The following is a 286,917-nucleotide window of genomic DNA, read 5'->3' as shown; positions in this document are numbered from 1 at the left end:
GCCACTGGCTTCCATTGTTTTAGTCAAGGGGCTGGCCCAGTGGCTCAGTAGTTAAGTGTGCACATTCCGCTTCTCAGCGGCCCGGGGTTCACTGGTTCAGATCCCAGGTGCAGACATGGCACCGCTTGACAAAAGCCATGCTGTGGTAGGCATCCCACATATAAAATACAGGAAGATGGGCATGGATGTTAGCTCAGGGCCAGTCTTCCTCAGCAAAAAGAGGAGGATTGGCAGTAGTTAGCTCAGGGCTAATCTTCCTCAAAAAAAAAAAAAAAAAAGAAATGGAGCCATTGTTTTAGTCAAGAAATGAGCCATTCTCTTTTCTTACTTCTCTCCTTTTGGAACTTTTAACAGACGAACACAAGAACTTCTCAATCTACTCTTCACGTTTTCCTCTCTGCTGCATTCTGAATAATTTCAGCTGGTTTACTTTCAGCTTTCTATGTCTCTGTTCAGTTCTATTTAATCTGCCTTAGACCCACCTATAGAGTTTTTCATTTCAGTGATTACTTGCTCCTGGCATGCTTAACTTGTTCCTCTATCTATTGTATTTCCTATACAATGGTGGCTACATCTAGAAAATTGATTAGATTCAGATTACTTTTTATGTATTAATATTTTATATATTGCGCTGTGTACAGTAGTCCCTCCTTATCTGTCGTTCTGCTTTTCATGTTTTCAGCTATGCATGTTCAACCGCAGTCCAAAATATTAAATGAAAAATTCCCGAAATAAACATTTCATAAGTTTCAAATTGCATACTGCTCTCAGTGGCATGATAAAATCTCATGCCAACCCTCTCTGTCCCACCTGGGACATGAATCATCCCTTTGTCCAGAGTATCCACACTATGCTACCTCTCCATTAGTCACTTAGTTGCCATCTCTGTTTTCAGATTGGCTATAGAGGTATTGCAGTGTTTGTCTTCAAGTAACTTTATTTTACTTAATAATGACTCCAAGGCACCAGAGTAGCAATGCTGGCGATTGAGGTATGCCAAAGAGAAGCTGTGAAGTGCTTTCTTTAAGTGAAAAAGTGAAAGTTCTCAACTTAATAAGGAAAGAAAAAAATTGTTTCCTAAGGTTGCTAAGGTCTACAGTAACTTTTATTACAGTATATTGTTGTAATTGTTCTGTTTAATTATTAGCTATGGTTGGTAATCTCTTACTGTGCCTAATTTATAAATTAAACTTTATCATAGGTATGTATGTATAGGAAAAAACACAGTATATACAGAGTTTAGTGCTATCTGTGGCTTGAGGCATCCACTGGGGGTCTTGGAATATATAGCCCATGGATAAGGAGGGACTACCGTACTTCCTTTTCTTCTACATCAAAAGTTGTATAATGTCTAGTTGACTCACTTTGACTGATGCTAAGACTAACTGGGTTCAGGTGGTATTAGTCTGCTTTCTTTGTTAAAAAGTTCTCTAACAATCTTTCACCCAATGGTTTCATTAACCATTGTTAACATTATTCATTATTTCATTAGTGGGTGCAAAATAGTGATTTTCCAATTCTGTCATTTCTTATACATCAATTATTTGATCATTCTGAGATGTACTTTGTATCGTATAGCAGGATATATTGATTCTTTCCTTTTGTTTATCAAACTATTGACTCGGTGCCCTAGGAATCTTCAAAAGAAACCAATAAAGCTTTACTTTGAAGTATCATTTTATGAACTTATAGATGTTTATACATTTTATGTTTTTCAGTCCATTGCAGTTATTATTCTTTTCAGCCTTACATGATCTCATCCTAGTTCAGCAGGAGCTCCTTCAGTTTGGCTTTGGACCTGACTCCACTCATCTTTGAAAGCGCCCTTGATTTCTGACACAAGTAGACGTCTGAGTTTAACTCATACATTTCCCACTCCAGACCTGAAGTCAGCCATTTCTCAATGATCCTCGGGTCATTTTAGAGAGAAGTGATATATAGATACCACAATCTGGGTGCTTGGTATACTGATTGCTGCCAGGTTGTCATTACTTCTAGGCTTTCTAGGAAGGACTTTTTTTTGAGAAAAATAAATCATGAGTTCATACTGTATTTCCAATTCAAATGTAAGATTACAAGGCTTTTATACTTTGCTTTTTTGATTTTATTGTTATGGACTGAATTGTGTCCCCCCCAAATTCATATATATGTTGAAGCCCTAACCTTCAATGTAATGGTATTTGAAGATAGGACCTTTGGGAGGTAATTAGGGTTAAATGAGGTCATAAGGGTGGGGCTCTAATCCCGTGAGATTGGTGGCTTTATAAAAGGAGACAGCAGCATGTGCTCTCTCTCTCTCTCCCCCTGTGCACACATATACAAAAGAAAGGCCATGTGAGGACACAGCAAGAAGGTGCCCATCTGCAAGCCAGGAAGAGAGTTCTCACCAGAAACAGACCCTGACAGCACCTTGTTCTCAGATTTCCAGCCTCCAGAACTGTGAGAAAATAAATTTCTGTTGTTTAAGCCACACACACACACTTACCTCCTCTCAGTCCCCTTGCCTCACATAGCCAGTCAATTTCCCAGTCACTCTCCAGCCCACCTTCTCTCTTTCATTCCCAATGCTCCGATTTAGGTCTTCACCATCCCTAGCAAAGCCCCCAATCTCTCTGACCTCTATTCTGTCTTCCACACTCCCACCAGAATTGTAACTGAGCGAAAAGGGGCTGGTTCTGCTCGCTGCAATCTGGTGCCCATCAATTGCAAACAAGCTGGTGGCTGAGAAAGGAAAATTTATACGATTAGCTAGCATAATCGGAAGATGGTAGACTAGCATCCTGAAGAACCATCTTAAAATCATACAGAATCTGGAGGCAGTTCTATAGGGGAAATGGGCAGGGAAGGGGCGGGGGAGGTTAGGGATGTAGACTATCTGATGTGACAAACTTCAAGGCACCACAGTATCTCTTTCTTCTGTCATTCATGATGGGTACCAATGCAGAATTTTTCTTTCTGGAGGTTGTCATGTTCCTGGGGAACTCAGAGAACAAAGTTGTCTTATCATAGCTGGCAGATATACGTAAGCAAGAGTCATAGAACTAGCGGATCATGTATTTTTGTAAAAGCGAGAGGTGCTTAATCATCTAGGCTACGTGCAGACTAGACTGTATTCACAGAGACTAGTGAGTCAGGGTCATAGTTACCATATTGCTTCCTTTCCCTAGGATGGCTTCCCTCTTGTTAACCTAAGATCTAGCTGTTACAGAATGATCTTGAAAGCTAGCAAAACTACTCATATGTTTCAAGGGCTCCCCATCACTTAGAAGAAAAAGGTTCTTAACAAAAAATACGTCCTAGGTAGAGGCCTGTCCCTGTCCAGCTTCCATCCCTGCCACTCTTGCCCTCACCCTACATTCTGGCAGTACCAGACTGCTTCTCATCATACTATGTTCTGTCACACCCCTGCACATGCTCTCCTTTCTGCTTCAAATGCCCTCCCCACATCCCATGTCCCTCTCTTCTCAAGATATGGCCCGTAGCCAGGGGCTAGGTACTGATCGTCTCCTCTTGCTGCAAAGTTAAGCACTCCTTTCTCAAGGCTCCCTTTATCCGTGCTAGTTTTATAATTGTTTCTTTGGTCACCTGTCCCTAGTAGACTGTGGGCTTTTGGAGAGCATGGGGCCCCTTTGATTCATCTTTTTGCTCCCAGTGCCTAGCACAGAGTCTGAGAATAAGTGTTCCATAAACGTTTGCTGAGAAAGCAATGAGTGCTGGACACACTAGCATATGGATGCATTCTTATTGTTCCCAGCCTCCCCTCACCAGCTGCTAAGACAGACGTTTCAATGTCAAAGACAATTGACCACATGAATATTTTGGCCCTCAAATTGTCTGTGCCAGTAGCCTATTGTTTTCTGTTCCTCTTATCAATTTCCAAACAAGAGCCCAATCTTCCCTCTATGTGAGAAGGCATCATTAAACAGCCTGCTCTGGCCCATCTAAGTCCTTCATAATTGGCACACATACATATGTACCCACACCGGACTTCTCTCCATCTCACAGATACCGAGAAATAACACCTAAAATCCTACTGGACATAAAAATCTCATAAGTTTATCTTAAAAGCAGTTGTGGGAGTAGAAATGCTTAAATATTTCAGTCTCAGTATTTAGCAGCACACAAGGTTTCAACGTTTGATGAATTAATAAAGTTCCTTTGATTTGGATCGCCTTGTCCAACGCCTGGGAGCTCAACGGAAAGAGAGGAAACCAAATGGAATAGCGAAAGGAAAAGCCGAAACCCACCCCCCCACCCCCCGCCCCTGCCTCCGGGCGCGGAGAAAGCAGAAGTCAGGATCCCCGGTCACCAACGCTCCTGGGCCCCTTTCAAGGGGAAGTGGGCGGAGCCCTGGCTTTAACCCCGCCCGCGGCTGAGCGGACCCGCGGCCAATGAGAGGGGCGGTCTGGGACGGAGCGACCTGCGTGCGCCGTGACGCCATCGCGCTCCGGCCGGCGCTCCGGTCGCTGCGTGCCTGGAGAGCCCGGGGGTGAGCGCTGGCTGCGCGCTGCAGCTGCGGTGAGGGTGGCGTTGGGGGTCGGGGCGTCCGGGTGCGAGAGCTCTGGAGACGGGTCGGCGTCGCCTGGCCTCAGGGTTGGCCAGGGCCGAGGGATCGTTCATCCCAGCCGTCCCTAGGCCGACGGGATGGACTCGGTATTAACTGATCTGGAAGACAGTCCCAAGTCAAGGTCTCCTTCAGTGGGGAGGACCCCTGGCCGCTCCGCCTAGGCCGTGCGCGCCGCGAGTAGCTGGGCTGTGCGCCTTGGGGACGGGCAGCCTGGCGGGATGGAAAGAAAGAAAGGACATCAGTAAAGGCCAGCGTTTATTCGCGCTATTGAGCGCCTTAAGCGTTAAATCCTCAAAGCACTCCTGTGAGCAGGCCCTGATGTTATTGCCATTTTGCAGAGGGTGAAACTGAGGCTTCGAGAGATTAAAATTACAGCTTTGTAACCAGTACAAAGAGGGGAGTTAAGGAAGTAGTGAAACGTGTAAGCGTCTCTAAAGCTGTGATTCCAGAAGGTCAACAAAAGCTGTTTCTGAGCTTGGGCTGTTCTAGTGACAAAATGCATTTGGTAAGTCATAACCGCCAGACTATTAACTTTGAAATTTGTTTTTCAGGTGACCAAAGCCACATCATAATGTCAATAGCCCGTTCATCTGTCCATGCCAAATGGATCGTGGGGAAGGTGATTGGGACAGCAATGCAAAAAACTGCTAAAGTGAGAGTGACCAGGCTTGTTCTGGATCCCTATTTATTAAAGGTGAGAAACATCCCTCTTGTCAGATGGATTGATAGATCTCCAGCATGTTCTGGGTTGTGAACAGAAAAACACTTGCCTGTCAAAAATGCCTTGAGCATCTGCTTCTTTTTTTTCTTTTCTTTTTTGAGGAAGATTAGCCCTGAGCTAACTACTGTCAATCCTCCTCTTTTTGCTGAGGAAGACTGGCCCTGAGCTAACATCCGTGCCCATCTTCCTCTACTTGATACGTGGGACGCCTACCACAGCATGGCTTTTGCCAAGTGGCACCCGGGATCTGAATCGGGGAACCCAGGCTGCTGAGAAGCGGAACGTACGAACTTAACCGCTGCGCCACTGGGCTGGCCCCAAGCATCTGCTTCAAACCGGGCACTGTGCTGGTTCATGAGTATAGCAAAGTGAATTAACCATGGTTCTTACATTCTAGCGACACACAGAGTTCATTTCAATTCAGTCTAAGTGCTAGTTGTTCTATGTGTAAAGTACTGTGGGAGCAGAGAGCAAGATGTCTTGTTCTTCCTTCCCCTGTTGCTGAAGGAGAGCATCCTCGATTAAAAGACATCTGAGCTGAATCTCAACAAGGATGTTATCCAGAGGATCACATCGGGGGAAGTCATTCCCACCGTGATGAGTAGTTTGTGGAAGTTCCTTTAGCCATGAAAGGGCATGGCATTCTAAGTGAACAGCAAGCGGTTTGGCAAAGTAGAGCCCAGAGCTTAGCACTAAGTAGGCACTGTTGTTGAATGAATGCAAGAGCAATTGGAGCTGGACTGTGAAGGGTCTTTTATCTTGTATTTTGGATTTCATCCTATACGCAAAGGAAAGACAGACTTGGAGACTTAGGGATGGGGTGAGGACTGGAAGTAAGGAAGTGGGTAAGGTGGCTATTGCAGAAGTCTGGGATGGAAATGTTAAGGACCTGAACAGTCCTTGGAGCAGTGGGGATGGGGTGGGAAAAGCAGGTTTCAGAAAGGACAGAGTTCTTGATTTGCTTGATGTGCAAGTGAGGGAGGGGGAAATGCCAAGGATGTTTCTGCATTTAAGCTTGGGCACACAGGTAGGTAGAAATGCTGTTTGTTATCTAGGATCAAAAACATAGGAGCAAGCTGAAGAATGTCGGCATGATCATCGGCCTTAGGATCAGAAGACCTTAGTTTGATTACTGACTCTCTTGTTTACTAGCTGTACACTTTACCTCCCTGAGCTTGTTTTTCTCATCTGTCAAATGGGGATACCTGCTGTAGCAGGGTTGTCATGAGGAATAGGTGATTCTAATTATTATCTGTTGCTTGTTTGCAGTACTTTGAGCCAGGCGTGGAGCTAAGTGCTTTACGTACGTTATAACGTTTAATTCTTTTGATAACTTGAGAGGTGCGGATATTGGAGCCTCATTTTATGGTGGAAAAAAGACTGATCTTGGAGTGGTTGAGTAACTTGTTCCAAATCACACAGATAGTGGTGAGAGTAGCATGTTTATAAGCAGGCAAAAGCTCCACTGAGAAGGAGGACTTTAAATAGCGTAGAGAAGGATGCTAGTTCATAGAGCAAGGGTGCTGAAGGGAATAGGCTGGAGAGCTGGGGACAGGATCAGCTCTGGAACAGTCATGGCTGTTTTCCAGAAATTAAGCAGCTAACTTTTGTATTGGAAGACTCTTTAAGTATATTACCTTTTCCCCCCGAGTCCCAGCTTGTTTTCTGTGCATTACTTTTTCATATTCTGTACTGCGTTGCCAGATCACGTATGTGAACTACTGATTTCTTCCTCTTCCTCTCAACAGTATTTTAATAAGCGAAAAACCTATTTTGCTCACGATGCTCTTCAGCAGTGCACAGTTGGGGATATCGTGCTTCTCAAAGCTTTACCTGTCCCACGAACGAAGCATGTGAAACATGAACTGGCTGAGATCATTTTCAAAGTTGGACAAGTCATAGATCCAGTGACTGGAAAACCCTGTGCAGGAACCGCCTACCTGGAGAGTCCAGTCAGTTTGGAAACCACCCACCTCACCAAAAATCTGGAATAACTCGTTATCTCTTCAACACAGTGAAGGAGGGTCGGAAGAAGGAGCCAAAGGGAAAGATTTATAGCTTTGCTTTGTGGAAAAAGAAATTTTTCTAAGTTTTATCACGGACTGTCTAGTTTCTCTTCTGGTATTTATGAAATAGCTAAAAGTAAATGAATAAAGGGGCTGTTATAATTTTTCATGAAGGTTTATGGTCATGTTTCAAATTTCGTTTTCAGTGAACATACTTTCCTGTTACACCAAGTGTGCCTAGCAGTCCACTGCATTATTTTGTAAGCTGACTGTTTTAGAAGGTGTATTTTTTTTTCATTCAAAGGAATCTTGAGTTTATCTTAGAACCTCTATTTTGGGAGAAAATCTTTGATATCATAAACAGATAAGAACACATTAAGTGAATATTTATTTTTGCTGGTATATATTCAAAATTAATTTAAATTTTCTTCTTTCATCTAGCCAGTTCCAAATGGAAATAATCAACATGCTTAGGGTCAGACTTTATTAGATTATAGTCTGTATTAATAAGCATGTTGACACATAGAAAATAACACTTAAAAATTCTGTGTCACTTTTATCCTTTATCCTAGGCTAGATTAAATAGGAATGAGTTCTTAAAATATGATATATTGCTGAAATTGTAGAACTTCTCACACATGCATTTGAGTTGGGGAGTTTCAGACTTTTGTTGCTGTTCATTAATAAACTGTGATAACTTAGATTTTGACCTGATAAAATATTGAGCACTATATTTCAGTCTTCTGCTCCTAGAAAGAGACTTGGAACATATTCCAAACTCAGCTAATATGTGTATTGTACAAACACAGGGTTTCAACAAGGACTACAGACACTGCCCAACCTCTCAGGGATTACATCTATTGGGGAGGTATGTACAGGTGGCTTCATGGCAAACAGAAGCACATGGATGGGAGAGAAATTAGGGTAACTTCCCAGAAGAGATGAGCTGATGCTAGAACTGAATATTGAAGGAAGAGTCTCCAGGCTAGTAGATGAGGGGTGTAGAACGGGCATTTTAAGCAGAAGGTAAAGTCCTCAAAGTATGAGAGAAAGGAGCATAACGAAGGGACATTTTCAACAAGGGTGGAGGGGCCGGCCTGGTGCCTCAGTGGTTGGGTTTGTGCGTTCCACTTCCCCGGGAACCTGGGGTTCGCCAGTTCAGATCCCAGGTGCGGACATGGCACCGCTTCACAAAAGCCATGCTGTGGTAGGCGTCCCATGTATAAAGTAGAGGAAGATGGGCACGGATGTTAGTTCAGGGCCAGTCTTCCTCAGCAAAAAGAAGGATTGGCAGTAGTTAGCTCAGAGCTAATCTTCTCAAAAAAAATAAAAAATAAACAAGGGTGGAACTCAGAGAAATAGGAATTATTGTGTAAGTGGTGGTGGAATATGTAATGTTTTTAAAGGGAGTGATATAATTAGCTTCACATTTCAATAAAAGTTAACAGCCTCAGTGTAGAGAGTGGACTAGAAGATGAAAGATTTCACGTAGGGAGACAGTGACCTGTTCAAAAATTGGTCCAAAGACCCAAACTGAGTTGGGAAGGGAAGATGAAGAGTTTGGATAGATGATGTTCTAAAGTAGAAGCCTCAGGAGTTGGTACCAGGGAAGGTCAGCAAAAAGGAAGCATCTGAGAGTGTCTAGGTCTCTGGCAGGTGGGGCTATGTGCACGAGTTATCCTGGAAGGGACAGGACACCTGTCTCAGCCATCTCTAAAAGCTGAAGTATTTTCAATGTTTACATATACTCTAGTGTATCATTTTATCTTAAGATATTTTTCCTGAAAATCTTGGTGTAAAAATTATACCCCAGAAAGATGCCCTATATTTATTCCATGGCATTGAGTAACCGAAGCCACACATCTGTGAAATAAGACTACCTGTCCCCAGTAAAAAGCATTTGGTTAATGGAACTCCAGCAAATGATAGTGGAGAAAAAAATGCAGAATGAGTGGCCTAACACTAAGTAACACTAAAGCAAGGTCAGCAAAGAAATGTCTACCAAGTTAACGTTTCAGCAAAAATAGATTTGAAAGAGTTTGTCTCCTGAAATAGAGCAGAGAATTATGAGGAATGTGTGAGAAAGTCACAAAGGCACATTGACACCACTGGTTTGAAGAGGCCCTGCTTCCCACTGCAGGATTCCAACATATCCTTGCCACCCTGGGGAGAGCTCACTTCAGTCTTCCTTTTCGGTCTGTCCAGCTTCTACAGCCTCACTAAGCATAAGCCAGTTGAGAGCAGGAACTCCTTCAGCCACGCAGCCTCTGGCCTCCTGTCCCTCTGTCCCTTGGCCTTTCCATTGGCCTACAAGATAGAAATGCAGGGGCCAGCCCTGTGGCCAAGTGGTTAAGTTCGTGCTCTCTGCTTCGGCGGCCCAGGGTTTCCCCAGTTCGAATCTTGGACACAGACATGGCACTGCTGATCAGGCCACACTGAGGTGGCATCCCACATGCCACAACTAGAGGGACCCACAACTAAAATATACAACTATGTACTGGGGAGATTTGGGGGGGAAAAGCAGGGAAAAAAAAAAGATTGGCAACAGTTGTTAGCTCCGGTGCCAATCTTAAAAAACATAAAGAAGAAAAATGCATCTCTCTGGTCTGGGGCAAATCCTTGTTGCCACTTCAGCATCCAAAGCCCCGTTTCTGTCCTCGGTGGTTCCTCGCCATATTAACGGGTTCAAATAATGCTCCAATCAAAAAACTGCCTCGAGCCTCCCTGCTTCCTTCACCTACAAGATGACCAGCTTCGGAGAACCCCTCAGCGCACAAGCCCAGTTCCTGCCCCTACCCCTCCTACGCAGACACCTGCCTGGGTAGCAGAGACCTCCCAGTCCTGAGGGCATCTTCCTCTTAACCTTTGCAGACCCGCACTGGCCTTGAAATGTTCCCCTTAGTGGCTGGGGCCTCTGCTGCTCCGTGTCCAGCCCCCTTTCTGCCACCTTGTCTTGGTTGCAGTTTTCACGGTTACAGTTGTGGCTCTTTTATCTTACCGCAGGATACTTTTTCCCCAAACCGTGCCATCCTGACTCACGGCTTTCAGTTGTTTCCTCAGTCAGCGGGAGCAGTCGTCCCTCCTCACACTGGTCAGTTCGTCTTCCCTTGGGACTGCGCTGTCCTGCCAGCTCCTTGGAGGCCTATCCTCCATTTCACAGCCACTGCGGGGTGCATGCTCTCCCATCCGTGCTCCCTTCCCGTCTTGTGAACCCCTTCATTTGGACACTTGACACACCCGATCCAATCATCATTTCACATCCTGCCCTGCTAGACCGGGACGATTTAGGGGCAGGGATCGGGCAGCGCCAACCCTGCCGAAATGAACTGGAACAAAGGAGCCCCAAAACTACGAGAGAACTTGAGTATGTTTCCACCCAGAATGCTTTTATTAAAGCGTTATTTATTTGTTTTTGAAGAGGCAATATATTTACAAGGTATTGAGGGAGAAGCCCGCCTCCCAGCTTTGCCCTCAGGCCCTGGATGCCCCTAGCAAGTGTCCCTCCAGCCTGTGGAGCTTTCCGCCTACATTCAGGCCACGCCCATGTTCCTTTCGCGCGCCCTGTTGTGGCCGCAGCGCGCGTTTCGCTGTGGATTACTGTCTCCCAGTTGGCTCCTCTCCGGCTTCCCGCTCCTTTTTTGGGGCTACCGGGCTGCCCGCCGCCGCGCGCCCTGCTCCCCCTGGCGGCGGCGCCCCCTCGCTGCAGCGGCCGCACGCCCCGCCCCGCCCCAGCCTCGGCGGGCCTGGCGGGGGGAGGGGTCGCGGCGGCGGCGGCGGCGGCCCGGGCGGTGGGAGCCGAGGCGCCGGAGCAAGATGGCGGCGCGAGTGCTGTACGCCCACGGAGCGGCGGCGGCCGGCGGCCTCCTGCGGCGGGCCGCCCCCTGCAACCTCCTGCCCGGGCTCCGGTGAGCAGCGCCGCCTTTTCCGGGAGCGGCCGGGGAGGGGCTGCGCGGGGCAGAAGGCGCGGGGTCCCCGGCGCGGGTCTCCGCCTCAGCTCGGCCGCGCTCCCCCGGGCGGGGCTGCGGGGCGGCGGGGGCAGAGGTCGCGGTCCGCGGGGTTGGCCCGGCCAGGGCCTCGACGGGGTCGGAGCGCCCTCCTGGCCGGCCGGACTCAAGGTCACGGCCGGGACGGCGCTCGGCGCCGAGGCCCCGTCCGCCCGCCGCGCGGGCCCGGCCTGCGGGACCTTGACCTGTCGCCACCCGGAGCGGAGGCCGAGGGCGGGCCCGCAGGCCCTGGCCCGCTTCCCGCCGGGCGTCCTGAGCAAGCTGCCCGCCCCCGCAAGCCTCGGGGTCTGCACCTGTAAATGGCAGTAGTGATACCGCTTATCTCCTAGGTGGTTGTGAGGAAGGAATAACGCACCGTCCCCGGTGGGCCGTCATTGAAGGGAGGGAGGGAGTAGTGAGGCGGTCTCAGCACGACGGAGTCTTTGACTTACATTTTAAAATAGGTAGCCGATCAAACAGTGTTCACAGTTACCAGCACTGAGTAGGCGTTGGGTTCATGTTTAAACTTTTTTCCTAACCTCCTTGGATTACATGTTTGGTTTCCTGAATCCATCACTTTGACATATCCACGTCCAGTTTTCCACATTCAAAAGCCAAAGCCCGTGCTAACTTACCTGTAGATTTGCTTTATCGTTTTCTTTACATCGGGTAATTTAAATGTTAACCGTTTTGTTTGTTTTTAATTAAATAGTGAGCCTCTAGAAAATACAGTTGGCGCTTAAAAATGAAAGAGCAAAGGAACTGCCTGTTTGTTAAACTCTTACTATGGGCCAGGGAGCTTTATATCATATGGCTTATTTAATTTAATCCTAGTAGCAATCTTTAGAAGGAATAGGATCTGCATTTTAGAGATGAGTTGGAACCTCACACTGTCAGACAAGGCGTTTGAACCCAAGTTTGTCGGGCTTCAGGCCCAGCGCCCTTCCTAGGACTGATGCTCAGCTTGTATTTCCAAATTTGATGTTTATGTTTCCATGTTGATTAAAAGTTTTATTTTTATTCCGTTATTGAGCAAATACTGAGTGTCGTATTTTCTCACACAAGTGATATGAGCACATGAAATTCATAGTTTCTTCTTCCCAAAAAAGACAGCTGAGGCTGAAGGTGTTCATCCAACATGTTCACCTAAAGTGCCCAAGATCACAAAGCTAGTACCTGGAGTTGCCACTCATTCTATCAAATATTGAATGTATACATTGTCTTTGAAGCCCTGTGGAACTGAGCATAATAGCCGTGGTCACTATCCCAAGGAAGCCATGGCAGGAGTAAAGACCCCTATAGACTTAACGACTGAGATAGGTGCTGTGAGAGAACATCAGGAAACCTACCACATGAGATCATGGAAGGCCACTCCAAGAAGGTGACATTAAGCTGAGACCTGAAGAGCCAGTGTGCATGAAAGCCCTGACTGGGAAGGAGCCATGAGTACTGGGAAACCCCAGAACAGTCTAGGAGGCTGTAGCACAGGAATAAAGGGAAGACTGACCGGAGAAGAGGTGGCAAAGAGTGGGGCCAGATAATTCTAGGCCTTACAGGCCATTTTAGAGAGCTTGGATTTTATTCTGAGAGCCATGGAAGACATTTAAAGGTATAAACTCTAGTGTAACGTGAACTGATCTACATTTTTAAAAGATCGGTCTGACTTTGGAAAGGGGACAAAATCAGGGGTAATGGCCAACTGGGCAGATGCTGGTGCCATTTACTGAGTCATTTTTTCCGTAGGTATGTGAGTGCCTGCCACGTGCCAGTTGCTGTTGAGAAACAGTGAATAAGGCACTCAAGATCCTTGCCATCTGGGAGCTTGCTAGGAACTCAGAGAAGGAGGAACAAGTGCTGGGTGGAAGGGGTGATCCAGAGCAGTTTTGAATCTGGTAAAGTTTGAGATGGCTGTGAGGTATTCAGATGGAAAGGCCATGTGGGCGGTTGACCTATATGGCTCCTCAAACAAGGTGTCTGGGCTACGGGTAACGTTTGGGAGTTGTCAGCATATAGGAATGCTAAATGTTGATAGATACATGAGTTTCATTGTATGTTTCATGCTTGATTGAAATTTTTCATAATAAAACGTTTTTTAAAGCCATCGGAATGGATGAGATTGCTTGAGGAGAGCGTGTGGATAGAGAAGGGGCTGAGAAACGGCACCTGGGATATGTGAACATTTACAGGTTGGATACAGGAAGGAGAGGGGGCAAGGGAGCCTGGAAAAGAGCAGCCAGTGAGGTGATTGTTATGTGACAGTGCCTAGAGGGAAATATTTCAAGGAGAGAGTGGTCACCTATGCCAGATGCTGCTAAAAGGTTAAGTAAGATGACAGAAGAAAACTGAATTTGCCAACAGGGATGTTGTGGGTGACCTTGCAAGAACGTTTTTAGAGGGGAGAAAGAAGTCTTCCTGGGAGACTTACTTCCCAGCATAGAGTTCCAGCTGCTTACTGGACATTGCACTAGTGTCCCACAGGTGCTTGAGATGCTTTTGTACCCAGAATTTAACTCATCTTCCTCCTACAAAGCCTGCTTGCTCTTTCTGGGTTCTCTCCCCCCAGTAATGGAATGTCTTGTGTTTAGTGGCCCAGGCTAGAAACGACAAGGTCTTCCCCAAGCCATCACCTTCTGTTCCCTCCCATCTAGTCAGTTGCCAAATCTGTCAGTTCTGCTTCTGGCCTGTCTTGGCTCCATCTTCTCTATCGCCACTCCCCTAGCTCAACTCTTGGCAACACTCGTCTGGATCCCTAGGAAGAGTAGTATGGACTTGAACCCATTGGTGAAGTGGACAACTAAAGAATTCTGAGCAGAACTTTTTCCTATTAGAAAGATCTCTATGACATGAAACTTGACTGGATCCTAATCCCTCTTCCCTTCCACCCTGCCCCACCCCGCCAAGAAAACTATAAAAGACATTTGGGGAACAATTAAGGACATTTTAATATGGAGTGGAGGTTAGATATTACAGAACAATTATTTTCCTTAGATGTGAAAATAGTATCATGGTTTTGTCTGTTCTTAGGAGATGCATGCTGAAGTATTTAGGGATGAAGTGTCATACTGTCTGTACTCTGCTTTCAAGTGGTTTGGTAAAAATAGAAAAGCAAATATATATAAAAAGAAAGATTTAAAATGATAAAATGTTCATCATTTTTTCCTCTGGATGCAGGGCATAGAGGTCTTCGTTGTACTATTCTTTCATCTTCTCTGTGAGGTTTTTCAAAATGAAAAGTTGGAGAGCAGCTTTCTATAGCAGCAGTGTGGAAGACACACTGACTGGGGTTGAGTGGTGGGGAGGGGGTCGGGGAGCTGTTGCTTTGATGCAGGACTCTTTGGATTGGGCCCTTCACCCCCCTCTCTCCCCCTCGCCTCCATAGTATTCACACACTCCTGGCTTTGGCAGGTATAGTTTCTTTCTTAGAATGTCCTTCCTGTGGGTGTCTTCCTGACAAACTGCTCCTCGTCTTTCAAGTCTTCAGCTCAACAGCTTCTTCAGAGAGTTGGTCCATGTCCATGTCTCCCTCAGGCCCACTTAGACTCTGCATCCTCTGCCCCCCCCCCCCCCAACCTCCTGCGTCACCACCGTATGTCTCCATCCAAGAGCTCATCTCACATTGGGCTGTAATCTTGTTTGTCTATCTGCTGCTACCAGTAAACTGAGCTCTGTGAAGTCAGGGCCAGGCTTATTCATCTTTGAACTCTCAGCCTGGCCCACTGCTTGGCACATGCAGTGCGCAGTCAATAGATATTTGATGATCATGTAAAACAAAGCTCATTACACTACTGCTGCCTCATCCTGTGGTCTCAGTGTTAAAGGTATTTCCCTTCTGTGATTTGCTCCAGCCACACCATCAGCTTCCACTTCCAGCTTTCTAATAGGACCCTTGTCTTCTCCTTTTCGCCTCAGGAATCTCTTTGGAATGTATTCCTTCCCCTTCGTCCCCATTACCATTGTCTTAACCCAGGAGCATCCTTTGGTCCATCCAGGGAGTATTAAATGCTCCCTGCCTTTATTGCTGCAGTCCATCCACCGCATCATTGCCAGGCTGCTTTTTACACGTAGATCTTTTTTGAAAACTTGCTAGCATTGCACTGCGTACAGGATAAAGTCTAGCTGACAGGTGTGGTACACAAGAGCCTGACCACCCTGCCCCTTTTGCCCTCCCATTCTCTCTGTTGCCATCCTCACACACCCTGTTCTCCTGCCTCACTGAACTCTTTGCTGCTCCAGAAATATGTGATAACAGTTTCGTGACTCCGTTGCCTGGATGTGTTGTTCCCTTTGACTAGAATTATCGCCTGCCTTGTTCACTTGTCTTTCTTGTCCTCCAAGACAGGACTGGAGCGTCTCCGCAGGAGTCCCTCTCACTCCTCGCAGGCCAAGCCAATGGTTCAATCCCTTGAGCTCTCACAGTGTGGTGTGTGTAAGTCTACACTATCTGTGACCACTCTGGCTGCTTACTGATAGGTTTTTCCCATGAGACTCAACAGGCTAGGCATCTGGTTCATCTTTGTATCCATAGAGCCTGGTACATAATGCTTATTCTACGTAAAGTCTAGTGTTTTGTAGAATGCGCTCTCCCTCCCCAACCCTCTGTAAAGTGCCACACAAGAACGTATCTGATATTATAACTGATAGTGGTGCTATCAGTCAGATGACTTATAGTGGTGTTTATCACAGTGAAGAACCCCAGCCCGGATCTTATCAGCCTGACGCTGTTGCACAGCTGCTCTGCCCTCTTCCGAGATTCAGCTTGGACAGCTAGGTGGACTGGGCATGTTAGGCAGCTTTCGTCGCCTGACGCTTGGAAAGATTTCAGAGTTTGACAGTCAGTTGTGGGTAATCTCGGACTGTGTTTCATTTGTCAAGACAATTGCTACCCAAGTTCACAAGCAAACACCACTCAGGTTCTGGTATGTGTTCCATGATGCTGACTATTTCTTAGGCTCATCTTTGGTTTACAAAGCATTTCCATGTCCTTTACCTCATTTTACTCATCCTAAAGTAAATCTCTTTGGTATTATTAAAATATGGAATGAATACTCAATTGGAGAGATTTGTGTTTGGGAGGTATCCTTATTAGTGAAAATATTTTGAACTGTATAGTTAGATCTGGGTTCATATTTTTATTTTGCCACTTCTTAGCTCAGGGCATTTAACATCTCTGAACCAATCTCTAAAATGCAATAATCCCTTCCTTGCTACGTTGTTCTGAGGATTAAGTGAGACGACGTAGACAAACTGCCTAGTTGAGTGTCTAGAAGTAAGTATGTACCTATTAACCTGTAATCCCCTTAAATTCTAAAGAGAAGGAGAAAAATTACTTTGGGATTTCCCCCTCCAGACTTAGTCTACCAATAATTCTTTATTATGCTCTCTTATTTTGTAAAGTATTAAATGCCATAGAAATTAAATATCTATATCTATCTGTCTATATATATATATATATATATATATATATACATACACATGATATATGCTTGTCTATGCATTTCTGGAAGGATACATTAAAAACTATTAGTAGTGCTTGCTTTGGTGAGTATTTCTTACTTTAAATGAAATTCTCTAGTGCTGATATTTTTAGAAATTTTCATTGTACCTCTTTCTCAATTGTTGATAATTGTTATTCCAAGCTTAAGAATTTATTTATTTAACAATCCCCCAAAATCTTTTACACAATTTCTGCGTAGTGAACTTAAAATCTAAAATAAATAAAACCCAGGAATTATACAAAGTCTCATTAACAAATCTTAAAACTTTCTATTTTGTATGTCACTAATTTTATATGCTTTCCATTTTGCTTCTTGAAATTATTAAGCAAATATCACAAAATCTATGTGTAGAGCACCTTAAACAAATTGACACAGTGTTTTTATTTTTAATGAATTAAATTTTACCGTGATTCATTTGGAAAATTGCCTTCTTCAGAATTAGTTTATTTATATAATCAAAAAGTGAATTGAAAACAGAAACAAGTAGCATGTGATTTTGGTTTTTGCTAAAGGACTAATAGTTTTTGTATATAATTTCTTTTGGTTTTAAAAGTTAGTTTTATTGAAAAAGTAGTTTTAAAAACTGAATTGTTTAACCTCTCACTACCATCCTAAGTGCTTTCAATTTGTTTACTAGGAGTGTGGGGTTCAACACGTACTTAAAAATATACAAAAGTCAAAAACAGTGCAGGTATATGGGGAAAGCTGTGTCTCTTCTACTTAGCTCTCTATCCTTCCCTCAGGGATACCACCATTAACACTTTCTTAAATCTAAGGAATTTTACCTTGTAATAAAAGCAAAGTGGAGGAATTTCCAACATCTTTTTATAAATGCCATTTTTCCGGTTTTATATTTTTGTCCTATGCACTTACAAGAAAAATTGCTCATACTGGTATTGTTATTTTGCTTGTTTAGTATAAGATTGCTGCTTTTTAATCTTTGAAGAATTTGAAAAAATATTTTTATATTTCTTGATCATTATTTATAGAAAATATTTAATTGTTAATTTTATATTTGTGTATTTTATGTTTGTATATCTGTAAGCTTAAATTATTCGTAAGTCTTTTTATCTGGTTTCTAGCTATTTGTGATAATATCCTATGAATTGTTTTTAAATTAAAAGAACATCTTAAGGGGAGAAAATTGCTCTGTAATATTTGTTCATTATAGCAGCAAATCGACTCTTTAAGCAACAAAAGGAAAAGGCTACCAATATAACACATGAAACTTAGAGTTCTGTTATTTCTAAAGCCCCATAGTTGAATAAGAATAGGAAATTGTATTATTGTAATGTAGAATCTACATGTGCCTCTCATGAGGCAATGGAAGTTTGCTTCTCATGAGTTTTTCTTGCCTCTTGTTTAAATTCCAAGTCCCCTTCCTTATACCTGGGGTCTCGTTCTTTTCCTCTTACATTTGCTTTGTGGTATCTGTGTCCTTAAGCAGGCCTGCTAGGCACATTGGAAATGCAGTCGTATCCCAGGTTCCACGAGTCCGTGAGTTCAAATGCCTACAGTGGTTGCATCTGTGCCAAACATGTACAGACTTTTTTCCCTTGCCATTATTCCCTAAACAGTACAGTTTTTACATTGCATTTACAACTATTTACTTAGCATTAACATCATATTAGGTGTTATAAGTAATACAGAGATAATTTAAAGTATAGGGGAGAATGCGCATAGGTTATATGCAAATACTACACCACATTATATGAAGGACTTGGGTTTCTGCTGGGAATTCTGGAACCATCCCCAAGGGATGACTATGTGGAAAATCATCTAATGTTTCCATAGCGATCCCCCAGAAAAGGCTCACACTGGCCTGTCAGCCTCTCGACTTGTGTTGAAGCACTGAATAAGATCCTAAGCATTTATATTGGCCATTTGGAATCCCAGCACGTTACTGCTCCTGGCATGATCTAGCAAAGGGCAGGAAAGATCATTTATGTGTACATGAATTAAGATCAAAACTATAAAGAATATCCTGTAATAACCCTGGCCAGAGATGATGGTCATCAGTTATAAAAGGAATTGTACAAAAAGAATGGACACAGACTCAAAAAGCTACATTATGTATGATTCCACATGTAAGACATTCTGGAAAAGGCTAAACTGTAGGCACGTAAATGTATCAGTGGTTGCCAGCAATTGAGAGTGGGGAGAAGGGTTGACTACAAAAGAAGGAATTTTAGAGAGTAAAGGAACTGTTCCATATCTTATGCATTTGTCAAAACTTGCAGAACTGCATGCCAAAAAAGAATAAATTTTACTGTACGTATATTTGATTAAAATGAAGAAGATAAAGAGACACAGTTTGCCGTTTGATTGTGGTCATGTGAGATTAGGAAGAGGATGAGTCTCAACCAGGTTCTTATTTTTAAAATCCTGTTTTCAGGTTATATGTACTTATATACCTTACCTGTAAAGGGGTTTCTAAACATGCACCTTGAGATATTTTAGCTAATTTTTAAATATAAAAATAATGTATGTATATGGAAAAATTTCAAATAGTCCAGAAAGTTAAACAATGAAAAGGAGAAATCGCTACTCTCACCCCATGCCCAGTCACGCTCCCCAGATGTCATCACTATTAACAGTTCACTTTATTTGCGTGTATGGTACTGTTCTGTGCCTGCTTTTTCCACACAATTTGTCTCTGAGATAGCAACATTTCAGTGCATGTAACTCTACCTCTTTTTAATGATTGTAGCTTATTACGATTTTTGAATATTCCCTAATTTGTTTGACCAGTCCCCATTAATGGGTACCCACATTGCCTATACCAGGAAAAAACTGGAAACAAGGCGGTAGTGAACAATCTTGTGCATTCACCTTTCTGCACTTGTCTAAATATAGCTGCCTGTAGGACATAACTACAAGTGCAGTTATGTCCTGCACTTAACAGGGCCAAAAGGCCTACGCACTTTTAATTTTGATATAGATAATGCCACACTGCCCTCTAGGGAAGGTATGCAAATTTGTAATCCCACTAGCAAGTATATGGGAATTACACGTGCACTTTACAGTTCATGTTTAAAGTATATTTTGTTACTTCAGTCAAATTTATCCTCACTTTCTGACAGCATATATGGTAGAAGTTCAGTTACAAGATGAGAATTAACAAGTTACATTTTTGTTAATGAAGTTGTATTCTTAGGTTTTTGTGACTGTTAAAAATCTTGATCCTGAGGCTGCCCCGTGGCCAAGTGGTTAAGTTCGCACATTCTGCTTCGTCGGCGCAGGGTTTTACCAGTTCGAATCCTGGGTACGGACATGGCACCGCTCATCAAGCCATGCTGAGGCAGCGTCCCACATGCCACAACTAGAAGGACCCACAACTAAAGATACACAACTATGTACTGGGGGGCTTTGGGGAGAAAAAGGAAAAATAAAATCTTTAAAAAAAAAATCTTGATTCTAAGGTTAGTTTAGAGGTAAAATAATTTTTTTTAAGGAAAGAGTTGACTTCATTTTCCCTGTATATGTCTTTTCACATTTTTTTATTGTGGTAAAATATGTATAACGTAAAATTTGCCATTTTAACCATTTTTAAATGTACAGCCCAGTAGCATTAAGTACGTTGTTGTACAAACATCACCACCATCCATCTCCAGAGCTTTTCCATCTTGCCAAGCTGAAACCCTGAACACATTAAACAATAACTCCTCATTTCCCCACATCAGCTCCTGGCAATGACCAAACTACTTTTTTTCCTTGTGAATTTGATTACTCTGTTTCCATGTATATTTTTTCTATGTCAGAAATTGCTTTGGAGGAGGGAAAAGCACATAGCGGAAATTGCAAAGATAAAGATAAACGTGAGAACTCTTAGAAGAGCCACCAGTTACATCTTTTACACTTCGCTCCTGCTGTTTAGAGTGTGTGTTGTCATAATAGAAAGTGGACATTTTGTGGCATCCCAGGTTCTAGAAGAGTGCCTAGAACAGGTACTCAGGGCATGTCTGCGGAGTGGATTGATGAGTTCATCAAAACGGTGTACTGTGTGACACTGTTTAAAGACATTTTTGTACCTCTGATTAGACTCAAATTTTTATATTTGTTATTCCATAGGAGATTGACATCTTCTGACAACAGACCTCGAGAAGACAGCTGGTTAAAATCCTTATTTGTCCGGAAAGTTGATCCAAGAAAAGATGCTCACTCTAATCTCCTAGCCAAAAAGGAAACAAGCAGTCTATACAAATTACAGTGTGAGTGATAGGTTTGCTATCTTCATAGAGTTGACTTTTTTCCTTTTGTTCATAAGTTTATTGAATTTTCTTTTGTTTCAGTTCACAATGTTAAACCGGAATGCCTAGACGCATACAACAAAATTTGGTGTGTATACCAAACTATCCTTTACTTGGGGAAAAATAGTGCTTTTAATATTTGTTGGTCAGCTAACACTTGACAGCAGAATGACAACTTTCATTCCTCTTCTTAAAGCTGAATGTTCAGAGGCTCTTAAATTGAGCTCTGTATGGGATTACCAAGGACATTTTGATTTTAAGCACTCATATAGCTAAATTATCACATTGGCTATCAGACTTTAGGATGTTACTAGACTCTAAGGTTAGAAGGAACCTTACAAGGCTGTCTAGTCCATCTGCTCTTCTAGTGCTTGAGTCCTTTCTGGAGACCGTCCTGACTGTCCATGCTTAAATACATTCAGACATTCCATCTCTGGACAGGTTTGACCGTTAGGAATTAGAACGCACTTCCCTTTGTCCTCCTTTGTTTCCAGTTTACTCCTAAGTAAAACTGCCATATGAAAGTCCTATAGGTATTTGACTGTAGCTGCCATTTCTTCCCAAGCCTTCCATTTATCAGGATCCAAGTCCCTTCAGTACATTGTCATGTGAAATGAGATCCATATGCTCTTATAGAATTTGTAAACTTTAAGACTGAAGAGAGAAGGGCATCAGTTCTTAAGTTATCGGAAATAGTATTTTAATGATAATGGTGAGCAAATATAATTAAAAAGCAATTTTTACCTTTAATATCTGCTACTTTCATGAGAAAGCAAATGATTTTGTAACTGGAATCAGGATAATTTTCAGAAGCAAAAATCTTGTGTTTTATTTTTGGAGATGGTTCATGAAATGTAACATTAGCATAGGATTCCTTAGCTCAGCACAGTTTTCTTTATTAAAAAATGCTCTAAACAGAACAGATGCTTATTTCTAAATCTTTTCTCAGAAAATGAAATTTTTTTCTCTATCCTGATGTTTCCCTGGATTATCTTTCCTGTCCTGTTTGATCATTTCATCTGTCTCAGATTTCTGTCTATTCATATATCTATTTGGGTGTCTTGCTCTCCCTTCAAACTCAGCATGTGGAATCAACTCGCCCTTCCAACTTCCCTGTGTGTCACTCACCATAGTTTTATTTAACCGTTTCCTTAGTTCTTTGTGATTAGTTAGTCACCAAGGGCTGTGCATTCTTCATTTGACATGTATTTTGGTTCTCTTTGCTTGTCTCCTTCTCCATCTCTGTCTCCCAGCCTGTTGCGCTCCATTTCCAAAGCCTCCTTTCTGACTGCCTTCCTGGGCTCAGAGCTCTAGCTGTACCTCCACGCCCCCCACAATCTATTACAAAAAAGTTTGTCAAATTGATTCACTTGAGTTCTGTTTTCTCTTTCATCATGTTTTTCTTTTCTCTGAAACTTTCAGCAGCTCCCTGTTTCCAGTACATAAAGACTTAACTCCTGCTGGTTTTTAGGGGCCCCAATAATGAGGCCCAACCCATCCAGTTCTGGGTACAAGTACTGCCTACCTTACAACCTCCATTCAGGTAAGGCCAGGGCTTCCAAGAGCAAGTTTGGGGCCCCCCAAAAAGAGAATTGGCTACAAATCCATATATGATTTTGTATTGGTGAAACACCTAGGCCCCTTTCCGGACCCCGCCTGGGTCATCTATACTGGGTTCCTTCTTCCACATTGGTCCTATTCAGGATTGTTTACTTCCTGCTCATGTCATATGGCAAAAAGGAAACTCATGTCCATTTCCCTAACATAATCCATCTTTACCTGTCTCCAGTTGTCACCAATCCCATGTTATTTCTAAACATGTGTTTATGACCCAGTACAATGACACACCATGTATATATTTTTTTTTAAAAGATTGGCAGCTAAGCTAACAACTTGCCAATCTTTTTTTTTTCTTTCTGCTTTTTCTCCCCAAATCCCCCCAGTGTATAGTTGTATATTTTAGTTGTGGGTCCTTCTAGTTGTGGCATGTGGGACACCACCTCAGCGTGGCCTGATGAGTGGTGCCATGTCCACACCCAGGATCCAAACCAGAGAAACCCTGGGCTGCCATAGTGGAGTGCACTAACTTAACCACTCAGCCACGGGGCCGGCCCCCATGTATATTTTTTGAAGAGTGGCATTTACTGTTAAGATCTTAAGAGCAAATGCCACCCTTCAAAGAATACTTATAGTATGGTCATTGTACTGGGTCATAAATACGTGTGGGTTTTCATTTAGTTAGACATAAAGCCATGCTGAGCTTTTCTCTGTTAACTTTTCATATATACCGAGTCCTGGTACCCCAGCATCTGGTGGTGATCACTAGCTTAATATCACTCAATGTCAGCAAATAGTTTGAACAGGTTCTATTTCTGAGCTTTGGTATCCTTTTGCATCTATTGTTGAATCTGTATTGTACTTTTTCATCATAATTTTTCTATTAAAAAAGTGTGCAGGTTTTAGCTTTCCTCTTGGTATGATACAGTTATGCCTCTTCCCTTTGCCTTTCCCCGTACATTTGAATCTGTACCATGGGAAGGTTTCCATAGAACCAAGCTCTGACACCTCCGTTAAATTAATACACTGCCTTGTGTACACTGTCATGGCTTTGCCACTGCTCCTGTACAATCAATGGTAATGGACTAGGTGGTGTGTTCAATATGGGATTATGCTGTAGCTCTCAGATCCCCTCAGCTGGTTGAATTGAGTAGAACCTAATTTATGCTTCATGTTGTATCTTTAATTTGGATTCTGCCACATTGATGCCCTTCGGGACTGTTGGAGTTGGGGTTGCTTCTAGGCTGTGTTTTGTTCTAGCTCTTTCTTCTTCCTCTTTCCTTAAGTCCAACTTGTTCTCTGCCTACTTGTGCTGCTTCTGTTGTTTCCCCTATCTTAAACATTACTTTCTTCTCTTTCTTATTTCTTCCATGTTCTTTTTCTACTATTTCCGATTCTCTCATTCTTCCTATCTTTGGAACCAGCAGAACTTAGCTTTCATAAACATCACTATTCCTAAGTACTTCTTTTTTCTTCTAAAATGGCAAATAGTAGACCCATATTTCCTGGAATCTTGGGACCTTTGTCTCTTCTTTATCATTTTTATCACTAGAGTTTCTTACAGCTGTTCTAGATAGTTGGGGTATCAGAGACCTAAGCTTCTGATAAGTGGAATATTAGAGTACAGTAGAATTTAGCTAAAAGGTTAATTCTGCACATCATTTTATCATAAATATATTCTGAGATCATTTGTTAGAACACAAAGTAAATGGCTTTTTCCATGTGTTGTCCACCTGGTATAATTTTATTGGTTTAATTAGTGTTGCTCTTTCTTCTCTTTAAGTCAAGAGGTGTTGCCAAAGGTTCATGAAGATAAACATTACCCTTGTACTCTGGTGGGGACTTGGAACACGTGGTATGGCGAGCAGGATCAAGCTGGTAGGAAGCAGAAGTCTTTGGAATAAGGACTTCTTCCTTAAGCCTTTATTATAACAACTTAAATAAATAAATTTAATTCTCATTTTTATAATCAGAGCTTTCCAAGTCCCAGTCTAGTTTTATGGTTAGTTTGTCCAGTAATTCGCTGCAAAAACTACTTTTTATTGTTTTTAATGTTTGAATCTATTATGGAAACTTTATGGTGTAACCCGTAGGCCAACACCCAGCACATTGCAGTTTGTACTGTGTTAACATTATTTGTATCTAGAATATTTTCAAGGTAAGAGTATCATGAAACTCTAAGTAAATGTTATCTTTTAAAATATATTTCAGTCCACCTCTGGAGGTATGAAGGAGGCTATCCAGCCCTCACGGAGGTCATGAATAAACTCAGAGAAGATCAGGTAATGATTTTGAAAAGTGTTTACTTATTCAGGTTATTGATATAGTAGATGTTAGTACAGAATTAAATGACTCTTGGGGCTGCCCCTTGGCCGAGTGGTTAAGTTTGCGCGCTCCACTGCGGCGGCCCAGGGTTCAGATCCTGCGCGTGGACGTGGCACTGCTCGTCAGGCCCCGTTGAGGTGGCATCCCACATGCCACAACTAGAAGGACCTGCAACTAAGATATACAACTATGTACAGGGGGGATTTGGGGAGATAAAGCAGAAAAAAAAAATTGGCCACAATTGTTAGCTCAGGTGCCAATCTTTAAAAAAAAAAAAGAAAAGAATTAAATGACTTTTCTGTCATCAGTTTTTGTTAATAAACTGGTTTTTGTAGTAGGAATTTTATTATTTGGATTCTTGAAGTTGTATTAAAACATAAAGTAACCAGTTGTACTACTATTAAAATAATAGCTTTTATTGTAAAAGTCCGTTGTACTTTGAAACTGATAAGCTGGTGCTTTGAAACCGGTAAGTCAGCGTGGTTGACAGTCAGCCCTGGATTACCTAACACACATCTGCTTCAGAAACTGCCAACCACATATTCTTGACCTTGGGCTGACTTTGCTATCCTCCCCCTCCCTTCACTAATAAGTGCATGTTAGTGGAGAAAATTTTAATAGCCATACATTATTAGGAGAGAAAACCTTTTCTTTAGATTCCAAGTCCAAATATAAATGGCTTTTAGATTATCTGATGTCTTGTAGTGTCCATGTTGCCTCTATTAATATGCTGTCAAACACTGTTAGAAGCACCTAAAAACGTAGGAAATTAAATTTATTTATATTGTCATTTAGATAATTAGGATGATCATATAGTTGTCATCTAAACCTAGACATACAAGATGTAAACTGGGACTTTGTCAGGCCAACTGGGCCCTACTCATAATAATATTCTATCATGGGAGGAACAGAAATGTTACTTAAGTAGTGGGTTTATATATAAGTTTTGGATGATTTCATGAACACATTTTTTTCACTCAAAGGAATTTGTGGAATTCCGTAAGGCCAGAAGCAACATGCTTCTCTCTAGGAAGAATCAGCTGCTATTGGAGTTCAGTTTCTGGAATGAGCCTGTCCCACGGTCAGGACCTAATATTTATGAACTCAGATCTTACCAACTCCGAGTAAGTACTAAACATGAGTTAACTGTTCCCTCGTTCTTCTCTGAAGAAGCATGAGCACCCCTAATGCTGACAGTGAAAGTTGAGTGTGTGTGCACTCTGTGACATGTATTTGGCATTACATTTTGATTGGCTTGTTTTCTCCCCCATCCAGTCCTTCTCTTATTTCCTTTTTTTCCTTCTTTCTTTCTCATTCCTTCCCTTCTGCTAAGCTCTTTTGTTTTTTATAATCTTACACATAATGTTTATTATTGGACATTTTTCCTATAGTGTTTCTATTTTTAAGAAGAAGAACCTAAAATACAGGACTAGGTACAATATGTTAGCGTGTATTGTAATTGAACTAGAGCAACTTATAAATGTGACTGTTGAATAAATTATATAACACTGTAAAAGTAAGAGGGAATAATAGTTTATGAGACTTTCTAGATGTTTCCCTACTGACTACTAGAAAGCAAGCTCCAGATAACAACATTGTTAGAAGGAATACATATTAGTAGATCTCAACTGTCTAATACTCACCATTATGCTGGAAAAAAATAAAGTGACGTCCTTGTTAAGTTTACTTAAATTGAATTCTTTTTAAATTTCACAATACAGTCTGAATGGATACCAACAATTGTGACTTCAGTACATTTGGACGATGGGCCTAAGTATGGTTTTGATAACCATGATTGGATGATTTACTCTTACACTGTATATATGTTGTCTTCTCATATGATGCTGTGGGATATTACTCCCACTATGGGATAGGTATGAATACAGTGAATAGTATTATTTTGTTACTTTTTTTATTTGTTAATCTCACATTTTTAAAAGTTAATTTTTAAGTTAGTTTTGTCATTTGATATTTTTTATACTGCTATTCCCATATTTCTTGACAGAAGAACTAACAAACCAAAATCCAAATCTCTTTTCAGCCAGGAACTATGATTGAATGGGGCAATTATTGGTAAGTATATTACCATATGGTGAGTTTCTAAATCTTCTTAATAGATTATTTTAGGCCATAATATTAATTTTAAGAAGAAAATCTGGGGATAACGCCATGATATTTTGTTTGACATTTTTATTATCAAACTTTTTAAACATATGCAAAACTAGAGGGACTAATACCATGGATCCCCCCGCCATCCCCAGTGTTTAGTTTCAGTAATTATCACCACATGGCCAATCTTGCTTAGGTTCAACCCCCAAGCCAGATTATTTGGAAATAACTCTTAGACAATATACCATTTTATCCATAAATATTTTAGTATACATCTCTAAGAGATAAGGACTCTTCTTTTTTTTTTTTTTAACAAAATCCAATGTTACATGAGGTTATTTCATATTCTTGTGTATTATCTTTTCTGAAATACTGCTTTTGTCACATGAATGGAGCAGCTCAATGATACAGTTGGGTTTTTTTTTCTTCTTAGTCTAGGTAGCAAAATACACGTCTTTCCCCAAACTTTCTATAGATTTAGCACAATTGCAGTCAAAATCCCAGCAGGCTTTGGAGATGTACATGACCCCAAATAGCTAAAATAGCCTTGGAAAAGAAGTACAAAGTTAGAAGAATCACACTTCTCAATTTCAGAACTGACTACAAAGCTAGAATAATCGAGACATTATAGTACAGGCATCAGGACAAGCATACAGATCAATGGAATAGAATTAAAAGTCCATAAATAAATTGTCACGCGTATGAGCAGTTGGTTTCCGACAAATGTACTGAGGCAATTCAATGGGGACAGATAGTCTCTCCAACCAAATGTGCTAAGACAACTGGATATCCTTGCAAAAAGATAAATTTAGACACCTACCTCACATTGTATATAAAAAATAACCAAAATTGAACTGTAGACCTAAATGTAAGAGCTAGAATATAAAACTTTTAGAAGAAAACATAGGAGAAAATCTTCTTTTCATAAAAATTAAAAACTTTTGTAATTCAAAGGATATCATCTAAAAAATTAAAAGACAAGTCACAGACTGGGAGAAAGTTTTGCAAATCATCTCTCTGATAACGAGTGTATCCCAAATATATTTTTTAAAAATCCTACTACTAAATAATAAGAAGATAAATAACCCAACTAAAAATGGGCAAAGGACTTGAATAGATAATTCTCCAGAGATATACAGATGGCCCAAAAGCATTTGAAAAGATGCTCAGCATCACTAATCATAAGAGAAATGCAAATCCAAACCAAAGTATTATCTCACACTCTTTAGGATGGCCATTATCAAAAGAACAGGAAATAACAAGTGTTGGCAAAGATACAGAGAAATTGGAACCCTTGTGCACTATTGGTGGGAATGTAAAATGGTGCAGCCGATATGGAAAATAGTACAGCGGTTCCTCAAAACGTTACAATAGAATTGCCATATGATCCAGTAATCCCACTTCTGGGTATATAATTTAGAAGAACTCAAAGCAGCAGCTCAAAGAGATATTTGCACACCCATGATCATCACAGCATTATTCACAGTAGCCAAGAGGTGAAAGCAACCCAAATATCCATCTACAGATGAATGGATAACGAAAATGTGATATATACATATAAGGGAATATTATGCAGCCCTTTAAAAGAAGAAAATCCTGCCACATGCTACAATATGGATGAAACTTGAGAACATCATGCTAAGCAAAATAGCCAGTCACAAAAGAGCAAATATAGTTTGATTCCACTAATACAAAGTATCTAAAGTAGTCAAAATCACAAACGGAAAATGAAAAGGTGGTTGCCAGGGCCTGGGTGGAGTGGAGTTGGCATTTAGTGGGTATAGTGTTTCAACATTGCAAGATGAAAATGTTCTGGAGATCTGTTGCACAACAATGTGAATATTCTTGGCACTACTTTATTGTTTCATAAAACAAAAATATAAATACTATTTTAATAAAAATTCAGTAAAACTAAATTTAATGTTACATGTTATTTACCGTAATAATAAATAAAAATGATAAAATAAAATATATTTTTTTAAAGATTGGCCCTGAGCTAACATCTGTTGCCAATCTTCTTGGTTTTTTTCCTTCTCCCCAAAGCCCCCCAGTACATAGTTGCATATTCTAGTTGTAGGTCCTTCTAGTTCTGCTATGTGGGACGCCGCCTCAGCATGGCTTGGTGAGCAGTGCTAAATCCACACCCAGGATCTGAACCAGTGAAACCCTGGGCTGCTGAAGCGGGGCACACAAACTTAGCCACTTGGCCATGGGGCTGGCCCCAAAAATCATAAAATAAATTTTTAAAGATTTTTTAAATGGGCCAAGAATTTGAATAGACATTTCACCCAAAGAGAGATGTGAATGCCTGATAAGCACGTGAAAAGATGGTCAGTCTCCTTAGTCATTACGGAAATGCAAAGTAAAACCACATTTCATACCCATTAGGGTGGCTGTAACTAAGACAGATAATAACACATGTTGGTGAGGTTGTGGGTAAATTGGTACCCTCATACATTACTGATGAGAATGTAAAATGTTGCAGCCATTTTGGAAAACAGTCTGGCAGTTCCTCAAAATGTAAACATGAAGGTACCATATGACCCAGCAATTCGACTCCGATGTATATACCCAAGAAATGAAAGTGTGTACAGTAAAGTTTGTGCAGAAAGTATGTAAAGTAAGTTTGTATGTACATCCATACAAACTTATGTACGATGATCATAGCATTTGGGGGGAGGGGGAGAGGTTCAAACCATTTTATTGAGGGGCTTTGGGGGAGGGTCAAAAGGCTAGAAAGACAATGAGATTGGACATCCTTGGCCTGGCTGGGTTCCAGCTTCACGTTTTCCCTAATCATAGCATTTTTCATCATAGCCAAAAAGGTGGAGATAACCTAAATGCCCATCAGTGGCTGAATGAATAGACTTGGTATATCCATGTAATGGAATACTTTTCAGCAATGAAAAGGAATAAACTACTGATACATGCTACAAATGTGGATTAACCTCAAAAACATGCAATATAAAAGAGCCTAATACAAAGGAGCACATATACTGTGATTCCATTTGTATGAAATGTCCAGAAAAGACAAATCTATAGAGATGGAAAGATTAGTGTTTGCCTGGGACTAGAGGCACAAATGGATTGTGGTGATGGTAGCACAGGTCTGTAAATGAGTAAAAATGGAATTGTACACTTAAGTGAATTTTATGGTATGTAAGATATACCTCAATAAAGCTGCTAATGACATGACTAAAGAGAATTTATACCACAAATCCAAGAATTATTCAAAATGAAGAAATCGATTAGTATAGCACATACAATCAAGGCTGGAATAGGTGTCTTAACACACACGCTTTCTGAAGGTGCCTGACCCCTGCACGCCCGTGCACATCACCTCCATGCCTCTATTAGAGCACTTCTCACACACCCCAGGGGAGCCTTCGGTTTCCAGTTCTATGACTAACTACCAGGTCTGGCACATCCTGGGTGGTAGTAAATGTTAAATGGATGGTAGAAAATAGTGGTTACATAAAAAAAACAAGGTCAGTTGTAGTGGCCAAAATTGTAAACAACCTGTGTGCCTTAGGGGAATAGATTATAGTACTTTCATGCAGTGGAGTCTAATGCGGTTAAAGTAAAACGTCTGCACGTGGATAAATCTTGAAAACACCAAGTTGAGGAGAAAGAGCTGGTTAAAGAATATGTACAACGTGTTGTCTCTTACGTACATTTTTTTTTTTTTAAGATTGGCACCTGGGCTAACAACTGTTGCCAGTCTTTTTTTTTTTTTTTTCTGCTTTATCCCAAACCCCCCCTGTACATAGTTGTATATCTTAGTTGCAAGTCCTTCTAGTTGTAGGATGTGGGACGCCGCCTCAACGTGGCCTAACAAGCAGTGCCATGTCTGCGCCCAGGATCCAAACCCTGGGCCACCGCAGCGGAGTGCGTGAACTTAACCACTTGGCCACGGAGCTGGCCCTCTTACGTAAATTTTAAAAAGATGTAAGAAGAGAGTTCTATAAACAGGTTATGTATAACAAGAGTTATATAAAAAGATATAACTACTTTTCATGGATACATACATACAAAGTAGAAATATGAAGCATGGACAGGAAGACTTGAGAGCTAACTGTTTCCAAAGAGTGGTGACGGATGGGGGGATAGGAAAAGATTTGAGGCGACTCTGAAGTATTCATGCTTTAAACATTTAAGTGATTAGAATGTTTGGAATATTTCATAAGTAAAAGAAAATTTAAAAATCATAATGTGTGTTCAGAAGGCATTTGATAAGATTCTACACCAGTTTTATTAGACACTAATTCTTAATGAAAAACATTTTAAAAATTGGTAATAGAGTATATTTTATTTAAATCAGAGGTTGACAAACTTTTCTGTAAAGGACCAGATAGTAAATATTTTAAGCTCTGAACCATGCTGTGTCTGTTTATTTAACTCTGCTATTTTAGTGCAAAAGCAAACATGGGCAATTTGTAAACGAATGCGCGTGGCTATGTTCCCACAAAACTTTACTTATGGACAATGAAATTTGAATTTTATGGCTTTCATGTGTCATGAGATATTCCTTGTTTTGATTTTTTTTTCAAGCATTTAAAAATGTAAAAACCATTCTTAGTCCCTGAGCCATAAAAGCATGCAACAGAGGATGCGATTCAGTCTGAGGGCCAGAGTTTGCTGGCCCTGATTTAAATGACGAAACTTATTTTCCCCATTTTAACGGCTACATTAAACTCAATGGTAAAACACAGGAAGCATGCTCATTACCATTATAACAAAATACCAACTTTCACCATTATAATTTTCTATTCTTTTTGGAAATCCTATTGTAATAGAAAAAACCAAAAGATATAATAAGATAAAGTCTCAGTAATTAAGAGGGATACAAGAATAGATTATTGGCCCTTGGTCAGCTATTGACTCTTGGTTTCTTTATCTTTAAATGAGAACCTATGACTTTTTACTTACTTTCAATTTATATATGTTCTTTTTTCAGTTAGGAAATTTCTTGCTTTGGACTAGATAATTTCTAAGACCTATCTGCAAAATATAGTTTTGTGATCTTTATTTGTAATGAATCTTTTCCTTCTTGGTGATCATAGGCTAAATAATTCAAGTTAGAATTTCTTTTAATTAGAAAACTGAGAAATGCGTATTTGATTGTATACTATTATTATAGGTACCATCTTATTAAGGGATTTTTATAGTTGGGGGGGTGCTTATAGATGTAGTAATTTAGTTGCCCACAGAATAGGATCACTCAGCAGCTCTGTTTTTGCAGGTTACTAATTAAGACTTGCCCAGCATGGATCCACAAGGAAGTACTGAAGTGATTCTTTAGTTATTTTAAAAATTATTTATAAAGCCAGTTCAGCATTCAATTTATATTTTGGCACATAGGTAACTATTTAAGATGGTGATCTCCTCTTCAGTACATGCTTCTGATTATTACCAGGCTAAGGCAAGTATGTTTTCTTTGCCTACTCTAACTGAATGAGAAAAATTCAGAATGAAATGAATTATCCTAAATATTTATCACTATCAATGAAAGACAGTTTTTTCCCCTTCTGAGTAGAGTTAGAATGCACATTAAAGTGATTTATTTAATTTCAGTAATTTACCAATCAGATTTGTAATTTTTGTGAAGATATTGATCACTTAATTCTAAATCTAAGGTTAAAAAATTTACTGTCATTTTGGGGTAACCCAAGAGGGCAATAGCAAGAGATCCCTCCTTCACCCAAGAACCCAAAACCTTAGGTTAGCCGTGTGCAGCTGAGTGCATGGAGGATGAGAGCTGAGGTGTACGAAGTGATCTGAGGGAGACTAGCTCCCTCACTCCCGAAGCAGGGTGCCCTTGCTCTGATTCCATACCCACCTTTGTGATATTCTAATTCAGTTGCTATGAAGTTGGCCTCCAGGAAGAGAATGTATAGTCAAGCCCACTCAGATCTTTTGTCCCTTGAGAGTTCTGTCTCTCACTATAGATGTCAACTCGGCCCCTGTTGTAACACACTTTGACCAGAGCCTGGGCAGTGTTGATTCCAATTTACTGCATAATCTGGGTGTGGAGTCTCTTGAGAGACTCCAGCTGTGCTGCTCCTGGTAACTTCCTGTCGCTTCCTCCATTTTCAACTTTTATTCCAGGAAACTGTTTTTAGAAAAATATCTACATTTTAAAAATATTTTCAGGATTTCAGATGCATCACTAAATAGAAAAATAAAGTACCTGGTGCAAATATGAAAGAAGGTGTTTAGAGAGCTGATACCTTTTGCAGCAGGAAATCTTGAAAAGTTTGTGCCAATTTATAACCAATTTAACCACAATTTCATGTTACATGCATAGACATAATATATGTACACACTTTTGTCCACACATATACATAATAAATGTCATTTGGCACTTATTTTCCTAATGGTTTGCTCTGGTAAAAAAAAAAAAAAAAGGAGGCAGCTCCAGTGTTGATAGTGATGGTGGTGATGGTGTGTCGCCAGGAAGCTCTGCTTTCGTGGTTCTCCCAGATGCTGTCCAGGAGGTTGCAGAATGCCTCTTAGAGTTCACAAAGCTCACGTGTTTCTCAGAATTCACTGTCTGCAACTGCTTTGAAGGTGTGCTCCCTCCGTCTCTGTTTTAAGCCTCATTCTTGAGGGGTGGTCCCTGTCTTGGATAGAGGACCTGTGGCGTCTTGGATGGTCTAGTATCCAGGTTTCCCTCACTTTCCCTCAGCATGCTCTTGGAGGTGCAATTCTCTTTTTCCTTCTCCCCAAAGCCCCCGCCGTACATAGTTGTATATTCCAGTTGTAGGTCCCTCTGGTTGTGCTGTGTGGGACGCCGCCTCAGCATGACTTCATGAGCAATGCTAGGTCCACTCCCAGGATCCAAACCAGTGAAACCCTGGGCATCGAAGCAGAGCACACGAACTTAACCACTCGGCCACCGGCCAGCCCCAGAAGCAATTCTTTTTAAGTTGACTGGTCCTATCCTCTGCCAATTTTCTTTATGTCAAGAATCAGCAGGGCAACCATGTATCCTCACGTTTTTATTTTAATAGCCAACGTTACTTACTGTCTACTCACAAAAATGACTAGTATAGCTACAGAAAGGTATATTTACATCTTATATACCTTAAAATAACTTTTTATTGCATTTGATAATTAAAAAACAATTAGTCTTCATTCTGAACAGCTTGCTCTGAATATGGAGAAAATTTACTAACTCTTTTTAACATACCTAATTCAACATCTGAACATTGTTTTATTTCTTACAGGGCTCGTGCAATTCGCTTCAGACAGGACAGTAATGAGGCAGTTGGAGGATTCTTCTCTCAGATTGGGCAGCTATATATGGTGCATCATCTTTGGGGTATGTAGTTTTTTCCCTTCAGTTTTGTGTTACTGGGATTTCAGAGTTGATGACTAAATAAGTTGTCCTAGGCAGTAAAGCATGTCTCAATTCAGTAACCTCAAACACTGTAGCAAATCCAGTGGCAGGTAAGTGCTGGGCTAGCCCTAGATTCATGGGACATGAGTAAGCTGATCGTGCAGGTGGGGATAATGGTGAAAGGAATGAGAAGTGAAGCAAGCAACCATGGGAGAGGGAAGACGGTAAAGCTGCTGAGTGCCTTTCACAGAGTGGTCCCAACCTCCCTTTGTAGCCACTTCCCGTTGCTCCCTCAGAGACAGTCCTGCATTTTACCCAAAGGAGCAGCTCCCCGCATGCACACTAGGCCTCCCTTGGGTCTGGTTCCATCATCCCGGAGGCCATTCCCCTCTCGCCTTTTCCATCCCACCCACTTTGGTTCAGCACCATCTTTGGTGTCTTTCAGGGCCTAACTCACATGTTCCCCTTCCCCAAAGGGGAACGTCTCTCTGCTCCTGAGCCTCCCAGAGCCCAGTGTGTGGATTATCACAGTTGTGGCTATTTGCTTCTGTCTCCCTGCTGGAACAGGAACTGGGTCTCAGTAATAGCTTGGTACATTCTGGGCACATTTGTAAATGGTTATTAAAGTTAAAAAAATGAAAAGTATAACTCATTTCCAGACCATTATCAGTTAACTGAGGTATTGGTTTGACCTGTTTGGTCCTATCAAGTGTTGCACCCTGTCTGCTTGCTGTGTTAGCAAGGCAGGCTTACAAACATAAGGTGACAAGTCTAATGAGGGATAAAGCAAACACGAACGACATGCCACAAGACAGCATGTGATCAGTAACATGGGGAGTTACATTCAGGGTACTCCTAACACTTAAAGGGATATAAAGTTACATGTATTAGGGGAAATCACTAAAAGGTGGAATATGAGCTAGACTTCAGGATCTAGATGGGGTTGACAGGTAAAGGTGGGAAGGAAGGGCTGGAACAGTGATGGAGATCTGAGAAATCATAAAAAGTGCTCAGAAAAGTACAAATAGTGCACACTTGCTAAATGGAAGGTTATCTGCCAGGGACCTAAGTCTGAAGGGTAAGCTGAGGCATGAAAAGCTGTTTTACATTGTGCTTCTGGAAGCCTCCCTGCAGACCCTCAGGTCTGGGGAGGAGACCGCCGTCCTGCCCCTGCCAATCACTGCTTCAGCTAGGTGCTCGTCTCAGCTGCAGACGCTGGGCTCCTCTGGCATTTAAGAGATGGAAGACCTTACACCAAATGATAAATACCACACATAACCCTCAGCCGCCCAGAACGTCAAGGGCAGCCTTGTCCTAGGGAGCTTAGTTTTCTAGCTAGCTGAGATTTGACCTCATAAGTATCAGTGTTTTTAAATGTAGTAGATTTGGAAACAAATCTCTAAAAAATGTCTTCTGTGTCTTTGCCTTTTGAGATTATACTAAATGTAATTTAACCTTTATGGGTTTGAGGTAGGGGTGAAGTAGATTCTATTATTTTTCAAATAGTGTAGATGGTCTCTCCAGGGGATACAAACTGAAAAGTCAGACCTCTCCTTTTCTCGCCCCTTCCTTTCAGCCTGGAGAGGCCACTGAGGGCATCTCCTGCACGCCTTCCCAGACATCCTCTGTACATGAGTGAGCACAGGGACTTGGTAGGCCAGGATCACCACATGCTTTGGCTCATAGGTGGAGGTCAAGCCATGCATACGCTCTGTTCACATGAGAGCCTACAGCACATCTGGATAGGGACTGCCAGGTGTAGCAGCCTGGAATTGCAGCCAGGCAGGCACCAGGAGGTGTGAGTGGCAGAGCTCTGACAGAGGGTGTGTGGAGTACAGGGCAGAGCCCTTAACTCTGCCCCATGGAGAGGACGTGAGGCTTCACACAGCAACAGCAAGATGAGGAGGAGTCCTCTAAGATCCTCCTCCATGCGGAGACGCAGAAGCCAGGAACAACGTGGTGATTTGGCATCTGAGAGTAGCTACATTGCAGCATGTGTCTTTTCTTAGCCAGTGCCCTTCTCCACTTTGTTGTCCCCGGTCAGTGTCCCAGATGTCCACTGCCTACTTCCTACTTTATAGGAAAAATTATTAGGATATGCAGAGATGAATTCTCACTTGCCTGCCCCTAAAACTTACCCTCACTTTTCCCTATATTTTAGAGAAACAGAACCAACATCTATTGAGCACCTCCATTGTGTTGGTTATTTTACTCATCATTCTCTTTAATCCTTACAACCGCACACCACAAATGAGATACCTGTGACTCATAGATGGTAAATCAATTACCCAGAACCCACAGCTATTCAGTAACTTAGCCAGGCTTGGACCTCGGCACAGTTTGGCTTCAAAGGAGGTCTTTCCACAACACTGCACCCGTTCCTTTCCCCCTTGCGCTTGATGCCATCCCTCCCCTCCCCTCCAGGCCTTGCTCCATCCATTTGCTCCACCACCACCCCATCTGTGGGCTCCTTCCCTCAGCATGAATATGCTCAAGTGCTGCCCATCTTTAAAAGCCTCCCGAAACCCAAATGTCCACTGATGGATGAACAGATAAACAATGTGTGGTATGTACATATATAACAGAACATTATTCAGCCATAAAAAGGGATGAAATTCCAATACATACTACAACATGGGTGAACCTTGAAAACATTATACTGATTGAAATAAGCCACACACAAAAGGACAAATTGTGTGATTCCGCTTATATGAAGTACCTTGATTAGGCAAATTCAGAGAGACATAATACAGAAGAGAGGTTACCAGGGGCTGGGCAACGGGAGCAATGGGGAGTTATTGTTCAGTGGATAAGAGTTGTAATTTGGGATGATGAAAAAGCTTCAGAGTTGGATGGTAATGATGGTGGCACAGTGTCAATGTACGTAATGCCACTGAATTTAATACCTTTAAAAACGGTTAAAATAGTAGATTTTATGTATATTTTACAATAAAAAAATTTTTAATTATGAAAATTTAAAATTAAAAAAAGAATGCAGGCCTCTCCAACCTGTGTCCTACTAGGGGGCTCATACAGTGCACTAGTTAGGCACCTGACCTCTGTGAGAAGCTGCTGCTTGTCACATGAAGGTTAACTTTTTTCCTGTGCTGGTGAGAGGTAAAAGTTTTCTTTTTCCTTCTATTTTTCAGCATCTTCAAAATTTTATGTAATATATGTATACTCCATTCCTACTAGAGGGACATTTTGTCATTAGATGGTTAAATCACTAAGCCTACAAGGGTAGGTCTTCTCATAGGAAGAAGTAAGTCACTTAGAGAAAAGGCGTGTGTCCCAAAACAGAAACTGGAACTGAGGGAGGGAGTCCTGGGTGATCTTTTAGTCTTGACTGACCAATACCAACACCACTTCGAGATGCCTAGGAGGTATTTCCCTGGTAAGTAGTTGGAAGGATCTTGCCCACGTTGGGAATCAGAAACCAAGGCACCCAAATGAGATAGCTGTGAATTGTACCACATGACACCGAGGACTCTGATGCCTTCGACCCTGCTCGTCCTTCCACCTGGAGTGTCTTTCTGTCTGTTGCTCTCGGTCAGTGACTTTCTTTTCAACCTTCCAGGCAGCTGTCCCTGGTCTCCTCCCTGTTCTCCTTGTGGACTCTGTTCTGGAGGATACCACAGTTCTCAGCAGGGGTTGACCTTGCCTTTACCTGTCTTTTTGTTCTCCACCGCATTGAACACAGTCTCTCACCCAGATCGTTGTAGTACTTCATAAATGTTGAGCAAACTTGAATCTAATATTGCTCACCTATAGTCTGACAGTTCCTGGTTAGGAATTTAACATATTATTAAAGAGGTTCACTTGGTTTGTAAAGGTATGTCTTGGAACCACTAGACTGTAAAACTTAAGAGCAGATTGTTTTGCTTCCCCCACAAAGCCTAACGTAATTTTGCTCAGAATAACCAGCTCACAGTGATCCAAGCTTAGTACTAAATTCCTGAAGTAGTCTCTTTGAGAAAACTAGACAAGCAGGTGAATCAATACTTACTGGATATACTAGTGGAATGTAGGGCATTATGTTTGGTTTAAGTCTTGCTTCTTCTCTGGTTATTTTTAAGCTTACAAGGATCTTCAGATCAGGGAAGATATACGAAATGCAGCATGGCATAAACATGGCTGGGAAGAACTGGTGTATTATACAGGTAATGTTTTAACAGGCATAAAACATTTCATTCTTCCTGTCTTATGGTTTTATGTTCCTTCACCCTGAAGCTAATATGTGTATAAAAATACAGTATGTTGCTCTAGGATGGTGAATTTTAAGGTTGGGGGGATGGAGAATTAGTCAGATTTTTCTTTACCAGTTACAGATTTTTTTTCAATAAAGAATATTCATTCTTTCAACCGTATATGTTGCCTTGTACAGTTTTGACACTCTTGTATGTTGTAAATTTTACATCATTACCCTTTTTTGTACATTTATATATTGTCTGAAAATTTATTACACCAATAAATTTTTTTCTAAGCTTTCCCTTTCTCATCAAAATTGTCCATTCCCAAAAACATTACAATTTAATACAGCAATTAAGAAGTAATTTTGAAAACTTATTTGATATTTAAACTTTCCATATGTACATGTGTATGCATGTATACAGACATGTATACCTATACATGTGTGTATACATACATATATGCTGTGAAATCCTGGTTGCTTGACTTTAATAAGAAAACAAGAAATTGGGCTGAATACAACCCAGTGATGCCAGCACATGTAATAAGTACCAACCATGTTGCATGTCAAGTACATTTAAGCCCATATACCACCAAGAAAATCAAAGAGTAATTTGTTCTAGAAAATGAGTATTATCTTTTATTTCAAAAAAACCATATAATTGCACGTGACTTTACTGCTTATTCTTACACTTTCGTCAGTTCCCAGAGGAATGTTTTAACTCAGCAGTGACAGTTTTGCAAGTACAGTGTATCTTGTCCCTTTATACAGGATACAGTCAAAGGCAGTATTAGTTGATTTTATATAAATTTATTTTAGTTGAAGGAACCTTTGGAGAAAGCACCATTTTTCTCACAATATGGACTTCCCTAATTTCCTGCAAATGAAACATGTCTACAGACAGAATCTGTTTTAATTTTAATAACATCTTATAGGAAGTCAGCTTGTATATCTCTGAGCTCAGTCCTATGTTTTCCAATACTCTATTCTGATTTCAAGCAGCACATTCTCAGCAACCTGTTTGTTCCTTTGTACTTACCATGATCTGTTTGTTTAGAAAAGAACAAGCACAGTAATCTTGATCCTTGTTTTCAGTCCCACTTATTCAAGAAATGGAATCCAGAATCATGATCCCACTGAAGACCTCGCCCCTCCAATAAAGCTACAGAATTTAGATGTGCCTACACAAATTTATGTGACAAGTATTTGTCATAAATTAATTTTAATTGTATATCAAGTGAAAAAGAAACACTGAAGTGGAAACTGCTGTATATAGCTTGTGAGAGACCTCTTTTCTTTAAAATTTACATAATCACAGGAAAGGAAACTATTACAGTCTGGCTGATGATATAACAGTGCTCTGTAGTCCTCTCTGAAACATCCCTCTGTTTGCTGAATATACCTTATAGTACCGAACTGCCCCTCCCCACTCTCTGGGAAAGGAGGGCCCAAATTAAAACTGGAATCATTTCCAAATGAGAATCTAACCGTGAAGAGAAAGCTAGCCATTCTTTATAAAAAGCAAATCTGTTTTATAATTACAGATTTTTAGACAAACTTCTTGTATCAGGAAGAAATACAAATTTTGTGATGTTTCTCTAGCAGTTTTTCTGAGTCTCAGACTAGGAGCAAATTATGAATGTACCCAGTACCTGAAAATGTTTTAATTCACTCTCATTTTTGACCAGTTGGCATAGTAAACAATAGGTCATTACTAAGCTGGTAGTGGTTGCCAAGGTACATGTAATCAGTAATGAATGCACTCTTTACATAGTGTGTTGTAATGTCTCCACATGAAGGAAAAAATGGCTTGAACCTGTGTATCATATGTGATTTTGAAATTAGCAGCTTGAATAGCACTAATTTTTATTTGTAATATTTTTCTATAACAAAATGAGTAGAACTAGGAAAAGAGGTTTTATTTTGTAAACAATCATTTGTGACCTCAGATATTCTCTAGTTAATATTTTAATAAGCCCACAGCAGATTCTTCCAAGAGAGGGGTGGTGCATGTTGAGATTTAAATTGGCATAAAGCTGCATACTTTGTCTAGCTGTTTTATTTTTTTAATATAGTGTGCCAATTTTGTGACTATAATCATGTGAAAGTCCTGTTAAAATGAAAAATTGTCTGACCCCCAAATTAAAGAATTTATGTGTAAAATAAAGCATGAATAAATCTCATATGAAACGTCAAACTTTTACATGTGAATGGTTTTCTCCAAGAACATATATCAGTGAATAAAATCTTAATTTCACATATTACATGTTTGCAATCTTTTTTTATGAACTTGTGCTGAGAATGACCCTGTCACTCTTGAAAAATAGCTTGTCCCAGTTCAGTGGGCATATGTGAGTCTACAGAATAAAATATTAAAGAAGCTCATCAGCCTCTCCCTCTGGCCGGTTGGTAGGATGTTGATGGGGAGTGAGAGTTTGCGTCCCATGCGTGGTGTCTTGGTGTCTGGGCTGCTGGCAGAAGAACAGGCTCTTCGAAGCCCAGGCTCTGCTCCTTGAGGAGGTACTTAACGCTCTCTGGTGTTGGGTGCCTTCATCTATACAATGAGGAGCTTGAATCCAGTGACCTTTAAGGCCCCTTCAGCTCTGAATTTTTGTAACTAGCTCTTATTGGTGCCAGGGGAAACAGCAGAAGAGAGGGTTTAGCAAGCTCTAGCATAGAGAACCTGCATTTTATCACCAGCAATTCTACTGATGAGACGCTCAGAGCATGTTTGTAGGATGTGAATGAAAGAACTATTTATATGAAACTGCTTTCTAAACTACTGAAAGAAAAATGGTAGAATTGTTTTATTAGTAAAGGTAATTAGCTATTCAGAACTGAAAAAAAAATTGCTGGGAACAGAGGAAATTTTCACTTACAAATTCTGTGGACTTATAAATGAAATGAACCCTGCAGAAGTCGGGAATCTTCTATCATTCACTGGTGTGTTAGGGTTCTCCAGAGAAACAGAATCAATAAGATATCTAGATAGAGATACATATAAGAGATTTGTTATAAAAATTGGCCAACACGGTTATGGAAGCCAAGAACTCCCACAATCAGCCATACGCAAGCGGGAGAACCAAGGAAACCAATGGTATAATTCTATCCAAGTGCAAAGGCCTGAGAATCAGGGAAGCCAGTGGTGTAACTCCCAGTCCAAAGTCAAAGGCCCAAGAACCAGGAGCTCCAGTGTCTTTAGAGCAAGATAGATGTCCCAGCTCAAGCAGAAAGAACGAATTCACCCTTCCTTGGCCTTTTTGTTCCATTCGGGCTCCCAACAGATTGGATGATGCCTGCCTGCTTTGGGGAGGGTGGATCTCTTTACTCAGTCTATTGAATCAAATGCTAATCTTCCAGAAACACCTTCACAGACACACAGAGAAATGTTTTACCAGCTATCTGGGCATCCCTTAGGCCAGTCCAGTTGACACATAAAATTAACCATCACAACTGGGCTCAGGGGCCTCCCCAAATTGCCTCATCGACCCAACTCCCTGTTCACAGGCCACTCCATGTCTGGCGAGCAATAGAGTGTCCAGGTGCCAGATAGAATATGGAAGAATGATGTTTTCTTTTAGAAATAGCTTCTCTTTTTGTCTTGCTTTCTTAAAGGATCATTATGTTCAGAAAAGTATAGAGCAGTAAACTGACTTTCAAAAGTGGAGTTCTTTCAGAATACACCCTACTCTCAGAGAAGGAATTTGTGTCCTGATTAAGTCATTGCATTTCACAAGCCTGCCTAACTCACACTGGACTTGAGTCTTCATTCAATTCAGCAAATACTGCGCTTCTGCTCTGTGCCAAGCACCAGGCACTTGGAATAGCAACATGAACAAAGTATGATCCCCTGCCCTTGTGAAGCTTACAATCCAGTGAGAGGAGACTGGCAATTAAAATATGAAAAATTATAAGTGTCATGGTGTGGTAGAAGTTGATAAATGCTATAGGAGCAGAAGGTGGAACAGGGTAATAGAAATCAGGTACCTAAGGGTGGGCTGGGAGGGGCAGGACATAGTATCAAATATGCCTGGTCAGAGTCGGCCTCACTGAAAAGCTGAGCTTTATGCAAAAAATTGAAGGACGCGAGGAAGTTAGCCAGTCTTAGGGAGGAAATCCCTCCATTCTAAGGGATTGGCTACAGCACAGGCCCTAAGGCAGGGTCATGTCTGGTGTGCTCTAGAGCAGCGGAGCCCACTGGCTAGAACAGATGACAGGGAGAGCTTGATGGGAGGAGTCAGAGAGGTCACGGGGCTGGATGAAGAAGGGTGTTGGAGGCCATTGGAAGGACGTTGGCTTTTACTCTCAGGTGGGATCCACTGGAAAGTTTTGAGCAGAGGAAGAGCATGATCTGACTTGCATTTTAAATGATGGCTTAGACTAGTCGTAGCAGTGGGAAGTAGGGAGAATGGTCAGATTCTAAATGTATTTTGACAGCAAAGCCAACACAGTTTCCTGAATGATTAACTGAAGTGTACAGGAAAGAGAAAAATCAAAAGTGACTTAAGTTTTCAGCCTCAGCAACTGGAAGGATAAGGAAGGCTGTAGATGGAACAGATTTGGGGGAATAGAGATCAGGAATGCTGTTTTGCTCAAACTGAGTTAGAGATGTCTATGCAGATATCCAGGTGGAGATGTCAGGTAGGTAGTTGGGTATATAAGTCTGAACTTCAGGAGAGCTGTCTGGCCTGGAGATAACATATTTATGAATTATCTGCATATAGAATTTAAAGTCATATGAGGAGTGAGTGTAGATAAAGAGGACCAGGGTGAAGAGGAACCAGGAAGGGAGAGTGAGAAACCACTAGGGAAATAGGAAGAAGCTCCAGGAAGTGGGATGTCATGAAAGCCAAGTGAGGAATGTCCATTAAGGATGAGACCATGGGGCCGGCCCGGTGGTGCAGCGGTTAAGTTCGCACGTTCCGCTTCTCAGCAGCCCGGGGTTTGCTGGTTCGGATCCCGGGTACAGACATGGCACCGCTTGGCAGCCATGCTGTGGTAGGCGTCCCACATATAAAGCAGAGGAAAATGGGCATGGATGTTAGCTCAGAGCCAGGCTTCCTCAGCAAAAAGAGGTGGACTGGCTGTAGTTAGCTGAGGGCTAATCTTCCTCAAAAAAAACAAAAAAAAGGATGAGACCACCTGTGTCAAATGCTGCTGCGAGCTTGGGTTAGATGAGGTCTGAAAACTGATCCTTAATTTAGCAACATGGTGGTCACTTGGTGACTTTTGACAAGAACATTCTATTATTAAGCTAATTTACCAAATTATTACTTTATTGTAGGAATTCCTGCCCAATTTGTCAAATCCTCTTATTACACCCCCATAAAACAAACTGTATTATTTTTTCCCCACTATTAATTTTCATTGGCAATATTCAAAACCTCCAAACTCATTTTCCATTCATTGGGTATAAATCTGGTGAATATTACTTATACAAGCCAACTCATTTTTAATTATCATTCCTGTGATATCACGCCTTTTTTTTTTTTTTTTTTGAGGAAGATTAGCCCTGAGCTAACTGCTGCCGATCCTCCTCTTTTTGCTGAGGAGGACTGGCCCTGAGCTAACATCGTGCCTATCCTCCTCCACTTTATATGTGGGACGCCTACCGCAGCATGGCTTTTGCCGAGCAGTGCCATGTCTGCACCCAGGATCTGAACCAGTGAACCCCGGGCCACCGAAGCGAAACGTGTGCACTTAACCACAGCGCCACCGGGCCAGCCCCCTCCTATTTTTTAAAAGCCCTCTTGGACTCACACTTTGCTCTCCTCCAAACTAGCACTTGATAGAACGTGCTTCTTTTCCCTTATTCTCACACCTGCCTGTGAAAGATCCTTTTCTTCAGTTCTACATTATACTTCTTTATTTCTTATTTATACTTTCAGTTTCTGGCTGGGACATAGTAGATGTTCAATAATGTGCTTGATGAATCTATAGAGAGAAGGAGGAAGTAAAAGAAGGAGAAAGAGAGAAAAGGAAGGAAGGAAGAGAGAAAGTATGGCAAATGTCACTTCTAATTAGAAGATACATTTTGAAAGCAGGGCAGGTCTTTATTCATACTATTTTGGATGCAAATTCTAGAAATGATTTTGAAATTATTTTGATATGCCTGGATAAGCTCAGTAAAAACAATTCAAAAGGAGGACAGTAAACATAGAAATATGTTCAGAGTTGGAAAATGTGATCAGCAAAGTACTGAATAGTCCTCTATTAACTAACACTAAAATTGGTACTTTTTCCAGAGTTCAGTGACACTAAAAAAAATCACTAGAATTTTTTGCAAAACAGGCCTTCCATGTTAGGGACTAAAATTTCATCTACAGTCTTAATATATGTTGACACTGTGATCACATATAAGTATTAGCTTAGGGTGGGTTCTCCTAACCCCAATAAATTGTTAATTCTTTAGTAACAGAGAGCTGGGCCTGGGTCCCAGCGCTGAATGTAACCTCATAGTAGTCATTAACTTTTTTGTTTCCCATCTATTAAAGAGAGGACAGCGATACCTATACTGTGGACCTCAGGGTTGTGAGAATCACATGAGGAGACATGTGAAAACACCCTGGAAAATGTGTAAAGACGTAGTGTGACTTGTGGTCAGATCACTCCCCAAATTTTCTCAACATGATCATAAAGATTCTGAGGATCACAGAGGCAAAAGCCCTCATGCTTGTGCCATCACTTACTGAGGCCAACCACCTGAATCTCTGGAATCTCCTGTTACACTCCTGCCCCAGGTCTGGAATGCCGTCCCCTGCTCTTGGGAAGGGCAGCAAGTGGGCCTCCCCAGGTGTCCTGGAGAAACACTTGTCTTCAGCAGGAGAGAGAGAGAAGAACCATTAGAGCAGCAGTCAAACCAGAGGAGAAGGGGGTGGGAGTAGGGTATGAAGGCCGGACGGTTGTCCTGTTTGTTTTTTCAGGCATATAAAAGCTTTGAGGGAGAGGTTGGAGAGGTTGGAGAGGCAAAATGGCGGGGTGAGCTGACCCGGGACTCTCCCCTCCAAAGTACAATAAAGGACTGAAAAAAAAAACACCTGAATTTCAGCTAATGAACCTAATGCCAGGACTCAGAGACCTACAGTATCAAAAGACAGAAGACGGAGCCCCTACTGCCCGCCTCAGAGGAGCTGGATCGGGGTAAGAGAGAACATCGCTCCATCCCCTAGAAACTGGGATCGCCGCCTGGGTCCGGGAAGGAGCAGGGGAGGAGCCGCGCGACAAGGTGATCATCCAGGACTCCTGCCGCCGGTACAGTGGAAACCCGCTGACCGGGGAAAGCCTCCGTGCATGGGGACACCATAAACGCGGGGCGGGAGACCAGAGAACAGACGTGATCGAATCCAGATCGGTGTGCGAGAGAAACCGTGCCCGCGCCCGCCCCCGCCCCGGCAAAGCGCACTGGGCACTGACATCTTGCCTGAAGGCAGAGAGCTCAGAACACGCAGCTCTCGACCCCCATCTAGTGGCAACAGGCGGTAACTGCAACCGAATTCTACCACCATGCGAAAAAACCGCTCCTCTACCATCCAGCAATTTACAAAAGCCCCAGACCAGAAGGAAAACAATAAAAACATAGAATTAAGTCCTGAGGACTTGGAATTAGGTAAACTAAGTGATAATGAGTTCAGAGCAGCTATAATAAAAAAACTCAATGACGTAGAGAGAAAGATAGAGAAACAAGCCGAGTTCTGGAGTTACTTCACAAAAGAGAATGAAATCATAAAGAAGAATCAAACAGAATTACTAGAGATGAAAAACACAATGGACCAGATAAAACAGAATACGGATTCCCTGAATGCCTGTGTAGACACCATAGAAGAGCAAATTAACATAATTGAAGATAGACAGGCTGAATGGCTCCAGACAGAGGAAGAAAGAGAACTAAGGATTAAAAGGAATGAGGAAAGTATTAGAGAGATAGAAGATTCAATGAGGAGAAAGAATTTAAGGATCATAGGAATTCCCGAGAACGTAGAAAAGGAAAATGGAGCAGAAAGTGTGCTTAATGAAATTATAGAAGAGAACTTCCCAAATCTAGGGATTGAGGGAGAAATGTGTGTGGAGGAAGCTTTCAGATCTCCTAGATTTGTCAATGTAAAAAGACCTACTGCAAGGCATATAGTAGTAAAAATGGCAAAAAGGAAAGACAAAGAAAGAATACTCAGGGCTGCACGAAATAAGAGAATTACCTACAAGGGAGCCCCTATCAGACTTTCAGTGGATTTCTCTGCAGAAACCTTACAAGCTAGGAGAGAATGGAGTGACATATTCAAAGCTTTAAAAGATAAAAATCTTCAGCCAAGAATACTCTATCCAGTAAGCATATCCTTCAGATATGAGGGAGAAATTAAATCTTTTCCAGACAAACAAAAGTTAAAGGAATTTGTAACCAAAAGTCCTCCACTACAAGAAATCCTCAAGAAGGCTCTCATACCTGAAAAAAGAAAAAAGGGAGAAAGGGGTCACAATCCACAGAGTAGGGAGACGGATAAATAGAACCAGAACAGGATAGCAAATATTCAACTATAGCATTAGGATAAAGGTAAGGAAACTACCAAAGCAAAGACGATCTTATCACTCTAACTACAAACTCATAACACAAGTTGGAACAAGAAGTGAAAATAATAATTTAGGAGGGGAAGAGCAAAGGGACTAAATTAGTCTAGGCCAAGTAAGTAAGAGACCACCAGAGAATAGACTATATTATACACGAGATTCTAAATACAAACTTCAGGGTAGACACTAAACTAAACAACAGAACAGAGACACAAAACATAAATAAGCAAAAATCTAAGAAACCCAGCATAAGAAATTGCAGTATCAAATGGGTAGGATAAAGCACACAGGAAAAGAAAAGCAGGAAAGCCAGATAATGAGCAACAGATTGACGGCTTTAAGTCCACATGCATCAATAATCACTCTCAATGTGAACGGATTGAACTCTCCAATAAAAAGACACAGAGTGGCAAAATGGATTAAAGAACAAGAGCCAACAATTTGTTGCCTCCAGGAAACACACATCAGCCCCAAGGACAGACACAGGCTCAGGGTGAAGGGGTGGAGGACAATACTTCAAGCCAATAGCAAGGAAAAAAAAGCAGGTGTTGCAATTCTTATATCAGACAAAGTGGATTTCAAAATAAGACAGGTAAAGAGAGACACAGAGGGACAATATATAATGATCAAAGGGACACTGCATTAAGAAGAAATAACGCTTATAAATAGCTATGCACCCAACACAGGAGCACCAAGGTTCATAAAGCAACTATTAACAGATCTAAAGGAAGATGTTAAAAACAACACAATAATACTAGGGGACCTCAACACCCCACTCACATCAATGGACAGATCATCCAGACAGAAAATCAACAAAGAAATAGTGGAGCTAAACGAAAAACTAAAACAATTGGACTTAATAGACATATATAAATCACTTCACCCTAAAAAAGCAGAATACACATTCTTCTCAAGTGCACATGGAACATTCTCAAGGATAGACCATATGTTGGGAAACAAGGCAAGCCTCTACAAATTTAAAAAAAATGAAATAACAACAAGCATCTTCTCTGATCATAATGCTATAAGGCTAGAGATTAATTACAAGAAAAAAGCTGAGAAAGGCACAAAGATGTGGAGACTAAACAATACACTACTGAACAAGCAATGGATCATTGAAGAAATTAAAGAAGAAATCAAAAAATACCTGGAAACTAATGAAAATGATAACACGCCATACCAACTCATATGGGATACAGCAAAAGCTGTATTAAGAGGAAAATTCATCACAATACAGGCACATCTTAACAAACAAGAAAAATCCCAAATAAGCAATCTTAAACTACACCTAACTGAACTAGAGAAAGAAGAACAAATAAAGCCCAAAGTCAGCAGAAGGAGAGAAATAATAAAAATCAGAGCAGAAATAAATACTATTGAAACGAAAAGGCAGTAGAAAGGATCAATGAAACAAAGCTGGTTCTTTGAGAAGATAAATAAAATTGACAAAACCCTAGCCAGACTTACAAAGAAAAAAAGGGAGAAAGCTCAAATAAACAAAATCAGAAATGAAAGAGGAGAAATAACAACAGACGCTGCAGAAATACAACAGATTATAAGAGAATACTATGAAAAACTCTATGCTAACAGAATGGATAACCTAGAGGAAATGGATAAATTCTTGGACTCCTACAATCTCCCAAAGCTCACTCGAGAAGAAGCAGACAATTTGAACAGACCAATCACAAGGAAAGAGATTGAAACAGCAATCAAAAACATCCCAAAGAATAAAACCCCAGGACCAGATGGCTTCCCTGGGGAATTCTACCAAACTTTCAGAGAGGATTTAATACCTATCCTTTTCAAGCTATTCCAAAAAATTAGGGAAGAAGGAACACTTCCTAACACATTCTATGAGGCCAACATCACGCTGATACCAAAGCCAGACAAGGACACCATGAAAAAAGAGAACTACAGGCCAATATTGCTGATGAACATAGATGCAAAAATTCTAAACAAAATTTTGGCCACCAGAATTCAGCAATTCATCAAAAGGATCATACATCAGGATCAAGTGGGATTCATACCAGGGACACAAGGATGGTTCAACATCCGCAAATCAATCAACGTGATACATATCAACAAACTGAGCAATAAAAACCACATGATAATCTCAATAGATGCAGAGAAAGCATTTGACAAGATCCAACAGCCATTTATGATAAAAAAAAAAAAAACTCTGAACAAAATGGGCATAGAAGGGAACTACCTCAACATAATAAAGGCCATATATGACAGACCCACAGCCAACATCATACTCAATGGGCAAAAACTGAGCGCCATCCCCCTGAAAACAGGAACGAGACAAGGATGCCCTCTATCACCACTCTTATTTAACATAGTACTGGAGGTCCTGGCCAGAGCAATCAGGCAAGATAAAGGAATAAAAGGAATCCAAATAGGGAGGGAAGAAGTGAAACTTTTCGCTGTTTGCAGACAACATGATCTTATATATAGAAAACCCCAAAGAATCCATTGGAAAACTCTTAGAAGTAATCAACAACTACAGCAAAGTTGCAGGGTATAAAATCAATTTGCATAAATCAGTAGCATTTCTATATTCTAACAACGAACTAACAGAAAAAGAACTCAAGAACACAATACCATTCACAATAGCAACAAAAAGAATAAAATACCTTGGGGTAAATTTAACTAAGGAAGTGAAGGACCTATATAATGAAAATTACAAGGCCTTTCTGAGAGAATTGCATGACAACATAGGAGATGGAAAGACATTCCATGTACATGGATTGGAAGAATAAACATAGTTAAAATGTCCATTATACCTAAAGCAATCTACAGATTCAACGCCATCCCAATCAGAATCCCAATGACATTCTTTACAGAAATAGAACAAAGAATCCTAAAATTTATATGGGGCAACAAAAGACCCCGAATTGCTAAAGCAATCCTGAGAAAAAAGAACAAAACGGGAGGCATCACAAACCCTGACTTCAAAACTTACTACAAAGCTACAGTAATCAAAACAGCATGGTACTGGTACAAAAACAGGTGCACAGATCAATGGAACAGAATTGATAGCCCAGAAATAAAACCATACATCTATGGACAGCTCTTATCTTCGACAAAGGAGCAGAGTGCATACAATGGAGAAAAGAAAGTCTTTTCAACAAATGGTGCTGGGAAAACTGGAAACCCATATGTAAAAGAATGAAAATTGACCATTCTTCTTCACCATTCACCAAAATAAAGTCAAAAAGGATCAAAGACCTAAAGGTGAAACCTGAAACCATAAGGCTTCTAGAAGAAAACGTAGGCAGTACACTCTTTGACATCAGTATTAAAAGGACCTTTTCGGACACCATGTCTTCTCAGAGAAGGGAAACAATAGAAACAATAAACAAATGGGACTTCATCAGACTAAAGAGCTTCTTCAAGGCAAATGAAAACAGGATTGAAACAAAAAAACCCACTAACTGGGAAAAAATATTTGCAAGTCATATATCTGACAAAGGCTTAATATCCATAATATATAAAGAACTCTCACAACTCAACAACAAAAAATCAAACAGCCCAATCAAAAAATGGGCTGGAGACATGAACAGACATTTCTCCAAAGAAGATATACAGATGGGCAATAGGCACATGAAAAGGTGCTCATCATCGCTGATCATCAGGGAAATGCAAATCAAAACTACACTAATATATCACCTTACACCCATTAGAATGACAAAAATATCTAAATCTAATAGTAACAAATGTTGGAGAGGTTGTGGAGAGAATGGAACCCTCATATACTGCTGGTGGGAATGCAAACTGGTGCAGCCACTATGGAAAACAGTATGGAGATTCCTCAAAAAATTAAAAATAGAACTACCATACGATCCAGCCATTCCACTACTGGGTAGCTATCCAAAGAGCCTGAAGTCAGCAATTCCAAAAGTCCTATGCAGCCCAATGTTCATTGCAGCATTATTTACAATAGCCAAGACATGGAAGCAACCTAAGTGCCCATCAACAGATAAATGGATAAAGAAGATGTGGTATATATATACAATGGAATACTACTCAGCTGCAAAACAGAACAAAATCATCCCATTTGCAACAACATGGATGGACCTTGAGGGAATTATGTTAAGTGAAATAAGCCAGTTAGAGAAGGATAATCTCTGTATGACTCCACTCCTATGAAGAATTTAAAAATGTGGACAAAGAGAACAGATTAGTGGCTACTAGGGGAAAGGTGGGGTGGGGGGTGGGCACAAAGGGTGAAGTGGTGCACCTACAACACGAATGACAAACATTAATGTACAACTGAAATCACACAAGATTGTAACCTATCATTAACTCAATTAAAAAAAAAAAGCTTTGAGGGACTTCTAATGTTCCAACTCCAATTTGTTAATACCATGACAAATTTCAGTTCTTTACTTTATGACCCCAATTCTTAACTTTTTCTGTTTACATAAGAAGTGTTCATAATCAAAATGAAAAGCAGTGTCAGAAGGATAGGAGGCCGTATAAACACTGCCACCATTTTCTGAATCCTGTCCTAGTGTAACCATGTACATAACTCCTGAGAGAGCCATTCTGTAGCTGTTTCCAGTGAATCCAGAATTAGAAAACAGGTTAGCACAGTTCTTGCATCATTTCAGACTCACTCCTCCAACATAACAAAGAAAGGATTGTGCATGCTGCTTTTGTGCTGCTTGCTGAGAGCCTGTGGGCCAGAGGAGGGGTTGTGTACTTGGTATAAAGGTTCTATACAGACATCATGATTTTTCAGCAGATCAGATTCCTATGAACTAAATTCAGTGTGCGCCTCCTAGTCAGGCCATTGCCCTGTGGCCAAAAGCTCCTTAGTCTTCCATCTACCCACTGACGGCTTGCTCCAGTTCCTGCACACCGGCTCATGGTGAAGGCTGAGGCAGTTTGCAGCATGCTTCACAGCCCTGGCATGCCTAGTCCTGCCCAGAGCACAGCACCGCTAAATAGCTTCTGGAATTCCCCATAAGCATTCACAATTATGAAGCCATACCTCATTGTTTGTGGCCTCATTTAAATGTCGTCAAACCTATTTCATGTTTCTGCTATAGACACTCTGATTTTGAAGGAAATTTGATTGAGCTGAATTGATTAGACTAAATAATTATCTGATTATTTGGTTAAATTATAAATTTTCCAAATAATTTCAATATTAAATCCTTCCGGCCTTTTCTACTAAATTATCCAACAGTATCCACTCACTGCATGCCTCTTCCTAAACCTGTGTCTTTATCCTCCCCAATTTTTCCACCAGGGAAGGTATATAATCTCAGACTATCAAAGCATGTTCTGAAATTTCCCTTTCTTGGCCCTGCTCAGAATACACATGAACCTGGCTTTAAGGTCCTTCCAACTCATCTGTAAGAAATTGTTCATATATGCTATTAGGAGTTATTTCTTAATTCATTTAGGGAAAAATGCTGATCTTCATTTGGGATGAGTAAAACTTTTTAGTTCTTCACATGATCATCAAATATCCATTTTTTAAGGTCAGTACTTTTGTTTAAGTTTCCATTGTTATTTTTTTTTGAAGCTTTTGTAACATTCCCTAAATGACAAATTCCAAGAAGTACTAAAAGAAGTTCCATCCCTCTGGCCAAGGCTTCACTCAGTACAAAGATTGGTCGGGGCCAAATGGTGGGTACATTGTGACAAGCACTGTGTTCCGGGGGCGGGTCTCGACTCCTTGGTTCCTTGCCTGGAGGTTGTTTCTACTCAAACACTTAAAGTACTTGAAATACTGGATATTGAGATACATGATAGGCGGAACTGAAACTTCTACAAATCTGTTCTGATACATGGATGAACTTTTATTTATATGCCAAAGGGAAAACGAATATTCACTTCAGTTCACTTAATATTCACTTAAATTCACTGCCTAATCCATATTTCCAATAGTGAAGGTGTTTAATTGACTATCCATCTTCAAAAGGCTTCAAATAAAATATAGCCAGGAAATTCATAAAGAATTCACATTATAAAACTCTCCAGGTAATTAATGGTCATAATAATAATGGAACTACACTTAAAAAAAGCGATTTTCTAGGAGGCGTAACTATAGTTTACTTAGAGGTACAGATAATCGATACCAAATTCATACATTAAGTTGTAATAGGCAATTGGAAGCAAACAGTATCAAACTGTATAACTTTTGAAAATTAACGTGAAGTTGTTATGAACTGTATAAAACTTGCTATTACTCTTCCAGTTCTCCCAAAAGCTCTACAAAATCAGTTATGTACCATTCCGCGTTGTCCTTTACTTGTTGCCTGATCACATTTCCTCCAAATCCAATGAAAACATCCTAAGAAGGAAAAAAAAAAGAGAAATAGTTGAGAAAAAAAAAAGATACAGTAGCAGTCTAGGGCACTAAGTGTTGCTTGAAAAAGTAAACCATTCCATGCAAAGAGAGCTGAGCCCAGCCTCCCCAGCTGCCTGGGAGCTTCCTCCTGCCCTTTGAATGAGCAAGTGCACCAGGGCCACAGATCCACTCAGCTGCACATTGTGGGTTTCAGGAGAATTTAAGCCCTCTTAAAACCAAGACAGTTGCTTACAAACAAAGATAAAATCACATCAGGTGGTAAATGTCTGAGCTCTAACCTGGATGGCCATCACACCCAGACCAGGCAATTTCAAAGGGGGGAAATCAGAGAGGCCTGTGGTGCAGTGGAAATCCCCTTGTGCCCGGAACTGGGACCAAAGCAGGCATCTCCTGACTGGTGCCCTGGGTGAACCAGGGAGGTATGTTATTGTGGGCTGAAGGAGATGATGACCCCAATAGCTGTTGGCAGTACTCTACTTTTCATCATTCAAATTATTTAAAGTTACATCATTTCATTAATTTATACTAAGTGATACCTTCTTTTAATCAATGATTTTTTAAGATGGTATTTTTTTTCTTCCAGGATATAGACACAATACCCACTAATTTGGAAGTACAAAATTCTCTTATTTGCCCTTTTCATTTTTATTTTCATACACAGGGGAAAAAAATAACTAGAGTTCTTACCTTCCAGTTAAATTTAGTCTCCCAACTGAGCCTCCTGCCTGTGGCAGCACTTTCTGCATGCTGGCCCCAACTTAGCTGTCCTAACACAAGGACTCATTCCTTTTCCGTCCAGAAGCCTTCTAGGGCTTCCCAGGACCTAAAGGTAACACCACGGTGCCTGGTATGTGGAGTCTTCGGCAGTTGCTGAAGGGAAGGCCCACTCCCGCTGGCTTTTGCCCACTGTCCAGCCCAGGACTATACGTAGTGTCCACATGCCCACTCTGCTCTGCTGCCTCCTTCCCTCTGGAAACTTCCTTCCCTAAGTCCTGCTAAGCCTTCACATGGTGGCTGTTAACCTTCCTTAGCTCACAGGTTCCTCTACCACCTTCGAGGGCTACACACCTGCATGCGTGCCACTTTCTCTTGGTTCAGTCAGGCTCTGTCATCTTCCGATTGGTAGGGTCATCTGGAATTTATAACTTTGTCATTTCTCAACCCTGGGATTGGGAACTCCCTGAGAGAAGTGTTATTTTATGTTTATGTACTAACTAGCCCAGTGTTCATTACTTAGTCAACCAACATTGGTTGTAAATCATCTAAGGACTTGTTATCTTGAACTGATTCAAGTAATGATAAAAGGATCCAAAAAGATTCTTTAACCCCCTTTGGTTAATCATTTATAAAGATAATTACTATTTTTAGATCTCAGGAAACTAGGCAGTAAAAAGTTCACCACTATATTTTTGGTTCATTTTTTCTTAAGTTAGAATGAGATGATAAAGGAAAGTCCTGCGTGAAATGAACATGTTTGATATTTAGGACACTTGCTATATAGTACTTGTTTCCTGCTAGTCTCAGAAAACAACAATGTTAATTCAGAAGAATAAAATGCTTTAATATAAGCAAGTTATCGAACCTCCATGAGCCTCAGTTCCCCAAGTAGGAAAACGGAGAAGATAATACTTTACCTCACAGGGCCATTCTGAGGACAAAATAAGATAATATATGAGGAAATAGTTTATCAAATATAAAAGGGCATTGACGTTTCGGTTACAGCTATAAGAGCCGCATTCTTATCTGTGGAACTATTTGGGGAAATGAAGCTCAACCTTGTCGAGCACATACTTGGGCTAAAAGGTGGTGGCCATACTGCAGAGACAAGAGTCACTGAAAGTTTTAAAGGTTTTTAGTTCCTTATTTGCAACCTTTCTTGGGTTTGCAAAAAAGTCAATCGACGTATTGAGATTGTATTTGTTTTCTTTTGTTTTTCTATTTTACAATGATACTTAGATGTTTTTGTTTAACTCTTGTAAATCTTACTGAGTTCTACATCACCTGTCTAAAGCAAAAATACAACCGGAAAAATGTTAGTCCGCTTAATACATACAGCAGGAGGACAGGCTTCCATGTCTGTAGCTCCATCTCCAATCATGACTATTTTCTTAAAATGAAATTTTTCCTTTAAAAGTTTAATAACTTTTCCTTTCCCACCAGATTCAGCTGTTGGCTGCATCTCATCAAAACCTGCATATTCACCTAAAAAGAGAAGTTAAAACAATGTTAAAGAGCCTCAGAATTGTATCAGTAGGGCCTGCTTTTTGCATAGATGATATACTCACTTAAATGTCACTGAGGAAGCTAAACATGGCCCTCAGTAAAGTGACACAGCCTGGACTTCCACACCTATTCCTCAGAATAAACAAGCTTTTCTTTTAAATTACAAATACTTCTTGTCGAGGTTACTCCTTTAGGTAATACACACCTTGGGGTAAATTAGTTTTATCTTTTAAGCTTCCAGTGTAGTAATTCTTAAACCTTGTTGGGTGGCAGAACACCATGAATATATTAAATTTAAAATAAGTTAATATATAATTTCATCTAAGAGGAAATTTCAAGTTATATTTGATCGATTATTTCCATTCTTATAGTAATTACCACACTCATTCTCTACTTTTTTTCAAATGATCTCTATCTGTAGTTCCTTCAAAAGTGTTCTATTGGGGCCAGCCCCGTGGCCAAGTGGTTAAGTTTGCACGCTCCGCTTCAGCGGCCCAGGGTTTTGCCGGTTCGCATCCTGGGCATGGACATGGCACCGCTCATTAGGCCATGCTGAGGTGGCATCCCATATGCCACAACTAGAAGGACCCACAACTAAAATATACAGCTATGTACTGGGGGGATTTGGGGAGAAAATAAAGCAGAGAAAAAAAGATTGGCAACAGTAGTTAGCTCAGGTGCCAATCTAAAAAAAAAAAAAGTGTTCTATTAACACATTTAAAATTTTTAAATTAATATTATTTGGTTTTAAGAATGTCAGCCACCCTTTGATGTCATTGGAGACATCTTGAGATGATAGAAAACTACAGCTATGGCTCTGTGGTAGTCCAGAGAGGGGCCAGGAGGCATCTTGAAAGGCAGCTATAGTGCAGTGACTTGCTAACACATTAACTCTCCTTCCTGAGTCTAAACTGGCTCAAATACATGACAGCTCTCATAAAATTGAAATATAATGCATAGCAAAATAAGTAATGTGGGTTACATAGGAATTAACATTAACATTTTACCAAGCACAGACATTTATATAGAGATAGACAATTATATGGATACTAAAGCGAGGAGAGATGATGACCTAAGTCTATTTTGCAGAGCAAAGAATACCAAGGAGCAAAAGACATCAGTCAAGAGAATCTTTTATCTGAATATTTAACTCCAAAGCCACTTTGCCTAAGTTGTATTACAACAGACATTACCTAGGATATTGAATACAAAAACTGATATGAAAGGGAAAATGTTACCATTAAAGTCTTACCATTAAAGTAGAATTTCAGCCTGTTGGCAAATACATTGGTTGGAGGGATGTTGAGCTTTGAAGCTACATGCTCTACAATGCTCCTGAAGCCACCAGATATTAGGAAAACCTGAACATTTCGCTCTTGAAGGCGACTTACTAGCTCCCTGCAAAAAAGAAACATAAAATACCAAACACTGATTAATACAAAAGAGAAAACATGAAACATGAAAAGGAAACTAAAATATTTTTTCCTCCTGAATGCATTTGCCTGAGGTACATTGGACAAGGTATATTGCCTGGTGAATTAATGTTTTATATATGTTTTTCTAAACGCATTCGAAATTAATGGGTGAGGCTTGACTGCTTTAGGAAACCATTCCACAACTCTATTCTGCCCATGGATCTAGAAACACAAGATGAAGAGGAGGCTTAAGCTCTCTCTGGGGAGAGAGGGAGGGCAGACATGGGCAGGACCAACCAGCCACACAAGACCATATGTAAGTGCTGAAAGAACCACAGGGAAGGGAGTTCTTCAACAATAGTGAGATACTCTCAGGAGGACGCAGGTGCTGCTAGGGAGACAGTACCCAGACCGGGGCTCCTCTTACCTTATACCAGGGGTCAGGTGTGGGGGGTGCTCTGCTATGAGCCTTTGCACCTGTTCCCTGGAGGGCTGGATCAGAGATAGGCGCTCTGTGAGGGCAGCCTTGAAAGGCACTGCCCCACCCATGGCTCGCCGTGTCCTAGGAGGAAGACCCAACAGTCAGGCCAGACAAGTTAGCTGTCATCGAAGTTTACATGCCTAACCTCCCCAGCTCCTCACAATGTCCACTCATGAGGAAGGTGCTGCCTAGAGCCCCACTGCACAACAGACACGCTATGATGCATGGGAGCGAGGCCTGGGAATAAACTATTGAAGGTTTGCTTGAGAATCACAATAATATTTTGGAACCATGTCTTGCATCAAATGCAGCTGAACATGAAATGGTCCATGACCAGGTGAATGCAGGTGGTACTGGGGGGGACAGGAGGGAGAGCGGGGCTCTCACCTAGGCATCCCACTGAGAGATTCTGAACCAAAACTAGCTTCCCAGCAAACCACTAAGGCCACACTGTCAACCACGACACAAAGCACTGGACACCTGGAGCCCCCTCTACCCCCCCGGCCATCTTCTTTGGTTAGTTATGGTCATTGTTCCCCTGACCAAGCTAAGAGTGTATCTTATCGACATTTGTTTGTCAGAGACAACTATTTTTTTTGCCATAAATATTTGTATAAATGGAGGATTGGATAATGTATACTACCAAATTCAGCTCTAAGTGATGGAAGAAAAAGCCTAGTGCTTATGTTCCATAGCCAGGGACTGAATCAGGGAATTGTGGCTCTGGTCCTGCATGTCATCCAAAAATCACTCTCTTTTGCAATTCTTGATCATTTCATAAAGTGAATAAATACTGTTCCTACATTTCTGACACAGCATCCTCAACTCCACAGAATTTGGCCAGTTCATCAATTCCTTCTTCTCTGATGACTGTGCTATCAACATCGAAGCATACTGCATCAGCTGCACAGAAAAGCTCCCTCAACTCTGAATGAGAGACCATCCTTGGAATAATTCTCCTCCTACAACAGAAAGAGATAAATATAGTTAAAGACATAAAATACAATCATGAAAAGGTCCAATTTTGCCTACTATTGTCAACATACTTTGATTTGTATCAAAGTCAGTGTAGACCTCATAAGCATGGAGTCATTCATTTTTTTAACACAATTTAAGCACCTTCTAAATGTCAGGCTCTGGGGTTACAAAAATGAGCAGGACCAAAACTCTGTTCCCAGGAACTCAGTCCAGTGAAGGTACCAACTTGTAAATATATTTGATATTTAACCACTATTCAACTATTTTTGACCTAATAATTATAGCAATAAGGCAAGTGCTACAATGGAAATGTGCATGTGATACTATGGGCACAAAGAGAAAATGCTTAACCTTGTCTATGAAAAGGGCTTCCAGGAGGGACAGGCATTTGCACTGAATCTTGAAGGGTAAGTGGCCCTCTGAGTGGGTTCTCAAAGGGCAGGGTATCAATTTGGTGTGTGCTGGGACTAAGGGGGAGAGAGATGACAGCGAGGAAAGAAGGTAGTGATGGCAGAGGGAAGAGCATGGGCAAAAGCAAGGAGGAAGAATGATGGATGATGTGCTGCAAGCTGCCCAATAGCTCAGACCAGCTGCCGGGCAGTGCACGAGGAGTTCAGACCAAGCAGGGCCTTGGGCCAGGCTAAGGAGCTTGCATTTTAACTTCTAGGTGATGAGAAACCTTGAAAGGCTTTCCGCTTCAGAAGAGAGATCAGAGTTAAACATACACATTTGTTAGTTGCCCTTGTAGAGGCGGTAATTGAAGGCATGGCCTGACGAAAGTCACAAGAGAAAGTAGAGAAGGAGAAACGAAGAGGGCTGGAAACCAAGCCCGCAGGAACGGAACCTTCAAGTCAGGAGTCTGGGAAGGAAAATGAAAAGGAAAGGTCACCGGAAGAAACTCTGGGAGACCACAGTGCTGCAGAAGCTATGGAGGACAGAGTTTCAAAAAGAATTTTGAGTTTTTTCATTTTTTAGAAAATCACTGGACTAGAATCACGAGGGTGAATAGGATCCTAGAGGTCACCTAGACTAGACTCCCATCAAAGAGACTAATATGTCACGTACAAGGCCACACAGGTTATGCAAATTAACTATATTTAGAATAGATAGTGGTTGAAAACAGACTCAAAGGAGCTGGCCAGGGGCCGGCCCGGTGGCACAGTGGTTAAGTGCATATGTTTCTCTTCGGTGACCCAGGGTTCGCTAGTTCTGGTCCCGGGTGTGGACATGGCACCACTTGGCAAAAACCATGCTGTGGAGGCATCCCACATATAAAGTAGAGGAAGATGGGCACAGATGTTAGCTCAGGGCCTGTCTTCCTCAGCAAAAACAGGAGGATTGGCAGCAGATGTTAGCTCAAGGCTAATCCTCCTCCTCAAAAAAAAAGGAGCTGGCCAACCCAATTCATAACTGATTTCTAACCAACGCATTTGGCAGAATGATCCAGCTCAAAGCTGACCTCGGAAAAAAATCTTTTAAGCCAGGGGTTAAACTACAGCCAGTAGACCAAATCCAGCCTGCCACCTGTTTTTGTACAGCTTATGAAGTAAGAATGATTTTTACATTTTACATAATAGTTGAAATAAAGCAATAGAATATTTTGTAACACATGAAAACTACATGAAATTCAAAATTCGGTGTCCACAGATAAAGTTTTATTAGAACACAGCCATGTTCATTTGTTTATATGTCTATAGATGCTTCCACATTACAACAGATGAGTAGCTGCAACAGACTGTACAGCACGCAAAGCCTAAAATATTTACTAACTGGTCCTTTAAAAACTGCCAACCATTGGGACCGGTCCTGTGGCCGAGTGATTAAGTTCACTGGCTCTGCTTTGGTGTCCCAGGGTTTCACTGGTTAGGATCCTGGGCACCAACATGGCACCGCTCATCAAGCCATGCTGAGGCCGCATCCCACCTAGCAGAACTAGAAGGACCCACAACTAGAATACACAACTATGTACTGGGGGGCTTTGGGGAGAAGGAAAAAAAAAATAAGAGTGGCAACAGATGTTAGCTCAGGGCCAAACTTTGAAAAAAAAAAAAAAGCCAACCCTTTTTATGAGCCTATACAAGAGAGTAGTCCAAATAGGAAACATGAGTTTCATTGGAGACCCACTAAAAAGGGGAAAGAGGATAAATTAATGAATCCAGTTAGCAGAATCTTAAACTCTGCATTACCCATATAAATGTGAATAAAATTTCCATTCAACAGAAACTACAAAAACACACATATGCTACTGGTTATCTGCAATCTGTTTTTCTCCCCACCATCATGCTCTTGTTCAAGCTAATCCCTCAACTCTGACTTCCCAGGTTCACATATTGTCCCCTCATTGAGGCTGAGCTCCTTTGCTGGTTGGTTCTCTTCTGTTCTCTTAATGACCCACAGCCCATCCTTGGTCTTCTCCACCTATACTCACTCCCTTGAATTCATCCAGGCTCATGGCTTTAAATGTCATCTCTATAACAGTAACTCCCAAATGTATACCTGTAACCCAGTCCTCTCTCCCAAACTCTAAACTCCAATTACCTACCTTTCACTCAGATGTTTAGTAAACACCCAAGCTTAAAATGTCCAAAACTGAACTCCTGATCTCCCCTCCCGACAAAAAACTGCCATTCTGGCAGCCTTCCTTCTCTCCCTTGATGGCACCTCCATTCTCCGTTCATCCTTGACATTTCTCTGTCAAATCCCACATCCAATCTTTCAGGAAATTCTGTTGGTTCTACCTTTAAAATCTAACCAAAATCTGACCACTTCCATCATATCCACTGCTATCTAGCCTGAGCCACCAATGTTTCTTGCCAAGATTGTACCAATAGTCTACTAAAAGGTCCCCCACCCCAGTATTTGTTCTCAACATAACAGCCAGAGTAATGATTGTAAAGTATAAGCCAAATCATGTCACATCTCTATCTCAAAATCCTTCAGTGGCTCCTCATTTTGCTAAAAGTAAAAGCCAAAGTTCTTATGATTACCCATAAGGTCTGCCCTCCAACACTGGCACCACCACCACCATGCCCTCCCCATTTCATCTCTGACTTCATTTCCTACACCTCTCCCCCTAGCTCACTCTGCTCTAACCTCACTGGTTCTCTTGCTGTTCTGCAAATACACTATGTAGTCTCCCCACTTAGGGCCTTTGCTCCAGCTGTGCCCTCGGTGGGAATGTCCTTCACTCAGATAGCCACTTGGCCAATTCCCTCATCAAGAGTTTGCCCAAATATCACCTTCTTCAATGAGCCAACCCTGACAACCCTGTTTATCATGGCAACCTCCCCCTCACCTATCGTTACTCCCAACATTACTAATCTCCCTCACTAGGCCCTACTTTTTCTTTCTTCTGTAACAATCTATCATCTTCTAGCATATAATAAAATGTACTTATTATATTATATATATGTATTGTCTATCCGTCCTAATTAAGATATAAATTTCAGAATAGTAGGATCTTTATCAGCTTTGTTCACTGCTAGATCCTTAGGATTGAGAATAGTACCTGGCACATAGTGGGGCTCAATAATATTTGTTGAATTAAGTGAAAGAATAAAGCTCAAATGCCATCTTCACTGTAAGTCTTTTCTGATTCTGCTGAGCTGGAAAAAATTTCTTCCCAGAACTTCCACAGTACTTTATGTAGACCTGTTTTTAATATACAGAATTCATAATATGCCAACTTATCTTAAATTTATTCATGTGCATGTCACTTTCATTTCCTGGATTGCAGGCTCTTTATACTAAGATCCAGAATTTTCCAAAATACCCATAGTGAGTAGATGCTCAATTAATTTCTGAAGGGTGAATGAATAAACAAAAATGATATAATTGTGAATTACATACACACAAGTAAACACTTTTTAACTTTTTATTGTGGAAAATTTCAAATACATGCAAAAATAGAATGAATACATGAACTCCATGTATTCATCATCCTGCTTCAACAAGCATAGCAAACCCTGCTTCATCAACAACCCACTAAAAATAATTCTGCACCCCAACTTTAACTTGAGGGGGAGAGTTCCCACACATCCAAGCAATTCTAGGACACCAGCAGGGTGTCCTACAATTCAACTCAGTTCTGACACAAGCCACCCAGAGAGAGCATCAGATTCCACAGGCTAATGGTTCAGTCCCACAAAACTGAGCCCTGACACACACACTTCACATGCCAGTTGCAAGTCCAGATTGTCACCTGTGCTTCTGATGGACTAGCTATAGATTGGAAGTTCCCAGGACTCCCTCCTTAGGTTTGATTAATTTGCTAGAGCAGCTCACAGAACTCAGCAAAATATTTTATTTACTTATTTATACATCGTTGATTTATTATAAAAGGATATAAGTCAGGAACAGCCAAGTGGAAGAAAGGCATAGGGCAAGGTATGTGGGAAGGGGCACAGAGCTTCCATGCCCCCTCCAGGTAGTCCACTCTCCCCATATCTCCATGTATTCACCAACGCTGAAGCTCTTCGAACACATCCTTTTGGGTGTTTCTGGAGCCTTCATTACAAAGGCACGATTGATTAAATCACTGCCATTGGTGACTGAACTCAACTCCCAGCCGTCTCCTCTTCCCAGAGGTCAGGAGGTGAGACTGAAAGTTCCAACTCTCTCATCACATGGTTTGCTCTCCTGACAAACAGCCCCCATCGGTAGGTCCAGTCCAAAAGTCACCCATTAACATAGCAAGAGACACCTTTATCGCTCTCATCACAGGAAATTCCAGGGGTTTTAGGAGCTTTGTGCCAGACATGGGGATGAAGACCAAATATATGCTTCTTATTATAAATCTAAATTACAATATCACATCCACACACTTCCACCTTCCCTCATTATCTCAAAGGAAATCGTATCATTTCATACAAAAATATTTCAGTTTATATTTCTAAAAGGTAAAGATATTTTTTAACATAGTCATTGGCATTTTACTTTTAACTATACTGTACCTGCCTGTATTCAGGTTTGGCTGCTGAGGATTCTAGAATTTAATCAGGTCAAATCAGGTTCTTAGGGGCTGCCCCAGTGGCACAGTGGTTAAGTGTGCATGCTCCACTTCGGCGGCCTGGGGTTCCCCAGTTCTGATCCCAGGTGTGGACATGGCACCGCTTGGCATGCCATACTGTGGTAAGTGTCCCACATAGAAAGTAGAGGAAGATGGGCACAGATGTTAGCTCAGGGCCAGTCTTCCTCAGCAAAAACAGGAGGATTGGCAGCAGTTAGCTCAGGGCTAATCTTCCTCAAAATAAATAAATAAATAAAATTTTAAAAATTTAAAAAATAAAAAATCAGGTTTTAATCATATCAGACCTCGAGATGCCCGTGCTAATCCATTCCCCATCGTTAGCATATAAATTAACATAATGTCTCTGTTATTCAATTGGTTTATGCCCTTCATGATTTGCATTCTATCTGTTTCACCAATCTATTCCCCCATTGCTGAGCTCCTCCAACAAATACACACATACACACTCACACACAATTTATGCTCAAAGAATACAGAGGACTTCTTGTTCCTTAAATATGTCATGGTCTTTTATTCCTCCACACCTTTGCAAATGCTGTTTTCTGTCTGAAAAAACCTAATCCCTCATGTCTAATGGGCAAATTCCTATTTATTCTTCAAGGTGCAGATTAATGACCTTCCCTATTCTACACCATCCCCTCCTTCCCCTCCTCTCAGAGAATTAATCGCTCCCACTCCTCTCCTAGAACGTGAGCTCCTTCAGGATGGGCACTTTGACTGAATTATCTTTCTATCTCTGTCTCCAGCACCCAGTAGGTGTTAAGTAAGGTGTCTCACCGATTAGAGTTGAATGTAAGCAGTTATTGAGAACTTAACACAGTATTGAGTAGATTATTGTTCTCCACAAATCAATTCCAGTTTAGTGCACTATTAGCCTAAAATTAAAATCCTTAACCAGCAATGACGAAAATACTAGTGAAACAGAATCAACATCACATATTCTGAAGTTGGAAGAAACCTCAAAGCCATCATTTGGGTCTGGTCCCACACCTTTCTGTAGGAACAATTTTGTGTCTATTTCATAGATTAACTAAAAGAGGTATAAGGAAGCTAAGTGCTTTACCCAAGGTCACACAGCTCCTAAGAGATGGATAAGAACTAAAACTTGGATCTCAAATGCACAGAGACAACATAAAAAAGGTGGATAAATTAAGCAGAACTAAATAAGGTTAAGAACTGAAAAGAACCTAATGTGGACCCAGGAAATGTCAAAGATTTTCATCAAGGATTCAGACCAAAGTTCTCCTAGCTGGACAACCCAATGGGTGATAATTCATTAACAGTGAAAGAAGAAAGTCCACACATTTTTGGAAAGACCAGCAAATAGGAACAGATTTAATAAATTATCAAATTCCTATGAAGCCAGGGAGCTCCAAGGACCTCCATATCCCACTCTCTCTGTGGCTCAGAAACCACCAAGTTGGCTCTAGTCAAGAGGGAATCAAGTTAATTCACATGACAGGGTTGGGCAGGCTCACTATAAAAGTCTATAAGACAGCTGCCTATCAGCAGAGAAGCAGTGCTTAATGCAATGCAATTATACTGAGCATGGAGAATAAGCCACATGTAAATGGAGAGAAAGCCAGGAATAGACAAACAAATGATCTAAGGCTAAAATGAGATAAATGGGACAGGCTAAAGAATCTTTTAAGAAAGTGCATGAGGCAATACAATATAACTAAGAATGGACAATTCTCCTGAGAATGACTGACAGGCTTCTGAAGCCTCAAAGCTAGTAAGAAGACAAATGCCACTCCATGCCTAGCACAGGTCCTCGGAAATACAGAATGAGCACCATCTTTAAGAAGCTCCCAGTCTTGCTGACATGATCAGACAAGGCATTATTGCACATGTTTGAAAACCAGCGATTTGAGCCTCTTTCCAACCACTAATATCAGCAATAGTTTCAATCAGACCATCAGCCTCAAATACGAAAGGAAACGTACACTTCCTCAAATAAAGTGAGGACTGATTTCCATATCCCCAGAAGAACGCTAGTCCTGACTTATGACTCAGAATTGCTGACACCTGCCTCCCAGGTTGCACTGTGATTCCAAAGACAGAGAAAATAGGATGTTTGAGACAAATATTACACTGAACTTACTTGGAGGGCCTGTTCTTTCTCCATGCCCTCCTTAAGAGACAGAGCTGGATTATATGGCCTTAGCTTTGCCCATGAAATGCTCATGCCAGGGCATATGCCCTCCACCCCTAGGGTTACATGAGTTTCAACTCCCTGCGTAGCCTGCAGAGCAAACAGCCTCAGCTTCCTTTAGTTTCCCAACCTGCATTGTAAAATGCCCTGCCTCCTTCTTCACTTCCAGTTCCCTCTTTTTTCATTGTCTCCCCCAAGAATGACTCACAATTCATGCATATTCAAACTTCTCACAGCTACAGGTGGAAAAAAATCTGCTGAGTAAGTTCAGTTGTTTCAAAGTAAATTGTTTACATTAGAATTTCACACAAAGAAAAATCGTTGCTGGAGAATGGACTCTGGATCCCTCATACCTGGCCCTTGGGGGGTGGGCAGACAGGACTGGGGATGGAAGAAATCCTGGTGGAAGGCTCTGTACTTAGACGTGGCAGCTCCCAGGCCCAGTCCCCACCACTGAACCACTGCCTTCTGCAGCTCCAAACGGGACTCTAGCCTGCATGGCCACCAGCTGGTCCATCTGGGGAAGCAGAGGGCCAACTGGTAAAGAAACCACTGCTGACAACCCCTTTCCACTCCCAGCTCCAAAAGTACAAAAGCAAGCTTTCCTTCAGGGTTAGACTTAAGAGGTCTGATTTTTGGATAAGAGGAAAAAACCTCCTCACCCAAACAAACTCTCTTCCAACTTCTCCATCTACATATCTCGCAAGAAGCATCTAAGATCACCTTCACTAACTGCCCCTTTTGTTAGGATTGACCTCTTACCTTCACCAGTGTAAGGACAAATACAAGCTGGCACAGAGGTTGTGGAGGTTGAGCACAGCCTAGAGAACAAAGCTTACTGGGCTCAGAGGGACATCATCTGGGGAGGCGTTGGTAGTAGGAGCAAGTCTGTTTCAGGACCTCTGGGCACTGAAACAATTCACAAAGGAGTCTGAGAAGCTTCTGGATCAGAGGACAGTCAAGGAGCCTCCCGATAACTAGGACTAGGGTTCCTGACCAACAAATTTATAGTACATTTTATGATAAAAAAGGAACAGCTATTCTTCAGGGAACCTGAGATTTTATGCATACTACACAGGTTATAGCAGACAATTTTTTTTATTCAGGTGAAAAGTAAACTGCTGATAGACAAAAAATTATAACAATGACGATGACAACAACAAAACACTCACGTTTCTCCAGAGCTGGATTCTTAGGAGCTGATACTCTTCTCTTCCACTTCTTTCCTGAATAAAAATGCAGCATAAAGTTCTGACTACAAATTTCTTTAAGAGAGATGTTGTGAATTCCGCAAAAGCAAGAACAGCCTAGAAAGAGAGAACAAGGAAATGAACATCAAGGTCCAGATAACATGAGAAGAAAGAGGAAGACAGTCTGGCTTCACTCTCCCTCCTAGTAGGACCAGTACAAAGAAGGATTAGATGCAAAGTTTCTTAAGACGGTTTCCCCTGGAACACGTTTCCCCTGGAACACACTGCACTCCCACCTCCTTCAGGCATCGGAGAGGAGTAAACACACTCTGTTCTGTGGCTTTGATTCTGAAAAAGCTTCAGGTCTGATAGGAAATCACCTACACCTGATTAGCAGGGCACAAAGGCGAGAGAAAGAAGATCTATTGTGAGAACAAAATGCAAATACAAGGCCGACTCAGGTGCAATACAGACTCTACAAAGCAATCCCTGCTGTCTTCAACACGAGGAGACAGAGTCAACAGCATTCTAAGAACAGCTGGAGAAGAGTCCTGCTGCCCAACACCGAGCGAACAAAGCCAACTTTGAATTCTAATTCTCATAATTAAAACTGTAAATAGATAAAGGTGCTAAATATCACACAGAAAAAAAAGACTTAAAAAAACTAGAGAACATGAGGCAAGAGAAAGCAAAGCAGAGATTGAAAAGGAAGGGAGTCAGAATGCCTCCTTACAGTAAAGGAAATGTATAATTCAGAAGGTTCAAACACAGTCCTTACTGACTCAAAGTGTTCAGTGTACCCTTCCGCTCAGCCGAGTCACATAGACAATACTCTTGTGAAGGAAGAAAAGTACAAGTCGTACTCAAAGCCCTGTACCTGGGGATAAAAGTCTAGCATTTCTTTTCCCACTCTGCTGAGCATGACTGGCTTTGGCAGGTCTTCTGAATCCCACTCCCCTACAAGCCAGGGCGAGCTGTAGCCCACAGCGGGCTCCCTGGAAGCTGCCGCTCCTAAGAGAGGACTCACTGCCCAGAATGGCAGGACAACAAAAGGAATATTTCCAATTTGCTTCTTTAATATAGTTTACTCGTTCTCCTCTGATGCCATTTACATCTAAAAGAGAATTGTTTTAATTATAGAGGCCTGCCCTATTTCTCTTCCAATTTGGAATTCATACATTGCTACTTGACTTTTAACTGGGGATATATCGAGTCATTTGAAAATTTAAAAAGTCCCTTCTATTTTGTTTCACCAACATGAAAAGGACAAGACTATGATTATTATTATATTGAAATCCTACCTGGTAGTTGTAATAAAATATAGAAAGCCCGGAACTTATATTCTTCCCTAATCTGCAGTCCAATACCAAAAACTAACCCGAAATGAATCAAGACCTAAACACAAAGCTAAAAGTATAAAACTTCTAAAACATAGGAGAAAAATTTCACAACCATGGTAGGCAGCCTCTGAAATGGCCCTCGTGAACCTGTCTCCAACCCTTCTGTAACCCCTGCCCTTGATCATGAGCTGGATTTAGTGACTCTCTTCCAGTGAACAGAATGAGGCGGAGGTGAAATCACTTGCAAGATTAGACTTTGACACAAATGAATGCATGTATAACTCTGACATCTGAATAAACTGTATGGACTATGCCAATATTAGTTCCTGGGGAGGTTGGCCTCAGGGGAAGGGACATGAGGGAAGAAGTAGCACATGAGACTTCCCTGTATATTTCTTTGCAACCTCCTGTGAATCCATAATTATTTCAAATTATTTCAAAATAGAAGTTTTTTTTTAAAGATTGGCACCTGGGCTAACAACTGTTGCCAATCTTCCTTTGTTTTTAAGGATTGGCACCTGGGCTAACAACTGTTGCCAATCTTTTTTTTTTTTTTTTCTGCTTTATCTCCCCAAACCCCCCCATACACAGTTGTATATCCTAGTTGCAGGTCCTTCTAGGTGTGGGATGTGGGAGGCTGCCTCAACGTGGCCTGACGAGTGGTGCCATGTCTGCGCCCAGGATCCGAACCCTGGGCCGCCACAGCGGAACACGCGAACTTAACCACTCGGCCATGGAGCCGGCCCACAAAAGTTTTTTTTTGAGTTAATCTCAAAAACAAAAATAAAGAATGTGTCTTCCATCTTGCCCTCACTCCCTGCTTGCTCTGAGGGAAAGCAACTGTCACACTGGTAGCTACCCTATGGAGAGGTTCACGTGGCAGAACTGAGGGGGCCTCCAGCAAACAGCCAGTGAGGAACTGAGGCCCTCAGTCCAACATGTTTCAAGGAACTGAATCCTGCCAACAACCATGTGAGTGGGCTAGGAAGCAGGTCCTTCCCCAATAAAGTACTCAAATAAATTGACCTTGGCTAACAGTAACTTCTTAGGAGACCCTAAGCCAGAACTACCACCCAGCTAAACTGCTTTCAGATTTTTGACTCACAGAAACTGAGAAAATAAATGTTTGTTGTTTTAAGCTGCTAAATTTTGGGGTAATTTGTTATACAGCAATAGATAACTAATAAAACAACCTTGAGGTAGGCAAAATTTCTTAAATAAAACTCCAAAAGCATAGATAATGAAAGGAAAAAGTGATAGATTAGCTTCATCAAAATTAAAAATTTCTGCTCTTCAAAAGACACCATTATTGGAGCCGGCCCGGGACCAAATGGTTAAGTTCACGTGCTCTACTTCAGGGGCCCAGGGTTTTGCTGGTTCGGATCCTGGGCACAGACATGGCACCACTCGTCAAGCCTCATTGAGGCAGCATCCCACATAGCACAACCAGAGGCACTCACACCTAGAATATACAACTATGTACTGGGGGGCCCGCCTGGTGGCTCAGTGGTCAGGTATGCACGTTCCCCTTCAGTGGCCAGGGGTTCACTGGTTTGGATCCTGGGTTCGGACATGGCAACGCTTGGCAAGCCATGCTGTGGTAGGCGTCCCACATATAAAGTAGAGGAAGATGGGCACGATGTTAGCTCAGGGCCAGACTTCCTCAGCAAAAACAGGAGGATTGGCAGCAGATGTTAGCTCAGGGCTAATCTTCCTCAAAAAAAAAAAGACTATTATGGAAAAGAAAGGAAAGGCAAGCCACAGAATGGGAGAAAATATTCACAATACATATATTTGACAAAGGACTTGTATCCATAATAAAGAACTCACATTCAATAATAAGACAAACAATCCATTAAAATATGAGCAAAAGATTTGAATAGACATTTCAAAAAGATATGCAAAAGATAAACTCAAAAGAAGGACTAAAATAAAAAAGACTAACAATACTAAGTATTGGTGAGAACATGGAATAACTGGAACTCTTATACATTGCTAGTGGAGATGTAAAATGGTATAACCACTTTGGAAAACAGTTTAGCAGTTTCTTATAAAGTTAAACATACGCTTACCATTAAGACTCAGCAATCCCTCTCCTGGAGATTTCCAAGAGAAATGAAAACATATTCACAGCAGCTTTATTTGTGAGAGCCCAAAACTAGAATATCCATCAACAGATAAATGAATTTAAAAATTGTAGGTAGGGGCTGGCCCCGTGGCCGAGTGGTTAAGTTTGCACGCTCTGCTGCAGGCGGCCCAGTGTTTCGTCAGTTCGAATCCTGGCGCGGACATGGCGCTGCTCATCAAACCACGCTAAGGCAGCGTCCCACATGCCACAACTAGAAGGACCCACAACGAAGAATATACAGCTATGTACTGGGGGGCTTTGGGGAGAATAAGGAAAAAAAATAAAATATTAAAAAAAAAAAATTGTAGGTATATCCCTACAATGGAACACTACTTAGCAATAAAAAGGAATGAGGGGCTGGCCCCGTGGCCGAGTGGTTAAGTTCACGCGCTCTGCTGCAGGCAGCCCAGTGTTTCGTTGGTTCGAATCCTGGGCGCGGACATGGCATTGCTCATCAAACCACGCTGAGGCAGCGTCCCACATGCCACAACTAGAAGGACCGACAGCAAAGACTATACAACTATGTACTGGGGGGCTTTGGGGAGAAAAAGGAAAAAAAAATTTTTTTTAAATCTTTAAAAAATAAAAAATAAATAAATAAAAAGGAATGAATTACTGATACACACTATAACATGGATAAATATAAAAGCATTGTGCTGACCCAAAGAAGCCAGACACAAAAGAGTACATAAAACATGATTCTATTTATATGAAATCCTAGAAAATAAAAATAATATAATGACAAAAATCAAGTCAGTAGGCTAGAGGTGGAGAGCCTGACTGCAAAGAGGCCCTAAGAATCTTTTAGGGGTAATGGAAATGTTCTGTTGTGGTGGTGATTATAAGTTTGTATAAAACTGTCAAAAGTCATTAAAATATAAACTTAAAATGGGTGCATACTATTGCATTAAATTATACATCAATAAAACGTTGGGTTAAAAAAAGTTATTAGGCATGTATCAAATTATTTGAAAACTTAAAACGTCCCAACTTTGTTTCATCAACATGAAAGCGACAGCCTATGCTCATTATTATATTGAAACGTACCAGGGAGTTGTAATACAGAAATCTTGGATTTTATTATTTTCTTCCCTGATCCTCATACCAACATCAATCAGTCAAATATTTAAAGAGTAACCATAATGTGCAAGTCACATATAAAGAAAATACAGTAAATAAGTTTAATGATTGAAAGGATTATTTAATTCCCAACTTGAAGCTGTATCTTTACAACAATGTATCTGGTAAGTACTTATTTAAAATTCTAATTCTAATGGGAAAGAAGACGACCAAGTCGGACACTGCAAGGCGAAATTCTGGGGATTTTCCTAATCTTGTACAGATGATTCTCCTATGCAGGATTGCATCATTCATTCATGCTGTTTGGTAACAGGCGGCAGCGGAATAAAACAAGTTGAAAACTACTCAAAAGTAAATTGATGAAAAGAAAAGCCTTTAAATTCCATGAAATATTTTACCTATCCCGATTAAGAAAAATAAATGTAGCAATCACAGAGGCTCTGGATGTCGAAAAGGCAGACCAGCAAATGAGAAAGCTGGGCACACGGAGATATAAACGCATGCCCTTACCCGGGCTTACCCGGGCACTGCCGCTTCCTCCTGGGCCGCAGCCACCGCCTCCAGGGCTCCCCGAGGCTGTAACTTTCCGACTGCAGGGGGCCGAGGGCTGGCTCCGACGTTCAGCCGCGGAGTTCCGAGGGAGGTGACCCGTGCAGACCGGCAGAGCCTTTACCAAACAATCCTATGAGATCTGCTGAGAAGTGCGGCTGCTTCTGGTCGGTTTTGCATGTAATTTTCTAAACTGGAGACTGCAGATCTTCCCTCTGCAGAGCTGGGCTGCGAAGACGACGTCGGCCCCGCCCCCAAAGGAGGGGCTCCTGAGCCCGCCCCTCCTCCTCCTGGTGCTCCGTGCCGGCCGGCCTAAACTTGCTCTCCACGGTGGACGCTTTCCAACAAAGCTGGGAGCCTCACCACCCCCAGTTTGTAGAGGAGGAACAAACAGCTCTCGACCTTCAGAAGCGCTCCCTGCCGCCGCCACTACTTATGATAAGGGTAGGTGTGAGAATCGAGGGACCTCTGCACTGATTTTACAATTAACGAAAGCCACTTAGGGGCCTTTTTTGAAATCCATGTTTGACATTATGCTCCTGTAGGAATGCAAATCCCAAGAGAACTTCAAAAACTACTTATATTCTCAACGAAAATGCAAAAAGCCGTGAATGACAAAATGAGTCTTTGCACCCTTTCTTTCGTTTTCTTCTAGGTGTCACTTGCCCAACTACTTTGATGTTGACTATAATAAATAAGGGATGATTGCCCCCAAACATTTACCTCTGGGCGCAGCTGACTGGAACTGGGCAATGAGGTCCCACTCTAAAACTCACCTGAAACCTCAGATGCTGACAGCTCTGCAGGCTCCCTCCAAGCTGGTCACTCAGGCAGAGGGGACGCAACTGCTGGAGGAGGACACTTGGTCACAGTATCCCTGCTCTTTGCTACAGAACCCCTCAAAAAACACAATTCTATCCAGAAACAAGAGTCCTGATGCTGTTTGGTCAGATGTGCCTTTAAAGTTCGATATTCTCAGATTTCGTTAGTAAGAAAATGGTTGCAGGTTTGGGGCACACCGGGTTTAATTTCTCCCAGATCTGCTGGAGATGGTTCTTATGAAGGATGGAGAGGAGGAATTTTGATGTTTTGAAATATGAGGTAAAAGATTACACAATTAATGGGGGAGGGCAAAATAAGGGGGCCAAAAATAACAATTTAGTCAAGACCCTGTTTATATTTTGTAGTAATTTAGAAATAAGTATAATAAAGGAAACAAAATGTTAAACACCAAATATTTGTATATATAGTATAAACAGCAATTGAGAATTTATTTCAGCGGGAAAAGAAACTCAATATAATTTTTAGAAAAAGAAAAAGAAGAGCAAAATAAACCCAAAGCATGCAGAAGGAAGGAAATAATGAATATTAGAGCAGAAATCAATGAAATTGAAAACAAAAATAGAGAAAATCTATAAAACGAAAGGCTGGTTCTTTAAAAGATCAATAAAATCGATAAACAATAATGACGATAAAGAAGAGAGAAGACACAAATTTCCAATGTAGAAATAAGAAGAGATAGCACTGTAGATCTCACAGACATTTGAAGGATAGTAAGGAAATACTCTGAACATACTATGCACATAAATTCAACTTTGACGAAATGGACCAATTCCTTTGAAAATCACAAACTACCTAACTCACCCAATAGGAAAAATAGATAACCTAGATATTCCTATATTAATAAAAGAAATTTAACCTGCAGTTTTGGTTTTTTTTTTTTAAAGAACCTTTTGGGAAAAAATTTCTAGGCCAAGACGGTTTCATTGGATAATTCTACCAAACATTTAAGGAAGAATTAAGATCTGTTTTACACACTCTCCTAGAAAATAGAAAAGGAAGAAACACTTCCCAACTCATTTTATGAGGTCAGTATTACCCTGATATCAAAAGTAGGCAAAGCTACTACAAGAAAGCAAAACTATAGATCAGTACCTCAGGAACTTAAGCACAAAAATCCTCAAGAAAATATTAGCAAGTCACATCCAGCAATATGTAAAAAGATTTATACACCATGACCAAGTGGGATTTGTTCCAGCTATGCAAGACTGGTTCAACACTAGAAAATCAATCAATATAACCCAATATATTAACAGCCTAACGAAGGAAAACCACATGATCTTATCAATCGATGCAGAAAAAACATTTGACAAAATTCAACTTCCATTCATGATAAAAGCTCTCAGCAAACTAGGCATAGAAGGAAATTCCTCATTCTGATAAAAGGCATCTACATAAAATCTATAGATAGCATCACACTTAATGAAGAAAGTCTGCATGCTTTCTAAGATTGAGAATAAAACAAAGATTTCCTCTCTCACTATTACTTTGGAAATCCTAGACAGTGCAATAAGGCAAGAAAAAGAATAAAACTGTCCTTTTTTTTCAGATGATGTGATTATCTACATGAAATATCCCAAGCGATCTGAAAAAAAAAACCTCCTACAACTAATAAGTAAGTTTAGTAAGGTCACAGGATACATGGCCAACATACAAAAGTCAGTCATATTTTTATATACAGATGGTCCCTGACTTACAATGGTTCAACTTACAATTTTTTGACTTTACCATGGTAGAAAAGCAATACACATTCAGTAGAAATCATGCTTTGAATTTTGAATTTTGATCTTTTCCTGGGCTAGCAATATATGGTATGATACTCTCTGATGATGCTGGGCAGTAGCAGCAAGCTGCAGCTCCCAGTCAGCCATGTGATCACAGGGTAAACAACCAATACACTTACAACTATTCTGCACCCATACCACCATTCTGTTTTTCACTTTCAGTACAGTATTCAATAAATTACATGAGATATTCAATACTTTATTATATAATAGGCTTTGTGTTAGATGATTTTGCCCAGCTGCAGGGTAATGTAAGTGTTCTGAGCATGTTTAAGGTACAGCCCACTATGCACCTGGCTTATTGCTCCTAAGCTCAAACCTGTACAGCATGTTACTGTAGTGAATACTGTAGGCAACTGTAACACAATGGTAAGAAGTCCTGTATCTGAAAATATCTAAACATAGAAAAGGTACAGTAAACATATGGTATAAGGGGTCGGCCTGGTGGTGCAGCAGTTAAGTTTGCACATTCTGCTTCTCGGTGGCCTGGGGTTCGCCAGCTCGGATCACAGGTGCGGACATGGCACACTTTGCAAAAGCCATGCTGTGGTAGGCGTCTCACGTATAAAATAGAGAAAGATGGGCATGGATGTTAGCTCAGGGCCAGTCTTCCTCAGCAAAAAGAGGAAGATTGGCAGTAGTTAGCTCAGGGCTAATCTTCCTCAAAAAAAAAAAAAAGGTATAAAAGATAAAAAATGATACACCTGTAAAGGGCACTTACCATGAATGGAGCTTGCAAGACTTACCATGAATGGAGTTGCTCTGGGTGAGTCAGTGAGTGAGTGGTGAGTGAATATGAAGGCCTAGGACATTACTGTACACTACTGTAGACTCTGTAAATACTGTACACAGGCTACACTAAATTTATTTTAAAATATTTTTCTTTCTTCAATAATGAATTAATCTTAGCCTACTGTAACATTTTTACTTTATAAACTTTAATTTTTTTTAACTTTTTGACTTGTAAAAACACAGCTTAAAATACAAACATATTGTACAGCTGTAAAGATATTTTCTTTTTTTATATCCTTATTCTATAAGATTTTTTCTATTTTTAAAATTTTTAAAGTTTTTTACTTTTTAAACTTTTTTGTTAAAAACTAAGACACAAACACACACATTAGCCTAGGCCGACACAGTGTCAAGAACATCATTATCACTGTCTTCCACCTCCACATCTTGTCCCACTGCAAAGTCTTCAGGGGCAATAACACGCTTGGACCTGTCATCTCCTATGATAACAATGCCTTCATCTGGAACACCTCCTGAAGCACCTCCCTAAGGCTCTTCTTGAAGAGGTATCACTCTTTTCAGAAATATATGCAAGGTGGTTTGCTTTGTTTGTTTCTTTTTTTCTGCATAGATTTCCTTGTAAGCACCATGAGCATTCTTCTCTATTAATGAAAACCTTTTGGTGTTGGGGGTCCATGTTTTCAAATTTTTTAAGGAGCTTGTTGAGGTCTGCAAAAGCTTCTACTAAACCCTTCACTGTGAGTTTTCTTGGGAGTTCTTTTTCTTCTCCTGCAGTTTCCTTTTCCCTTACCACTTCTTCAGCTATGCATGCCTGTTCCAGTTCCAATAACTCCACGTTAGTCAATTCCTCAGGAACCCCGTCTAAGAGCTCCTCAATGTCATCCTCATCCACACCCAGGTTAAAGTTTGCCATCTCAACCACAGCCTTGTTGATTTTTGCAGCCTCCTGATTCTTGGCAAATCCTTTGAATTCATGGATGAACCTCTTGAGTGTCTTCCTCTAGATGCCATTCATACACTCCTTGGTGACATCACTCCAAGCCCAAGCAAGGCTCTTGATGCAGTCATAGATGTTGTAATCCTTCCAGAATTGCATCAGTGTCTTCCTCAGTTGCAGCAATAGTCTAGGCAAAGGTCTTCCTCAAGCAGTAAGCCTTAAAAGCTGCTGTAACTATTTGACCCATTAGTTGAATCAAAGAGGTGGTGTTTGGAGGGAGAAACACAGCTTTGATATTGGAATAAAAATCACCAGTAAAGGAGGATGTCCAGGAACATTATCAATAGTAAGCAAAATCTTGAAAGGTATGTTATTCTTCAAAGAGTACTTCTCCATTTTGCTGGCTTAGCAATTCAGGAGGGCATCTTGGAAAAGGAGCTGGGTCATCCATGACTTCTTATTGCTCCTGCAGTACACTGGCAGTGTGTGCTTATTGATATGCTTGAAGGCCCTGGGGTTCTCACTGTGCCAGATCATGAAGGGTTTCAGTTTGTAGCCTGCAACATTGCCCCCAAGCAAGGCTGTTATCCTGTCCTTAAAAGCCTTGAAACCTGGCGTTGACTTGGCCTCCTTATGGATGAAAGTCCTTTCAGGCATCTGTTTCCAGAATAGGGAGTTTTCATCCATATTGAATATTTACCTGGAGAGTAATTTTCCTCCACAATCAGCTTATCTAGAGTTTCCAAAAATTCCTCAGCTACCTTTGCATCAACACTCACAGACTCACCACTCACTTTCACATTATGTAATGAATAATGATTCTTGAATCACTTTAACCACCCAGAGCTCACAGTGAATTCAACATCATACTCAGGTCCAGCCTTTTCTTTCAACATCACAAACTTTTTACTTTGGCTATGATTGTTGTGGTGCTGAGAGGGATGTGCTCCTGTGTCTGGTCTTTAATCCAAGTCATTAGAAGTTTCTCCATGTCTGATATAGGCCCTTCTTGAATTTTTGTTAGTCTCATTGCCTTCAAGAAAGCAAATCGTTTAACAGCTTCTGTCACTTTGTTTTTATTCTTCAAGATGGACTGGGACATGCCTGACTGGTGAGGGATAACCGTCACTGATTTTTCCACCTTTGTACTCCTTAACCACTTTTAATTTTGTTTCCAGGTCAATCATTTAACATGGCCTCTTACTGGCAACATTGGCAGTAGCCTTGATGAACAAAACAACATGAGAGTAAATCAAGCACAAGAGAAAATGCAACCAAGAAATGCAGTAGGGGCTGACCCCGTGGCCGAGTGGTTAAGTTTGCTTGCTCCTCTGTGGCAGCCCAGGGTTTCTCTGGTTCAGATCCTGGGTGCAGACATGGCACCGCTCATCAGGCCACATTGAGGCGGCATCCCATGTACTACAACTAGAAGGACCCACAGCTAAAATATACAATTATGTACTAGGGGGATTTGGGGAGAAAAAGCAGAAAGAAAAAAGGAAGATTGGCAAGAGTTGTTAGCTCAGCTGCCAATCATTAAAAAAAAAAAAAGAAATGCAGTAAACATGAAATGTGTGAGGCTGAAGCCCGCATAACATAGCATATTGTTTTACAGTAAGCTTTTTTAATAAGTAGAAAGAGTACACTCTAGGGCCTGGCCCCATTGCCAGTGGTTGAGTTCATGCACTCTGCTTTGTGGCCCGGGGCTTCCCCAGTTCAGATCCCGGGCACGGGCCTGGTGCCATTCATCAGGCCATGCTGAGAGAGCATTCCACATGCCACAACTGGAAGGACCCACAACTAAAAATATACAACTTATGTACTGGGAGGCTTTGGGGAGAAAAAGGAAAAATAAAATCTTTTAAGAAAAAGAGCTAATAAATTAGCCTGATACTGTTTCATGGGTGGTGGCTGAAAACACAGATTCCTGGGTCAGAGACAAAGGATTTTATTACTTACAGCATAGCAAACAGCATGAGCATCATTTTATTTCCATCATTTCCTTTGTTCCTAAGATCCATGGGAGCAATATAATATGGCCCAGGTGGATGACTCACACACAGGGGGTTTGGCTCACAGCTGAGGAACACCGAGCTCAGGAAATCTATTGCTCTCATAGCAAACAGTAGGCAAGCCTGATCTTTGTCCAGGGGGAAACATTAACCTGTCTCTGAAGATTACTACCTGCATAAATAATCCCGAGAAAAGGTCCAAGTAAGAAACAGTCAGGGCCTTGCATTCTTGGCACACACAGCAAGATGTGTAGGAACACAAGAGATCCATGGAGGACTGTCTTTCTCAACACAAATATCACAGTAATAATTGTTTCAGGCAAAAAAATCATTGATGGATGGCTAAAATTAGTGGGCAATTAGGGTGGATATTATCAGAAAACAAGAGTTGGCAAGGATGTGGAGAAGAGGGAGCACTTGTACACTGTTGGAGGTAATATAAATTGGCACAGCCATTATGGAAAAGAGTACGGAGGTTCCTCAAAAAATTAAAAATTGAACTACCATATGATCCAGCAATCCCACTTCTGGGTACATATCTGCTATGGTTTGAATGTATGTGTCCTCCAAAAATTCACACGTTGGAATCTTAATGCCCAATGTGGTGGTGTTAGAAGGTGGAACCTTTGGGAGATGACTAGGTCATGAGGATGGAGCCCACATGAATAGGATTAGTGCTCTTATAAAAGAGATTCCACAGAGTTTCACAGCCCCTTCCACCATATGAGGACAGAGAGAAAAGGCACCAGTTATGAACCAGGAAGAGGGGCCTCGCCCAACTATGCTGGCACCTTGACCTTGGACTTCCTAGCCTCCAGAACAGAAATGAAGTAAGTATGCCCACTTTCACCACTTATATTCAACATAGTACTGGAAATTCTAGCCAGAACAGTTAGGCAGGAAAAGAAATAAAAGTCATCCACATTGGAAAGAAAGAAGCAAAATCATCTCTCTTTGTAGACAATATGATCTTATATGTAGAAAATCCTAAAGACTCCACAAAAAAAGCTTTTAGAACTAATAAATGAATTCAGCAAAGTAGGATACAAAATCAACATACAAAATCAGTTGCATTTCTACATGCTGACAATGAACAATCTGAAAAGAAATTACCAAAAAAATTCCATTTATAATAGTATCAAAAAGAATAAAACACTTAGGAATTAACTAAGGAGGCGAAAGATGTACAATGAAAACCCAAAACATTGCTGAAAGAAATTAAAGAGGATATAAATAAATGGAAACACATCCCATGTTCATGGTTTGGAAGACAATATTGTTAAAATGTCAATACTACCCAAAGCAATCCACAGATTCAGTGCAATCCCTATCAAGATCCTAGTTATGTTTTTTGCAGAAATAAAAAAACTCGTCCTAAAATTTGTATGGAATCTCAAGGGACCCTGAATACCCAAAATAATCATGAAAAAGAAGAATAAAACTGGAGGACTCACACTTCCTGATTTCAAAACTTACTACAAAACTACAGTAATCAAAACAGTGTGGTACTGGCATTAAGACAGACATATAAATCAATGGATTAGAATAGACAGCCCAGAAATAAACCTTCACACATATAGTCAAATGATTTTTGACAAAGGTGCCAAGACCACGCAAGGGGGAAAGGACAGTCTTTTCAACAAATAGTGCTAGGAAAACTGATATCCACATGTAAAAAATAAAGTCGTACCCTTGCCTAACACCATATACAAAAATTAACTCAAGGTGGATCAAGGCCCTAAAACAATAAAACTAAAATAAAAGGTGGGACACAGTTTTCACAACATTGGATTTGGCAATGATTTCTTGGCTATGACACGAAAGGCAAAGGTAACAAAAGAAAAAAAGACAAATTGGACTTCATAAAAATTTTAAAATGTTGTGTATCAAAAGCCAGTATCCACAGAGTAAAAAGGTACCCCACAGAATGGGATAGAATATTCACAAATCATATCTCTGATAAAGGATTAATATCTAGATATGTGGAGAATGCCTAAAACTCAACAACAAAAAAATGAAACAACCCTATTCAAAAATGGGAAAAGGACTTGAATAGATATTCTTCAAAAAAAGATACAAATGGCCAATAAGCACATGAAAAGATGCTCAACGTCACTAATTATTAGGGAAATGCAAATCAAAACTACGAGATACTGTCTTATACCCATTAGGATGGCTACTATGAAAAAAACAGAAAACAACGTGTTGGTGAGAATGTAGAGAAATTGGAACCTTTGCGCCCTGTTGGTGTGAATGTAAAATGGTAAAGCCACTGTTGAAAACAGTATGGTAGTTCCTCAAAAAATTAAAATTGGAATTACTATATGATCCAGTGAGAAAGAGAGAGAAATGTATTTTAAGGAATTGGCTCATGTGATTGTGGAAGCTTGGTAAGTTCAAAATCTGCAGGGTAGGCTGGCAGACTGGAGACCTAGGGAAGAATTGCAGTTCAAGCCCAAAGGCAGTCTGCTAGCAGAATTCCTTCTTGCTAGGGGGAGGTCAGTCTTTGTCATGCTACATGATAAAGGAATAAGAGAGGGAAGAAAACAAACATATTTTATTAATACATATATACACATATTCATAACAAAATAAGAAAGAAACACTCATGACAAATACAGCTCTCATTTCTGTAACTAGTCCTGTGGCTGTAGATCAGCAAGCACCTCAGCTGATCATTGTTCTTTATCTGTTGGTGAAACTGGCCAACAGCCATGAAGATTAAGTCTCTAGTAATAAACTTTTTTTCCCTTTTTGCAATTACTGAGTATAGCTTTTAGTTGTTCACACACCCATTGTTAACTATGCTGTTTAGGCAATATGCTATCTAACTTCCACTAGGTTCCCAAAGATAACATCTTCCTGGAGCCTGAGTCACCATGGTAATGGGTATTTGAGCTGTTTTTCAGGAATTAGAACCCCTTGTCCACTTCAGGCCGGTTGAGACCACCAACTCATCAACTGAGCCCACACAGATGACTGATAAGTGACCTTTTGACATCAAGAGGCTAAAAACTCCACCCTCAGATCATGCTAATGCCACCATTTTGTGGACATGCATCCTATGAGGAGGCATGAAGTCTGACTACGTTTGCCCAGATCATCAATTACCTCACCTCTTCTCAACTCAAATCATCTCCACATTTCAGACCACCTTGCCCCCTTACCCCATAAATATCCCTGAGTCCCCATTTTCAGGGAGGTGGATTTGAGACTCGTTCTCCCATTTCCTCACTTGGCTGCCCTATGATTAAACCCTCTCTCTACTGCAATCTCATCATCTCGGTGTTTGGCTTTCTGGGCAATGGGCAAAAATGAACCTGGTTCAGTAACAATTTGGCAAGCCAGCCAGAAGGTAAGTCCAGACAGACCTTTTTGCCCAAGTTTCATCAGCCCCTTGCCAGTGTGGAGAACCTGTGGACAAGTCCAGCAGCTGCCAGGATCATTTCTTCTGGGACCATTCTGGGATGTTTTTCCTTGCTTGGTGCTGCAGACTCCTTGGTGCATATTTTCATTTGCGGTGGAGAGATGGTTTCTGGGTTTGGAAGATGTCTTTTTGGCGAGTAAACTTCAGTACAAGTGAGCAGATTCTTATTTCTTCTTCCTTTTGGTCTGACAACTTCTGAACAGGAAGCCTTGGTCTGGCAAGGGATGCCCTCCCTGACTTCCAAAAAAGGAAGCTTTGGTTTGGCCTTCATTTTGAGAGTCTTGGTTTTGGGGATACCCAATATTAAGGAAAAATTAGAGGATCTGCTCACAGAAGTTCTCTTGGCTTGGTTTGATTTTGAGATCTGTTTCTAGTTGCGACATTTAAGTATACTTTGACTGGCCATGTCTAAATTCTGAAACAATGGGTAATGCTAATTTGATTCCCACTTGCAGCCCCGTAGGCTGCATTCTTCAAAATTGGGCAACTTTCAGTTATGAGTCCATTAAAAAGAAAAAGATGGTAGGGCTGGCCTGGTGGCTCAGTGGTTAAGTGCGCACGTTCTGCTTTGGTGCCCCAGGTTCGCTGGTTCAGATCCCCAGTGCGGACATGGCACCAGTTGGCAAGCCATGCTGTGGTAGGCGTCCCACATATAAAGTGGAGAAAGATGGGCATGGATGTTAGCTCAGGGCCAGTCTTCTTCAGCAAAAAGAGGAGGATTGGCAGCGGATGTTAGCTCAGGGCTAATCTTCCTCAAAAAAAAAAAAATTTTAATGTTCAATTGGAAAAATGACATAAATACAAAATACAAACAATACTGGGACAAGTTAATTGCAACACAGAAACATAAAGAGCTCCTACAAATCCATAAGAAACCAAATAGGAAAACAGACAAAAGACATGAATAAATAGTTCACAGAAAAAGAACCCTAAATGGCTCTTACATATATGATATAGACTCAACTTCACTGTCAATAAACAAAACTTTTTTTTAAAGATTGGCCCTGAGCTAACATATGTTGCCAATCTTCCACTTTTTCTTTTTTTTCTTCTCCCCAAAGCCCCCCAGTATATTCTAGTTGCATATTCTAGTTGTAGGTCCTTCTTGCTGAGCTACATGGGACGCTGCCTCAGCATGGCTTGATGAGCGGTGATAGGTCCGTGCCCAGGATCTGAACCCGTGAAACCCTGGGCTGCCTAAGCAGAGCACGTGAACTTAACCACTCAGCAATTGGGCCAGCCCCAATAAACAAAACTTTAAGATACCATTTTTCACCTACAAAATTGACAAGGACAGAAACAAAATGTTAAATATCTTAAGGTATATGCTTCTGGTCCTTTATTGATATATATGTAATATATAATATATATATTTGGGGTTTTAATAAAATAAGACACTGGACATACTTTATATATTTTCTAGTTTGATGTATATACTTCTTCACCCTCCTTTTAAGGATACATAAATCTGGGGAGGTTTGAAAAAACGAAAATATCCTGAATTTTTATATATAGTTAATGTTAATATTTTGATGCATATCCTTTTTTGTATAGATGCATGGGGAGTGGTTACAAAAATGAGAACTTAGTATACATACTATTTAAAACATATCTTCCCCCCTTATCAAGAACATCTATTTATGTCATTAAATATGTTTCCATCATCTTCTGCATGTACTTTTCAGCACCCTTCTTTCTGTCTTGATTTCCCTGTCATTAGTCTTCTCCCTTAGTTCATCCTCCATTCCATCTCCAGGGTTATCTTCATCACTAGGTCTTTAGTTTCCCACTGCAGGTAGGCTTAGGCCCAGATTTCTCAACTAGCAACCCAGGCCCTAACAGTCAGGACAAACTACTTCTCTAGATTTGTCTCTTGCAGACTTCTTCCTTCCATCCTATGTATCTACCTTTCACCAGGCATGCCAGGTCCTTCCACTGTCACTCTCTGTCTGGAATCACTCTCTTAAACCCTCTTCCCCTTCTCCTGTATCTATGTATCTTTCAAAATCCCACTCAGAACTCACCTCCTCCAAGAAGCCTTCCCTGATGCTCAGAGTTAACACTTTTGTGCTCACAGCACTTCATTCATCTCTTAAATATAATGTCCTGTACTTTACTGCTATTTAACTGTTTACAAATGTATCTCCCTAACTAAGCTATGTGATTCTTGAGGATTAAGGATCTTCTTTATTTATATACTCACTGGGTGGGGATTGGGACAGGGATGAGAATGAGGGCAGGAGAGAAGATGTCCTCAAGTAGTGTTTCAGGCTGAAGAGAGGCAGGTATAATGTTCCAAAAGTGAAAAGTTCAGAATGACCAGAGCATAAGGTGAGAGGGGAAAGAGAGAAGTGTTTTAAGCCTGGAGAGGTAAGCACAAGATACAGTTGGCCCTGGAAGCAAATTAAGGCATTTAGATTGCAGTCTAAGGCCTTAGGGATAACTGAGGGACTATAAGCAGAGCTGTAGCTTATAGATTTACTTTTAATAGATTTTCCAATAGCAACATGAGGAATAAAGGCAGAGCAACTACTTAGGGCATCATGGTAGTTATACAAATAAGAAATGATCATGGTCTAAATATGAGGGGCATAAATGGGGATGGAGAAATGTGGATAGAGTAGTGTCAATGAATAAGAACCAAGAAGCAAAAAGTTTATTTGGGGTCTCAAAAATTGTAAATTTAGGGATCATAGATTCAAGTAGAAACCCAAATAGTGTCCCATTAGGGCAAAAAAGTCAGGGGGTTTTATTTTTTTGAGGAAGATTAGCCCTGAGCTAACATCCGCTGCCAATCCTCCTCTTTTTGCTGAGGAAGACTGGCCCTGAGCTCACATCCATGTCCATCTTCCTCTACTTTATATGTGGGACGCCTACCACAGCATGGCTTGCCAAGTTGTGCCATGTCCACACCAGGGATCCGAACCAGCAAACCCTTAGCCACTGAAGCGGAACATGCGCACTTAACCAATGGGCCACTGGGCCAGCCCCAGCCAGGGGTTTTTAAAGGCAAAGAAGGAAAGTTTTATTACAAAGAATTTTAATTAGAGTTGGAGGCAGAGAGCTAGTCTTGGCTAAACATTGATTGACTATTGATTCTATCTTCAGAAAGTCCACAATCCTCAGTCTTTGTGATCAAGATATCCATTCTCCTGCTGACTTCTCAAACAATTGCTTGTAAAATAATTGCCATTTTGGCCCAGTTCAAAGGTTGGACCCAGTCCAAGGTTCAAGACAACATGGCAGTTTCTCTAGAAAAGGCAGTTCCAGCTCCATTTTAAAATGGCTCCACTATAGTAAATTTTGACATTTTCCCATTTTGATCAAGATCTTTCTTTGAAACCATCACTGACCAACCATTTGAAAGCACTGCTGATCAACCATCAATGCATCATTGATCCCTCATCACTAGGAAGGCTCATTCCCAGTATGTCATGTCCCATGAACGAGGGAAAGAGGTTTTTTTGGGAGGTAAGGGTGCTTCCATAGCAGACTGCATCTTGAAAAGCTTCTTTTCCCTCTTTTTTTTCTTTCAATCTTAGGAATTGGGGGATGGCCTAGATAACAACTCCTGGAGAGGTTACAAGCTGTTTGAGATAAACAGGGGAGGTTAGTTGCTTATCAAAGGACTGATATACCCATTCAATTACATTATCCTTAATTTGTTTCTTTTCCTCTGGGTACATAGTTTTATTTTAGCTTAGTTGGGGGAAAGACTAGAAAAAAATCCTATCAGATTCTCTTAGCTTCCAATTTGTTCAAATTGCTGATCATAAGTTACTAAATCCTTTCAAATATCTTACCAGGTTTTAGCCAGGACAAACAGTAAATATTTCTGGCAGTATTAAACAACTCCATTAATTTTTAATTTTAGTTTCCCCTTAACTGTTTAAGGGAATAACGTAGCATTTTACCAGAAAATCTCTGAGTCTCGTTAACTCTGGGAGTGGCCCATTTGGGGCCCTCCTTCAAAGGTAGATATGGGGGTTTCTGTAAAGGTATTAATGGACTTTCGTATAGTCTTTTAGGTACCTTTTATATCTTAATTTTTCATTAGTTTTTTGTAATAAAATTTTCAATAAGGCTATTTTGGAATTTTTAAGCCTTTGCTTTTAAGTGCACTTCTTAAATGACCTTATCTAATTGGATAAGAGTCCTTCTAATGGCCAGTGTAATTCTCCTGAGGGCAGGCAGAAGTTGGGTGGGACCTTAACTGCAAAAGGGATGCAACTCATATTTTTATCTGACCACATTTTGGGCCCCTACTGTGACAGTTACCAAACCAAGCTCTCAGGACATGAAATGAGCTTAGTAAAATTTTGCTGTTCTTTTAAAATATTTACAGCTTCTAGGACTACAGTTTTTAAGAAGGTGTGTGGGAAGGTGGCGTGCTTGATTCTTTAGAAATTAAAGATTGCGTTCAATTTGTCTGGTCCGAGGTTCTCAAATCTAGTATGCAAAAAGACAAGTTTTGAAAGTTCAAAGCAGCTCCAAAGTGGCCACTGTAATTTTAAATCATCTTTTGTATTATCAGTTCACTGGGACAAAAATTTACAAGAGGAAGGACCATAGTTCTTAAATATAAACCCTGCTGGAGTTCCCAAGGGAAGAACTTCTCAGGAACTTTTAGAAGATGCAATTCCCATGTTAAAGCACCGCTGGACAAATAGACACTAGTTACAAACCCTAGGTTGTTATCTGTGCTTCTGACCCACTGGGTACATTGGTTTGGACAAATGACACAAAAGACAGAATTGGAGTACTCACCAGATAGGGAATAAACCCACAGACAGCAGCAGCTGTAAGGCGGCCCAAACAGGGAAACTCTTCCTGACAAGCCATGAGTTGGCTTGGAGACAATTGTCTCCTGGGGTATTTATATTCTAAAGGCATGGTAAAACTTACAACTTCAAAGGACAGAGAGAAAAATGCAAGTTGAGAGGTCTGAATTCACCTTGGTGAGTTTAGAATTAACAGCCTGCAGGGAAGCAACTTTTTTCGTGTTTCATTTACAGGCCTCAAGATACCAACTGAAACAAGCTACCTTTTCAATTTGTTTAGTTTGATAATTTTTTCCAACTGAGCATGCAAGTAAACCAATTTAGGAATTCAAAGGAGTCCCATTTAGGCCAATAAAGCCTCAATCACCCTGAGTAGTGTGAATCTAGCAGGACAAAAACCTACAAGTAGAAGGTCCATATTCAAGAACATAAAACCAGCAGGAGTCCCAGAGAGCGGGGGTTGCCCTTTGGCAGTCACCTTAAAAAAATGGACTTCTCATTTGTAAGTATTTACCAAAGAAACGAAGGATCAACAAAGTAATGAAATAAACAGAAGTTCCTTTAAACAGCCAACAACAAAAGGACAGCCAGAACCAGTATCAAAGGACACCCATGTCTCATGATAAACTCACCTCAATTTTGATTTATAGATTATGGATTATTTGTGTCAACATTTCTTGGTGTAGTTGGCAGGATTTCAGAGAAACCCACTGGAGACCACCTGGAATATACACTGAACCGGCATTCAGTACCAATAGGGGCCCATTGAGTGCCCCCCAGATCACTGCATTCTTCAAGGGATCCCAGTGATTTCTTCTGAAACCCAGAGCTCCGTATTTTAAGTCAATGGTCCAAAATTTATATGAGATGTTTCAAGCCTTAAGACTAGGCATCTTAAGGGGGAGCTGGTACACACCCTAGCTAAGAAGAACCTAGGGGGAATTTCCTAGACCAGGGGAGCCCAGGGGAAACTTTGGAATGAATGAGGCAGGCTGATCTTTTTAAATTTGGCTTTAAATTGGAAAGAATTGTATTTATAAAGTCTGAACAAACTGCTTGATAGAGAAATAAGAATCTGAACTTGTTCAGCTCTAAAGAGAAGGGACACCAGCTCCTTCCAGTAGAAAGGTGTTCTCAGTGACTGAGATCCTCAGAGAAGTGTCAGAGGATCAATCCTCATGACATGTAGTGGTCCCATAGGGAACTCCACTATCATTCACGTTAATTCATAAGGCTTATCTGGGGATGCACATATGAGTAGTGGTCTTATAGCACTCTGAGCCCCCATAGCAGTTTAAGACTGCTGGCAAGAGAAACTAAGGCACGTAAGAGAGTGTTTATGACTATTCTTTAGGGAATAACACTCACAAGCAGCACATTTCTGATCCACTACACTGTCCCTAGAAATTGTTCAGACTTTATAGTAAAATGAAACTAAAAAAAAACCTGGAAATCAAGCTTCTAAAAACTTACCAATTCCCAAATGGGCAGCCTCCCCTCAGAGCTCCAGCTGGCTTCATGCTGAAACTTGCAAGTGCTTAACAAAATGGAGATAGCTGCAAATTGCTGGCAAGATAATGCAGGATAATTTAAAATTACAGTGGCCACTGTGGGGCTCCTTTTTAAGAGCCAGTAATAGAGAAATTTTTATAGGTGAGCTTACCACCATCCTTCACAATTACTCAAGACTAAATGTTACAGAAGCTGTAAATATTTACAAGGAACAGTAAAAAAAATCTTACCAAGCTTGCTTTGTGTCCTGAGGGTTTGGCTTAATAATCATAAGGTTGGGGTCCCAAAATATGGTCAAACAAAAATGTGCTTGCACCCCATTTTTCAGTCAGAGATTGTTGGATAGAAACGTGGGTTGCTATAGAGATTAAGAGTCCTAACAAACTGCTGTCAGCCTCAGGGGAATTACATTGGCCATTAGAATGAAAGTTCTGATTAGATAAGATTATTTAAGAAGTGCACTTAGGGGCCGGCCAAGTGGCCAAGTGGTTAAGTTCATGTGCTTCACTTTGGTGACCCAGGGTTTTGCCAGTTTGGATCCTGGGGGCAGACATGGCACCGCTCATTGGACCATGCTGGGGTGGCATCCCACATGCCATGGATAGAAGGACCCACAACTAAAAATATACAACTATGTACCAGGGGACTTCGGGGAGAAAAGGGAAAAATAAAATCTTAAAACAAATAAAAAAGAAGTGAACTTAAAAGCAAAAATTTCAAAATTCCAAAATAACTTTATTGAAAATGTTGTTGTAAAGCTAATAAAAAATTGTGGTAAAAGGTACCTAAAAGAAAAATATATTAGGTCATACCTCCATAATCTACTCCTCAAGTTCATGAGACTGAGAGATTTTCTGGGAAACTGCTACATTAAAGATTAGCAAAATTGTTCAGTACTGCCAGGTAGTTGCTGTTTGTCCCAACTGAAACTTGATGACATAGTTGAAAGGATTTAGCAACTTATGATCAGAAATTCAGCCAGTCTGGAAGCTGATATTCAGAGCTTGATAAGAATTTTTAGGCCTTCTTCCCTAAGTTAAAATAAAATTAAACACTCAGAGGGAAAGAAGCAAATCAGGGTGATGTAGCTGGACAGGTAGATTGACCTATAATGTCATTTAAGGTACAACCCAAAATTCTGAGAGATTAAGAGCAACTGTCCTCAACTTATCAATCTTCAGAAAACTGGAAAGCATCTCTAGAGGCAGTTCAGATTCCACTCATTTCCTTTATCTCAAAAATGCTTATCACCTCACCTATCTGGGAACCGTTATCTAGCCCATCACCAATTCCTAAGAATGAAAAAAAGGAAAAAAGGCACAAAAAAATAGCCATAAGAGCACCCTCTCCCAAAATCTAGCATTTTGAGTGTCTTCTCCACTAATGTTAATAGAAAAAGCTTAAAATTAAATCTCAATCTGATTATTCTTTCACAGCTAGTGAGACATATTATTATACATGATTCATGGAAGTAATTTTAAAACAATAGCTGTGGAGTTGTTGTGTATGTGTGTCACTAAGTATGTTACATATGTATGATGTTTTACCTCTGGATGGTATAATTTCTAAAGAGCTCTATTAATTGGCTTAAAGTAAGCACTTATATAAATGTAATGGAAACTAACTCAAACGTTTTCCAAGCTAACATGATATAAAATAGTCTTTGGTAAATAAAAGTTTATTTAAGATTGTTGATTTGATTAAAATGAAAATGTTTTCAGAGTTATCAGCATGGAAACAAGTAAATGAAATAGACGTAAAAAAGAGAATGTTGGATGAAATTTTTAACAATAATTATGTGTTATGGTGTATGTACTTAAAATAATTTCAAAACCTTTTGGTAACTTAAAACCTTAAAGTTTTGCTAATTGAGTTAAGTGATAAAACTTATTGAGCATCTAGGTCATTTCTACATAAAATATAATATTAGATATTAATTACCAAACATAGATTTATCTACCTTTGACTTTGTATTGTAGAGAAACTGGAAAAATACTTGGGTTTTATTGATAAACATGTTTTGTGCCATGCTGAGAAATTTTCTATGAGAAAGCATGTTTCTAGACAGTATTTGTGGATCTGCCAATCCACAGGGTGCCAAAAACTTTAAAAAGTAAGGAAAGTAAGAGGCATGTTTTTAGTAAAGGAGATTTAAAGAATGAAGATATTTTTGTTTGTTTTGTTAAGAAAGATAAATTTGTCCTAAAGTACTCGGAAGGAAAGAAGGCATAGGATAAATTCTGAATGTAAAAAGAAAGTTATAGAAGGTTTGTGGAAGAGTAACCCCAAGGAAAGAATTTTGGGCATGATCAAGTTGGCTAGATTAAAATGAATTTAATTAAGTAAATAAGTTTTGATATCAAAAGTAAGCAGGTACAAAAATTAGAATTTGGTTTTCTCTTTATTAAAAGGATAATTTTCCTGGACTTCCAGTCTGCTCTTGATAAAGAGATTATAAAAGGTTTTCCTTACTTTTGAGTGAGTCTCACTTTGGTTAAATGGATAACTAAGCATTGTTTCACAACAACAATTGTTTCGTGGCAACAAGATCAGCAAACACTTGATCTTGTTTGACCAAGTGTTTTAAAACCTTTGGATATTTCTGACAAGCTTCCCCAAAATTCATATCCTAAATGAAGTCTTTCTTTTAACTTGAAAATTTCTCTGAGAATTTTCAGAGGGCCCTGAGACTTCTCAAAGAAATTTGTTCTCTCTTCCTTTAAAGAGGGAGATACTAAACTAATTAGGCTTGTTTGGTATGCTAAATTTCATGGGAAACAGTGCCAAGTAAATGATGATAAACCTTAGCTTATATTGCATAAGGTAAATATTATTCACTGTCTTAATCCTGCTACATTGCTTCCAGCACCACAGAAAGAAAATGATCATGACTGCATTCTATTATCTAATTTGGTTTACATTTGGTCTTACTTAAACAATAAGCAAGAACATTGTCAAGCTGGATATGCAGTCCAGTCTCAAGAATACCCACTACTTTCTATTAACTCTGCTAATCCAGTAAAAGATTTCCTTCTACAGGCTCAAGAAATTGCCATGGAAGAAGAGAAACAAAGGTGGCATCAAAAGAGGGAATTTTTCCTACCACCATGCAGATGTGGTTTGGGCCTGAAAAAAAAAGCACAGTGCCTATTGGAGCACAATTGCCACTGCTCCAGCATATACACCAATTAACCCATTGGGCACCTGAAAAAGATGGTTTTATGGGGGAAACAATACTTTTATGGCGGAAACCTTCTCCCACAGTGGCTCATAAAGCCTATATTTCTTGTGCTTTATGCCCAAAATATAATCTAGGAAAACTATTTCATGGGCCATAAGGTCACTTTCCCCTTCCTAAGGGACCCTTTGAGGTATGGCTATTGGACTTTGTTCAAATGCCACCATCTTGAGGATATATGTATATCTTGTAGTGATCTGTATGTTTTCACATTGGGTTGAGGCCTTTCCTTGCAGAAGAGTGACGGCTTTAGGTAAATTATTATTGGAAAGGATAATTCCTGTTTGAGGAATTCTTACCGAGTTACACAATGACCAGGGAACTCATTTCACTGGACAGATAATTAAATCTATCTGTGACATTTGGCCAATAATGCAACATTTTAACAATGGCACAATCAAAAGCCAATTGGCAAAACTTTCAGAAGCACTTAATCTCTCATGGCCAAAATCTCTTCTGCTAGTGCTCCTCAGTCTTAGATCTACACCCTTTGGCAAACATCAGCTGATCCCTTTTGAGATAATAACTGGATGGCTTATGCAATTAGATGAAGGAATATATGAACCAACTTTGCTTAAAGGAGACATCTTACATTATTGTCAAGGTCTCATTGAGACACTTAAAAGAAATGAGGTTGGTAGCTGATTCTTTTCACAGTGAGCTCCCAGGAGACAAAGACCTTAAGGATCATGGACTTCAACCTGGAGGTTCCGTTTATTGGAAAAGATACCAGATAAAAGATTCTTTGCAGCCTTGTTGGAAAGGACCATACCAGGTACTTTCAACCAATTTATGTGCTGCAGAAACAAGAGGCAGAGACTCATGGATTCACACTTCTCATTCAAAAAATGCTTCTCCACCTGAAAGGGTTTCAGTTCCTATTTCTGATATCTGACTTCAACTGACCAATGCAAATATCTCCAAACAAGGATAAGAAGACAGCATCTATTGCAGACAGCTGTCCCAAGACTCCAGACCAAGACTGTATTCCCAACCTTAAATCTCCTCACTTTAAAACTTTGTAATGCTTAAACCATATACCTACTTCATAATTGTTTCATTTAAGGTTTTCAGGATACTATCATACTTAAAGAAAGTGATTAATTTGGAACAAATTGGTCTCCAAGGCCAGGCATTTATTGGGTGGCTCCTAACAGAACTCAAGGGTTATGTGGAACAAACCTCTGGCCTAGCCTTTGCCTGGATGACTAAAACACTGCACCCAGAGCTTTGCTTGGATGCAGGGGAAGGAGTCACCCTGAGCTAACATCTGTTGCCAATCTTCCTCTCTTTAAGGCCAGATGGGCTTATTCAGGGCTCCACTGGTATGGCCACCTAGTGGCTATATTTGTTCCTTCCTTGGGGCTAAGAGATGTCATATCACATATAGAAGATCTGATTAAATTCACTCAACAAGCCCTTAACGATAGTCAAGCAGGAATAGCCTTATTAAATACTGAAATGTTTTTAACAAGAAAGGCTATCCTTCAAAATAGAATAGCCTTAGATATTTTAACTGCATCCCAAGGTGGTATGTGTACAATCATTCAAACTGGATGCTGTGTTTTTTGGGTTAATTTTTTTAAAGATTGACACCTGAGCTAACAACTGTTGCCAGTCTTTTTTTTTTTTTCTGCTTTTTCTCCCCAAATCCCCCCAGTACATAGTTATATATTTTTTAGTTGTGGGTCCTTCTAGTTGTGGTATGTGGGATGCCACCTCAACATGGCCTGATGAGTGGTGCCATGTCTGCGCCCAGGATCCAAACCAGTGAAACCTTGGGCCACTGAAGCTGAGCACGCGAACTTAACCACTCAGCCATGGGACTGGCCCATTTTTTTTGGTGAGAATGATTGGCCCTGAGCTAACATCTATTGCCAATCTTCCTCTTTTTGCTTGAGGAAGATTTTCACTGAGCTAACATCTGTGCCAATCTTCCTCTATTTGTATGTGGGATGCCACCACAGCATGGCTTAATGAGCAGTCTGTAGGTTCTTACCTGGGATCTGAATTCATGAACCCTGGGCCACTGAAACAGAGTGCATGAACTTAACCACTATGCCACTGGGCCAGTCCCAAATGCTGTTTTCATACCTCATGAATATTCCAATGTGTCACCTCTGCTAAAGCACATGAAGAAAAAAAAGAGGTGAATGCCTTAAGTGATTCTACACCCAGTCTTGATTTGTTTGGTTGGCCCTCTTCAGGTATTGGTTCCCTTTTCTGATCCTGATTGCAATTCCTATTTCTATTACTCCTTGGAATTCTTGTATTAGTCATAATACTCAAACTAATCACTACTGTCTTTATCTAGTGGTAAGACTGGCATGCAGGCTAGAGTAATGACTGCTCAGTGAATTGAGATGGTTGATGGATCTTACAACCCTGGATGAATTTTCTTTTCTGATATAGACTATGCCAAATAACTCATTTTAAAATTAATCTTTTCAAATATTGAATTGTCATCATTGTTACCGTACCCATTCTATAAGTGTAAAGAATGTGAGCATGAGGGGGCTGGCCCAGTGGCATAGCGGTTAAGTGCGCATGTTCCACTTCGGCAGCCCGGGGTTCAACGGTTGGGATCCCAGGTGCGGACATGGCACCGCTTGGCAAGCCATGCTGTGGTAGGCATCCCACATATACAGTAGAAGAAGATGGGCACAGATGTTAGCTCAGGGCCAGTCTTCCTCAGCAAAAAGAGGAGGATTGGCAGCAGTTAGCTCAGGGCTAATCTTCCTCAGAAAAAAAAAAAAAAAAAGAATGTGAGCATGAGGAGTCACACAAAAGTACAGGTATAATGTTTGTACAACAATCTGAAATTAATTGAAAAATTACATAACCTATGAAATGCTTCCTCTGTTAGTATATACATTTATGCTTGTCTGACTATTTCCCCGCAACGTGAATAACTGGGCAAATAAATGAGATGAAAGCCTAGCACCAAGAGACATGGTGGATCCAGGGCAGGCAGCAACCACTCTGGCACCGAGGGACAATATTTTGATTATTAGTGCTTTCTATTGAAAGATTATAGATCAAAAGGGGGAACACAATAAATAAGTGAAAAGCAATAGGATATATTGGAGTATATGAGGAAGCCATTTGGTTTAAAACTAATTCAGCCTGACCTTATTTTTCCAAAAAGGCCTGACATGGCCTTTTAAGCATGCATCATACACCTGCTTTAAACATTTACTATGTCCCAAAGACAAGAATGATGCCCTTAAAGACAGGGATGTAACTTCTGCCCATATCAGCATTTCTTTATGGATAAGCATCTCTTCCTGGAAACTAAGGATTAATTACCAACCTGCTGTGCTCACCTTGTGACCACTGACCTGCTGACCACCACCCTTCTGTGCCAGCTAAGCATCTTGTGACAGTGGTAAAAGATATTCCTATCATACATGATGTATGCTTTTTGTTCCAAGACAGTTTATAACCACTCTGTACACCCCACTTCTTTGGTGCCCTTCCTTCCTTGAGAAGGAAGATCCCGGGCTATAGTCCTCAGACCTGGCTCATAATAAACTCACCCCAATTTTGACTTATAGATTGATTATGGATTATTTGCATTGACAGAAGCAAAAGTGTATTTGGCGTCTCAACAATTGCAACTTAGGCAGCACAGATACAGGACAAAACCCAAATAGTGTCCTGCTAGGGTATAAGAATCAGGGGCTTTTAGAGGCAAAGAAGGAAAGTTGTATTAAAAAGAACTTTACTTGGAGTTGGAGGCAGTGAGCTGGTCTTTGGCTAAACATTGATTGACTATTGATTCTATCTTCAGAAAGCCCACAATCTTGAGTCTTTGTGATCAGAATGTCCATTCTCCTTCTGACTTCTCAAACAATTGCCCGTAAAACAACTGCCATTTTTGTCTAGTCTAAGGTTCAAATATCAAGGCAGTTTCTCTAGAAAGGCAGCTTGGACTCCATTTCAAAATGGCTCCACTACAGTCAATTTTGACAGTGGAGGAGGGCAATAGCTAGAAAGTAAATGTGAAAATATTCAGGGAGTATGTGAATATGGGGGACTGAGGCAAAGGGAGGAGTCAAGGGTGAAATCTAGGTTTTTGGCTCTCCCCTAATACAACACAGTACGACCTTGAGTTGGCCATTTAATCTCTCTCTGTGTTGATTTTATCATTTGTGAAACTGGTTTAACAATACCTGACCTACCAACTTCAAAAGATTCATATTAGGATCAAATGAGACACTGCATGTAAAGGTGGTATGAAAATTATACAGAGTTAATTACATTATATGAACGCAATAGTAGCAATTTACTTAACACCTTCCATGTCTGGCACAATACAAAGCATATTACACACGCAATCTCATTTAATTTTCTCTAAGATGCCACTTACCCCTACTTTATATACTAGAAAATTGACTCCAAAAAGTTGAGTAGGGGCCAACCCGGTGGCATAGCGGTTAAGTGTGTACGTTCTGCTTCAGCAGCCCGGGGTTTGCCGGTTCGTATCCCAGGTGTGGACATGGTACCGCTTGGCAAGCCATGCAGTGGTAGGCATCCCACATAGAAAGCAGGGGAAGATGGGCACGGATGTTAGCTCAGGGCCAGTCTTCCTCAGCAAAAAGAGGAGGATTGGCAGCAGATGTTAGCTCAGGGCTAATCTCCAAAAAAAAAATGTTAAGTAATATCCAAGGTCACATATTGGTAAACATTGCAAAATCAGAATTCAAACTCAAATTTTTTGACTCTAGAATTCTAATACACCACTCTGCCTCATTAGAGTTCTTTCCTTAAAATTTTCTTCTATATTGAAATCCCTGATGAATCACATGGCTAAGCACCTGCTGCCATCTCAATTTCTTCAATCATGGACTGAAATGGATGTGCTCCCACATTTGACCTTTTGTTTGAAATTCTCCAAAAGACATATTAAAGTTCTTCCATTCTATACATACATTAGCACATAGGCAACACTCCCTTGCTACTCTATTTTGCATCAGATAATGAAAACTATTAATTTGCTCAAAAGTGTGATAAGCAAAACCAGTAGAATGATATATACAAATAGATTGCCTCTACAAGGATCATATGGATCCTTCTGTTTTGCTGAGACTTTGTCTAAGGCCTTGTAGGATACTACTGGAGATTAATAATTTAAAATTCCAATACTTGTTCTCTGTGGGCTTTTTGCATTAATTTTGACTTTTAAGAAATATTCCATTAGGGGCCGCCCCCGTGGCCAAGTGGTTAAGTTTCTGCGCTCTGCTTCGGTGGCTCAGGGTTTCCCTGGTTCGGACCCTGGGCGCAGACATGGCACTGCTCGTCAGGCCACGCTGAGGCAGCGTCCCACATGCCACAACTAGAAGGACCCACGACTAAAATATACAACTATGTACTGGGGGCACTTGGGAAGAAAAACCAGGAAAAAAAAAAGTTTGGCAACAGTTGTTAGCTCAGGTGCCAATCTTAAAATATATGTATATATTCTACTAAAATATTGATGTTAACTACTGAGTTTTTGGTGCCCCCTTAACATTGCACCTCAGGAGCCTGGAAGTCTCCATTCCCCCTTTCCCTACCTGCAGGCAGATGCCTGAAATTCCAGTCTTCATCTCTGCTCATGTCTCCCCATACATGTCCAACAGTAGTTAAATAAATCTTCATGCACACCAAGTACCATCTGCAGAACATATCATGAGTCTCCTTCTACTGTTTAGTGCTATCACTTAAACATATAGATGTTTCTGCGATTCTCAAATTCACAAACCAACTTAAGAGGGTTTGTGTAGATACATGTATTTATGGAGTTTGTGTAGAGATATATACTTATAGTAACATATATATTTATAATAATTTTATAATTTTCTCCATGATATTCATCGCGGCCTGAATACCAGAAGATTGGGAACAGCTGGTAGGTGACCGGTTAACTACGTCATTCTTAGAAAAATTATCATGCAGCTGTTAAGAGGAATGAGGAATCCGTATCGGTATTGATATAGTACACCCAACAATGCGTATCCTAAATTGCCATTTTGTGTGGGGGAAAGTGCTTCTATTTATAAATTCAGAAAGCATCTGGGAAATTCAGAGTATCTAAAGATAACGGTGCTTGTATGGAAAAAGTTGAACTAGAAGAGGGAGGAAGAGTTACTTTTCACCATATGCCCTTTGGCACCTTTTAAATCCTAAACAATTTTATCTATAAAAGCAAAATACAAAGCGTTAGTAAATACCTGGTATTTGGGGGGCACTAAATACTAGCAAGCAATTGTGGACATCCTCCGAAATTTTTTTGTCTTAAAAAGGAGTCACCTCAAAGGACGGAAGCCACTGCTCAATCAAGTTTGAATTTTCAAGCCCGCTTTCAGGGCTTCAGGCCTCAACAGTTGTCCTGAGCCCAAAGGGCTGCTTCTCAAATGCCATCGCACCCATCCTGCCTCTTTCTAAAAGCATCTAGCACTTTCTACCTTGCATTGTTATCTCTTCATCTGCCGTAGGCTTAAAACTCCTAGGACACTGGGCGAGGGTCCTCATCAAATTCACTTCTGAATCCCCGCAGCACCTACAACATCGTTAAGCACACGGCATACTGTCAAGAAAACTCTGGTGACAGGGAAAAAAGCAGCAAGGGGGGGAAACACTGCACACGGCGCAAGAGCAGGAGCGAGGAAGCCCACTCTACTCCCCGCGGCCGGCGACCTCCAGGAAACGGCGCCGGTCCTCCAGACACGCCCAGACGCGCGCGGCCGACAGGCCCTGCCTGGCGCAGAGCGGCCCGCGCGCCGCCTACACCTTCAAGTCCCGAGTCCGCAAAGCCGGGGCCCCGGCCGGCGGAAACACGCGGTCACGACGAGCCCCTATGACCGAGCCCTCTCTCCCGTGAACACGCCCCTCCCGTGCGCAATGGCGCCTCGGCCAGGGCGCGAGGGGCGGAGCCGCAGTCAGCAGTGAGGCCGCGACCCAATCAGCTGCGCCGGCAGTGCTGCGACCCAATGGCGGCTGCGCGCGGGCACGCTGGGGGCAGGCCAGGCGCGCCCGACTTTTCCAGAAGACGGGGATAGCGCCTCCTGGCCACGCTGAGCCGGCTTTGGGCGTTCCGCACGTTGCTTCTGCTCCTTTTCCTCTGTGGGGTCAGCCATGGCGGCCGTGAAGACTCTGAACCCCAAGGCAGAGGTTGCCCGAGCCCAGGCGGCGCTGGCGGTCAACATCAGCGCGGCCCGGGGGCTGCAGGACGTGCTGAGGACCAACTTGGGGCCTAAGGGCACCATGAAGATGTAAGGCGGGGCTGGCGGGGAGGGCCGGGGGCACCGCGTACCTGCGCCGCCGCGGGCCTGGCGCCAGGGACCGCGGCCTGGAGCCTGCCGCCTCTGCGCTCGCCGCGGCGGCCCTTCTTCCCGGCGTCCTCCCGGGTAGGACCTGTTTCCTGCCCGGGTCGTTTCCTCTTGTCGATGCCGTCTCCGCGGAGAACAAAGCTGCCCGCGTGCGCGGCGCTCCCCCCGCGCTCTGGGACTTAGCGACCCTGAGGGCTCAGCAGGCTCTTACTCTGGAGGCAGGGGGTGGGCGCTGCACCGTTCCTGTTACCGGGGGCAGAGAACCAACCCCACCTGCCCAGACTCTCTAGGATCTGGGTGAAGCTCGATCTTTGTGGGACTCTTAATTTGATCTCCCGTTGAAAAAGTCACTCTGATTCATTTCTGCCCATTGCACAGGCTTGTTTCTGGTGCTGGAGACATCAAGCTTACTAAAGATGGCAATGTGCTGCTTCATGAAATGGTGAGAGGCTTCTATCCTAGGTCAGAAATGTCTCGATTTTCCGTAGTACCTTTGAATTGTCGGAAGGTTTTTAACGTTCATTCTCAAGGTGGGAGAAAATCGTATCAGCTCGCAATAGGTGGTCTTTTAGACAGTGGAGGGAGTAGAAAAGCAATGTGATCAATAACAGTACTGGTAATATAATACAGTGAGGAACCCTGGGGTCTGATAGACTTACTTTTGAAACCCTACTCTTGCCCTTTAAGGCTTTGGTTAAAGGATTGTAATGAGTAAAATTAATTATAATAAAATCTGAAAAAACTAAGAGCAGTTGACATAATCAAGTGGGCAATATGCGAGAGGATAGTTATACTTTTCACTTTTTGAAACAGCAATACTCTGTTACGTCTCATCTCTCCACCTCCAACTGGAAAGGAGATAAAACTCTGCTTTGCCATGTTTCAAAGTCCCAGTCATCAAGAATGTAAGATTATTGAAAGGAGCGGTCATTTTACTTATCCCTAAGTTCCTGAAACCTAGCAGTTCGAATTCAAGAAAGGAAAATGACTTGCCTGTGTTTTGAGTTCAGAATAAAATTTAGGATTTTGATAGTACTGTACAATGCCGTTAACATCCAGACATTTGTAAGTATCTTCAGAAGGACTGGCTAACCTAGTCCTATCAGCAACTTTAGATAATGAGATAGTCTGCAAGATGACTGGCCTCGATTCTCAAAACTGTCAATGTTCCCAAAGACATAAAAGGCTGAGGAACTTCTAGATTAGAGGAAAATAAGGAGACATAAAAACCAAAAGCAGTGCAGGAGCCTTGATTGGATTCTTTGTAATTAAGAATCTGTGGGTGACGTTGGAGATTTGCATATCCTGTTCTGAAACCCTTCCATGTGATGATTTAGTATCCACTGGTGGTCTTTGCTAAGATGGCAGTTTTTTATTTTATTTGTTTTTGGTCAGTGCCAAGTAATAGTGGAGGCTGCTTGGCTTTTGTTTCAGAAGATACCTGGTTTATTCTCACAAGAGCCCTAGATTTGTCATAAAGAGGCATGCATGGATTTGAAATTGTTACTATTACTTGTTAGCTCTCTCACCTTGGGTAAACCATAGCTGAGGCTCAGATTTCCTCATCAGTAAAGGAGAGATAATCTGAGAAGTAAGTTTATATATGAAGATGTTTTGGTCATCATAAACTGATATGCAAAATAGCTAATGGTAAGTTTTTAAAGTAATATGGAGCTGAACATTTGGGCAATTTATACAAATGGATAGCACTTCAGGAGGCCCTTCACACATTTTAAGGTATATTTGGACTGTTTCGTTTTAAGTTGTTTAAGTAATTTTTTTTCTCTTTTTACTTTCAGCAAATTCAACACCCAACAGCCTCCTTAATAGCCAAAGTAGCAACAGCCCAAGATGACATAACTGGTGATGGTACCACTTCCAATGTTCTAATCATTGGAGAGCTGCTGAAACAGGCTGATCTCTACATTTCTGAAGTATACATGACTCTCATGTTTCTGTGATATTTATTGTGTGTAGGAAATAACCTGTTTTATTTATAGAAATTGATTTGTTAATAGTAACTGAGGCCATATAGTAGAATATAGCAAACAGGAGGTATTAAATATGGAAACCAGAGTCTTTATCTTGGTCTGACCCAAATTTATTGTGATCATGGACAAGTTAAGGAACCTTCCTTGGCCTGAAAGATTTTTTTATCAAGTTGTATTGCATGTATGGTTTATATCTGTTTATAATGTAAATTAATAATTAAGATCTAGAAATGGGATATTCAAGACTAGTCATATTTATAAGCAAAAAGTCAACCAAAAACTTAAGTAAGAATTCCAGGGCTAGCCCGGTGGCACAGCGGTTAAGTTCTCACGTTCTGCTTTGGCAGCCCGGGGTTTGCTGGTTTGGATCCCGGGTGCAGACATGGCATCGCTTGGCAAGCCATGCTGTGGCAGGCGTCCCATGTGTAAAGTCGAGGAAGATGGGCACGAATGTTAGCTCAGAGCCAGTCTTCCTCAGCAAAAAGAGGAGGATTGGCAGCAGATGTTAGCTCAGGGCTAATCTTCCTCAAAAAAAGAATTCCACAACTTTTTTTAGCCTTGAGTAGTTCTTAGGTTAAAGCGAACCTCAGTGATTATTAATCTGACGTCAGGAAGAATTTCCTGGGAAGAGAGAAAGCAGACTCTTAGCCTCCCTGTTTATTTTTTATTAGTAAATGATGTGAATTAATTTCAGATAACCTATAGAAAGGATATACTGGTCCTATTGACTGCAAGTTGTTATGACATAGGTGTGGCTTTTTGGTATTACTCCTTGTAGTTTGCACAGTGAACACCCAAGCGTGCTTTATAGTTCCCTTGGTTTTGAATCTGTGCTAGAGCAATGTCTGTTCTTTTCCTCTGCGTTGAAAGGACTATTTATCCTTTTAAATGTATTCAGAAAGTCAGCACATATATATTAACTTAATTGTATTAAAGGGTATGAATGATCTGGAATATCCCTTCAAAAATTTACTTTTTTGGGGCTGGCCCCGTGGCCGAGTGGTTGGGTTCGCGCGCTCCGCTGCGGGCGGCCCAGTGTTTCGTTGGTTCGTGTCCTGGGCGCGGACATGGCACTGCTCATCAAACCACGCTGAGGCAGCGTCCCACATGCCACAACTAGAAGGACTCACAATGAAGAATATACAACTATGTACTGGGGGGCTTTGGGGAGAAAAAGGAAAAAATCTTTAAAAAAAAAAATTTACTTTTTTATAAGCAGTATAGTTGCATCTAATTAAAGAACTGCAGTGTTAGTCATGGTTTTAATTGTGTCTTTGTTATAGGGTCTTCATCCCAGAATAATAACAGAAGGATTTGAAGCTGCAAAGGAAAAGGCACTTCAGTTTTTGGAACAAGTCAAAGTAACCAAAGAGATGGACAGGGAAACACTTATAGACGTGGCCAGAACATCTCTACGTACCAAAGTTCATGCTGAACTTGCTGATGTCTTAACAGAGGTATGTGTTAAATTTGGAATGTATCTGGTACACCTATACTGAAAACCCCTGATGTTAGAAACATCAGTATACTTAGCAATTCTAGTTATAGGGTGCTATCTAGGGTCTTTACGGTATCATACTGTGTGAAATAAATAGGCTCATTTTTGTGGCAGTGATAACCTGATCTGTGTACCCAAAAAGTAGAATGAGAAAATGAAATAAGAGTATACCTGACCAGGTTGTAAAGCTTTAGCTTTATAATCAGAGCTTTCATGAAAAGGTTTATAAAATGGAGGTTTCATTATTTAAAAAGCTTTCTGTTATCAATCTTTTTAATAAAATAATAGGGGTGTCCATGATTCTTGGTAATTACTAATTGAGATTTCAGAAATGTAAATGATTTAAGCTTTTTACAAATAATCTATTCCATTAGCTCATAGAAGACAACTTAGATCAATTCAGAGATTTTAAAGTCAAGAAACTGTCTACTTTAAACTCACCTGAAGAAGAAGCAACATAAGTGTCTCAACTTCTGCAAATTAAATGCATTTAATGGTTATACTCCTATTGTAGGCTGTAGTGGACTCCGTTTTGGCCATTAAAAAACAGGATGAACCTATTGACCTCTTCATGGTTGAGATCATGGAGATGAAACATAAATCTGAAACTGATACAAGGTAGGTGGTAGAAGCTAGGAGATACAAAGTTTATATATTTATAGATGCTTGATACAATACATATCTTACGGCTGATTTTTTGGTCTTTGAATTAATCTATATTGCCTAGGTATTTGATTTACTCAGTAATATTTCCCCTTGAAATGAAGTTAGTGGTATGATGTGTTCATAGTTAGAATGATTCTGAAAAGTGAGCTACATCAGTCATTTGGCATTTCTTTTTTCTTTTTGAGGAAGATTAGCCCTGAGCTAACATCTGCTGCCAATCTTCCTCTTTTTTGCTGGGAAAGACTGGCCGTCAGCTAACCTAACATGCCTGTCTTCCTCTACTTTATATGCGGGATGCCTGCCACACCATGGCTTGACACCTGATACATAGGTCCGGACCCAGGATCTGAACTGGCAAACCCTGGGCCGCTGAAGCAGAACATGGGAACTTAACCGCTGCGTCACCAAGCCAGCCCCTCATTTGGCATTTATTGAATTGTTGGATCTGAAGCATAATGGGAGGCCGTTGGGGAATTAAAAATATATGTATTATTTCAGAGACCTGGTTTAAAAACAATTTTTAAAGGAGATGATCACAGTTTGATAGCCTACAGTTGAAACTTTCTCTGCAGAATATTCTATACAAGTTAGGGTTGTTACTTTTGTTCGAATGGCTTGTTTTAGTCATTTTCTGGAACATTGCCTCTTCACAATTGAACCTATCGAAGTTTCACCCAAAATCTTATTCAAATAACTGAAAAAATAAAGCTGATTATGTGAAAATTATCAATATAGTCTCAATTCAGTGTTTTTAATTTGCTAGCATATGTTACACCCTGTGTGGAAATCAATAACAATATAATTTTTTGTGTGTTTCAACAGCTTAATCAGAGGTCTTGTTTTGGACCACGGGGCACGGCATCCTGATATGAGAAAAAGAGTAGAAGATGCATACATCCTCACATGTAATGTGTCATTAGAATATGAAAAAACGTGAGTTTCTGGCCCCTCCAGTGGTGGAGCTGGTTATTTTGGGCAAGTCTCTTTTTTTGTGAGACTGTTTCCCCACTCTAAGGATGATAGTACCTCAGTTGGGTTTGAGAGAATTATAGGAAATTTGAAAATGTACCAGGGTCAGGATTGGAGTTCAGTGACTATTTGTTAAATTAAATTTCAAGATTAACCCAGTTTCTGAGGCTACTGGCTTATCTTCTATTTAAAAAATAACCATTTCCCTCCCTTTCTGTAATTTTTTTAAAATAGAGAAGTGAATTCTAGCTTTTTTTACAAGAGTGCGGAAGAGAGAGAGAAACTGGTAAAAGCTGAAAGAAAATTCATTGAAGATAGAGTTAAAAAAGTAATAGAACTGAAAAGGAAAGTCTGTGGTGATTCAAATAAAGGATTTGTTGTTATTAATCAAAAGGTGAGAAAAATTTGGCTTCATAAACTAGTCTGTTAGCTCTTTTTTATTTTTACAGTGGAATATGTTGAAACTAATTTTTTGTTACTGTTGTAGGGAATTGACCCCTTTTCCTTAGATGCTCTTGCAAAAGAAGGCATAGTAGCTCTGCGCAGAGCTAAAAGAAGAAATATGGAAAGGTATGGCTAGCACATTATCTGAGTGATGCAAATTTTACTTATTTTGCAACTTAATGGGGATTATTCCTTTTTCCCTTCTATTTATTTTTGCATTTTTCTTTTTTTGTGATAAAGTATACATAATGTAGAATTTATCATTTTATCAAAGTGTACAATTCAGTGGCGTTAAGTTACGTTCACAGTATCGTGAATCACCATTTTGCATTTCCAGAACTTTTTCATCATTGCAAACTAAAATTGTACCACTTAAACAGTAACTCTGTCTCTGAATTTGGGACCTCATGTAAGGGAATCATACAATATTTGTTCTTTTACGTCTGGTTTATTTCACTTAGCATAATGTTTTCAGAGTTCATGCATATTGTAGCTTGTATCAGAATCTCATTCCTTTTTAAGGACCAGTAATATTCCATTGTGTGGATATACCACATCTTATTTATCCATGTATCTGTCAGTGGCCATTTATTTGGATATCTGCCTTTTGGCTATTGTCAGTAATGCTGTGTGAACATTGGTGTGTACTTGTTTTATTTTGAAACCATGACATATCCTATACATATTTTTCTGTGTCAAAGAGAGAGCATCAAGGGGTTTCAGAGAAGTACCTTCTTCCCAAATGCCTACCGCAATGAAGAGCCCTTGTCTACCTTTAGATTTCATAGCACAGGAGTATTTGCTGCCTTGGGGAGGGTGGTTTAAATGGAGAGTGGGAGAAAAGACCAGTTTTCAGTTGGTTGGCAGTGAATGGAAAGGCTTAAGTTAAAATACTTTTTAGAATATAATATGTAATTCTGAAAGATTGCTTTCTAAAAATTCCACATTCTTCTCTTTAAATGTTTAAGTAATAAAATCACTTATACATCTCCCTTAAAACACTTGAATATTGCAGGCTGACTCTTGCTTGTGGTGGGGTGGCTCTAAATTCTTTTGATGACCTAAATCCTGATTGTTTGGGACATGCTGGACTTGTCTATGAGTATACCTTGGTAAGTGTATTTTCTTTCTGAAGGTAATAACAGATTTTAGGTAATGAATTTTTCAGGAGTAAAAATTCATTCAAACTCAGGATCAGATTTTTGCTTTGTTTATATACATTTTGGTGGTTTATGTGTACTAATGATAAGCCATTGATGGAAGAATCACATTTCTTTTATATGTGGTTTCTTTTAAGAAATAATTTGGGGGCCAGCCCTGTGGCCAAGTGGTTAAGTTCCTGCACTCTGCTTCAGCAGCCCAGGGTTCACCAGTTTGGATCCTGGGCAGGGAGCTAGCACTCCTCATCAAGCCATGCTGAGGCAGCATCCCACATAGAAGAACTAGGAGGACCTACAACTAGGATATACAACTATTTACTGGGGAGCTTTGGGGAGGGAAAAAAAGGAAGATTGGCAACAGATGTTAGCTCAGGGCTGATCTTCCAAAAAGAACACTGACCAGCTTAAACTAGTTTTTAAAAAAAGAAATAATTTGCTTTAATGTCATCAGTGGTGTTCTCTATTAATTCACTACTTATCATTCCTCCATAAGCTCCTCCCCTCTGTTCAGTCTTTGTGCAACCATTTTCTGCTTTTGAAAATATTCTCTCTTCACAGGGAGAAGAGAAGTTCACCTTTATTGAGAAATGTAACAATCCTCGCTCTGTCACATTGTTGGTCAAAGGACCAAATAAGCACACACTCACACAAATCAAAGATGCAATAAGAGATGGCTTGAGGGCTGTTAAAAATGCTATTGATGATGGTAAGGTCCTAACTGTATTTAAATTATGTTCTTTTTGTTAGTCTAAAAGGCATGGCTGAATACTGTGTTTTTTTATCAGTAGTTTACACAGCCAGACACCATGCAAAAGTAAAGTCTTCTTTTAAAATAACTATGATGTTATGCTATGTTTTTTATAGCATATCATTATTAAAAGTGGATACAAATAAATGAACTAGTGCTAAAAGCTTGCAAGAACTTAAAAGTGCTAGTTAAATCATTCTGCTATTTGATATGTTGCTTGTATTGCTTTTAAATGTAATATTAAAATTGCTGTGGTTATACTGAATTCTCAAGAAATTAGTCGCTTTTCATGTGTGTTTTAATTTATATGTTTTCTCCTAATTGATTCTACAGTTTTTTTGTAGCTTAGCATCTCTCTCTCCCCACCCAATAGGCTGTGTAGTTCCAGGTGCTGGTGCAGTGGAAGTGGCGATGGCAGAAGCCCTGATTAAATACAAGCCAAGTGTAAAGGGCAGGGCCCAACTTGGAGTTCAAGCATTTGCTGATGCATTGCTCATTATTCCCAAGGTATACAGGCTTTAACAGTCGATTTTCTAAACTAGACTAAAATGATTCAGCTGATGAAAGCTTTTCGATAATGTGGGTTTTTTCATAATGTGGATTTTGAAAAAACAAGTTTGATCAGTGTTCTCCCTAACACCAAAACAGGTATCTTTCATCATCCAAATGTTTTTGGTTCCTCTGGAAGGGAGACTTGAATATCTGGAAGTTTCAGATGGCAAGAGATAACTATTTTAAGAGGATTTGTGGTATAGGGATTATACTTGAGTACAAGATTGCTTTTTGTTTTTATTTGTTTTAGTTAAACTGTGTTCAAAATCATGCTTTCCTATTGTATGCTCATTTGGGGTTATAGTTTATGACCAGTGTATTGCTGGGCTTGGGCTGGATTAGTGAGTTGATTAGTAAAATGTTATTCTCTAAAATGAGCATAAATACTGGTCTGTTTTCATTTGTAAAGGGTTTTTAAATTATTAATTGGGAACACTGTTCATTTATTGTACACTTGACTCCCAGTTCTTAGGTCCTGTCTTTTAAAGGATTAAATTTGTTTGCTTTAGGTTCTTGCTCAGAACTCTGGTTTTGACCTTCAGGAAACACTAGTTAAAGTTCAAGCAGAACATTCAGAATCAGGTCAACTTGTGGGTGTGGACTTGAACACAGGTAAGAGAATGCAGCTGTTTGTCGGGGGAGAACTAGATAATATATGTGAGGTAAAGCCAGGAAAAATCAAAACTGGAGATGGAAGAATCTTGGAGAGTTGCTTTGCAGTTTGCTACCAGCACTCTTGGGGAACTCTGGGTTCTAAAATATGAAATAAAAATAGAATGACTAGATGTAGTAATTAAGGGAATAGAGTAGACATTTGAATAATTTCAAAGACTGGATTTGTTGATGTTGCTGAGTTGTGGTAGGTAGTTCAGGTTAATATTGAAGGGTTTCGTATTGGGCTTGTTTTACTCTGTTTCTTATCAGGGACTTTGATAAAATAACATTAGGTGATCATATTCATGGGTGAAAAAAGACTGAGGATAGCAAATACTTGCTGGAATAGGGGACCAAATCTAATGAAATTATTAAAGCCCCGGTCTTAGAGCAGTATAACACCACAAATTATACAAGTACAAAGTGGGAGAGAGAGAACTAAGATGCATCCATGCAGTATGTGTGAGTAAGACCTGTTGTTAACAGCATCATTTACATTCAAGTTAATAGAAAAGGTTTCTGGAATGAGGGAAATGGTAAGCCCGTTTTGGCCAGATTTAGTTCAAGTGCTATCCTCTAATAGTGTGTCCAGAGAGAGAGATTCACCTATTGGGTAACCAAATAGAGCGTTCCTATCACGGAAGGTCTAAGTAGAGATTAGCCACTCATCAAAGATACTGTGCACAGGAGTCATGGTTTGTACAAAATTGGACTAATTGAGGAACTTTGGGTTCTCATAGATAATACTGGAGGAAATGAGAGTGATCAGTGATGAGCAAAGCAGCACAAAATACTGTTCTTCTAGACAGCATTGTGATCTTATGACCTGCTGTATGTGATTTTAAGAATACTGGGTTACTTTTCAGGTGAGCCAATGGTAGCAGCAGAAGTAGGCATATGGGATAACTATTGTGTAAAGAAACAGCTGCTTCACTCCTGGTAAGTTTGGGAAAACCAAAATTAAAATAATCTTTAGGGGATCGTCATATTCTTAATTTGGTATGTTTTAGTTACCTTTTTTGGTTACATAAAAAGTGTAATCAACTGAAAGTATAGAAACTAACCTAGCCTTCTGTTGTATGGAGAGGAAAGGGGAAACTTTATTGGATGTAGTTTGCACAGTTTAGTTGGAAATTAAGTTGAATTAGGATTCATATCTCAAATCTGAGTCATCTGACTTTTTTTTTCCCCTTCCAGCACTGTGATTGCCACCAACATTCTCCTAGTTGATGAGATCATGCGAGCTGGAATGTCTTCTCTAAAAGGTTGAATTGAAGTTTCCTTTCTACCATCTGAATCATGAAGACTCTACAGCGAACCTAAGAATATAGCTGTGGAATGTTTGTCCAAGCTTCAAATGACTTTCAAAGATTTTTTTTTTCCCTTATGAAAAAAAGAACGTTGGCACCTATTCAGATTCTGAAGTTCTGAAATAATAATTACAGATTTTTTTTTAGTTGCACTGCAGTGTACACGTATAAAGCAAGCTGTTTTTATCCAACGAACAGAATGTTTTGCTTTAGCTTTAGTGATGAAAAATACATGTTAGATAAGCATGTAACTATCTTGTATTAAATATTCCTTGAAAAACAAATTTATTGGTTTAATAATTTCTTCTAATGGATGTAATTTAATTTATCCAGTAGTTTCCAATTGTCAAGCATTTAAGTTTAAAATTTTTATGCTAATATAAATAACACTTAAGTAACTTAAGGTTTTGAAAGCACCCCTGTTTCCTTAGTATAAATTCCTATGGATAAAACTATTGGATCAGTTGCATTTTTCATGCTTTTGAAGTAGCTGTGCTAAAATGCTCCCCAGAAAAGTTGTAGTGGGTAGAAAGATGGGTGAACTAGAGGCAAGAGAGTTGAAGCTGCAAGTACGAGTGGCAAAAACAAATAAAGGAGGCAAAGGTAAAAAGATAGCTGAAGGCATGATGACTAAGGGCTAGATGAGATGCAGCTTTCAGGCAGACCGTATTTTCACACCTCTGAAGCTTTTCTTAGGCTGAAACATCCGTCTCAAAACCCTCCTCACCTAATACTGTTCTCCGACATGTTTCCACAGAATTGTTTTTATACAGTTGGTATATCTGCAGTCATTGAAGGTGAAGTTTTGTGTTGCTAAGCTTTGTATTTTGAGAACTTGGCAGTTTTGAGTGTGCAATAAATGTTATGTTGAAACCATTTCTGTCATCTTGTGATGGTACTCCAGGGGAATCCGAATATAAAAGGGACAGAGATCAGTCCATATGTTCAAAAGATAATGAAGGGGCTTCTGGACTGGCAGGGCCCCTCGACGCTAACCCTGAGAGAATTGCTTTTTCTTAATTAGGTTCCTCCACACGTTAAATTCAGGCCCTAGGCGCCAACTTGGCCTCCGGGTTAACAGCCCTGCTGCGGACAATTTCAAGAGGACGCTCGAGGGTGCAGTGCGCGTGCGCGCGGGCAGTAGTGGCCGGCCGACGTAATGCGTGCGGGGCGCATGCGCAGCAGAACCGCACTGAGCACGTACCCTGTTCGCGTTCCCATGGCTCGTGATCCCGGCTTGGGCTCCTCGCTGCGGCTGCTCACCTTGCTCTCGCTCCTGTCCGCCCCGTGGCTCTCGAGAGGTCAGTGTGCTGGCCTGCGCTCCTTTTCCTGACGCCGTTTGTCTCAGGAGGCATCAGGAAAGGCGTTAGTCTTTCCGCCCTATTGGGGAAGGAGACTGGCGTCTCTGCCCGCTGCCCGGACGGGCTTGGAGCGGCCGGACGTGCCTCTCAGAGGCAGCCGCCTTGGCGACGTGGTTAACAGCTCATGTCGTTGTATCTCACTTCTTTTTTACTTTTAACTGATAATCTTGCCATCTTTTGAACATAAAAAAAGTTAGAAAGGAGAATATAACGAGCCCTGCCACGTACCCATCGCCCAGCTTAGCAGTTGTAAATTGGCAACTAATGGCTAGTCTTGCTTCCTTGTTTGGTATCCCTCCCGCTGTTTCCTTCCCCTGGGAATATTTTGAAGTGAATCCACGCATTATACAATTTTATTTGTAAATATTCAGCTTTAATAGCCAAAAAGACATGTCACGAAAAAAATACCGTACCGTTTTCCCACCTAAAAGATTAACAGTACTCCTTAATATCATTAAATATCCAGGTAGTGTTCAGATTCACCTACAAGTGTTTTTAAATTATAGTTTACTTGTTGAATTAGTGTCAAAACAAAATTCATACATCGCAATTGTATGTTGTTTCTTAATTCCCTTTTAATCTGAGATTTCCCGGCTTGCTCTATTTTTTTTCCTCCTTGAAATGGATGGAATTAGCATTGTGAGTGTGTCAGAATGAGAATGAGAAGAGGGCCAAAGATAGGATCCTGAGGAATGTGAAAAGAAGTGGGCTCTGCCTTTGAGGAACTTACAATACTTAGACATCCTTACCTAGAAACACCACCATGAAGTAGTACATCAAGCCAAAGAAGTGTGGCCTATTGGAAATAGCACTGACCTAGAAGTAAAGAGACCTGGATCTAGTTCTGGCTCCTGCTAACTAGCTCTTTAAGTCATTTTCCTTTTTGGGTCTTGATTTCCTCCTGTTAAATAAGTGGGTTGAATTAAAGATCCTTTTAATCCTTTGATTTTCTGAGACATTCAAACAGCAAGTATGAAGGAGCTCATTCAATTATTTGATGGTAATTATTGTGCAGTTGTGCTAGGTGCCAGGGTTACCTAGCAAATTAAGTGGCCGAACAAGAATTTAAAGCCAAATTTTTAAGCCTCCATTTTTTTTCATTATACTATTCGAGTATTATATGTGATCCAAATATTAACACTTGTTTTATATATGTATTCGTGTATCACTGATGACTCTCCTTTTTCTCTGCAGGGACCGGGCAGGCTACTAGCATGGTCCAGCTACCAGGTGGGAGATTCCAGATGGGAACAAATTCACCAGATGGCAGAGATGGTGAAGGGCCCGTCCGGGAGGTGACAGTAAAACCATTTGCCATTGACATATTTCCTGTCACCAACAAAGATTTCAGGTACATCAGATGTTCTTCTAGGAGGAATAAAGGCCCTTTCTAATTGTCATTCCTAATATATAAAAACAAACTAGCTTGTTCACTATTAAGTATCATCTTTGTAATAGTACTGTGGGATAAGTGTTATCTACATTTTTCAGATGAAGAATCTGAAATCCAAAAAGATTGACCTCACTCTCTGTTAGTGGCAAAGCTGGGCCTGGAACTCAAATCCCCTGACTCTTGAGCCAGTGGATTTTCCGTTACACTGGGCACAGCACTGAGAAATATGGGCAAAAGTCAAACACTCAACAGAAACCTCTTCAAGGGGGAGAAAAGATTGGGAGAAGGGTCATACAGCTGAGGGTCCCTTAAATTCTGCTTAGGGAAATGGCCTTGTTAGGAGTCAAACATTGTGGTTCCAGCTCAATCTAAGAAGCCATGTTGAGCTCCCTCAGTTTCCTCAAGGTGATATGTTTTGGGTAAGCTAAAGTAGAAAATGATCCAGAAGATATCTGTAACTTACCTCCAAATGGTACAGGGGGGAATAGAGAGAGAGGAGGGGGAAAGGAGGGGGTAGGGGGGACAGAAAGACTGTAAAGCAAATATAAGCAATGACTTAAATATTACATTTGTGGACTTAAAACTTTTCAAAATAAATTATGAGGAAAAATTGATTCAGGAGACACAGACTAAAATAAGCATAAGGATTGTTTATATACTCCTCAGGCCCTGTGACTTAGCGATTCCACCTCTAGGGATTTGTCTTAAGGAGAGAATTAAGGTTGTACAAAACATTTAGCTAAAAAGATGACATTGTAAACAAATATTAACAATTTAAGGATCACTTAAACGTATTGTATCAACATAACAGAATACTTAGCAGCCATTAAAAATCCTGTTGTCAAAATGGGACTTCATCAGATTAAAGAGCTTCTTCAAGGCAAATGAAAACAGGATTGAAACAAAAAAACAACCCACTAACTGGGAAAAAATATTTGCAAGTCATATATCTGACAAAGGCTTAATATCCATAATATATAAAGAACTCTCGCAACTCAACAACAAAACATCAAACAGCCCAATCAAAAAATGGGCTGGAGACATGAACAGACATTTCTCCAAAGAAGATATACTGATGGCCAATAGACACATGAAAAGACGCTCATCATCGCTCATCATCAGGGAAATGCAAATCAAAACTACGCTAAGATATCACCTTACACCCGTTAGAATGACAAAAATATCTAAAACTAATAGCAACAAATGTTGGAGAGGTTGCGGAGAAAAAGGAACCCTCATACACTGCTGGTGGGAATGCAAACTGGTGCAGCCACTATGGAAAACAGTATGGAGATTCCTCAAAAAACTAAAAATAGAACTACCATACGATCCAGCCATCCCACTACTGGGTATTTATCCAAAGAGCCTGAAGTCAGCAATCCCAAAAGTCCTGTGCACCCCAATGTTTATTGCAGCACTGTTTACAGTAGCCAAGACGTGGAAGCAACCTAAGTGTCCAGCAACAGACGAATGGATAAAGAAGATGTGGTACATATATACAATGGAATACTACTCAGCTGCAAAACAGAACAAAATCATTCCATTTGCAATAACATGGATGGACCTTGAGAGAATTATGTTAAGTGAAATAAGCCAGTGAGAGAAAGATAATCTGTGTATGACTCCACTCATATGAGGAATTTAAAATTATGGACTAAGAACAGTTTAGTGGATACCAGGGGAAAGGTGGGGTGGGGGGTGGGCACAAAGGGTGAAGTGGTACACCTACAACATGACTGACAAACATTAATGTACAATTGAAATTTCACAAGATTGTAACCTATCAATAACTCAATAAAAAAAAAAATCCTGTTGTCAAAAAGAGAGGTATGAGGGGCCGGCCCAGTGGCCGAGTGGTTAAGTTCGCCCACTCCGCTTCGGCGGCCCAGGGTTTCGCTGGTTCGGATCCTGGGCACAGACATGGCATCACTTGTCAAGCCATGCTGAAGCAGCATCCCACATGCCACAACCAGAAGGACCCACAACTAAAAATATGCAACTGTGTACTGGGGGGCTTTGGGAAGAAAAAGGAAAAATAAAATCTTTAAAAAAAGAAAAGCTATCAGATGTTAAGTGAAGAAAGTAGTTTTACAAAACAATATATGGGGTATGATCCCATTTTTTAGAACTATGTATATAGAATGTATATGCATTAAAAAAGAACTGGAAGATGCAACATTGCATTGGTTGACAGATTTTGCCCAGGTTTTTTTGACTTCCAAATGAAAATAATTCCAGGGAAGCACCTTATTAAAGTTATTTTAAAATATTTGGTGGTGGGAAGGGGGCTAGAATATGGAAAGATATTAGTTGGTATGATAATGGATGATTTTCATTTTTTTCTTTTCACCTACCTCTGTTTTCTCATTTTTCTAAAATAATGTGCATTGCTCCTGTATGATTTTTAAAAGTATTTTTAAACAGGAAAGTTGTTAAAATTGAAGGAGAAATCACTTCTGATCAGGTTTGTACCATATCACAATAACCAGAAGTAGTTAGCTAGATGGATGCACAGTATGCATTCTTTTCTGTTTTTATTTTTGTTTTATTTATTTATTTTTTTGAGGAAGACTGGCCCTGAGCCAACATCCGTGCCCATCTTCCTCTACTTTATACGTGGGACACCTACCACAGCATGGCTTACCAAGCTTTGCCATGTCCACATCCGGGATCTGAACTGGTGAACCCCGGGCCGCCGAAGTGGAATGTGCGCACTTAACTCCTCTGCCACCGGGCCTGCCCTCTTTTCTGTTTTTAAATTATGACCTATTAAATGATAGAAATGTAATGTCACCTCCAGCAAGCCCCTAAACTTTGCCTAGAACCGATAATTTGTCTCTGCTTCTCTGGGAAAAGAGTCTCAAACTGTTTAGATTCTCTGAGATTGGTAAATAGCTGTTGCTACCAAATCTGATCACCTCCTCTGTTCTCAATGCCCCTTTGATGAGTGAACAATGTCTCCTCATATCAGAGGGCTGGCACAGATGAGATACTATTAGCCCAGTGACAACAATCCATCTTACCCTGGCAATCTATCTGCTGAAATTTGCTGAGCCATACCAAACTATATGAAAATCCATTCTAAAATCTCAGCAAGTCTTCTTTATTTGACTCAGTTTCTTTCATCTGTTTGATGGAAATAAGAACACCTGTTCTGCCTTCCTCCCGTGATTGTTGTGAGATTAGGTATGTGAAGACCTTTCAGAAAAGAGACCCATTCCCCATTCTTAAATCTTCTCAGCAGCTTTATTCTTCTCCAAAAACTGGAGCTGAGCCAAATGACCTGCATCTGGTGAATGGATAAACAAAATATGGTACATCCATACAGTGGAACCCTATTCAACAATAGAAAGGAGCAAACTACTGATGCTGGCAGCAACATGGATGAATCTCAGAAGCATTATGCTAAGTGAAAGAAACCAGAACCCAAAAGCTACATACTGTATGATTCAATTTATGTGAATTTATATTCTGGGAAAGGCAAAACTATAGGAACAAAAGCAGGTCAGTGGTTGCAGGCCCACCAGGGAATTTTTTGGGGTGGTTGATGGAACTGCTCTGTATTTGTATATTGTGATAGTGACTATATGCTTTGTCCAAATTCACAAAACTATACACTGGAAAGAGTGAATTTTACTGTATGTGAATTACACATCAACAGATTTTAGAAGAAAATCTCCTGCTCAGGATTTTAGGTTAATTCCTTGGAATTCATGAAAATTCTGTGATGTGTAACTTATAAAGTAAGGATATATGAGGTTTTCTGGCGCAGGAGTAGCTGAGAGTGAGGCATGGAACCCTGTCAGCTGAACCAAGTGGCATATCTCTTTTCAGGGAGTTTGTCAGAGAGAAAAAGTACCGGACAGAGGCTGAGACGTTTGGGTGGAGCTTCGTCTTTGAGGACTTTGTCTCTGATGAGCTTAGAAACAAAGTGACCCAGCAAATGGAGGTGAGAGAACCTGGGCTCGCAGCTGAGGGAATGGGAATGGGACCTGGACAGAGAATCCTGTGGGATAGGGGGTCACCTGGGTCACAGTAGAGAATCAACCCTGAGAGCTGGAGGCAGGACAGAAGCAAGAGAAATCTTCCCTGGAAGAGTCAGATGAACACACACTCCCAGGAAGTTAACCCTGAGCTGGTTTCTGCATAGAGAGACTCCATAAAGCTCTAGATACACACAGGGTTCAAGATACTCCCTGAACTGGCAAGAGAACATCTTGACAAGCCTCCCTCTATTAAGGGTGGTGAGATGTCACACTGTAACAGACATAGCCTCACTTGGATCACCTGAGTCTCAGCCTGAAATCTCTGCTCTTCCTCCTGTGTGTCAGTCAGGAAGGTGCTCTTGGTGGGCCAGAGCATCTTGCAGTCATGCTCCTTCTTTTTTGCAGTCTGTTCTTTGGTGGCTTCCAGTGGAAAGGGCATTTTGGAGGCAGGTAAGTGTTGGTTCCTCTACTTTTCTTCCTCTACCCTGTTGACTCTCATTCTGGAGGCCTGGCTTCCCTAGCCCCCTTGCCCATCTATGAGTAGTAAGTTAAAGATGACAGAGAAATGTCAGGGAAACAGCCAAGCAACCCTGTTTCCTCTGCCCCATCCTTTTTCCCATCCCATTTCTCCCTTTAGTCTTGTTATAGTCTCTTCTTTCTGATTCTGGACCTCTCCACCTCACCAGTGTGAGTAAAAGATTGACTCAGGCACCCTAAGCCTAGCCTTCCTCAGACTCTTCCATGAGCTCCTAGAAGCCTATCTCACTTCATCCTGGCTGTCAGCCTGCAGGTCCCGGCTCTGGCATCCGAGAGAGACTGGAGCTCCCAGTGGTACACGTGAGCTGGAATGATGCTCGTGCCTACTGTGCTTGGCGGGGGAAACGGCTGCCCACTGAGGAAGAGTGGGAGTTTGCTGCCCGAGGGGGCTTGAAGGGTATAGAGATGCCAAGGCGATTTCTATTTATTCTTCTCCCCATTCTGCCCTGCGTGGGGGTCTTCACAGGGTGGGAAGGGTCCATTCCCTAGAGCAGTGCTTCTTAAACTGTGGTAAAGGACCAATTGTTGTTTTCATTTCTAATCCATCTCAGATCAATATTTCTGTAAAATGCCATAAAAATTAATAACTGGAAAAATGGAATGAAAAACCAGACATAAAATTTTTTATTGTTGGAAATTTCACAGACATGTTACACTTCGATAAATATAATCATAACAACATAGCATAGACAAAGAAAAGAATTACCCAAACTACATACCTTTTCCCTAGGTATATGGGGATTAATCTAAAGAATCACTCTTTCCTAGTGACTTTGTTGTTCTGCAATCCTAACTGAACAGAAAGTTATGAAAGTGAAATAGCAATTCTCCACAGTCAGCACCTCTACACACTCTTGGAATGAACACTGGCTATAGCAACAGTCAAAGTTATTGATGTGATGAATGAGGTTGCTTGTTCATTTATCCAATCTAAGTCCCATTAACAAGTTTCCCAGTGCTTACTCTCAATTGCTGTACTTATCTGATGAGTACATGAGATGTATTGGTGACATGAACTGGTAACAAATAGTTTACAGACTGGTATTACAGCCACACCTAGGATTGCACTCTCCTGGAGTGGATCAGGTGATCAGGGCTCCAAATGTGATATCCAAATGTGATACTCCAAATGTGAGTGGAAGGGACGGGCTTGGGAAAGAGAAGTAAATAATCTTATTCTTCTTTTCTCATCACCTTCTAACTTCCTTTTGGTTCCCTCACTCTTTCTATCTTTCCCTTCTTCCCCAACTCTTCACCTCTCCCTACCCCACTGTCTCCTTGCTGTCCTGGCAGGTCAGGTTTACCCATGGGGAAACTGGTTTCAGCCAAACCGCACCAACCTTTGGCAGGTAAGACATGCATTCCTCCTGTCTTTCCTCACAGCGTTGAGTGAGACCTACTGTAGGCTAGGCATTGTGTTAGGCCATGGTATTCAGGGGGCTTCATGTTTTCATGGAACTGAAAACTGGTAAACTGGTAAAGCAAAAGAATGTGGTAGTGCTGCATATTAAAGATTTGCGGAGTGTGCTTGGAGGTAAATCCCTGCCTGAGAGTGCTGGGGGTGACTTTACAGAGAAGATGACATTTGACCTGATTGCATAAGAGTTTGCGAAGTGAAAAGTGGAGGAAAGGGTAAGAGTTTGCAAAGTGAAAAGTGGAGGAAAGGGTGTTCCAAGCAGAAGAAACAACATGAGTATCAGCATTGTATTAGGAAAGGGTACTGTGTGTTCCAAGACATGACAGATTTAGAGAGACTGGTGCACCTGGAAACAGGAGGTGTAGGAGATGAAGTAGACAGTGGGTTGGAGGCAGATTAAGAAGGAGTAGGTGTGCCAAGATATGGTTTTAGATTTTACCCTCTAAGCAGTGGGGAGCCGACAGAGTTTTTTAAACAGGGGAGTAACAACATCATTTGATTTGGGGGGATGCTAATTGCTGCTAATTCATGCAGGACCAGATGAGGTAGAGCTGCAGTGGTGGCGGGGGGGGGGGGTCTCTGAATTTGAGGCTGTGGCAGTGGCCCAGGGCATTATGAACTCTTGAATTAAGTAGGAGTGGATTCAAGAGGAAACCAAATGAGAGAGGCATGCCTGAGAAGTTAGACAGGGTTTGGTAATTAATCAAAAGTGGAAGGGTGGAAGATATTTGGACTGAAGCATGAATCCAAACTTGGGAAATAGGGTGATGGTGCTGCCATTATCCAGAATAGATAATATGCATGTTCAGGGTCAGAGGAATAGAACTTGATCACTTTAGGATCAGCTTAGCTTAAAATACTTTTGGGTCATTTATATGCTCAGTCAGAGGCTGAAAATGAGTCTGAAGCTTAGGACAGAGCTCTGGGTCAGAGCAAGTGGTTTGGGAGTCATCCACATATACCTTCAGCAAGAATGATATCCCCCAGGGAGACTCTGTAGAGTGGGAGGAGCAGAGCACCAGCTCTTCAGTGGGAAGCATTGGAAGGGGCCTGAGGGGTGGACTGACCTTTTAGATGATCTTGGGTTCAGAGTTTGCAGAAAGACAGATCTTAGTCACTGTGTGATCTTTGATAAATTAACCATTTTGAGCCTCTGTTGCTAGTTTTTTGAAGGGAGAAAATACTTGCCTCACATCCTTGGAAGTAGGAAATTAAAAGAGATAAATGTAACAGCCCTAGCACATAGTAGGTGTTGAGTAAATTATAGCCTCTTCATCTTCTCTTTCATAAGAGCAGCTTCCATAGAGTGGTGGCAGCTGACCCCAATTTTAATGAGAAGACGAATGATTAAGTTGAACAAATTGCATCAGCAAATTTAGGTTTCTTTCTCAAGAATTTAGGTGGTAAAGAACCGGAGATGAGGAAGGTAGAGTCTGGGTGGATGGGGGAGAGTTAAACCTGTTGGTGGTAGAAGAGAAAGAGATGGTACAGGAGAGCACAGGATGGGCATCAGTGGTTCCTGAGAAGGCAGGGGTGCAGGGCATGAAGACAGGGTGGAGGAGCCTTTCTTCCCAAACCCTGTAGCACATGGACTTTGAGGCAGAGGGGAGGAAGTTGCTGAGAGTGGAGAAAGTAGGAGTGGGATGGGCTTGACAAGGACCACTGTGGGCACAGGGGAAACCACACACTTCCTAATCCAGTCAGAAGGTCATGGTGGAGGACATGAGGTGACTGGTTTGGGAGCTCAGGATGGGAACCTCATGTCACTGCCCCATGCCCTTCCCCCTACCCCAGATGGTACAACAAAATGACCTTAGTTTCCTTCTGGGCAGGCAGGAACACCTGTCTTAAATTTCTCCCCCTCAGGGGAAGTTCCCCAAGGGTGACAAGGCTGAGGATGGCTTCCATGGAGTCTCCCCAGTGAACGCTTTCCCCCCACAGAATAACTATGGTAAGATTTCTCATCAAGTTGCTATCAGCATTCACAGATTGGTTGGTGGAATCATTCTGCCTGATAGATGAGGCAGAGAGAAACACCACTGGGGAAGCTTTTGCCCCCCGGAGCCTCTGATGGCTAGGAGGGGTGGGTATGGTGCTTCCCATCCTGAGACTGACCCGCCTGCTGTGCTGCAGGGCTCTATGACCTCGTGGGCAACGTGTGGGAGTGGACAGCTTCACCATACCAGGCTGCTGACCAGGACATGCGTGTCCTCCGGGGAGCATCCTGGATTGACACAGCTGATGGCTCTGCCAATCACCGGGCTCGGGTCACCACCAGGTAAGGGGCTTGGTAACTGAGGACTGAGGGTCTGGGTCTTGGTCTCCCAGAGCACAGGTGGCACCAGACCTGGTCTGGGCGCTGCTTCCATAACTCCGCCTCCACTGGGAGTTGTGGGTACAGAAAAGAAAGCAAGCAGCATTTGCCATGAAAAGCAAGAGACCAGGACAACTTGTGCCTTTTCTTGCCAGCTCTCAGCACCAAGGGAGACTTTGTGTCTAGCATCTTAGTTATGTGGGTTTCTCCTTTTGTCCTTATAACTAGGTGTGCAGAGGGAGGGAAATGGAATGGCCAGGGGTCATGGAAATATCGACTCTTCAAACTGGTGGGCACTTGAAACATCATTTTCTCCAACCATTTTGTTTTACAATCAAGGAAAAATAGGCTCAGGGAGGTCCTGGAGTCTGCTCATTTCACACAGATGAATGGTAGAGTCCCAGGCTCCCGAGTCCCCTTCAAGGACTCTTTATTTTGTTCATCTGTAGAAAATTTTGGTTGATTTTGGTTGATCTCCCTGCAACTGCTCTACTCCTGGGTTCCATAAGGATTATAGGGAGACCACTGTTTCTGTGGCCTCAGGCTATCAGGTTTGCAAGTGTTTCCTTCACGTTGAGGCCCCTGGATTTTCCTCACCTCCTTTTTTTTATATATATATACTTTTAAAAAAAAAAATTTTATTTTTTGAGAGGAAGATTGGCCCCGAGCTAACATCTGTTGCCAGTCTTCCTCTTTTTGCTTGAGGAAGATTGTCTCTGAGCTAACATCTGTGCCAGTCTTCCTCTATTTTATATGGGATGCCTCCACAGCGTGGCTTGATGAGCCATCCTGGGTTTGTGCCTGGGATCTGAACCTGTGAGCCCCAGGCCACCAAAGCGGAGCAGACAAACTTAACTGCTACACCACTGGGCCAGCCCCCCTCACCTCCTTTTTTAGGACAAAGTAGAGGGAAAGTGCTGGCCCGAGAACCAGGAAACTGGGTTTGCTACTGATTCTGTTGTGCCACTAAAACAACACTTGGCCTAGGGCAAGACATTTAAATCTTTCTAGTATCTTATTCTGGGTCTGTAAAATGGTGCACAAATCCTGCCTTCCAGAGCAGTTGGGAAATGACAAATGAAGGAATATATGTAAAAGTTCTTTGAAAAGTGTGAAGTACTTATTGGCACTATGATATTCTCGCTTCTCACTGACAGGTTTTTTTTGGCCTTGTTATTCTAAGTTACCGACAGACGAAGTTATTTCATTGCCTTTCCTGCCTTCCAGTGCATTCTATCAGGACCTCTCTCACTTCCTCCACCTAGTCCCAAGGTTCCTTCTTACCCCTTTCCCCCAAGAGTGCCCTCAAACCAGGCTTCTTTCCAGACCATGCCCTCCCCAGTCCTCAGGCCAATAGACACAGGCTTTTGAGAGTTTCAGCAGGAACGTTAGGTAAGGCACCAGGCCCTTTTCTCAGCAAATGTCCATCTCTCTCCCCTTCTCTGGTGGCAGGATGGGCAACACTCCAGATTCAGCGTCAGACAACCTAGGCTTCCGCTGTGCTTCTGATACAAGCGGACCACATGGGGAGCTGTGAGCAGCCATGCAGAGCCTAGGAGAAGAGTCCACCGTGGTATCCATGCCCCTCCCTGGCCACATTCCAAACGTAGCCAAACTCCAGGCTCTTCAACTTCAGCCTCAGAAATGTCCTCCCTCCCTTTCCCCCATCCCTCTATGGCAGGCACCTCTCACCAGGGCAGGAGAGGACTCTGACATCAGAGGAGGGGTGCCACTGTCTCTTGGAGAAGGGACCAAATTATTGATTGTGGCCAGGAGCTGGGTGTTTCTCTTAGAGGTCAAATATTAACCACATAGGAGCCAAATTCTCAAACAGTCGGGGCAGAGTGCTCTTAAAGACAGTTTGTTAAAAAATTCTGTTTTCTCCCCTTTTTTCCTGTCTGATTCAGGGATCTGACATTGTTTTCTCAAGGCAAAATTTCCCGGGTTTTCTTTGTTTTTCCAAGGAAAATGCTTCCTTCATTTGCCTCATTCATGGTGTTTCGTGTGCCTCTGAAAGAACCTAATTTCCACAATTGTAAAATGCAATAACTGGGCTCTTTAAAGCGCGATGTCAGTTCTAAAAGGGTCCAGGAGAACAGAATGATTTACCAGGCAAAACTATGCATCATGGAAGTCACAAAGTAAATAATACTCCAGAAAGACAAATATTAGAAGCTTCCCTTTCTATTGTTAATTATGTAAGGGCTTCCATATGCCTCTAAAAACATGTCCCCAGAGAGAAAACCTTCTCCCATGGTGTCACTGGATGTTGTAAGGTCAGTAAACTCTCCTGTGATTGTGTATCTCCGACTCTTCTCTTTTATTCTCACCCTGGAACCCTAAGGGGAGTACTTCCGAGTGTCGGGAACTCTGGGCCTCCGGTGAGGAGAAACTGAGATGTGGTACAGCTGGGGAGTGGAGACGCAGGAGGGCTTCTGGCTCTCAGGTGACATCTCGCTCCCCCTCTCTGGGGCCTAGCCCTGACTGCACTTACCATCATGTGTTGGGAACACCTGCTCTTCTTGTGCAGAACCTCTGAGAGGGTATAGTGGCCCCACTTCCAGGGGTCCTGGCCAGGGCCAAGAGCCCCCTCTGGACAGAGGCCTGCACATGATCTCACTCCTTTGACTTATATTTCTGTGGCTTTCCCTCCCTGCCTGCCCCCAACCCCACCTACCCCCCTGCCAGCCCCTCAGTAGTCCTCCTCAGCCAAGGAGAGGAGCACGGCCTTGGGTGTGTTCTCAAAGAGGGCAGCCCGGTTCTGCTGCTGCCCCTTCTTTACCCAGTGGCCATATATTCGGAAAGCATAGGCATCGATGAGTCGGCGCAGAGGCCGGAGGGCATAGGGATCTCGGATGACAATCTCCCGGGTCACAGGCTTCACCCGGCGGTACTGGTAGTAGATCCGCACTGAGGCCAGCACTGTTAGACAGATCACCTGCGGAGGGCCAGGACTGAGAACCTGAACTGAGGCCCTGCAGGCCTGTCTCCTTCCCCCTGCAGTGCAGGGAGGCCCTGAGCTTGTTTGCCAAGAAGTCTTGTGTGGCTTATGCTGGGCCCCTCCTAGTGTTCCCCCCATTCCACCCCACCAGCATCCGCAGGGATTTAGGCTGTTGGAACTAGTCGGATGACATCTGTCTTCCCTGAAGCCAAAAGGTGAGCTGGGACCATCACAGGGGTGAGTGAGAGGGGAAGGGCAGGTGCTCTGGAAACCCTGTGGGTGTAAGGAGTCCCTGGGGGAAGGAAGGGGACATGGGGCTTTGACTTCACGGGTCAGCAGCAACTACCCAGGGCCCTGGATGGGAGAGGAGCTCTAGTACCTTGAACTTCCCCCGGGGGCTGAAGTGACGTACTTCTTCAACCACATACTGCTGGAAGAAGGGATGTGCTAAGGCCTCTTCTGCTGAACAGCGGCCCTGGGGGCTCACCACCAAGAAGCGGGAAACCTGAGAACACAAGGAGGAGGAACTGAAAATATCAAGGCAGGGGCCCCTCCAGCACTTCAGAAGACATGGGGTCACTGCTGGCAGCTTCCTCCATCCTGTGGCATGCTACTTCCCTCCCCCTATCGTATCCCTCCCCCTCGCCTGAGCCCAGGAGCCAGCAGGCCTGGCCTCTCACCAAGTCCTTCACTGTGTCTGAGTAATCATCCCATTCAGGTGAGCCAAACTGGTAGTTGCCACTCATGATCATCCTCAGCATCAGCATCTGCTTCCGGTGCCAAAAGGGCGGGGAGCCAGCCAGCAGGGTGTACATGATGACCCCTGTACTCCACCTGGCACCGGGTGGATGGGGAGGAAGGCAGGATGGTCAGCTGTAGCTCCTGCTATTTCCTCCCGTCCCAAGCCAGGTGCTTCTGGCCATGGGGGCATCCCTGTCCCTATGGGCCACCTCCTTCCCCCCAGCACACTCACATGTCCACCTCCTTCCCGTAGCCTGGGTGGTCATCATTCATGGAGCACTCAATGATCTCAGGGGCCAGGTAACTGGGGGTCCCACAGACCTCTGCAGGAATAGGATAGGTTACTATCAGGATAGGTCAGCAGGGGACACTTGGAAGAGTAAGGTCCAAACAAACAGTTGAGATGGAACTGAAATGGTGCTTGGGCTGAGACTCTCCTAACACTGGCTAACTTCAAGGCCAAGGCCAGGGGCCAGGTGCTGGCTCATCGGGCCACCCACTTGGGGTCCATTGGTTCCCTGGTCACATCTAGCCATCCTGGCCTGGAACTCAAGCAGTGGGAAGCTGGCTCAGCTCAGTCTTTGGAAGAGGGCCTACCTGAAGATACATCTAGACCTGAAATGGTAGGATTTTTATTCTGGGGGTAAAAAGAACAGGGGAGAACCAGGCAATCTCTCTTCCTGGGAGAGTTGATGATGAAAGAGCCTGAGACCCTGACATGGGCCAAGTCCACGTTACCAGACCTCGCAGCTTCTCTCCTGGCTCCAGCTGGCAGGAAAAGCCAAAGTCTGTGAGCTTGATGTTCATGTTATCATCCAAGAGGATATTCTCGGGCTTCAGATCCCGATGCACGATGTTGAGTTTGTGCAAGGCGCAGATCACCTCCAACAGGGCTCTCATGATCTTTCTGGGGTGGGACAGGCACGTGTTACTCTTATCTCCTACTCTGCAGGGTCAGGTAACAGGCAGGTAACAGGGAGACCAAAGCCCACAAAACAGCCAGACTGCAAGTGAGGCCCCCTCTGAGACCTCAGTGTCTGTAGCACTAGGACTCAGGCAGAGAGTGGAGACAGGGGCAAAAGGACCTTCACCTGGTTTCCTTCTCACTCAGGGTGACCTTCTCAGTGAGGTAATCAAAGAGCTCCCCTCTCTTCATCCTGTAGGGACAGAGGGTTTGTAGCTGGATTGGTCCCAAGTCCACTCTCTCCTTACCCTGCTCCCAGAGAGCTGTTTCCCACCCTCATACCTCCATAGGCAAAGTGGGCCACTCCCCACAAAGGACCAAGGTCTGTGGGAGGAGCTGGAGAAGTGAGTGGAGAGGTTGTCTGGGAAGATTGGAATAAGAACAAGGGAGGCTGGAGGGATGGGATGACACCAGTGTGACTGTCCCCCATCTGTGGAAGTAACAAGATGGACAGGGATCTATCAAGGCTAAAATCAGGGCTGGGAGGGGAAAGAGTGACCCTGAGCCACTGGCACAAGGCCCTAGGTCCACATCAGGACAGGAGTAACCTGACTTTTTCCAGAAACAAAAGCGCCAGTGCACATGTTGGAGGAGCAGTTTTGCCTATTTTAGGATTAAGAATTATGGTTCACAGATTAGTGGCTACCAGGGGAAAGGGGGCTGGGGGTGGGCACAAAGGGTGAAGTGGTGCACCTACAACACGACTGACAGACAATAACGTACAACTGAAATTTCACAAGGTGGTAAACTATCATAATCTCAATAAAAAGTTTAAAAAAATTGTGGTTCAGTCTTATCACTTCTCGGGATGATCTAGAAAGAGGTCTCTGCTAGAACAATCTCGTTATACACTGGAGGGCAACTCAGGGCAGCATTAAAAATAGCTTCCCCAAGCAACTTCTTCAAAGGTTAGAGACATTCGAGCTTCCCTCCAGGGCTCTACAGGACAGTGCCACTGAGCAGAGTTGGGACAGCTGCAGCTGGTCAAGTCTGGAGGGGTCCTGGGAAAGTCTCCCTTGGTTAAGTAGGAAAAGTGCGTCCTCCCCCCTCCCACCCACCCCTCCCGGGAAAGCAGTGGGATTCCTAGGGCACAAGGGATTTGGCCAGTGTTGGAGAGAGGCAAGAAAACCCTCGGGCTTAGCTGATAGGGCAGGGATGGGGGTTCTGTTTGAGGAGAGAACCTAGAAATTATAGAGGTGAGCTTTGTTTTATACAATATCTGTACTGTGTTCCTAAAAGGCAATGTGCGAATCCAGTTTTTATTGTTTTAATTCCATTTTAAAGACACTAGGAGAACTTGCTATTAGCAGAAGCAAAAAGCTTTACCAGTAAACACTGGGGACTGACTGTACAAGGCGTGTGAGCAGGCCCCTGCCTTCCCAGAGTGGGTGCTTTAACTGTACACACATCAAGTTAAACTGTGTCTTCAAGTGAAATAGCACTGTGTAAATGCAGTAGGGCTACACTGTGAAATGTTCCCACAACACAAAATCTACTTGAATAATTTTCTCAAATAAATCGAGTCCCTAAATTAGCTGCTAGGTATGGAGAAATCAAGACGCCTCTACAACAATGGTTCATGCAACAGAGACTTATGTTCTTGAGTGACAACTCAGTGGAGTGGGGGGAACAAGGAGCTGAAGGGGTCCCTTCCCTGGGAACCTTTTCTAATAAAAATGATAATAAGTCTGAATGCACCATTCACGGGGTTCTTTGTGTTGTTCAAATTTAATGCTTAGAGCCTGGTGAGATGGGCAGAGTGGTGGGTATCATTTTTCCTTTCTTGAGAAAACAGAAGCTCTCAGGCAGTGGGCCCTGTGACAGAGTTCATTTCAATAGCCCTGTTGGTGCAGAAGTAGGGGAATAGTGACATTGATAATGACAATGATGATGTCAATGTTTGAACCACACCCCAAATACAACCGCTACCTGCTGCCCTCCTGGTGGACCTGTTGCCTCATTACTGCTGGCCTTCTCCATTCCACCCTTGCCTCTTTTACAGTCAGCAGGATCATTATCAAAAGTAAATCAGATCACATCGCCCTCCTGCTCTCCACCCTCCAAAGTCCTTACCAGGGGTAAAATCCCTGCAGAATCTGCCCTTTGGTACTGACTGACCTTGCATCCTGCCATCTCCACGAGCTTGCTCTGCTCCCCCACCCTGTTTCCTTGCCGATCCTGGAACACGCCAATCCCATCCAGCAGGGCCCTTGCTCTGGCTCTTCCCTCTGCTGGAAGGCTCCTTCTCCAGGTTTTGGCTCTGATCCCTCCCTCACTTCATCCAGGTTTCTGCTCAGGTCACCTCTTGGAGAGAAGTCCCTGACCACTCCATCTAAAGAAGCCCCACCTCTCTCTAACCCCTGTTCTGCTTTATATATATGTACATATACATAATTACGTGTATATATTATGACTTATTTTGATTGCTTTCTGTTCACTCCCTGTGAAAATTATTACCTGAAATTGGGGACCTTATTTGTCTTGTTCATTGCTGTATCCTCAGTGTCTAGAATAAGTGTTGAATGACCACCACCATCATCATCATTGTAGTTAATAAGTATTAGCATTTACATTGTAGTTAATAATTATTAGCATTACAGCTGTAATTACTCCTGTAATACTGATGAGAAAACCAATACTTCAACAACTCATCCAGCCCCTAATGGTGGACCCAGGATTGAAAACCTGGCAGCCTGATCCCAGGAGCTTATTTGCCTAAAAGAGCATGTGTGATCTCATTTGGCGTCCACATTGTGGGGGCTGGCTGCTGGTCTCTAGGAAGCACTGGGTGGGGGACCACAATAGGAGGTTCTCCAATAGGCCCCAAGGTGTGGCTGGCTCCAGGGCTGGGTACTTACAGATCAAACACCAAGAAGAAGAAAGTGTTGGTCTCATAAGTGTCCTTCAGCTGTACTGAAATGGAAATGGCTAACTCGTCTCACGTAGCAGAGGAGCCTGGGCAGGGGCAGCGGGGGCACAGAGGCAAGGGGATTAAAGCTGCTGTGGGGTGACTTCAAAAGCTGGAGGGGAATCAGGATGGTGCTCAAAGGAGGCCCACAAGGGGAGGAGGAGGCCTAAGGACTTCACACTCCCATTCCCCCACCCAGATCAAGCCCCAGCCCTGCCTGGAACCCCTTCTTTCTGGCAGGAAGAGAAGGCTTAAACAGAGCTGAATCCCCGGGGCAGTGAGAGTGGAGCTGGGCATTGGGACTGGCAGAGTCTCAGGGTGCAGGAGACCCGCTAGATGGTTCTGGTGGGGCCGCACTCCCTGACTTGGGTTGTCAGGGCAGAATCACGGCGCAGCACCCTGCTGTGACTGGGGGCCATCACTCACTGATGTTGGGGTGCCCTGAAACCTTGCGCAGGATGTCCACCTCCTTCAACGTGGCCTCTCGCAGCTCCCGCACCTCCTCGGAGCTGAAGCTGCCCCCACCAGTGATGTCGATGATCTTCACAGCATACTCCTGGCATGTGGGCTTGTGGATGCAGCGCCTGACAACACTGCTAACACCCCTAGGGGAGCAGAGGACAGATGGTCCCAGGGGCCTCTCACCGCAGGGAAAGTCCCACGTCCAAGCCACATTAGAGATGTCTTGCCTTGTCCTCTAACTCCCTGTGAGCTTTTGGGGACAGTAGGATGAAGAAGGCACAGAGAGGGTGATTTGCCTGGAGCTGATGAGTAACAAGCCTCAGGCCTCTTGAGTCCTAGCTCAGTGCTCTTTCTCAGCACCTAGGAAGAAGCCATATACTCTTAGGGCCATAATCTTCCCTCCCATCTCTGATCCCTGACCCTGGCCCAAAGCTAGGTTTAGATATGCTTGTCAGCAGCAGCGGGGAAGCTCTTTGCTGGGAGAGGTCTGTGATCTGGGTACTCTTCTACCCCCTTATCTGTCCTGGTTCAGGAGGGCAGGACCCAAACTGAGGGATTCTCCAAGTGGACAGTACTTTGTGTATAGAAATGAGGCCAGTGCTCAGGGTCCAGCAGACGTTGCTCCAGCCCACAGAGCCAGCTGGAGCCTAGGACAGCGCTTCATGGAGAAGGTCTGGGCCTTACCTGCCCAGGATCTCCTTGGGCTCGTAGTTCTCGTAGAAGCCCTGTGCAGAATACGAGTCCGGCAATGCCTCGTCCCGGGTCATGCTCAGCTCCTCCGGGGTGATTCTGAGGGCTCTGACAGAGGAACAGAAAGAAGCTGTCAGCCTCCCTGACCCAGGGGATGTGCTCTTTGAGGGCTGGAACCGTTTCTCACACATCTTTGTCTCCTGGCACAGGGCTGGCCTATTGTGAATGTTCAAAATGAATGTTTGTGAGTTGAAAAAATGCTTTGGAAAGAGCCCAGCTTGCTTCTTCCCAATGGCTATAAACTCTTGTGACCCCTAGGTGACCATGTGGTTCCCTCCGTGTTCTCACTGTAAGCTGCTGCTCCCCTGGTAGGAGGGGCAGATGGTCAGCCAGGCCCTGGCCCAAGTTCAGTCCTGAGGCAGGAGATTTGGCCATCAAGGCCCAAGGTTATCTCTGAAGAGGCCGGCACACCCTTGACTTTAGAAAGAACCACAGAGAAACTCCATAGAGGACAAATTAAAGCGCTGTTTTCTTTCCTCTCTAAGGAGACAAGGCTGGTCCTGCTTTTCTCCTGCCTGCTCTCTGCACTTGTAGAAAAGGTGAGAAGCTTCACGATTTCATCTTCTTAATATGCTGCTCCTATAGCATCTCCTTATCTCCCCTAGTCATAACTCCTATCCTGAAAACACCCCTCCTTCCAGGACATGCTTCCTGTGCTTTCCACTGCTCCTCCCTCATTCATTCTGTCCTTAACCAGGACTTTCACAATCACTCTCTCATTCATTCATTCTTTCATACTCTTTGCAAAGCACTGTGCCAGGTGCTCTGAGGGATGCAGAGCTTGATGGGCGAGTCCTGGTCCTAGCCTCTGGTATCACTTGTTAGTGTGTGTTGTCATCTCCCCCATTAGACTGTGATCTTCTCTAGGATGTCCCAGCCATCCCTCCCCTCTATGCTCAGTGCAGGCATATAGCAGGTGCTGCTCCCTAGATGTGAGTCGATGGTTGGACCCCAGGGTCCTGCTGACAGAATGCCCCATGTCGAACCTAATGATGGCTAGTTAGCTCTGAGTGGTCCTGCTGCAATGTGGGGCAGTACAGAGCCAGGATACTCAGGCCTAGACACAGAGGAGCTGGGCTCAGTGGCTCTGCTTCAGCTACGTGGAGGTCACCGGGGCACTGAACAGGATTTGAGGAATGGAGAAAATCATCTACTGACAGGAGGAGAGGCAGACAGAAAACGGGCACAAGCTGCCACTCAGCAGGGTCAAAGCTACCTCTAGCCCTACTTCTACTACCCTTTCTGGACCCAAGAAGGCCTGGCCTGTCAAAGGGGCCAATTTGCTGATCAGCCAAATGGCAGACTTGGCTGCCTCAGGACTCAGGCTGGCTGTTCCAGGAAGCCCGATGTCCCCACTTCTGGGTGCCTGGTCACCAGAGGAAGGAATAGAATAACAACAGTCTCCTCTGCCAGCAGCAGATGCCTGGGTTGCTCAAAGGCTGCCTCCACCCCATCAGCAACCCGAACTGAGCACAGGAGTATCTGTTCCCCATAAAAACAAGCTCATTTCCTGGCAATTCCTTTTAAGTTCCCAAGATGGGCATATATGCGCCCCACCTCCCAAAGCTGAGTAGCACCAGGCCTCTCCCTCCCTTAGCCCTCCATGGACAGAGGTATATCTGGACCCACCCCAGGATGCCATCCCGGCTGGAGGTTCCATTCTCTGGCACAACCAGCTTCTCCGAGTTCTGGCTGCACTCACCTCTCCTGGGGTGGGGTGGGGGATGTTTATCTTGCCCCATCCCCTTGCTCTAGGCCTAACTTGGGGCCAACTTTTGCCTCTGTCCACTGCCCCCATCCACACTCCCCACGCCTTTCCCAAAACCCCTTTGGAAAGGGTCCCCAAATGGGAGTAGGTAGCCTGATCCTTTTTGGAGCATAACATCCCTCCCCCAAACTCAGTTCAAAAATACAGTCACAGGGACCCACTTTCTGTAGACAAATATCCCAGAAGGAGGGCTTCAAGAGTCAATGCCGCCACTCTTCTGGGTCCGTCCGCCTTCAGAAGGGAGGAGATGTGAGTCTAAGGATTTTCTGTCCTCTCTACCTCACAGCCTCTCCCTCTCCTGGCCTCCTGCCTGGTTCTTTTCCATCACTGGCCTGGCTACTCACCGTTAGGTCCTCGCAGGCCCTTGAGTGAACTTGAAGAATCCCAAAGGTCCCAGAGCCCCTTGGGGAGAGGGGACAACCGAGGGCTGAAGTGTATCCCGAGCAGACACTTGTGGCTGGAGTAGGATATCTTGCTGCTCTTCCTGCGGGCTTTGCTACTTGATGACGGAAGACTGACATACCAAAAATAAATCACAACTGCAAACCCGGGATGCAGGCCAAGACCCAGCAGGGATAGAGCATGCGGCCAGGGCCAAGTCTCACTAGGGGTGACCTCTGGTGGAAGGTGACGGAAGCTCAGGACAGCATGAGGTGACCAATCTTTCCTCTGAAGCTCACTTGGCCTCCAGGCCCAGAGGATAAAGCCAGCCTTGCAGGGAATGTACCCATTTCTCTGGGAGCCATGTCTGTGCATGCTGAGAGCAGGGCCGTGGGGAGCACCTAAGCGTACTGGTGCACTCACACTGCAGCCCTGCCTTCCACAGGGACCCAGATCTCTGGGCCCCCTCAAACAGTTTATGTGGCTGCCCTGCAAAAAGTGACCTTAAAAGTCAGGGAACGTCTCCTTCAGGAACCTAACTTTGATCTGCCTCCGTGATTTCATCCTTAACCCATTTTGTTTTCAGGCCTGCAGCTTCCATTGGGAGGAGTTCTCTGTGCCAGGAACAGCATATGGGCTCTAACCGTGTTCGACTTTGGACTCTTTGGGTGAGGGTTCTTAACAGTATGATTCTACCTTAAGAGGTTGGCAGAATTGGAAATCATGTATGTAACATGCTGGCATACAATAGACACTTATTGCTCTCTCTTATTCTAAAGCTACCTTTTTCAAACCCCTAATTCTAATACACCAAATGAAGGGAGGGGTAATACAGTGCTTCATACAGATGCTGAGCCCCAAACACCCATCTGATTAGCATTTTACAAAGCACTTCATACACTCTCTTGTGGACCCCAAAACTCTGGTATTAAGCCAATTTTAGAGAGAATGTGACTTGCTCAAGGTGACCAAGTAGGTGAGCAGGAGGGCCTAGATTAACCCCAGACGTGGGCCCAAGAGCTCTTCCCATTTTCTCATGCTGACCATCTATTTCTTCTACTCTGGGGAAATACCTTGCTGAACTGCTATATAGAAGAGTTGAAACGACTTGGCACTATGCATAAAGGCCTCTAGCTTATTGAGATGCAACAGCTGGCTCCAAGGATGAAAACACCTCAATCTCCTTTTACTTACTGTCAGTAAGCCTATTTTTTAAATGAGTCTCAACTGTAGATTTGACTTGTGCTGGTTTATACTTTTTTTTTTCTCCCAAAGCCCCCCATTATATAGTTGTGTATTTTTAGTTGTGAGTCCTTCTAGTTGTGGTGTGGGACGCCGCCTCAGCGTGGCTTGATGAGCAGTGACATGTCCACACCCAGGATTCGAACTGGCGAAACCCTGGTCCGCGGAAGCACAGTGCGTGAACTTAACCACTTGGCCCTGGGGCCAGCCCCTGGTTTATACTTTCAATGAATGACAAAATCCCTTCTGACCTTAGGGCAAAAGGCCAGTGCATCTCGTGGATTATTCCCTGTGCCCTTCTCTGTGTAGCCATGGCACCTACCAGGGAGAGGCCAGACCAGCCAGGCTCTTGCATTTTATTGATGTCCTTTGATTCACTGATTGATCAATATTTGGGCACCCACCACACACCATCACTCTTGGACATAAGGGGCGTTAACATTATAAACGCAGAGGTCTTAAGCCTCCAGGAAAATGGGCAAAGGAACCCACTGACGAAGCTAGGAGGGAATATGCTAGGGGACTGGCCATGAGTAAATTGTCCACAGTCATTCAGGTTCTGGTGAAAGGCAGTTTTAGCCCTTTTGAGGAAGTGAATGATTATGTAAAGTGGGGCACGCTAAGAAACAGCTGAGGACAGGAGGCAGCAACTGAATAATTCACTCACTCAGGAGCACTTCAGGCACCTTGTAGTAATAGAGGTCTCTGAAACTTAAGAGGGGAAAAAATTCAGGTAACAGCAGCTCTGAAAGGTACATCTGAAAGTAGGAACACTGCAGAACATAACGTAGCCTGGAGGTCAACTCCCAGAAGTGAACAAGATTTTGAATTGTGAGGGATGGAGCTGGGTTCATTTAAAAAAATGATGCACCCCAAATCATGTCCATCTCCTTAAGACAACATGGAGTGGGACGACTGCAGCTAGCTTCAGTCTTTCAGGAAGAGGCAGGGACAGTGCCTGAAGTAGAAGAAAAACATTTGCAAGGAAACTGCTTATATTAAGAGAATGGCTCTCACCTCTGACCAATTAATTGGCTATACTAGGGGAACAGTGATATGTAGTGCTGACCTGGCCACAGGGAATCCACCCATGTAATGGGTCTATGCCTACATTTCCTTCATCTAAACAAAATTACTGCCCAGGTTACTGAACATTGGCTCCAAAGGCCTGGAGCAACTGGAACCTTTTTAATGAGCAGGTTTGCTAGTGAGCTACTCCTTACATAACTATTTCTCTACCAAAGCTCCTTAGCGAGCTCTGCCAGCTCCTCCGGGTGGATGGTAATTTAATATCCAGAGACTATAAACTAGGTAGAGACATGTTGAGACAACTGTGTCCTTTTGCAAAATGACTATGTTCACCATGTATATACCATATCTAATTTATGACCTTACACTTAAAATACACCAAATTTTGGAAGAAAATCACTTTATTCTAATTAATTCACAAATACCAACATCACAGAATCTGGTTAAAGGAGGCCACACAAACATGTGCCCCGCCCCAAACTCAATCCCATCTCAGTGAACAGAAGAACATCCTCTTCCATTGCAATTCTGAAGCAAGGAAACGATTCATCACAGAGGAGAGATTTAACGGATGGTTTCACACTTTGTATCTTCATTATCAATTATATTTTTATGCTAAATTAACTCAGTCATGAGAGATGATTTTCCATGTCTTCAATTTGAACTTATTAATTAGGCTAATCCTGCAAACAGAAAAGGTAAGTTAGAAGAGCACCAGCCGTATATTTAACAAAACAGAAGCCCTCCAAATTATGAAAGGAGGGATGAGGTTATTAGTTTCTTTCATAAGCTACTGAAGGCATCGTGTAATCAACAGAACTTTACTCTACCCTTGCCACAACTGAGGGAAGACAGGGCATATGTGCTTCCAGGGACAGAGTCCTGAAGGAGGAATATAGCCATTTTGGTACTAGCTTTATCAAAGACATGCAATCTCTTAATTTCACAGTGCAACCACCTGAAAGGATTAATTTCTCCCTTATTTCCTACCTAAATAAAGGTGGGAAAATGAAAAAAAGCATCTAAATAGATGGTGAATTCTTAGGAACAAGCGGACTGCTAATATTTCAGGGAGCCTAAATCTCGAGTTCCACTGAGAGACTTAATAAACTTTTCTCTCTCATATAAGATAGGGAGAATGCCAATAATATATCAGATGGTGAAATCAGAATGTAATTTCATGTTCATGGCCTTAAGGCTAGATCACTCCCATGCAGTAACCACAAAAGATCTGGCACATTAATCTATACCTGCTAACAAAGAATCAGATTCAGAATATACATGGTGAAAGCTTAAGATAATGACTAGAAATCTTTGAAACAGCTCGTTAGAGTAATTTAAACAAAATCTCCTCTAATTTGTCAGTTTAATTTATTAAACACAGACTCCCTAAGCTCTACTGGGTTCAGGAGTACCATTCAGTGAACTGAGCAGATGCAAGTTCAATCAGGGACTGATAATCACCTACCATTTGCAAATCTGCACTGTTTCAGCACCTCGCTGAAACCCTCACAAAGCTTAAGGTCACTCTGGTTCTGGGCGCATTCCAAAAACTGTTTCATTTCATAGTGGCACGGGCCAAACTGCTCCTGCTGCTGGTACGCTGGCTGGGTTCCCTGAGGCTCCTGTAAAGACATAGCATTCAGGACCATTGAGAAAGGAAATCACATTTACACCTGAACAAAGAGCAGTATCCAGTGTCTTTGAGGTTAACTGAGGAAACAGAACTAAATCCAGATGCAAACATAAGTTTCCATCTAGTAACATGGAAAGTGAAAATTTTTAAAGGCAGAAAATAAATCAGCTTTAACAAAACTCCAGTTGTAATCAGAAAGATTCAAGAATAAAGATGCAAATGAAGTGAAATGGTTATGTGGGCATCCAAAGACCAGTGGTTCAGTGAAGTTTCTTGGAGGAAAAATTGGGATTACTATTAAAAAATAGATGGGGGGGCGGCCCCGTGGCCTAGTGGTTAAGTTTGGTGTGCTCCACTTTGGTAGCCAGGGTTCAGTTCCCAGGTACAGACCTACACCACCTGTCGGCAGCCATGCTGTGGTGGTGACCCACATACAAGGAAGATTGTCAAATTTTCCTCAGCAAAAAAGAAAAAGAAAAAGAACGAAAAGAAAAGATGGACAAGAGTTTCAAGTACACCAGAATACAACAAAGTATACTCAGAGTATAGACTATACCATTGAGATTTGTATAAGTACACTCTATGATGCCTGCACAACAAAATCGCCTAAGGATGCATTTCTCAAAACGTATCCCCATTGTTAAGTGACTTGTGACTGTACTTAACCAAGACTGAGACTGAATTAAAGAGTCACCAAGGGGCCGGCCCTGTGGCTGAGTGGTTAAGTTCATGTGCTCCGCTGTGGCAGCCCAGGGTTTCACTGGTTTGGATCCTGGGTGCAGACATGGCACTGCTCGTCAGGCCATGCTGAGGTGGCATCCTACATGCCACAACTAGAAGGACCCACAACTAAAAATATATAACTATGTACCAGGGGGCTTTGGGAAGAAAATGGAAAACTAAAATCTTAAAAAAAAAAAAAAAAAAGAGTCACAAAGACAAAATGTTTAAAATAAGGGAAAATATCAGGTTGAACTGTTACAATTCTACTCCTTGGGAAAAAATATAATTTGTATAATACTTGCTGATGCTGGCCTGAGGCACTAATTCAACTGCCAAATGTGGCTTTTGATAAACCATTTTCTGTTAACAGCATTATAGATTCTAAAATTACAGAAAGTTATGTTTTTTTCATAAAAGACACCCATTTAAGGGAAACACCCAAAATCTTACCTGGTAAGTGATGTCAGGCCTTGAGGGCTCAGCATTACTTCCTCCACTGAAGCCCCCAGTGATGGCATGACCTAGCGTGTGGCCAACAGCAGAGCCCACAGCCACGCCAGCAGCAGTGGTTGCCATCTGGGCCATCAGACCTGGCTGCCGGGGTGCAGCAGCAGGTGAGCCAACAGCTGATGGTGGAGCCGGTGCTGGTGGCTGGGCTGCTGGTGCTGGCCTAGGCGCAGCTCTCATCTGAGGTGACCGGCTGTGAAAGAAAAGAACACAAAGTATGAAATTCCCACTTCCAACCAGGTTTGGAGATTGTCAACTTAAAAACCTTGTTTATTAAAATAAACCTCAGGATTTTCATTTTAAATTATTAAACACAAATATTATAAACATACAAGAAAACTTTACAGAACACAATTCCCCAATTTATATCATTTTCTCTCTTTAACCTTTTGTGAAGGTTGTAATCAAGTATAAACTATCTTTTCCTGCCTTTTTGCAACTATTTCCATGTATTCACATAGCCCACAGTATCACTAAAGAGCATAGTTATTCAAGTATTTCATAAAAGTTATAAAATATTAAGAGTTTAAGAGATCCTTGGAGAATTCATCCATTCAAATATTAGGGATAAGTATTGTAGGCGTTGGGAATATAACTGTTAATAAGAGACAAGCACCTCTGCCTTCACAGAGCTGACATTCTATTGAGGGATCAAACACATAAAATAGGTCATATGGATTAAGTGCTACAGAAAAAATATCAAGAGAGGAAGCACGGTGGGGACCTCACAATTTCAGGATAGTCAGCAGAGGTCTACCAACAGGGGAGTTGGTAACATTTGAATGAAGACGTGCAGTCACGTGGGGAAATAATCCAGTCCAATTCCTTCATTTCACAGATTAGAAAACTGAAGCCCAGTAAGTGGAAGTGACTTGCCTGAACTGTTACACCAAAACTAATTTCAACTATTTCCTATCTGTAGGACGTTTGGATGCTTCCAACCATTTCACCCGGTATATCCAGTGCCGCTTTAAAAATCTTCACATATAACAGGCTCCATCTGCCCATTTTTAGATCGTTTCCTTGAGTGCCCTTCTCTCAAATAAGGCTAGATCAAAAGTTTGACTTCACTTCCTATCAGGTGGCATCTGGCATAACTTTATAAAAACATGGTTTCCCGTCCTTATAGAAGCTTCTTTCTATAAGTGAAGCCCTTCCCTACAATACTAGCATACTGTGTGAACACAATCCATCTTCGTCAGGAGAAACAATGTGGTACTGTGCTAAATGTCCTCAATCTGTCCTCGGAAGACTCGGGTCTGAGACCTGGCTTTCCTACTTACTGGCAGCACGACCTTGGACAAGTCACTTATTCTGAGTCTCCAGTTTCTTTATCTCCGTAAAAGAGGAATAACATCTATCTCCAAAGTTATTATGAGGTGTAACTGGCAGTATATTTTTAAAGTATTTTACGAACTAGAAAACGTCATGTACACGTGAGGCTTTAGTGACTGTCCCCTACTGGGCCGAATGCTCATTGCTCATGGTTGGTGCTGAAACATTATTCGTCATTCAAATGCGCTCATTTCCCCGAGTACATTACTTTTTTTTGTTTGTGCTATTTTTGACGTTTACACTTACAAAGTCCACCTCTTTCTAGAACTTCCCTGTGTCGTTTTTTTTTTAGGAAGATCAGCCCTGTGCTAACACCTGCTGCCAATCCTCCTCTTTTTGCTGAGGAAGGCTGGCCCTGAGCTAACATCCATGCCCGGCTTCCTCCACTTTATATGTGGGACGCCTGCCACAGCACGGCGTGCCAAGCAGTGCCATGTCCGCACCAGGATCCGACCTGGCGAACCCGGGTCGCTGAAGTGGAACATGTGCACTTAACCGCTGCGCCACCGGGCCGGCCCCTAGAACTTTCCTATTTTAACTTAAAATGAGCTTTATCTTCAGTAATAAGTCATGGACATTCGAAATTAGGAATTTTGCCACAAACGGGAAATCCAGCCAAAGCCCATTTACAACCACCTTGCGGCGAGCGGGGGCGGGCCCACGCCACACCGGCCTCCGCCAGCCGACCCCCGCCGCGCCGAGGCCTAAGCGAGGCCTCCCTCCGCGTCACAGCGCCGGCAGGGCCCGAAGCCCCGCGGTGGCCTCACCTAGCCGGAGGGGCCATGCGGGAGGTGCGGCTTCGGCTTCCACGCGGCATCGCAACCGGGCGTCGGTTCTGCGTCTACGAGTGCGAGGCTCGGAGGACACCCCCGCAGCAGCTGCGGAGCAGGAGAACAGAAGACGGGAGGCGGGACTGTTCTCAGCGCGGACCAATCAGCGCACTGGCAGAGGCCTTCCGCTCGCCAACGGGTCCGCCGGCCCTGAAGGTCACGGGAAGAGCAGGACGTCACAGCGGCGCCTGGCCGTGTGCGGTCGGCGTCATGAGCTCGGCGCCAGGCCGATTTAGAAAACCGGAACTTTCTGAGGTTGTTCCGCAAACCGTGTCCTTCGAGCCTAGAGTGAGTCGCTTCCTAGGGCACAAGGACATCGCTGCTTCTTTCAAACTGTTGTAATAACAGGGTAGGTTAAATCCAACCTTGAGAGTGACTCAGATTTCTCGCGTGACTGCTACAGGACCTTGGGCAAGTTACTCAACTTTCCTCAGCATTAAGCTGCTTACTTGGGTAAATGTTTTAGGAGGCCGGGTTCAACAGAGCTGAGTCGGTTCTATTTTGCGTTTCTCGTCTGTGGACCCAGTCCCCAGATTAAATTTAGACAGTAACAATGCCTTACATTTATGTTATTACCATACATTTTCCACCCCTTTTCATATATATTACAGAATTTATGCCCATAATTGGGATAGTATTCATTCACTGATAATTAAAATGTTCTGCATAATTTACAAGTGTTAACTAGATCCTGGAGATAACAGCACCAAATAAAACAAAACTACCTTCGTGGAGTTTCATTCGGGGCGGGGGGAGACACAAACACTTAAATCAGGTGGTGACTACATGAAGCAAAAGCAGGGTAAGGGAGCTAGGGAGTTAGAGGTGGGAGAGGGCAACCTTTGAACGGAGTCCTTCAGGAAGTGGGGAAGCAAACCACGTGTTTGTCAGCGGGGAGAGCACTCCGGGCAAGAGGGAACAGTCATTGCAAAGGCCCCATGGGTCTGTGCTTCAGTGCTCCTTGCTGTGAAATGCTTTTAACAGTAACGTTTTGGCGCCTCGTGCAATAGGGGAAAAGTTGACTAGTGGCATTTCATGGGGGGCTTCATGGGAAAGTCCTTGGGGGTGGGGTGGGATTTATGGAGGAAAGAGAGCAGAGGTGGAACCTTCATTTCTGCTTGGATGTCAATCAGAAATTTCTCCCTCACCAAAGGTAGCAGAGTTGTACACAGCCTTTCCAGCAACAGCAGAATGTTTGTGGCACCGAGGGGTAAACGATGCAAAAACCTTTTGTGAAAAACAAAGTTTTATTTTCGCAGAACTTTTTAAATGAAACCTTTAAAAATGGTAAGTGTTTTTACTTGCCTTTGGATAATTCATAAGCAGAGATGGAGAAAAGGAAACTTATAAAGGACATCCTGGCACAAGGAGAGCTTAGAATGAGCAAAACATTGGACAATCAAGACAGACCAGAACAGGGATAATTTTAATTGTACTTGGCTAATTCATTAATTCCTAGATTGAAGAGAGAATACTGAACGTTTGTACAAGGTTATTTAGTGATAGTAAAAGATTACCAACAACTTAAATTCCTGTCAGTAGAATACTGGTAAAAATAAAAAAAAAAATTATGGCACATTCACACAATATGCAGCTATATAAAAAGAATAAGGAGCTTCTCTATATTGATATGAAATGATTTCCAAGATAAAAAACTTCTTATTCCATAGTGATTTTGGTCATTCTCAACAAATTCACTTATGGTGATCAAAATTTGAACAAAGAACTCTTCCAGATATGTGGCTGAATGGACTCTTGATGACTGCAATAAAAATTCTACTTAAATTAGGTGGTAGATATCAGAGGTTTTAAAATTGTGCAAACCCTGTTCCAAAAATTCCATGTCTAGTAATTTAAGAAACAGTCATGAATGTAGAAAGAAATTGGCTATAAGGATGTTCATTTAACAAAATGTATAAAATAGGCAAAACCTGTAAATAAATGTTCTACAATATAGAATTAAATAAGTTATAATACATACAAATGAAGAAATATACTGTTCGGCCATTTAAAATGTTATGAAAGAATACCTGACATGAAAAATATTTTCAGAATATATTAAGTGAAAGAGCAGGTTACAAAATAGTATACATAGGATGTTTCTATTTTGAAAAAGTTCATATATATTTTAAAGACTGGAATTATATACACCCAAATAGTGATGTTATCCCTTGGATAGTGATCTCTTTCTTCCCTTTTTTTTTTGCTTGTTCATAAGTTTCCAATTTGTCTATAATGAACACACTTATAATAATTAAACATACCATGGTGGTGTAAAACAGATCCCTTCAAAAGGTGGAGCCTCATTCCTCTCCAACCTCATGAGACCCTGAGCTAGAACCATCCAGTTAAGCCACTCCAAAATTCTTCACCCACTGAAAGAGATAATTGCTTTAAGCCACTAGATTTTGGAGTACTTTGTCACATAGCAATAGGTAACCAATACACATAATTTCTACGGTGACCATAATTAAATTTAAAAAGTTCTAGTATCTAAAATGAGCAAAACCTAGTTAGAAGACCTTATAGAATGTTGCTTTAACATGGCTCATGCCTGTCTGGGTATGCTGTAGTTTAACAGCAGGAATTGTGTAGGAACTGAGACGTTTTAAGACATTAAGGTCCTTAGACTAAATGTAGCTCTTCTTTGGATAACTAAGACATATGAATATAGTGCTTTGCACATATCAGACAAAATAGAATTAAAAAATGAATGAATTTAACTGTTGATTTAAAAGTACAAAATACTATATAAACAAGTGGTTTTTGTATTAAGTTCTAAAGGATTTCAAAGGAATGGACATTAAATGTGGATGAAGGCTTGAGAGAGAGAGTGGCACTTAAGTGCAGGTGGAATTAGTTTCAGGAAGATTAAAGTTGGAAAGGGGAAAAGGGCATGCTCAGTAGGACATCACAGATTCAAATGAAGTAGAATTGAATATGGTGAATTTAGAGTACAGAAGACCTGTGTCAAGAACCAGAGTGTGTTTTTGGAAGTTGTGGGAAACAAATTTAAGAAAATTCCATAGATGATTTCCAGCACAATATAAGGAAACTAGGCTTTTTATCCTCCAAGGTTAGAGGAGTCATTGAGGGTTTTTATATGATTAAAATGGTCTTCAGGAATATTAATCTAGACGTGGTGTCTGAGACATAGCAGAGGGAGACTAGGGGTAAGGAAAAAAATCCTGAAGGCTAAAAAAGTGGCAAAGGGAACATTATTACAAATTATTTGAGTACCTATTATATACCAGGCACTAAGAGTATTACATGCATTATTTCATTTACACCTCACAAGAACTCTTGAAATAGGTACTGTCTTATCCCCATTTTGTGGGTAAGGAAACAGATGCTTAGAGTTTAAGCAACTTGCCCAAGTCCATACAGGTGTTTGACACCAAAGCCAGGACTCCTACTGTACCATGCTGCCTGGACATTGGTGACATTTTAAAAGAATTAATGTAGTCAAAGAATTTAAGACTTCCGGACTAGAGAGGAAGGAGAGGTGGGATTGTGTTGTGTAAATTTAAAAATTGTTACCATTTATTGAGCACCTATTGTGTGCCAGGCCCTTAAGTGTGTCAGATGTTTTATATAAATTTTATCTCTAACCCACCGTTTGGCATGGTAATCCAATGTCATTCCCATTTTACAAATGAGAAACCTTAAGCTTGTGGGAACTTGAAACTCAGAAGTTTGCTGAATGCCAGAGCGATGAACAGTCATAGCTAGGATTAATATTCAGGTTGCTCCTCCCAGCACACCACCGCTCTCTCCTAACCAAGGACTCACTGCTGGGCAGAGGCCAGACAATGCACACTGAAGAGAAAGGGAAGCTACCTTCCCGTATTCTGCATAATGTTTAAACTGTAACTCAACTCTTGTCTTTGGAATGTGGAGTTTGTGTGTGGTTCTGAATCACAGAATGTCGTCTACAGTTGAGAAAAACTATGATGCTGGAAAGAGTGAATGCTTTTGCTATCTGTTATGCCTGGTCGTCTTTCTAACTAGCTGTTATGACCTCTGGAAAGTTACCTGAACTCTGGGATAACTTTGGGTCAGTAGTGCAGAGACTAGCAACTGTTCCAGTATTCACAGCTACAATTTAAAATATCCCTACTTTGGCAAATATTAAACCTGCCCAGTAGTGTGACATTTGTGTTGAAATCTTGTACAAATTCCTTTCTTGCTCTTCCCCTATTCATCTTTGTGCCCTCTTCTTTACACGTAAGAATTCAAGTATTTGTGGATTTGAAAAGTTACCATAGCAAGTGAAAAAAAAAAAGTTAAAATGCCATTCTTGCTGCTCTCTTTTAATTAAAAACCCTAAAAAGGCATACCCACTTGGATGTTACTTAATAATCACTAAGGAAAAGATACTGAAGCAGTAAACTTAAGCGATGTCAAAAAGAAGATCTGTTGACCAACATCGATTCTCTCCCCTTTAGGACCAGTTACCGCTGGAGGTAGAGAAAATACTTTTATCAGGTCCTTCGGGTATCCTGTAGAAAATCAGACAAAAACAAAAATTTCTTTAATCCCTGCTTAAATACAGGAAGTAAATCCTTCACTTTTTTTGTTGTTGTTGTTAAGGAAGATTAGCCCTGAGCTAAAATCCGCCCCCAATCCTCCTCTTTTTGCTGAGGAAGACTGGCCCTGAGCTACTATCTCTGCCCATCTTCCTCCATTTTATATGTGGGACGCCCGCCAGCATGGCTTGAAGAGCAGTGCATAGGTCCGCACCCAGACGGAACCTGGGAACCTCAGGCTTCCAAAGCGGAGCGCAGACCGTAACCACTACGCCACCCAGCGGCCCCAGTTCACATGTATTTTTAAAAAGATGTTTTCTAGCCATTTCTACCCAACTGCAAAATTCCAAAAGGTGGAGTTTTCACTATTCCACTCGCAGCAGGGAGATAAATTGGGGGCTTACGGGGTTCAGCTATAACTCGCTAACGCGGGGCAGACTCAGAACGGGGCGACTCTGCCTGAGTCGAGTCGCAGGGGGCCCGAGGGGAGCGGGGCCGCGGTGGCGCAGGGCGCTCGCGGGGCTTCCCTGGGCCCAGGCCCGTCGCAGCCCGCACGTACCGGCGCTCAGGGGAGGCGAGTGCGCGGCCGTGGCTGCAACTGGCGCTGGCGACGCTTGCGCTGGCCGTTGACGAGCTTCTGCGCGATCTTGCGCTCGTGGCCGCCGGGCACCGGCCGGTTGGTGCGCAGTTCCCGCTCGCGCCGCGTCCGGCCCTTGCTGCGCCCAGCCCCGGAGGCCGGGAAGTCGCGCAGGTAGTAGTAATCCAGGCAGTCGTAGGGCTCCTCCTCGGAGTTTACGGCCGGCCGCGCCTCGGGTGGCGGCGGTTGCGCCCTAGCCTGGGCGCTGGGACCCGCTGGGTTCATCGCCCCGGGCCGCCGGGCAGCCGGGCCGCCAGCCCGCGCGTGCGCGCGCTTCTGGAGGACCCCGCCCCGGGTTTCGATTGGCTCTGCCGGCGGGGGCGGGACCTACGGTGACGTCACAGAGCCCGGTTGGAGCGCAGCGCGAGGCCTCTGCTCTCCAGTCCCGTGACCCGGGACTTCTTCTGCCGCCCGGGCGTGTGCGCCGCTGGTGCGAGAGGGGCATTTGGAAAAATCCGACCGAGCACTTTGTTGATGTCGGTCAAAAATAGAAAACTACCCAAGTGTCAACAATGAGGGACTGCTTGAAGAAAATGCGGGGATGTGCATTCCTCCGGAGGACTTTTGTCAGCAAAAAACATTTTCTTAGGCTGTTTAATGACATGAGAAAGTGCTCAATAATGATGTAAAGTGAAAAATTACCTTCTGAAGAAAATCTCGGTATCCCAGTAACGTATTTTGAAAACATCTGTTTATATAAAAGACTGAAAGGAAATTCATCAAAATGCTAAAAGTATTTCTGGCTGGTAGGGCCAGTTCTTTTTCCTTTTCACAGTCCACGTTTTTGATAAAGAGTATGAATTAATTGGATTAAGCTAGCGATGAAGAAGGAGAAGGCACCCTGCCTGCTGCAAGGCCCGGAACCGCGCGCAATTTCGGATTATCCGCGGGTACCCAAGTCCTCGGGTCAGGAGATGTTAAGCGTGATAACTTCACACGCTGGCAATTTGGGGTGACGGTCGAGAGTCGAGAGTGGCGGCGTGGAGGGGTCGGGGGACGACCAGTGCGAACCAAGCGTCCCGATCGCCAGTCCCGGCTGCGCCCGCCCCGGCTCATGGGGGGAAGCGTGCTCAGGAGAGCAGCGGAGGCAGAGGAAGCGGCCGGGTGAGCTCGCTCAGAGAAGGCCGGCCTGCCCGCTCTCGCAGGGCTGCGGCACCGCAGAGCGGAAGTCATTACGCCCCGCTGCCGCCCGGGCTCTGCGGGGACTCCCAGGTCTAATTACCTAATTACTGCCTCCCTGGAGCTCTCAGGGAGTTATTGCGAAGAAGGCCTTTGTTTTGGTTTGGTGTAAGTAGCGCAGATAATTCTCTTCCCACGGATGTTGCAGCTACTCTCTCGGATATTTTCTTTTTAATAGAGCAAAAATAATTCCCTGCTTTAAAGAAGAAAAAAAAGCCTTCTCAGTGTCCCCAAAAATAATCCATAACCAATCTATAAGTGAAAATTTGGGTGAGTTTATTCTGAGCCAAAATCTGAGGACCACGGCCCAGGGCCTTTCTTCCCAAAGGAAGGGCACCAAAGAAGTGGGGTGTACAGAGTGGTTATATACCCCCAAAGAGGATGTTTCACATATGATTCAAATGTCCGGAGACTGCTCTCGGCATAGTGATTGATGGACACAGCAGGTAGGTCTGCTGTCTCCGTAGACACAGCAGGATGGCAGGTCTGTTGTCTCCAGCTGGGTGGTCACAGGTGAGCACAGCAATCAGTTCCTAGCCTAGGGAGAGATGCTTATCCCTATGGAAATGCCAATGTGGGGGAAAGTTGCACCTTTATCTTAAGGCTGTTTGTAAATGTTTACAGGAGATATACAATGCATGCTCAACGGCTATGTCAGGCCCTTTTGGAAAAAACAAAGTCTGGCCAAATTAGGTTTACACCAAATGGCTTCCTCATATGCTCCAATATAGTCTATTGCTTGCCATTTCTGTTTGTCGTCAGATATTTGATCTTGCTTAGTTTCTGTGTGTGACCAAGTTGCCACTATGACTTATTTTTTTGGCACTCTGAAGCTGTATCCCTAATGTATACCATGCTCTGAGGGCAATTTTGGTGGTTCCTTAAATGAAAAAGTCCCAGGAGAGTGTTTTTAATAAAACACCAAAGGGATTTTCTCTTCCACCCACATGTCGTACCTCTGCTCTTGGGAGAGAGAGAAATGAGTATCTATCCCTATGCCACTCTCCCATACATTATCTCTTTTTAAAAAATCTGTTTACGGCCCAGCCCTGTGGCACACTCCACTTTTGCAGCCCCAGTTCATAGGGTTTTTGGATCCTAGGCTCGGACCTACACCACTTGTCAGCCATGCCCGTGGCAGGGACCCACGTACGAAATAGAGGAAGATTGGCACAGACGTTAGCTCAGGGCTAATCTTCCTCAGCTAAAAAAAGAAAAAATCTCTTTAGCATTTTTCATTATGAAAATATTCAGACATTCTCAAAAGTGAAAAGAACAGATCAGTGAACTCCCATGTCCCATCCACAGATTCAACAATTATCAAGACCCTGTCACATTTGCTTTATGTATCCCTGTTTGCTCTACTGTAGCATTTTAGATCAAATCACAGATCTTATGTCATTTCATTCCTATATATCTCAAAATACAGCTCTAAAAAGCTAGACATTTCCTATATAACCACAATGCCGTTTTCATATATTAGAAAATCAACTGGTCCTATTATTTTCAAGTACCCATTCCAGAATCAAATTTCTCTGATTGTCTAAAAGACATCCAAATACATTCAACTCAGAATACATACACGATCCACACAAAATCTACAAAATTCACTCGTATGGCTTTTAAGTCTCATATTCTAGGGCAATCCCCTGCCCTTTTCATTTGCTGACATTGACTTGTTGCAGAAACTGGGTCAGTTGTCCTGTAAAATGTTCCACTTTGTGGATTTGCTTGCTTCCTTATTGTGTCATTTAACTTGTTCCTTTCTTTCATTTTCTGTAATTTAGGTTGGATCTACAGACTTACTTATACTCAGATTCAATTTTGGGGGCAAGAAAACTTTGTAGGAAGTGATGTGTGTTGGCATCACGCCAGGAAACACACAATGGCTCATTGTCCTAATTTTAGTGCTGCTAAGACCAATCATTGCACTCAGGTGGTGACAGCCTGTCCCAATTGCAAAGTTCCACATTAAACTTTTATCTCATGGTTTCATCTATAGTTCATTGCTTTATTTGCTATTGTGTTCATTTGCTATTATTTAATTAGGGGTTGCAAAATGGTAATTTTCTGACTCCATCATTCCTTCCACATTTATTAGCTAGAATTCTTTCCCTCAGGAACCAAGACTATATGGTTACCCTGAAATACATTTGACAGGAGAGGCAAGACAAATGCTTAATTCTTCCCCTTTAGAGGTGGCTTTTCATGGGTTCAAATGGACTTTACTTTTTTTTTCTTGAGAATCATTATGAACTCGTGAATTTTTAAAAACAGTGTGTTTCAGTCAATTTTATTCATTTTCATTCTTTTTGAATGCTCGAATTGTTCCATATTTGGCCAGTGGGAGCACCTTCGTGTGATTCCTGAGTTCTTTTGATGTTAACCTAGTTGTCTTGGAGAGTGTTTTCTGGTAAACTAAGATGTCCAGACTCATCCTGTACATTTGTTGCCCCAGACCTGGGATCAGCCCTTCTTCAAGGAGTCTTTGATCTTTTCAATGTGGCGAATGGATTCAGAGACAACAGTATCAGTGCTAAATGTATTACATCCTTTGATCTTTACAAGAACCCTGTGAGATATCACTGTCCCAATTTTCCAAATGAGGAAACAGTTTAACAAGTTTCCCAAAGTTATATAACTAATAAAAAGCAGAGCCAGACTAAGACTGAGATCTTCTGACCCCTGGGTAATTATTCCTTCCATTTTACTGTGCCTCTTAGTGTGAACTCATTGCTTTTCAGTTCACAGAGAGATTGCTAAATATCCGTGTCCTCCTAGCTTCTGAGATGATATTTAAAAGCTGGTGCCACCATCTTTCTTGGTCTCCTGCCCAAGGACTCTAAGTAATGCTAATAACGTCATTGGAGTAAGATTTTAAAATGGACTTTGTTTAGTGGTTTGACTCCAGACCCAGGGGACAAACAACTAAACAATCATGCTTCAGGAGCAAACTTCAATTCCTTATATTAGCATAGCTATGAACAGATTGTAAAGCTCAGTCTCATTACTTTCTCACTGAATCATTGCAACTACTTCATGAGGCAGTGGAAAGAGAAATAGAGATTCAGCCAGGTCACATGGCTTGCCTAAGGTCCATGGTGGGTTAACCCCCTGTATCTGCATTTGAGCCTTAGCAGAACTGGCTTCTGTCCCTGAGGTCCCTCAGTTAGAAGTTAAATGACACTTGTTTGCAAACTTGAAGCTGGCTACAACTTACATTCAACACTTCTCTCTCTTCCTCATTTATTCATGCTTTTGCATTATTTGTGTATTTGTCTAGCTCCTCTGTAAGATTAGAAACACCTTTGCCCTCCATCTTCAGCTCACAGTACATGTAAATGTCTGTTAAATAAATAAATATATGGGTATATAAACAACCAAACCATTAAAACCTATTAATGAAAGTGAACAAACTGTAAATAGCTATTTAAGCCACATTCATTCATTCAAAATATATTTATTAAACATGTACCATGTGCCAGATATTGTTTTAGACTTTCAGGATAAAGTTCCCCGCTCTCATGCAGTTTCTATTCTCGTGGGAGGAGGCAGACAATAAAAAAAATACCTCTTGGTGATAAGTGCAATTAAGGAATATGAAACATGGGAATGTCATGAATATGATACTTCAGACAGAGAGGTTAGAAGATCTCTTTGAGGAGGTGGCACTTGAGCAAAGGTCAAAATGAAAAGAGCAAAAGTGACATAAGCAAAATGGTGGACTAGGAAGCTCCAAGCCCTTGTTCCCACATGAAACAAAAAAAACCCCAACACCCTCCCCACCCTGAAACTGGCTAAAGTAACCTTATAGGAGCTCTGGAAAACAGTCAGTGTCTACAGCAACTAGGCAAATACTCCATCAAGAAAAAGTCACATTTGGGGCCAGCCTGGTGGTGCAGCAGTTAAGTGCACACGTTTGGCTTTGGCAGCCCAGGGTTCACCAGTTTGGATCGCAGGTGCGGACATGGCACCACTTGGCAAGCCATGCTGTGGTAGGCGTCCCACATATAAAGTAGAGGAAGATGGGCATGGATGTTAGCTCAGGGCCAGTCTTCCTCAGCAAAAAGAGGAGGATTGGCAGCAGATGTTAGCTCAGGGCTAATCTTCCTCAAAAGAAAAGAAAAAGAAAAAGTCACATTCAAAACAGCAGGAAATTTTGTGTTTTTACTTGCTTTTGCCTCACACCTTCCTTGGCACAGCAATGGTTTTGGTCTGGAGGAGGCAGCAGCCCAGTTCCAAATTCCCTCCCTCAAACCAGAGGAAGCAGAGCAGACCTTATTTGCAACGTTCTAACCTGTCTTGGGGCTGAAGGACTGGTATCTATTTTGTCTCACTGGAGGCTCAGGTGGAAAGTTTGTGGGCACCACTCAGGAAAGCTGCAGGGGGACTACAGACCCACAGAGGCCTGGGGGAAGAGATTACAGGTGGAAACATACAATAGACCATGTCAGGCCTGAAAGAGAAGCTGGATGATATTCTGGAAAATTAAGACATTGAAAAGCAGCTGTGTATATGGGGGAATTGATAAAGCTGCTCAAACCCAGGGAAGACACCTGTTCAGAAAAGACCTGCAAAGACCATCAGCTTTCACCTTAGGTTGATCTCAAGGCTCAGAGTAGACCCAGATAACTAGGGAAGGACTGCTCCAGCATAGAGCTTTATCATTATTTATTATTTGTGTCTTTTTTTTCAGTGGTTACCATGCAGTTTGTATTCAAAATCTTCGAGATAAGATAGTCTGTTTTCTTTTTTTGTATAAAGATTTTATTTTTTTCCTTTTTCTCCCCAAAGCCCCCCAGTACATAGTTGTATATTCTTCGTTGTGGGTCCTTCTAGTTGTGGCATGCGGGACGCTGCCTCAGCATGGCCTGATGAGCAGCGCCATGTCTGCGTCCAGGATTCAAACCAACGAAACATTGGGCCGCCTGCAGCGGAGCACACGAACTTAACCACTCGGCCACAGGGCCAGCCCCAGATCTGTTTTCTGATGGCCTCTTATTTCCTTGGACTAAACCGATTCAGTCCCTTTCCTCTTCCCCTCCTAAGTTGTTTTTTTCACATCTTATTCCATCTGGTTTTGTGAGTCTGTGGTTAAAATGACAAGATTATCTTTGTTTTTGGTGTTTTCCTTCCCTTTATCTATAATGTTATAATTGAGTTTTTGCCAACTTGTTCTGATGTATACCTACAATTTTCTGATTTTGTCTACCTATTTATCTCCTTACTCTGTGCTTTTTAACCCCTTTCTGCCTTTTTTTTTTTTTTCCAGGTATGAGGGCCTTCTTGAGGATTTCTTATAGGGAGGTCTTGTGGCTACAAACTTCCTTAGCTTTTGTTTATCCAGGAAAGTTTTTATTTCTCCATCATATCTGAAGGATATTTTTGCTGGATAGAGTATTCTTGGCTGAAAGTTTTTGTCCTTCAAAGATTTGAATATGTCATTCCAGTCTCTCCTAGCCTGTAAAATTTCTGCATAGAAATCCCCTGAAAGCCTGGTAGGGGTTCCTTTGTAGATTATTTTCTTCTGCCTTGCTGCCCTTAGTACTTTTTCTTTGTCATTCAATTTTGCCAGTTTTACTACTCTATTTCTTTCAGCAGGTCTTTTTTACATTGACATATTTAGGAGATCTGGTAGTGTCTTCCACACGGATTTCCTTCTCTTTCCCTAGGTTTTGGAAGTTCTCTGCCATTATTTCTTTGAACAAGCTTTCTGCTACATTCTCCTCTTCTCCTTCTTGAATACCTATAATTCTTATGTTGCATTTCTAATTGAGTTAGATATTTCTTGGAAAAATTCTTCATTTCTTTTTAGTCTTAGTTCTCTCTCCTCCTCTGTCTGGAGCATTTCAATATGTCTATCCTTGATTATGCTGATTCACTCCTCTATGATGTCCCCTTGAGTTTTCAGGGAATCCATATTTTGTTTTATCACATCAATTGTGTCTTTCATCTTAATATTTCTCATTGATTCTTCTTTATAGTTTCAATCTCTTTTGTGAAGTAGCTCCTGAACTCATTGAAATGTTTCTCTGCATTCTCTTTTAACTCGTTGAATTTTTTGATGATCCCTATTTTGAATTCTCTGTCATTTAGATTACGTATTTCTGTGTCTTCAGGACTGATTTCTGGGTACTTGTCATTTTCTCTCTCGTATGGAGATTTAACATAATTTTTTATAATGCTGGAGGGCGTGACTTTGTTCTTTCACATCCTGACATCGTTTGGTCACAATTACCACCTATCACCACTGGATGAGGGTCAAGAGCTGTGTATTCTCAGCCCTCTGAATTCCACCAGGATCCCAGGGATCCCAGGCACTGGAGCCAGCTCTGGGTGGGTGGGGGGAGGGGAGCTTTCTTCTGCATGCTCTTGTGGGCTTACTCATTCTGCTCTAGCTATCTGCTCTCCTGGGGTGTTGGCTTGATGAGCTGTCACCTCAGTAGGGGCTTTCCCCTAGGCTACAAGGGACCTTGGGGATCTTTGATGTTCCAGTGAATGAGCGTCCCCTCCCCACTTCCTTCCCTCTTGGAGGCTACATGAAGTACCAGATTGCAGTCTTTTGCAGGGGGAGCGAAGTTTTCTCTTACCCCATTCCACCTCATCAGAGGGAGTCTCCAGCCTCTCCACCCTCCGATGTGTGGCTGTGTGGGTCTCTCAGACATCTTTTGTGTTGTGTGGATGTCCTCTGTTGGAGTATGAATGTCTTTTTTGTTGTGTGGTGGAGGGGCTAGATTGCCAGGAGAACTCACTCCACCGTGATGCTGACGTCACTGTCTTATGGCCATTCTTGCATTTGTGGTTTTTGGCAAGTGAAAGCTAAATGATATCCTGTCAAGCTGGATGAACCAAAGTTTCCCAGTAGCTGGAATAGAGAAAAATGATAGACAGATGTGTTCCATTCAGCACCTATAGCCCAGCATGTTGACCTCCAAACCTATGCCCCAGACGCCACCCTGCACTGCTGGTAGCTCTAAGGTGAAGCTTTTGCTTTGTAAGTGCCAACTGGCAATAGTTCACAACAGTAAGTGAAGTAGTAAACACTTTATGAATAAACTCTCTGTTCCCAATTCCAGCATAACTTGGATTGGATAATCATCTTCATGCAGATTTCAATATGCCACAATCCTAACCATATCTTAAAGTGAACAGAACAGTTCCACTAAGATAAAGAGTTGATCCTTTCAAACAGGCTTTCAAAAATTGCCTATGGCCAGTGTTGGTAATGTATGAGTTCTTTTTTTTTTTTAAACATTGGAACCTGAGCTAACAGCTGTTGCCAATCTTCTTTTTCTTTTTCTGCTTTTTGTCCCCAAATGCCCCCAGTCCATAGTTGCATATTTTAGTTGTGGGTCCTTCTACTTGTGGCATGTGGGACACCGCCTCAGTGTGGCCTGATGAGTGGTGCCAAGTTGGCACCCAGGATCCGAACCAGCGAAACCCTGGGCCGCTGAAGCAGAGTGTGCGAACTTAACCACTCAGCTGTGGGGCAGCCCCACATATGAGTTCTGATAATCATGAATGAACAAAGCCTCACTTGAATTTATTAATTTCATTTTGGAATGCTTGTTTATTCTGCAGTAGTTGTGGAGGTAAGTATAATTTTAAAAAAATTAATAGACTTTATTTTTAGTGCAGTTTTAAGTTTACAGAAAAATCGATCAGAAAGTAGAGAGAGTTCCCACATAACCCCCTCTCCCACTGTTTCCCCTACATTTACATCTTGTTTTAGTTCGGTACATTTGTTATGATTGATGAACAAATATCAATACATTATTATTAATTAAAGTCCAATAATTTACATTAGGGGTCACTTTTTGTGTGTACATTATATATGTTTTGAAAAATGTATAATGACACGTGTCCATCATTACTGTATCATAGGAAATAATTTCATTGCCCTAAAAATCCCCTGTCCTCCACTTATTTGTCCTTCCCCTCAGCCCAACCTCTGGCAAAACTATAACACTCGTGGAAGATAACATAGGTGAAAAATCTAGCTAATCTTGGGCTTGATGATGAGTTTTTAGATACAACACCAAAAATATGATCCATGAAAGAAAAAATTGATAAGTTAGACTTCATTAAAATTAAAAACTTCTACTCTGTGAAAGACACTGTTAACAGAATAAACAAAAAAGCCAAAGACTGGGAGAAAATCTTCACAAAACACATATTTGATAAAGGACTGGTATCGAAAACATATAAAGAACTCTTTAAACTCAACAATAGGAAAACTAACACACGGATTAAAAATGAGCAAAAGTTCTGAACAGACACCTCACCAAAGAAGATACTCAGATGGCAAATAGGCATAGGAAAATATGCTCAACATCATAGGAAACTGCAAATTAAAACAGGATACCACTACACACCTATTAGAATGGCTGAACTTCAAAACACTGACAACACCAAATGTTAGCGAGGCTGTCGAGCAAAGGAACTCTCATTCATTGCTGGTGGGAAGGTAAAATGTACAGTAATTCTGGAAGACAATATGGCAGTTTCTCACAAAGCTAATTGTAACTTTTAAATTGGAAATCAAATATATAACTTGTTTGAGGTAAATAGTGCCATAAGCAGATTTTCTTTAAAAGCCAAAGCTTAAAAAGCAAGTAACGATAGACGACAAAGTTTCTGGTATAAGATCAGCAGTACAAAATCATGCTGCGTAAGTACCTGGATAATAAACCCATTTTGCAATAGCACAACTTTAAGTATATATTGTAGGTTCTCCATAGTTCAGGCAGGATTCAAACTCTACATTTCAACAGTAGGCTGACTGTTTCTAAAGAAAACTGTTTTTATAAAAGCATAACCTAGGTGTTCTTTCATTTGACCAACTCCATCTAAGTTTAGATGTGTCAAAGGGTTTAGATCAGTGATTTTCCAGGTGTGAGCAGGGGGTCCCACAAGGTGAAAACGTTTTTGATAACAATATTAAAGACGTTGTCTGCCTCTCACTCTCATTATCTCACTAGTGTAGAGTGGAATTTTCCAGAGGCTATATGAAATGTGAGATTACAACAGATTGGATGCTGATATGAGAGTTCAGCTGTCTTTTTTTAAGCCAGACATTAAAGAGATAAGCCAAGATGTAAAATGAGTCCACTTTTCTCACTAATTTTTTTTGTCTTAGATAATATAGTTATTTTAAAAATATATTATTTGTGTCAACATGTAATGGTTTCATTATTATTTTATAATGAATAAATATTTAAAAATTCTGTTTTAATTTTTAATATGGTAAATTTTAGCAGATATAATTCATATAAACAAAAAGTTTTAGAGATCTTCAATAAAATTTAAAAATGTAAAGGGATGCTGAACCCCAAAATTTCAAGAACCACTAATTTAGTAAGCCACGTGCAACTTGCTACTTGATGCATTTTCTAAAATAAGGTTCCAGACAATGATAGTAAGATAAGGAAAAAAAACATAGAGGAATAAGTCTTAATGACTACTCATGCATATTCGTTTGACAGCAAGAAGAACCTTTTACAAAGGAAAAAGAAAACAAACATTTTTGTGTAAGAACTTCAACACATTTTGTACAATGTTCTCTCACTTTGGTGACATCATTGACATAAATTCTTCATAGTTTACTTGACTATCACTGTCAATATCTGCTTCTCTGATCATTTCATCAACCTCTTCATCTGTTAAATTTTCTCCAAGGTGTTTTATCGTGTGACGTACTTCTGGTGCATTAAGATAGCCAGGTTATCCTTATTAAATACAAGAAATATTTCTCTAATTTCTTCTTTACTCTCTGTCTCTGTTTCTTTCATTTTTCTTGTCATCATTGTCAGAAAGTCCAGAAAGTCAATTGCAGTATTTTCATCATTTGCTTCATTAATTTATCCTGAAAATTTGCTTCTATGGAGTTTTGCCCAAGACCTCATCATCATTTCCAAACGTTTTTTTTTTTTTTTTAGCAAAATTAGCCCTGATCTAACATCTGCTGCCAATCCTCCTCTTTTATTTTTTTTTTTTGCTGAGGAAGACTGGCCCTGAGCTAACATCTGTGCCCATCTTCCTCTACTTTATATGTGAGACACCTACCATAGCATGGCCTGCCAAGCGGTGCCATGTCCGCACCTGGGATCAGAACCAGCGAACCCCAGGCCACCAAAGCAGAACGTGCACACTTAACTGCTGAGTCACTGGGCAGGCCCGTTTCCAAACTTTTGATGTCCATCACTGTCCTTGTCAAATAGTGAAAAACTTCTTTGAATTCTGCAGTCCATTTTCCCTTCAGTTGGTCAACCATGATGCCAGTGCTACTTGTCTTTAAGTGACAATCACACACACATTCAGCTCATTAGCTTTATTCAGACTTTCTGTAATGCTATTTCTTAATGTTTATATATTTTTTAAGGTAAAATTTATATACAATAACATGCGAAAAGCTTATGTATGCATTCATTTGGTTGTGACAAATACTTTGGTGTATTTGACAAATGCATTGGTGCATTGGTCACCACACCAAGGAGAAAGAAGATGTCATTCCAGACAGCCAGGAGCTGGCTCTGCACTATCAGGCTTTGATATTCTCCTGTTTTTCATTGCTGAGTACAAGTCTGCTGTATGAACATGCCATATTTGTTTTATTCACTCACCTATTGATGGACATTGGGTTGTCTCCAATCTTTGGCTATTAAGAATGAAGAGGGGGCGCTGGCTCAGTGGCGTAGTGGTTGGGTTCTTGCATACTACTTCAGCAGCCGTGGTTCGCAGGTTCAGATCCCCAGTGTCGACTTAGCACCGCTCATCAAGCCATCTGTGGCAGCATCCCACATAAAGTAGAGGAAGACTGGCACGGATGTTAGCTCAGAGACAGTCTTTCTCAAGCAAAAAGAGGAAGATTGGCAACAGATGTTAGCTCAGGGCCAATCTTCCTCACAAAAAAAGAAAGAATAAAGATAGTGTGAATAAAAAGACTTTGTACAAGTCTTTTTGTGTACGTATATTTTCACTTTTCTTCTAGAAAATATCCCGGAGTGAAATTGCTGAGTCATATGGTAGGTGATATTTAACTTTATGATAAACTACCAGGTTTTTCAAAGCTTTTTACCATTTTAAAGATTCCAACAATGTGTAAATATTCCAGTTGCTTCACTTCCTTGCTAACAAGTGGTAGGTGTTGTCATTGTTTTTAATGTTAGCCATTCTAGTGTGTAGGAAATGGTATCTCATGGGTTTAATTTGAATTTCCTTTTCAGAAAACATCATCCATCATCTTAAATTAATGCTCATTAATATTCATTTTAATTTTACTAGTTTTGTATAATTATATTCAATTTTAAAATTTGCTTTGGTTTTATACTTGTATGAGGAGCTATAAGAATAAGGCATTTATATCTAGTTTTCCATTTGTACATATTAAAGTAATAACATAATAAAAAATAATATAGGTCAACATTTGAGGGTCATAATTTTTCCTTTACAAGATGTAAGTGTATTACTCAAGTTTGAACCACTAACCTCGCCCACACATCTCTGCTATTCTAGTCTTTGTCCAAATTTCAGTAAGTTAATTCAGCTACAACTTTTTTCATCTACATTTATGACTTGTTTCTAGTCATCTTATCTGGATTCAGGTGTATCTCAAGCCACCATTAAGATTTCAAAGAGTTTCCTAGGCTAGGTTTTTTTCATAGATGTCTTTCATTGTGTTAACATTTACTGATGTAATTCTTAGAATTTAACTTTATTCTTCATATTATGAGTGCCACAATTGAGTGTGTGACAAACTCAGTATAGCTCTAAATATCTTTACTAGGCTCTGAACATTTTGATAATATTAACTTTGGGAGTATATGTGACTTTTTTTTTTTTTTTGAGGAAGATTAACCCTGAGCTAGCTACTGCCCGTCCTCCTCTTTTTGCTGAGGAAGCCTGGCCCTGAGCCAACATCCGTGCCCATCTTCCTCCACCCTATACTTGGGATTCCTACCACAACATGGTATGTCCGCACCCGGGATCTGAACCTGCAAATCCGGGCCGCTGAGAAGCGGATGGTGCGAACTTCACCGCTGCGCCACCAGGCTGACCCCTATATGTGACTTTTTAAATTTGGGCTTGAGGCTAGGTGAATAATGCGCTGAAACATATTTAAAATTTATTTTTATTTTCATTTATTTTATTTTTTTCTCTCTTTTTTTGTTAGGAATATTAGCCCTGAGCTAACTGTTGCCAATCCTCCTCTTTTTGCTGAGGAAGACTGGCCCTGAGCTAACATCTGTGCCCATCTTCCTCTACTTTATATGTGGGACGCCCACCACAGCATGGCGTGCCAAGCGGTGCCATGTCCGCACCCAGGATCGGAACCAGCGAACCCCAGGCCGCCGAAGTGGAACGTGCGCACTTAACTGCTGCGCCACCGGGCCGGCCCTAAAATTTATTTTTAAATTATAGATGTATATAGCTATATTATCAAGAGTTTGGAAAACATGAGAAAATGAAAGAATCACCCCTACTCTGATCCTAGCACATCCATAATCATTTTGTATTTTCATTTTCAATATTTTAACGTTACATATGTTTTTATGTAGTTATACTCTAGGACACATTGTTGTCCATAGACTTGACAATGTTAACTTTTAGTGACAGGCATTTTTAATTGAGTGGAATTGCCATAGTAATAAAAGCCATAGCTAACGTGAACTGAGCTTTTGCTGGGTGCCTGTAAATAACATAGATTGTTTAATTCCCCGCGACTGTCCCTTATTTTACTTAACCACTCTATCTCAAATTGCTCCCAGATTTTCACTGTCTTTGTGCATATGACCTTTACTTTAGGTTGATTTATCTCCAAAAATTATATTTCCGGAGGTGAGATTACTGTATCATATGACATGAACATATATACAAATTGCCAAGCTTTATTCCTAAAAGCTTATATAAAATTTAAATTAATTAAAAATTAAATTTAAATTAATTAAAAGTTAAAATTTGTACTATAGTACAAGAAAGTGTCCATTTCAGTATACCTTTGCCAGCATGAGGTATTATAATGAAATAGGTTATTTTTAGTTTGACTATTTTGTAGAGATAAAAGACCTCACTATTATTTTTACTTGTTTGTCAAAATTCACTATTTTTCCTTATGTTAATTAGGTCAATTTTTTCTAAATTATCTGTCCATGTTTTCCCCGCATCTATTTATAGATTTAATGTATCAGTTTGAAGATCTATTTATTTAATATTTTTTTAAATTATAAAAATAGTAAATGCTTACTTTTAAATGAAGATGTGAAAATTTTCCCTCCACTCCTTAGCTCCATGCCCTTATTTTAAGAAATAATTACCGTTAACAATTTGGAGCATATTCTTCCAGATACACACTCACAAAGCAGATCTCACTTCATATTTTCACCCTTTAATATATCGTGGACATCTATGCTAATACCTACTGATCTACTTTAATCTTTTTCATGGTCATATAGTGTTTCATAATATGGATGTTTCACAATTTATTAACCAGGGCCTGTGGACATTTAGGCTCTTTTGAAATTTGCTATTACATAATTAAAAAGTAAACTTTTATCACATTTCCTGGCAACATTTTCCTCCCTAAGTTTTCCCCAGAAACTTTTGAATTTTGGTAACTTTTCTCATGCCAGTAAAAACTTTTAAGTACTTATCTGTCTGTGTACTCCCTCTTTTTATTCAGGATGTCTTTTATCCCTTCCAAGCGGCTGTAACCTGGGCTTCACAGTTGAGGAAGAAAGATTGACAAGGCAACATGCCATTCATGGGAGTAACTCAAGAATGATCAAATAATAGTGCATAAATCAAATGCTATTGGAAACTGCCTGGGAGAGTGAGATAAAGCCCCACAGATAAGACGACATTTATGCTGGATCTTGAAAGGTAAGGAAGAAATACATGGAGGCAAAGAGGAAATGGAATGGGGGGTGGAGGGAGCCAACCAGACAGGAAAAATAGCACTGGAAAGGCCTAGACAATTAAGATGGCACACTTTGTTCAGGGATTGGTGTGTTAAGTGTGCCTGGAATGCTTTGGAAAGAGAATAATGACAATAACTACAATAACATCAAGCACACTATTTCATTACTCCTCACAAAAAACACAGGTAGGTGCCAAAATTATCCCCATTTTACAGATGAGGTGATTAAGACTTGGGGATAATGAGTGATTTGCCCAAGTTCATACAGATATTAAGATTGAGTCAAATTTAGTGTGTGGTCCGACTTTAGAGCTTGCTTTGTTCACAAGCACCAGGCGCCGCCTCTCTGTGCAGTGAAGAGGGCAGGTAGGTCAGATGAGGAGGGACTTGTGTGCAGTGTTAAGATGGGGCTTTTTCTTAGAGACCAAAGATTCTGAAGTGGCGGAGTAGCAACCAAATCTGCTGTTTAGAAAGATAACTTTGGTGGCAGCATGGACAATGGATTGGATGGGGAGAGAAAGAAGAAGGAAGGAGGGAGGGAGAGAAACACCGAGAAAGGCAGGAAATTAGATAGGTACTATCTACTAAAATTTTAATAATTTTCGCACATTGGACTCCAAAATTTCAGTTGCAATAGCCGAGAGGTTAAAAGTGGAATGGAAGAGGGGCTGGCCCGGTGGCGCAGCGGTTAAGTTCGCACGTTCTCCTTTGGACGCCTGGGCTTCACCGGTTTGGATCCCTGGTGCAGCCATGGTACTGCTTGGCACACCATGCTGTGGTAGGCGTCCCACATATAAAGTGGAGGAAGATGGGCACGGATGTTAGCTCAGGGCCAGTCTTCCTCAGCAAAAAGAGGAGGATTGGCAGATGTTACCTCAGGGCTGAGCTTTCTCAAAAAAAAATATATATATATAAATATATATATATATATATATATATATATATATATATATATAAAAGTGGAATGGAAGAGAAACCATCCAGAGATTCTTAGAAGGTAAAGTCAATAAGGTTTGTTATGACTGGTTTGATGTGGACAGTGGAAGAGTAGGAAGTCTTGATGAGAAAAAAGGGATCTGTTTCGTATGTGCATATAATGAATATAGCTGGGGAGCTATTCTCTTGGAGGTGCCTGGCATCAATCCGGATAAGACTAGAAAGCATCTGGAAATGAGTGTAGTGCTCAAGAAGAAATGCAGCCCTGCTGACACCTTGATTTTAGTCCTCCAAGACCTCGTTTGGATTTCTGACCACCAGAACTGTGAGATAATTTGTGTTGTTTTAAGCCAGTAAGTTTATGTTAATTTGTTACAGCAGCAATTGGAAATTAATGGCGGGAATGGGCACAGAGAGCAATAGAAAATAGAGTGGTCAGGGTTTGCCCCATTAAAGTGAAAATTAAGCAAAGGCTTGAAGGAGGTGAAGGAGCCAGCCAAGTGGCTAACTGGGAGAAAAGCATTTCAGGCAGAAGGAACAGAATAAAGGCCCAAGGAGGGAGCTGTCGGGTGTGTCTGGGGCTCAGGAAGGAGGCCAGTGGAGCAGAGAGAGAAGTAGGGGAGGAGGCCAGAGAGTCGTTCAGCCAGGGTCACTGCAGATTACTTGAGCCCCTGGAGGTCATTGCCAGGACTTTGGCTTTTACTCTGACTGAGATGGAAATCACAAGAGGGTTCTGAGCATAGAGGTGACATGATCTGTGTCCTGATTTATTTTTTATTTATTTTGTGTGTGTCCTGATTTAAAAGGATCCTCTGGCTGCTGAGTTGAGAAGAGACTGCAGGAAGATTCGGGTAGAAGCAGAGAGACCAAGTTGTAGCAATGTCTGGGTGGGAGATGATAGTGGCTCTGACCAGGGTCCTAGCAGTGGTGAGGAGCGGTCAGATCCTGGATACATTCTGAAGATCATCAACAGGGTTTCCTGACAGACTGGATGTCGGGTGTGAGGAAAGACAGAAGTCAAGGTTGGGTTTTATTCTTGTGAAATTCTTAAATGATTTTGAAAAACAATACTGCCTTTCCCAATCCTACCAAGTGTGGGAAGCTAGATTAAAGACATCTCAAGTCGGACCAGTCCATCTCTGGTTACACAGCCCTTTCAACACCCCAGCTATGCACTCGAGTTTGTGTTGCTAAGATAAGGGACTCTTGCACAGTCATTGCCTGTCTAATCAGTTTTTTTCATCTATTAATCGAGGTTATTTCATCATTCTTGATAGTCTTGTATACATGTGGTTTTTGGAATTCTTTGAACAGCTTGTAACATCCTATTGGTTCCCTCATTAATTAACTTTTTCCTTTATCAGTTTTGATTAATGAGGAAATGAAATTATGTTGTTTGCACACTTTATCCTAGATTGGTGTCATATTGGTTAAATCAAATCAATACTTGAGCAAATGTGAAATTAGAGCATCTTTAACATGGAAGATTCTGAGTGTCATTATTGAAGAAGATGTCGTTTTTTAAGATAGTCTTTAATAAACAGCTGCTATCATTTCAGACTACTTGCTATTTAGGCACTTTAAATTTTTTTTCCTTAGAAGACACATAAAAAAAAGTAGACTACTGGAATGTGTAACGGATTTAGCATTCATGGTTTGACTCCGCATGACTGCCCTCCAGAATTGTGATTTTATTAGTGAAGTTTCAGAAGCCACTTAGCTGGTGATTGAGCCCAACCAGCCACCCAGCATCACATCTCAGTGCTCTTTTGTTCTCTACTCCTCCTCAAACTTGGTCACGCTCACAAAGTGATAAAAACTTGCTTTGCTTTGCTTTTTTATAACAGTTTTATTGAGATGTAATTCACGTACCGTACAATTCACCTAAAGTGTACAATTCGGTAGTTTTTAGAATATTCCTAGTTGTGCATCCGTCACTATGATCAATTTTAGGACCTTTTCATTACCCTATAAAGAAATCCGCACCCCTGGGCCATTGCCTCCTCTTTCCCCAACTCACCTGAGCCCTGCCTTAGGCGACCACTAATTTACTTTCTGTCTCTACAGATTTGCCCAATCTGGATGTTTCAAAGAAATGGAATTGTACAGTATGTGGTCTTTTGTGATTGGCTACTTTCACTTATAATGTTTTCAGGGTTCATCTATGTTATAGCATGTATCAGTATTTCATCCCTTTTATAATATTCCATTGTTTGAGTATACCATATTTTGTTTATTCCTTCATCAGTTGAGGGACATTTGGTTTATGTCCACTTTTTGGCTATTATGAAAAATGCTGCTATGAACATTCATGTACAAGTTTTTGTGTGAACATTTATTTTCATCTCTCTTGTGCGTGTTTCTAGGAGTGGAATTATTGCTTCATATGATGACTGTGTATTTAACCTTCAGAAAAACTGCCAGAGTGTCTTCCAAAACAGCTGCACCATTTTGTGTCCCCACCAGCAATGCATGAGGGTTCCAATTCCAACACATCCTTGCCAACATTTGTTATTATCTGTCTTTTTTATTATAGTAATCCTGGTGGTGTGAAGTGATAAAACATATTTCTTAACAAAAAATGGCCTGAAATGAAAATCAGGGCTAGATCTGGTGACTAAAGTTAAGGAAAAGCTAACAGGCATCTAATCATTTTTAGCCGGAAGGCTATTTCATAATGGACTTTCTCGTCCTGTGTGTATTGGAATCACTAAGAGTCTGAAGGCTAACTTAAAATTTTCAACTAAACTTTACACTAAAGTGGTATTCATGAATTTGGGAATTTGGGAAGGTCTCAGGACTAGACCTCTGACTATCGAGAGCCTACTCTGGGTTAGAATGTCAAATTTGCCTTGTCACAGAGACGGTATTGTAAAAATCTTGCCGTTAGCTATCACCTTGCCTCAGTGGCAGGGTAATCACTGAGCTATTCATGCATGCTTTAGTCTATTGCCATAAGAGACTCAAACCAAGGTGAGATATGTTTATGTTCTTTGCTTCCCCATCCAAGAAGCCTCTGTGTTCTGAGTTTGGGCTCTCCATCCTTAGAGGGTTCCTGATGGCTTTTATGCTGCAAAGCTGGAGGAAGGGGGAGTGATGGTGAGGTTGCCAGGTAAAATACAGGATGCCCAGTTAAATTCATATTTTAGAGAAACAACCAATAATTTTTTAGTGTGAGTATGCCCTCCACTCCCAGTTATTTGTTATTTATCTGGCATACAAATTTAGCTGGGCATCCTATTTGCTTAATTTGCCAAGCCTAAGTCGAGGGAAAATTTGTAGTGCCAGGAGCCCTTACCCTACTTCCCCCCACTCATAAGGCTTTTGTTTGGGGGAGTTCAGACAGTTCAAAGAGACTGTACTGAGGGGGGAGGAAGTGGAGCTGGCAAACTCCAGAGGTGGAGTATTGGGGATGGCCTCTGGGTTGGATTTAGTGAGGGTCCGGGCCCTGTGCTTTACTGCCACATGGCTCCTGAGAAAGTTCAGTCCACCCATGGAGGTGGCAGTGGGGGTGGGTATTGTGGAAACCGAACACAGTATGGTGGCTGGAGAGTCACACTGCCCAAACCCCTGCCAGATAATCCTAGATTGCTGTATGACCCAAGAGAGGGAGCAACAGGGGCAAACGGGATTTATCTGATACATTTAAAGTGCTTAGGTTGGTGATTGGCATAAAGTAAGTGCTCTATAAGTGGTAGCTGCCTTTCAGGACAAATGGAGTAATGGGATGTGTCTTGAATTTCCATAGCATACATCAAAATAATACTCACTGTATTTCTATCAAAGAAGTTTCTTTAGGTCTCTCCTTTCCTGAGTGTCCATAGATTTTATTCTCTTAGACCATATCTGCCTTGCATCAGGCATAGCAAACACAAAATCCCTGTAGTATCAATTTCACTGTCCAAATTATAGAAAAATACATACTATTTGAGCACCACAGGAATATCCCAGTACTGTCCAAAGATGGTTTCAGCCCAAGTTTTTTAAGCATTGTTCAGTACAATATCTTAGTACAGCTGAGATATTTGGAGAGTCCCTTGGAGGTTTGTGACAAAGGAATGTGACCTGTACCGTTCAGGTTACTCAGCCTAATCACTAAATGATTATTAATTCAAGTCATTTATATACCTCTAGGTATATGTGTGATTTCAAACATGGCAGATCCTTAAGGTAGAATGTGAAGAATGGAGACTGAATGCTTTTTCTCTGCCACAAATGACCCTGCCAGACACATGACCTGGAGAAATTCATTTAGCCTCTCTGGGCTACAGTTTCTTATTTGGGCTCAGAGTTAAATATTACTAAGATTCTTTCCAGTGTAAAGAGAATGGTATTTGCTATCCAAAGACCTGGATTTTAGTCCTGGATTTACTATTTATTAGCTGTATAACCTTGGGCAAATTACAAAACCTTTTTGAACCCTTGACTTATCACCTGTAAAATGGGGATACTAATACTTCACATGTTGTTCCAAGGGCCAAATAAACCAATAGGCAGGATAATACTTTCTAATAAACCATAAAGTAATAAATTAATGCAGAGCTATCAATTTTTGTTTTTGAAAGTAGCTAAATACAAACAAAACAGTTTTGATTTGTGGTTTTGGTTTCTTCAGAATTCACAAAAACAGGAAAATTGTAAATGTACTTACTGGGCCTTTATAGCAACGAGCACATAATTTAAAATGTTAGTGATTTTCTAATATATAGACCAGTGCACTCTCGGAATGCTTGGCCGAGGTGAAGGAATAGAGCCCATCAGCTCTGACATGGAGGAGCATTGAGCCAACACCAAGGAGCAGCTGGGTTATTGGTTTCCTGCAGGGCACAAAACACAGCACATCAGCTGGTCATGAAACTTTGATTCCTGGGACCTAAAATACATCATACTTCTTACTGGGGACAAACCGTAAAGACTCAAATCATATACAACAATTCTCTGGACTCTGTAGTGGGGGGTGGATAATTTTAGGTAATAAGAAGAATCTGCTTAACTGTTCCATGACCTGAATAATTTAAGCATACAATGCACTGAAATGATGTTGAAAGTCCCAACACAATGGACTGACATTCTTAGTAATGCATTTTCTTCCACCAAGAGTCCCTCGACTGCTCCATGGGATCCTAAGATTCTTTAGAAGATGCAGTGGGGCCAGGGGGTGATTCTCAAGGGTCATTAAACTTTGTGTTTGTATTGGGTGTGATTATGTGATATGGTATCTGTTTGGGATAGATCATCATTAGTTAAATCATTGACTAATTAATTCAGCCTTTAGTGGAAGCCTACTGTGTGCTAGGCTTTGTGCCAGGAGCTGGAAACACTGTTAAGTAGGACTGATCTTGACCTCAACTAGCTCACAGTGTGGTGGAACAGAAGGATATAAAAACAAATACTAACAACTCAAGGCGTTAACTGCATAAATCTGGATTCTGCCACTTTCACTTACTTTTTATGAGCCCCAGTTTTCTCATCTATGAAATGGGGGTAATAACACCTCCCTTGCAGTATATGCACAGTTGTCTGCACAGGGCCTGGCTCCTGATATGTCCTTGTGTGCCTCCCCCACACAGACAGTGGCTTGGTGATTGGGGAAGGCGGTGCTGTTTCTCTGAGGGACTGATTCTATATGGTCCCTTCAGGTTGCAAGGAAGAGCCGGGCAAGCTGAAGACCTGGGAGACTTCCTGTAAGGAATTCTAGTGTCCAGCTAGCTACTCTCTTGTTCTTGGGGTCTTTGTCTCTCTTTCTACTTTCCATCATCAACCTTTCTTTGGTTTTTTTTTAAGGTATGCTTTTTTGGTGAGGAAGATTGGCCCTGAGCTAACATCTGTTGCTAATCTTCCTCCTTTCCCCGCCCCCCCCAAAGCCCCAGTACATAATTGTATATCCTAACTGTAAGTCCTTCTAGTTCTTTCATGCGGGATGCCTCCACAGCATGGCTTGATGAGTGGTGCTAGGTCCACACCTAGGGTCTGAACCAGCGAACCCTAGGCTGCTGAAGTAGAGCACATGAACTTAACTACTATGCCACGGGGCTGGCCTCTCTTTGGGTTTTGATTGGATTCATTAGTTGCCATCCACTATGGAAGCTCCACAGTTGGGAAGACTCAATTGGATGGGAGAGGACCCACCATCCAATACAGAAGACCCACTCGCAGGTAAGGTTCTGGCCCAATGAAGTCTGTCTAGGGAAGCCAGACTGATTTTTTTCTAAGCCCAAAATGAACCAAGGTTGCTATTGTTCAAAAAATGCAATAGGGGGCAGTGTAAACGGATTGTAAATCTCTGGCTGTAAGACACAGACCTGAGAACTAATCAGTTGTTTTTGAGACACTCACAATTGCTACCAGGAATTGCTCACATATAATGTGCTTTACACATTCCCTCATTTTATCCTCACAGCAGCCCAAGGAGGGTGGGGATTATTACGCTTATCAGAAGAGATAATTGAGGCTTACAGAGCTTAATGAAGTTGTTTCAGTGCTGGAACCAGGATGTGATGAAACAAGGCCTGCTGGACTTTCAAGCCCCTGTGATGTTGTGGGGGTTTTCCCCTCCACGACCTACACAGGAAACTTTTTCTGAAGTCAATACCATCACTGGTTATATTTCTCATTGCTTGCTGGTATATGTTATCTTTAGGACACTTGGCGAACTGCTTATTTTGTTCCCTTCCTCGCAATGGCAAATGGAAAGCTTAGAGTCAAAACTGTGGCCCTCCATACATAGTGTATAGGAATTTGTGGCATGGATTTTGTATACTAATTTCACTCTTAGTTTCCTTTTTACTTGCTTGCCCTTATTTTCTCCTTTTATCATCATCTCACCCCACCTTAGCTTGTTGTATCTTGACATGTTTGTGTATCTTTTTGAGCCACCTTAAATCCTTTCTGATTCAAAGTTGGGCATAAACAAATAAATAATTCCTAATAGGTACTTATTATAACATGATGACCATTATTATCTCAACAACTATCACCTCTAATTCTCTGAGTAACCCATTTCCATGCCATACCCTGAGTCATACCTTCCAGTGGAACTCTCCTCTACCCCAGCCTTGAACTCTAATATCTTATTTTCTAGTTATACCTTCCTCCCTGACTCCTTTATCCTACCGACCCTTCAACCTCCTTGACCTAGCCCATTAGTCCCCTTCTGGTCTCCCTTAGCTAACCAAACCTCACCTCAAGAGCCACCACGCTTCCCTTCCTTGGTCCTCCTGAGTGCCCTGCTCTAGAGATTCCCAACCCTGGATCGGATCACCTAAATGCCTTCCTTGGGCAACCTACTGTGGCTGAAAAAAACACAGACAGGAGTATCAGCCAACCTTCCAGCCTCTGTGCTTCCTTGGCCTGTTCAGAGAGCCTTCCCTGGGTCCCTGGTCAGCTATCTCTCCCGTTATTCATATGGCCTATCTTGAAAGGCCTCCGTTTTTCTGGAGTCCCCCCGCAGTTGGCACTTTTCAGTTGGCATATCTTATGCCTTTGGCCGCAATGATTGGTTCAAGAATGAGCATGGACCCAGGTTGGTCCAGTGAGAGAGCTTGGCTTCTGAGCCAGACTCTCTCTTCCTAGATAGCTTGTACAAGGTCCAGCTGCTGTTGCTGAGGAAGTTTGACTGGCTGTGTGTATTTGGGGGATGGGAGAGGTCATCACCGTGAGGGTCCTGAGGATGAATGAAGCCAGCACCGTAGAAGGCAGAGTAGAGAGATGGAGAGAAAAGGCACTTTGAACCACTGAGCAGTTCTTGCTTCTTGATTACTAGGCCAATTCATCCTCTTTTTGTAAGTTGGGTTTTCTGTCATTGCAATTGTACAGCTCCCAACTGAGGAAGCACTCTTCTGTGGATGCCCTTGTGTCCTATTTTATAGAGTAGGAACTGCTAAGGTTAACTTTTTCTTCTAGTCTAATGAAAAAGAAAGAAAGAAAGAAAAAAATTGGTATTCTATTCTGCCCAACAATAATCCTTCTGTCTGTGCTGGTAGAACCTGCCCAATCCTTTCTCCATTCAGTTCAATGCACTCTGCTAAGTCTATCAGGGGAATATGAGCCTGTTTTGTTCATTGGTGTATCCCCAATGCCTAAACAGTACCTGACACAGAGTAGGGGTTCTAAACATATTTGTTGAATGAGTGAATAACTGTATTAGTTTTTTTTTAATTTTTTTTTTAAGATTTTGGTTTTTTTCCTTTTTCCCCCCAAAGTCCCCCAGTACAAAGTTGTACATTCTTAGTTGTGGGTCCTTCTAGTTGTGGCATGTGGGATGCTGCCTCAGCATGGCTTGATGAGTGAACCAGCGAAACCCTGGGCCGCCGCAGTGGAGCGCACAAACTTAGCCACTCGGCCACGGGGCCGGCCCCTGTACTAGTTTCTTATTTGGTGGTGTAAAACAACACAGATTTATTATGTTACAGTTCTGGAGATCAGCAGTCCAAAATGGGCTCTCACTGGTTAAAAGCAAGGTGCTGGCAGGCTGCGTTCTTTTCTGGAAGCTCTAGGAAAGAATCTGTTTTCCTTCCTTTTGCATTTCTAAAGGCTGCTCGCGTTCTTGGCTTGGGGCCCGCTTCCATCTTTAAAGCTAGCAATGCTAGTTGAGTTTTTCTCAAGATGCCACCTCTGCTTCTGCCTCTTTTGCCTCTCTCTTCCACATTTAAAGGACCCTTAGAATTACTTTGGGCCCACCTGGATAAGATTATCCACTAGGATAATCTTATTTTAGGGTCAGCTGATTAGCAACCTTAATTCCACCTGCACATTTAATTCCCCTTTCCTGTGTAACGTAACATAGTTACATGGGGATTAGGACATGATATCTTCAGTGGGGGGCTATTATTCTGCCTGCCGCAGTGACTATTTTTGTCACTGTGCTGACAAGGCCAAGTGCTGAGCTCAACACTGGGAAATTAAGCATGAATAACATGTGCTCCCTAATCTCCATTCACTCATGGGAGGAGCACCTCTCCTAGGTTTGGGGAATTAAGGTGGGCTTCCAGGGGGAGGTGATATCAAAGCTGACAAGCGTCAGATGAGCAGAAGCTAGCCAAGTTGAGAGCAGGGGTTTAAGAAGAGTGTTCCAGGGAGAGGGGATAACACACTCCAGAGGCTCCCTGAAGAGAGGGCTTGGGGCATTTTGGGGGGCAGAAGAGATTCAGTAGGGCTAGACGGGAGATAAAATGGCGAGGGGGAAACGATGCTGCTGCTTTGTGAGGTAGAACAGCACAAGGACTGTTATCCAGAAAGCAAGGGGAGGCTATTTAAATGGGGGAGTGACATGATCAGATTCATGGAGTGGAGACATCACACAGGCTGCTGTGCAGAGAAGGCACTGATAGGAGCAGATGGTGTAAGTACTGGGACTCAAAGAGGGGAGAGGCAGTGAAGACTCCAGAGACGATGAGTGGATATAGGAGATCCTGAAGAGACAGAATCATGAGGGTTGGTGAATGGAGTTAAAGGCAATGCCTCAGTTTCTGTTTTGGCAACAGGTTCTTCTGTTTGTGCTTTTCACAGAGATAGAAATGCAGAAATAGGGTCATGTTTAGGGGAGAGTTGTAATAAGAGACTTTTTGGACATGTTAAATTTGAAATACTGCGGCCATGCTAGTGTGGATTCCAGCAGACAGATAAATATGCAAGTTTAGAGGCTCAGAAGAGTATAGGATGGAGTTGCGTGTTTTGATGTGATCATCAAATAGATGAAAGCCATGTGAGGGGATGACTTCACCCATGGAAAGGGTGTGGAGTGAAAATACTTAAGTCGTAGGGTAAGGTGCACAAACATTGGAGGGGCTGGAAAGGAAGGGTAAGCCTCCTATAGCTGGGGGGGAGGGCAGCTTCCTTTTCCTTCCTCCTTTTCATCCTTTCTTTCTTTTTCTCCCTTCCTTTCTTCCTCACTTCCTTCTTTGCTTCTTCCTTTCTTTTCCACTTGCTTGCTTCCTTCTCCTTCCTCCTTTCCTTTCTTCCATTCATATTCAGTCCAAAATTAGGCTTGATAAGCCCAAATGAGGTGGGAATGGTGGCTTATGTGAGGACAGCACAGAAATAGAGTGGCAAGGGCAGCAACTTGCCACATACAAGGCATTGAGCAGGTAGAAATATATATATATATATATATAAAGGATCCTGGATGCTAGATTTCTCACTGTTGGAGAGAGAGATACAAATGCAGAAAGGGGGAACTAGATGTTCCCCCTCTGGTGTTGGCTTGGAATTGGAACTGTTGGTGTAAATTCATGCTTTATAATGTAGAGAGAGAGAGAGAGAGATAGAAGTATTGATATAAAAGTGTGTGTGTGGGGGGGGTGTATACATACATTTATTCTCTATTCTGTTCCCTGAGAGGACCTTGGAGCAGTGACACCTAATAGCAGTGAGCATTCCTAGTGCCCAGATCTTGGTTTCTAAATACTACTTTCCACTAAAAGAAACCAAAGCTTTTTGAGAAATGACTAATTTCAGGCAAGACTTGGGCAGAGAATGTACAAAATGGACCTGGAAAATTTTGTTGTGAAGAAAATGTTCAAATAGTGATGGGAATGTGTCAAAAGACACAGAAGGTAATTTGAAGGAGCTCCCACTTGCCAAATCTGGGACAATTCGACCATCAAGTAAACAATGGTAATAATTGGTTAAAACCAATTGAAAAATATAGGAATTCATGAGTCCACACAGACCTAAATAATGAACACATAAATGCAGAGAAGAGAAACCCTTCTGTATATAGTAGAATATAAATTAACAAATGCAGAAATAACCAAGAGGGGCTAGAGATAGGAGGGAGTTGAAGAAGTAGAGGGGAGACCAAAAGAAAGAAATGTATGGGGAGGGTGTGGTCAACAATGTTGACTGGTACTGAGGAGACAAGCAAGGTAAATTCTAGAAAGGGTCTGATGGGTTCAAGCCGTTGGAGGTCATTGGTGAGAATCATACTGAGCAGGTTAAGGAGGGAATGGGAAGTGAGAAGGTGAAAACAGTGAGCACAGACAACTCACTGAAGAAATCTGGCTATGAAGGGGAGGAAAGGAGGGGGTAGCCGCAGGGACACGTGAGTTTAAGGAGGGCTTTTGAAAATGGAAGAGATGTGAGTAGTTTAAATGCTAATGGAAGGAACTAAAAAAAGGACAGGTTAAAGATACAGGAAAGTGGGAAGAAAGTTCATAAGTGAGGTTCCAGAAGAGGCTGGAGGAGAGGAGATCCTGCAGATGGGGGAGCACTTTCTTTATAACCTGAGGGAAAGAGGAAAAGTGGACTACAGGATGGTATGTAGAGTAGGGACAGAAAGTTGAGGGAGTTTCTGTAATGATCTCTGAGTTTTGTGAAATAAGAGATGGGGTTATTGTCTGCAAGTGAGGGGCAGATGCCTGTGGTTAGGACACGAAGAGCACGGAGAAGCATCCGGGAAACATGGGAGATAAAAAACTGGCTCAAAACATGCAGACAACTCCTTGGAAGTAGCAAGGGTTCAGTGGTGGGTGGCTGTCATTAAGTTACAGTTGGCCCTAACTTGTGGTCACAGGGGCCTTTCTTTTAACCCTCTCAGACTGGGTCTGCGAACCTGGAGGGGCCAGATTCCTTTTCCTTCTTCCCATCCTCCCATTCTTCTTTCTTCCCTTCTTTCCTTGGCAGGCGGAAATGATGTATCATGTATCAGTTATCAATTGATTGCCTCTGAGCTCCAAATCCACCCTTCATGGCCTGCTCTGCAAACATGGAGATGGGTCCTTTAAATCTTTCCTGTGCCCCCGACACAATATTAGACATTGTCAGTAGAGGGCGCTGGAGAGACATTGCAAGAGGAAGGGGCTTTTCTTTCTGGTTCTGGTGTACTAATCTTCACAGGCAAAGAGCTTCCCAGCGCCAGGCTCATGCAGCATGTGCTGGTTAGTAGCACCTAGTGACTAGCAGTTTTCCCCAGCACCTCCCTTGGGCAATTTTGTAGTAGAATGTAGTAGTCGTCTCTTCATTAACAGCTTAATCTAGGACCCTGAAAGATGGACTTCCAGCAAGTTCCAGAGGGTGGATTTCTAGCCTGTTCCACCAGTGCTGCACCATGACAATTTCTCTGCCTTTCAATTTCCCATGACTGTGCCCCCTCCAAGGAGGCAAGGAGGTCTGGATCTCAGCCCTGGGGAGGGGCAAGGGGTCCCTTCCTTGGGCACTCTATCTCAACCTAGGGATACTCTTTATATCTGCTAATCTCATATGCTTTTGAATTCTCTACTTTTCAGTCTCCTGTCACTCTGATCCTCTGTTATAATAATTCTTTATATTAAACTTTACCTGTTCAACTTCTGTATCATTTATGTCTCCTGATTGGACCCTGACAGATACAGAATTTGTACCAGGAGATAGACCCACAAAAATGGGATTTTGGGATGGGTTTGGTCATGCCTTTGGCCTTGAGTGCAATGCTGAGCTTCTTGTCAATGGAAAATGGCATTTTTGTAATTTATGACATGAAGTCACATCAAAATTAATCAAGCTACCACTTGTTTATTGTGATGAAATGCCAACTGAAGCACATGCCTTGGAGGCTAAGTGGCTACTGCAGTCGACAGTTATGACAGTAATGATGACTATGAAGACTGTGGCGTGGGAGAGATTCTTCTGAGTGCGTTGAGCAGTCACAGAGAGAAAAACAACAAGCTCAGGTCTTTAACTTTCAGCTTAAGCCACGGTCAAAGAACCTGAGTGTTACTGTGATAGACCTAAAAGAATCTCTTATTTCTTATGTCCACAGGGCTGATATAGTTGAAAATCGAGCACAAATTTAAGTGTGTGGGTTGCTGAATTACCACAAGAGTTGAATTCACAGTCTCACCAAGCTTCTCATGTGAAAGTTAGGTCATTAATTGGTAAAGAATGGGGTCCTAAAACTTGGAATGGGAACATATATTACGACCCAGATGAAACTGACAATTTCTGATGGAAACTGCAAGGCCAAAGGGGTGGATTATGCTAGTTATTAATTTATTGCTTCTCAGGTCCAAATCCATCCATCATTGTCTGCTCTGCAAAAATAAAGATGGATCCTTTAAATATGTTTTCTTTGCCAGCTGGTATGATGTCCAGCTTTCTCAGTAGAGGGTAACTGGGAAGACATAGCGGGAGGAAGAAGTTTTCCTTCCTGCTTCTGATGTGCCCTTGTCAGCACACTCCTGTGACATGGGCAGCTTCTCCAGTACCCAGCTTATGCTTCACGGGTAGCTACCTTATCCCACATGTTGGATCTACTTAGTCGTGTAGGCTAGAAACCTGAGAGTCATCTGAAATTTTTCTGTTTCCCCTGATCTCCTATATGTTGGCCACCAGGTCAAGTCAATTCTGTCTGCTGAATATTTCTCATCCTCCCCACCCCCACCCCACTCTCCATTCCCACCCCACTGCTTCAGTTCAAGGCCTGATTGGAGAGTTCAGATAGCTCCTAGCCTACAGCCTCTGCCTGTATTTTCACCTCAAATTAATTCATTCTCCACACTTCACACAGGGTGATTTTACTAAAATAAAATCTGATCTTGTTCCCCAGCTTACATTCTTCAAATGGGTTCCCATCGTTTATAACAGAGCTCTCTCAACTTTGTTCCTGCCATCAGTAAAACATTTTTGAGTGTGCAACCACAATACATGTGCATTAAGCTGTATACATGTTCTACTCTACTTAAAATTATGAATATAATAAAATATATACAAAAAGAGGAATGAAAATAAGCAAGGTAAAAATAAATAGAAATTCAAGAATTTTCTTTCCACGTCTCAATAGTTATTTTTGGAATCTCCCAGGGAGCAATTGCCCACTCTGGATACCACTAATTAATTGGACAAAAGAACTGCTTAGGGGCTGGCCCCGTGGCCGAGTGGTTAAGTTCGCGTGCTCCGCTGCAGGCGGCCCAGTGTTTCGTCGGTTCGAATCCTGGGCACGGACTTGGCACCGCTCGTCAAGCCACGCTGAGGCAGCGTCCCACATGCCTCAACTAGAAGGACCCACAACTAAGAATATACAACGGCTTTGGGGAGAAAAAGGAAAAAAAAAATAAAATCTTAAAAAAAGAACTGCTTACCTCAGCATACAAAGCCCTCATGATGACTCTTATTTGATATTAAAACTTGGCTTAAAGACTGCCTCACCTGTGCCACCTTCTCTTACTTTTCCAGTTGAAGTTGGAGACTTCTGTCCAAGATCCCATAGTCCTTTTTCCATATTTTACCATAGCAGTTTTCCTTAGGGTCAGCTCCAGAACCTCCACCTAGAAAACTTAGAGGCAAAAATTTGGTTAAGGTAGTTGTGTTCAGAGGGGTTTGCAGCTACCTGACTTGTCTTACTGCCAAAATAAGCTTTTTATTTCGATTGTAGGGACTTATTTGGCATGACTTTAGTGGGGATGTTGATGGGGATATTGAAGCCTCCCGGCACTCACCTCTTGGCACATCTGGGGGATTGGTGTGGGGCCTGTCAGGGTCTGTTTATAGGGGACTCATTGGGAGGAAAGAGCACCAAGGCACACATGTCTGGCTCAAGAGAGACAGGACAGGGCCAAGAGAAAAGTGGTTCTGAGAGGTCTGCTCAGCCTTTTACTTTCATCATCCTTCAGCCCACAGCTATGTTAGAGAGGCAAATTGGGTCAGACCCTGCATGGGCCATGATGAGCCATTTAGGATGTGTGGTGGCATGACACTGTAGGGTTTGGAGCCAGGGAATCATATAGTCTGGTTCACCTTTTACATACAGCACTCTAGCTGTGTTGTGGAAACTAGATTGTAAAGAGACAAGTGGAAGTAGAATCAGCTTTATGTGGGTTCTGTGGCAACAATGGGGCCTCAGGTGGGCCCTGGCCCTGGCCGTCACTGCTACGACCAGGCCCCAACAGTGCCAGGAGACATGATTAAGAGCATGCCACATTGGAGGAAGATCAAATGGGGTAGCCAAGAACACATGTGACACACACCCCAGGCAGCTCGGGATTTTATAGGAGATGGAGTTCCAGAGAGCAGGTAGGGTGGGAGCAAAGCCAATGACATTCTTTCATGACTATGATGGTGGCCTCATTTTTCATCTCCAGGCCAGCAGTAGCATGGCCTGGGAAGCATGCGTTACATCTTTTTTTGCCGTTTGCTTTTTATCTGTCATTAGGAATTTACTTTTTGATTCATAAAATGTGAATATATATAAACATTCATTGTGAAAGAGATATTTGAATACCTAAAAATTGATGTTTCCTGAGGCTTTTGAAACCACCCTTAGGACAAACACTGAAGAAGTACAAAGTATCATTGTTAATGAAAATGAACGGAGATGACCATGTGTCAATAGTACTTTGCACTTCAACCACCTTCCAGCAGAGAATCTCAAAGGGCTGGACATATCTGAACATCATGCTCTTCCACATAGATCAGGAGGCTCTGTAATTATTACTTCTCTTAAGACCTAAGTATGACCCTTGTCAGGGTGAAATCTGCAGCTATTTCCCAAATCATAAAGATATTGGATAACAGTTAGGTCAGGAAATGAGTATTGCATTTGGCTTGTCATAACAAGTTCCTGGACTAGGCAGATGGAGCATTGCAGAAATGTCTGTGTGTGAACACTCTTGTGCGCACAGTGGGAGTAGGGGTGGGGGGTTGAACTTGATAAAACCAGCAGGAGGCAGGCTGGTAGGAGGGACATTGGCTTTGGCATCAGGCAAAGTTCTGATCCTGCCCTTACTAGCTGTGTGACTCTAGAAAATTAACACATACCCACGAGCCTCAGTTTCCTCTTCTGGAGAATGAAGATTATAATTCCTGCCTTGATGACTTACATGTGAAATAGATGACCCAATATGTACAAAATATCTAGTACATAATAGGCGTTGAATAAATATCATTTCCTGTAGCTCATTCTTTTTTTTTTTTAAAGATTTTATTATTTCCTTTTTCTCCCCAAAGCCCCCCGGTACATAGTTGTATATTCTTCGTTGTGGGTTCTTCTAGTTGTGGCATGTGGGACGCCGCCTCAGCGTGGTCTGATGAGCAGTGCCATGTCCGTGCCCAGGATTCGAACCGACGAAACACTGGGCCGCCTGCAGCGGAGCGCGCGAACTTAACCACTCGGCCACGGGGCCAGCCCCTCCTGTAGCTCATTCTTAATGACCGTTTAATTTAAAAATTTTTAGAATGACTATTGTTTTTGTAAAAATCATTTTTAATTATGTAAAATTCAAGCCATATACAAAAGTACAAGAAGAAAGTAACAAATAATGAAATTTCCTACCAAGAAATAACTGTTTTTAACGATAGGTGATAATCATTTCATACGTCTTTCTGTGCAAATAGGTAGTTTAATATGTAGTTGGATAAATGAATGGATGAAAAATAACTTTATACATTTTATATATGCTTTGGTTTAAATACATTTGTTAACTTTAATTTTGCTTGATATAACAAAAGCTAACGAAACTGAAGTAAGATGAAAGATTTTCTGAACTTCAGATAAATGCTTATGTACAAGCAATATTTGTTTCTTCAAGACTCACTAAGGTTATAGAAAAAAGGTCATAAAAATATCAAGCCTCTTTTTATTCTAACGTTGCCATTTTAGCTCATCTGTGCTTTATTTCCTGAATTGGTGCAGTTTGAGAGTTTCTGCATAATGCTTTTCTGCTAGGATGACATCTTTCTGGGAGGAATGTTCCTGATCTGCTTGCGTTTTCTTCAGCCCTTCCTTTGAGTTATGACTGTAGTATAACCTCGTGCTAGCCGGGCTGTGGAAAGTTCTGAGGGTTGACTGAAGGTTCTCCTCATGTGTAAGTGTGTTTTCCTGCCTGAAGGCCCGTGGAATGCTTTCTTTATCCTTGAAGTTCAATAGCTCAGGCTTGGCTGTGGGCCAGTCGTTCTCTATTAATTTTTCCAGGTAGCTGGTGTGCCCTTTGACTGCTGATTACATTCTCCTGTATCTCCGCATACTTTTCCTGTCGCATTTTTTAGGCTCTTTGCCTCAAGGTCACCAACTGACAACCTGGTACGGGATTGTCTCTTTCTAATGCTCATAATTATTAATTTTTTTTCAGATGCTTTAATTATTTTTATCCTCTGGAGTCACTCTGATTATCTCAAGCATTTCCACTGTTAATTATTTTGATTTTTGATTGTGTTAGTTCTCTTCCTTGTTTCTAATTGATTAGATTTTAATGGTGGTGTTTTGGCCCACTCTTTGCCTCCTTAATTCTATCATCTTCCTTGTCATCTCATTCTGTGTGTCATTTTCTTGTCTTTGTCCTCTTACTTCCTGATTCATCTATAGTGCAAAGCACTTGTAGGGCATTTACTTCTAATTTTGGGCTACATTTTCCTCCAAGCAGGGTTCTAAATGTAGCATTTCTAGGATTGGTTCTCTTCTCTTCTCTGTCTATATCCTCTGGCTAGGTGATCTCTTCTGTCCTGACTGAATGCCATGTATATGCTAATGATTGGCAATTTTTTTTTTTTTTTAGGAAGATTAGCCCTGAGCTAACATCTGCTGCCAATCTTCCTCTTTTTGCTGAGGAAGACTGGCCCTGAGCTAACATCTGTGCCCATCTTCCTCTACTTTTTATGTGGGACACCTTCCACAGCATAGCGTGCCAAGTGGTGCCATGTCCACACCTGGGATCCGAACCAGTGAACCCCGGGCTGCCGAACTGGAATGTGCGCACTTAACTGCTATGCCACCGGGCCACCCCCGATTGGCAAATTTTTATCCTTAGCCCACACCTATCTCTTGAATTCAAGTTAAATTTCAATTGACTTCTTGACATTTCACTTGTGTGTCTAATACGCATCTCAAAATCCAAATGTCCTGTATGAAACTCTCTGTTTTCATCTCTTGCCTCTCAACCACCTGTTCCTTCTTTCTTCTTCTCCATCAGAGTAAATAGCAGCAATACTCCCACTGTTGCCCAAGCCAAAGGCCTCACAGTCATCCTTCACCTCACACCCCATATCCGATTCACTATCAAGATCTGTTATTTCTACCTTCCAGGTGCGTCCTAGCATTCTGCACATCTTTCATCTCCACTCCATTGTCATTTCTTGCCTGGATACTGCACTGACTCCTACTCGGCCTCCCTTCTTCCACTGTTGCCCTCCTATAATTTATTTACCACTCAGGAACAAGGGTGTGGTAGTTTAAAACATGTATGCAAATTCTTTGACACTTCTCTCATCAAGAGATGGAATCCAGTTCCCTTTCCCCTGAATATGGACTTAGTCACATGCTTCTAAAACAGAATGCCCACGACTTCCAAGGCTAGGTCATAAAAGATGATATAGCTTCAACCTCCTCTCTCTCCTGGGATGGTTGCTCTTGGAACCCATTTGCCATTCTTTTTTTTTTTAAAGATTTTATTTTTTCCTTTTTCTCCCCAAAGCCCCCCGGTACATAGTTGTGTATTCTTCGTTGTGAGTCCTTCTAGTTGTGGCATGTGGGACGCTGCCTCAGCGTGGTTTGATGAGCAGTGCCATGTCCGCACCCAGGATTCGAACCAACGAAACACTGGGCTGCCTGCAGCGGAGCGCGCGAACTTAACCACTCGGCCACGGGGCCAGCCCCCATTTGCCATTCTTGAAGAGAGCCAGGCCGTGTGAAGAGGTTACATGTAGGTGTTCCACTGATCCGCCCCAGCTGGGGTCTCAGCTGGCAGCCCACGTTAACTACCAGATATTTAAGTGAGGAAACCTTGAGATGACTCCAGCCCCAGCTATTGTTTAAAGGCAACCACATAAGAGACCTTGAGCAAGAACCGCCTAGTTGAGTCCAGTCGACCTCCAGAATTGTGAGAAGAATAATGAGTATTGTTGTTATTTTATCCCACTAAGCTTGAGGTAGTTTGTTGCACAGCAATAGATACCTGATGCACAGACTGATTTTCAAATATAAATGATATCATGTTACTCTCCCATTTGACAGCATTTAATATTTTAGAATTGAGTTTAAAATAAAATCAAAACCAAATCCTAGCATGATGTGACCCTGCCTGCCGTCTTCTATCCATTGTGCTCACTGTGCTCCAGCCACATGGGCTTCCCTTTCTGCTCTTGTAAACACCAAGTGTTTTCTCTCCTTAGGACCCTTGCACACGCTCTTCCCCGCATGAAATGGTCTTCCCTTACCTCTTGCTATGGCGAGCTTTCTCATCTTTCAGGCCTCAGCTCAAGCATCACCTCTGCAGAAGATTTCTCTCTCATCCTATCCAAAGAAGGAACTCATCCTCCTCCCCATCGCATCACTCTGATTAGTTTCATCAGAACAGACATCACAGTCAAAACTTAGCTTGTTATTTGCTATTTTTTAAAATTATGTGTCCTTCTCCCCAAATCAGAACATAAGCTGCATATGGCAGGAGTCTCATCTTGTTCATTCTCAGAACTTACTGTAGTAGTTGGCCCACAGTACACACACAATAAATGTCTTTAGAATGAATGAGTATCAAGGGAGGGAAATTTTGTGATTTGCCACATTTATATGGAAATCCTACCTAACATTGAAATGTTCCATCTGATGGCATTTTCTATTATTGAATCTGAACTAATTAAAAGAAAATAACCTTCTGGGGGCCGGTTCCGTGGCCGAGTGCTTAAGATCGCGCGCTCCGCTCCAGCGGCCCAAGGTTCGGATCCTGGGCGCGGACACGGCACCAGTCGTCAGGCCACGTTGAGGCAGCGTCCCACATCCCACAACTAGAAGGACCTGCAGCTAAGATATACAACTGTGTACAGGTGGCGTTTGGGGAGATAAAGCAGAGAAAAAAAAAAAGAAAAGATTGGCAACAGTTGTTAGCCCAGGTGCCAATCTTAAAAAAAAAAAAAAAAAGAGAATAACCTTTTGTTGGTTGTCATCGCTCTTTTTTTCATTCATTCATTCATTCATCAAGCACAAGATTCCTTCTCCCAGAAGGGAGGGGTAAACAAACAAAAAGTATTAAAGTTATAGTGTAATGTTAGGTTGTGATAAATCTATAAAGAAAAAAAAAGCAGGGCAAGAGGATAGAGAGTGATGGGGGACTGTTTTAGGTGGAATGGTCAGAAAAGGTCTCTCTGAGGAGGTGATTTGAGAAAAGAAATGAATGAAGTGAGATCTGGAGCCACGTGAAGATCCAAGATCCGAGAGCCTTCTAGCAGAGAGATCAGCAAGTGCAAAGTCCCTGAGAAAGAAGTAGCCTTGTGTTTGAGGAACAGCAGGGAGGCCAGTGTGGCCAGAGCAGGATAGAGAGGCAGACAATGACGTCAGAGGGATCAGGGGGGCCAGTCAGGAACGGTTTCTGAGACCCTAGTAGGGTCTTTGGTCTTTATTCTAAGCACTATGGGAGGCTGTTGGAGGGTTGTGAACTGAGGAGTAACTGATCTTTGTTATAAAGAGCATTCCAACTGCTTGTTGAGAAACTAAGACGTGGAGGAGCACGAGAAGGGGGAGGACCATGATGAGGAGCTACCACTCCGGCCTCCTTTGATCACTCCAGGCCAGGTTCTGAGCAGGGCCTCTGAGAAAATATGGCCCAGCTCCAGATCCCTTCATCTTCACATGCAGGGTTTGTGGAGGCCCAGACTGCTCACACTGTGGAGGCTTCTTGGGAAATCGTTGGCTCCTCAAAATCAAAATCTTGATTCATTCCTTTGATATTGGAAACAATGGCCTGTCTTTCCTCACACATTGGCTGCATCCAATTGCAAACAGAGTGGAGTGTCTCAATTCAGGAGTGTGTGTTGCTCAAGAGTTCACACAAATAGAAATCATTGTCACAGGCTCCCAGTCGAAGTGTCTTAGTTATGACTCAAAACAGCCCTTCGGCAACAGTGGGCTTCTAAATGATGAAAGTCCCCCAAATACTTCTTTTCCCAGGTTTAAAAATGAAACCCACACTTTGAGAGGGAGAAAGAAATGGGGAAGAGAAAAGGCCAAGAAACCAACCAGGTTGCCTGTGTAAACACAGAGTCCCTTAATAATGGTTTAACTTCCACTGCTACCTCTGATTGACCTTTTTTTTCAGTTTCTTTGAATTACCTATGTTTTTAAACGTTCCCAAATGGTATTTAAACTGTTTTCCTTCTCAGTAAATGCAAATGTTGAGTGTCTATTCTGTCATTGAATGAAGCAAATATTTTATACTCGGGAAACCTTTTTTTTTGGTGAGGAAGATTGGCCCTGAGCTAATATCTGTGCCAATCTTCCTCTATTTTGTTTGTGGGACGCCTGCCATAGCATGGCTTGATGAGCAGTGTGTAGGTCCGCACCTGGGATCTGAACCTGCAAACCCCGGACTGCCGAAGTGGAGAACTTGAACTTAACCACTACGTCACCAGGCCAGCCTCTTGGAAAACCATTTTTAAATGATTGGATTATAGAAAGGAATGGACAACACTGGCAGCAAGGTGGAGGAGGGTGTCATTGTGGCTGTGTCCCTCTGCTCCTCACCACCTCCTTAGTCCCTGCTCCCCTGCCCAGACTTCTCTCACAGCATGCTTAAGTGGCATAGTGTGCAAAAGGAGGGATTACCAGCTGGAATATCCAAAAGACATAATTCTTGGCTTCATGAAGTTCACTTTTATTTAATTTGTTTCCTCATAAAATTCATTAAATAAGCACATTCTCTGAGGGCTTCTGAATATCTACACCAACTGTTATCTATAACAATAGTGTTATTGGATTCTTAAAATGAGCTTTATTTTGTAATTGTGAAGACAGGCAGCCAAGGTGAGTAAGTTGTCCACAATCTGGCAGCAAGTCAGAGTTCCTCTGGCCCTCCGTAGGCACTTGGTCAGAGTGTGTTGACTGGCTGCATGGTGGCACGCATTCCTCCTCCTTTATCCTCAGTGATGGGCACTGCCATGTGCCGTACCCGCCATCTAACCTGGGGACCTTGGGAGCCTTCTTGGTTCTTCTTCACCCTCACCACCAGATCTACTTGCTCTCCAAGTCTTACATGGTTGTACCTCTGGATCATCGCTCCTGTCTGCCTCCCTTCCCCTTATCCCCACCGTCGTCATTCCAGTCTAGCTATAATCATCTCTGCCCAGGAGCACTGCAATAGCTCCTAGTTAGAGTCTTTTAATCAAAGATAGAGCTCTGTACCAAATACCTAAATTTAGATACTTACTAGTAATATCACACACTGTCTTTTAAATGATCCAGGTAGCATTTCTGTATTTCTAAAATGTTTAAGCGTTCTAATTACCATGGGATCCAAAAAAGGACACAATTTGACCGCCAAAGCTCATTGAGTTATATGCATTAAATATGTACAGCTTTTTATATGTCATCATACCTCAATAAAGTTGGGGGGGTGGGGAAGAACACAACCTTAAAGAAAACTAAGTTTAATCATTATTAACTTACTTCAAGTGATCTCATTAGGCCATAATGAAAATGACCCTTTGTAAACTCACTGGATTTTCTTAGACCCCAGAGCTATTGCTGTTGTATTTTACTGTATCTAGAAGTGGAAAATCATTTCCATTTCCACTTTGCTCAAGTTCCTCCCTGGCAAATTTAGTTAAGCTTTATTCTGGTTCACCAGAACAAAGGCATCCCTGGCTGCCCTGGAGTGAATGCTTGCATTGTCTGACTTTATTGTGTCCTATTTCCAGGGGGAAAATTCCAGAGGTGGTGGGGAGCCAATTGTACTAGCTCATGGCTTTCCTCCCTAACTAAATACTTGAGGAACAAGCATGGATTTAGGACTATGAGAGATAAACCAAAGTAGGGCTTGGAATCTTTTCTTGTGCTAAATATAGAATTGGTGGGGAGAACAGTGAAGCAAGAGCTTGAATCTGCCGGCAACTTTCTTGGGGATTTCCCTAGTTCTCGCTCAAATCCTCCTTCTCTTTCTCCCTCCTCCTCTGTCTTTCTCTCCTCCCCCCCTTTTTTTTTTTTTTTGTATTCTGGAAACCATAGGGAATAAATACTAATCTCATCTCCATGGGCGATATTTTAATGGAGGGCAGTCCAATAAACACTATCTCTGATTTTAAAAATACCTGCTTAACTCTCAAAATCTTCTTTTCACCTTTCATTTCCTCCTTTCCTTATCTCTTAGCATCCCAGTTTCATTGAACACTTCTGGATACAATTTTCCTCCTTTGATTCTTTGGTCTTTTCAATGTGCTGTCTTGCATTTCTGTGTTTTTGATCTGGGACTAAAAGTTAAATTTTATTTGGGCTCAGGGAAAACATACAGAAAAGCAGACAAATTATTTCAATCTCCACTAGCATTAACATCAAATATCTTTTGGGGGTTCTCCTCTTTCCCATCTGTTCCCTGCCAATTGGCCAGTTGTGAAGTCTTATACAGACTAGTAACAGTCCATGCTCTCCTCAGGTTGGAATACTTTTCCTATACTTCAAGAGGAAAGTAACTTTTACCCCTACTTGATGAGCCTGGTTTCTACTCAGCTAACTAGGAAAAATAGTGTGTTTTTTCTGTCACCTCAGGTATCTGGGAAGGAGTTTGAAGTGGGGGCAAACCTTCCCAGCCTTTGCCCTCAATTGCAAACAGAGTGGAATGTGTCTTAGTTCAAGAGTTTGTGCTGCTCGAGGGCTTGCACAAACACAAAGTTGAGAAATATTGCTTGCTGGAGGGAGTGCAAGACGCAAAGGATGAACTGGTTGTCCCTTGAGGTGAAGACGTTACTGTGTTGGCTTTAACTGTTCTATATTGGACAACTCGTGGGAATGGCTGACCTAAGTGTCACTCTTCTCTGTCTACTTGGTGAGTTGCTCAGCCTCTTTGGAACCCAGTTTCCTCGTCTTTAAAATTAGGGGTGAGACTACATGTTCCCTAAGATCATTTCATCTCGATCATTCTGTGAGTTAATTAATGAGATTTGTTTTCCAAGAAGCACACACCCAAAACAGTGCTGTGATCCTCAGAGTAGGCCTTACGTGTATGCCCATAAACTTGTAATCACCAAAAAGGAAGGGGGAGTATTTGAGGGAGGGGCCCTTTCTTCCCTGCTCCCCACTCTCCCCCTCCCTCCTTCCCTCCTTCCTTCCTCCCTCCTTAGCTTCATTGTTGTCGTTGTCGTTGTTGTTCAGGAAGAACTGCCCTGAGCTAACATTCCTGCCAATCTTCCTCTATTTTTTAGTATGAGGGCTGCCAGCACAGCATGGCCGCTAACAGAGTGGTGTAGGTCTGCTCCTGAGAACCGAACCCAGGCCACCGAAGCAGAGCATGCTGAACTTAACCACTAGGCAACTGGGGCTGGCCCCTTCATTGCTTTTTTATGGTCTTAATTACCTTCTACAATCTTTTGTCTTTTGAGGCTAGAGTTGACATTTATAAACAGCCATTTGAGCCAGGTCTTGTGAATAAGTGAGTGGTCAAGCATGATACCATATCTTCAGCTATAACAGTTTCCCAGAGATCCTGCTGTGAACTCTGAAACGCTGTCTGCCAGCCACTGGGCCGCAGTTCACACTTCTTGCCAAATTCAGAATTGCATATGAAAGATATCCTTAATGTCAAAGGAATAAAGCACTAGGGCCTTCCCTTTCTTTTGGTCCGTTTATTTTCTTGGTTCTGGAATTTTTTTTTTTTTAAAGATTTTATTTTTTTCCTTTTTCTCCCCAAAGCCCCCCCATACATAGTTGTATATTCTTCGTTGTGGGTCCTTCTAGTTGTGGCATGTGGGACGCTGCCTCAGCGTGGTTTGATGAGCAGTGCCATGTCCACGCCCAGGATTCGAACCAACGAAACACTGGGCCGCCTGCAGCGGAGCGCGTGAACTTAACCACTTGGCCACAGGGCCAGCCCCTGGTTCTGGAATTTTTAACTGTTGATTTTGATGTCTGGTTTTGGTTGTACTAGACACTTCCACTACTTTTTTCTTTAAAGCTTGCTGATTTGTCCAGCTCCTTAGAGAGATCTTTGGTGTTTTACATATCAAAATATGTGGACTAATAACTACAGAAACATTCTACATGTTCCAGGCTACTTTAAAAATTAGACCAAATCTTTATTTACAATTTACTTTTCAGCTTTTATCAAAGCAGTTAACCATCATTTAAAGGAATAGAATCTTCTGACCTTTCCACCATTTTCATAGGTTATAAGGTGCCTGCATGGGCATGGGTGAACATTACAGGCAGATAGTTTCTAGCCCACTATAACGAGCATACCATTTCTAACTGTGTCATTGTGCAGATATAGAATGAAAAGCCGCTTGGCGGGGGCTATATGGAGAATTCAGGCATCTTGTGGGTGACTGGGTTTGCAGAATCTTTTCTTTTCAACCAGAAAATTCTACCTTTCTGTGATTCTGACCCCTTCCCTACCTTCTATACACTATCTGTGGTAGGCATCTTCTGACACGGCTCCAATAATCCTGCCTCCTGGTATTCGCTCCTTTCTATAATACTTTCCTCTTAAGTGTGGGTTGGACCTAGTGACTTGCTTCTAAGGAATAGAAAACACAAAGGTGATGAGATGTCACTTCCATGATTAGGTTACAAAAGATTGGGACTTCTCTCTCACTAGTATTCTCTGTCTCTTGCTGGCACTTTTTCTTGCTCTCTCTGCTTGCTCACTCTGATGAAGTAAGCTGCCATATGCAGAGGCTCAGATGACAAGGAATTGAGGATGGCCTCTGGGCAAGAGTCATTAAGGAACTGAGGACCCCGAGTGCAACCACCAGTGAGGAAGTGAATTCTGCCAAAACCATGTGAGGGAGCTTTGAAGCAGATTCCTTCGGCAGTTGAACCTTCAGATAAGACTGCAGCCTTGGTTGACACCTTGGTGCAGCCTTTTGAGAAATCCTGAGACAGAGGACCTAACTAAGCTATGGATTCCTGGGAGCCTGGATTCCTGACTGGGAGAAACTGTGAAATAATAAATATTGCTGTTTTAAGCTACTAACGGTTTTAAGGTTTGGTGGTAGTTTATGTAGCAACAAATAACCAGTACATCATCCAAGATTGTCAAGAACTCTTACTCTCTTAACGTTGTTTTATTTACCAGAACTCCTTTTAGCATGTCAAGTATTTTGCTTACAGATTTAATTTTGCTGCAATTTGCTATCAAAGGGGTTCGACTCACTCATCTCAAAAATTCCCTTTGGCTGTAAATTTCAGAGTCAAATTCTTTGCTCCAAAAAACAATCATTCATTTTTTTCATCTTCATGAAATAAGAAAGCTTAATTGGCCGCAGTTGCTGGCACAAGATTAACTGGCTGCCTGTGCAGAGGGTGCTGGTGTGAGTGGATTCAGGGGCCGGGTGTGCAGCCGTGACCCCTACAAGCTCCTCTGCACCTCCACCCTCTGGAGAAGCTCAGGGTCCTCACCTGTCAGTCACCCCTCTCTCACTACGGGTGGGTTCTGACTCAGACACTTACAGTTTGTTCTTATTGTGGTTTCTGTCACATAGCATTATTAAAGATACTTCTGGGATTACATTTTTGTTTCTTTTTCATGAACATTTGAATTTATAGTAAAAAGGTACCTGAGTCTTCCCTTCTATTTTTCCTGCAAGGATATTGAGGCAAAGACAGGTTAAGTGGCCCACCCCTGGCCAGACTCTGGACTCCTTCCTTCACGTGGCGGGGCCTCCCTAATCTTGAAGTACCTTCACTGGGAAATGAACTGTAGACCCCTTAGAATGGTGACAATGCTACCAGCACATCCTGAGTCTCCCGAGTTGGACATTTCATGCTGCTGCCTAAGTTCTCTAGAGTTGTATAAAAGTGACATTGTCAGCTTTAAACTAATTTCCCTCTTTCTTTTTCTATTTTCCCTATTTTCTGCCCCTTTCTTCCTCTCTTCATACCACCTTTCTATATCACCTGCTACAGGTAAGACATTAAAAGAGGTTTAAAAACAACCAGATTGATATACTTAAATTAAAAACTTAAACAAATAACCAATTCCAGAATTCTTTCCCTCTCAGCCCAGGCGTTCTAGCAAGCCCTGATGGCCCCCATTTTGAGACGACAGTCTGTGGCCGGGGCCTGACCACGGGTTCTCTGGCGTGTGGTGGAGGTTGTTGTGGAGTAACAGGTTTCCTGGGGCTGCATCAACCTCTGAGTAAATGGAAAATCACGTCAATAGTCATGAATATTCCAAATGTCTCCGGGTCTTACCCTCACTGCTCTTGTAGGGTCTTCCTCCTGATCTTGAAGGGAATCTTCTAGATTGTCTTACTGGTGCTCCTAAGAACTACCAGGTTTACAACCCCAGGGCATCCATCCCTGGCCATGTTCTTCCCCTCTGCTCTGGCCTCCTTGGTTGATGCCCACAGCCCCTTGGCAGGCCTAACCCCTGCTGGGCCAGTGGCATCCTCATAGACACTGGTGTCCCTGCTGAGGGCACTGTGCTCTGAAGCTTCTCCAGTTAAAAAATGCTTAACGTGCCAGCATTGGTTAAGGCCTTATAGGCAAGCATCACAATCAACTCTGGCTAATTTAGAAAGAAAAAGAATTTATTAAAAGAATATTGGATAGTTTACAAAATCCCTGAATGTTCAGGGAAACATAATGAGAAGTGCTATAGACAGCAGCAAAGGCTGAAATTCCGTCTGGGAGCAGCTCTGGTGAAGACACCCCTTCCTGTTGTCCTGGTTGGACACTTGGCCTGATCCCATTGGCACCAGAACCCTGTCACTGATACCTCCAGAAACTAGATGTAAATACTGTCACTGTATCTACCCTCCCTGACACAAGGCCTGTGAGTCTCTTCATACCCTACCACCAGCAGAACTGGGAAAAGCAAGGGTCTAGTGTTTCAGCTCTTTCAATGGTGAGGTGGGCTCTGCCTCCTTAGGTGGGATATTGCCCAAATGTAGGAGAGGTTTAGATCCTGGTTCCTAGGAGAAACCAGATGTCTACTGTAGTGGGGCTAGATCCCCTGACGACCTTGACACTCTGAGTCCCCCGACACCTCTGAGCCACACTGACATTTGTACACCAAAGTGCATGGTGTGGGCCCCCGTGCCCTTAGGATCACTTGTGAGAACTGCTCCTTCAGCCTCCAGCTGTGGCTCCTCCTTCCCCATGGTCAAGTCTGACTCCTGGTGATCTCTTCAAGCCCCTCTTTGTCTCCTCCAAAACGCCTATGACATCTGTTCTTGGTGGGGCCATCTCACCTGTCCAGGGTAACAGTTTTCCCACCACAGCAGAAGTCAAGGAAATCATGAAAACTCTCTCCCAAATACACGGCCACTTCCTGAACAGGGAAGTGATTGAGGGGGTCCTGGTAGGAGTGACAGGGTATTCTGGCAGACAGAAGCTGAGACTTAAATGTTTTCAGTGACTGGGTCTAAATGGCTCCATTCCTCCCAAGTATCCATCTGCATCTACTGACTTTTATGGGGCACTCTGGGGAAAAACCAACTTCAGTCCTGTCCACAATTTAAAACTATGTGAGTTTGTAGAAAGGACTTGTCGAGAGCAGTGGAAGCAGAATATGGAGTTTGCCATATTCCTAATGACACCTGGTGGGATAGTCAGATGTTTCAACTGGACCAGGGTGAGGGGGAGGGGCAGGTGTACAAAGGGAGCAGCACTGAGTCTGACGTCGGAACCCATCCTGGGAGTGTCTTTGCTCCAGGGAGAGGAACGACCTTGTATATCAGTTGAGAAAATGGTTTTACTACAATCCGTCAGTTTGGGGCCCAGATAGTAGTCTCCCAGCCTCTACAACTGAGCATAGTACCAAGGGAGAGAGTTGTTTGTTTATTTGTTTTACATGCTTTTTATAGACATTTGTGACTGGGGGAATCAGCAGGCATTTGCCCCTCAGGGGTGGGGTGGCAGCAGGATATGGCGGCAGAGCAGCTCAGAGGTGGCTCCTCTAGGGAAATGTTGGGCTGCCTACCAGAGTTCGGGATTGGTGGCAATAATTATACTGAGGCAATGGCACCAGTGGATTGCAGCCAATCAGCGTGGGGTCCACTCATTGGCATCTTTGAGAAGCTTTGGGGACCAGCAGCTGCAGGGTCTTGACTCATTCAACGGGGGCACTAGCAACGGTGGAAGATTTATAGGCAGTGACAGCGATTCAGGGAAACAGCACAGAGGCAGTGTTGTACCTGGGCTCAGAGAGGCACTTCTGAGGACCTGTGTGGATGATGACTGCACAGTCCTGGTTCAGTGAGCAATGAAAAGATTGATCATGGTAATGAGGATAATAATAGCTAGTATTTATGTAGCATGCCAGGTACTATTCTAAGTGCTTTCTCTGTATTTATTCACTTAGTCCTCCCTACAATCCTATCAGGTAGATATTATTATTAGACTCCTTTTACAGATGAGAAACTTAGGCTTGATAGTTGTTATGAGGCAGATTGCATTTTCCAAAGATGGCTGCCACAATATCTCCTAACCCATATGCTATTCTCCAATGTGACCTTGATCCTCCTACCATTGAGAGATGGGGTCTATTCCCCTTGACAAATAAAAATGGCAAGCAATAGGATATATTGGAGTATGCAAGGAAGCCATTTGGTATAAACCTAACTCGGCCTGACTTTGTTTTTTCCAAAAGGGCCTGACTGTGGCTGTTGAGCACGCATTGTGTATCTGCTTAGACATTTCCTATGGCCAGAACAAAGGCCCTTGAGATAAAGGTGTAACTTCCCCCTACATTGGCATTTCCTTAGGGATAAGCATCTTTCCTTAGGCTAGGAACTAATTGCTGCACTCACCTTTGACCACCCAGCTCACCTGTGACCACTCGGCTGGAGACAAAAGACTGCCACCCTGCTGTGTTCACTGAGACAGAAGACCTACCTGCTGTGTCCATCAATCGCTGTGCCGACAGAGCAGTCTCACGACTATTGTAAAAGGGACATTTCAGTCCTATGTGAAACATCCTCTCTGGGGGTATATAACCACTCTGTGCACCCCACTTCTTTGGTGCACTTTCTTCCTTCGGGAAGAAAGGCCCCAGGTTATAATTCTCAGATTTAAGCTCAGAATAAACTCACCCAAATTTTCATTTATAGATTGCTTATGGATTATTTTCGTCGACACCCTCCACTTGAATCTGGGCAAGCTTCTGACTCTCGTAACCTATAGAATGCAGTGGAAATGAGGCAATGTGACTTTCAAAAAAGGAGATGCATTTTTCACCTTGTTTACTAGAATACTTACCCTGGATCCCTGAGTTGCCGTAGAAGCTGTTTGACTGCCCTAAGACTACCATGCTGTGAGGAAGCTCAAGCTACACTACACGGAGTGACCACATAGAGAGGTCCTGAAACTACACAAAAAGGGAGTAAAAGAGATACCCAGCCAGTCCCAGCTGCTCTACCCGCCTGCTGTTCCAGTTCCAACCACTTGCAGGTTTCAACCACATGAGAGACACTGAGCCAGCCAAGCCCTTCCTAAACTCCCAACCCACAGAAACAGTGAGAAATAATAAAATGATGGCTGCTGTTTTAGGACATTAAGTTTTAGGATAATTTGTAATGCAGCAATAGATACATGACAAGAAACTTACCCATAGCTTGTAAGTGGTAGAGCTGAGATTTGAACCATCAGTCTGGTGAACGAAAAGACAGTACGTGCACACATGAAGACACTTTTTTTTGAGATCTCCAGATATACCTGGGAAAGGAAACTGATTCTTGCATAATCATCCAGTCTTCAAAACTCTTATGGTTCAGTTATAATTTTAAAGTGACTTTGTACCAACAAGTTGATAAGGTCTGGTGTATTCAAATTACACAGCAAAGTCAAACTTTTTTCTTTTAAAAAATATGTTTGGCTTCTTTCTAGCATGTGAATGACAAGAGTCACAAGTGCTTTTCAAAGACTTACCCTGGAGGGGAGAGGCTGGTTAAAAAACATAGATTCCTGAGTGCTACCCAGATCTCTGAATCTGAATCTCTTGGAGGTAGGAGCAGGAATCTGAATTTTTAACAACTCTCCAGCTGATTCTTATGCAAAATAGAATTTGAAAACAATTGCTCTATAGCCAACATCATTTAACCTGGAGAATATTCAAGGTAGGGCTTTAATAATTACCCTCCCCAGGAAAATCATGCACTCACCATTCCTTCAATCAATATTACCACCTGAACTTGCCTGATCATAAGGATCACCTAGAGAGCTTGACAAAATATGCATTCCTAGGCCTCTCCTCTGGTGGGAATCAGGTATGAAGCAAAGCCCAGGAATCTCCATTTTAAGTTAGTTATTGAATGTTCTTCTAAGTAACTGCACAAATTGAGATGTTTCATGGAGTTATTGGAATATAGATCAGTTATATTTTGGATAGCATTTACCCAATATGATAATTTTAGTTTTCAAATAGCAGTTTATTTTAAGCCATTGCTTCTGGAAGAATTTAATTTCACCAAATGCTGCATTTTTCTTTTACCCATAGAGACAAGGATTAAGATAACAAGAGTTAGCATTTATTGAGCACTTACTATGTACTAGGCACCATGCGTATAATCCTCCTCAAACCCTCCGAGGCAGATACTGTTGCCATCCCCATTTTGTGGATGAAGATATTGAGGCAAAGGGAGGTTAAGTACCTTTCTAGGCAGCTGGTAAAGAGGCAGGACTGTGATTCCAACGCATGCTCTTAACCAATGCAACAGTGCCTCTCAGCCCTTATTCCAGACCAATTCCTCCAATGCTCAAAATGTGCTTTCATTCAATATGCTTTTGTGAAATGTATTTCTTACATAAAAGAGAAGGTTTACCTTGTGCAGTGTGCAACTTGTGACTGCAAGATTGCTAGAAGAGGTCTTGTTCCTAACACACACAGGCCTCTTCTAAAAAATATTTTCTATACTAGCAAGAAAAGATCACCAACCAAATTACAAAAGAAGGTAAAGCCTTTTGTTAATTATTTGTGAATAATTTATTCTTAGGCTTCCTGTGAATTGTTGAAAACTTGCATAAAGTATCTTGGGAAGTCTCTAATTAGGAAGTTCTAAAGTAAACAAAATGATAAACATTTCTAGGAGTTATATTTGAAGACAACTGTTTTAATACAGTCCCACTAGGAATTAAGCATCTTGGCAAGGGTTTATTTATTATGTTTTACTCTAAACAGAAAGCATGTACTCTGATTAGCTCAAAAGTGTTCTTGTTCTCATGAAGTTAAGAAAATGTACGCAAGAAAATACAGTGTGGCACGCAGGGAGAGCCAGGTACAGCTGATGCTTGATTTCACTGATGGCTGGAGTGTGGACCATGGGCAAATTAAATCACCTCATAATGGATGGTATATGAGCCTCTTCAGAGAATCTCAGAAATCCTTAGGGAGAGAAGCCTGTAAAGTCAGGGCTTACTGAAGACGCGCAGATTGAGTATTCAAGGTGATAGAATGCGAGAGAATACAGAGATATTTAGGTCAGCCAAGCAGGAAATAGCCTTGAAGAGCAGGGGGATGTCCCAACTTGTCTCCTGCTAGGACTATAGGGAAAACATTGATTAGGGCACAGCAGGTCTCCAGGGAGAGACTAGGTTTGGTGAGTGAGAATCAGAGGTAGAAGGAAAGAAGGGTGTTTCAGTTATTCTTGCTGCATAATGTATAACCCCAAAACTTTAGAGGCTTAAAATAACAGGTTTTTTTTCATAGTTGTGGAAATTGACTGGATTTGGCTAGGTGGTTTTCACTCGGGCGTGTCTCTTGTGCTGTTGCCATGGCTGGGGCTGGAGTCATCTCAAAGCCTTCTTCAGTCCCATGTCTGGTGACTGATGTTGGCTGTCAGCTGAGACCTGGGGCTATTGGCTGGAAGATCTAAATGCAGCCTCTCCATGTGGAGTGGGCTTCCTCACAGCACAGTGCCTGGGTTCAAAGTGCAAGCATCCCAAGCAGACCACGGAGAAGTGGTATCACTTTTATGATCTAGCCTTGGAAGGTACAGAGCATCACTTTTGCCACAATCACAGACCTTCTCAGATTCAAGGGGAAGGAACATAGACCCAACCTCTTGATGGGAGCAGGGTCAACATCACAATGAAGAAGAGTATGTGGGATTGGAGTTCTTGTTGCAGCCATCTTGGAAAATGCAATCTACCATAGAGGCTAAGTATAAAAGCAGAATATTGGAGTTTAAGATTTCAGAAATCTGGCTATTCAAAAGGATCACAAGGGCCACTCCTGTGAGCAGCTTAAGTGGAATGAAAGCAAAGGTCATCAAAGTTGAGAAAGATATTGGACAATGAGTCATGGGAATGGCATGGCCATCCACATGGACACTGACATCCTCAAGAAAGCAGAGGACTTGAGAGAGGGGTGGTGAAGGCAGAGGGGGCAAAGACTATTGTGAAAGCTGTCTGAGTTTTTGCCTTTTGTTCTGGGGTGGTGAAAAAAGTAATCTCTGTGGGGAGGACTTCTATTTTACTTGGGAAAAGATAATTGCTGTGGGCCTATTGTTTTTGCAAAGATACTAGTAGCTAACATTTTTTTCAGTGCTCATTCATTCATTCATTCAAAATGTACTTACTACTCTGTGGTCAGGTCCTGTTCTAGGTGCTGATACAGTACTTAACAATGCAGACAAAGATCTCTGCCCTTGAGGAATTTACGTTCTAACAGGAGAGACAGACAGAGATTTTTTTTAAAAGTCTAATACATATTATGTTATATGGTGGTAAATGCTAAGGAAAAAGAAATCCAAATTCTCTGTGCATATTAGCTTACAGCACAGGAGTTAAGAGCATGGATTTGGGAGCCAGAATTCTGGGGCTTAAATCCCAGTTCTGCAACTTACTAGCTATGTGATTTTTAGAAGGTTACTTAGCCTCTCTGAGCCTTAATTTCCTTATCTGTAAAATGTAAAAAATAATGATTCCTACATCAAAAGTTGTTGTCAGGATTAAATGAGTTAATACAGGTAAAGAACTTGCAGCAGGATGACAGGGATGTGGGGCCTGGTGGCAGAAGTCATGGGCTGGGGCCAGCCCCGTGGCCGAGTGGTTAAGTTCGCGCACTCTGCTGCAGGCAGCCCAATGTTTCGTCAGTTCGAATCCTGGGCACGGACATGGTACTGCTCTTCAAGCCATGCTGAGGCGGTGTCCCACATGCCACAACTAGAAGGACCCACAACTAAGAATATACAACTATGTACCGGGGGACTTTGGGGAGAAAAAGGAAAAAATAAAATCTTAAAAAAAAAAAAAAAAGAAAAAGAAAGAAGTCATGGGCTTTGGGGTTCCTACTGGAGCTCTGGGATCAAGCTTAGGCTGGTGGTCAGGGCACCTGTGCTGGGGTTCATGGATCTTGGGAGGAAAGGACTCCAGTGGAGACACATCATGGGGGCCTCAGGCTGCCCTGAGGTAGTGTCTGGGATGGCAGCATGCAGATGGAATCTCAGCAGACTTCAGGATTTAACCCTGGGTCCCGCCTACTGAAGCCACAGGGAAATATCTGTTTTCACCTTGAGGCAGGAACGAGGAAAGACCTTGAAACTTGGTTACACTAATAGAGTGGAATGGAAGGGGAGGGTTGGTGAATAATGTATTCATTACATTCTGGTAAGAAACAGAGCATCCATATAAAATTGAGTGGTGGTTTCTCAGAGGGAAGCCACACAGGCTGGTGGAAAGAGGGAGCGCATGAGAATCAAATAGGTCTGGGTGCTGACTCAAGCTCTGCCTCTTACAGTAATTGGCTTAGTTACTTACCACTCTGAGATGTACTTTTCTCTCATGAAAAGTGGAGATCATGATACCTACCTTGTGCAGAGCTTATGAAGTTTAAATACAACATATTGAAAAAGCCTTGTGTTGACACATTGCCTAGCATGTAGATATGTGCTCAATGGACAGCCTCTTTACCTGGTGGGTCAGCAGGTCATCTGTGTACATAGGATGTTTACTGGTCCACTCCTCATCCAGTATTTAAAAATGAGCATTTCCTGATAATACTGACAATACTGACAGTACTGACAATAATGAAATGATATCAGCATCCATTATCCCTTGAATGTGAAAATGACACATCCATCAACAGGACATTCACTCTGAGTGGTGTTTTCCTGAAGGGCCCTGGGAAGCCTGGGCTGTCACAGACTCTGCTATAGAAAGATTTCTGGCCAGTTACTGCCATGCTTTGAGGGTCCTGCTGTATCCTTGCTGTGACCTTTCCCAAAACTTTGGCAGAAAATGTAGAGTACAGCTTTGTAACTCAGCAAAGCAAATTTGGGGTCATGAACAAATTCACAGAAACATTTTTGGATTTCTAGTTCTGACATGGTGGTTTAAGCCAACACAGAAAGTGTTAGCGTACTGGGTAAAATGTTCTAAGAAAAATTGTTTAAACACATAGTTGAGCTTGGCAGGAAGAAAGGTGTCAATGAAAAAGAGACCTTAAAACTGCCATAGGAAATGGAGTGCTGAAGCTGCAGAGGCTCAGGGGGATGGGATGTGGCTATGGATACTGGCCCCAGAAATTGGGGTGATGAGCTGGAGCAGAGATCCCTGCCAGCCTGAGTCTGGTCCTCCATGAAAGCGAAATGGGGAAGAGGGTCTTTAGGAGCACAGAGGGGGAGGTTTCCTGAATGAAGCAGCATTTAAGCTGGTCTCTTTCATTCACCCGTTCTCCATGTAATTCTTGAGCACCTGCCATTGTGCCAGGCACTGCAACCAACTGCTGGGAATACGAAAGACCCAGTCACTGTCCTCATGGAATTTGCAGTTGATGGAGCAATTACAATGTGAAGGCTCCTCTGTGTACATATTTTTAAAATAACAGCTTTATTGAGATATAATTCACATACCAAAAAATTCAACCTTTTAAAGTTGTTTTAGTATATTCATGGAGTTGTGCTTCCACCACTACTAATTTCAGAACATTAGATTACCCCAAAAAGAGACCCCATACTCATTAGCAGTCACTCCAACATTTTCTGTCACCCCAGCCTCTGGTTACCATTACTCTACTCAGATCTCTCTCTAGGTATTTGCCTATTCTGGACATTTCATTTAAAAGGAATCATACAATATGTAGCCTTTTGTGTCTGTGTCTATCTTATTTCACTTAGCATAACGTTTTTAAGGTTCATCCATGTTGTGGCGTGTATCAGTATTTCATCCCTTTTTGTGGGATAATATTCCATCGTATGCATATACCATATTTTGTTTATCCATTTGTCAGTTGATGGACATTTTTCGCTATTAGGAATAATGCTGCTGTGAACGCTCATGTACACGTTTTTGTGTGGACACGTGTTTTCAATTCTCTTAGGTATACCCTATGAGTAGAATTGCTGGATCACGTGCTAAGTCTATGTTTAACATTTTGAGGAATTGCCAAATTGTTTTCTGAGGGGCTGCACCATTTTACATTCCCACCAGCAATGTATGAAGTTTCAATCTATGTACAAATTTTGAAGTTTACATTCTTGGCTTGGCACAAAGTGACCACCAAGAACTGTGCCCCCCAGCCAAAAAAGGCCTTAGCTGCCCCTTGGCACTACAGAAAAGCTGGTGAACAGCTTTGCCTACCGGGGAGCCGAGAAGCTTCTCCTGTACAGCAACAAGGGCTCTTCTCTGTGAGCCCCTAACAGGGACAGCCTCACCCAGCTTCCCCCGACAATGTGAGCTCTGTGAGGCAAGTGCTGTTGATCATCTTCTCTGCTATGGTCCCAACCCCTGCAACTGTGCCTGGCACATAGTGGGTGCTCAATAAACATCTGTGGAACAAATGAATGGATTAGCTTCCTGCTTTATTTGCCCAGTTACCCCTGCCTGCTTCTGGGAACAGCACTTTCTTGTTCTTCGGGAAGACTGTTCTTTCGTAGAATCTCTGGTGGGTCTGGGGGTTCTGCCATCCCCAGCACTCTTTCTTTCTAGCTACTGGGCCCATGAGTGACCTAAGTCTGGTCAGTCTGTTGGAATTCTCCACAGGATTTTTAAATTTGGATTTAAGGTATGAGAAGCGGTCTCTTTCTGGCAGGAGAAAACAAAAATGCAAGACAGGAACTATGGGGGCCACTTTTCCTTCTGTATGCAAAAATCAGACTTTGAGAGAACAAAATCCACACATACAAGTGGGAGAGAGAGTACTGACAGGGTTTGAGTCCCTGGCCTGGTGAGCAGGGTTTGTGTCACCGGAGTCCTGACTATTACAACAGAGGTGAGAAAGCCTTCCAGGAGAAAGAGATATCTAAGCTGTGGATAAGTAGGAGCTGGAAAGCTCCAGGGTGAGAGGCAGTGGAATGTGTATGAGGAATTCTAAGAAATTTCTTCTACTGTTCAGCCAGATGATCAATAGATCTCATTAAGAGAGTAAAGGATTCCAGAAGGGGGGAGTCATAGGAGAATGAGTCCACTTAGATTTATGAAAACCAGTAGAGAGTTCAAGCGGTGATCTTTCTGAGGGTTGTGGTAGGCAGCCTTTAGGATGGCTCCCAGTGATCCTCTCTCCTGGTATTCATGTCTTTGTCTAATTGCCTCCCTTTCAGCATGGACTGAATTTAGGGACTAGCTGCTGCTGCTTTTTTTTTTTTTCCAGCTTTATTGAGATATAATTGACACATAACATTGTATAAGTTTAAGATGTACAAGATGTGCTATACATATATATTGTGAAATGATTACCACAATAAGGTTAACATATCCATCACCTCACAAAATGACCTTTTGTGTGTGTGTGTGAGAGAACATTAAGATTTACTCTCTTAGCAACTTTCAAGTATACAATACAGTATTATTAACTGTAGTCACCATGCTGTACCTTAGATCCTCAGAACTTACTCATCTCATCATAATTGGAAGTTTGTACCCTTTGACCAACATCTTCCCATTCCCACCCCCACCTCCCTCACCCCCACCAACCACCAATCTACTCTCTGTTTCTATGAATTCAGCTTTTTCAGATTCCACACACAAGTGAGATCATACAGTGTTTGTCTTTCTCCGTCTGACTTATTTCACTTAGCATAATGGCCTCAAGGCTCATCCGTTTTGTTTCAAAAGGTAGGATTTCCTTCTGTTTCATGGGTGAATAATATTCCGTTTTATGTACATACCACATTTTCTTTATCCATTCATCCTTTAATGGACACTTAGGTTGTGGACTAGCTTCTAAGTAGTAGAATATGTAAAAGTGATGGGCTGTCTCTTCCAAGATTAGGTTACAAAAAAGACTGTGAGTTTCATCTCCCTCTCTCTTATCCCTTGCTCTAGGGGAAGATAGTGCCATCTTATGGAGAGGCGCAAGTGGTCAGGAACTGATGGATCCAGCCAACAGCCAGAGAGGACCGTAGGCCTGCCTGCCAACCCGAGTGATTGAGCTTGAAGGAGAATTTTCCAGCCTTGAGATGCCTGCAGTCCTGCCAACACCTTGGCTGCAGCCTTGTGAGAGACCCTGAGCCAGAGGACTCAGCTAAACGGCACCCAGATTCCTAACCCACAGAAACTGAGAAAATAAGGGTTTTTTGTTGTTGTTGTAAGCTGCTTAGTTTGGGGTAATTTGTTACCCAACAATAGATTAATACAAGGACATTGATTCCTCAAAATCACTATTTTAAAGCTTCTGAAATCTCTTTGAGAGCTGCAACCAGGAAAAAGCTAGCATTCTCCAAGAATGGTGTGTTTCTTTCTTCCTAGGGACAGTGAGAATAACACACAGGTGTTTTCCTTTTAGTTTTGGCCACCAGGAAGCTCAGAGCCAAATTTATGGCTCAGTTTTAATAATTATGCAAGACCCTATGGCATGCTTATCTGTATTCTTACACCTGGTCTTTTCCTTTATTCTGATTTGTCTTTTTCTTTGACCTGAGTTTTTAGTTCATTTTTGTATTTTTCTATATTACATGAATTATTTTAAGCCATCTCAAATTCAGCTTACAAAGAAGCAAGGCATTCACAAGTAATTTTTCAAAAATAGTTAAGTTTGCACCTGTTGAACACGAGGTGCCTGGAGGTGGTGGTGAGGAAGATCAGGTCATGGAAGCGCGGCTCTGGAGGTCTGGGCATTGGTCAGGGTTAATTTGGACTGGGTCGGAAAATATCAAGTGATAATGACAAAAAAGGACAAAAGGATGGCAATTGATCACCACCCCCGGGGCGGGGGGGGGTGGGGCGAGGACTTACCCAGCCACACACTGTCATATCTTTGAAATTTATTCATTGCACCGGGTTCCCCTAAGGCCCTCCCGTCCCGTCCCGCCCCGGCCCGCCCCGCCCCGCCCCGCCCCGCCCCGCCCCGCCCCGCCCCGCCCCTCCTCCCCTGGAGCTCCGCCCCTCCCTTCTCCGGGCCCCTCCCCTCCACTCCCCTCCCCGCGGCCCCGCCCGCCGCGCGCCGCACCGCCTCCGTCTCCGCCTGGGGGCCGGGCCTCCGCGGCGGTTGCGCGCCCCACCCTCTCCCTCCGCGCCCGCGTTGCGCCTTCTCCGCCCCGCCTGGCTCTCTCCTTTCGGGGCGGTTGGGCCGCGCGCCTGTTGGGGCGGGGCCCGGAGGAGGCAGTCGAGCCAATGGGGCGCGGCGGCGGTGGCGGTGGCGGTGGAGGTGGCGGCGGCGGTAGCGGCGGTGGCTGGGTCGGGCCCCGGCGGGCGGCGGCGGCTGAGGTGGAGGCGGAGGGAGGCGGAGGCGGCGGCGGCGGCGAAGGAGGCGGTGGCGGCGGGAAGATGGCGGCGCCCGTCCTGCTGAGAGTGTCGGTGCCGCGGTGGGAACGGGTGGCCCGGTATGCCGTGTGCGCCGCCGGGATCCTGCTCTCCATCTACGCCTACCACGTGGAGCGGGAGAAGGAGCGGGACCCCGAGCACCGGGCCCTTTGCGACCTGGGGCCCTGGGTGAAGTGCTCAGCCGCCCTTGCATCCAGGTAGCCCGGCTAGGGGGAGCGGGCGGGGAGCGGCCGAGCGGCTCGGGCGAGGGCAGAGGCTGGGGGTGGGGAGCGCGCGGCGGGAGCTCGGGCCTGGGGGGCGGCGGGGACCGGGCCGCGGAGGGACCGACCGCGCCGCGAGCCTGTCGAGGGGCCAGGGGGAGGCTGCCGGGGGCTCTGGCCTGGGGGACGGCCCGAGTTCAGGCCGCTGGGGGGGAGGTGGCGGGGCCGCGAGACCGGCGAGGAGGGATGAGGTGGCAGAGTGCAGCCCGGAGGCCGGAGCGGACCGGGAGCAGTTGAGCAGGCTGGGGCCGGGCTGGGAAGGAGCGAGAGGGGTTCGCGGAGGGTAGGTCCCGGCCAGCTTGACGGATTTCCTAGTTTTCGCTTGTGGAGGCGGGTCGGGGTTGTGGGACCCTGCTGGAGGGAGCAGTGAGGTCAGTGTCCACCCCTTGTCCCGGATCGTTGCAGCCCGAGGCTGTGCGGCCGGCGTGGGCTGCGGGCTTGCATTTCCCACTGTCTTCCCGGTGCTAGGACAGGTGTTTCCGTGGTCAGGCCTCTTTGTACTCTGTAGCGCTAATGAGAATTTGCAGACTTCTTGAAACGGTGACATTTGCGGGCAAACACGAATTTGACCCTACTCTGGAAGAAGATACCAACACTTAACATATCTGATTTCTTGGACTCCACCTTGTATATTTCAGTGTGCCTAGGAAGGGGAAATGGCCTGAGCTTGGGTCTAATTTAAGCTTAATTTGAGTAAAATATGAGTATGTCATGTATAGTGATGACATTTTGGGCATTAGATGACTTTTAAACGTTGTCTAATGGGATAAGGGGTATAATAGGATACCCACAGAAGATTAAAAACACGCATTGCTAATCTGGGGTGATTGGTTTGTTTTACTGATAATTTTAGGTTTTTTTAAAATGTAGTTGTTTATCTGTTACATTTTATTTTCTGCATTAGGTTTTTCTAGGCAAGTTACTTTGAAAAAAAGAGGAATTTACATCTTAAAAAGTGGCTGCTTTTTTTTTTGAGGAGGGTTCATTAAAAAAAGTAGCAAAAGTGAAAGAAATTATCTCAAAATTGATAGGTTACAGTTTTCATAGAGACATACTTTGCCTAATATTTTGAATTTAAGTCACATTTGAGCAGTTTCTTCTTCTGTTGCTCTGTAAATTGCTAGGTAGACAGTAATGTATAGCTCACTAGTTTATTTTGACCTACATATTGGTGATTACATGAACAAGCTGGCACTGGAGTTTGTCTTGTTACTATTTACAAACTTCAGACTGCCTATCTTTTTCACTTAGGCAGCCTTTTTCATGGACCAGGTGGTCTAACTCATTTGCCCTTAAACCAAAATCTTGTAGCTTTTTAGTGGGAAAATAGTCATCATTATTGCTACATTAAATATAATGCATTTAGAATGTAGGTATCAGTTAACAGTTAAAATATGTCAATGTGACAGAAAGCTCACATTCGTTGTTGGGTATTTTGAACCAAGTTAATAGACTTAATAGACTCTCAGATACCTTTTGAGAACCACTGAGTATTTTATGCAAACATTTTAATGTTATTTTCACTATCCATTGGACAGGATTTTTTTTTTATTTTTTATTTTATTTTTTATTTTTTTTTAAAGATTTTATTTTTTCCTTTTTCTCCCCAAAGCCCCCCGGTACATAGTTGTGTATTCTTCGTTGTGGGTTCCTCTAGTTGTGGCATGTGGGACGCTGCCTCAGCGTGGTCTGACGAGCAGTGCCGTGTCCGCGCCCAGGATTCGAACCGACGAAACACTGGGCCGCCTGCAGCGGAGCGCGCTAACTTAACCACTCGGCCACGGGGCCAGCCCCTGGACAGGATTTTTATACTTAAAAGTACCTTGTACCCAAAGTTAGTTGAGTGAATACATAATGAAAAGACTGTCCAGCAGTATATTTCAAGTGTTTAAAAAAAGAAGAAATAAAAATGACTTTGTGTAATAGATTAATAGGGAATTTAGGCAGAATTATTACCAATTTTTTTTTTAATAATTTTATTTTTGTTATTCTTGTTTATGGTGTTTATCTTTGTTTTTTTAAAGATTTTATTTTTTTCCTTTTTCTCCCCAAAGCCCCCCCAGTACATAGTTGTATATTCTTTGTTGTGGGTCCATCTAATTGTGGCATATGGGACGCTGCCTCAGCGTGGTTTGATGAGCAGTGCCATGTCCGCGCCCAGGATTCGAACCAACGAAACACTGGGCCGCCTGCAGCGGAGCGCGCGAACTTAACCACTCGGCCATGGGGCCAGCCCCTATTACCAATTTTTTTTTTTTTAATATTTTATTTTTTCCTTTTTCTCCCCAAAGCCCCCCGGTACATAGTTGTATATTCTTCGTTGTGGGTCCTTCCAGTTGTGGCATGTGGGACGCTGCCTCAGCGTGGCTTGATGAGCAGTGCCATGTCCGCGCCCAGGATTCGAACCAACGAAACACTGGGCCGCCTGCAGCGGAGCGCGGGAACTTAACCACTCGGCCACGGGGCCAGCCCCACCACTTTTTGATTTTAGAAACACTGTAGTCTATAATAAGCTTACCTGCACCTTTTAACATTTAGGCATGGAAAAAGTGCTTTATGTTATCCAAACTGTATGTTTAAGTTCTTAAAATTAACTTTCCTTTAAAAAAGACTGTTTATGAACCATGTGATAAATATAGACTATAAATATTTTCAGTTATGTATCCTGCAAGATCCAGGTTTGTGCTCTTTTTTCTTTTTAATAAAGCATCATAAAATAATACAAATAACATCAAGTAGAATATTAAAAGTATGTGTAAGACTAAAAATAACTGGATCTCTTTATAGTTTTAAATGTGAATTTAATATGTTGTGACTGAAACTAGTGTTTAATTGTGTAACTGTGTACTTAAAATATTTTAAATTTGATGCTCACTAAAGGAGGATAGGTAAGAAATAAGACATGCTAATAAGAGGAGTAAATAGCTTATTTGCCTTGTACACAATAAAATTACTTTCAAGAAATTTATTCAGTTTGATAAGCCTGTTTGTAAACTACTTGCAAAACCATATGTATATGTAATATATATGTGTGTGTATATGTATTACGTATATATTTAATGGAGATACAGAAATTTGGAAATTAAAGTAGCTCGAGTCTGATTTATCGACCAATTTTCTTTTGAAAGTAGGTGGTATAAACATCATTAAAAGTTTTTTGTCATGAAAAAGTGAAAAAGGCTTTAAATAAAAGCAGATTATTGGAGACCTTTAGTTCTTTTTATTTGGCATAAGTATTGATTGCCATTTGTAGTAGTATTTAAAAATGTGACTATTTTAGGAAAAGAAAGTTTGAGTCCAGGTTTGAGTGAGTACAATTGACAATAAAGGATGAGAAAAGATAACCAATGAAAAGAATCCTGAGGAAAGTCCTCTGCCGGAACCCACTGTTGACTCATGACTTCTGGCTCCTGAGATTCACTGTATTCTCATTTCTCAGTCCTTAAGGGTCCTAACAGAATGGAGATTAATGAGAGGATCTTCAGGGGGTTGTGTGTCTGTGTTTTGGAAGGCGTCGTTATCTAAAGGAGTAGTTCCCAGACTTTTGGATTTCATAAGAAATCTTTCCCCCCAAATTGGGCGGCTGCAACAGTTGCCAGTTTTTTTGTTCTGCCAGGTATAGCCGATAAAAACAGCAACAGTAACCCACACCAATATCTCCTGTTGTTATGATTTCATTTAAAGAAAGGATATTTTAACTCAAACAATTTGGAAGAACAGAATCTCAGAATAAAAGACGTTTAAATTGAATCATTTAGCTTTATTAAAAAGTTTACTTTCTTCTCATTTTTCCTTATTTTTATATAAATTAGTGAAAAATCTGCTGCAGACCTACACCAGCCTGCCAGCCAACATTAAGTAACCCCTGTCTGGTGCACTGAGCTCAGATCCAAAGATTCTGGGTGGGCTCCCAGCTCTGCCACTTGTTGGGTTGTGGCCTCAAACTAGTCACTTAGCTTCATGGAGCCTCAGTTGCTTCTTGTGTTAAATGGGGATATTAAAACCTGTTTTGCCAGATGAATGGTAGGATTAAAGATGATACAGTGAATAAATACATGGATGATACCTGGAAAAAAAATATGTAATCAATTAATTATAGCTGTTGTCATTGATTAGAGGTGTTACTTTTTTTTGCAGGTTTAATAATAAACAGCTTTAAGTAGTATAAGTTTTTTGTTTTCGGTATAGTCATTTATTATGTATTCTAAATGTAAATTGTTTTAGTGTACTTTTTTTTTCTGCTTTTTCTCCCCAAATCCCCTCAGTACATAGTTGTATATATTTTAGTTGTGAGTCCTTCTAGTTGTGGCATGTGGGACGCCACCTCAGCGTGGCCTAATGAGCAGTGCCATGTCCGTGCCCAGGATCCGAACCAGCAAAACCCTGGGCCGCTGAAGCAGAGCATGCGAACTTAACCACTCGACTACAGGGCCGGCCCCCATTTTAGTGTATTTTATTGCTCACTCTATGGCATAGTATAAAGACTTAAAGTCCATTTAAAACAATTTCAGAAATGTGGCAAGAGAAACAAAATAACATGCAGAATATTTTTTGTAAGTAATCCCTGTAAGTTACATTAGGTGCCTTCTGAGAAGGGTTTTATATAAAAATAGTACAAATGATCTTGGAAGATTAATAGGCTTGACAAATTTACAGTTGTTAAAACTGTAAAAATAGTGTTTGAAAACCAAGTCCTCAAAAAGTTGTCTTATGTTACCAAATGTTGGACTAGTAGGGCTCTCATCTCTTAAAAAAAATAGTACCATGTATTTGCTACCTCCTTCATTGAGATCTTACCTTTTTAGAGTTAGAATAGAACCTAGAAGTTTTTGCTGCTCCTTGCTTTGTCCAGCTAGACTCGGAGGTTAAATGACTTGCCCAGGGTAACAAGGTGGCAGGCTGGGACTGGAAGCCTGACTTCCAGAGCGCTTGTTTAGAGTCCCCGCCTCCATTTTTTAAGCGTTTTTTGAAAATACTTCAAATTCAAAAGATACCAAAGCATACACAGTGAACAGTCTCCTTCATATCCCTTCCCCCATATATGCAGTTCTCCCTCTCCATAAACAGCCATGGAACTTTCCAGAGCTGTTTTATGCATGTACAGGTACAAATATGACCATATTCTCCCCATTTCTGAAACATGAAATTCTCGTATTATATATTCTGATCTGTACCTTCATTTTTGCTAGCATTCTTTCTATCACCATCATACTTTTAAGTGCTTGCATTCATATTTGGTGGGATGTTAATAACTGCTAGTAAAAGAAAAAAATAAGTGCTAGTAAAAGAAAATTTGTTCTAGTAGTTTTGACTAAGATGAATTTAATAAATAAAATATAGATTCTTATGTTACCATTGTTTCTTGATATAGACATTTCAGAAGCGGTATGAACTCATAGAGTACAAGAGGAATGGAGAGATATCACACAGAGGTGAATCTGGTCTGCCATGTGGTAGAGATAAAAAAAACCGTTAATATTTAGACAATGCTTACCGTGTGCCAGACAGTGTTCTAAATACTTTATGTATATTATTTCATTCTCATAATAGTGCTGTGAGGCACTTTTATCACCTTTTTCCAGATGAAAAAACCGAAGCACACAGAATATAAGTGAAACTTGATTTAGATGGTACAGTGGCAGAGGCCTGATTGTAACCCAGGCAGTCTGGCTCAAGAGTTCAGGCTCTTTACCACTACTTTAAATTCCATTTAGATCTACTATTGATATAGTGATACCTATATTGGCCAAATTTTTTAAAATATGCAAACATTGGTGCCTTTTTTCTTTTATATCTGTATGCCAAAAACACCTAGAGTTTGTAGAATAGCTTTTGCTTGTTTAGAGCAATCTTTTTGGAAAAGCGGGGACATTACTATGAAGGCGTGGTATTCAGGAAGAAGTGAGTTCCTGGATTGTTTGCCTTCTAAGCCTAAACTTGTGAAGATAAGGCATTTGTCATAGCTAATGAATGAACAGATATGTATGGGGTGAGCTGTCAGGAAGACTTAACAGAAGAGCGAAGGGAAGAAAGATGAAGTGGATCTAGGCACCTGGAGGTGACGTGGGGAGGGGTCAAAAGAGTTAGCTTGAATTTTTACTGGGGTGGGGTAGACCTTTCTGAGAGAGGTGTTGAGTCATAGGGACCTACCGCACATAGAAACAGGAGAATTGACCCTGGGGCGTGGTGCTGACTAAATCACCAGGCAGAACTAGGAATTTAAGAATTTGTTTCCTCGATGATTCAGAAAAACTGTGGAGAGCAGCATGAGGAAAGGCAGAAATGGTGGCCATTTGAGATGAATAGTAAGTGGTCATATTTGAATGTAACATAAACTCACCTGGGTTGGTAAAGGACTGGAATCCAGATTGTCCAGAAAAATGCAAAACCAGGCGTTCTTGTTAACCACGTGTTCTTGTAAACATAGGTAAGATTTATAAGCACTGAGCCTTGGGTTTTTCTTCTGTATGGTATTTGTACTAGATTGCACTAGACTTGTACTAGATTATCAGTTTTCAAAATTTGTTCCCCAGAATCCTAGTAATATACAACAGGGATTTCATACGCATTTGAGTCACATTTTAAACTTTAAAACACTATAAACACTTGTATGCATTCAAATGTATATCAGGCTAAATTTTAACACTATAGAGACCACTGATTTGTACTGCCAGGTTATCTCAAAGGAGTTATGCTAGGTGAAAAAAAAAAAAGCACCAGTCTTAAAAGATTACATACTATGTGATTGCATTTAGATAACATTATTGAAAGAAAATTACAGACATGGAGAACAGATTACAGGTTGCCAGGAGTTAGAAATGTGAGAAGGAGTGGTGTGGTTAAGGAGGTAGCATGAGGGAGGCTTGTGGGGAGGGAACACATCTGTATCTCAAGAACTACACACACATACACACACACACACAGGAGTGGATGTAAAACAGGTGAAATCTGAATTACTCTGTGGGTTGTACCAAGGTCAGTTTCCTGGATGTGGTATTGTACTAGGGTTATGGAAGATGTTACCATTGGGGGAGGTTAGGTGAAGGGTTCTTGAGACCTTCCTGTGCATTTTTTGCAAATTCCTATGATTTGTAATTATTTTAAAATAAAAAGTAAAACAAAACAGCAATGTGTTTAGAATATTTGGGGGAAAATAAGCAAAAGGAAAACATTAAGATTACCCATAATGCCAAGACCTAGAATGACAATCCTTGTAATAGTTTCTTGCTTTCTTTGTTCATATACTTGAATTTTTAAAAATTCTATTGATTAGAAAGATTGTAGCTATAAATTGGTATTTTAAACATTCAGGGCTTGTTTGCTCATGTAAAATTAAATAAGCAAATCCACTGCTATAGAACTTTTATTGCATTATGCAATAACATGTCGCCTTATGCGTAATATCCTGATGTCATGTTTAGTATATATTTTAGGATTTTTATTTTTTACCAAAATGTTTGTGATTACCAAGTTTTCTCATTCCTTAATATTATTAGAGATTTGACTTAGAAATGTTCTACTTCTTAGACTTCTGGACAGGTGTAATAAAATCGTTAGGTAGCATTAATATACTGTTTTTTTAAAAAAAACTCATTTGCAATTGCTATTCTCTGTGAATCAGATTTTTCTTGATACTGTGCAATGAAAACAAAACAAATTTGACTGCCCCAATCATCCATAATTTAAAGTTTGTGTTCATCAGAAGAACTTCATTGTAAGTGTTATAAATTTGAGCTTTTAAAATACTCTGATAGAATAAAATTCTGCTTTAATCTTTCTCATATTGCAGATCTACATGAAACTTCATTTAGAAAAAAGTTCTTTTGCTAAAAAAATTCTTAAAGCCATTGGATTGTGATCTATAAAGTTTCTTTTGTTATTAGTGTCTGTAATGTAGGGGAGTTTCAAGAACACTGTTGTCACAGTTGTGTGATTTTTAGAAATGATCATTGTATTTGAGAAATAAAATAGTGGAAGATCCATGACAAAATAGGAATTAAAGTGGAGTATACTCAACTCCACTGTGTTTTAAGAGTTTGATTTATTTCCTCCTGTGCATTGTGCTAATAGTTAAGATGACAGAGGTACTTGGGTTGAAATCTTGTCTCCATAACTTGATCTCTCTCTCGTCTCAGTTTCCTCCTCCATATAATGAGGATATAATAGTGTCTAACTCAGGAGTATTGTGAATGTGAAGTGCACCAATACCTGTAAACAGTCTTAGCACGGTGCCTGGCACAAAAGAAACTGCTCATAAAACTTCGCTATTACTTTTTTTTTTTCCTGAGGAAGATTAGCCCTGAGCTAACATCTGCCAATCCTCCTCTTTTTTCTGAGGAAGACTGGTCCTGAGCTAACATCCGTGCCCATCTTCTTCTACTTTATATGTGGGACGCCTACCACAGCATGGCTTGCCAAGTGGTGCCATGTCCATACCCCGGATCCAAACTGGTGAAACCCGGGCCGCAGAAGCGGAAGGTGCGTACTTAACTGCTGCACCACCAGGCCAGCCCGCTATTACTTTAAAACATGATTGAGATCATATTGTATGTATTTTATATCTTTTTTCCTCATTTAACATGTCACAGTTATTTTCTCATGTCATTAAAAATTGCACCAGTAATGTAAGAGAGTGTCAGGTGCCCTGTACCCTTGCCAGTACTGGGCATTCTCATTTTTTAGACCTTTTATCAATTTGATATATGAAAAGTATCATCTCATTGTTTTGATTTGCATTTTCCCCCCAAGCATAAGGAAGGTTTAATGGTTTTCACATTTTTATTAACTGTTTATATTTGTTCTCTTTGGTCTTGCCTGTATGGGTCTTAGAAGTTTTTATATTGATTTAGACAAATGCTTTATATATTTAGAGGATATGAATGTTTTATTATATTTGTTGTTAATAGTTTTGTCATTTTCTGTTTCATTAATTTTTGTAGCACATATGTTTTTGTAAGTAATGAAAAATTTAATTATTTTTCTTTGTAATTTTTTTCCATAGGCTTTAAGCTTAGAAGGGCATTTTTCATTCTGAGATCAGATTGAATGTGTAGTTACAATTTCTTTTAGTTTTGAAAAAAATTAATTCCTTAATAATCTAGAATGTAGCTTATCAGGTGTTAGATGAGTCTGTAACCTGATTTTTGTAGGGACATATGTTTAATGGGCATTTATATTTCTTCTGGATATTTCCTGTTCATACCTTTGCCCATTTTTTCCCTTCTGGATTGTTTCCCTTTTTTTCTTACTGGTTAGCAAGAGTTCTTTAGATATCACAGTTGTTAATTCTTTGTTATAAGTATTACACATATTTTCTCCTAGTTTCTCTCTTGTCTTTTAATTTTGTTTATGGGATCTTTATTCATATAGAAGTTTAAACTGATGTGGTGCCATCTTTGACTTCTTTGTAGCTTTTGAGTTTTTTTCTTTAATCTTGTTTAGCAAAATCTCTACCATCCCAAGATTATTTTTTTAACTCATATATTTTGTTTGAAATTTTTTTTTCATATTTAGCTCTTTTAGTTTGTGTGGAATTTATTTTTGTGTTTGGTGTGAGGTAGGGATCTCACTTACTTTTTTCTCAATTGATAGGCTTTTGCTTAACTCCATTTACTGGCTTGTCCATATTTGAAATGCCGCAAGAATTTCCTTACACACAGAGGGCCTCTTTCTGGATTCTCATTTCTGTTCCAGTCATGTTTGTCTGTGTTTTCACACAGTTCCATTACCATACGTTCCTCTCTCCCCTCCCCTGTGGCTTCATATAGTAAGTATGATGTCTGATAGGACAAATATGCTCGTTTTCAAAATTTTCTTGGCTATTCTTATGCATTTACTATTTCAGGTGAATTTTAGAATTTATTTTGATGAACTCTAAAAAAAAATCCCATTGAGATTTTGATTAGAATTGTATGAATTTATAGATGAATTTGGGAAGGAGTCAATCTTGACTCAGATCTTCTCATCAAGGAATAAACATATGATGTCTTTCTATTTATTCTGGAGTTGCTAATCTGATACCATTTTTTTTTAAAGATTGGCACCTGAGCTAACATCTGTTGCCAATCTCCTCTTTTTTAATTTTTTTTCTCCTCCTCAAAGACCCCCAATACATAGTTGTATATTCTAGTTGTAGGTCGTTCTGGTTGTGCTGTGTGGGACACCACCTCAGCATGGCTCGATGATTGTAGGTCGTTCTGGTCGTGCTATGTGGGACACCACCTCAGCATGGCCTGATGAGTAATGCTAGGTCTGCACCCAGGATCTGAACCAGCAAAGCCCTGGGCCACCAAAGCTGAGCGTGTGAACTTAACCACTTGACCACGGGGCCAGCCCCTAATTTGATACCATTTTAACCTAGTTGCACATTGTGGTTTGTTTTGGTTTTGTTTTATGTGTGACTTATGTGGTGTTAGAACTTGAGAAATTTTGTGATAATATTCCAATCAAGGATCCCAGGAATGTTAGAATTCTCTCCAGTCTTCAGCCACTGTTTTCAAGTCTATAGGGTCCATGAGGAAGAGATTTGTATTAAATATTTGTACTGGCAAATGAAAAACCAAAATGCTTTGCATTTTATTCTTAATTAGGACTTGGGCACCAAACTAGAAGACAGAAGACTGGAATGAGCCCAGCTGGCTCATGTGGAGATGCTGTTTTTTTCAATCTAGATAAGCTTAATTTGTTTCCAACTGAAACAGGCCGTGAGATGGACACCCCCCACCCCCAGTACCCATCTCCCCAGTTCTCAAGCACAAGCCAGCTGTTTCCCTTGTGATGTGAGCCAAGCCTGCTGTAACTCATTGCTATCAGTGCACAGGGACATGCAACCAGAGAGAGCCCATTTGTCCTGGCTGACTGCTGATCTGGCTTTGGCCACCTGCCTCAGGCCTTTTCTGCCCAAGTGATTGGTTTGGCCTTGGCTCTCGCTTGGAGAAGAGAGAGCCCTCTCTTGAAGGCTTCTCATACCACTTCAGTCACATGGAAGAAACAGAAAAGTAAGCCTGCGCTTGTGTACCGACCTTTTAATGGTGATTGTACCCAGTAGCACACAGACCCAATCAGTGCTCTCAGATCAGTCTTCCTTCCTAAGTCAGGGAGAAAGAAGAGTGAGAGGGGCCTCGATTCCTCATTTCTAAAGATAACACAAATACTTTGAGCCATTCTCAGAAACATTGATTTTTTCTTGGGTGGTTGTCTGAAATCAACCAGAAAGAGGTGGAGTAAAAACCAGCTTGCTGTGTATTGCACATAACCCATAATATCCTTTCTTAACTGTGTATCAGCCTGCAGTGAGTGACATTACTCATGAGATGTGCTGTTCTATCTTGATGGTTCACGACATGTTCTTGATTTTCCTCCTCCCTCTTGCTTCCTTCTCCGTTTTCTTTGCTGGCTTATCCTCTTGTACCTAATGTACAGGGCAGGGGTCAGTCCCACACCCTTGTCATTTTTTTTTTTTTCATTTTTTTGTTTTTCCTTTTTCCTCAAAGCCCCCTGGTACACAGTTGTGTATTTTTAGTTGTGGGTCCTTCTAGTTGTGGCATGTGGCTCACCGCCTCAGCATGGCTTCATGAGTGGTGCTATGTCAGCGCCCAGAATCCGAACCGGTGAAACCCTGGGCTGCTGCAGCAGAGTGTGCAAACTTAACCACTCAGCCACGGGGCCGGCCCCTACCTTTTTTTTTTGATTTGTTACATACAGAAAAGTCATTGAGCTGTATATCTTTTTTTGATGTAATAATTACAAAGGATAACCCTTGTAACTAAGATTCATTAAATAGATGATTGTCAGAGCTCCAAAAAGCCCTCCCTAAACTCCTTCCGGATCGACTGTGCTCTCCCTCTCCCTCAAGAGAAACCTACGTTCTGACTTTTATGATAACCACTTTCTTACTTTTCTACCTGAGGTTGTATCCAAACTTGGTAGTTAAGTTTTGCCTGCTTTTTTTAACTTTATATAAATGGAACCCATTTAGTTTGTATGCTTTACTTTGGCTGCTTTCACTCAACATTATTTGGTGAGGTTCATCCATGTTTTATGGAGTTGTAGATTGTCATTGCTGAATATTCTGTTACACGAATATATCACAATTGATTTATTTACTCTTCTTTTGGAGGGACATTTAAATTGTTTTCTCTTTGGAGCAATTATGAATGATGCTGCCATAAACTTTTTTTGTGTATCTTTAATTTTAGTTGGTAATGCCAGACTGTTTTCCAAAGTGGTTGTGCTAGTTTAGATTCCTACCAACAATACATGAGAATTCCTGTTATTCCACCTCTTTGCCGAACTTTGGAATTGTCAATCTGTTAAATCTTATTAACTAATCTGGTGTACATATATGTGTCTGTATATATATGTGTGTATATATGTAACGGATTTTTGTGTGTAATTGAGGTATATTTCATGTACAATAAAATGCGAAAATCTTAAATGTACAGCTTGAAGAATTTTTAACGTATGCATGTACCACTACCCAAATGAAGATATAGAACATTTCCATCACCCCACAAAGTTCTCTCATGCTCCTTTCCATTCAGAAGCTGTTATTCTGACAATACCGTTTTGATTTCTACCACTGTAAATTTGTTTTGCCTGTTCTTGAACTTCATGTAAATGGACTCATAACAGTATGTACTCCTTTGTGTCTGGCTGCTTTTGCCCAGCATAATAATGTTTTTTGCATTTCATCCAAGTTGTTGGTTTTATCATTCTTTTTTTATTGCTTAGTTCCATTGTCTGATTATCATTTTCTTATTGACTGTTGTTTCTAGGTTTTGGCTATTGTTCATAAAGCTGCTATGAACATTCTCTTGCAGATCTTTCTACATATGTACACTCATTTCTCTTGGGTATATATTGAGGAGTGGATTTTTTGGGTCATAGAGTAGGTGTTTAATTTTATTAGAAACTACAGAACAGTTTCCCAAAGTGATTGTACTGTTGAACACTGTGCTTTGGTTTTAATTTGCATTTGCCTGAGTACTAATGGGGTTGAGCAGCCTTTCATATGTTTATTCCTCATTCGATACCTTCTCTTTGAAAGGCTCATTAAAGGCTCATGAAAGTCTTTTGCCCACTTTTCTACCTGGTGTTCTGTCTTTGTCTTGTTCATTTGAAGGATATATATGTCATATGTATATACATATATATATATATATATACTTATTCCGATATCAGTGTTGCAGATCTGCTCTTCCTCTTCCACTCTGTGGCTTGCCTTGCCTTTTCATTTTCTCAAAGATATCTTTTGATTAACAGAAATTCTTAATTTTAATGTAGTTAACGTATCAATCTTTTCCTTTATAATTGGAGTTTTTTGTATGCTGGTGTTGAAGATATTCCTTATTATTTTCTGTTATGTTTTACCTTTCACATTTAGATCAACGATCTGTGGAATTTTTTTAATGGTGTGAGATATAGGAGTCAATTTTTTTCCTATATGACTATTCATTTGTTATTGTGGCACTGCCACTTATTGAAAAGACCATTCTCCCCTGCTCTGTAGAGTCACTTTTGTTATAAATCCGCTGATTGTATATATAAGGATTTGTCTGGGCTCTCCTATTCCCTTCTTCTATTTGTCTGTCCTTGTGCCAGTGTGCCACTGTCTTAAGTACTCTATTTCATTAGTTCTCCCTCGGATTAGGTGGTGTCCCTGAGACCCTTTCAGGGGGTCTTTGAGGTTAAAACTGTTTTCATAGTAATAATAAGGTATTTTCCTTATGCTCGCTCATTCTCTCACGAGTGTACAATGTGTTTTCCGGAGGCTGCATGACATATGATACTGAAACAGATTGAATACAGAAGCAGCTATGGGAATCCAACTGTCTCCTCTTAAACCAGATATTAAATAGATTTACAAAAATGTAAAACAGTGCCACTCTTCTTGATAATTTTTTTTTGTTTTGGAAAACAGTTATTTTTCTTAAAAAACGTTATTTCTGTTAGCATGTAATGAATGATTTTTTTATTATTTTTAAATGAATAAATTTTTTGTCTTAATTTCGAAGGTGATAAATATACTAGATAAACTCACATAAACTAAAGCTGTTTAGAGTCTCATAATTTGAAGGAATGTAAGACCAAAAAGTTTGGGAATTGCTGCTCCAGTCTTATAAATCTTGAAATCCAGTAGATATTATTTATGGCCCCTTGCATTTGCATATACATTTTAAAATCAGTTTGTGAGATTCCACAAGAATACCTGTTAGGATTTTGATTGAAATTGCATTGGATGGGTTTAGGAATAATTGAAATCTTTATACCATTGAGTCTTCCAATGCATGAAAATTATCTTTCCATGTGTTTTGGTTGTCTTTAATTTTTTTCTCAATAACATTTTGTAGATTTCTAAATAGAGATTTTGCACATCTTCCAAAGAGAATTTTTGAAGAGAAAAAGATCTACATAGAAATAAATTTAACAAGAAAATGAAAAATATCTCTGAAAAATACTGTAAAACTTTACTGAGAGACATAAAAGAATTGAATAAATGCTGAAACATAACTTGGATAGGATAACTCTCACATTGGAAAGATGTCAATATCCTCTCTAAATTGCCATATTTCTTATCATTAGATACACTTTTGCATTTTGTCATTTCTAAAAACTGAGATATGCCTTAAAATTGATGACATCTTTCAGTCATTTTTGGCCATGTGGAGTGGTGAAGAAGTTTAGGAACATCTTAACCAATTTATTTTACTTATTTTCCATTTATTATAAGCACAACTCATGTGGTAAAAAGACAAAACAGTATTTAAGTCTAAAAGAGCTCTTTAAATAGGCATGAAATTAAAGTCCTCAGTCATAAGGCAGGATATGTCGTAGTGTGGCAAGATGTTTAGTGCTACATAAAATAATTGTACATCTTACATTGAAAGTATCTGAGAGTTGATAAAATATAATCTGTAAATTCAATGTAATCCCAATTTTTATATCTCAACAGGCTTTTCAAAACTTGATTCTAAAGTTATATGAAAGAACAAAAGTGGAATTTTTCATCAAAATTATGAAAATCAGTATTCATGAAGAGGGAATTAGTGCTGTTAAAGTCTGTTTTAAAGCTAAAATAAGAGCACCAGAGTAGACGGGTTATCACTGGAACAGAGTTGAGATACTGAAATAGCCTCATGTATAGAAATGTTATATGTGATAAAGATGAAAACAATAAATTCTTCAATAAGTATTGGCTCAGATAACTAGCCATTTGGGAAAATAGAAAGCTAGCTTGCTGTCTCAGTTGGTGAGAGATAATTCACAGATAGGAAAGTATGCATATTTTAAGGATCCAATTCAATAAATTTTTATATATGTGTATACAAAGTATCTACCACCTAGATCAACATACACTCTCTCTAGCATCCCAGAGTTCTCCCTTATGCTCCTCCCAGTCGATACCACCTACCCCAAGGGTAACCACCTTTCTGACTTCTGTCCATAGATTAGGTTTGCCTGTTTCTGATCTTCAAGTAAATCAGATCGTATAGTAAGTCTTTTTTGTCTAGGTTCTTTTGCTTAACATGTTTATGAGATTTATTATGTTCCATGTAGCAGCTGTTGATTTTCATTGTTGTATATAGTATTATGTTGTGTTAATATGCCACACTTTCTCTATTTTACTGTTGATAGAAATTTTTGTTGTTTATATTTTTTGGCTAAAATGAATAAAACTAGTAAGAACATTCTTGTACATGTTGTTGGGCATAAGTACTCAGAATTAAGTGAAACTGCTGGGTTCTAGGATATATGTATGTTTAATTTTAGTATATATTGCCAAACAGTTTTCCAGAGTGCCTTTACTAGCTTACACTCCCACCAGCAATATATGAGAGTTCCAGTCGCTCTGAGTATTACAAAACCCCAGAAACCATAAAGAAAAGAAGTTGAATTTGCATAAAGACAGACAGAACCTATGCATGAGAAAAATTACCATAAACAAAGTTGGAACTCCAAAGGTGAACTGGGGAAAAAAATTGCCATGCATAATGTTCAAGGAACTAATTTCCCTTAAAAACCAGGAGTCCTTTTAGATTAATACAGAAAAAACCAACAACTCAATAGACAAGTGGGCACTGGACATTCGAAGACAGTTGAAAGTAAAGACGAATAGTCCTTCAATAGGAAATGATCCTCAGTTTCACTCATAAGAGAAAAGCAAATTGAAACTCTATTGAAAGCATTTTTAATATATCAGATTGGCAAAGATCAAAAAGTTTGATTAACTTGGCTAAGATGTAGAGAAATAGCTACTTACATATAGTAATGGTAGGATTCTAAACTATGAAGAGCAGGTTGGTAATATCCATTGAAATTAAGGATGCACATACCTCAAGAGTAGTAAGAATAAATTATGATATATTTACACAGTGGAATATTACAAAGAACAAGAATGAATTAATTACAGTTCACACACGATATAGATGATTCTCATAAACATAATGTTGAATGAAAGAGCCAGACACAAAAATATAAGTCCCAAAATAGACAAAATTAATCTATGATGTTAGAAGTCTGGGTAGTGTTAGCGTTGGGAGAGCTCACTGAAAAGGAACACAAGAGAGGCCTTGGGGGCTTGTGATGTTCTATGTCTTGTCATTGGTGCCTGTTACATGGTTGTGTTTACATTGGGAAAATTCATCAAGCTATAATCTTAGGATTTGTGTACTTTTCTGAGTATGTGCTGTACTTCAATAACAACTTTAGATAAATAAAAATAGTGTGTATACACAGAGTCATAAAGAATGCACATACCCTTTGTTTTAGCAGTTCTCTTCTATGCTTGCAAACACACATACGTATACATACACACATGTGCAGGGTTTAAAGAGTATGAAGACATTCATTGCTGTGTTTGTAATAGCGAAATTTTGGACAAAACCTAATTATCTGTCAGTGGGGAACTGGTGAAATAACTAATGGTATAGTCATATAGTGAATTAATAGAAGCTCTTAAAAGGAGTAAGGCAGTTCTATGTGAACTAGTGTAAAAACATCTCTAAGATAAATGAAAAGACCAAGGTGCATGAACAGTATAGGTTGTATGCTACTATTTCTGTGTGGACATTTTTTTAAGGTATGTACATACAAGCATATGTAAACAGAATGTCTCTGGAAGGATAGAAAAATATATTAATGCTGGCTCTCTCTGAGGAGAAGTAAGTGGCTGAAACAAAATGGGAGACACTTTCTCTGTATACTATTTTGACTTTAAAATTAAAAACAATTTTTGATTGTGCCAAAATATACATAACATAAAATTTACTGTCTTAACCATTTTAAGTGTAAATTCAGTACTGTTAAGTATCTTCACATTGTTGTGCAACAAATCTCCAGAACTTTTTCATACTCATTAAACAACTCATTTCCTCTGACTCCTGACCCCTGGCAACCACCATTGTACTTTCTGTTTTTGTGAATTTGACTACTCTAGATACCTCATAAAAGTGGAATCATACAGTGTTTGTCTTTTTGTGACTGGCTTATTTCACTTAGCATAATGTCTTCAAGGTTCATTCATACTATTTTGTGATCTTTTAATTCTGTACCTTATTCATTTATTTCCTATTTTTAAAAGAGCATTAGAATAAAAAGGTATGATCTTATCAGAGCTGGTTAATTTTATGGTAAAAAGTTGATAGTGTGTATTATTCAGCTCAACCAACATTTGATGCCAGTTTGGGCAGCAGAACAACTTTATACCAAAATGCTATTTGAAGCCTTAGTTTACTACATATTTCTCCTTTTGTCAGCTATAGGTCCTAACCAAAATAGAGGCTTATCCTAGCCTCTCAAGAGTCCCTAGCCTCTTGACCCTCAGTCTGTTCGGTAGTTTTCCCCTTGGGCTTATTGTCCACTTTTGGCCCCCTCCTCAAAATCTGCCTCTTTACCCCAGGCACAATCTGGTTCTCTGCTAAGGACATTGCTTCCTGTTTGCACATTTCTCCTGTATCTCTGACCTGGAAAAACAAGGGCATTTTCGTTCTGCTAACTATTCAGTGCTACTTGAGATCATTATTCTAGAGCTTTCTCCAGTAATATTGTTTCCCATGAATTGAAACTCATTGTTTCCACTAGGATTGTTGACTGGATGTAGAGACAAAGGAACAAGTTGAGATGACTCTGAAGTTTGTGGGAGGGTTCTGTACCATTAACTAGAACAGAGGGGGACAGGCAGGCTTTAGGTGGAAGATATTTGACTGGTTTTTGAAAATATTGGCTTGAGATGCTGGCCTACAAAACAACTGGAGCTGTGAGCTAGAAATAGGAATTTAGAAAATAACTTCTCATTTGTAAATTTAGTGTGTGTGTGTGTGTGTGTAGAACACACAGAAAAGTGTAAAGAAGAAAAAATTATAAAACATAATAAGACAGATAATCTTCCTTAACATTTTAATTGAATTAACTTCTGGTTTTTTCCTAGTTACATACATATATAAACTCACATTTTAAAATGTAGTTGAGGTTTTACCTTTTGTATTCTGCTTTTTTTCTTTGTGTTCTATTCATGAACGAAGAAGTTCAAGGCCAGTTACATATGATGCTTGTGTTAAGAGTCAGAAGCAAAAGAGGTCATAAATGAAATTGTGGGGCTTGTTGAAATTATACATGGTGAGATCCTGCACAGATGGATGAGAAAATGTGGCAACAGCAGAACTTTGGAAACTTGCCTGTATTTGAGGATTCAGTAATAAGAAATCATAATCAGAGAAGTAGGAGAATTAAAAGAGTTTAGTGTCAAACTAAGGGTGGAGCAAATTCCAAGGAAAAAGTAGTAGTTAGCATTGTTCGATATTTAAAAATAGTTGAGCTTGATGAAGACTGAGACAAAGGCTTTAGATAGGAAATTGTGAAATTACTAGTTGACTTACAAAATTTATTCTGTCCAGGAATGGTGGAATAACAAGGACTGAATTTACCTTTCTATGTTAAACAACTAGAAAACTAGACAGTATATGAAATAAGTTTGCAGACATTGGATAACAGGCAACACAGGACTGTGATCACTGAAAGAAGGGAAACAAACCTACTATGCTCTATTGCCCCAATTTATTGTCTGGAAGTAGTTTTCATGATGCAGAACAGAGATGGGAAACACATATAGAGCCTAGTGGTCTCACCGAGTTGAGAAGACCAAAGTTTGAGGGGACCAAGGCAGCTATACTTTGTGGGGCAAAGTACCAGAGAGGAGGAAGTTGCACAGAGAAATCCAGAGATCTGCGGAGATGTCCCCATGAGTCTGGCTGAGTACTGATCTGCATATGCATGATAGGAAACCACCTGAGGCCAGAGAAAGAACCCCACTGGAAAACGGTAGGCTGGGCTCACACAAGTTTGGAAATAGTCTGTGTTCTCACTAGCCACCATATATGCAGGGTATCAAAAAGGTGTTGCCTTGGTAATGGGGCTAAATTAGCCCTAAATTAAAAGCTGCTCTGAACCTGCCCTAACAAAACATAAAAGCAAGCCTTGGAGGATCCAGCTGATTCCAAGAAACTTAATTGTATGCGAGATCAAAGTCAAGCACTATTTAAAGGAATACAGCAAAATCCAACACCAAAACATGAAATTTACAATGTCTGGCATCCAATAAAAAATTACCAGGCATGCAAAGAACCAGGAAAATATGACCTATAGTCAGAAAAATCAGTCAATAGAAATAGACCCAGAGATGATGGAATTAATGAACAAAGACATTAAAGCAGCTATTATGAATATGCTCTATATGTTCAGGCAGGTAGAAGAAATGGTTAAGATAATGAGGACAGAAATGGAAGATATAAAAAGACCTAGACGGGGACAACTCTGTGGCCTAGTTGGTAAGTTTGGCACCTGGGTTCGGTTCCCCAGCATGGACCTACTCTACTCATCAGTGGCCATGTTGTGGTGGTGACCCATATACAAAACAGAGGAAGACTGGCACACACATTAGCTCAGGGCAATCTTCCTCAAGGGAAAAAGAGGAAGATTGGCAACAAATGTTACCTAGGGCAAATCTTCCTCAGAAAAAAAAAAAAAAGCTAGATAGAGCTTTGAGATAGAAATGGAATGAAAAACACACCAATGGGATTAACAGCAGATAATGCACAGCAGATCAGTGAACTTGAAGACATAACAACAGAAACTGTCCACAATGAGACAGAAAGAAAAATGTCAGAAAAACTAATAGATCATCAGTGACTATAAGAGGGACAGTAGTCAGGGACAAAAAGTCTAACATATATGTATTGGAGCCCCAGAAAAGAAGGAAAGGGGAAGACAAAAAAGATTTTTAAAAATGACAAGGGGGCTAGGCCCATGGCCGAGTGGTTAAGCTCGTGCACTTTGCTTCAGTGGCCCAGAGTTTCGCCAGTTCAGATCCTGGGCACGGACATGGTGCCGCTCAGCAAGCCATGCTGAGGTGGCATGCCAGATAGCACAGCCGGAAGGACCTACAATTAGAATATACAACTATGTACTGGGGGGGCTTTGGGGAGAAAAAAAAGAAGGGGAAAAAAAAAAGATTGGCAACAGATGTTAGCTCAGGAGCCAATCTTAAAAAAAAACAGAAAAACGGAAAATTTCCAGATTTGCTGAAAATTGCAAACCCGCAGATCCAAGATCAACAAAGCCCAAGGAGAATAAATATAAAGGAAACCACACCAAGGCACATCATAATCCAGTTGCTGATAACCAGTGATAAATAGAAAATTGGAAAGCAGGCAGAGAAAAGATACATTATGTAAGAATGTCAGCAAATTTCGCATCAGAAATTTAGCAAATCAAAAGACTGTGGAGAGACATCTTTAAGGTACTTTTTTTAAAAAAAACAACAAACAACTGTCCGTCTAGTATCTTTTGCCTAGGAACATACATTTCAGAAACTGGAGTGAAATAAAGACTTTTTGAACAAACTCATGCTGAGGGCATTTGTTGCCAGCAGACCTGCACAACAAGAAATGTTAAAGGAAGTTATTCAGGCAGAAAGAAAATTATTTAAGATGGAAATGTGGATCTTTACAAAGGATTGAAAAGTTCTAGAAATGGGAAATGTGGGGGTAAATATGAAACATTTATTCTTATTTTTTAAATCTCTTTAAAAGATGAATGAATTGAGAGTGACTGCTAACAGGTATAAGGTTTCTTTTTGGGGTGATGGAAATGTTCTGGAATTAGATAGTAGTGATGGTTCCACAACATTGTGTATTAAATAGTAGCTTAAAAAAGATATTTGGTTGTTTAAAACAAATATAATAATGTATTGTGGGGTTTACCACATATAGAAGTAAAATGTATGACAACAGCACAAAGGATGGGAGGGAGAGAAATGGAAGTATATGATTGTAAAGCTCTTAAATAATACATGAAGGGCTATACTACAGGAAAGCAGAATGGAAAGTTAAAGATGTATAATCTAAAGCCTAGAGCAACTACTAGAAAAAATTAAACAGAAGTATAGCTAATAGCTAATTGTGGAGATATAATGGAATCCTAAGGAAATACTCACATTAATCCAAAGATGGCAGGAAATGAGGGAAAAAGGAGCAAAACACAGATGGGCCAAAAAGAAAGCAGCAAGTGGTAGATTTAAACACAACTATATCAATCAACCATTACATTAAATATAAATGGTCTTGAAAAATTCATTCTAGTTAAAAAAATTTTGCAAAGTAAAGGAGAAGATAAAAATCAGTTCCAATCTCACCACCATTAACATTTTAGTGCTCTTCCTTCCAGTAGATTTTGGCTATACATATGTACATGTATATGTGTATACATGTTTAATATGTATATTCATACAAATGTATATGTATACACATAAATATGTGCTTTTTTTCAAGAAACAAAATTGAGACCATTCCCTTTGTTTTCATTTAACTTTGAATCATAAGCATTTTGACATGGAATAAAATATTTGAAAATAGCTTTTAATGTCTGTATAATAGTCCACTGAATGGCCAAGATATAATTTGTTTCATCCTAGGTAGTTTGCCATATAGGTTGTTTTCTAATTTGCCATTTTAAATAATGCTGTGATGAGCATACTTGTACACTGTTATGTAAATCTTTATATCAGTGATTGTTTTCTCAGGATATATTCATAAAAATGGAATTGTTAAATTTATCTTTAGAAAATTATGCCAGTTTACTGTGTGTAGGAGTACCAATTTAACCTCATCCTTGTCCACATGTGGTATTAGTTAAACATTGCAAACCGGATTTTTAAACAATTGTAGGTAACTTGAATGCTTGTAGGATACTTTATTTATCTTTGAAGTTTGAAAATTCTATCAGAATCTGTTTGTATTAAATTTGGCTGGAACACAGAATGTGTAGATTTACTTTTCTTTCTCCTTTGTTCCCTCCTTCCTTCCTTCCTCCACAGTGTAGTTTTCTTCCTTTATTTCTTTGGTTATTACTTCAGCTTCATTTGTTCTAGAATATGAACTTTTCCACATCTATCTTGTTCATTATTGTCTCCTCCATGCCTGGCTCTAACATACTAGATGCTCAATAAATTTGTCAAAAGAATAAATAACTGTTTTTCTTTCTATAACTCCTCTTATTGGCAAGGTTGATCTATATAATATTTCAAAGATTTTTGTTTTTCATTTTATTAATCTATTTGTCCTTTTGATTAGATTTGTGGGATAATTTGCCCACTTTTTTAATGTTATTAATTTTTGTTTGGTAATATTTCATCTGCTCTTCACTGCTGCTGTTGCTGTTTTAAATTTGGCAAATCATGTTTTTCATCTCTGAAGTCTTTCCTCATCTTAGATTATTCCCACTTCATGAGGGTTTACATGTGCAGAATTCTCTCAGATTCTTTTTAAACATTAAATACTACACATTTTATTATTTTCCCCTCAATTTAAACCAGCTTTTTGAGACTCAGATTTTTATATCTATTTTTAAGCTCTTGGGTATTTAAACTTCAATATTTATTATATTTTAAAACACCTTATGGCTGGGAAATAATAAAAGAAAATGGAGTATCCATTTGTTTATTATTTTTGTCATTTGTTACTATTATACTTCAACCACCTCGACACACAATAAAAATGTGGTAAGTAGTAGAAAGTTAGGGCTCAAGAGTTTTTATTTTCAAAGATTGCCATGTGGGAGTATTCTAGACAATATTTACTCCTTGAGCTATTTTTTGAGACCCCCAAAACATGAAAACTGGATCAAAGAAACACACATGTAATCAAAATTTGAATACAAACTACCTATTTTTGAAAGGACTACAGATTCAGAACTTGAAAGAAGTGGAGTTATTCCTTTCCTTATAATAATTCACACTTTGGAGTTTGGCTCTGGGAACCCAAAGATGAATGAGAGCTCTTATTCTCAAGGAGTCCAGTCTAGTGCCAAACACAAATGATAGAAGCAGAATAAGTACAACAAAACATTGGTGGTGGTGGTGTACCAGAAGCTGAAGGAGATCCATAATTCACGGTCTACGTTTTCACTGAGAGAGGCCAGCAGAGGTTTATGCAGAATGAAGGAGATTTGAAATTGCATTTTGGAGTTATACACTTTAATCTGGGATGAGTAAAAAAATTACAAAAAAGGCTTAAGGGTTTTTTCCTAATAGTAAGAGTCCTTATACAGGCGTGGAAAATAAAACTAATGTATTGACTTAAGATGGGTGATTTGAAGGAAAATGGGACTGAGCAATGAAGTGCTTGACAGTCACCCTCAGTTTTGTGCATATACCTGCTACAGTCCTCATTACTTTTCACATTTAATGTGAAATTAATCATGAAAACCTTAAGTTAAAATGGAGGTTTAAAATTTTTCCTTATACCTGAACACTATTCATGGTAGCAATATTTCTGATAGCCTCAAGCACCCTCTTTCCCGTCACTGATTACTGTCTTGAAAGAGTGGTTTAGATTTGCTTTTACCTTCCAGAATGACCCACACTAGACCTTCCAGTGTTCAGTTTTGATTACTGGCAATATATGCTACTATGAATTCTGGTTTTGTTTGTTTTTTTAATCATGGAGGAAAGGTCTAATATTTTCATTGAAATTAGTGAAGCTAACGATCTACAGATCTCTGAGCCATGTATTTAATTATTTTTAAGTTCAAGTTTACTTGAACTTCAGGGAGTCTGAGATTACGATCAGAACATTTTGATATTTCCAAAGACAATTTTGTTCCGCTTGTTAGTCTGAGCTAGATAGATTTTGTTTTTAAGAAACTCTTCCTTCATCAGTTTTTTTTCTCCTGTCAGGAACAACAGTTTCAATGGATAGAATACTAGATTAAATATGAAAATGTGCTCCCCTCCGGCTTTTCACTATACTGTGAAAAACAAGCAAGCAACGTGTCAGACCTGTTAACTCCTCTGACACAGGGAGGCTTCAACTATTCTGCGTATGAATACCAACAATTCAAGACATTTTCCCATACCCTTGAAATTTCTAGATACTTCACAATTTAAGTTTACTTCAGATGTTTGAAAGATCTCTGTTAATAGAGATTTATTCAGGATTTACTATGTTGACACAAACTCGAAATACAAGTAGCTACTTAAGGCCGGCCCAGTGTTTCTCAAAATGTGGTGAAGGAAGTTTTTAAAATTTGCCATCCACTATGGACTGATATGTTTGCAAAATGAATTATATGAAAACAATAGACATGCTAAATACAAGCTCAAGTAGTTTATTCAACTGCCAAAATTACATTTTTATAATATAATCTGTAAAATAATAGTCAAATATGAAGAATTATAAAAACTATATGTATAATCAGTTACTATTGTGAATTTCTCTATTTCTCTCTTTGTTATTTTGCAATTGTAACTAAAGTTATGAAACAGGAATTAATGTTTTAACATTGACATTGTTTTAACGTTAATTCATTAGCAGTCATTTATAAGATACTTCTTTATTATTACATAATAAAGAGAATAATCTCTAACTTAATGCTTTAGCATTTGTATTTTCATAATTTTTATTATGATACTGAACATGCTGTTTAGTTCAACTGACTTTTTTTGTACCAAGATTTTCTTAACGAAAGAAGCAGTGTGTTGATTTACTTTCTGGTGCTCCACCTTAATCTGAGGAATTACTCCCGAATATTTTCTTGTTTGTGCAGCTGTGCCATCAAAATATTATTCTCGGGGCCAGCCCCGTGGCCGAGTGGTTAAGTTCGCACGCTCTGCTTCGGTGGCCCAGGGTTTCGCCAGTTCGGAACCTGGGCACGGACATGGCACCACACGTCAGGCCATGTTGAGGCAGTGTCCCACATGCCACAACTAAAGGACCCACAACTAAAATATAGAACTATGTGCTGGGGTATTCGGGGAGAAAAAGCACAAAAAAACACAAAAGATTTAAAAATATTATTCTCTACAAAACTCCAGACCACTTTTGTTGGCAGTGTAATTCTTCACAGTTTTACTGAGCTCAAAACTAATTGTGTTTGTTGGCTGTAAAACTGAGAACAAGAATTCTTCCTTCATATCACCATCATGTCCAAATGGCACATTGGCAATATCTGTGCCTTTGTCAAGGTGCAGTGGAAAATAATTTGCGAGTATTGTTTTATAAATTGTTCTTTCCTATCATTGTTTGTAACTGTGGTGAGCTGTGCTGTCTTTGGAAAGTGCAGATTTAGCCAATATTTCCAAGCAAATATCTTTGAGGTAATTGTTCACTTGTTTCTTAACAAATTGTATTTAGCATTTTAGTCTTAGCAATCCAAAATGCTAGGATAGAAAGCCTGTAAAACAAACATTTATGGATGAAATACTGCACATCTGCTTCTGTTAGCTTTTTAAATTCAGTACTCTTTCTTTGAAAGAATGCTTTTGGTTTTGAGCTTATTTTTGCATACATTTTGCATGTAAATTCTCCTTAAATTTTGATGATTTTGTTGCTCCATTAACTAGTGTATCTCTGCAGTTCACACATCGTGATATTAGCACTTCATCATCAATTATGGGTACCAAACTGAACTGAGTGTATGAGGAATCATTCTGAGTGAAAGTAGGCCTCTTTTGGTCCTTACCTGTTCGTAATCACTTCCTTCACCCTCAGCTTTGGTTTACTGCTACTGGGGCATTCAGAAGAGGTGTGTGTTTTTCACTAAAAAGATGCTGAAAAATCCACTGAAGCTTGTTTGTCCGTGTGTAAATTAGATTAAAAATAATATAAATTTTACTTCTCTAATTTAGCTAATGTTAAATTATAAATTAAAAAACAGGTTTGATTAAGATTAAAATGTTTGTAAAATTAACTAGTTATAAAAATGAATAAACCTGTGCATTTTCTCAGAATTTTATACACCTTTAGGTAGTTGACAAAATAACCGTGAAATGTCACATGTAACTTGATTCTACTATGTCTGACTCGCACACGTCATGCCGTATGCAACTCACCATGTGTTTGACCACACTTGGATCTGCCTCTCTTCTGTTCAACAAGACAAATCCACTAATTATGCGCTTTGATTTTATGGCAATGTCAAACCTGTCTACAAGTTTCTGACTGCCTACTTTCAGCTTCTGACCTGATCTCATCATGGATCCGTAACAGATAGTTCATAGACCATCACTGGTTTGTGATCCATGCTTTGAATGGCCGTGGACTAGATGATTGTATCACTCCCAATAAATATGTAGGCTTTACATGCACTAATACTTAAGTCTATAGAAAATAACCAGTTTTACTGCATCTTTTAAAAGGGTTTATTTGATACCTGTTGTATGACACAACAGAACACATTACACACTATTGAGAATTCCGTAATAAGATTTTTTTCCAACTTATTTATTTATTTTTAATTGCAGTAACATTGGGTTATTACATAGCTTTTGGATGTGCATCATAATATATTTCGAATTCTGTGTAGATTATATCATGTCATAATAAGATAATATTAAGTTAAAATAGTTTTATTAGGACCAATAAGAAATACCATAACTTATATTTAGTCATTGTTGCACTTTAATTTTCAAATATCTGACATTGCATTCTTGGAACAATCTGTAGGCATCTGCTGTTTTAATTTCAGAACATTTAAAGTAGACATGAACTGTTCTTAAATGTTTATGAGATATAAATTTACAGATGTAACTTATTAGTGATGGTGGAGCAGTGGAATATTGTTTCTTCTCCAAGAAGCCATCGAGAACCACATATTGTGTGCTGTAATTTGTGGATCTTTCCAAGATTACAGTGCTTTCAGCTGATGCTTTTCAGTGTACGTGTATTCCCATGTTTCTGAACTGGCTTCATGGGGTGTCTTCTGATTTATGTAATGGATAAATGAGAATAACCCAACATTTTATTATGAAAATTTTCAAACATATAGAAAAGTATAAAAAAATTCATAGAGAGTACCTGTATACCCACTACTTAGATTCTTGTATTAACATTTTACTATGCTTGCATTATTATGTGCCTATACAAATATCCAACCATCTGTCTAACCCTCTATCCAACCCTCACTGAAAACTTTCTCCTAAATATTTTAGCATGTATATCATTAACTGGAGTTCATTGTTTGTTTATAGTTTGTTTTCTTTTGAGCTAAAAACACATACAATGCAATACGTAGATTTTAACTGTATGTTCTTTGAGTTTTGACAAATGCATATTGCTGGTGTAAGCCAAAACTCTGTCAAGATAGGGGGCAATGGTACTTAATTCGGGGCAATTTTGCCTCCCAGGGGACGTTTGGCAATGCCTGGAGATAGTTTGGTTTTTGGTTGTCCCAACAGGGCAGGGTAAGGGTGGGGTAGTTCTGACATCTAGTGGGTAGAGTTCAGTCACAGTTCTTTGTCAATAGTGCCAATTTTGAGAAATCTCGGTACAGAGCATTACCATAACCCTGGAAAGTTTCATCATGCCTCTTGCCAGTCAATTCCTCACCCCTCACCCCCTAACCTTCCAGAGGTAACCATTGGTGTGATTTTTTTTTTTTTACTATAGTTTTGCTTGTTCTAGAATATCATATAAATGGGATCAGACATTATGTACTTCATGGCAGTCTTGCCTAAAAAGGAAATATTGCCTATAACTCTTTAGAGAAGCAAAATTTTCCCCATAATTATAAAAGAAATCTCTTGTAGGGTTTCACATAAAGGGCACAATGTTTTGAGCAATATTCTTTTAACGAACAAAGTAAAGGAGTTGATATGACTGTTTCCTTTAGAAATTACCAAAGCATAATGCCAACATGAAACTCAGTGCAAGCAGTTTTACATAGGAGAGAAAATATTGTCCAAAGGCATAGATTTCTGATGGTCCAGGTTGATTTCAAAGTACAGTAAAACTTGTAATGAATGGTTAGGATGATCTCCAAACACTCTACACAAAGGGTACTTTTTTTAGCCAGGACTTGATAAGACAGGTGCAGCATCCATTTCAAAGTTTATATAGAGTGCAGGTAACACCGTGCCGGTTAAGGGGAAATCTACCAACTTTAGAGAACAAATAAGAGGGAACTTTCCTTGCCTTAATATTGACTGTGGATTTTTTTCTTGAAGGTGATATTTGAGAATATCTGAAGGCAAAGGAAGATTCTTTAAAAACCAAAACAAACAGTGTAATTGTGGTTTCACTCCAACAAAAGCTTGAGTCCCCAAAGTTCTGCATCACCTTTTTATCCTTGAGTGCTCTAATGCTAATAGTCATGTTTATTAATCATTGATTGATGAATTGATGCATTTATCAAAGTTGCTTGATAATGTCATTCAGTCTCATGACTTTAAATACCACCTATATGCTGACAGCTTCCCAATTGTTATCTCCAGCTTAAACTGCAAACTCATATATCCAGTTGGATATCCACTTGCATATTTAAAAAACAGTTCAAACTTGATGTGTCCAAAACTAAGTTCTCCCTAAATTCTCTCTGATTATCTCCCCTAGAGCCTTCTCTTTCCAGCTCAGAAAACAGCAACTTTTCTTTCCAGCCACTCAAGTCAAAACCTTGATAACGGCTTAGACCATTTCCTTTGTCTCACACTGCACATCTAATCTGTAACCAAGACCTGGTTGCTGTGTCTTCAGAATTTATCCTGAGTCTAACTGTTTCTCACCACCTCCACTACTGTCTTGTGATCCAGCCCACCATAATCGCCTTCTGGGATTATTGCAGTAGCCTCATAACTGGACTCCTTACTTCTACTCTTCTCCCTCATAGACTGTCTAGAACATTGCAGCCAGAGCGCTCCTTTTAAAATAGAATCAGTGGCGAAAACCACAAATTAGCTCCCTATTTTACTCAGAGTAGAAGTCAAAGCTGTGGTAATGGCGGCTACACCCTATATGATCTGCTACCCTAGCCCTGATGTTTTTTGACTTTTGTCTCCTATTATTCTTCCTTCTTTCATTTCCTTACTCCGTTCCATCTGTATACACTTGCTGACTGTTCTTCAAACCTGCCAGATGGGCATGGTTTGCTTTCTCACCTCAGTGAAGCCTTCCCTGACCATCTGACTTTAAATTTTAAATGTGTTTAAATAGCAGTTCTTTCAGCCCTGTACTCACTTTCCCCTGATTTGTTTCTCTTTATTTCCATCTGACATAGTATATATTTTACTTATTTGCTTGTCTCTCCTTCCGTGAGAATATAAACTCCATGAGGGTATAGAATTTTGTCTATTTTGTTTATTATCTTGAGCACTTAAAACAGTACCAGCACATGGTGGGTACTCAGTATTTGCTGAATAAATGATTATTGAGTCCCTTTCCTGCTACATGCTATGCATTGTGCTAGACCTTGGGTAGTCAATAGTGAGTGAGCCCTCTCTGGAGCATAGAGTAGTACAGGAGACACAGTAATTAACACATAAATGTAGGGACAGAATCTGAGGTAAAAGCTCTCAAGAAAACGAGCTTGGTTGTATGACAGTATAAAACCTAGGAAGCTGCGACAGGAGGGGTGGGGAGGCTTTTCTCTGGCCAAGTATCAAAAGCTGGGATCTGAAAGATGCAAGTTAATATAAGTAGTTCTTAAGTGGCATGTCCTTTCTCATTCCTGATACTGTTTTTCTCTTTCTTTGTAAATTAAAGGTGGGTCTTTCCAGGCATCGATCCCTTTTATTAGTCTTTGATTTGTGTTATTATACTTTTGTTTCCTATTTCATTGACTGTCTTACATTTATTAGTTTTGTCCACTTTTGGGAGGTTTAACTTGCGGTTATTTTTCTAACTTTTTGAGATTGATACTTAGATCACTAATGCATGCATTTATAGGTTATAAATTCCCTCTAACACCTAATTTCCATTTCTCCCATCAGTTCTGTGTTCATTTTTCTTTCTTCTTTTGCATTAATCAAACATTTTTTATTATTCCATTTCTCCCCACTGTATTATTGAATTCATTTACTTATTCATATACATTCATTGATATTCTTTTAATTACTACCCTACAGATTATACCATGCATCCTTGGATTATTGAAGTCTAGTATAAATTAATATTTTATCACTTCTCTGTCAGTGCATGGACCTTGGAATATTTATGTTTCATCTACTACTCATCTACCTTTTGTGTCATTATTGTTATTTTATTTGAATTCTACATGTTAACCCACAAGGCATTGACACTGTTTTGTATAGTCAATGTTCATTTAGCTTTCCCTCATATTTCTCCTTTCTATCTTCGTTCCTTCCAGTTTGCAGTGCTTCTGTCTGGGATCATGTTTCTTTTGCCTGTAGAACTCCTTTTACTGTAGATCTACTAGTGAACAAGTTCAGTTTTTATTCATCTGAAAACATATTTTACCTTCATTTTCAAATGGGATTTAGAGTTGAGTATGGAATTGTTGGCTGGCAGTTCATTGTCTTTTGGCTTCCCTTTCTGTTGGCATTAGCTATCAGTCTTATTATGGCTGATATAAGAGTAATGTGTCTTTCTTTCCTCCTCTCTGGTTGCTTTTTAAGAAGTCTGATTTTCTTTTGTTTTCTAGAGTTTTACTAGGATGTTTCTGCTTGTGTTTCCTTTATATGTCCTGCTTGAGGTTCAGCATTTCTTGAATCTGTGGTTTCATGTCTTTCTTCAGTTTGGGGACATTCTTAACCATTATGTATCTCTTCAAATATTGCTTCTGTCCCATTCTCTCCTTTATTTCTGGTGACAACAAAATGGAGGGTTTGATCATGGAAATGGATAACTGAGTTGGAGTTATGAACAGGATAATTGATGTAGTTGCATGGTTCATCTGTGTGATGTTGAAGTCTCTCAGAAAGATGATAGGTTTGAGGAGGAGAGAAAGACAATGAACCAGGAACTAAAGGCTTCCTTAAATGAAAGAGTGTGAGAGTGTGACTGCAGGTGTGATTATAAGGTTTGTAGGTGGCACCAGCAGGAGTGGTGACTAGGGCATGTCTAGATATATTGAAACACAGCTGCAAGGAGCAGGGAGTTTTGCAGGAGGGAAAGAGGAACAAAGCCCTGAAAGCAAAAATGAGAGGGAAGGAGGGCATTTTTCCTTCCTGGCTCTAACAAATGAGGAGTGTGAGGCAAAAAGTCGCAGATTTAAATGGACTGCAAGGGAATTTGTGTCAAGAAAGAGCTAAAAAGAAGGCAGAAGAGAGTTTTTTTAAAGTCAAGAGCTTATTGATCAATGAGCAGGAATTTCAGAGGACATAACTGAGAGGTTTGGGAGGTAGGGGGGAGGAATGAGAAATGAGATTTTAATGGAAAGTTCAGAGCAGCATGAGATTCCTGTGGTGATGGACGACTTAGGGAGTTTGACCTCCTGGCAGTAACAGGTAAAAGGGATGATGTGAGACAATGCGATCAGTGCTGATAGTTCCTGAGATAAAGATGGGCAATCAGATTTTCTATCCTGGTCACAAAGGCTTTTCCTTCAGGTATGGGAGCGTGTGAGACGGTACCTTCCTAAAGCTTTAATGTATTGGTTCTTATGAACCTATTGGATAGGGTGACCTAGCCAGGCAGGCTTCCCAACAGGGACTCAGTATGCTCTAGTGTCTTCATACGTGGCTCACTAAGGCTGACCATAACAGCTTCTCAAGGCTTTTCAAGGTTTTGAGATTTTAAAACCCAAAGCTGTCAACCCTGGACCATGGCGACTGCAACAAGTTAAACACCAATTTGTGAGGCCTCTGGTGGTCTCACAACTGGTAAATTTTGGGGCTAGTCTTTACCCTCTATTCATCTGGACACTGTCGTTACATACTGTAACTGCATATTTGTTATCGGTGGTGACATTATTCTGGTCAGACACAGTGGTTGTTGGCTGACTTTTTCTTTAAAAAGGGTCAGATGGCAAATATTTTAGGTTTTGCCAGCCATATGATCTCTGTCCCAACTAACTTGACTATACTATTATAGGGTGAAAACAGCCAGAATGAGAGCGGCCATGTTCCAATTAAACTTTACTTATAAAAACAGACAGCGGGCTGAATTTGGCCCATGGGTTGTAACTTCCCAGCCTCTGGTGAAATAAAGCCTCCAGGATGTTATTCACTGGGACCACCGTCAGACTTTGATAGTGTACTTTATAGTAAACTTTCTGCATGCCATGTGCTCCTCCAATTTTATGAAAATCCATCTAGCAATTTTTGCAAATGTGGTAACAGACAAATGTTCAAATGCTTAGTTTTATTTATCTGAATTTGGTGGGTGGTGATTGACAGCTGTGGCTACCCATTCTTTTAAGTTGTGGTTAATCACTAGCTTAACTGCCGAATGTAGGACGTACTTTTACTCTGTATTTTACTAATCTTTTCCTCAGGATTTGATATTGAGTGTTGTATTCTTCCTTAATTCTCTCACATGCCTTCCTGTTTTTACATTCTCTCCTGGTTCTCCTGCTCCTCCTGCCCATTTTCCCTCATGATTCCTTCTCTATAATCTTTTTTTCTGAATACACTCCCTGAGCTATCTTATTCATGACTGTAGTTTTTAGAACCACACTTCTAAATCCACATTTTAGACCAATTTATACATTTTCAGACTTTTACTTTTGGTTGCTTATTGAACATAATTATCTGTGTGGTTCAGAGATATGTGAAAACTCAGCATGTCAAAAGTAGACTCAGTCATCTGTCATTCTTCTGTGATGTTTGTCTCATCTCATCTATGCAGTCATCCTGGAAACCTGGGAGTCAGTTGTCCTTCCTCCCCAATTCAGTCAGTTATCAAATCCTGTCAATTTTATTTTCTAAATATCTTTTGAATCCATCTTTAATGCTCTTAGCCCTAGTTCACACCTTCATATTTCACCTAAACTATTACAGTAGTCTCCTAATTGGTCTCTTTCCAATTCTGACTCCTCTCATCAAGCTATCCTGTATAGCAATGCCACAATTACCTGTTAACCCTCCCAGGCAGAATTAAGCCCTCTCCACTTAGGCACATAGGTATTTTACAGTATTTATTACTTTGCATTATGTTTCTTTTTTTTCTTACTTTTTTTTCTCAACATTTTATTTTTTTTCCTTTTTTCTCCCCAAAGCCCCCAGTACATAGTTGTATATTCGTTGTGGGTCCTTCTAGTTGTGGCATGTGGGACGCCACCTCAGCGTGGTTTGATGAGCAGTGCCATGTCCGCGCCCAGGATTCGAACCAACGAAACACTGGGCCGCCTGCAGCGGAGCGCGCGAACTTAACCACTCGGCCACGGGGCCAGCTCCTGCATTATGTTTCTTGTATATGTGTGTGTGTGTGTGTGTGTGCATGCGCGCTTGTAGTTTTTTTTTTTTTTATTTTTTAAAAATTTTTTATTGAGTTAATGATAGGGTACAATCCTGTGAGATTTCAGTTGTACATTACTGTCTGTCAGTCGTGTTGTAGGTGCACCCCTTCACTCTTTGTGCCCACCATCCCACCTTTCCCCTGGTAGCCAGTAATGTGTTCTCTTTGTCTACATTTTTGAATTCCTCATACGAGTGGAGTCATGCAGAGACTATCCTTCTCCATCTGGCTTATTTCACTTAACATAATTCCCTCAAGGTCCATCCATGTTGTTGCTAATGGGACGATTTTGTCCTTTTTTATGGCTGAGTAGTATTCCATTGTATATATGTACCACATCTTTATCCAATCATCTGTTGATGGGCACTTAGGTTGCTTCCACATCTTGGCTGTTGTAAATAATGCTGCAATGAACATTGGGGTGCATAGGACTTTTGGAATTGCTGACTTCAAGCTCTTTGGATAGATACCCAGTGGTGGGATAGCTGGATCGTATGGTAGTTCTATTTTTAATTTTTTGAGGACTCTCCATACTGTTCTCCATAGTGGCTGTAACAGTTGGCGTTCCCACCAGCAGTGTCTGAGGGTTCCTTTTTCTCCATAACCTCTCAAACATTTGTTACTATTTGTTTTAGTTACTTTTGTCATTCTAATGGGTATAAGGTGGTATCTTAGTGTAGTTTTGATTTGCATTTCCCCGATGCACAGCGATGATGAACATCTTTTCATGTGCCTATTGGCCGTCTGTGTATCTTCTTTGGAGAAATGTCTGTTCATGTCTCCTGCCCATTTTTTGATCTGGTTGCTTGATTTTTTGTTGTTGAGTTGTGTGAGTTCTTTAATATATTAAGAACTATATATAATTTATATATAAAACTTAATATATTAAGAACTATAAATATATATATATTTAATATACTTAATATAATATATTAAGATATATTTAAAGGATATTAAGCCTTTCTTGGATGTATGACTTGCAAATATTTTTTCCCAGTTACAGGGTTGTCTTTTTGTTTCAATCCTGTTTTCATTTGCCTTGAAGAAGCTCTTTAGTCTGATGAAGTCCCATTTGTTTATTGTTTCTATTGTTTCCCTTGTCTGAAAAGACATGGTGTCCGAAAAGATCCTTTTAATACTGATGTCAAAGAGTGTACTGCCTACATTTTCTTCTAGAAGCCTTATGGTTTCAGGCCTCCCCTTTAGGTCTTTGATCCATTTTGAGTTTATTTTGGTGAATGGTGAAAAAGATTGGTCAATTTTCATTTTTTTTACACGTGGCTTTCCAGTTTTCCCAGCACCAGTTGTTGAAAAGACTTTCTTTTCTCCATTGTATGCCCTCAGCTCCTTTGTCAAAGATTAGCTGTCCATAGATGTGTGGTTTTATTTCTGGGCTTTCAATTCTGTTCCATTGATCTGTGCACCTGTTTTTGTACCAGTACCATGCTGTTTTGATTACTGTAGCTTTGTAGTATGTTTTGAAGTCAGGGATTATGATGCCTCCAGCTTTGTTCTTTTTTCTCAGGATTGCTTTAGAAGTTCGGGGTCTTTTGTTGCCCCATATGAATTTTAGGATTCTTTGTTCTATTTCTGTAAAGAACGTCATTGGGATTCTGATTGGGATTGCATTGAACCTGTGGATTGCTTTAGATAGAATGGACATTTTAACTATGTTTATTCTTCCAATCCATGTACATGGAATGTCTTTCCATCTCTTTATGTCATCATCCATTTCTTTCAGAAAACCCTTGTAGTTTTTGTTTTATACGTCTTTCACTTCCTTAGTTAAATTCACCCCAAGGTATTTTATTCTTTTTGTTGCGATTGTGAATGGTATTGTGTTTTTGAGTTCTTTTTCTGTTAGTTTGTTATTAGAGTATAGAAATGCTACTGATTTATGTAAATTGATTTTATACCCTGCAACTTTGCTGTAGTTGTTGATTACTTCTAAGAGTTTTCCAATGGATTCTTTGGGGTTTTCTATATATAAGATAATGTCATCTGCAAACAGCGAGAGTTTCACTTCTTCCCTCCATATTTGGCTTCCTTTTATTCCTTTTTCTTGCCTAATTGCTCTGGCCAAAACCTCCAGTACTGTGTTAAATAAGAGTGGTGATAGAGGGCATCCTTCCTGTTTTCATGGGGATGGCGCTCAGTTTTTGCCCATTGAGTATGATGTTGGCTGTGGGTTTGTCATATATGGCCTTTATTATGTTGAGGTAGTTCCCTTCTATCCCCATTTTGTTCAGAGTTTTTATCATAAATGGCTGTTGGATCTTGTCAAATGCTTTCTCTGCATCTATTGAGATGATTGTGTAGTTTTTATTCCTCAGTTGGTTGATGTGGTGTATCACATTGATTGATTTGTGGATGTTGAACCATCCCTGTGTCCCTGGTATGAATCCCACTTGATCATGATGTATGGTCCTTTTGATGAATTGCTGAATTTGGGTTGCCAAAATTTTGTTTAGAATTTTTGCATCTATGTTCATCAGCAATATTGGCCTGTAGTTCTCCTTTTTTGTGCTGTCCTTGTCAGGCTTTGGTATCAGCGTGATGTTGGCCTCATAGAATGTGTTAGGAAGTGTTCCATCCTCCCTAATTTTTTGGAATAGCTTGAAAAGGATAGGTATTAAATCCTCTCTGAAAGTTTGGTAGAATTCCCCAGGAAGGCCATCTGGTCCTGGGGTTTTATTCTTTGGGATGCTTTTGATTGCTGTTTCAATCTCTTTCCTTGTGATTGGTCTGTTCATATTGTCTGCTTCTTGACTAAGCTTTGGGAGATTGTAGGAGTCCAAGAATTTATCCATTTCCTCTAGGTTATCCATTTTGTTGGCATATAGTTTTTCGTAGTATTCTCTTATAATCCATTGTATTTCTGCGGAGTCTGTTGTTATTTGTTCTCTTTCATTTTTGATTTTGTTTATTTGAGCTTTCTCTCTTTTTTTCTTTGTAAGTCTGGCTAGGGGTTTGTCAATTTTATTTATCTTTTCAAAGAACCAGCTCTTTGTTTCATTGATCCTTTCTACTGCCTTTTTTGTTTCAATAGCATTTATTTCTGCTCTGATCATTATTATTTCTGTCCTTCTGCTGACTTTGGGCTTTGTTTGTTTTTCTTTCTCTAGTTCAGTTAGGTGTAGTTTAAGATTGCTTATTTGGGATTTTTCTTGTTTGTTAAGATGTGCCTGTATTGTGATGAATTTTCCTCTTAATACAGCTTTTGCTGTATCCCATATGAGTTGGTATGGCATGTTATCATTTTCATTTGTTTCCAGGTATTTTTTGATTTCTTCTTTAATTTCTTCAATGATCCATTGCTTGTTCAATAGCGTATTGTTTAGTCTCCACATCTTTGTGCCTTTCTCAGCTTTTTTCTTCTAATTAATTTCTAGCCTTATAGCATTATGATCGGAGAAGATGTTTGTTATTATTTCAATTTTTTTAAATTTGTAGAAGCTTGCCTTGTTTCCCAACATATGGTCTATCCTTGAGAATGTTCCATGCGCCCTTGAGACGAATGTGTATTCTGCTGGTTTTGGATGGAGTGTTCTATATGTGTCTATTAAGTCCAATTGTTTTAGTTTTTCGTTTAGCTCCACTGTTTCTTTGTTAATTTTCTGTCTGGATCATGTGTCCAATGATGTGAGTGGGGTGTTCAGGTCCCTTACTATTATTGTGTTATGTTTGATATCTTCTTTTAGGTTTGTTAATAGTTGCTTTATGAACTGTGGTGCTCCTGTGTTGGGTGCATAGATATTTATAAGCGTTATTTCGTCTTGATAAAGTGTCCCTTTGACCATTATATATTGGCCCTCTATGTCTCTCTTTACCTGCCTTATCTTGAAGTCTGTTTTGTCTGATGTAAGTATTGCGACACCTGCCTTCTTTTGTTTGCTATTAGCTTGGAGTATTGTCTTCCACCCCTTCTCTCTGAGCCTGTGTTTGTCCTTGGAGGTGAGCTGTGTTTCCTGGAGGCAACAAATTATTGGATCTTGTTCTTTAATCCATCTTGCCACTCTGTGTCTTTTTATTGGAGAGTTCAATTTGTTTACATTGAGGATGAGTATTGATGCATGAAGGCTTAATGCTGTCATCCTGTTGCTCGTTTTCCGGTTTTCCTGTGTTTCCTTTGTTTCTCGTCCTGTTGTGTTTTAGCCTACCCATTGACTTCTGCAATTTCTTATGCTGGGTTTCTTAGATTTTCCCTTATTTATGTTTTGTGGCTCTGTTCTATTTTTTAGCTTAGTGGCTACCCTGAATTTTGTATTGAGAATCTCGTGTATAACATAGTCCATTTTCTGATGGTCTCTTGCTTCCTTAGCCTAGACTGATTCAGTCCCTTTCCTCCTCCCCTCCTAAATTATTTTCCATTTCTTATTCCAACTTGTGTTGTGAGTTTGTGCTTAGAGCGGTAAGATTTGTCTTTGCTTTGGTGATTTCCTTCCCTTTATCCTAATGCTATAGTTGAATATTTGCTATCCTATTCTGATTCTATCTATTTGTCTCCCTACTCTGTGTTTTGTGACCCCTTTCTCTCTTTTTTTCTTTTTTCAGGTATGAGAACCTTCTTGAGGACTTCTTGTAGTGAAGGTCTTGTGGCTACAAAGTCCCTTTGGTTTTGTTTGTCTGGAAAAGATTTAATTTCTCCCTCATATCTGAAGGATATTTTGGCTGGATAGAGTATTCTTGGCTGAAGATTTTTATCCTTTAAAGTTTTGAATATGTCACTCCAATCTCTCCTAGCTTGTAAGGTTTCTGTAGAGAGATCTGCTGAAAGTCTGATAGGGGTTCCTTTGTAGGTTATTTTCTTCTGCCTTGCTGCCCTGAGTATTCTTTGTTTGCCATTCATTTTTGCTATTTTTACTACTATATGTCTTGGAGTAGGTCTTTTTACCTTGACAAATCTAGGAGATCTGAAATCTTCCTCCACACACATTTCTCTCTCAATCCCTAGATTTGGGAGGTACTCTTCTATTATTTCGTTGAGCACACTTTCTGCTGCATTTTCCTTTCCATGTCCTCAGGAATTCCGATTATTCTTAAGTTGCGTTTTCTCCTTGAGTCAGCTATTTCTCTGAGATTTTCTTCAGTTTTTTTAATTCTTAGTTCTCTTTCTTCCACTGTCTGGAGCCATTCAGCCTGGCTATCTTCAATTGTGCTAATTTGCTCCTCTATGCTGTCTACACATGCATTCAGGGAATCCGTCTTCTGTTTTATCTGATCCATTGTATTTTTCATCTCTAGTATTTCTGATTGATGCTTCTTTATAGTTCAATCTCTTTTGTGAAGTAACTCCAGACCTCGTTGACTGGTTTCTCTATATTTCCCTTTACCTCATTGAATATTTTGATGATAGCTATTTTGAACTCATCTTCACTTAGTTTACCCATTTCTAAGTCCTCAGGACATACTTCTCTGTTTTTATTGTTTTCCTTTTGGACTGGAGCTTTTATAAATTGCTGGATGGTAGAGGAGCGGTTTTTGCACATAATGCTATTATTCGGTTGCAGTTACAGCCTGTCACCACTAGACGGGGGTTGAGAGCTGCATGTTCTGAGCCCTCCACCTTCAGTTGCAATGGCGGCATGCAGTGCAGGTTGGGGGAGGAGGGGCACTTTCTCTCGTGCACAGACCTGGATTCTGTTCAACTCTCACTCTCTGGTTTCCCGGGGCCCTGGCTTGATGGGGTCCCTCCACGCGAAAGCTTTCCACCGTTAGCGGGTTTCTGCTGCACAGGTCTGTGGGAGTCTTGGACGATCCCACAGACGCTCGGCCCCTTCCCGGCTCCTTCCCTCACCCGTGGCAGTGATCCCAGTCTCTAGGGGAGGGAGCGCAGTTCTCTCTTACCCCGTTCCAGCTCCTCTGAGGGCAGCTCCAGCCTCTCCGCCCACTGTCATTTGGCTGCTGTGGGTCTCTGATGATTTCTGTTATTAGGATTTTTTTTTGGTTGGAAAGCAGTTGCTCTTTTTGGTTGTAATTTGGAGGGGAGAGAGTCCCAGCTGAGCTCACCCTGCCACGTTGCTGATGTCACTCTACATTATCTTTCTGAATGTTATTTTTCTCTATTCTTTAAGACTAAGCTTCTTGAGGATAGGGGTTGTGATTTATACATTTATATGTCCAACTTCACAACCTCTACTGCTTCAAACACCTACCACTTGGGATATAGTATTTGATAAAATTTGAGTAAGTGAATTTTAAATTTCCAGATAAACATATGGATTTTATGCATGTGTTTATCTCTACACCTTCAGGAAACCCCAAGGAAATGAGAGTAAAGGAATAAAGAAATTATATAAAACCACAAGGACCAAAAGAATGGGAAGGTAGATATAGCTGTAAGAACACTAGCAGCCAGGAATCTTCATCCATATCCCTACCTGTAGCAGTAGGACACTGGTGCAATTTTTTTTTCCTAGAGAAACATTCTTTTCTAGAAAAAATATGTATAGATACTGACATTCAGGGACTCTTAATGACATGATTAGCTTTCTGCCTAATTACCCACCCATGGTAACATCTAATGTTGACGAAACCATACCCAATAATGGAAATTCCATTCTGCTTTTTAAACTTAATTAATTAAAAAAATTAATTTCAGTTTACCTACAGTGAAATTTACTGCTTTGTTTACAGTTTGTTGAGTTTAGAAGATAGATACAGTCAAATAGCCATGAGTACTATCAAAATCAGAACTGTTCCCCTTTGTAGTCAGCCCTCCTCCATCCCTAACCCCTGGCAAACATTTATCTATTCTCTGTCTTCATAATTTTGCCTTTTCCAGAATATCATTTAAATGGACTTTTACAGTATCTAGTCTTTGAGTCTGGCTTTGTTAACTCACCATAATGTATTTGCAATCCATCCACGTTGTTGCATGTATTATTAGTTCCTTCATTTTATTACTGAGTGATATTCTGTGGTATGTATCAGTTTGTTCATCCATTTAGACATTGAAGGACAAGTGGATGGTTTCCAATTTTTGGCAATTATAAGTAAAGTTAATATAAACATTTGCAAACAGATTTTTGCGTGAGCATAAATTTTCATTTCTATTGGGTAAACAGGTGGAATTGCTGGGTCATGTAAGTGTATGTTTAACTTCATAAGAAACTGCCAATTTGTTTTCCAAAATGGCTATGACATTTTGCATGACCACCAACAATATATGAGTTCCAGTTGCTTCATAGCCTCACTAGCACTTAGGTGTCTGTGTTTTGTTTTGTATATTTACCATTCTTGTAGGTATGTAGTAGTATGTCATTGGAATTTTAATTTGCATTTTTCTAATGACTGAAGATGTTGAGCATCTTTCTATGTGTTTGTGTGCCATCTTTATATATTTGGTGATGTGTTTATTTAAATCTATCGCTTTTTAAAAAAAATTGAGGGGCCGTCCCCGTGGCCGAGTGGTTAAGTTCGTGCACTCCGCTTCGGCTGGCCCAGGGTTCAGATCCTGGGTGTGGATGTGGCACCGCTCATCAGGCCATGATGAGGCAGCGTCCCACATAGCACAACTAGAGGCACTCACAACTAGAATCTACAACTATATACTGGGGGGCTTTGGGGAGAAGAATAAAAAAAAATTGAGTTGTTATGGTTGAGTTTTTAGAGATCTTTATATATTCTTGATAGAAGTCCTTTGATGTGTAATTTCCAAGTATTTTTTCCTAGTCTCTGGTTTCCCTTTTCATTTTCTTAACAGTGTCTTTCACAAAACAAATGTTTCAAGTTTTGATGAAGTCCACTTTTGCTAATTCACAATTGTGAATTGTGTTCGAGGTATGAGATATGGGTGGAGATTTTTTGTTTTGTTTGCATATGCATGTCTAATTATTTCAGCACCATTTGTCGAAGACTGTTTTCTCTCCATTAGGTTGTCCTTACACTTTTGTTAAAAACATCAATTGTGTCTGGGGTTGGCCCCGTGGCCAAGTGGTTAAGTTCGCGCGCTCCGCTGCAGGCGACCCAGTGTTTCGTTGGTTCGAATCCTGGGCGCGGACATGGCACTGCTCATCAAAACCACGCTGAGGCAGCGTCCCACATACCACAACTAGAACGACCCACAACAAAGAATATACAACTATGTACTGGGGGCTTTGGGAGAAAAAAGGAAATAAAATAAAATCTTAAAAAAAAAACAAACATCAATTGTGTCTGTTTCTGAGCTCTGTATTCTGCTCTGTTGATCTCCATGTCTGTTCTTTGGTCATTACCACACTGTCTTGTTTACTGTAACTTTAGAATATCTTGAAATTTGTGTTCTCCAACTATATTCTTTTTCAGAGATGTTTTGGCTTTTTTAGTTCCTTTACTTTTCTGTGTAAATTTTTATTACTGTCTACAAAAAGTCCCGCTAGTATTTTGATTAGAATTGCATTGAGGGGCCAGCCTGGTGGCATAGTGGTTAAGTTCATGCACTCTGCTTCAGTGGCCCAGGGTTCACCGGTTCAGATCCTGGGTGTGGACCTACACATCACTCATTAAGCAATGCTGTGGCCTCATCCCACATAGAAGAACTAGAGGCCTTACAACTAGGATTACAACTACGTACTGGGGCGTTAGGCAGGAAAACAAAAAGAGAGGGAGATTGGTGACAGATGTTAGCTGAGGGCCAGTCTTCCTCACCAAAAAGCATACTTAAAAAAAAAAAGAATTGCATTAAATCCGTAGATCAGTCTGAAGAGAATTAATATCCTGTCCATACTGAGTCTTCCAGTCTATGAACACAGTATGTTTCTCCACCTGTGTAGGTCTTTGATTTATTGATGTTTATAATTTTCAGCATATAGATATTAGACACATTTTGTTAGATTTATACCTATGTATTTTATTTGTGTGTTTATGTGCTATTGTAAATGATACTTTAAAATTTTTATTTCCAATAATTCACTGCTAATATATACAAATCTAATTGATTTTTGTATATTGACCTTGTGTTGTACAACTGTATAAACTCACTCATCTATTCTAAGCTTTTTGTGGATTCCCTGTATGGAAATGAATGAAGACCACCCAAATGAGAACAAGTAGAGGGTCAGCCACTATTACTTGCATTTGGCACAGACTAAAAAGGAATCTAAAAGGAGAGTATAAAAGCTTTATAATGGAAAAAAAGGAAAGTTTCAGGTTGTCCTAATTGGAAGTTGTTGGCATAGGAAAGCTAGAAGCAGGCCTAACTAGAAGTGGGGCATCCTATGTGATTGGTAGGGGAGCATATTTGGCTTTCCCTAGTTGGTCCTAAATTGGAAGTGGGGGCAAAAATTAGGGAAGCTAGCAGTTATTGGTCAAGTCCTGGCTGTTTGGAATTGATTGCTAGAGAAGTCATAGTTTGGCTTTCTGCACTGTTTGCTGCAGACGTCGTTTTTACTTATAGTCTGGCTATTGTCTGTTTGTATTTTCAATCTCTCACTTGGGATATTCTGTGTAGACAGTCATGTGATCTGCAAATAGAGTTTTATTTCTTCCTTTCTAATCTGTATCTCTGTGTTTTTCTTCCCTTATTGTACTGGCTAGGACGTCCAGTACAAAGTTGAATAGGAGTGGTGAAAGCAGACATCCTTGCTTTTGTTCCCTATCTTAGGAAGAAAGAATTTAGTCTTTCACCATTGAATGTGATGTTAGTTGTAAGTTTTTTATAGATGACCTTTATCAGATCAAAGAACATCCCTTCTCTTCATAGTTTGCTGAGCATCTTAAAAATCATGAATAGATGTTGTATTTTGTCAAATGCATTATCTGCATCTACTGAGGTCATCAGTTTTTCTTTAGTCTGTCAATGTGATGAATCACACTGATAGATTTTTGAATATTGAGCCAGCCTTGCATTCTCAGAATTAATCTCACTTGGTCATGATTTAGTATCCTTTATGCATATTGCTGGATTTGACTTACAATATTTTGTTGAGGATTTTTGTGTCTATTTTCATGAGTGATATTGGTCTGTAGTGTTTTTCTGTTTCTTTTCTTTTTTTTCTTGTAGTGTTTTTGTCTGGTTTTGATGTCAGGGTAATGCTGGCCTCACAAATTAATTGAGTTGAAAAGTGTTCCATCCTCTTCTGTTTTCTGGAAGAGATTATGTAGAATTGGTATTATTTCTTTCTGTATATTTGATATAATTTGCCAATGAAACCATCTAGACCTAGAGTTTTTGTTTTCTTGGAAGATCTTGTTACCTGGCCCACCAACCCAATAAGACATTAACTACAACCTTTCTCCACTTTTAAACTATTAATAGGACTATTCAGATTCTCTATTTCTTCTTGAGTGAGTTTTTGGTATTTGTGAATTTCAAAGGATTGATCTGTTTCATCTAAGTTGTCAAATTTATGGTCATAGAGTTGTTTGTAGTATTTCCTTATTATCCTTTTGATGTCTCTTCCTGTCTGTAATGGTACTCCCCTTTTCATTTCTAATATTGATACTTTGTGTCTTCTCTCTCTCTTTTGTTTTCCTTTTGTCAAGTGTAGCTAGAGGTTTGTGAATTTTATTATCATTTCAAAGAACCAGCTTTTGGTTTCATTTATTTTCTCTATTGTTTTTCTGTTTTCAGTTTCATTGATTTCTGCTCTAAGTTTTTTCTCCTTCTTTTAGTCCTATAAATTTCCCTCTAAACATTACTTTAGCTGTATACCACTACTTTTGATATGTTATATTTTTATTCAGTTCAAAATATTTTCCATTTCCTTGAGATTTCATCTTTGATCTATGGATTTTTTTAGAAGTGTGTTGTTTAATTTCCAAATAGTTGGGGGCATTTTTCAGGTATCTTTCTGTTATTGATTTCTAGTTTAATTCCCATTATAGTCAAAGAATATACTTTGTATGATTTCAAATATTATAAATTTGTTAAGATTTGTTTACAGTATGTTTGCTTATATTTTGTTTACAACGTGGTCTATCTTGGTCAATGTTCCATGTGTATTTAAAGAGAATATATGTTCTGCTTTTGTTAGGTGGAGTGTTCTATAAATGTCAGATCAGGTTGGTTGATTGGTCTGTTCAGGTCTTCATTTCCTTTCTGATTTTCTGTCTATTCTATCAATTACTGAGAGAGATTCGTTGAAGTCTCGGATTCGTTTATTTCTCCCTTCAGTTCTATCACTGTTTGCTTCATTTGTTTTGGAATTCTCTTGTTAGGATTGTTTTGTCTTCTTGGCTAATTGACCCTTTGTCTTTTTATTCGCTGGTAAGTTCTCTTGTTCTGTTTTTTTTTTCTTATGCTAATACAGCCACTCATTTTTTTGTTTTTGTGGGGTTTTTTCCCCATGGTAAAATTTACTGTTTTAACCATTTTCTAGCTTTCTTTTGATTAGTGTTTGTATGGTATATACTTTTTCATCTTTGTAATTCTAACCTATGTTGTTATATTTAAAATGGCTTTCTTGTGGGCCACATATGCTTACTCCTCTTTTCTTTATAAGTTCACTTTGATAGTGTATGCCTTTTAATTTGTTGGGGGGGGTGGTTTTTTTGTTTACTTGAGATATAACTGACATATAACATTAGTTTCAGGTGTACAACGTAATGATCTGTCTTTTAATTGACATGTTCAGACTTTTTACTTTTAATGCAATTATTCATATGTTTAGATTTAAGGCTACCTTTTTATTTTTTGTTTTCTGTTTGTACCCTCTCTCTTTTTGCTCATCCATTTCCCATTTCATACCTTCTTTTGGATATTTGAATTTTTTGTATTTCATTTTAATTTATCTGTAGACTTTTTGTTTATATGTCTGAATTATTTTTTCAGTGGTTGTTCTTGACATTACAATATATGTACATAACCTTTCATATTCTATTTAGATTTTATATTTAACAACTTCAAGGAGAATGTAGAAATCTTACAACTGTTAAAGGTCCCTTTATCCTCCTCCCTTATGTTATAGTTGTCATGTATTTTATATCTACATACATTGAAAACCTTATTCAACAATGTTAGAACATTTGCTTTCAACAGTCTTACATATTTGAAAGAACTCAAGAGGAGAAAAACAGTCTATCATATTTACCCAGATACTTACCATTTCTGTTGTTCTTCCTTGTTTCTTATTTCCCTCTCGTATCATTTTTCCTTCAGTATTTCTCTTAGTGTAAGTCTGCTGGTAATAAGTTCTTTTAGTTTTCCTGCTTCTGAAAATGTCTTTAATTATCCTTGATCCTTGGAAGATATTCTTGCTTAGATATAGGATTCTCAATTGACAGTTCTTGTTTCAGGATTTTAAAGATGTTTCAGTGTCTTCTGGCCTCCATGGTTTCTGATGAGAAATCAGTAGCCATATGAATTATTGTTCCCTAGTAGATAATGTGTCATTTTTCTCTGGATGCTTTCAAGAGGTTTTTTTTTTTCTCTATCTTTGGCTTTCAGCAGTTTATGATATATCTAGATATGATGATGTTTGAGTTTGTCAACTCTTTCATGTTCACTGAGTTTTTTGAATTTAGAAATGTTTGTATATGACTAAATTTAAGAGTTTTTAACCATTATTTCTTCAGTTTTTTTTTCATGCTTCAATTGGTTTTTCTGTCCTCTTCTGGGACTCCAGTTAGACTTTTGATACTGTCCTACAAGTTCCTAAGTCTCTGTTTATTTTTTTAATCTTTTTTTTCCTGTTCTTCAGATTGGATAATTTCTGTTAATCAATCATTCAGCTCACTGAATCTTCCCTTTGTCATCTCTGTTCTGCTCTTTTTAATTTGAGATACTGTTCAGTTCTATAATTTCCATTTAGTTTCTTTTGTCAAGTTACTCTTTGTCTGCTGAGAACTTCCATCTTTCCAGTCGTTTCTTGTTACTGTCACCTGGTGGAACATAGATATAGCTGTGTTAAGTCTTACTCTGATAATTCCAACAATCTGTGTCATTTTAGGATTGACATCTGTTAATTGGTTTTTTTCCCTTGAGCATTGATCACATATTTTTGGTTCTTTGTATGTTTTGTAATTTTGGAGTGTATCTTCAAGGTATTTTGAATGTTATGCTGTTAGACTCTGAGTCCTGTTAAAACTTCTGGAGAATGTTGATTTTGTTTTGTTTTAACAGGCAATCAACCCAGTGAGATTAAGACTACAAGTCCTGTCTCTCCCTCTGTGAGTGATGGTTTCATGTTAAGTTCACACGTTCTGCTTCGGTGGCCCGGGGTTCACTGGTTCAGATCCTGGGTGCGGACATGGCACCGCTTGTCAAGCCATGCTGTGGTAGGCGTCCCACATATAAAGTAGAGGAAGATAGGCACGGATGTTAGCTCAGGGCCAGTCTTCATCAGCAAAAAGAGGAGGATTGGTGGCAGATGTTAGCTCAGGGCTAATCTTCCTAAAAAGAAAAAGCCTTTGCCATCCTGAGTTTGCCCTCACATGCCCCATTCAGTAGTTAGTCTGCAACTTGAGTGGTGGATTATATTTTATATTGCAGTTTAGTTCTCCAAGATTTTGTTGTGCCTCTTTGGGTCTGTTCTGTGCATATACAGCTCAGGGGTGAGTCTGGGACTTGCGTTAGATCCTACACAGAATTAGGGGATTCCCTCTTTCAGCTCGCTCCTTACTGGGATTTTTTCCCCCAATCTCTGGCTCCCAGCGGCCCTTTTCTCAGTTCCTCTTGCTCAAAAGACAGGTTTCTCACAGAGAATTTTAGCTTTCCTCATTGTCGCACAGTTCCATGAGACAGACTTCACCCTCAGTGTAAAGCAGTGAAAGCGAGAGAGGAGAAAAAAATAACAAGATTTCTTTCACATGCTTAAAAAGACTTCAGGGGCCCCTTTCCTCATTTCTTCCAGGCAGAGGCAAGTTTTCTCTCCTGGTTTGAGGTGTCTGGACTGCCATCCCTGAGATGTAGTTCCAGAACTCTTGTTCACCTGTAGTCAAGGCCAGGAGAGAAAAAATAAATATGAAAACAAATTGTGATTATCCCCTACACCCTTCAGCACACGTGGGTCCCTTTTCCTCATCCTCTGGCCAGGAGGAGGAGCTTTTTTGCTGTCTATTCCCTCTGGGCAGTTCTGCAACTGGGGCCACACTTGGTTCAAAGCAGAAGATAAAGAAGGAAAAAAAACCCAGGAAACTCCACTATACTAGTTAAGTTTCAACTTCTCTTCCCTATCCACCTTCTATTTTATTTTTTAGAGTCCTCAGGTGGTTGATTTTGTATTCTGTCCAATTTTTAATTGTAGTCAGTAAGAGAGAGTCTGTAGTGGGCATATCCCATTTTGTCCAACACTGGAATTGGCATTCTCTCTCTCTCTCTCTTTTTTTTTTGTGAGGAAGATTGTCATTGAGCTAACGTCTGTACTAATCTTCCTCTACTTTATGTGGGACGCCTGCCACAGCGTGGCTTGACAAGCAGTGCATAGGTCCACACCCTGGATCTGAACCTGTGAATCCCAGGCCGCCGAAGCGGAGTGTGTGATCTTAACCACTATGCCACTGAGCCAGCCTGCTGGCATTCATATTTTTAATGCCTTGGTCTTACAAATAAACTGACAGTTAAGGGTCCTCAGACATTTGAGAAAAGTCTCCAATATGAGAGACAGACACCTAGGCACACACCAAGGACTCAGAGGAAACAAAACAAAGCTGCCAGAAGTACACTTCAAATAAACATAAATGGTTTTATCTCCTTAGAGCTAAGAAAAAAGTGGTTATCCTTAAACAAAGCAAGATGCTATTTATGTAAAAGGAACAGTCAGAAAATAAGAAAGAACACCTAGAAATTAAACATATGGTAGCAAAGTAAGTTTAATAAATGAATTTAATAGAAGGCTTGGAAGAGAACATCATGTTAACCTCCTAGAAAATAGAGCAAAAGGAAAAAGAGATGGAAAACGAAGAAAAGGTAAAAGAAAATTGGAGATTCAGTTTAACAGGTCCAACATGTGGCTACATCATAATATGTGAAAATTTTCTGCTATTGAAGGACATGAATTTCTACATCGAGAGGGTCTACCAAGAGCCCTTCACAATGAATAACTGAAGACCCACACCAAGGTACATCCTTTGTGAAATTTTAGATCACTAGGATTAAAAAGAAGTTTCTTAAAGGCTTCATGAAGGAACAGAAACAGGTCATATTCAAAGGTCAGAATGGCATTAGGTTTTTCAAGGACCAACTCTTGAAGCAGGAAGTGAAACAATGTCTTTAAAAATTCTGAGGGAAAATTATTTTTAATTTATAATTTATATGCTCAAATAAACTTTCAATCCACTGTGATGGTAGAAGAAAGATATTTTTAGACTTTCAATATCTCAGAAATTTTACCTGTACTATGTATTTTCTGAAAGAAGCTCTGAGAAGATTGTTTCACCAGAACAAGTGATTAAACCAAGGGGCAAAGGAAGATACCAAATATAAGAAATGAAGATTTAGTGTAGGGAAGGGATTGGAAGTCTTAGGATGACCTTAGGATGCAAACCTAGAGAGCAGCTAGCCTGAATCAGGTCATTCAGAGTGGATCACAAAGGTTCAGAGTTCCAGGGAAGATGTCTCCAGGGGAAAAAAATGAACTCATAGGTTTCCATATATGAGTGATCTTGTTGAAACTATTGCTCAGAAGGATTTTGGAAAATTAAGGATGATGTCATAGAAAATAAAACGAACATGACTTCACTCATGTGGAATCTGAAAGAAAACAAAACAAACAAAATAAAACAAAAACAAACTCATAGAAATAGAGAACCAATTAGTGGTTACAAGAGAGGAAAGGGGGTTGAGGGGTGGGCGAAATTGGTGAAAGGGGTCAACTGTATGGTGATAGATGGTAACTAGACTTGTGGTGGTGATCACTTTGTAGTGTATACAGATGTCGAATTATAAAACTGTATACCTGAAACTTATACAATAAAAAAAAACCAAAGCAAAACAAAATATGAGTTATTAAGTCCAAGAAAAGCAATTTATACACAAAAGGAAATATAATCATAGTTAATTATAGGTATTTCTGATGTAACATGTTCCTGGGGAAACTCATTTTCTATGGAATTGAGCCTTAAAATACTAGGACTAGGAACTTATAGCTTAAAAGTGACTTAACTTACCTAATAAAAGAAAGCAGGAGTGGGGACAAGATTAAACTATAGTATCTAGGAATACTCACTTGTGATAAATCCATATAGAAACTCAAGGAGAAAAGTCGGGGCAGTTAATGATTTTGGAGAGAAGGGCTGTTGGATTAGGGGCACATGGAGGGGGCAGTAAAGTTCCATTTCTTGACCTACATGGTAGTTAGGAGGGTGTTCAACTTATAATAACTTTTTAGAATACATTATTATATTTTATTTTTACTTTATATCTTTAATATATTATTAAATAATATATTAAAATTATATTATAATTTAATATGGTATAATAATTCTATTTTTACAGGAGATATCAGGATAGTGGTTATCCCAGGGGAGGAGGAGTAACTGTAAGGGGAGCAGAAGGGAGTTTCGGAGGCACTACTATTGCTCTGTTTCTTGGTCTAGGTGCTGGTGTACAAGTATACTTCAACTTATGGAAATTTATTGAGTTTTATACACTTATGTGTACTTTTCTATATGTAAATGATGCTTCAATAGAAAGTATTTTAAAAAATACCAGGGCTTATGGGAAAACAGGATAGGGTGGACCACTCAAAACCTATGTGACTTTGTAACCAGATGATAAAGAGAAAGCAACAGTAAGCCTGATAAAAATACTAGCAGAGTTAAAACATACATTAAATTTTAAATAAATGATCTGGTCGTTGTAAGACCTTGGGGGTGGAGGGAAGAAATGTGAAGGAAGCTTGGATGGATGAGGGGATAAGGAAGGACTGAGGCACCTGAGTTATGGAGACAACAGTAAAACAAACAATGACTAGGGAGAAGCACGCACTAAGCAATTTCAAGAAAGCATGAGGCCAGACCACAGTGTGGACTCTATTTCCTGGGGGCTGCTGCGTCCAGACTTATTCATGTACTCTGCATTCAGCTACTTTTCTTCAGTGGTGCAAAACTGTAACATGCTAGGGAAAACTATGTCAACCTATAACTTTCTGTTGTGTTGATGTCATTCTCCTGTTTACTGATCACCTATGACTTGATTTGCTGTGCAGAAACTTGTATTATAACAGAACACACCATTCCTAGCTCAGTGTCAAACAATATAGTGTAAACAGGGTACACTAATTTAACTAAAAATTGTGATGTACCTAAACAGTGTGATATAATTGGGAGTTCAGGAAGTGGGGAGAGGGGAAAGTGAAAGAGCACTAAATCATAGTCTGTTTACCAAATAATGAATAGATTGTGGGAAAATGGTAAAGCATTTCTGTGAAAAGAAATTTGTAGGTAAATACCAAAAGAAACCACTTTAAAATGAGTTGAAAGTGCTTGCCTGTGAAGAGGGTGACTCAGAGACCAGAGGACTGCTATTTTTTATCCTAAGTTTCATAGTACTATCTGATTTTTTAAACTATGTATAACTTTAATAAAATTTAATATCAAGAAAACAAAAAAACCTTACCAAATGAGTATACAAGTCTTCTACCAAGTTCATCAGAAATTTTTGTAGCAGTAATCACAACTATTTATGAAACATATTACCAGATCGCATGCTAAGGCCCATACATGTATTGTCCCACTTTCGTACACTTTTCAGGATGCAGTCCTCCTTTTTAGCAGTTAGGACTCTTTTGGGTTCTTGAGATAACTTGAAAAAAGAGACCTTTTGGCTTGAAAATTTTTTAAATTTTATTCTACATGTAGTGTCCGCAATGACCTGAGGCCATTTCCTGGCACAAGCTGGTCATTTCCACAAAAGAAACTGACAGAGATTTTATAAACCCAAACATTAACTGCTATGCTTCTATGATTTTTATGTCCATTGTTATTTAACTTTACCCTCTGGATCAATGTACATATTTATATGGTAATGTTTTTCCTCGGAAAAGTTGTTACTAAATTGATGAATGAAAGAAATATGGATTATTTTTTCATCTTTGCCCAGGACCACCTCCCTTCCATGAACCATGGTGTTTCACAACAATATGGCAGGAGAGGGTGTTCTAGCTCTTGTTCAAGGATGTCATCTCCTTTGATTTGCCTTGACATTGGATTTTACCTGAAACTTTTGTTCTCAAGTGGATTTGTTCCTATCAGAGGAATGGGTGAAAAATTATAAGAGCAGTTGCAATTAGTTGGAGTAACAGAAGAAAAAATATGTATGTGTATCAAACAAGCTTTTTATACCAAGAGGTGGAAGCAACCCAATGTCCATGGATGGAGGAATGGATAAACAAAACATAGTGTACATCCATAAACTGGAATGTTATTCAGCCTTCTATTAAAAAGGAGGGAAATCCTGTCAAATGCTGCATGTATGAACCTTGAAGGCAGTATGCCACAGACAGTCACAAAAAGACAAGTATTGTGTGACTCCACTTATGTGAGGTATCTGAAGTAGTCAGATTCATAGAAATAGAAAATGAAAAGGTGGTTGCCAGGGGCTGGTGGGAAGGAGAAAAGGGAAGTTATTGTTTAATGGGTAGAGAGTTTCAGTTTTGCACGATGAAAAGTTCTGGAGATCTGGAATATATTTAACACTCCTGAACTGTACACTTAAAAATGGTTAAGATGGTAAATTTTATGTTATGTGTTTTTTTACCACAATTTAAAAAGTTTAATCCAGGATGCAGCTTTGTTCAGGTAGGTAGATCTCAAAGAAGGAATCCAGAAGGGTCGATCCACAGACACTCAGTTCCTTCTTGTAAATTGATCACTCAAGTAAGTTTTTGCTACTAGCCTAGCAAGGAATAAGCGATGGGACAAGAGGTAAAAGGTATTGCTCAAATGGAGGTCTCTCCACGTGGAAATTTGAGGAATAGGGAGTAATTCCTGCAAACTTACTAGACAGACACACACACATAATTCAAATATCTGTGTGTATATATAGAGAGAAATTTAAAATTAGTGTTATTAAGGAGTAAATGTTGATATTGTTCAAATATAATGGTAAAAGCAAGATAATTGCATATATTGGTAACAAAAATTTAAATACCAAAGAAAAAAGTGATTTCTAAAATGTAAATAAAGCAAGTAAATAAAGGTAATCAGAAGTTTAAACTTGTAAATATATTTCTCTATTTAAATGTAAAGTCATGTTTGCAGTTTTCATTTCTAGTTATTAAAGAAAATATTTCAGGGACTGATGGTGGAAGTGTAAGTTGGTGTAACTTTTTTGCACAATGTTTTGCTCAGGAACACAATAGTTTTTAAGATGCTTATGCCACTAGATCATTTCTCTCTTTGTAGTTTATCCTATGGAAATAATGTAATATGCAGACAGACGTTTTGCACAATATGTTCATTGAATGCTTTATAATCATGAGAAGTAGAAACAGCCTAATATTCACCAACAAGGTAAGGTTAATTATAGTTGTTCAGTTAATTTATAGTATTTCTATAAAATATAAAATGTTATGTAACGTTTCAGATCAAATTTAAAAACGTTTTAACAAAGTGTACTGATGTTTGTGGAAGAAAAAAAGCTTTATGTAAATGCATGCTATTTCAAAACCCTGAGCCTTGAAGAGAGAATTCCAGCTAGCAGAATGTCTTGTATGTACGTGTACTTATACTTTGATATTAAACTACTACATAATTATTCTTAACACAATTATTTCTCACAACGGTCCTATGAATTGGCTACCATAATCATCTCCATTTTACAAATAAGGGAATTGAGAGTCCAAGGTTAAGTGATTCACCCAGAGTCACACAGCCTGTTAATAGCAGAACAGGTTTGTCTGACTCCATAGCCCACGCTTCTAGCCCTGTGGTCTGTGTGTCTGTCAGGAAGCTAGCATGGTGGGTAGATTTTTCCTTTGTGTAAATTACATACTTAGAATTATTTTAAAGCTGCTATGAGATAATCTTATTTTTCTTGAAGATGCCAAACTTTTTGCTATATCCCATAGGCCCCTTCATACTGCCCTCAACCAACTCTGGAAGCCAACTGGATTTTTAAGTCTGTGGGTTGCAGCTTATATAGGTTTGTTTGTTGAAGTAAAATGTGCTTCCCAGAGTTTTATAACCATCAAACACGGTACAATTTAAAATGTTTGAATAGATTTATTATACCAATAGGCTATTAGGAAATGCTCATATAATCTAATATTAGAAAATTAATAGGCAAAATATATTTCCTTGACCAAGCTTGAATTAAGAGGGGAAAAAAAGAGAAACAAGAATCCAGTGGTCTTACATATATTTGTAAGCGAAAGAACATTTGTCAATGGTATGTGTAAGCAAGCACATCAACAAATTCTTCCTCAGAGTAAGGGAAATACCAGGGAAACTTTTATGGTGCTATTCACTTCCTCTCTTTACTAATTTTATATTCCTGAACGTTTTAGTTATGATATTAAGGACCTCGGTAGATTTTCCATGAGGAAAGAGATTGTTTGCAGGAAAATTAAATTTGGTTGAGGGGGAAAGAGTTGAATTGGGAAGACATAAAAGTTCATTATTAATTAATTTAAATATGACTGATGAACTTTATATGGCATTCTTTTTTTTGCTGCTGTCATTATAAAAGTAAAATTTGGTCACTAAAGAAAATTTACAAAATACAACAAAGTAGAAGTCTAGGGGAAAAAGTACCCTTATTAAACTCTTCCCCAGAATTCAGAAACAATTTATATTTTAAAATTTGTGGTATTTATTTTCTTTTTAAAAATAATTTATCCTTTTTCTGATTACTTAGTTATACATGTTCTGTGTAGAAACATAGAAAAATACATAAAAGTTTAATAAGGAAAATAAAAATTACTTGTCATCCCACTACACAAATCTTTTATTATTATTATTATTGAGGTGAAATTTGTTACAAAATTAACCATTTAAAAATTTTTTAGGGGCCGGCCCGGTGGCACAGCGGTTAAGTTTGCACGTTCTGCTTCGGTGGCCTGGGGTTCGCCAAACAAAAACAAAAATTTTTTAAAATTTTTTCAAGTTTTATTGAAATATAACTGACATACATCATTGTGTAAGTTTAAGGTGTACAACATAATGGTTTGACTTACATATATTGTTAAATGATTACTGCAATAAATTAGCATCCATCATCTCATATAGATACAATAAAAAGAAAAAATTTTTTCCTTGTGATGAAAACTCTTAGGATTTACTCTCCCAACAACTTTCATATATATCATACAGCAGTGTTAGCTATAGTCTTCATGTTGTACATTACATCCCTGGTACTTACTTATCTTATAACTGGAAGTTTGTACCTTTTAACCACCTTCCAGTTCTCCCTGCCCCCAGCTCCACCTCTGGTAACCACAAATCTCATCTCTTTTTCTATGAGTTTGGTCGTTTTTTTTGGTGTTTTTTTTTTGTTTTTTTTTTTTGAGGAAGATTAGCCCTGAGCTAACTGCTGCCAATCCTCCTCTTTTCGCTGAGGAAGACTGGCCCTGAGCTAACATCCATGCCCATCTTCCTCTACTTTATATATGGGGCGCCTACCACAGCATGGCGTGCCAAGCGGTACCATGTCCGCACCCAGGATCTGAACCGGCGAACCCTGTGTTGCTGAAGTGGAATGTGCACACTTAGCCGCTGCGCCACCGGGCCAGCCCCTGGGTTTCTTTTAGATTCCAGATATGTGAGATCATACAGTATTCGTCTTTCTCTGTGTGACTTACTTCACATAGCATACTGCCCTCAAAGTCCATCCATGTTGTTGCAAATGGCAGGATTTCCTCATTTTTTATGACTGAATAATATTCCTTTGTATATATGTACCACAACTTCTTTATCCATTCATCCATCATGGACACTTAGGTTGTTTCCATGTCTTCATTGTTCTAAATGCTGCTGCTATGAACATGGGGGTGCAGATATCTTTTCGAGTTAGGGTTTTCTTTTGCTTTGGATATAATCCCAGAAGTTGAATTGCTGGATCATATGGTAATTATATTTTTAATTTTTTTGAGGAACCTCCCTACTGTTTTCCATAGTGGCTGCACCAGTTTACAATCCTACCAGCAGTACACAAGGGTTCCCTTTTCTCCACGTCCTAACTAGCATTTGTTATCTCTTGTATTTTTGATGATAACAATTCTAACTGTGAAGTGATATCTCATTGTGGTTTTGATTTGTATTTCCCTTTTGACTAGTGATGTTGAGCACCTTTTCATGTACATGTTGGCTATTTGTATATTTTCTTTGGAAAATGCCTATTCAGGTCTTTTGCCCATTTTTTAATTGGATTATTTGGAGGATTTTTTTGCTATTGAGTTGAGTTCTTTATATATTTTGGATATGAACCCCTTATCAGACATACAGTTTGCAAATATTTTTTTCTTATTCTGTAGGTTGTCTTTTCACTTTGTTGATTGTATCCTTTGCTGTTCAGAAGCTTTTTAGTTTGATGCAGTCCACTTGTTTATTTTTTATTTTGTTGCTTGTGCTTTAGGTGTCATATCCAAAACATCATTGTCAAAACCCATGTCCAGGAACTTTTTTCCTATGTTTTCTTCTAGGAGTTTCATGGTTTCAGGTCTTACACTTAAGTCTTTAATCCATTTAGAGTTAATTTTTATGAGTGGTGTAAGATAGGGGTCTAGTTTCATTCTTTCACATGTAAATATCCAGTTTTCCTAGCACCATTTATTGAAGAGTCTGTCTTTTCTCTATTGAATATTCTTGGCTCCCTTATCAAATATTAGTTAACCGTTTATGCTTGGGTTTATTTCTGGGCTCTGAATTCTGTTCCATTGATCTGTTTACCAATACCATATTGTTTTGATTACTATAGCTTTATAGTACAGCTTGAAATCGGGAAGTATGATGTCTCCCACTTTGTTCTACTTTCTCAGGATTGCTTTTGCTATTCAGGGTCTTTTGTGGTTCCATATAAATTTTAGGATTCTTTTTTCTACTTCTGTAAAAAATACCATTGGAATGTTGATATGGATTGCATTGAATCTATAGGTCACTTTTGGTAATAATGACATTTTCACAATATTAATTATTCCAATCCATGAACACAGGATACCTTTCCATTTATTTGTGTCTTTGATTTCTTTAATCAGTGTCTTGTAGTTTTCAGAGTAGAGATCTTTTACCTCCTTGGTTAAGTTTATTCCTAAATATTTTATTGTTTTTGGTGCTATTGGAAGTGGGATCATTTTCTTTATTTCTTTTTCAGATAATTTATTGTTAGTATTTAGAAACACTACTGATTTTTGTATTTTAATTTTGTGTCCTGCAGCTTTACTGAAATCATTGATTAGCTCTAACAGTTTTTTGCTGGAGTCTTTAGGATTTTCTATATATAAAATCACGTCACCTGCGAAGAGAGAGTTTTATATCTTCCTGTCCAAATCTGATACCTTACATTTCTTTTTCTTGCCTGATTGCTCTTGCAAGGATTTCCAGTACTGTGTTGAATAGGAGTGATGAGAGTGGGTACCTTTGTCTTGTTCCTAATCTTAGAAGAAAAGCTTTCAACCTTTACCATTGAGTAAAATGTTAGCTGTGGGCTTATCATATATGGCCTTTATTATGTTGAGGTACATTTCTTCTATACCTAATGTGTTAAAGAGTTTTCATCATGAACAGATCTTGAATTTTGTCAACTGCTTTTTCTGCATCTATTGAGATTACATGATTTTTTTCTTTCATTCTGTTAATGTGATGTATCTCATTGGTTAATTTGCATATGTTGAACCATCCTTGCAGCCCAGGGATAAATCCCACTTGATCATAGTGAATGATCCTTTTAATGTGCTGCTGAATTTGGTTTGGTAGTATTTTATTGACAATTTTTGCATCTTTATTCATCAAGGATATTGACCTGTAGTTTTCTTTTTTGGTAGTGTTCTTTTCTGGCTTTGGTATCAGAATAATGCTGGCCTCATAAAATGAGTTTGGGAGTATTCCTTCCTCTAATTTTTTGAAAGAGTTTGAGAAGGATTGGTGCATAATTAACCATTTTAAAGTGTACATTCAGTGGCATTTAGTACACTTGTGATGTGTACAACCATCACCTCTACCTAGTTCCAAGACGTTGTCTTTATCCCCAAAGAGATACCCTACCCATTAAGCAGTCACTCCTCACTGCCCCCTCCCCAGCCCCTGCCAACCACTAATCTTTCTGTTTCTATGGATTTGCCTGTTCTGGAACTCTCATAAACAGAATCATAAAATGTGTATCCTCTTGTGTCTGGTTTCTTTCACTTGGCATAATGGTTTCAAGGTTCATCCATATTGTAGCATAGATCAGTACTTCATTCCTTTTATGGCTGAATAATACTCCATTGTATGGATATATACCATGTTTTGTTTATCCATTCATCAGTTGATGGGTATTGAATTGTTTCCATGTTTTGGCTGTTATGTATAGTGCTGCTATGAACAAGTACTTGTACTTGCTTGAATACCTGTTCTCAAATCTTTTAAGTATATACCTATGAGTGGAATTGCTGGGGTCATAGGTTAATTCTATGTTTAACTTTTTGAGGAACCACCAAATTGTTTTCCACAGTAGCTGCATCATTTTACCCACCAGCAATGTGCAAGGGTTCCAGTATCTCCACATCCTCACCAACATTTCTTTTGCTTTCTTTTTCAAATAGTATAGCCATGGAATCTTTTTAAAATGTAATTTAGTAGAAGGTATACTATTTATTTATTTGAGGTTTATTGACATATTTGTTTCGGGTGTACAATGTAATGATTCGGTATTTGTATATATTGCAAAATGACCCCCACAATAAGTCCAGTTAACATCTGTCACTGTAAATAGTTAGGAAAAATTTTTTTCTTATGAGAACTTTCAAGATACACTCTCTTAGCTACTTTCAAATATGTAATACAGTATTACTAACTATAGTCACAATGCTGTACATTACATCCCTATGAGTTACTCACTTTATAACTGGAAATTTGTGCCTTCACTGATTTCACCCACCCCCACCTCAGGCACCACCAATCTGTTCTCTATATCCGTGAGCTCAATTTTTTTTTGTTGTTGTTGTTGTTTTAGATCCCACATATATATGACATCATGTGGTATTTATCTGTTTCTGTCTGACTTATTTCACTTAGCATAATGCCCTCGAGATTCATCCATATTGTCACAAATGGCCAGATTCATTCTTTTTTATGGCTGAATAATATTCCATTGTATATATACCACATTTTCCTTATCCTTTCAGCCATTGATGGACACTTAGATTGTTTCCGTGTCTTCGCTATTGTAAGTAATGCTGCAGTGCACATGGGGGTGCATATAACTTTTTGAATTAGTGTTTTCATTTTCTTCAGGTAAATACCCACAAGTGGAATTGCTGGATCATATAGTAGTTCTACTTTTAATTTTTTGAGGAATTTTTTGTTTTCCATATTGACTGCATCAGTTTACATTCCCACCAGAAACAAGGATTCCCTTTTCTCCCCATCTTTGCCAACACTCCTTATTTCTTGTCTTTTGATAACAGCCATTCTGGCAGGTGTGAGGTGATATCTCATTGTGGTTTGATGTGCATTTTCCTGATGACTAGTGATGTTGAGCACCTTTTCATGAACCTGTTGGCCATCTGTATGTCTTATTTGGAAAAATATCTATTCAGATCCTCTGCCCTTTTTTTTTTTTTTGAGGAGATTAGCTCTAACATCTCTTGCCAATCTTCCTTTTTGCTGAGGACACCTGCCACAGCATGGCTTGAGAAGCAGTGTGTATGTCCACACCTGGGATCTGAACCGATGAACCCCAGGTAGCCAAAGTGGAGCACATGAACGTAACCACTATGCTACCGGGCTTGCCCTCCTCTGCCCATTTTTTAATCAGATTATTTTTTTCACTATTGAGTTGTATGTGTTCTTTATATATTTTAGATATTGACCCCTTATCCAGATATATGATTTGCAATATTTTCTCTCATTCAGTAGGTTGTCTTTTATTTTGTTGATGGTTTCCTTTGCTGCGAAGCAGCTTTTTGGTTTGATTAGTTCCACTTGTTTATTTTTGCTTTTGTTGCCTTTGCTTTTGTGTTGTCAAATCCAAAAAATTGTCACCAAGGCCAATGTCAAGGAGCTTACCACCTCTTTTCTTCCAGGAGTTTTATGGTTTCATGTATTACATTCAAGTATTTAATCCATTTTGAGTTTATTTTTGTGTATGGTGTAAGATAGTGGCATAGTTTCTTTCTTTTGCACATGGCTGCCCAGTTTTCCCAACACCATTTATTAAAGAGACTTTCCTTTCCCCATTGTATATTCTTGGCTCCTTTGTTGTAAATTAGTTGACCATATATGGGTGGTTTTATTTCTGGACTCTCTATTCTGTTCCATTGATCTGTGTGTCTGTTTTTATGCCAATACCATACTGTTTTGATTACTCTAGCTTTGTAGTATAGTTTAAAATCAGGGAACATGATGCCTCCAGTTTTGTTCTTTCTCAAGATTGTTTTAGCTATTCAGGGTCTTTTGTGGTTCCATACAAATTTTAGGATTGTTTGTTCTATGTCTATTTAATTATTTTTTAAGTTCTCCTTACTTAATCCCACCCCAGTGTTAAAAATTTGTCTGAACTGTGATTTTTTTTTGAAAGTGGTCGAATTTAGGGAGTTACTGTATTAGAAATTAAAAATGGAGAAATTATTTAAATATGTATTCACTCATTTAAAAATGACAAACCCATTAGATATTAAAATATTTTTATGAAAAATGCTTTTCCCAAACCCACACACACAAAATAATGAAAAGACTGGCATTGTTTGTCTTGTTGCAGATCTCTTTAGTGTGTGCCGTAACAGAAGACTGTTGAATTCTCACATCAGCTCCTGCATTCGATCTTGCAGTGTCACACATCATGCATGTAGCCTTTGGGAGACTCCTCTATGCACTTATGAGTGAATGAGAGTGAAGGACGCAAATAATGTCTTAGATTTATCCTCAGGGACCTAGGAGACCGAAACTGGAGAGCTATTGGTTTTAAGATTTGTCATTTCTGGCACAATTAGGAGTATTTAGAAACCTTTTAACAATTTCTCATTTATACCTTATGGAAGTGATGTTGATTGTTTATGCACCCAAATATAAAATATTCAAGGGATATTTGGGTCAAAAATAAACTTTTTTTTTTAGAAACAAAGACTAAAGAAAAATTCTCTTTTGCATAATCATTTCATTGATGTTACTATACTGAAGCAAAATGAACATCTGTATAAGTGTCTATTACTTTAAGAAAACATTTCTTCTTGCTCAGTTGGTTAATATTTCACCCTATTCCATAAATTACTTGGGGCAGCTCTGGAGATAAGTATAATAGAATTTTGAATATAGAGGGGACAAATAGAAAGTGGTTACAAACTAAGATAAAGCTAGGAATAAAGTTAGCACATAAAATATATTTCATATAGCTCTGTGTAACTTTTAGAAGTGGGGGAAAACTACAGTATTTTCAAATGTTCCAACTTGAAAAAAAGATTCACTAAAAGGTTTTAAATTACTCATACCACCTTTAGCAATTTTAAGTACAGTGTCATTCATGAAAGTCTGCTCTTGTTCACCTTTCCAAGGAAAATAATCTTATGTAGTCCCAGGCTACTTGGTTGGGAGTTGACTAGCTAACAGTTATTACATCAACTTTATCAAAGTTTATTGAACTTTATTAATTGTATTTATCAAGGAATTAAGCGATTACTCTGTTGGGTTGAAAATGCTGGAATGGTAATTGCATTTGATAAGGTAATGTGGCCTAAAGGAAAGAGCACAGCACTCTGATCCAGGGGACCAGAGATTTAACTTTGGTTCTGAGGCTGGATTCCTACAAGTCTGGCCGGTCGTGTATTTCTTCCCCAGGGGTGGAGAGGTATGTGGATTGAGGGGAACGGACTAACAGAGTTTAACTTGGGAGATGGAAGCACTGTATACAGTGTTGGGGTGGGTTTTTTTGGTGTTTGTTTATGAAACGTACTTAAATTCTTGTTCCTTACTATTGTTATTTCAGAATTACTATACCAGGATTAGTATATCAGGATTACAGTTAGTATACGAGGATTACTTGGGTGTATGCATTTGTCAAAATTATACAGTTAAAATTTATGCATTTAATGTATGCAAATTTTACCTTAAAAAAACTAAAAATAATCATTGAGTGGTGAGTGGGTAGAGGTGGAGATGAAACAAGAAAGGCACAATTTTCGAAGCTGGGTGATGGGTACATGAGGTTATTACACTGTTCTGTTCCCTTTGTGTATATACATTTGAAGCTTTCCATAACAAAATGTTGGTTTTTTTCTAAAAGCAACATTCTGGCCCACCCTATTATAAAGTCGGAAGATAATACTTAGAATTCATAAATCAAGAACTAGTAATGTCAGAGTATTATTTAGAAATGTGGGAGTAAATAGAGAAACTGGTTAGAAGGCATCAGTGTTTGCCTCTGGGGATGCGAACTGATTGTGGAGAGGGCTGAAGTAGGCACTCTCTCTCTTTTGTTTTATAAGACTTTCTGTGTTATTTGATTTTAAACCTTAATGCATGTATTATTTTGATAAAATGATGTATTCATTCTGTGGACTACTGCTTTGTTTTCAAGGAAAATAGCTACATGATCCTATGCGAGTAACTAGGCATAGGCCAGTGCTTAGAAGACATAAAAATTCTGTTTACCCATGATAACTTTGGCAGTATGTCCAATTATTTCCATTGCCAAAAGTGGTGATTTACATTTGAATTTCTATTTCATATGAGCAGGGCTAAGACGTTTGATTACATATAGTTTCTCCCTTCTGTACTCTTGCCCTCCTGCAGTATGTTCTTTACACAAAAGTTGACTGATCATAAATAAGCTTATATTACTCTCCTATTTAAAAGCCACCGAATGTCTTCCAATTGCAGTTAGGATAAAATTCAAACTCTTCCTCATGGCCTACAACAAGGCCATAAATAATGTAAATGATTGGACTTGTGCCTCATTCTCATCAGTCTCCCCTCATCACTGTGTCAGCCTTGACGGCTGCCTTTTGCTAGCTTAGAGCTCATTCCTGCCTCAAGACCTTTGTACTTGCCATTCCTCATGAGACTTATTGCTTTTCATCTTCAGGATTTAATTCCTGAAAAAGGCCTTCCCTGACCATCTAGCTAGAGTAGCTCCCTCCACCGCTTCTCCATCTAGAGCGGGGCTGCTGAGTGTGGTCCTCAGACCAGAAGCATGAGCATCACCCCTGGAGCATTTTGTTTAGTTTTGCTTGCAAATGCAGAGTCTTAAGTTCCACCACAGACCTGCTGCAGTAAAATCTGCATCTTAATAAAATGATTGTATGCACTTTTAAATGTTGAGAAGCTCTGGTGTAGAATAACCTCTCCCCTCAATTTTCCTGTGTATCTGTTAATAGGCTCGTCCATTTCTAAAGGTAACTTAGTCATTTGTTCACCTTTTCATTCTCCCTGTATGGAATATGAGCTCCACAGGGACAACACCTTGTCTGACTTGTTCACTCCCGGACCCCAGGACCTGACCCATACGTGCACCTAGAACATGCTCAAGAAGTATTTGTTGTGTAAAAGAATACATGAAAATGATGGAGATTGTTTTGTGTTCCTTGAAATATATAACTACAATAAAAATCTTCATGGCTCTCACTTGCTTATAAAATTAGGGTTATTCTTGTCTCCCAACATCATCATTATGAAGAGGTTTCACTCTATTTCTTGGACACTGAGTTCTATTAAAGTAGTGTGACTAGTAAACACTTAATGATCCTTGTTTTCAGGTAGTTTGTCTTCAGAACCAAAATCTACATTTCATCGAATGCCTCACTAAAGACTTAAAATCCTGACTGGTTGTTTTCTTTTTGGTGTTTTAAAAACACTCTTATTCAGAGTTAAAGTTATCTCCTAAGGTTTTTATCCTAAGGAAATTTTAGTTTGATACTTGTATCAAATTTTATTATATCAGAATTTAATAATCATTTTAAAAATAAGAAAAGATTCTGAAAATGTTAAATCAATACAAAATTTGAAGTTAAACTGCAAATAAAAACTGATGGGGCAAACAATGTATCAATTTTTTACTCTTGAGATAGGATCATAGTAAGGACCTGTAACTTCTGATATTGTTCTACGTTTAAAGGTGTTCCCAGGATATGATTCCTAACGCACATCCTGGTGACATTTTCAGAAAGCACCATTTCAGTCTACATACTTTAAATGAAGAAATAGGACAGCTTACATCAGTGGCTTTCAGCTGGGGTGAATTTGCCCCCAGAGAGGGTGCTACTAGCATCTAGTGGGTAGAGGCCAAGGATACTGCTAAGGACCCTGTAATGCACTGAACAGTCCCCGACCACAAAGAATTGCTTAGTCCAGAATGCCAGTGGCGCTGCTGCTGAGACACCCTGGCTTAGACTGAGAGAGCCCTTCCTCTGCAAATACTAACGCCATCAGAAGAAGAATGCTTTGTTCTACCTTTGGGAAAAGAGACTATATGGAAATTGGCAGCTTAGAGATTGAGATGGGTATATTGGCATGACATTCTCAGATAACTTTACATTTTGAAAATAGGAAAGCTCAAATATAGGGTTACTGGTTTTCCTTATTTTACAGATGGGGTCGAGGATTTGGTCTTTTGGGTTCCATTTTTGGAAAGGATGGTGTATTAAACCAGCCAAACAGTGTCTTTGGACTTATATTTTATATACTACAGTTATTACTTGGTAAGTATTTATACAGCAATATAAAAATAAGTTTGTTTTGTTATTTTCCATTTAGTACTTTGGGTCTTTGCCCCAAAGTGTGTCTTTATATTAAATAAAAGCATATGTTAATGACAGAACCACTAGTTTGTAGCACATTTTTTGTGTTGTAAAAACTTGGTTCACTAAGATTTTGAAAATACTAATGCTGAGCTTGGTATCTGTTGGTGTTTAATCAGAGATAGCAGCATCCCATGATGTCCAGAAAAACAGTCCCACTCAGGCAGATTATTATTCCAAACAGTCTTGCCTGGAAAACTTTTTCCTTATTATTTTGTATGCACTGTAGCTATATTAAAATATTATGCATTGAGTAAACATTAATGGTAAATGATATTCATAATTCCATTTCCTGTACATGTCCACTATTTCCATTGTCTTCTGCTTTTTTCACTTAATTTTATGTGAACTGTTGTCTATCTTGTTTTGTTATTATTGACATCAAGGTTTCAAATTTCTTATGTTCTAAATAACACTGCGGTGATCAACTTTGTTTAAAAAGTCCCCCTTAGAGGGGGTGGGGGGAGGGCACAGAGGGGGAAGTGGTGTACCCACAACATGACTAACAAAAATGTACAACTGAAATCTCACAAGGTTGTAATCTATCATAACATTAATAAAAAAAAAAAAAACTTAAAAAAAAAAAAGTCCCCCTTAGACACACCCATCCCTCTTTGAATTATTTCTGCAAAATAAATTTCCAAATATGGGCTGAATGAGTCAAAAAACATAGTTATATGGATTTTAATAGGTATTACCAAACTGCTTTTCCCTCAGTTGTCATGTTTCCTTGAAGCTTCATCCATCCTCATTTTTAAAAAGTGTTTTCTGTAAAATTTCTAATTCAATAGTTAGATATTAGTAGCCGTTATTTTAATTTTACTGTATTTTAATTTCTTTTTATTGCCAATTTACTTATTGGGATCTTGATAATAGTCCATTTTCATATTGGTTACAAACATTTTACCCATTCTTTATCCCTTTCTATGTTAGTTTTGTGAATTTTGAGTGTACAAAAGTTTTTATAATTTTAGAGTTAAATCCCTCCATTTTTGCCCTTGCATTCAATTGTTAATATTTTACCCTATTATCTGCCAGCTCTTCCGTGCTCTCTTGTCTAGCTGAAGTTGATTTGTCATGAGGTAAATTGTGAATCTAAATTTATCTCAGTATCCTATCAAGTTTGTCCAATTCCATATCTATATATTCTGCAGAAATACAAAAATATACATAAGGATATTCATACCAGTACAGTTCAGAATTGCAAAAAATTGGAAGTAGCTTATCAAGACATAATGGTTGACCAAATTAGGTTACATCCATACTAGAGAACACTGTGTAGCTATTACAGGAAAATGTAGGTCTACATGTATATCCTGGAAAGGGCAAGACATAGCTTAGTGAAAGCAGCAAATTGTGGGTACTAGGTACAGGCTGACTAATGTTTATATGTGTGCATAGAATGCACAGAAAAGGATCTGGTGCTCGGGGGCCAGGGGTGAGACTTGAACTTTTTGTTCCATTTGTTTTGTTTGGATTTCTAAAGAAGAATATAAAGTATAAGCCCAAATTAAAATAGCCTAAGAAACACTTTTGACTCTTAATTTTTAGAGATAGAGGTGGAACAAGTTTCTATTTATAATATTTGATTTGTTAATTTCATCATTACACATTTTAAATCAGATGTATTTTTTCTATTAACATTTTATGCATTCACATGCATTTTTAATGTCAGTGTCTACCATTGGAGGCACATTTGAACTTATCTAACAGAGTTTTCCAGCTCATATCATCTTCACTCCCTTCTAAGTTGTTTGAGAATACAGCATTTTTACTTTTAATTTTTCCATAGATAATACATTCACGTGGTCCAAAGGTAAAAAAATGTAAAATGCTATACAGTGAAGTCTGTTTCACCCTTGTCCCCACTGCCTCTCATACCCAACTGAGAGCTTGTTGTTGTAGAGTTTCTTTAGGCATATACAAGAAAATACAAATATATAATCTTAATTTGCCTCATTTTTTAAATTATAAAAGGCAGATGCTATACACTCTGTTCTACTACTTACTTTTCTTCTTTTTTTTTTTTACTTAAGTGATATATCTTGGTGATCTTTCCATACCAGTACATGAAGTGTCTTCATTCTTTTTAACAGCTGCAAAATATTCCATTGCTTGGTTGTACTATCATTTATTTAGAATTATTGCACATTTTAAATTCCATTGGGAATTTTATCCCAAGCTACCAGTTACACTACATTAAGACTGGTTTAGTATAACAGTATTTAACTAATAGCCAGTGTTTATCAAGCATTCTAAGTGCTTTATACCTATTAGCTCTTTTAATATGCAGTCTTAGGAGGTAGAAATTATTATTATCCCAGTTTTACAGTTAAGGAAAAGACTGGCACAGAGAAAAATAACTTGTCCATATCGTTTTGAAACTAACATTCTTACACAGAATTTAAGGTGACAGCATTAATTTTTGAGGTTTTGATGTTTAGCATAGGTAAAGTCAGCACACTTTTTTAGGAAAGGACCGGGCAGAAAATAATGTAGGCTTTGCTGGCTGTCACAACTACTCAACTCTACCATTTAGTGCGAAAGCAGCCACAGACATTACATAAATGAATGAACGTGGCTGGGTTCCAGTATATCTTTATTTACGAAAGCAAGTGGCCACTCAGATTTGCAAGTCCCTAGCATAAGTAGTCCAACAGCATTTCAGTCTTGAAAAGCCTTGTTAAAGCATCATACTGTAGTACTGACTGGTCCTGTGGGCAAGTCGGGCTCCTGTGGCTAGGCTGCAACCCACAGGCAACTTCTCATTCAGCAGGCTCCTTAACCTCTTCAAACCTACTACCACCTATTCTTATTTTTTCCTGATTCTGTTATCCTTATCCATTAGTTGTTGGGTGGGAAGGTAGTATAATATGTTCTGCTGTCTCCTCTGTTCTTGAAAATAAATGCACATGTTCTCAATACTGTTGGCTACAGGAGATTACAAAACAATACGTGTGAAGAGGTCAGATAGCATCAAGAGTTCAGGCAAGTTTTTTGTCTTGAGAGCCCAAGCTTAGCACACATAACTGCCTTTTTTCTTGATCTGGTTTGACCCACATGTGGCCAACTGGCCAAATGTGGTTTCCCTTATGCTCTAGGGTGAGCTCTTTCTGAATTGTTTATCATGATCTTTTTTTTCCTTCTTCAGCAGCATATTGGTGTAATCATCTCCCATTATGGATTTTTGATAAATTTGATCTAAATGTAGGAAAACAAAAAACTGTCCACAGAGAGGGAACCTATATGAAAAGGCCAAGGGAGGTTCTCACCAAATGTGTCCTGGCTTGGAAGAGAAAGTTGTGTTCCTCACATTCCTTTATTCATTAGGAGAGGTGGGGCTGTCGATTTTAGAAATCAGCTTCATTGCATAATGTGTTTGCAAGATTGTATATTTTCTTTGCGGGCCTTAACTGAAGCTAGTTTATGAAATAAGTAGTATTTCATCTAGAATATTGACAAGTCAAAAATATTGCAGCTATAAACTGGTATCCTGTGTGCACAGTCAACCTGCGTAATCTTAACAAAACAGACCAGTAGTTTTTTTCCTCAAGTTTCCTAGTGTTTTGTATTAAGATCAGTATTCTAACACTGCAGCAAATCACAAAATGTTATCCGTTTAACTCAGAAACTCTCTCTCTAGTGTTAAGGTCCGATTGAACTGAGTGTCTTTCTCTTGCAGGCATGACAGCAAGTGCAGTCGCAGCTTTAATCCTCATGACGTCCTCCATTGTGTCTGTCATCGGGTCTTTGTACCTGGCCTACATTCTGTACTTTGTGCTGAAGGAGTTTTGCATCATCTGCGTCATCACTTACATGCTGAACTTCATTCTTCTTATCATCAACTACAAACGACTAGTTTACTTAAATGAGGCCTGGAAACGGCAACTGCAGCCCAAGCAGGACTGACAGCCTGACGAACTCTTAACTGACAGTTTGAAGTCCCTTTTTCCATTAAGTTTATTTTGCAGAAGTTTTTTTTTATTCTTCACAACAGACACTTTCCCTAAGAATCTTAAACTGATTTTTAAAAATCTTGTAAATTAGAAGGGCCCTAGCTATTTTCTGTGTCAGTCTTCATTTTAAATATGAATACAAAAAAAAGGATATGCCGAGCCAATTAAAGACAAGCTTTAACTTTACTTTGAAGATGTTTCTGAAATAATAAAATGTAGCCCTAGCCCCCTTCCCTCAATTGTAAAGTGAGCAACCATTGCTAGTAATTCTCTAATGTGTATAAATTCAATTTCAGGTATAACAAATGTGATCATGACATGAAAATATTTTAGAATAGATATTGTATTAAATATTGCCATGTTTACACTATGTAATATGTTTTTAGCCAATGGATTTAAACATATAGACTCAACTAGAATCTGTTTATGTGATATTTGTAAATAAAGGTAGAAATATTGGACCCATCCCTGCAGAACTTACTGTATAGATTAGCTGAAGTGTAGCCTTGAAGAACTGTCAGCTCAACACTGACTGAAGAAATAGTGAAAATAGTGACTCCATACAGAGCATCTTGTGAAAAGTACTGACAGCTGTGGGTCCAGCATTGAAGGCAAAAGTAGTAGGATGGTTGGTTCCCTTTCATCTCCTTCCTCTGAAAGGAAGAAACTAAGTTTGGACATTCAAGTCAAGCTTGTGTCTAGTCATAAAATTGGATCAATTAGAACCTTACAGAATGAGTCATGTGAACAGACCTTCAAGTCCAAGGCCTTCAGGACACTAAAGATGGGAAAAGGGTAGATTTCTTTGGACAAAAGCTGGAAATATTAATACGGTGTTTTTAGGTAAAGTCTCCTACAACAGTTGAATTTTCACGCAGATATTTTTCCTTAAACATTGGTGCCAGTCAACCCAACAGTATTATGACTTTCCAATACCCAGTGTACGCCCAGTCACTCCAGAGTAGGATGCTCTTGGGTAGCTCCATAGTGTTTTCCCTGTTTCTTTCTGCACTAACTAATCGGATGTCTAGTTTAATTGTTTGAGTCACATATTGGATTTGTAAACTTTAGGGCTGACACACTGCTCAGTTTGCTTCATCAGGAGGAGTACTATAGGTGGAAATATCTGAACGTGAAATACAGTAATGGCATCACTCCTCTTTCTAATAACTGCACAAATGCAGAATTTTTAAAAGTGGTTTGAATAAACTGAAATGAAATTGTGACAGTATGTTTCTTTGGTCACCATCTTATATCAGAATGTTAAAAGTGCCTTCTGTCTTAAATTGCAAACCAAATATTTTGTGTGTTGAACTTGGGCAGAAGTGTCCTTCCTTCCTTTCTTACCCTGAAGTAGAAACTTACATTCTATCGGAAAGGTTCTGTATGGCCATTTTATTCCCTAGATTGAGAAGTGGTAGCAGTGTTTGCTTCCACTTGGATTAATCAGTCTGTTGAAAGCAGACCGGTACCTTTTGAGTGCTTTATTTGCCTTCTTTGTGAAGGTAAGGGACAGGTTCTGCTCTGTAAGCCGTAAGGCGCACAGTCAGCGACTGTTCAGCAGTTTCCAACGAACTGTCATAATTGACGCCCAAGGCAAGTGTAAAATCTGAATTGTAATGAACTCTTAACCAGTTTTAACCAGTTTTGTAAAAGATAGCTTAATTCAGACTTCACCAAGGTTTATGTTTTCCCATGAATGTGAATATTTCAATGCCTGTATTATTATGTATGTATTGTTCTTGTTTCTAAAGTTAAAAGAATAGAAAGCATTGATTGGATGTCTGGTGTTGATGGAGAAACAAGTCCTAATGTTGAAGAAGTGTACAACGAGAGCATCTTGTAGCAGTGCTTCCACTTCTACCGAGCGGTTTACTGGTTCTTTTTTCTCAGCTAGAATAGAAATGGCTTAATAGTTAAGACTTATGTAGTATACACAACACTGGTTGTGCTAAACAAGTTCCTCGTGTCCCAATTTAAAATGGTCTTTCATCATATTTTGTATCAATCAGCAGAGTATAGTTAAAGCTTGTCTTGGTGTTGCATTCTTGCAAATGTCTTCAACTCTTACATGAGAAAACGTAAAAATGTTCAGCCAGACCCTTCAAGTTTTTCGTTTGCTTTCCTAAGCCTTGGGGAAAACACCACTGTTTCAGTTGTACAAAATTTTTTGCCACATTCCTGTGATCCCAGTAGAATTAATATCCGTTTTCTCACTGAGTGATGAACGTGTGCTGCCTGAAGTAACAGCATTGTAGTGCCAGCCTCTCAGTAAGCAACAGAACCCTGGTGGGTGTTATTTGGTGTTTTTGCCCTGGGAGAATTTAGGCTCCCCTCTACATCCTCTATTCCACCCCAGAAGAGGGGGGAAACACTGTCTTATAAAATTTGAGGATTGTTATGACTATTTTAGACTGAATACTTAAACATTGCAACATTACTCGCCACCAACGTTGAAGAACAGATTAGGGAAGAAATTGAATTTCTGTTTTTGGCAGTAATTCCCTGCTTCTTGGTTTTCAAAATGATTTACAACAAATAAAGCCTCTTATTTACTTGATAGTCATATCATTTGAAGAAATACGAGTTGTGGTTAGATGATGAATTCTAGGCAATCTAGATGGTTTGGAGGATTTCATTTGGTTTTTCATCACAGCTAGTGCTGTCAGTGAGGGTAAACCTCTGGTGAAATAACTCAGGTTTAACAAGCTGTGTGCCAGGAATTACTTTTACTTGATGTATGTAGCCTCTCCTTAAATCCATTACTTTTAAAGATGTTGAAAGCGTTGACTATTTTCATACAAAGAGACAAAGATCTGTCATTTGGTAGCAGAGATCTTTGGACCTACTAGGTAGGATATAGGACCAAGACTACAGTGAAATTAAAACTATTTGTTAGCTTTAGTTTGCTTGTATTTCATTTATATTTATTTTTAAGACTATCAGCAAAAGTGCAAAGATCTTCAGCAATTACTTCATAACGTAGATCGGTGCCACTGCTTGACACCAGAGAATAATGATTTGGTCTTGAAAATCAGTATTAGATAAATGCCAACAAGAAAACCTATCACTTTTGGTAACCTATTTGAGAAGGAGTATCTAGTGTCACCTTTGGCCTCGTGTATTTTCCCCCAACATGCAAGCACTGGTGAACATTTCCGTTCAGACATTTTAGGCAGCACCTATGATTCCTAATTTGTGAGAACTACCCTTCAATAAAAGAAAAGGGGGCAAGGGTGGGAGTCCAGACTACTTGGTTAAACATTTTTTTTTTTACAAATTAGCCCAGAAAAAGTAAAGTGTTTTGTTATAAAACTGTATTAAGCATGGCCTAAGTATTAGGTTTATCATCTGTATAGTGTGTTCCATCAAAATTATTTATTACTAGTGCTTTAAGCTCCACAGTAAACATTCATTTAAAATGGAGTTCACTGGGCACATTTCCCCTTTAATATAGATATTCTTTATCAGAGATTTAGGACAAAGTTTTGCTAACTGGTAAAAACAAATGTAAATATGTAAGAATGTTTATTTGTTGCACATAACTTTTTTGGTATAAAATAAATGTAGAAGTTACCTGTGGAAGTTGTGCTGCCATTATTCTCACGTTGCAGTAGTACATTTCAAAAAGCAGCTGAAATGAATTCAGTCTTCTTATAAACTATTCTTAAAGTTGATACCGTAATCTAATTTCTACTGGTGTACTGAGTTGATTCTTTTTCTCGTAAATTATATGTAATTTATAGAAGAGACAAGCAGAGTTCTTAGAGATTCTTGTTCTTGGAATTCCTGTGGATTTAGGATGTATGTGTTTGTCAAGAATTAATGAAAAAGGTGTTACTGCTTACAGTTCTGTGAGCACACAGAATGTAGGAATCACTGCTTTAGCTCACCTTGAATACTCTTAAAGTCTTCTAAAAAAGGAACATCTGCAAGAAAGATGAATCCATTTGAAATACAGTTTAGCCATATTTTACTGAATAAATGTGTTCTGTGCTAGAACCTTAGGACTTAAGAAATAGACCTTACCCTAATTTGTAAAACATTTAAGTGTATCCATTATGCTTAATTTTTAAAAAGTGTTTGTCAAGTGAAGAATTTTATATATTACTCCTTGACAATAAACTGTAACACAAAACTTGATTCCATCAAGGAACTTAAGAGAAGTTCAGTGGTAACAGAATATGTAGCCCCTAGAATTCCTAACTTAGTTGAACTGACTACACTTCCATTTCTTAAAAATGGTCTCAAGATGGCCACTGAAACGAGGTTAAATTATCTTTACTGTTTCTTTCATGGAGCTTGGAAAAGAAGGTAAAAAAGGCTGTGTGTTGAGACATGTGGAATCAACAAGTGACGTGAAACCATTTCTGTATTAAGACCTGCATTGGTTTATGGTCTTCCATTTGATTGTACACCAAAAGGAGTATTTTTCCAAAGCATTCAGCTTTAAACCAGGATTGAGGAACACTGAAATCTTAGGAATAATGTACCTTACTTGCCTTACTGGAGCCTGTGGAAGGAGAGGAGGAAAGATTCACTGTCTGTGATCAGGGCAGGTGGGGGTCACCCAGAGGTACGAAGGCCTGGAGTACTTGTCTGCAGGCCTAGTCTGTTTAAAGAGATCTCGTCACGTTCAGTGGAGTCACTTGTGATGGAGCCAACAGGTTTTTATGCCCATCTTTCCATTTCTGTCAAAACTAGACAATGCTGAGGTTGGAACCATGTCCTGGGACAACTGCTACCCTCTGAGCTCCCTTCTGATGCAGACGTTCTTCAGCTTTTACCTTGATTATGCCTATTTGTCAGCTTAACTATGTGCAAACTGATCCATAGACCTTTTTCATTATTCCAGCATGATAACACTTTCTCTAAATTTGCTGGGACTTGAGCTCATCTGCGGAGTTTCACAGTAGTTGTCTTTTACTCTCAAGGCTGGCCTGGTTCGGTACACGATCACGGGTGGCCCTAAGGCTATGGGGCTGTTCCTGTGGAAGCACACAGTCTGTAACCAGCCTCTTTGAATGTGGTGTGAGTGCTGAAGCAGAAGTCTCTCGAGAATCTATCCTCAGTTAATGCTATGAAAACAGCTTGACACATAAAAATAATTTCAGATGCTTTGCAGCAATAGATTTACAGATGGTCACTTTTAAGCCAACTCTTTATTCACATACTACAAAAGCCTTTATTTTCACCTCTTATGTTCCCTTCTAGCAGATTACTACAAAATCCAGACTTTTCAGCCTGCCATGCACAGTCCAGGAAGCACTGCTCTGTTTGCTGTGGAAGTCGCCCCTTACTTGGGGAGGAGGGGCTGACAGAACCAGTTTCAGTAGAGAGGTAGTTCTTGGTTTAAAAAGTAAACGGGCTGTTTCCCACACACTGTGACTTCACAGCTGACCCGTGGTACCTGGTTTCATTGGCAAGTTTCCAGTATCTCTCTCGCAAAAGGAATGCTGCACCTTTTGGTTGTCTCTGACGAGTGAAGATCCCCTTTTTATTCCCCATTGCTCTCTGCGGTGCTAAAAACAAGGTAAAATGTGTTTCAGATGACTTCTGATGGGCCAAATCGCAAACAACCTGGAGCCAAGCTGGGCAGCACTAAAGAGAAATGTCCTCTTATAGTTTAGGGTTGCTTTGTCTGAAGTGGCCACTTAGTGGGTTAAAGATTTAAATACTACTGCTCCCCCAAAATACCTCAGCTCTCTGGTGTGTTAATTTTATGTCTGTTAGGGGAAAAAAATCCAAAATTGTTACCTTGCAAAATAAGGTTTAAAACATGGGTACCAGCTCCCTGGTAACTGGAGTGGAACCAAAACAGTGTTACCCTTGGAAAGGCTTGGGTCTTTCTGAAGAGACAACTCTCCTGGTGGGAGCCAGAGTCCTGACAAGTCAAAGGTGCCTAGGTGGGATCTACTAGATTTCAAAGTCCTCCTGGGCAGACTTCCGGTGGGTCCACACTGCTGGTGCTTGGTCTGCCAGAGCTGAAGCCAGGAAGGAAGCCAGGAAGTCAGGGCTCCGCCCTCAACAAACTCTCTCTACCCGCTATGAAACCACAGCTTGTTAAATGGAAAGGAGGTCCTTCTCACTGAGAAGTTCAAGGCAATAATAATTTCTTCCACGATAAGCAAATGCCAGGCACAGTGCCAAGCACTTCATCAAATGGAATCCCTCCATCAACCTGCCAGGTGTTAGCTCTATCCCCACTTTACAGGCCTGTTAAAGGGTAGGTAAGTTGCCCAAGGTCACATGGCTAAAGCTAACTTCTTACTACACAGAGCCGGTGCACTTATTCACAAAACTAGATTGCCATCCAGGATACTTCCAGAAGCCATTAACCTCATTTGCCAAGCAGAGTAGAGGCTTGTGTTCTTATTTTTTCTCATTACCTCTTTCTATGCTAATTTTTAATTCAAGTTTAACCTTCCAAAGATCTGCCTTGTCCCATAAGTAGTTTAATTCTCACTACTACCAAATCCTTCCCACCTCCCCAAATTGCTATCCTAAGTTTATGGTGTATTAAGATACTAGTAACCTGAGGTGTAGAAGGAAATGGGGAACACTCATTTGGAACTTACGTGAGGTAGCCCTCATCTATCCCCTCTGGAGAAAGAGCACAGGTCGTATTCTCTTTGAAGACTTACACACTCCCCATTCAAAATGCTTTGAAACTTACCTGGATTCAGTGAACCTGCCTTTTACAAGTGAATAATATAAAACAGACCAAAATATCTTGAGTTTCTTGGGCTTTGTACCCTACTCTGGAATAATGAGTGTATCTCACAATTAAATTCAATACGAGGTCTACTTTTTCCTTATGCCGTTGTGAAACAGACAAAGGCAAGTTAGCCATTTTTGCCTCGAGATAGGAGGCTCTCCCATTTGCTTTTTTACCATAAAATGACTGGAGAAGCAGGCAAGTGATTGCTGCTTGCTAAACACAACTTAATTTTCCTAGGAAATTCCCTATGTAGCCTACATAGATTAGATTAGCTTTCTCCCTCTTGTTTCCAGTGTTGTTATAACCAAATGTCCTGAACTGAAAGGCCAACCTAAGAAAATCAGAAATGGTACATTCCATAAACCAAACGGCCACTTACACTGGTCAGTCATAAAATCAGCAAAGTTCCAGATGAGCTCTCCAACCACATATTCTTTGCGTTTTTGATCTAGAACCAAATGATACTGTTCCAGCAGACCTTTCTGGTACTCTTCACTGAACATCAGAGGTGGGTCCTGGAATTCAAGGCAGAGACAGAAGTTAAGAGTCAGAACTGGCAGAATTGTAAATGTTAGATAAAAATAGAGATCCACATGATGATGACCAAAATATCTGTCCCCATGGTGGGCTGTAGTGACTGCAGGCCTCACTGGAGCAGGTATAGAGACACAGCTAGGCTATGACCTAGCCCAGGGTAAAAAGAAGAGATTTTTTCAAAAACTTTAATTGGTAACTGCTTTATTTATAAACTGAATTTGATATTTGCTTTATCTTACTTTCCCATCTCTGTTCACCAGTGCAGTCTTAAAGCTGAACTACACTGGAAGTAGAACTATGTCTTTGAATAATAATTTAAAACAAGTTTTAAGTAGCTGCAGGTGCATAATTTGAGAACTAGTGTGACTCAGATTTAACTCCCCTCAGATCTATCTGTATCTGGTCTGGGTAAGTAGCTGTGGTTTAGCACATTCATCTGTTCAACAAATAATTATTTAGTATCTGCTTACATGGTAGGCATTGCAGATTAAGCGATAAACAAGAAAGTTAAGTGTCCCTGCCCTCAGAGGCTTTACAATCTAGCAAGGACACAAGGCAGAGGTGTGATGAGGGTGAACAGGGAGCATGAAAACCAGGAGCTGGGGGGATGTGGAACAGGGGGAGCTGACTGAGACGGGGGCCACAGAGCTCCCTGAGGAAATACGCACGCTGAGACCTGCCAGGGCAGGAGAAGGCCATCCGTGACAAAAGCAGGCCCCATCTATGCACTCACTCAGTATTCGGTTAAGAGCTCCCACGTGTTGTGGATTAAGAATGATCTAGATGTTGGCTCATAAAGTCTGAGTTTTCATCTCATGGGAATTTTGTGGGGGCTCAAGTCTTACATGCTCAAGGACGCAGCATTTCAGTCATTTTATGCGAGAACAGAACCCTGCTGGCTTGGGCTTTCCTCTCCAAGAAGAAGGATTGAAATGCTATATAGAATACACTGAAAATATAACTGTACGATCCAAAGTTGAACATGAGGAGAAGGCAAGATGTAGATTTTCTTACTTTATTTTAATGGAAATGACCCTGTATTGTTTAATGCTAGCCACGTGTGGCTATTTAAACTTAAAACTAAATTAAACTAACTCAACTCAGTGATACTAGTCACATTTCAAGTCCTCAATAGCCATGTGTGGCTAGTGGCCACCCTTTTGGACAATGCAGATTTACAACATCTTCATCACTGCAAAAGGTTCTACCAGACAGTCCTGACCTAGACTCAGAGTTAAAAATTCAGAATTGGTTACCTTTTCAAAGAGGGAGAACAAATATGCACATACTTTGTCTTTATAAGGTATTTCCCCATACATTACCAGTTTGTAGAAGTGGCATTCTGTGTAAGCAAGATGAATTTAAGGGTGTAAACAGAATAATATAGTCCATTGTGGAGAGCTGTTCAACATACTGAGGATAAGCAAATTAAGAAATGTGTGTCAACAAGGAATCCCCGTAGTTGTGACTGATGAGTGTGAGGTGGCTGGGGTGGGGATGAGGGGCTGGCCTGAAAAAAAACTCCCACAAGACAAAGCAACATATCTTTGGTGAGGAAGTGGAGAAAAGAATGAGAAAAATTGATTAAAACCTGCTCCAAGATTTTACTCATTCCCTCAACAAATCATTTGGTACCTGCTGTGTGCCGGACACTGCTGAGTGCTTGGGAAGCAACAATAAATGGTCTCCCTCCTGTAGCCCATAGTGTGGTCAAGGAGAGAGCCAAAGAAACAAGCCAGGCACTGCATAATGCCATTTCTGTCGACAAGCGCATATACACCAGTGGCCCCGTAAGATTAGTACCATACAGCCTAGGTGTGCAGTAGGCCATACCATCCGGGTTTGTGTAAGTGCACTCTGTGATGTTCGCATAAGGATGAAACAGCTTAACAATGCATTCCTCAGAACTGATCCCTGTCTTTATGCAACTCATGGCTGTAACGACAGCACATAGTCAGAAATGCTGAGACAGAGACTGAGGAGAGGGAACGGTTTACTCTGCCTGGGGCACGGGGGGCAAACCTCACCAAAGGGGACAGCTAAGCTGAGACTTGAGCACTGAATAAGAATCCATTAGTTGGCAATTGTGGTGCTAACGTGGGCATTCTAGGCAGAAGGAATACTCTACGCCAGAGCAGGAGCCAATGAGCACAGTGAAAAGGAGTCCAGGGTCTAAGAGTGGACACAGAGGAGGAAGAAGACCTGGGAGAGGGCAGACAGCAAAGTACCTGACTGCCCTGACCAGGGATGAGGGCTTCATCCTGCGGGCCAGGCTCCATCCCCTAGACCACAGGATCAAGCCAATGACAGGACCATTCAGTAGGAGACTGTCTGGAAACAAAGCCAATAAGGAGGCTGAGCACCAAGCAAGTGAGGCAGAGGCCTGAGTCCTTGGCTGCTGTGAGTGGAGAGGGGCAGGCTGGCCTGAGCATGAAGAACTGCACGGAGATGATCAGTACAAGCGAGGGACAGGGAAGGAGGCACATTTCCAGCTTGGAGCAATGAGTGACATCTCTGTCTAAGAGAGTGAAAAAATAAACAGCATGTTCTATACTACTTACCTGGTGAAACCCTGCAATGGTTTCTGCTCCATACTCGCTCTGAATAATTGGCTTCTGATAAGTCCTATACCACTTCTCAAACTGGGTTGCCAGCTGTAGCTGAATCACTTCCATATGCCCGTAGTCATGATACCAGGAGTAGTAACTATTCACACAGATGACATCCACATATGGCGCCTAGGACAAGAGCATTAAAGTTTGTTCACAAACCAGAAGACTGGATAATAGCGTTAGGACTCTCACACTCAGGGGACTCTTCTGGCACAGAAGGTAAGAAGGGGATGCAGAAAATTATTTAGATGCTCACAGGTGGAGGAAATAGATTCAGGAAGTGACTGGAATGGAGCAAGTCTCTAATTCTGGGCTGACACTGCTGACCTGGCTGCTCTGGTGAGGGCCATGAGAGGCAGAAGACACACTCGGCAAGCTGGCCTCAGTGGAAGCCCAGGGCCCATCCCATTGGATTTTGCTCCTCTCTAGGTGGTAGTCCCCTCCCTGGTCTTCCTTCAAGCTGGCCCTGGAGAAATGCTCCCAACTGAGGGACAGATGCAGTTTTTCTGCTCATAAACAATCTCGATTCATCATGCCATACGTGAGCTAGTGCTGTGGGCCACAAAGTGGCTGGAAAATTCCCTCCTAGGAAGGAGGGTGAAATGACGGGGTGGGACTGTCTCGCTTGTAAACAGTGAACTCAGGACTGAGCAGCAAAAGCACGCGAGCCCAGCTATCTAGTCTCTAATGTCACCTGAACACATGCACATCTCCAAAGTCTGCACTGGGACTGAGGCAGTCCATCTTCCCAAGTGACTGCAGCCCCTTTCCAGACTGCAGTGGAGAGATGCAGGAGGAGGAGAAAGCTGGGGGAGGGACCTTCAGGTGGACACATCGACACGGATCATACACCCCACCAGATGAGTCTGGCAACCGTCAGAACACGCCAGGCACAGGCTCCCCACCCATGTGAGAGACGAGAACAGGAAGAGCTGCCATACAGCTCCGGAACGCCCAGGGCTGCCTGTGCTGTGCATGCTGGTGCTTTACCAGTCTTTACGCTTCTTGGAAGAGGTCTTCTTGAGAGATGACAAAGGAACACTAAGGTTGCAAGCCTTTTAACAACCATGTTAAAATGACAGTGTTGACAATTTAGATTTGTATATAGCATCTTCTCATTCATTCTTTCTTTAGGTGATTTCTCTTTCTGGAGCACTTTCCTCTTAAGTACCGGCCTTCAGTTCTCTAGTGAAGAAGCATTTTCTTGCTCCCATGTTTTACAGCTTCAGTGCAAATGAACACAGTTTCTGAGGGGCTCTGATGCCCAGGGAGGTGAGGGAGATCGTGTGGTCTGGCGGCTGTGTGAGCCTGTCCCTTCCATTCTCCGTCTGAGGGGCTGGATCCAGTCAGTGGTTCCCAAAGCCGGCTGATAACTGGAATCAGTGAGGAGCTCTTTAAAAAGTCGGGTTCCCACCCTGGACTTACTAAATCAGAGTCTCAGAATCCAGAGATCTGGACTTTCAAACAGTTTGATTAGTGGCTCTGACGATCAGCCAGACGTGAGAAACACTGGACAACGACAACTTCAAGCTCCCTTAAACCGTTGCCATTTTATGAGCAAATTAAATTGAGATTAAACAAAATTAAACTGAGGTGCATAAAACATTGAGTCTGCACTGAGAGCGGGTTAAATCGCCCCGTGCCCAGCCCCCTGGATGCAGGACCCACACTGCCTGGTGAACAAGCAGGTAGTCATCTTTAACCTAAAGATCGTCTATGAAAATGGCAGGACTGGTTGCTCACAGTTCTTCCCTGCAATGCGTTTGAGCAAGCATCAGGGCCGCACTAGGAGACAGGCGGAGGAGAAAGAAGAGGTGTGGGGACCCCAGTCTCACCCCTAGGTCTGCTTCATAGTTGGAGTTGGTCACAAAGGTCACAGGCCGGGAAGGGTCCAAGTCTTTGGTGTGGGCAATCAGCGTCCTGTCCACGGAGGGCAGAAGACATGGGCTCCATCAATCCAGGAAGGGCTCTCAGGCACCCATCTCTCATCTTCTCCCTCCCATCTTCCCCAGCCAAAGCAAAAAACAAAACAACTGCTCTCCTCCCTACCTTGAAGTGTTTTTCAGGTAAGCAAACATGTTCCTCTAGTCTTAGATCATGTTCCCTGACATCATTCTTTCTCCCTCCCCAAACCCTACCCCTCAGAGTAGAGGCCATCCTTACAGAAACAAGCAGGCATGCAGAGCTGAGGTCCTTGGGCTGGGCACTGCCAAAAACTAGGTTCTGAATCTTTGAAAAAGCTCTTGAAAATCAGAATGGATGGGATGTGGATTAGGATGGATACTAATTTAACAAATAATTAGAGAACGTGTGCTAAGAGGCAGGCTGTGTGCTGGGTACTCACAGCCACATCCATAGCTTCATGGAGCAGTGGGAGCAGAGACACTCGCACACATACACGTTACAAGTTGCAATTACAAGTGGTAGCAAGAATTAGGGTTCTATGAGACAATAACAGGGCACATAATTGAGACTGGAGAGTGAGTGACAGCCTCGCTGAAGAAACAGCGTTTATGCTGAATCACATTAACCAAGGAGGGATGGCAGGAACAGGGATGAGCCTGCGGTCAGGCTTGGCCCACGCACCTGTCAGAGACCTCACTTGTGCAGGTCACCCTCATTCACTGTTTAAGCCTATATTTCTCTTCTCTTTCCTCACAGCTAGTTTTCTTTCCTTTACACCCTCTCACCATTGCTCTTCTCAGTTGAAGGCTGTGGGTTCTGCAGGCCTGAACAGTACCCCTTACCCTCGAGTCCCAAACCCACACTCTGAAACAGCTTGTTTGTCAAGTGGGAATTTTCAAAGCCTAGCTGAGCTCCTTGGCCCGGGCAGCTCTCTCCATACGTTGCCCCCATCCCTGCTGCTGCAAAAATCATGCATATCCCTCTGTCCACCTCCCAAAAAAGCCCATCTGGAACCTCAGGCACCCATTCCTAAGAGCCTCTAAATACTCCTTTCATCCTCACAACAAAAATTCTGCCCCCCAGCCCTGGCTCCACACATCCTGCACCCCACGCACTGGGAGCTGTCTTTTGCCCAGATGGGTCCCCTCCTCAGAGCCTTCCCTCCTCTACAGACAGGGCTCAGCTCCAAGCACTCCGTGAAACAGGGATGCACCGTCGGCCTCAGAAAGTGTTCCAACGGCCTCTGCTGCCTCTGCAGCAAGTGAAATAGTAGTTCCTCTTTGCAGGCTAAGCTACAACTGTGCGACTGTAAGAGAAAGAACCACAGAAACACCAGGGGGCGTGGTGGGGGGGGCAGCCTCCCTCAGAGAGTAAACCCTCCCACTATGGGAAGACTGCCCCCAACTGGTGTTTCTGTCCATTGCAACGGGGGGTGGGGAGGTGGGGCAGAGAGGGAGGAGTTATTGGCATTTCAAGAACAGGACCATGAACTTTGGATGGCCTCGTCCTGTCAACAATGTGACTTTAGAATACCTGGAATATGCATGTTATTGAAAAACCTGTTTACAATTATATGCCTAGATAAGCTGGTTTTATAAAGCCTAACTCCTTCACAGATGAGCCCAAAGCATCACAAAGTGTTTTTTGGAATTTTAACATACACTAAATTTCCCAGGAATAGAGCTACCATAAAAAGTGAGGGAAGATTATACTCGGTTTTGTTTGGAACTTTACCACAAAGAAAGTGCCGCCTGTGGTGTCAGAGTCACCACCATGGTGGCCTGCAGTCAGCTCTGTAGCTGTGTGCAGGGGATTCCACACTGAGGTGTAAGTGTTTGCCCTTCACTGCATCTTCTGGGGAGTCAGGCCCATGCATTCAAGTATTATTTGATAAATGACTGTCCCTTATACCACAGTTAGGACATGACATTATTTTCTTTTTTAACTTGAAGTTATGTGTATAAGTAGGGTAGGTTAACTCTGGATTTCATTTCAGGTATGAAAAGGGGACACTGGCTCTCATGGAGTTGAAATCACAATTTGGGTGGGTAGGTGTTTGGTCCCCTGAAGTGACCAGGTATAGATGCACCCTCAAGTCTGGGCTCACAGCACATGCCCGTCCCAAGGTTGACCTCAGCTCTCCCAGGGCTGCCAGCCAAGGCTGACTGGTCAAAGGGCTGAGGTCTCATCCTTGGCCCAGCCTGGGGCCGGCGGGGGTACTCACTTGAAGTAGTAACCAGCAGGTTTCAGGTAGGAAGCAGGCTCATTGGCCACAGACCACATCACGACAGCTGGGTGATTCTTGTCCCTGCGCACCAGCTCCTCCATCACCTCCAGGTGGTGCTGCAGAGACACGTTGCTGTAGCTCTGCCTGCGGGGCAGGGAGAGGAAAGGGAGGTGTCATCGCTGGCCAAGTTGGGCAGGCTAAGCGGCGTGGGAGGTGGGCACTCACGTCAGCACGATGCCCACGCCTGGACTCTCGTCAATGACCACAATCCCATAGCGGTCACAGAGCTGCATCACCTCCTCTGCATAGGGGTAGTGGCTGGTGCGGAAGGAGTTGGCACCAAGCCAACGAAGCAGGTTGAAGTCCTTCACCAGCAGTGGCCAGTCAAAGCCCTTCCCTCGGATCTAGGGGACAGCAGAGCAGAGTGACCCCATGTCCTCTGTCCCTGTCCAAGACGCACTTCTTTCTAGAGCTGGGCCCTCAGGAGTCACGCCATTCCCCCTCTATCCAGCCCAAGCACTGGCTCTATCGGGCAGCGGTTTTGAGCAGTTTGCTTAACTGCTCTGAGCTGCCCTGAACCACTTCAGGGGGCATGTGGAAGGTAAAGATGAGAACCAGCCCCCACAGGGACCCAGGATTCTCGACTCACGTCGGCGTCTTCATGCTTGTTGACCCCATGGAAATAAAAAGGTTTGCCATTGATAAGGAACTGGTTCTCTGTGACAGCCACAGTGCGAATCCCCACAGGGAGAGCGTAGAAGTCAGACACGGGCCCAGCTGCTGTCTGTGCAGTGAGCCTCACCTGTGAAAGCCAAGCACTGTGCATGAGGCTTCCTTGATGGCCTGAGCCCCACAGAGCCTGCCCTTCAGCAGGAAGGCCCTCACAAACCACGGCGGCCTGCCTTTAGGACTGTAAGCAGAGGGATGCAGAAATTACAGGCTTCTGCCAATAGCAAGGAGGAATCTTTGCCCACTCTGCCCCTGGGGTCTGTTCTTCAAAACTGGATCTCCCTACCAAGGGCTGAAAAAAGTCAGGCTGGGAACACTTCAATCCGATTGACTCGGAAGCTCAGAGGACCATGTCTACCTGTCCACCTGTCCTGGACCCCTGCTGAAGGCAGGCAGGACTGCTGAATGGGGCAAAAGGCCTCCCATAACCCCAGTCCTAACCACCATTACCTCCAATGAGTATAGGTAGGCAGGGTGCTCATGCATCAGGTATGGCCACCAGAGGTAGGCACTGGGCACCTGGAGCTGGCCCTGGCCCCCCGTCCCCTGGGCCACGACTTTGCCTTCCTCATCCAGAAGACGCACTTCCAGCTGGAAATGTTCACTGCCCTGGACAAAAACCTTGTAATTCACCAGCCCTGCGAGAGACAAGAGAGATCAGACAAGAGAGAAGAGGGAGAGATGCGACCTGGGTCACAGAGAAGAGAGCAGGCTGCAGCCACTACCCTGAGGAATCCGCTTAGACCTTTAGACTCCAGCCAACCACCAGTTATTTCTTGAGCTCAATCTGCAGTGAGGAGAGATTAAATGAGGGTGATACAATGGGGACAAGACATGGGATTTCCATGAACCCTGAGCTATTCATCCTGAACTATGTGATTTTAGGCAAGCCCCACTTCTCACTGGGCCTTATTTCCTCACAAAATGAGATCAGACCACATGGGTATTTCTGAAGCCCTTGCCAGTGCAGACAGGCTGGATTTTAGCTTCTTAGGTGGATGGGAACCTGTGAGGATTAAGAGATGCTGGGAGAGCCTTTCTCCTGGGGGATCTTTCCAAACAGGGAACAGAGCCACTTTGGGCCTGGCTGAGGCAGATCCTGCCAGGAGCCCTCACCAGTGTTTTGGTCCATGCCAGTGGTGATGGTGATGTCATCAATGTAGATGGTGGGTGTGGTGTAGAGGAGCACAGGCCGATGCAGTCCCGCGTAGTTGAAGAAGTCAAAGTGTGTGTTCTGGACAAAGTAACCCTTGGGGTACCTAGGGTGGGAGGACAGTGGCCAACTGGGGCCTTACTCTGGGGCCTTCAACCTCACCTCTGCTAAGGCCACCTGCCCCTAGTGGGAAGACCACTGGGCAGGGTGGGAAGCGGGGAGAGGAGGGAGCAGGGTGCTGCTCACTTGGAGGTGTCCTTCTGGTAGAGGATGGTCCCTGGCGGCAGGGTGTGGGGGGTGAGCGTGTTGTTGATGGCGATGGTAATGCGGCAGGAGGACAGGGGCCCACTCTGGACCAGCTTGCTGACGTCAGCCTCGAAGGGGAGATGGCCCCCCTCGTGCTCTGCCACATGGACCCCATTCACCCACTGCAGACACAAGGAGATACGGGGAGGAGCAGCAGGCAGAGCATGAGGAGGGGTCCCTGCCCTCTCAGGCACTCCCTCAAACAGAAGTGCAGTATGTGGGGGCTGAGGGCCCTGCTAGCTGACACCTTCCTCAGGAATGGAGAAATGGAGCCCCAAAGGAGCAGACTAGGCAACCCACCCCAACCCAGGGCACAGATTCCAGTATAGGGCATGAGCACACTCCACCATCCACCCCAGGAAGCACGCTGTCAGGTGACAGCTGGGAGCCAGGCACCCCAAGGCAGCCACATGCATGCTCAGCAGCTGCACCTGCCCACTCGCCCTGCCTGCTGCTTGCTGCACTGACCACAATGGCGTAGTAGTGGGCGCTGCCAATCCTCAGCACCACTCTCGTGCCCAGGTCCTGGGTCCATCGCTGGGGCAGGGTCACCTCCCGTTCATACCACACCCAGCCAACAAAGCCACGCAGCCGTCCATCCTGGCCGACGTCATTGAAGCTGGAGGGAACTGGCATGTCCAGGGTGGGGCCCGACTGGGGAAAGAAGGGCTAGGATCAGGTCCAGACCACCTAGGAATCTAAGACCAGGGCCCAGGCAATCCCCTTCCCCAAGTGCCAGGTCCCCAGGCAACCCTGCCTGCAGGAAGAAGGCAGGACAAGACGACTTCTCCCAGACCCTGGGATTCCAGGCCGCCGCACCATTGTTATTCTTTGCCAGACTCTGACCAAGGTCTTTTATGGAGCTCATTTAATTCTCATAACTCCATGAAGTAGTCACTCACTCATTCAACTGACAGTGTACACTGAACACCTACAACACTGTTCTAGGTGCTAGGAATAAAAGAGTGAACAAGGCCTCTGCTGTCAGGTGCTATGAAGGAAATAAAGCCTGCCAGGGTGTGGAGAGTGGCAGGGGACCATCTTAGGGGTCAGGGAAAGCCTCTGGGGCCAGGACCCACAGGATACTGCCTCCGGACATCCTGGCAGAACTGGGTGACCCTGAGCCCTGCAGGGAATCCCTTGAACCTCTAGACCCTTAAACATGTCAGAGAGAAGGCAAGGCAGGAGTGGAGCAGAGAGCTCAGTAATAGTGTGAAAGCAGCCTGGGACGCAGCTTCCTGAAGACATCTGTATGGGTGTTTGCCCTCCAAGGAGGCAAGGATTCCCTCTGTCCTTCACAGCTGTATCTCCAGGGTCTGCCTCAAGCCTTGTCATATAGTAGGGACTCCATACATGTTGGCTGCATGGGTGGATAACCTGCTGATGAGAGATCAACTGCTAGGATGTGTGTTTGCGTCCGAGGGCTGACAAGGGGCCAGAAGTTCTTTTTCAGGGCGGACTGCACCAGGGTCTCCACGGAAAGGGGTGAGCACAGGGCCATAACCCAGCCTGAGGCAAAAAGGATCTACAGAGACCAGACTCTGCAAGAGGAAGATGATCAGATGACTGCCCCAGGGAGGAAGGTTGGCCGGGGGCAGGGGCTGCTTTGCTGAGGAAACTATGAGCGTGGCACATGCTTGATTCCCAGCCCCTACTTTTTTCCTCCCCTGCTGAATGCTGGGCGGCAAAGACCAAAAAAAAGAGGATCTAGGAGAGGCGAGCGCCGGATGGGCACAAAGGCCTGCTCCAGTCCCAATTCTCAGACGATCTGACCCAAGTCAGAGGGGAGGTCAGAAGTGAGGTCCCTGACTGGCTGGGTGCCAAGCCCCATCCTCTACCTGAACCTTGGAACCCAAGGTCCTTCCTGCCAGGACAGAGCTGGCCCCACGATGTCAAAAATCTCTCCTCCTGTTGCTGCCTGGCCGCTCGGTGCCGCGAACACTGCTCTAGCTCAGCCTCCCCCGCCGCACGGGGCCCCAGCGGGGAACTTGGCGCCCCCAGCCCCGGCCCCACAGAAGCCAGGCGCTGGCCCTCCGCCCGTTTCCTCCTCCTCAGTCGGCCGGCCGCGGCCTCCAAGCCCGTTCCCCTTTAACCTACTCCTCGCCGGCAGCTCCGAGGGCACAGGAGTAGCTCCCCACGCCCCCGACCTGGCTTCTAGGCGCTTCCCTGCCCAGGCCCCGCGCCCGGTCCCCACGGAGCCCGCACCTCCCGCAGCGGCGTGCGGTACCACTGCTGCTCGAAGCCCTGGCGCCGGTTGTCGGAGAAGTCGGCGCGGAAGCTCCAGAGGCCGTCCAGCTCCTTGCGCTCCCGCGACGGGCTCTCCCGCGGGTACAGCATCCCGCCCTGCAGCGCCAGCGCGCAGCCCCAGAGCAGCGGGCCGAGCACGGCCGCGGCGCCCGCCGGCCCCCGGGCCATGATTCCCGCGCCGCTCGCCGCCAGCCGCCAGCCGCCGGGCTCCGGGCGGCGCCGAGGGCGGGCCCGGGGCGGGGCTGCGGTCACGTGCCCCGGCCGAGGCCTCCCGCGCCATTTTGGTTGAAGGCGCGCGCCCGGCCCGGGAGCGCCGGGGAGTCCTGTGTTCCGCAGCACGCGCCGTGCCCGCCCGAGGACGGCGGCGGCGGCGGCGGGCCAGCCGAGGGCCCGGGGTGGGGGTCTCGGGGGGAGGGAGCCGAGCCTCCCGCGCCGGCCCTGAAGGGCCGAGGTCGCCGGCTCGGCGCCAGCCCCGCTCGGCCGCGCGGTCTCTGCCCTCTCCCCGCCCTCCCTTCCGGGGTCGTCCCGCCCAGGGCGGCCGATCGGGGCCGCAGGCCGGAGCAGGCCTGCGGGAGGTGGCCGACGTCTCTCTGTCTTCGAGGAGGCCGGCCTAAGACACTGTCCCTCGCTTATGCCTGTGGGACACCCGGTGAGCCCAGGCGAGCCCGCTACCATCCTTAGTGGCCTCTGCCTCGCAGAGCGGACCCTCGGCCTCCACCTGCCTTTCCCTGGTCCTGAGCCCCCACCCAGGACCCGGGCTCCCTCTTGGCATTGCGGACACATAAAGATGTGAGAAGAGGCTTATGGGCCCAGTAATCTGGCCTGGATACAATTGTTAGTACAATTACCCGATTTGTAAAGTACTATCTTTTGCTCTGATTTCATGCTCACCAAAGCAACCTTCTGATAATGGGCCTTGACAACAAACCCCAGGCTGCCGAAGCAGAGCACGAGAACCCAACCACTCAGCCACGGGGCCAGCCCCCACATTTGCTTTTTTGTGAGATTTGCATAAAATAGGATTTATTACAATTCCTTTGTTTGTAGGGTACAAATCTGTACCAGTACCATAAACAGTGGTTATGTCTTTTTGTGAACCCACATCCCAGTGTATCAGCTCATATCTTAGCATAGCTGATGACTCTTGTCCTGGAAACTCTGGTGGTTCCAAACAAAACTGTGCAAAATTGCCATCAAGGCAGCAAGACGGCCTGAAGAAACATATGTCCCCTTTCTCCCTTTTTTCTTTTTTCAAGTATGAGAGCCTTCT

The 286,917-nt window shown here is 41.1% G+C and overlaps 10 protein-coding genes, 1 long non-coding RNA gene, 2 other non-coding genes and 1 pseudogene across 36 annotated transcripts; 8 read left to right on the top strand and 6 right to left on the bottom strand.

The window, feature by feature from the left end:
• Nucleotides 1-4,372: 4,372 nt before the first annotated feature.
• On the top strand, nt 4,373-7,467 carry MRPS17 (mitochondrial ribosomal protein S17). 4 transcript variants are annotated; one of them, XM_014842317.3, is made up of 3 exons: nt 4,373-4,489; nt 5,119-5,261; nt 7,037-7,467. In XM_014842317.3, the coding sequence occupies exons 2-3, from the start codon at nt 5,139-5,141 to the stop codon at nt 7,280-7,282; spliced, it is 369 nt and encodes a 122-aa protein (XP_014697803.3). In that variant the 5' UTR covers nt 4,373-4,489; nt 5,119-5,138; the 3' UTR covers nt 7,283-7,467. The 4 variants fall into 4 exon arrangements, with proteins under 4 accessions (XP_014697803.3, XP_070340629.1, XP_014697805.3 ...); XM_070484528.1 differs by having other exon boundaries at nt 4,471-4,518; XM_014842319.3 differs by having other exon boundaries at nt 4,477-4,688.
• Nucleotides 7,468-10,965: 3,498 nt separating this feature from the next.
• On the top strand, nt 10,966-40,808 carry NIPSNAP2 (nipsnap homolog 2). Of its 2 annotated transcripts, XM_044747754.2 has the most exons (10): nt 10,998-11,199; nt 20,844-20,983; nt 21,065-21,110; nt 24,363-24,457; nt 24,791-24,861; nt 25,888-26,028; nt 26,946-26,977; nt 34,243-34,337; nt 38,432-38,515; nt 39,640-40,808. In XM_044747754.2, exons 1-10 carry the CDS (start codon nt 11,108-11,110, stop codon nt 39,702-39,704), a joined length of 861 nt encoding a protein of 286 aa, XP_044603689.1. In that variant the 5' UTR covers nt 10,998-11,107; the 3' UTR covers nt 39,705-40,808. The 2 variants fall into 2 exon arrangements, with proteins under 2 accessions (XP_044603690.1, XP_044603689.1); XM_044747755.2 differs by lacking the exons at nt 21,065-21,110; nt 24,791-24,861 and having other exon boundaries at nt 10,966-11,199.
• Nucleotides 40,809-52,898: 12,090 nt separating this feature from the next.
• Nucleotides 52,899-98,810, bottom strand: PSPH (phosphoserine phosphatase). Of its 15 annotated transcripts, none has more exons than XM_070484521.1 (8): nt 98,581-98,718; nt 66,885-67,019; nt 66,066-66,229; nt 58,354-58,512; nt 57,497-57,631; nt 56,907-57,052; nt 55,485-55,633; nt 52,899-53,413 (listed from the first exon to the last, which is right to left on the bottom strand). In XM_070484521.1, exons 4-8 carry the CDS (start codon nt 58,491-58,493, stop codon nt 53,306-53,308), a joined length of 678 nt encoding a protein of 225 aa, XP_070340622.1. In that variant the 5' UTR covers nt 58,494-58,512; nt 66,066-66,229; nt 66,885-67,019; nt 98,581-98,718; the 3' UTR covers nt 52,899-53,305. The 15 variants fall into 15 exon arrangements, with proteins under 15 accessions (XP_070340622.1, XP_070340625.1, XP_070340616.1 ...); XM_070484524.1 differs by lacking the exon at nt 66,066-66,229 and adding an exon at nt 54,500-54,563 and having other exon boundaries at nt 98,581-98,666; XM_070484515.1 differs by lacking the exon at nt 98,581-98,718 and adding an exon at nt 71,971-72,255.
• CCT6A (chaperonin containing TCP1 subunit 6A) lies at nt 97,905-109,464 on the top strand. Its single transcript, XM_044746488.2, has 14 exons — nt 97,905-98,539; nt 98,975-99,038; nt 100,396-100,530; nt 101,871-102,044; nt 102,600-102,703; nt 103,574-103,684; nt 103,955-104,114; nt 104,208-104,290; nt 105,180-105,276; nt 105,883-106,030; nt 106,446-106,579; nt 107,134-107,236; nt 108,145-108,217; nt 108,476-109,464. Exons 1-14 carry the CDS (start codon nt 98,403-98,405, stop codon nt 108,546-108,548), a joined length of 1,596 nt encoding a protein of 531 aa, XP_044602423.1. The 5' UTR covers nt 97,905-98,402; the 3' UTR covers nt 108,549-109,464.
• On the top strand, nt 101,367-101,500 carry LOC123277051 (small nucleolar RNA SNORA22). The gene has a single exon (XR_006513726.1). It is a non-coding gene; the product is annotated as a small nucleolar RNA SNORA22 (small nucleolar RNA).
• LOC123277050 (small nucleolar RNA SNORA15) lies at nt 106,080-106,216 on the top strand. The gene has a single exon (XR_006513725.1). It is a non-coding gene; the product is annotated as a small nucleolar RNA SNORA15 (small nucleolar RNA).
• Nucleotides 109,465-109,732: 268 nt separating the features above from the next.
• On the top strand, nt 109,733-121,899 carry SUMF2 (sulfatase modifying factor 2). The gene is made up of 9 exons (XM_014842303.2): nt 109,733-109,889; nt 111,144-111,300; nt 115,177-115,291; nt 115,734-115,778; nt 116,112-116,262; nt 117,159-117,214; nt 119,149-119,233; nt 119,416-119,560; nt 121,049-121,899. Exons 1-9 carry the CDS (start codon nt 109,748-109,750, stop codon nt 121,131-121,133), a joined length of 981 nt encoding a protein of 326 aa, XP_014697789.2. The 5' UTR covers nt 109,733-109,747; the 3' UTR covers nt 121,134-121,899.
• PHKG1 (phosphorylase kinase catalytic subunit gamma 1) lies at nt 121,765-130,679 on the bottom strand. 3 transcript variants are annotated; one of them, XM_070484512.1, is made up of 10 exons: nt 130,475-130,679; nt 128,297-128,410; nt 127,577-127,755; nt 127,101-127,155; nt 124,370-124,435; nt 124,022-124,185; nt 123,511-123,601; nt 123,218-123,371; nt 122,917-123,042; nt 121,765-122,534 (listed from the first exon to the last, which is right to left on the bottom strand). In XM_070484512.1, exons 2-10 carry the CDS (start codon nt 128,377-128,379, stop codon nt 122,289-122,291), a joined length of 1,164 nt encoding a protein of 387 aa, XP_070340613.1. In that variant the 5' UTR covers nt 128,380-128,410; nt 130,475-130,679; the 3' UTR covers nt 121,765-122,288. The 3 variants fall into 3 exon arrangements, with proteins under 3 accessions (XP_070340613.1, XP_070340614.1, XP_070340615.1); XM_070484513.1 differs by having other exon boundaries at nt 122,950-123,042; nt 130,475-130,615; XM_070484514.1 differs by lacking the exon at nt 127,101-127,155 and having other exon boundaries at nt 130,475-130,673.
• A 2,486-nt stretch (nt 130,680-133,165) lies between these two features.
• On the bottom strand, nt 133,166-137,921 carry CHCHD2 (coiled-coil-helix-coiled-coil-helix domain containing 2). 2 transcript variants are annotated; one of them, XM_014842299.3, is made up of 4 exons: nt 137,751-137,892; nt 135,592-135,841; nt 134,251-134,407; nt 133,166-133,465 (listed from the first exon to the last, which is right to left on the bottom strand). In XM_014842299.3, exons 1-4 carry the CDS (start codon nt 137,798-137,800, stop codon nt 133,455-133,457), a joined length of 468 nt encoding a protein of 155 aa, XP_014697785.1. In that variant the 5' UTR covers nt 137,801-137,892; the 3' UTR covers nt 133,166-133,454. The 2 variants fall into 2 exon arrangements, with proteins under 2 accessions (XP_014697785.1, XP_044602972.1); XM_044747037.2 differs by having other exon boundaries at nt 133,378-133,465; nt 134,247-134,407; nt 137,751-137,921.
• A 4,189-nt stretch (nt 137,922-142,110) lies between these two features.
• NUPR2 (nuclear protein 2, transcriptional regulator) lies at nt 142,111-143,204 on the bottom strand. Its single transcript, XM_014842300.3, has 2 exons — nt 142,902-143,204; nt 142,111-142,315 (listed from the first exon to the last, which is right to left on the bottom strand). Exon 1 carries the CDS (start codon nt 143,202-143,204, stop codon nt 142,908-142,910), a length of 297 nt encoding a protein of 98 aa, XP_014697786.1. The 3' UTR covers nt 142,111-142,315; nt 142,902-142,907.
• A 184-nt stretch (nt 143,205-143,388) lies between these two features.
• On the top strand, nt 143,389-197,936 carry LOC123276826 (uncharacterized). The gene is made up of 3 exons (XR_006513397.2): nt 143,389-144,671; nt 157,837-158,036; nt 197,096-197,936. It is a non-coding gene; the product is annotated as an uncharacterized lncRNA (long non-coding RNA).
• Nucleotides 153,723-160,677, bottom strand: LOC106831835 (calmodulin-like; annotated as a pseudogene).
• A 337-nt stretch (nt 197,937-198,273) lies between the features above and the next one.
• On the top strand, nt 198,274-270,795 carry VKORC1L1 (vitamin K epoxide reductase complex subunit 1 like 1). Of its 2 annotated transcripts, XM_044746386.2 has the most exons (3): nt 198,328-198,729; nt 263,046-263,155; nt 266,937-270,795. In XM_044746386.2, exons 1-3 carry the CDS (start codon nt 198,383-198,385, stop codon nt 267,161-267,163), a joined length of 684 nt encoding a protein of 227 aa, XP_044602321.2. In that variant the 5' UTR covers nt 198,328-198,382; the 3' UTR covers nt 267,164-270,795. The 2 variants fall into 2 exon arrangements, with proteins under 2 accessions (XP_070340611.1, XP_044602321.2); XM_070484510.1 differs by lacking the exons at nt 263,046-263,155; nt 266,937-270,795 and adding an exon at nt 201,084-201,998 and having other exon boundaries at nt 198,274-198,729.
• Nucleotides 270,796-272,353: 1,558 nt separating this feature from the next.
• GUSB (glucuronidase beta) lies at nt 272,354-285,868 on the bottom strand. 2 transcript variants are annotated; one of them, XM_014842297.3, is made up of 12 exons: nt 285,606-285,867; nt 283,869-284,054; nt 283,341-283,522; nt 283,058-283,200; nt 282,392-282,579; nt 281,862-282,014; nt 281,438-281,616; nt 281,210-281,356; nt 278,916-279,000; nt 277,030-277,206; nt 274,311-274,446; nt 272,354-272,732 (listed from the first exon to the last, which is right to left on the bottom strand). In XM_014842297.3, exons 1-12 carry the CDS (start codon nt 285,813-285,815, stop codon nt 272,563-272,565), a joined length of 1,956 nt encoding a protein of 651 aa, XP_014697783.2. In that variant the 5' UTR covers nt 285,816-285,867; the 3' UTR covers nt 272,354-272,562. The 2 variants fall into 2 exon arrangements, with proteins under 2 accessions (XP_014697783.2, XP_044602320.1); XM_044746385.2 differs by lacking the exons at nt 283,058-283,200; nt 283,341-283,522 and having other exon boundaries at nt 285,606-285,868.
• Between the last annotated feature and the right edge of the window lie 1,049 nt (nt 285,869-286,917).

This window comes from Equus asinus, chromosome 14, assembly GCF_041296235.1.
Source record: "Equus asinus isolate D_3611 breed Donkey chromosome 14, EquAss-T2T_v2, whole genome shotgun sequence".
Taxonomy (NCBI): domain Eukaryota; kingdom Metazoa; phylum Chordata; class Mammalia; order Perissodactyla; family Equidae; genus Equus; species Equus asinus.
The sequence above is the reverse complement of the archived record's forward strand: the minus strand, read 5'-3'. Positions and strand labels throughout refer to the sequence as shown.

Excerpts from the sequence above, each read along its gene's own strand:
- GUSB (XM_014842297.3), bottom strand. The coding sequence starts at position 285,815 with ATGGCCCGGGGGCCGGCGGGCGCCGCGGCCGTGCTCGGCCCGCTGCTC. Across the intron at positions 283,523-283,868 it reads CCCACTACTACGCCATTGTG|TGGGTGAATGGGGTCCATGT; the intron begins GTCAGTGCAGCA and ends TTGTGTCTGCAG. Across the intron at positions 281,617-281,861 it reads ACAAGCATGAAGACGCCGAC|ATCCGAGGGAAGGGCTTTGA; the intron begins GTGAGTCGAGAA and ends GCTGTCCCCTAG.
- PHKG1 (XM_070484512.1), bottom strand. The coding sequence starts at position 128,379 with ATGACCCGGGACGAGGCATTGCCGGACTCGTATTCTGCACAGGGCTTC. Across the intron at positions 127,756-128,296 it reads CCCAAGGAGATCCTGGGCAG|GGGTGTTAGCAGTGTTGTCA; the intron begins GTAAGGCCCAGA and ends CTGCTCCCCTAG. Across the intron at positions 124,436-127,100 it reads TTCTTCTTGGTGTTTGATCT|GATGAAGAGAGGGGAGCTCT; the intron begins GTAAGTACCCAG and ends CTGTCCCTACAG.
- NUPR2 (XM_014842300.3), bottom strand. The coding sequence starts at position 143,204 with ATGAACCCAGCGGGTCCCAGCGCCCAGGCTAGGGCGCAACCGCCGCCA.
- MRPS17 (XM_014842317.3), top strand. The coding sequence starts at position 5,139 with ATGTCAATAGCCCGTTCATCTGTCCATGCCAAATGGATCGTGGGGAAG. Across the intron at positions 5,262-7,036 it reads TGGATCCCTATTTATTAAAG|TATTTTAATAAGCGAAAAAC; the intron begins GTGAGAAACATC and ends TCCTCTCAACAG.
- NIPSNAP2 (XM_044747754.2), top strand. The coding sequence starts at position 11,108 with ATGGCGGCGCGAGTGCTGTACGCCCACGGAGCGGCGGCGGCCGGCGGC. Across the intron at positions 11,200-20,843 it reads AACCTCCTGCCCGGGCTCCG|GAGATTGACATCTTCTGACA; the intron begins GTGAGCAGCGCC and ends GTTATTCCATAG. Across the intron at positions 26,029-26,945 it reads TCAGATCTTACCAACTCCGA|CCAGGAACTATGATTGAATG; the intron begins GTAAGTACTAAA and ends ATCTCTTTTCAG.
- CHCHD2 (XM_044747037.2), bottom strand. The coding sequence starts at position 137,800 with ATGCCGCGTGGAAGCCGAAGCCGCACCTCCCGCATGGCCCCTCCGGCT. Across the intron at positions 134,408-135,591 it reads GGCCTGACATCACTTACCAG|GAGCCTCAGGGAACCCAGCC; the intron begins GTAAGATTTTGG and ends ATGTCTTTACAG. Across the intron at positions 133,466-134,246 it reads TGCAGATTTGCAAATGGTAG|GATTAGCCTAATTAATAAGT; the intron begins GTGATTATCAGT and ends TTCTGTTTGCAG.
- PSPH (XM_070484517.1), bottom strand. The coding sequence starts at position 58,493 with ATGGTCTCTCATTCAGAGTTGAGGGAGCTTTTCTGTGCAGCTGATGCA. Across the intron at positions 57,053-57,496 it reads CACCTGACCCCTGGTATAAG|GGAGCTAGTAAGTCGCCTTC; the intron begins GTAAGAGGAGCC and ends TCTTTTTTGCAG. Across the intron at positions 55,634-56,906 it reads GCTGAAATTCTACTTTAATG|GTGAATATGCAGGTTTTGAT; the intron begins GTAAGACTTTAA and ends TTCTCTTTTTAG.
- VKORC1L1 (XM_044746386.2), top strand. The coding sequence starts at position 198,383 with ATGGGGCGCGGCGGCGGTGGCGGTGGCGGTGGAGGTGGCGGCGGCGGT. Across the intron at positions 198,730-263,045 it reads TCAGCCGCCCTTGCATCCAG|ATGGGGTCGAGGATTTGGTC; the intron begins GTAGCCCGGCTA and ends CTTATTTTACAG. Across the intron at positions 263,156-266,936 it reads TATACTACAGTTATTACTTG|GCATGACAGCAAGTGCAGTC; the intron begins GTAAGTATTTAT and ends TTTCTCTTGCAG.
- SUMF2 (XM_014842303.2), top strand. The coding sequence starts at position 109,748 with ATGCGTGCGGGGCGCATGCGCAGCAGAACCGCACTGAGCACGTACCCT. Across the intron at positions 109,890-111,143 it reads CGCCCCGTGGCTCTCGAGAG|GGACCGGGCAGGCTACTAGC; the intron begins GTCAGTGTGCTG and ends TTTTCTCTGCAG. Across the intron at positions 117,215-119,148 it reads ACCGCACCAACCTTTGGCAG|GGGAAGTTCCCCAAGGGTGA; the intron begins GTAAGACATGCA and ends TCTCCCCCTCAG.
- CCT6A (XM_044746488.2), top strand. The coding sequence starts at position 98,403 with ATGGCGGCCGTGAAGACTCTGAACCCCAAGGCAGAGGTTGCCCGAGCC. Across the intron at positions 104,115-104,207 it reads TTGTTGTTATTAATCAAAAG|GGAATTGACCCCTTTTCCTT; the intron begins GTGAGAAAAATT and ends TTACTGTTGTAG. Across the intron at positions 106,031-106,445 it reads TAAAAATGCTATTGATGATG|GCTGTGTAGTTCCAGGTGCT; the intron begins GTAAGGTCCTAA and ends CCCACCCAATAG.